General features: G+C 50.0%; 3 protein-coding genes across 7 annotated transcripts; 1 reads left to right on the top strand and 2 right to left on the bottom strand.

The window, feature by feature from the left end:
- Positions 1–52,036: 52,036 nt before the first annotated feature.
- LOC115081722 (forkhead box protein H1-like) lies at positions 52,037–68,909 on the bottom strand. 2 transcript variants are annotated; one of them, XM_029586147.1, is made up of 4 exons: positions 68,579–68,909; positions 65,096–65,579; positions 60,043–60,147; positions 52,037–53,447 (listed from the first exon to the last, which is right to left on the bottom strand). In XM_029586147.1, the coding sequence occupies exons 1-4, from the start codon at positions 68,701–68,703 to the stop codon at positions 52,329–52,331; spliced, it is 1,833 nt and encodes a 610-aa protein (XP_029442007.1). In that variant the 5' UTR covers positions 68,704–68,909; the 3' UTR covers positions 52,037–52,328. The 2 variants fall into 2 exon arrangements, with proteins under 2 accessions (XP_029442007.1, XP_029442008.1); XM_029586148.1 differs by lacking the exon at positions 68,579–68,909 and adding an exon at positions 67,901–68,064 and having other exon boundaries at positions 52,038–53,447.
- Positions 68,910–93,027: 24,118 nt separating this feature from the next.
- Positions 93,028–267,799, bottom strand: OPLAH (5-oxoprolinase, ATP-hydrolysing). Of its 4 annotated transcripts, none has more exons than XM_029586143.1 (27): positions 267,566–267,799; positions 264,151–264,333; positions 251,816–252,007; positions 248,107–248,221; positions 234,253–234,376; positions 233,624–233,819; positions 225,181–225,346; positions 224,295–224,433; positions 223,731–223,798; positions 213,194–213,462; positions 198,139–198,251; positions 197,633–197,803; positions 197,396–197,533; positions 196,998–197,136; positions 189,597–189,709; positions 182,512–182,663; positions 178,698–178,858; positions 166,217–166,318; positions 153,773–153,947; positions 152,988–153,172; positions 151,109–151,255; positions 140,891–141,025; positions 124,477–124,626; positions 116,915–117,072; positions 109,164–109,324; positions 98,927–99,024; positions 93,028–94,109 (listed from the first exon to the last, which is right to left on the bottom strand). In XM_029586143.1, the coding sequence occupies exons 2-27, from the start codon at positions 264,316–264,318 to the stop codon at positions 93,948–93,950; spliced, it is 3,897 nt and encodes a 1,298-aa protein (XP_029442003.1). In that variant the 5' UTR covers positions 264,319–264,333; positions 267,566–267,799; the 3' UTR covers positions 93,028–93,947. The 4 variants fall into 4 exon arrangements, with proteins under 4 accessions (XP_029442003.1, XP_029442000.1, XP_029442001.1 ...); XM_029586140.1 differs by having other exon boundaries at positions 93,948–94,109; positions 267,572–267,799; XM_029586141.1 differs by lacking the exon at positions 267,566–267,799 and adding an exon at positions 267,412–267,537 and having other exon boundaries at positions 93,948–94,109.
- Positions 267,800–267,892: 93 nt separating this feature from the next.
- On the top strand, positions 267,893–273,698 carry EXOSC4 (exosome component 4). Its single transcript, XM_029586144.1, has 4 exons — positions 267,893–268,057; positions 268,271–268,539; positions 269,029–269,235; positions 272,268–273,698. Exons 2-4 carry the CDS (start codon positions 268,369–268,371, stop codon positions 272,625–272,627), a joined length of 738 nt encoding a protein of 245 aa, XP_029442004.1. The 5' UTR covers positions 267,893–268,057; positions 268,271–268,368; the 3' UTR covers positions 272,628–273,698.
- The last annotated feature ends 14,660 nt before the right edge of the window (positions 273,699–288,358 follow it).

Raw genomic sequence — 288,358 nt, 5'->3', positions numbered from 1 at the left:
ATTGCCTTTTCAGAAGTGGTACCTGTTCATAGAAAGAAAAGGCTAAGCCATAAAGACAACTTTAATATGTGGTTCAAAACCTGGTGTGAAGAAGATGGGTTTTAGATATACAGTGGATTGGTGATGGTAAAGATGGCCGTCTATCTGTCTGTGGCAAGGGAAAAGGACCTTAAATGAGAAATTCTGGTGTTTAAACTATAAGGTGGGGATGGCAGAAGGAAGGCAATGGAATTGGAATGCTGCCCCTGACAAATACAGGAAGTGAGTGGAAACATTAACAAAATTAATCAGCTCAATAATCCGCTTCTATGCAAAAAATCCAAAAAGCAAGCCAAGAAAAGCAGCAAGCCAAGAGAGAAAAGCTGGAAAGCTATGAGCACAGATGCTCCTCACTGGATAATAAAATTCCAGATCTGGAGGTGGACGTGGATATTGTTGCTATTACAGAGACATAGTTAAGTGAGTCTTATGATGGGAATACTGTTATACCAGACTATAACCCATCGAGGAAGGATAGAGATGAATGAAAAGGAGAACAATTCCCAAACATCTGAAATAGAGGGTAATTTGGGGAAAGGAGGAAGCTCTATGGGTGTATTAAAAGGTGATGATAGCACATCTATCTACACTGGGGTGGTCCACAGACCTCCGACTCAAAAGGAGATCTGGCTGAAGACATCCTAAAGATGGGAAGGAAAGGTGAAATGTTGCTTGTCGGGGATTTTAATCTGCTGGATGTGGATTGGAGTATCCCTTCTGCAGAATCTACAAGAAGTAGAGGGATAGTGGATCCCTTCAAGGGACTCTGCTCAAACAAATGGTAATGGAACGTACAAGGGGAGAAGCAATACTGGACCTGGCCAGATGCCCACCTGAGCTCCAGTGATCATCAGACTTTATGATTTGATAGAGGTATAAAGTTGCAGAAAGATCAGGGTCTTGCATTTCAAAAATAAGGACTTTGGTAAGATGGGAATGTACCTTGGAAAGGAACTAGAAGGCTGGGAGAAGATGGGGGAAGAGGAACCAAATTGAAGTGAACCAAAGAGAAAGGAGCCAGAAAAACAGCAGCAAATCTTTATGCTAGAAAAGGAAATAAAAGGAAAAGGAAACTGATGTGGTTCTCCAAAGAGCTGGCTGGAAAAGTAAAGGGAAAAAATCAGCATTCAAAAATTACAAAATAATGTAAATCCCTCTTAAAGACATATACACTAAATATAATAACATAAATAACCCAGAACAAAATGCAAAGATGGAAATTCGTTATCACCAGCGCTCACAAGAACGCCCCTTCGCCCCTTTCCTGTTTCCTAACCAACATCTGCTCCCAGCATGGACGGGCACTTTGGACCTCATCGTCCGCCTCCTCTCCTCTGAGACAGTCCCAGGATCTCGCCCGCCCCATCACGACAGCTGATCAGAGTTCAAGGAATCACTCTGGGTGCTCCATCAGCTTCACTAGGCCCCAGCGTCTCCTGACAGGGTTAGGAGTGAACTCATGAACTTGGCAGAGAGTAGGGAAATTCTGGCCTGTGGCTGACGCCGGATGGAGGTGCACCCAGGGTCACTGTGCCAAGAGAAACCTTTGCTCCTGCCGCGGTTCCATGACCTGAGGGGCACCCTACCAAGGCTTCTGTTGCACACAAAGATCACCTGGGGCAGGACACAGAGCCAGAGAGAATGTAAGCAGAGGCTGAGGCTAAACGGACTTAGAGGACGGGAGAAAGCAGAAGAAGACCCCCCAGGAGGACAGGAACTGGAATTTCCTTCATGGCTGATACATTATTGTGAGTCCATGACTGCTTCCGAGCAGGGACAAGACCTCCGTTACACAGATATTTACCAAGTGGGAAGCCATTTCTCCTTTCTCTCATCTGGGAACACCGGTTCCCCCATCCATACCTGCTCTCATGTCCATGGCTCTGATGTCTGGGCTGCCGCTCCCCTCCTGGGCCACACTCCTGCAGTCAGGGTCTGTCTCCCAGGCACCAGTGTAGTCACCTGAAGGACCAGAGGCCATTGTTCCCTGCACGGTGTCATCTCATGGCCTCTGTGGGGAGGTGAGCAGCTGCCTCAGTCCCAGGCCTTGTAGCTTATCTCATTCCATATGTCCTGAGCCCTGGAACTGGGAATCCAGCCAGGGATCTTCTCATTGTGACCTCATCAGTGTGACCGCGAAGGCACAGGTCCAGTTACGATAAAGTTGTGCCAATTAGGGGGCAATGTTGAAAGGGGTCTTTTTTAGCCATGCACTGTGCGCGGGTTCTCAAAGGGATAAGTCTGAGCATATTCTGAGGTGTTAACTCACAAGCGGATTGTGAGAAATTGCAGGAGGGTCTTGCGAGACTTGAAGACTGGGCATCCAAATGGCAGATGAAATTTAATGTGGACAAGTAAGTGCAAGGTGATGCACGTGGAGAAGAGGAACCCAAATTATGGTTACGTGATGCAAGGCTCCAAGAAAAGGACCTGGGCACCATACTGGACAATAGATTGAACTGCTTCGTTCAGTGAGCTGCGGCAGTCAAAAAAGCAACAGAATGTTAGGAATTATTAGGAAGGGAATGGTTAATAGAACGGAAAATGTCATAATGCCTCTGTATCGCTCCATGGTGAGACCGCACCTTGAACACTGTGTACAATTCTGGTCGCCGCATCTCAAAAAAGATATAGTTGCGATGGAGAAGGTACAGAGAAGGGCAACCAAAATGATAAAGAGGATGGAACAACTCCCCTATGAGGAAAGACTAAAGAGGTTAGGACTTTTCAGCTTGGAGAAGAGACGGCTGAGGGGGGATATGATAGAGGTCTTTAAAATTGTGAGTGGGATAGAAAGGGTAAATGTAAATCTGTTGTTTACTCTTTCAAAAAAAGATTAGGGGGAGGAAGTGATGAAGACCAGAAGTGTGAAAGACTTCTTTAAACCTAATCTCTATTCAGATTTATATAATCTTTACAGAAATGGCAAAAGGAGAAGTTGTAATCAGTTAACTTTAAACATTTTTCAGCTATTAAGACCCACTCCCAACAGATGAAAATCATTGATCAGGGGGGGAAGAACAGGTAATCTTTTAAGAAGGAACCTATTAACGTAATATAAATGCATTATTGGTGCACGTAACAGCAGCATCATTTATTTATTAAATAAGTATGTTCGGTTTCCTCGCTTCTATAAACTCTTTTAACTGTTGTACAACAAAAAATACATAGCGCTCATTCCCTTTCGTAAGAAAACATTTACAAGGAAATAATATTCTCACACTATAGCCCAGCCCTCTAGCTTCTTGTGTGAGGTTCAAAAAACCCCGACGTCTAGCTTGGGTAGCTGGAGCTAAGTCAGGAAAAACCTTAACTGCTGCCTCATGAAAAACCACAGGATATTTCCCAAAGTATTTTTTCATCACAAAACTTATATCTTTAACAGATATGAAGGATACTAAAAGTGTTCCCCTTTTTCCCGAAATGGTAGTAAGGAGATAAAAATGTATATTGTCTTGTGGTTAAGAAACACTGTATTTCTGTATAAGCAAATATATTTTTGTTTATGTTAAAAAATGAATAAATAAAAAAAAAAAAAGAAGTGTGAAAGACTTCAAAGGGGCGTGAGATAAACACTGTGGATCCATAAAGTCTAGAGGACGTAAATGAATGTGGGGAAAAAAAAAAGATTTGCATTCACAAAAAAGCAGGGAGTAGCTTGCTTTTTATGGCAGTTACTACCCCAAATCAAATAAGCCTGATACTTCACTTTCAATGCATATCCAGCATAGCTCTCTGCTTCAACGGCAGGGGAGGAAGCCTTCAAGCATATCCAGCATAGCTCTCTGCTTCAACGGCAGGGGAGAAAGTCTTCAAGCATGTCCAGCATAGCTCTCTGCTTCAACGGCAGGGGAGGAAGTCTTCAAGCATATCCAGCATAGCTCTCTGCTTCAACGGCAGGGGAGAAAGTCTTCAAGCATGTCCAGCATAGCTCTCTGCTTCAACGGCAGGGGAGGAAGTCTTCAAGCATATCCAGCATAGCTCTCTGCTTCAACGGCAGGGGAGGAAGTCTTCAAGCATGTCCAGCATAGCTCTCTGCTTCAACGGCAGGGGAGGAAGTCTTCAAGCATATCCAGCATAGCTCTCTGCTTCAACGGCAGGGGAAAAGTCTTCAAGCATATCTCTGCTTCAACGGCAGGGGAGGAAGTCTTCAAGCATGTCCAGCATAGCTCTCTGCTTCAACAGCAGGGGAGGAAGTCTTCAAGCATGTCCAGCATAGCTCTCTGCTTCAACGGCAGGGGAGGAAGTCTTCAAGCATATCCAGCATAGCTCTCTGCTTTAATGGCAGGGAGGAAAGTCTTCAAGCATATCCAGCATAGCTCTCTGCTTCAACGGCAGGGAAGAAACTCTTCAAGCATATGTCTGCTTCAACGGCAGGAGAGAAAGTCTTCAAGCATATCCAGCATAGCTCTCTGCTTTAATGGCAGGGGAGAAAGTCTTCAAGCATATCCAGCATAGCTCTCTGCTTCAACGGCAGGGGAGAAAGTCTTCAAGCATATCTCTGCTTCAACAGCGGGGAGAAAGTCTTCAAGCATATCCAGCATAGCTCTCTGCTTCAATAGCAGGAGAGGAAGTCTTCAAGCATATCCAGCATAGCTCTCTGCTTCAACGGCAGGGGAGAAAGTCTGACTCTTCAAGCATATCCAGCATAGCTCTCTGCTTCAACGACAGGGGAGAAAGTCTTCAAGCATATCTCTGCTTCAATGGCAGGGGAGAAAGTCTTCAAGCATATCCAGCATAGCTCTCTGCTTCAACGGCAGGAGAGGAAGTCTTCAAGCATATCCAGCATAGCTATCTGCTTCAACAGCAGGGGAGAAAGTCTGACTCTTCAAGCATATCCAGCATAGCTATCTGCTTCAAGGGCAGGGGAGAAAGTCTGACTCTTCAAGCATATCCAGCATAGCTCTCTGCTTTAATGGCAGGGGAGAAAGCCTTCAAGCATATCTCTGCTTCAACGGCAGGGGAGAAAGTCTTCAAGCATATCCAGCGTACTAAGCATAGCTCTCTGCTTCAACGGCAGGAGAGGAAGTCTTCAAGCATATCCAGCATAGCTATCTGCTTCAACGGCAGGGGAGAAAGTCTGACTCTTCAAGCATTTCCAGCATAGCTCTCTGCTTCAATGGCAGGGGAGAAAGTCTGACACTTCAAGCATATCCAGCATAGCTCTCTGCTTCAATGGCAGGAGAGGAAGTCTTCAAGCATGTCCAGCATAGCTCTCTGCTTCAACAGCAGGGGAGGAAGTCTTCAAGCATGTCCAGCATAGCTCTCTGCTTCAACAGCAGGGGAAGAAGTCTTCAAGCATATCCAGCATAGCTATCTGCTTCAACGGCAGGGGAGAAAGTCTGACTCTTCAAGCATTTCCAGCATAGCTCTCTGCTTCAACGGCAGGGGAGAAAGTCTGACACTTCAAGCATTTCCAGCATAGCTCTCTGCTTCAATGGCAGGGGAGAAAGTCTGACACTTCAAGCATATCCAGCATAGCTCTCTGCTTCAATGGCAGGAGAGGAAGTCTTCAAGCATGTCCAGCATAGCTCTCTGCTTCAACATCAGGGGAGGAAGTCTTAAAGCATGTCCAGCATAGCTCTCTGCTTCAACAGCAGGGGAGGAAGTCTTCAAGCATATCCAGCATAGCTCTCTGCTTCAACGGCAAAGGAGGAAGTCTTCAAGTATATCGAGCATAGCTCTCTGCTTTAATGGCAGGGGAGAAAGTCTTCAAGCATATCCAGCATAGCTCTCTGCTTCAACGGCAGGGGAGAAAGTCTTCAAGCATATCTCTGCTTCAACAGCAGGGGAGGAAGTCTTCAAGCATGTCCAGCATAGCTCTCTGCTTCAACTGCAGGGGAGGAAGTCTTCAAGCATGTCCAGCATAGCTCTCTGCTTCAACGGCAGGGGAGGAAGTCTTCAAGCATATCCAGCATAGCTCTCTGCTTTAATGGCAGGGGAGAAAGTCTTCAAGCATATCCAGCATAGCTCTCTGCTTCAACGGCAGGAGAGAAAGTCTTCAAGCATGTCCAGCATAGTTATCTGCTTCAACGGCAGAGGAGAAAGTCTGACTCTTCAAGCATATCCAGCATAGCTTTCTGCTTTAATGGCAGGGGAGAAAGTCTTCAAGCATATCCAGCATAGCTCTCTGCTTCAACGGCAGGGGAGAAAGTCTTCAAGCATATCCAGCATAGCTCTCTGCTTCAACGGCAGGAGAGGAAGTCTTCAAGCATATCCAGCATAGCTATCTGCTTCAACGACAGGGGAGAAAGTCTGACTCTTCAAGCATTTCCAGCATAGCTCTCTGCTTCAACGGCAGGGTAGAAAGTCTGACACTTCCAGCATATCCAGCATAGCTCTCTGCTTCAACGGCAGGAGAGAAAGTCTTCAAGCATGTCCAGCATAGCTCTCTGCTTCAACTGCAGGGGAGGAAGTCTTCAAGCATGTCCAGCATAGTTCTCTGCTTCAACGGCAGGGGAGGAAGTCTTCAAGCATATCCAGCATAGCTCTCTGCTTTAACGGCAGGGGAGAAAGTCTTCAAGCATATCCAGCATAGCTCTCTGCTTTAATGGCAGGGGAGAAAGTCTTCAAGCATATCCAGCATAGCTCTCTGCTTCCACGGCAGGGGAGAAAGTCTTCAAGCATATCTCTGCTTCAACGGCAGGGGAGGAAGTCTTCAAGCATGTCCAGCATAGCTCTCTGCTTCAACTGCAGGGGAGGAAGTCTTCAAGCATGTCCAGCATAGCTCTCTGCTTCAACGGCAGGGGAGGAAGTCTTCAACCATATCCAGCATAGCTCTCTGCTTTAATGGCAGGGGAGAAAGTCTTCAAGCATATCCAGCATAGCTCTCTGCTTCAACGGCAGGAGAGGAAGTCTTCAAGCATATCCAGCATAGTTATCTGCTTCAACGGCAGAGGAGAAAGTCTGACTCTTCAAGCATATCCAGCATAGCTTTCTGCTTTAATGGCAGGGGAGAAAGTCTTCAAGCATATCCAGCATAGCTCTCTGCTTCAACGGCAGGGGAGAAAGTCTTCAAGCATATCCAGCATAGCTCTCTGCTTCAACGGCAGGAGAGGAAGTCTTCAAGCATATCCAGCATAGCTATCTGCTTCAACGACAGGGGAGAAAGTCTGACTCTTCAAGCATTTCCAGCATAGCTCTCTGCTTCAACGGCAGGGGAGAAAGTCTGACACTTCAAGCATTTCCAGCATAGCTCTCTGCTTCAACGGCAGGGTAGAAAGTCTGACACTTCCAGCATATCCAGCATAGCTCTCTGCTTCAACGGCAGGAGAGGAAGTCTTCAAGCATGTCCAGCATAGCTCTCTGCTTCAACTGCAGGAGAGGAAGTCTTCAAGCATGTCCAGCATAGTTCTCTGCTTCAACGGCAGGGGAGGAAGTCTTCAAGCATATCCAGCATAGCTCTCTGCTTTAATGGCAGGGGAGAAAGTCTTCAAGCATATCCAGCATAGCTCTCTGCTTCAATGGCAGGGGAGAAAGTCTTCAAGCATATCTCTGCTTCAACGGCAGGGGAGGAAGTCTTCAAGCATTGTGGTCCTGTGCACACGCTGGAGGGATTTCTCTTGGTGGAAGTGTATATTGCATTGTGAAATCTGCATTGTGGCTAAGTATTTTTGCTTATTGCTTTGAAGTTGTGTAGAAAGCTTCTGTGATTAATTCCTGTCTGTGTTTTAATTTTCTTTATAGTCTGTGTTTCATTTCTTTATAGTAAGATATTATTCTAGTAAGTTAATTTGCTGTTTGCTGCATAAAGATAAGAAAAAAAAAAACCCAAACAAAAAAGCTCTCCAGCTTTTAATCTATTAAAATCTCTCTCTTTTGGAGTTAGCTGGCACAAATAATCTGTTCAAACTAAAAATTGGGGCATAAAGACTGTTTTTTAAAACAATTGACCAAAAAGCAAAGACAACCGTCCAGAAGTGCCCTGCTTTATCCAGCTTGTCCCAGGCTAAACTGTTTGACTCCCTCCCACCCTACCCCTCTACTCACCCACCCCTGGGGTTTGTTTTCTAATAAAGACTGCCTAACTTACCATTGGCAGCGAGATAAATTAGTACATTGGTAACAGTCAAGGAAATACAAATCACAAATTACCAAGATGAGGACTATCCAATGTAACTGCTGTGGAGCCTTTATTCTGAGGGAAAGCATCTGGAAACTTAGAGCTTGCCCAATTTGTGCACAACTCTCTTCCTTGAAAAAGGAGCTGTCTGAGATTAAAGATCAATTAGCTTCAATTAAAAGTATTACACCCACATTGCATTACTCAGAAAATAATTCCCCAATATCACAGAAAAACCAGGAGTCAAGAAAAGGAGATTCATTAGGCTCAGGTAGGACCCACAGTCACCCATTCTTGACAGATGGGCAGCCAACAGGTATACCCCCCCATTCAAACAGGTCATTAAGAAATTCTTTACAATCCAGGATTACAGTGGGCTCTGGTAGAATTAGACCTGTGATGAGGAGACACACAATGTACCAAATGCAAAAAGAACAAAAAGCCTTCCCTATATTAATAACTGAAGAAGTTCTAGAGAAAAACTTTGAAGTGTTACCAGAAAAGAGAGAAAAAACACAATGCATGCAGAATTTCAAGATCCATAACCATAAGAAAAATCTAATTGAGATGGATAACTCTGTCAACAGTGGCACAACTACAAAAAGAAAGAGTGAAGTGAATAACAAATCTCAACTAATGTCTCATAAGGAGTCCAGGAAACCTGGAAGGCTATGACCACAAATGCTCATAGTTTGGGAAATAAAATCCCAGATCTGCAGGCCCTAATGGCTGAGACAGAATTGGACATTGTTGCTATCACAGAAACATGGTTCACAGAATCTCATGAATGGGATACAACAATACCAGGCTGTAACTTGTTAAGGAAGGACAGAGAGGATAGAAAAGGGGGAGGTGTGGCTCTTTATGTCAGAAACAACATCCAAGCATCTGAGCTGCAAGGAAGTTGGGGTAAGGAAGAAGCACTATGGGCCAACCTAAAAAAAGATGACGGAGCATCCATATATATTGGAGTGGTTTACAGGCCTCCAAACCAAAAGGAAGAGCTGGACAGAGATCTGATTGAAGACATCCATAAGATAGGTAGGAAGGGAGAAGTGGTGATCGTGGGTGACTTTAATATGCCAGATGTAGACTGGAAAATCCCATCTGCAGAAACTAAAAATAGCAGAGCGATAGTGGATGCCATGCAAGAATCTTTGTTCAAACAAATGGTGTTGGAACCCACGAGAGAAGGAAATATACTCGACTTAGTGCTCACTAATGGAGATAATGTCTCCGATGTCCAGGTGGGCACCCACCTCAGCACCAGTGATCATCAAATGATATGGTTTATTATCACTAAAAGAATAGGGAAAAGAACCACAAAGACCTGAGTTTTACAGTTCAAAAACACGGACTTTGAAGAAATGGGGAAGTACCTGGAGGAAGAACTAAAAGGATGGGAGAATGAAAGAGATGTGGATCAGCAGTGGACCAATCTAAAAGGAGCAATCACCACGGCAACTGCTCTATATGTTAGAAATGTAAAGAAAAGCAAAAGAAAATTGAAACCTATCTGGTTCTCAAAGGAGGTGGCTGACAAAATTAAAGCTAAAAGAACAGCATTCAAGAAATATAAAAGATCCCAAAGGGAGGAGCACAAAGAAGAATATTTGTATCAACTGAGGGAGACAAAGAAATTAATCAAGTTGGCAAAAAGTCAAGCGGAAGAGAGGATTGCCAAGGAGATAAAAAATGGTGACAAAACATTTTTCAGATACATCAGCGAAAAGAGAAAGGTCCAAAGTGGTATAGTGAAATTGAAAGGTGGTAATGATCAATGTGTGGAGAGAGACGAAGAAATGGCAGAAATATTAAACGAATACTTCAGCTCTGTGTTCTCCCTGGAGAAGGACCATCTCTACAGAACAAGAAACTGGAGGGAAGTGGAATAGATGAAAATCCTTTTACAGTAGAAAATGTGTGGGAAGAGCTAAAGAACTTGAAAGTAGACAAAGCCATGGAGCCTGATGGGATTCATCCAAGGATATTGAGGGAGCTCAGAGATGTTCTGGCGGGTCTGCTGTGTGACCTGTTCAATAGATCCCTAGAAACGGGAGTGGTGCCGAGTGATTGGAGAAGAGCGGTGGTGGTCCCGCTTCACAAGAGTGGGAACAGGGAGGAGGCTGGCAACTACAGACCGGTTAGCCTCACTTCGGTGGTGGGAAAAGTAATGGAGTCACTGCTGAAAGAGAGAATAGTGAACTATCTACAGTCCGGAGAATTGATGGACCAGAGGCAACATGGATTCACCAGGGGAAGATCCTGTCAGACAAATCTGATTGACTTCTTTGACTGGGTAACCAAGGAATTGGATCAAGGAAGAGCACTCGATATCATATACTTGGATTTCAGCAAAGCTTTTGAAAAGGTTCCGCACAGGAGACTGGTGAATAAAACGAGAAGCTTAGGAGTGAGTGCCGAGGTGGTGACCTGGATTGCAAATTGGTTGACGGACAGAAGACAATGTGTGATGGTAAATGGAACCTTCTCTGAAGAGAGAGCGGTTTTAAGTGGTGTACCGCAAGGATCGGTGTTGGGACCGGTCCTGTTCAATATCTTTGTGAGCGACATTGCGGACGGGATAGAAGGTAAGGTTTGTCTTTTTGCGGATGACACTAAGATCTGCAACAGAGTGGACACGCCGGAAGGAGTGGAGAGAATGAGACGGGATCTAAGGAAACTGGAAGAGTGGTCGAAGATATGGCAGCTGAGATTCAATGCCAAGAAGTGCAAAGTCATGCATATGGGGAGTGGAAATCCGAATGAACTGTATTTGATGGGGGGGGGGGGAAAGGCTGATGTTTATATTTACTAACACCTTAATCCAAGCTGACCACCCCTTTTGTATGCCCATTCCCTGGTCAGATCACTACCGTATTGACACATGGTGCACTATACAAGATTCCCCCCAATCCTCTCAACCTACAAAAACAATTAGTTTTCGCAAACAGGCTAAAACCGAAGATATCATAGAGGCCCTTTCAGAGGAACTACCTAACCTAGACCTTACAGATGCTAACTCCGCTACCTCTTCATGGTTCCAAATCACCACCAACATAGCAGATAGACTCTGCCCCTCTCAAACCAAAAAAATCAACTTAGAAAAGAATAACAAAAAACCATGGTATGTAAATGAGCTTAAAACCATGAAACTGAAACTTCGTAAATTAGAAAAAACCTGGTGAAAGAACCACCTCCCAACCACCTTATCACAGTTTCGCACCCATCTACACACCTACAGGAAGGCCACAGAAAAAGCAAAGAAAGATTTCTATGCCACAAGAATCCATCAATTCCAGTTCAACCCACAAGCCCTCTTCCAATACGTAAACAGCCTCATTACATCTCCAGACAGATGCAACCCCGACAATGATGATGAAACTAAATGCGAGAATCTAGCATCTTACTTCCTTTCTAAAGTGGAAACCATCATGGCACGCTTCACAGCTCATTCTGGCTCCCCAAACCCATCAGCACCTAAAAACACCCCAATAGACTACACCAATCAAAGCATACAATCACACCCACACACAAAAAAACCAAACTCTTCACTATTGAAATTCGAAAACGCATCTGCACTAGAAATTGAAAACACTCTCAAAAAAATCAAACCGGCCTATCACCCCTCAGACAACCTGCCCACCAACATACTACTCACGAGCCCGGCTACCACAGCCAAACACATCGCAAACATCCTGAACAAATCCATTACTCTAGGCCAAGTCCCAAAGCAACTCAAGCATGCCATTATCAAACCCACTCTCAAAAAACCTAATTTGGATCCCAATGAACTAGCCAACTATCGCCCAGTATCAAACCTCCCTTTCCTCTCCAAAATACTGGAAAAGATTATCAACAAACAACTCACCGAATACATTGATGAACACAACATACTCTCCACATCCCAATATGGTTTTCGCAAACACCATAGCACAGAAATGCTACTCATCACACTCTCAGAATCCATACTTAAAGCCATGGACAACGGACAATCCCACATTCTTGCACTGTTAGACATCTCCGCGGCATTCGACACCGTCAATCACCTCACACTCATCAAACGCCTCATGGAAATTGGCATTGCTGGCACAGCCTTACTATGGTTCCAATCATACCTTAGCGACAGAAGCTACAGTGTAAAAATTGGTTGTAACAAATCCAACCCTGTCAAACTATTTCAAGGAGTACCACAGGGTTCATCCCTCTCTTCAACACTCTTTAATATATACCTCCTCCCCCTCTGCCATCTCCTCTCTAAACTGGGTATCCAGCACTTTATATATGCTGACGACGTGCAGATACTCATTCCTATTAATGATTCCATTACAAATGCAATGAAGATCTGGAACTCTGCTCTATCTGAGATAAATAAACTACTCTCCGATAATTTCCTTGCACTCAATACTAACAAAACAGAACTACTCATTCTTTCTCCTCCTAACAACCCCTCACGCAGTCTCTCCCCCACCCCCCAACCCCCCAGCTGCCCTCCTACCCTACAAGTCAGCAACCTTGGAATTATGATAGATAACCAATTTAACCTCAAAAAATTCATTTCGGCCACTATAAAAAGTGGATTCTTCAAACTCCACACCTTGAAGAGAATCAAACCTCTTCTTCACTCCTCTGACTTCCGCACAGTACTGCAAGCTATGATCCTGTCCAAACTTGATTATTGCAATGCTATCCTCCTAGGCTTACCAAAAAGTACTCTACAACCGCTACAATTATTACAAAATGCTGCTGCACGCATCCTTACCAATACTCACCGTCATGACCACATCACTCCCGTCCTCCAATCATTACACTGGCTCCCTGTAACCTCCAGGATAGTATATAAAGTACTCACGCTCATACACAAAGCCATTCATAACCATGACATGCAATGGTTCCCAGAACATCTCCTGCTTCACACTCCGACCAGATCCACAAGAACGCCTCACCAGGCCAAACTCCAGACTCCCTCTCCTAAGCTCATGAAACACACCACCTTTAGAGAGCGATCATTCATCATTGCAGGCACTGCCCACTGGAATAAAATGCCTTCCCAACTACGCCAGGAACCTTGCCACAAAAAATTCAAGCACAATCTTAAAACATGGCTGTTCAAACTAGCGTACCCGGACTAACGAATTGACTCCCTCCAAAGATGCGACATGACCTCCCGACTGACTCTTGCCCTTTCTGCTTACTCTCCCCTCCTTCCACCCACTGTGGATATACTCCCCCTTCCCCTCCCCTATTACTTTCCCCTGCTAATTATTCTGATTGTATTGACGAACGCCCTTGTAAAAACTAACATGTACATATGTATATAATTCTCGTATTATCTACTCCTGTCCTTTGTTTACCCCCTCCCTGTTAAAAAATGTTATTATTGTAAAGCTTGTTGCTCAGTTATGTTACATTGTGAACCGAGGTGATGTTTTGCAAACGTGCCTCGGTATATAAAAAACCCGTAAATAAAATAAATAAATAAATGTGCACGGAGCAGGAGAGGGACCTTGGGGTGATAGTGTCTAATGATATGAAGTCTGCGAAACAATGCGACAAGGCGATAGCAAAAGCCAGAAGAATGCTGGGCTGCATAGAGAGAGGAATATCGAGTAAGAAAAGGGAAGTGATTATTCCCTTGTACAGGTCCTTGGTGAGGCCTCACCTGGAGTACTGTGTTCAGTTCTGGAGACCGTATCTACAAAAAGACAAAGACAAGATGGAAGCGGTACAGAGAAGGGCGACCAGGAAGATGGAGGATCTTCATCGGATGACGTACGAGGAGAGATTGAAGAATCTAAATATGTACACCCTGGAGGAAAGGAGGACCAGAGGTGATATGATACAGACTTTCAGATACTTGAAAGGTTTTAATGATCCAAAAACAGCGACAAACCTTTTCCGTAGGAAAAAAATCAGCAGAACCAGGGGTCACGATTTGAGGCTCCAGGGAGGAAGATTCAGAACCAATGTCAGGAAGTATTTCTTCACGGAGAGGGTGGTGGATGCCTGGAATGCCCTCCCGGAGGAAGTGATGAAGACCAGAACTGTGAAGGACTTCAAAGGGGAGTGGGATAAACACTGTGGATCCATAAAGTCAAGAGGCCGCCAATGAAGAGTGGGTGACTCGCCAGAATGATGGCTACTGCCTGGAGACAATACCCTTATTCAATAAACATACACATGGTTACTGTGACTCCAACATAGCTATCTGCTTCAACGGCAGGGGAGAAAGTCTGACACTTCAAGCATATCCAGCATAGCTCTCTGCTTCAACGACAGGGGAGAAAGTCTTCAAGCATATCTCTGCTTCAACGGCAGGGGAGAAAGTCTTCAAGCATATCCAGCATAGCTCTCTGCTTCAACGGAAGGAGAGGAAGTCTTCAAGCATATCCAGCATAGCTATCTGCTTCAACGGCAGGGGAGAAAGTCTGACTCTTCAAGCATATCCAGCATAGCTATCTGCTTCAATGGCAGGGGAGAAAGTCTGACTCTTCAAGCATATCCAGCATAGCTCTCTGCTTTAATGGCAGGGGAGAAAGTCTTCAAGCATATCCAGCATAGCTCTCTGCTTCAACGGCAGGGGAGAAAGCCTTCAAGCATATCTCTGCTTCAACGGCAGGGGAGAAAGTCTTCAAGCATATCCAGCATAGCTCTCTGCTTCAACGGCAGGAGAGGAAGTCTTCAAGCATATCCAGCATAGCTATCTGCTTCAACGGCAGGGGAGAAAGTCTGACTCTTCAAGCATATCCAGCATAGCTATCTGCTTCAACGGCAGGGGAGAAAGTCTGACTCTTCAAGCATATCCAGCATAGCTCTCTGCTTCAACGGCAGGAGAGGAAGTCTTCAAGCATATCCAGCATTGCTATCTGCTTCAACGGCAGGGGAGAAAATCTGACTCTTCAAGCATATCCAGCATAGCTATCTGCTTCAACAGCAGGGGAGAAAGTCTGACTCTTCAAGCATATCCAGCATAGCTCTCTGCTTTAATGGCAGGGGAGAAAGTCTTCAAGCATATCCAGCATATCTCTCTGCTTCAACGGCAGGGGAGAAAGTCTTCAAGCATATCTCTGCTTCATCGGCAGGGGAGAAAGTCTTCAAGCATATCCAGCATAGCTCTCTGCTTCAACGGCAGGAGAGGAAGTCTTCAAGCATATCCAGCATAGCTCTCTGCTTCAACGGCAGGAGAGGAAGTCTTCAAGCATATCCAGCATTGCTATCTGCTTCAACGGCAGGGGAGAAAGTCTGACTCTTCAAGCATATCCAGCATAGCTATCTGCTTCAACGGCAGGGGAGAAAGTCTGACACTTCAAGCATTTCCAGCATAGCTCTCTGCTTCAACGGCAGGGGAGAAAGTCTGACACTTCAAGCATTTCCAGCATAGCTCTCTGCTTCAACGGCAGGGGAGAAAGTCTGACACTTCAAGCATTTCCAGCATAGCTCTCTGCTTCAACGGCAGGGGAGAAAGTCTGACACTTCAAGCATATCCAGCATAGCTCTCTGCTTCAACAGCAGGGGAGAAAGTCTTCAAGCATATCCAGCATAGCTCTCTGCTTCAACGGCAGGGGAGAAAATCTTCAAGCATGTCCAGCATAGCTCTCTGCTTCAACGGCAGGGGAGAAATTCTTCAAGCATATCCAGCATAGCTCTCTGCTTCAATGGCAGGGGGAATGAAGAAAAGTGGATGTATATACAGACAACCAACAAGGATTGAATTACATAGTCGGGGTAAACAAGCATGGGTGTAGCTTGCTTATTGCGGCGGTTACTACCCCTAACTAATTAAGCTAGATATTTCATTTAGATGCAACTCCAACACTGCTCTCTACATTAATGGTGGGGGTGGAAGGGTAATAGAACCAAAAGGTTACTAAGAGCCAAGAGAAACAGATAAGTATGAAAAAAAAGAGAGTGTGAAACTTGCTGGGCAGACTGGATGGGCCGTTTGGTCTTCTTCTGCCGTCATTTCTATGTTTCTATGTTAGCATGTGGTACATTCAAAACTAATCAGAGAAAATTCTTTTTCACTCAATGCATAATTAAGCTTTGGAATTCATTGCCAGAGGATGTAGAAAAGGCAATTAGTGTAGCAAGGTTTAAAAACGGTTTGGACAAGCTTCTGGAGGAAAAGTCCATAAACTGTTATTAACCAATTAGACTTATGAGTAAATTGTATAAGGAACACTTGTGTGCCCATAAACGTGCATATTGCAACGCGAGCGCCTCATTTTATAAAGTACACACATAGCATTTAAAATACTGTTGCCGTGCGTATTTCTACAGCCTTGTGTGTTGAGAGAGCGAGTCACTTTGAATCAGGGTGGGTTTTTGGGAGGTGGGTTGAGGTGGGGGGGGGGTGGTTATGTTACAGACACATTCAGAGGTGTTCATAATAAAATTGACATCACTAAAGAATTATAGACCTTATAAGTGATGAAAAGCGTAACAAGAGGAGCCGCCTGTGTAAAATTTGTGATTACACTCGTCAGTCTTGGACCCGACCCCGAAACGCCCATGACCTGCCCCTTTCCCGCCGCCTTATTCTGGGCGCGCGTACATGCGTGTGCGTGCGTCCTTCCCGGCTTCTTGATATTTGCATTGCCCATGCGTGCATATGTGGCCATTTTTGTGCAAGCGATGCTTTTAAAAATCTACCTCTTAGGGAACAGCCACTACTTATCACTGCGCCAGGTACTTGTGACCTGGCTTGGCCTCTGTTGGAATCAAGATACTGGGCTTGAAGGACCTTTGGTCTGACCCAGTATGGCAAATTCTTATGCACTTTCCCTGTGAAACCTACCCAAATAAAAGTTCCCGCAGAGATTTGTGACTGCTTTTTCTGTGGGTACTGTTTTTTCCCTGTAAAATAATGAGGTAGGTTTGAAAACGTCATGTAAGTGCATTGTTTCCCTCCTCTGACTGAAACGTACCCCCAGGAAGGCCGATCGCAAATGTGGACGAAGGTACACGCCGTGTGGATCCCCGCTGCGGACGTTTACCCACCTAAGGGCTGGGAAATTTTGAAACAGGCAATTTTGCCGGTAAAATGGCTTTTGGAAATCACCTATGAAATCTCCTGCCTGGCTGTTGAATATCCGGAGGACTTCTAGGTTCTCTTCCTTTGATAAATGTATTTTCTTGGACTGTGCGCTGCACTGTACAGTCCCGGCTTTTAGACGTACATTCCAAACCTTCTGTGACCGCATCAAACCCAGGCCAATCCAAGTCGCCCTTTGCTTCCCTACTGGGCATTCGTGCGGAGTTTCCTGTTCCCTCCCTCACATTCCTGCGGCCCTGTCCTGTTTTTGGCCATCTTATTTTCGTGAGCCTCGAATATTGCTTCCTGTTTGGCTCCCAGATGACAAGTTCAGATACCTCTGTCCCTTTCCAGCACATATCAATAGCCAAGATGTTATGAACCTCTGCCCGTGGGTCTCCTCGCGAGCAGGCACTCACCTCATGTTGCATTTTGCTTCACCCGACGCGGCATGGATGCCGCCGTCGGGCCCTTCAGCGTGGCCGGAGCCGCGGTCTTGAGTCCCTTACGCGGCCCGGAGGCCACCCCGGATGTTCCCCTTCACCGCAGCCGGAGCCGCGGACTTTTTGCCTCTCCATCGCACCAGAAGCCGCTGCCACCGTCACTCCTTCTTCGCAGCGCGAAGGCCGCATCCCCGGGCTCGAGTGGCGGCTGGAGCTGCCCCCCGAGCCGCTACCATCATCGGGCCTGCTCCTCAGGCCCAGACCTGCGTCTCTCACGCTGAACGTCGGTGCAGACCACTGTCCGCGGTCCTGCACAGCTCTTCCTGCTTCCTCTAGGTGCGCGGCGCACGTCTCTTCATGTTATTTAAAGGGCCAGACACAGGAAGTGTGCTGGCCCCACCTATGATTGGATTTCCTGTACCAGCCCCATAAAAGGACTGCTCCGTCATTCAGTCTTCACTTTGCATCGGAGTTACTTCACTCTGGAGGCTCCTGCCTGCCAGAGCTCCGTCAGGTCTTCTTCGTGGAGCTCCTCTTCGTTTCGGCTCATCATGTCAAGTCATGTTCGTGCCTGAGGTCCTCGTCCAGGTGTCCTGGTGTCTCGTCATAGATCTGCTGCTTCCTGATGTTCCAGATTCCTTGGTGTCCTGCTCCTGTGTCCCTGTGCTCTTGAGTCTTCCGTACTGCCGGCCGTGGATCTCCAGGTGATGCTGCTTCGTCTTTGGAGATGCCGGCAGTGGACTCCGGTCCCTGCGCTCCTGAGCTTCATGTCCTGCCAGCTGTTGGTGGAGCTTCGGACGACATCGGCTTCGTCGTTGGAGTTCTGCTTCGTCTGGATCCTACCTGCGCTTGTCCCACTCCCAGCGTGGTCTGTGACCAGCCTCCTTGGGCTGTGTAGGGCGCGCAGTGGGACAGGGTGGTCCGTGACTCAGTTTCGCGGGTGGACTGAGTAGGGTGCCCTGAGAGACAGTGCCAATGTCCTCCTGCCTTGCATCCTGTCTTGTTTGGATTTCTAGTTCTTCGTCTGTGATGCCGTTGCATCAACCCAAGTCTTCGTCTGTGATGCCGTTGCATCAACTCAAGTCTTCGTCTGTGATGCCGTCGCATCAACTCAAGTCTTCGTCTGTGATGCCGTCGCATCAACCCAAGTCTTCGTCTGTGATGCCGTCGCATCAATCCAAGTCTTCGTCTGTGATGCCATCGCATCAATCCTAGTCTGCCATGTCTTCGTGTCAAGGCTCATCTGCCCTCAACCTCAGGCCAGGCCTGCTGCTCCATGCCGATCCAAGCGGCAGGTCCGAAAGGGCTCGGAATAGTCGGAGGACCATTCACATTCCAACATCATCCTGTTGTTGGCCTTGGGAGCTTGCAGGCCTGGCAGAGGGTAAGGCCGTCAACCATGGTGGAACACGCCGTTAACCCTCGGTTCGGTCCTGGATCCGTCTGGGGTTGGGCTGAGGCCCATGGGCACACTAAAACACCCCAACGTAACAGAATGCAAGGCCTTCGAGGCCGTGTTTCTAACAGAATGCAAGACCATGTGCCCGACGGTGGTGCTTCGCCGATGGATCTGCCTTGTTCCAGAGTCTTGTTTGTTCATGGACTGGTTATGGGACCGAAAAGTTTTTTCAGGACTTTCTTTGTACTCGACCCGCTGCCATTGCTACGACCTGCTGGAGGCGCCAGCTGTCTGGATTTCTTTTTGATGACCTGCAGGAGGCGCCTGCATCCAGACTTTTTGTCATCTTGGCCAATTTGGGGTTTTTACGGCTGGAGCCGCTGCCGTCATCGGGCCTGCTCCTCAGGCCCAGCCCTGCGTCTCTCACACTGAACGTCGTTGCAGGCCGTCAACCCTCGGTTCGGTCCTGGATCCGTCTGGGGTCGGGCTGAGGCCCATGGGCACACTAAAACACCCCAACGTAACAGAATGCAAGGCCTTTCGAGGCCGCCTACGTAACAGAATGCAAGACCTTAGAGGCCATGTTTCTAACACAAGAATAATTGGGCAATGGAAATGAACTGTTTCATCCCCACTCATAACCCTGGTCAACTGAGGCCAGCCTCCCCTGTCAATTAACCGACTATCTCCATTCACACCATACAGAACAAACAGCACAAACTCAATTAGATGATGCTGACGGAGAAAAATTGGCTGGAGCCTCCCAACCTGAATTCAGACAGGGCCCTGAAACCGAGACCATCCTTGTTGCCCTGCCGGATGGCCTCCTCAGACACCGAGACTGAAGCCAGGCAGCGGCTCCAGGACTATTGGACTTCTTTCCGGCGTTTGACACATTTTCATGCTATCACACCTAACCGATGCCAGAACAAGTGACAAGGCCCTAAGTTGGTTCCGCTCTTTCTTGTTTGACAGGCAACACTCTGCATTTTTCTGACTCCGTGTCAACTCCCTGGACCTCGGAATGTGGCATCCCCCAGGGGTCAATATTATTTCCAGTTCTCTTCAATATATGCCTATGACAGCTCTAGCACAGCGCTGAACCTTTGATATAAAAGCATGCATCTGTGTGGATGAAGTCCGACTTGTACTACCAATGGACCTGAATTCAGAAACAGCTATTAGAAAGCTAAGTATGTATCCAGGGCTAGTGCTAGCTTTTTTGCTGCCTGTGCAAAAAATGACTGTGCAACCCGTGCCCCTCCCCCTCCCCCCACTACTCCTTGTTCATTCAGTTTCTGTCCTAGGCTGACCAAAAAAAGTCCAAATCCTTCCAGCGATGCAAACTTTAAAAACTGACACCTCCCCTCGACCCCTGGGTCTTCAACCCCTGTCCCAGAATCCATGGCTAGAGCAAGGGTATTAGGTGGCCAAGGTGAACCTCATAGCCTTGCACACCCTGGCCCCTGTTCCTCTCCACACACACACACACACACAGAGTTAAGAGTTATGCATTTATAATAACATTTTATATGAAAAAGATCAAAGTACAGTATTCTGAGGTAGATATATCACTTACATTATATTTACATGCACTGCTGTGATGTCAACCAGAAATCCCTGCAAAAAAGACACTTCAAACCCATATGGCATTAAGTCTATTGCAACACACGTTGGGTGTGTACTTGACCTTCAGAAAACCCTAAAACACCAATACACTTCCTATTAAGAGAATGCCTCGTCTCAGTCACACATGAAGAACATAAGCCATGGTCATAAGAAAACATGCCATTCTGGGTCAGACCAAGGGTCCATGAAGCCCAGCATCCTGTTTCCAACAGAGGCCAAACCAGGCCACAAGAACCTGGCAATTACCCAAACACTAAGTAGATCCCATGCTACTGATGCAATTAATAGCAGTGGCTATTCCCTAAGTAAACTTGATTAATAGCCATTAATGGACTTCTCCTCCAAGAACTTATCCAAACCTTTTTTAAACACAGCTATACTAACTGCACTAACCACATCCTCTGGCAACAAATTCCAGAGCTTTCTTGTGCGTTGAGTGAAAAAGAACTTTCTCCGATTAGTTTTAAATGTGCCCCATGCTAACTTCATGGAGTGCCCCCTAGTCTTTCTACTATCCGAAAGAGTAAATAACTGATTCACATCTACCCGTTCTAGACCTCTCATGATTTTAAACACCTCTATCATATTCCCCCTCAGCCGTCTCTTCTCCAAGCTGAAAAGTCCTAACCTCTTTAGTCTTTCCTCATAGGGGAGCTGTTCCATTCCCCTTATCATTTTGGTCGCCCTTCTCTGTATCTTCTCCATCGCAATTATATCTTTTTTGACATGCAGTTGTTGCGGTCCCGGTCGCTGGCCTTGCGACCGGGTCCTTACCTTTGGGTTGCCTGCCTTTTCCACAAGCTGGAGTTAACGTGTGCAGTAAAGGAGACCTGCCTTGTACCCAAGCTGAAGTCAATGTGTGCAGTAAAGGAGACCTGCCTTGTCCACAAGCTGGAGTCAATGTGTGCAGGAAAGGAGACCTGCCTTCATCCCAAGCTGGAGTCAATGTGTGCAGGAAAGGAGACCTGCCTTGTCCCCAAGCTGGAGTCAATGTGCTGTAAAGGAGACCTGCCTTTGCCCCAAGCTGGAGTCAATGTGCTGTAAAGGAGACCTGCCTTTGCCCCAAGCTGGAGTCAATGTGTGCAGTAAAGGAGACCTGCCTTTTCCACAAGCTGGAGTCAATGTGTGCAGTAAAGGAGACCTGCCTTTTCCACAAGCTGGAGTCAGTGTGTGCAGTAAAGGAGACCTGCCTTTTCCACAAGCTGGAGTCAATTTGTGCAGTAAAGGAGACCTGCCTTTTCCCCAAGCTTGAATGAATGTGTGCAGTATAGGAGACCTGCCTTGTCCCCAAGCTGGAGTCAATGTGCTGTAAAGGAGACCTGCCTTTTCCACAAGCTGGAGTCAATGTGTGCAGTAAAGGAGACCTGCCTTTGCCCCAAGCTTGAATGAATGTGTGCAGTAAAGGAGACCTGCCTTGTCCCCAAGCTGGAGTCAATGTGCTGTAAAGGAGACCTGCCTTTTCCACAAGCTGGAGTCAATGTGTGCAGTAAAGGAGACCTGCCTTTGCCCCAAGCTTGAATGAATGTGTGCAGTAAAGGAGACCTGCCTTGTCCCCAAGCTGGAGTCAATGTGCTGTAAAGGAGACCTGCCTTTTTCCACAAGCTGGAGTCAATGTGTGCAGTAAAGGAGACCTGCCTTTTTCCCCAAGCTGGAGTCAATGGATGCAGGAAAGGTGACCTGCCTTGTACCCAAGCTGGAGTCAATGTGTGGAATAAAGGAGACCTGCCTTTTCCCACAAGCTGGAGTCAATGTGTGCAGGAAAGGAGACCTGCCTTGTACCCAAGCTGGAGTCAATGTGTGCAGTAAAGGAGACCTACCTTGTCCCCAAGCTGGAGTCAATGTGTGCAGGAAAGGAGACCTGCCTTTTCCCCAGCTGGAGTCAATGTGTGCAGTAAAGGAGACCTGCCTTTTTTCACAAGCTGGCGTCAATGTGTGCAGTAAAGGAGACCTGCCTTTTCCACAAGCTGGAGTCAATGTGTGCAGTAAAGGAGACCTGCCTTTTCCCCAGCTTGAGTCAATGTGTGCAGTAAAGGAGACCTGCCTTTGCTCCAAGCTGGAATGAATGTGTGCAGTAAAGGAGACTTGCCTTTTCCACAAGCTGGAGTCAGTGTGCTGTAAAGGAGACCTGCCTTTTCCACAAGCTGGAGTCAATGTGTGCAGTAAATTAGACCTGCCTTGTCCCCTACCTGGAATCAATGGGGTAGATTTTAAGACCTGCACGCGCCAAGCCCGCACTGCCTTCCCCTGTTCCCTCCCAGGCAGCTCTGAAATCGGAGAGGCCTTGGAGGGAACTTCCCTACCCCCCACCCCAGCTTCCCTTCCCTTACCCTAATTCCCCCAACCCCCGCAGCCTTAAGGTAACCCGTCTCGAGGCAGGGAGATCCAAGATGGCGGCACGTTAAGAGTCGGAGCGAGTAGATCTCCTGCTTTTTGTTCTGACTATCAAAAATTTAGCAGCAATGGCCCCGAAACGAAAGGGAAAAGTAAGGGTATATCCCTCGGTACCCCCTCCGTTATCTATTTTGCAGCAGGAGATAACAAAGTTCCTTACCTCCTCAACCATCAATCCAGAAGTCGAGGAACCCTTGGAGCGGCGATCGGAGAGTGAGATGCCCGCTCCGGAGGAGACTACTCTGAGTCCAGAGCAGCGAGCAGTTCCAACACAAGGGTCAGGGTTATTTTTCCAACCCGACGCTCTGACTGAAGGAACTCCTTCCGGGTCAATTGCAGAGGCTCCAACGCTGACTGATGCGATACAAGCTTTAGTAACAACTTCGGTCGTCCCTGAAGGAACAGCAGCCAGAGCGGGGACAACGGATATCGGCCTGGGAGAAGGGGTAGCGGGGGTAAGTTCTGCGGGTCTATTCCTGCAAAAACCGCAAACACTTACCCCGACTTTTAAACCCCTGAAAATTCCAGATCGCCCTGATGTAGTGACTATGACTGCCCTTTGGGATTTGATGGCGGGAGTAGCGTCAGTTGTAAATCATCTGGGCGAGGAAGTGAGAACATTAGCTTCTCAGAGCTCTCAAAATGCAAACGACTTACAAAAGAAACTTGATCAGGTTTCTAAACGGGTAACAACCCTGGAAGAAAAAAAGCAGACTCATCTAAAATTCCATGCTGCTGTTGTTAAAGACAATCAGTTAATGGCTAGGAGATTGGAAACATTGGAGAACTCTTCAAGGAACTTAAATATAAGAATTTTAAATTTCCCTAGGGTTCTGGGTGAAAACCCTTATATTACCCTTAAAAGATATATGCTGAATGTTCTATGTTTTGATGAAGTAAATATTCCTGTTGTTAACAAATGTTATTTTCTGCCTAAATCATTGCCTGCATCAAATAGACTAGACATTCAGGAAAACTTAACTCAATTTTTGGAAGAGTCTAATACTTCAGAAGTAATAGACAGAGCGACTTTATTGGTCTCTGTGTTGTCTACTATGGATGTTCAATCTATTATGAAGAAATATTTTAGTAAATTTCCAACTCCTTTTCTAAATGAAAATGTGAAAATTTTCCCAGATTTATCTCCGATTACCCAGGGTAGACGCAGAGAGTTCCTTGCTCTGTGTCAACAAGCTATCACATTGGGTTACTCATTTAAAATCAAGTTTCCTTGTAAATGTTACTTAAAGAAAGGAGCTGAAGTTAATATTTTCTTAACTTCTGAACAATTAAAATCTTTTTTGTCATTGCAAACTCCAGTTACATCATCACCCATTAATACTAAATAGTAATGGTTGAGTTTAATGTGCCTTTTCTTTGTTTGTAAACTATTTTCTCTTTTTTGTGATTCACTCTCAATTATAATGGATCTTACATATCCCCATGAAGAAAACAATGGTGAAATGTATATTGATTTATGTTTAGAAAAGATGAATAGTTTGTATGGATGTATATACTTTTCTTATTTTAGTTTCTTTCATCTGATCTAATTTTCTGTATTTGCAAAATTTAAAGTTTTGTAAACTAAAAATCGATAAATAAAGAATTAAAAAAAAAAAAAAAGGTAACCCGTCTCCAAAAAAATTGTCCTACCCTGTTGAGCCTGCCAGCCAACTGCTGGTGCGCAATGCGGCAAATGGCCGCTGTGCCAGGAGCTTCTGACCCCACCCCCCCCCTCCATCCCTTTTTGAAAGCCCCGGGACTTAGACGTGTCCTGGGACTTTATGCACATCACCGGGCCTTTTTAAAATAGGCCCGGCGCTCATAAGTCCAGTTATGGGCGTAAATCGGATCTAAGCATGTAACGTTTTGAAAATCTGGCCCAATGTGTGCAGTAAAGGAGACCTGCCTTGTCCCCGAGCTGGAGTCAATGTGTGCAGTAAAGGAGACCTGCCTTGTCCACAAGCTGGAGTCAATATGTGCAGAAAAGTAGACCTGCCTTGTCCCCAAGCTGGAATCAATGTGTACAGTAAAGAAGACCTGCCTTTTTCACAAGCTGGCGTCAATGTGTGCAGTAAAGGAGACCTGCCTTGTCCACAAGCTGGAGTCAATGTGTGCAGTAAAGGAGACCTGCCTTGTCCCCAAGCTGGAGTCAGTTTGTGCAGTAAAGGAGACCTGCCTTTTCCCCAAGCTGGAGTCAATGTGTGCAGTAAAGATGACCTGCCTTGTCCCCAAGCTGGAGTCAGTGTGTGCAGTAAAGGAGATCTGCCTTGTCCACAAGCTGGAGTCAATGTGTGCAGGAAAGGAAACCTGCCTTTTCCCCAGCTGGAATCAATGTGTGCAGTAAAGGAGACCTGCCTTTGCCCCAAGCTGGAATGAATGTGTGCAGTAAAGGAGACCTGCCTTTTCCACAGCTGGAATCAATGTGTGCAGTAAAGGAGACCAGCCTTGTTCCCAATCTGGAGTCAGGGTGCAGTAAAGGAGACCTGCCTTGTCCACAAGCTGGATTCAATGTGTGCAGTAAAGGAGACCTGCCTTTTTCACAAGCTGGAGTCAATATGTGCAGTAAAGGAGACCTGCCTTTTTCACAAGCTGGCGTCAATGTGTGCAGTAAAGGAGACCTGCCTTTGCCCCAAGCTTGAATGAATGTGTGCAGTAAAGGAGACCTGCCTTGTCCCCAAGCTGGAGTCAATGTGCTGTAAAGGAGACCTGCCTTTTCTACAAGCTGGAGTCAATGTGTGCAGTAAAGGAGACCTGCCTTTTCCCCAAGCTGGAGTCAATGGATGCAGGAAAGGTGACCTGCCTTGTACCCAAGCTGGAGTCAATGTGTGGAATAAAGGAGACCTGCCTTTTCCCACAAGCTGGAGTCAATGTGTGCAGGAAAGGAGACCTGCCTTGTACCCAAGCTGGAGTCAATGTGTGCAGGAAAGGAGACCTGCATTGTCCCCAAGCTGGAGTCAATGTGTGCAGTAAAGGAGACCTGCCTTGTCCCCAAGCTGGAGTCAGTTTGTGCAGTAAAGGAGACCTGCCTTTTCCCCAAGCTGGAGTCAATGTGTGCAGTAAAGATGACCTGCCTTGTCCCCAAGCTGGAGTCAGTGTGTGCAGTAAAGGAGATCTGCCTTGTCCACAAGCTGGAGTCAATGTGTGCAGGAAAGGAAACCTGCCTTTTCCCCAGCTGGAATCAATGTGTGCAGTAAAGGAGACCTGCCTTTGCCCCAAGCTGGAATGAATGTGTGCAGTAAAGGAGACCTGCCTTTTCCACAGCTGGAATCAATGTGTGCAGTAAAAAAGACCAGCCTTGTTCCCAATCTGGAGTCAGGGTGCAGTAAAGGAGACCTGCCTTGTCCACAAGCTGGATTCAATGTGTGCAGTAAAGGAGACCTGCCTTTTTCACAAGCTGGAGTCAATATGTGCAGTAAAGGAGACCTGCCTTTTTCACAAGCTGGCGTCAATGTGTGCAGTAAAGGAGACCTGCCTTTTCCCCAGCTGGAGTCAATGTGTGCAATAAAGGAGACCTGCCTTATCCCCAAGCTGGAATCAATGTGTGCAGTAAAGATGACCTGCCTTGTCCCCAAGCTGGAGTCAGTGTGTGCAGTAAAGGAGATCTGCCTTGTCCACAAGCTGGAGTCAATGTGTGCAGGAAAGGAGACCTGCCTTTTCCCCAGCTGGAATCAATGTGTGCAGTAAAGGAGACCTGCCTTTGCCCCAAGCTGGAATGAATGTGTGCAGTAAAGGAGACGTGCCTTTTCCACAGCTGGAATCAATGTGTGCAGTAAAGGAGACCAGCCTTGTTCCCAATCTGGAGTCAGTGTGCAGTAAAGGAGACCTGCCTTTTCCACAAGCTGGAGTCAATGTGTGCAGGAAAGGAGACCTGCCTTTTCCCCAGCTGGAGTCAATGTGTGCAGGAAAGGAGACCTGCCTTTTCCCCAGCTGGAGTCAATGTGTGCAGGAAAGGAGACCTGCCTTGTCCCCAAGCTGGAGACAATGTGTGCAGTAAAGGAGACCTGCCTTGTCCACAAGCTGGAGTCAATATGTGCAGAAAAGTAGACCTGCCTTTTCCACAAGCTGGAGTCAATGTGTGCAATAAAGGAGACCTGCCTTGTCCCCAAGCTGGAATCAATGTGTGCAATAAAGGAGACCTGCCTTGTCCCCAAGCTGGAATCAATGTGTACAGTAAAGAAGACCTGCCTTTTTCACAAGCTGGCGTCAATGTGTGCAGTAAAGGAGACCTGCCTTGTCCACAAGCTGGAGTCAATGTGTGCAGTAAAGGAGACCTGCTTTTTTCACAAGCTGGCGTCAATGTGTGCAGTAAAGGAGACCTGCCTTTGTCCCAAGCTGGAATTAATGTGTGCAGTAAAGGAGACCTGCCTTTTCCACAAGCTGGAGTCAATGTGTGCAGGAAAGAAGACCTGCCTTTTCCCCAAACTGGAGTCAATGTGTGCAGTAAAGGAGACCTGCCTTTGCTCCAAGCTGGAATGAATGTGTGCAGTAAAGGAGACCTGCCTTGTCCCCAAGCTGGAGTCAGTGTGCTGTAAAGGAGACCTGCCTTTTCCACAAGCTGGAGTCAATGTGTGCAGTAAAGGAGACCTGCCTTGTCCCCTACCTGGAATCAATGGGGTAGATTTTAAGAACTGCGCGCGCCAAGCCCGCACTGCCTTCCCCTGTTCCCTCCCAGGCAGCTCTGAAATCGGAGAGGCCTTGGAGGGAACTTCCCTACCCCCCACCCCAGCTTCCCTTCCCTTACCCTAATTCCCCCAACCCCCGCAGCCTTAAGCTAACCCGTCTCCAAAAAATTGTCCTACCCTGTTGAGCCTGCCAGCCAAATGCTGGTGCGCGATACGGCAAATGGCCGCTGGGCCAGGATCCTCTGACCCCACCCCCTCTCCATCCCTTTTTGAAAGCCCCGGGACTTAGACGCATCCTGGGGCTTTATGCATGTCACCGGGCCTTTTTAAAATAGGCCCGGCGCTCATAAGTCCAGTTACGGGCGTAAATTGGATTTAAGCATGTAACGTTTTGAAAATCTGGCCCAATGTGTGCAGTAAAGGAGACCTGCCTTGTCCCCGAGCTGGAGTCAATGTCTTCAGTAAAGGAGACCTGCCTTGTCCCCAAGCTGGAATCAATGTGTGCAGTAAAGGAAACCTGCCTTGTCCCAAAGATGGAGTCAATGTGTGCAGTAAAGGAGACCTGCCTTGTCCCCAAGCTGGAATCAATGTGTGCAGTAAAAGAGACCTGCCTTGTCCCCGAGCTGGAGTCAATGTCTTCAGTAAAGGAGACCTGCCTTGTCCCAAAGATGGAATCAATGTGTGCAGTAAAGGAGACCTGCCTTGTCCCCAAGCTGGAATTAATGTGTGCAGTAAAGGAAACCTGCCTTGTCCCAAAGATGGAGTCAATGTGTGCAGTAAAGGAGACCTGCCTTGTCCCCAAGCTGGAATTAATGTGTGCAGTAAAGGAGACCTGCCTTGTCCCAAAGATGGAGTCAATGTGTGCAGTAAAGGAGACCTGCCTTGTCCCCAAGCTGGAGTCAATGTGTGCAGTAAAGGAGACCTGCCTTGTCCCAAAGATGGAGTCAATGTGTGCAGTAAAGGAGACCTGCCTTGTCCCCAAGCTGGAATCAATGTGTGCAGTAAAAGAGACCTGCCTTATCCCAAAGCTGGAGTCAGTGTGTGCAGTAAAGGAAACCTGCCTTTTCCCCAAGCCGGAATGAATGTGTGCAGTAAAGGAGACCTGCCTTTTCTCCAAGCTGGAATCAATGTGCGCAGTAAAGGAGACCTGTCTTGTCCCTAAGGTGGAGTCAGTGTGTGCAGTAAAGGAGACCTGTCTTGTCCCTAAGCTGGAGTCAGTGTGTGCAGTAAAGGGGACCTGCCTTTTCCCCAAGCCGGAATGAATGTGTGCAGTAAAGGAGACCTGCCTTTTCCCCAAGCTGGAGTCAAAGAAAGCCTATCCAGACCTCAACTGATCCTTACCTTACTGGCCATTTACTATCAGACCTCACCAACACTCTGTCAACAATCTCCTCCACTACATTAATGCTACAACATTGTAAATAATTTGCTCTCGATTAAACTCCTTCTGCTACTTTCTCTTCTGTTCCCAGTTGTACACTTTCCTGTTTTATTGTAACTGCAATATTCTAACCATGCACTTGTTAAAGTTTTTTCAATTTTTTGTATTTCTCTTTGGTTTTCACACCCTGTTAAATGTAAACCGGCATGATGTGACACCTGTCATGAATGCTGGTATAATAAAAACACTAAATAAATAAATAAATAAATAAAATGTGTGCAGTAAAGGAGACCTGCTTTTTCCCCAAGCTGGAGTCAATGTGTGCAGCAAAGGAGACCTGCCCTTTCCTCAAACTGGAATCAATATTTGGAAAGGTTTGGCAGAATGGCATAATTCTGCATCTGTTTACACTTAAATTAAAAAATGTCTCTCTTTAGTTAAAAAATGTTCTAATCCTCAATGAATCCCCGCCAATTTAACCAGCTTTTTAGCAAGCTCGAGTACTGATGTCCTAGATAGGAATACCTTAATAGTTTCATCTATAACGTTGCAAGACATAAATAAAGAAATGCGTAGATATTTTCAGAAATTTCCAATACAAGTTTATGGTCAAACAATAAAAATGTATCCTGGCTTAGCTCCAGTAACTAGGACAAGAAGAAAAGAAGTCTTAGATGCAAGACAAAAAGTCCTAAACTTTGGGTTTTACATTCTTCTTGCGATATCCATGTCGATGTGATATGAAAAGAGGAGATCAAATGTTTGGTTTTCTTCAAGTAGAACAGCTTCAGCAATTTTTGGAGGCACAGGTGCCAGTCACGTCATCCCCGATGGTCTCAAATGAATGGGGTATAAATAGGAATACCACTTGTTTTGCTATGTAAATGTCTAACTTCATTTTTATTTCATTTGATTTTCTCCTTGGATATTTCTATGTCTCGGTTCTGCTCGATATATTTCCTAAAAACTCAATATATATATATATCTATTTGGTTTTACAAATGTAGTATTGAAGGAGTTCAATTTTGTGAACGTCTGAAGAATGAGACGACTGAAAGCCTCTCGTCTAACCATGCCAGCAGTGAAACGCACAGCCATTTTGAATGTATTAACATTTGCAACGCAATCGGCACATAATGCATAGTGACGCAGATATGCACTAACATTTAGTGTAACGTGACTCCATTTTGGAATAATAATTTGTATTGTATTAATACGAACGCCGCTATAAAATGTCTAACACGTCAATTAAATGACGAAACCATAGTCTGATCATAAGCTACACCTACTAGGAGACCACGCTAGCAAATGCTTGTTCAGCAGTTTGTAAATTGTTTGTTCAGCAGAAATTAGAACGCATGTGTGAAAGATAAGAACTGTAAGGTGTATAAAGGTTTGCTCCTAAGGGGGCGTGGCATGCAGTTGTACTAAGCCCTTGTCTTAGCTGCATCTTGCTGGCAATAAAAGTCTATCTTTGCGGATCAGTTGTCTGGGCCTCCTTACTGACTTTTGGATACGGTTACATTTGGCGAGCCAGCCAGGAGGTACCGGGGACGCTATTTTAGCCCCCCAGTGGGTCCGGTAGTTTGGTGACGGAGCGATCCCCCAGACTTACCTGGTGAGTGGCCACCGCTGAGTTCAGCGATCAGGTTTCTGAGGGGACCGTTCCGCAGAAATTCTTCTGAGACCTCTGGGCTGGTGATCCGGGAAGAAGGCTTTCGTGACGATTGGAAGAACCCTGCAGGCGAGTATTGTGGGAAACAGTGGAAGAAGTGGAGAATAGATAAAGAGTAGCCGGTCCGTCCCCAAGTGGACCGAGGGGGCCTTGATCACACCCCGCGCAGTGTTTTAGTAGGAATTCTGTTCCGAAAGCCACGCGCATAAGAAAAAAAATATAGCGAAGTGTACAATAGCGGGAATAGGTTTCTTGTTGTGTGAAAGAGAGTGAATGGCCTCGCAGTTCTAGACCGGGCGACCGCGTTCTAGTCGAGGCAAGTGTGACCCTTTTCTGTCTGACGGATACGGACCCCTTACCTATCCGTCTTCCCTTCCCTCCTTTGTCTGTGATTCTATCCTAATGGGAGGGGGCTATTCAACTCCATTAAAAGTCATGACGAAGCACTACAGTGAAGTGTTCGATAGACGTAAATGTACGAAACCCGGAATGATTCAACGATGCACCCATAGGTGGCCCAGTTTGTGTGTAAATTGGCCTCCGAAGGGAACTTTTGATTTCTTAATGGCCGCGAGGGTCCAGAAAATCGTTACCCAAGAAGGGAATCCGGGTTGCCCTGAAGATATACCGTACATAACTGCTTGGATTGCAGTCATTGTAGATCCTCCGTCATGGGCAAAGAAGTTAGTGGAGGGAACCGCCCTCGTAATGGTGGCTCAGGTGCACAGAATGGGGGACCGGAAGTCCCCAAACCGGAAGAGAAAGGGAAAGTCGGCCATCTTGAGTATCAAAGATGATGCGTCATCTGCAGCGGCCATATTTGTAGTGCAAGGGAATTCAGAGACTCAAGAAAAAAAAATTAAACCCTTGCCGCCTGCAGCGCCGTCTGAAGCGGAACATCTCTTGCCGCCACCATATGTTCCTAGTTGTCCTCAATTGTATAACCCGCCACCAACCCCCGCCTATGCGCAAGCCGATCCTAGAGTAGAACCGGCTCCCGAAGTAAGACTTGAAGTTGAGGCAGCGAAAGTTGAAGACGGCGGCGAGTCGTCCGTTGCAGACGGCACTCGTAGCAAAACTCAAGCCGCAAGTTTGCACATGCCCATTAGGGAAACTTCCACAGTAGTTCCCCTGGTCCCGACCGAAGAAAACGAATATCGCACTACGCAAACTATAAAATTATTTACCTACATACCTTTCACCTCCAGTGATCTCTTTAACTGGAAACAGCTTGGCCCCTCTTACGCTGATAAACCAGATCAGATGATAGATTTTTTACGAGGAATTTTTGCAGCCCACAATCCCAATTGGGCTGACATTCGGCATTTAGCCTCCATCCTTTTTACCACTGAAGAACGACGACAAATACAATTAAATCTGGAAGAGGCAGCTCGGCTAGGAGCTGGGTCAGATGGTAATCCTGACGAAGCAGTAAAAGAACAAGCCCCGGTTGTAGATCCAGCCTGGGATTTCCAGACCACAGCGGGGCGCGAGCGCATCTCTGCTTATCAAACAGCGTTTCTTGAAGCTTTAAAAAAGGGAAAGAAGAAGGTTGTGAACATGGGAAAAATCCAGGATGTGGTGCAGAAAAGAGATGAGACCCCCGGAAACATTTTGGAGCGATTGATGGACGCATATCGGCAGTACAGTCCATTTGATCCAGAAGACGCCAAAAATCAATCCATCCTAGTGATGAGCTTCGTCGGACAATCCTGTCCGGACATTCGCCGGAAGTTACAGAAATCGGAGGGATTTGAGGGAATGACTATCAGCCAATTAAAAGCCATGGCAGACAAAGTCTATGTAAACCGAGAACCGGACGGAGACAAAAAGGATAAAAAGGAAAGTGGTCGAAAGTTAAGAGAAAGTGTCAGTTTGTTAGCTGCAGCGCTGGAAGAGACTAATTTTGGGAATCCGTCCAGGCACTATCAAGGATATCCTGGACCCAGAGGAAGAGGCAGATCGCCCTCAAGAGGGCCGCCTAGAGGAAGAGCGAGTAGAGGAGGACCGTTTAGAGGCGGAAGAATGCCATTAGGAATTAATCAATGTGCATTTTGTAGACAAGAAGGACACTGGAAGTCTGAGTGCCCGGAGTCCCTGCAATCGAAGCAGGAAGGATATACTCCATCCAAAGCTAAGGAAGCAGAATGGCAGATGGCCTTGGGTGAAACGTCCGGCGAAGACAGTGAAGCATGACTAGACAAAGGAAATCTTCCCCTTGATCCTTTGGTGGAAATAAAAGTGGGAACTGAGACATTCAAAGGATTGCTGGACACGGGGGTGCAAAGATCAGTGATGACAACTGCTATAACCACGCCCACTTCAAAGAACATCTCTATAGTTGGAGCTTCTGGGAAGCCACTGATCGCTCCCATCCTCCAGAAACGACAGGTTCGAGTGGGAGGACAATTAGTGTCCCATCAATTCCTTTACGTCCCGGGATGCCCAGTGCCACTCATAGGGAGAGACCTTCTTTGCAAATTAAGAGCCAATTTACAATTCGAGTCCACTGGTGAAATCAAAGCATCCTTCGCTGATAATCCAGTCTCTCTCATTTGTCCCCTCCAAGAAGAATGGAGACTACATCTTCCCATAGTCGAGCGAACCATCGAGCATCGATATGAAGACAACACCCTCATCAACGAAAAACGAAGACAACTAATGGATAGTGTACCCCAAGTATGGTCCGAACAGAACCCGGGAGGAATAGCTATCGACGCTACCCCCATATGGATAGAGATGAAACAGAATGCACAGGTGATTAATCAACCTCAATACCCCATCCCATATATGGCCAGGCAAGGAATCCAGATACATCTGCAGAGACTGTATGATTTGGGAATTCTCCGGCGAATCCGATCTGCTTGGAACACCCCTTTGTTGCCTGTAAAGAAACCTGGTTCAAATGATTGCCGACCAGTACAGGATTTAAGAAGAGTAAATAATCAAGTAGCAGATCTAGTAGCCCTCGTACCAAATCCATATTCAATCTTGGCTCAAGTCTCCCCTGCATCAAAGTGGTACAGTGTCATTGATCTCAAGGATGCTTTCTTCTCCGTTCCGATAGCGGAGGAATGTCAGAAGATTTTTGCCTTCACATGGGAAAATGCACACACTGGAATAAAACAGCAGTACACATGGACTCGCTTGCCTCAAGGGTTCAAGCATTCACCTACGTTGTTTGGTGAACAACTGGCAAAAGACTTGAAGACGTATCAAGTTATGTACGGGCCAGTAATACAGTATGTGGATGACCTTCTGTTGTTTCGAGAAACGTATCTTGAATGTGCAGTAGCCACCCTCCACTTGCTAAAGACGTTGTACTCCAAAGGATACCGTGCAAGCAAAAAGAAAGCGCAAATTTGTGAATTGGAAGTAGAGTACTTGGGCTTCCAAATCCGTGAAGGCACTCGTCGCCTCGGAATCTCCCGTACGAATTCGATAAGAGATCAACCTGTACCCACTTGTAAGAAGGAGCTCCGAGCGTTCCTTGGAGCCACAGGGTATTGCAGATTGTGGATTGCCAACTATGCAATTATTGCTCAGCCCCTGTACGACAAGTTGCGGGGCAAAGAAGCAGAGTCTCAACCTTTTCAATGGGAAAGACACGAACTAGCAAGATTGCATCAACTGAAAGAAGCCTTGATTGAACCCCCAGCTCTAGGGTTACCGGATGTAATGAAACCATTTCATCTGTTCGTCGATGAGAAGAAAGGAATGGCCATTGGGGTATTGACTCAAACTCTAGGCTCTTGGGAACGACCTGTTGCATATCTGTCAAAAGGAATGGACAATGTTGCAAAAGGATGGCCAGGTTGCCTTCGACGCATCGCAGCTGCATGCATACTCATTCCAGAGGCAGTCAAACTAACCTTTGGACAAACTCTGCAAGTAACAACTCCTCATACCATTCAAGGACTACTAGAAACTCATGGACCAAAATGGATGACTAATTCTCGTCTTGTCAAGTACCAAGCCTTATTATGTGAAACTCCCGAAATCCAAATACAAGACAGTAAAAACCTGAATCCTGCAACCTTATTGCCAGCTCCCAAACCAGTCACCCACAATTGCGAAGAAGTTATGGCTACAGTACATTCCAGTCGACCCGATCTAAGAGATCAATCCTGGCAGGGAGCTTGGACTTTAGTCACTGATGGCAGTAGCCAGGTTATAGATGGAATTCGGGTCGCTGGTTATGCTGTGGTTTCCGAAGACGACATCATCGAGGCTGAGCCTCTACCTCCAGGAACATCTGCACAAAAAGCTGAGCTAATTGCACTAACCCGAGCTCTGCAGCTGGCAGAAGGGAAAACTGTAAACATATATACTGACTCTAAATATGCCTTCCTTACTATTCAAGTACACGGAGCCCTATATAAGGAACGAGGATTTCTAACGGCTGAAGGAAAGCAGTTAACTAACGCATCTGAAATACACAACTTGCTAAACGCTGTTTGGGCACCAAAAAAGGTAGCCGTTATGCATTGCAAGGCACATACAGGAAAATCAGACCCCATTGCAAAAGGAAACCAATGGGCAGACAAAACAGCGAAAGAAGCAGCACGTGTGCAGTCAATGCACATAACAGACAAAGCTTGCCCACTCCTACAATTTCCAACTGAAAGTCCTGTTTATTCTGTCGAAGAGAACGACTGGGCACAGAATGAGCAGTTTCACCAGCAGAATGGTTGGTGGATTCTACAAGATGGTCGGATATGGATACCGGAAGCAATTGCTTGGACTATAGTTAAAGAAGCCCATGATAAAACCCATCTTGGTCGAGACTCATTGACAAAATTATTGGAGAAAACATATTACATCAACAGAATTACTCAGCTAACAAAGCATGCTATTAATCAATGTGTTACATGTGCAAAAAACAATCCTCGGAATGGACCTGGTCCTGCCCCCGGACACATCCTACGGGGAACAACACCATTTCAAGTTTGTCAAATTGACTTCACTCACATGACTCCTTCAAAAGGATACAAAGCACTGTTAGTAGCAGTCTGTACATATACTGGATGGATCGAAGCCATGCCTACACGAACTGAAACTGCTAAAGGGGTAGTGTCCTTACTTCTTCATCAAATCTTACCACGATACGGATTGCCAAGGCAGATCAATTCCGCCAATGGACCAGCTTTCGCCAGTGAAGTCACTCAACAATTGAGTAAAATTCTAGGTATCAAGTGGCATTTGCACTGTGCTTGGAGACCCCAAAGTAGCGGAGCAGTTGAGCGAGCCAACAGAACTCTAAAGAATCAAATAGCTAAATTGTGTCAGGAAACAAAGACTAAGTGGCCAAACATCCTACCATTAGCGTTACTACACATCCGATGCAGCCCTAGGAAGTCTGGCCTAACACCTTATGAGATGATGTATGCAAGACCTCCACCTCTCCCATCCTTTCCTGAATCGCTACAAATACAAGGAGAAATATCTCTGAACAACCAACTCAAAGGACTGTATGACACGGTAGTGGCCATCCGTAACTACACTTGTGAGACTGAACCGCTAGTCTTGCTGACACCAACTCATCCATTTCAAATTGGAAATTCTGTATGGATGAAAGAATGGGATGAATCTGATTTCCTCAAACCACGATGGAAAGGGCCATATACTGTACTATTAACCACACCCACAGCTGTAAAAGTCTCCGGATGTCCGTCATGGATTCACTGGACTCGACTCAAACCTGCTTCCTCTCATTGGCAGGTCTCCAGAATAGGGGACCATAAATTAAAATTCACCCAAGGCAGGCAGAGAGATACTCCTGAGTAAAAGCCTTAAGTAGACTACTGAAGAATACTAATGTATCCATTTCTTTCCTTCTTTCAGAAACAATAATACATGAAGTATTAAAAAGTCATCTCAAAGGTTCTGAAGATGTGGTGCTACCCCAGCCTAAGCCTCCAGATCTGCACCGCTCCTTATTCCTTCCTTCGACTGTCAAGATGTCTACAGGTCTTACTACTGATCTCATGTGCATCAACTCTATCTCCTAAGCTCCCCTTGAGCAAAAATTGTTCTGAATGCGTCAAGCAAATACGTACTACAACTCCAGATGGATTTCAACTTGTGTCTACAATCATACATCAGTCTCAGCCTCCAACGCCTTGTACAGCACGACCTGCTTGTGTTTTAAATACAACCCAAGGGTATCAATCCTTTCATCGATGCTTGGACGGCAATAAAGTAATCTGTCATTCTCCAACCACTCCCAAGTACTACAACATTACCCTCACGGCTGGGTTGCCCAAGAGTCCCACAACCAGCATCGTACCGGAGGGAAAAGGAATCTTGTACTACATCAACTCTACCAAGATCCTAGTGGGAGGAGGATCTAGTGTTACACTCATTTTCGACGCCTGTGACGCAATTGATAAACACCCCAATGCACTCCACTGCGGATCTCAATCGTGGAAAGAATCTTATACTTACAACCATAAATACCTCTGTCCCTACAATCGAGCAGCTAATCCATCAAGCTGGATGCCCTGTGTTGGGGATCTTACCCTGTCCGGCTGGGCCCTGGTGTGTGACTATACCGGAGAGGGTTACCCAGGCTGCCAAGGAGTGGGTAGACTGACAAAAGCAACTGGAAACATTGTGACCTTGCAATGGCCACTCCGGAGTGAAGGATCCCCCTGGCAGGACACGTGGGGATTTGGAATCGACAGAACAGGGAGAGATCCCATGACCTACATTACAGTCACACAGCGAAGAGATAAACCACGTCCCATCATCCACCAAACCACTGTGGTTGGTTATCAGTCATTCTTCGATGAAGTATCCCAACTGACTGAGGAATTACAAAAACATACAATCTCACATCAAGCCAAAAATATGTTTGTGAACTTAGCTGAAAACATAGCTCTTTCTTTAGAAGTCAAAAATTGTTTCGTTTGTGGAGGGACGAACGCAGGAGAGCAATGGCCCTGGGAAGCCAAAGAAGTATTCCAATCTGATCTCAGTACTCTGAATACTACTGTAACTTATACACGAAAAACCAATCCATACGAATGGGCTCTCCAAACTGATGTCATTGGCAGGCAATGTATATCTCGACAACATTCCAAATTATATAGCATACCTATTGGAAATTCCCCTTGTACCGGGGTCCTTACTGTCAACACGAACAATCATACCTGGTGGCAAACAGAGAATTCTACCATGCCTGCTCCCTTCTGGACTGAACCAACTCTAAACAAGACATGGACAACTGCTGGAGTACCCACTACTTCCTTCACCGCTCCTGACGGATATTATTTTGTATGCGGTCGAAGGGCATATGAACAACTGCCTACTAGCTGGTATGGAACTTGTTTCTTGGCCACGATTCGCCCAAGTTTCTTCCTCCTACCGATCACGGCTGGAGAGATGTTAGGAATCCCTGTGTACAGTCCAATGAAGCCAAACAGACGTCGTAGAAGTAACAAAGTTTCCATTGGAGACTGGACTGACCAGGAGTGGCCACCCGAGCGAATTGTGCAGTATTATGGACCTGCTACATGGGCAGAAGATGGTTCTTATGGATATAGAACCCCTATCTATATGCTAAACTGTATCATTCGACTTCAAGCAGTATTGGAACTCCTAACCAATGACTCTGCTCTAGCTCTAAACATTCTAGCCAAGCAAAACACTAAAATTATTACAGCCGTTTATCAAAATCGGTTGGCCCTGGACTATCTCCTAGCTCAGGAAGGAGGTGTCTGTGGTAAATTTAATCTGTCTAATTGTTGTTTACAGATTGATGATAAGAGCAAAGTCATCGAGGACATCACCGACCGGATGGTACGCCTAGCCCATGTTCCTGTACAGACATGGACTGGAGTTTTCGATTGGACAGCTTCCCTGCCCAACTGGCTTACCTCGATTCCTGGGCTGAAAGAACTCTTTCTTCCTTTCTTGTTTCTCATCATTACTTGTATTTTGTTTCCTTTATGTCTCCCTCTTATTTTCAGGAACTTACGCTCCATGATTGAAAACATTGCTGACCGAAGAGCAGCTGCCCATATCATGATGATGAACAAATATGCTTCAGTTTCCACATTTCCCTCATCTGATTCATCTGACTCCGAAGATGACTCTGAAGATGATTATCTTGATACTAACTTATAATGCCATTTATGCCACTAACCAACCTGGGCCACTTTGTTAGCTAGGGTAAGCCGGGCTATAAAGGGGGGTGACGCCAATAGGGCCCATCCGTCTCAAACCCGTGAAGAAACCAACAACCTGGCAACATCTTAGGGCCCACCTGGAGTGCTATCTGTATTAACTATTGTCTGTCTTTTCAGTTACCTCACAGATGAAAGTGATACTTCTGCCTTCGACCGAAGTTGAAGTATCAAAGGGGGGAAAGGAAAATTAGGACTTACCTGATAATTTTCATTCCTGTAGTACCAAGGATCAGTCCAGACTGCTGGGTTATGCCTCCCGTCCAGCAGATGGAGTCAGAGAGAAACTGAAAAGGCACCACTGATATACCCTGGTGCGCCCCCTGCGATCCTCCAGTATAATCCATAACAAAGCATTATGAAATTAGAAAACAATGGCAAATTCTGTGACTAGCTCAATATAAAGATGAAACGTATATGAACATGTGGAAAAAACGAGGAAACCATGAAAACAAGCAAGTGCCCGTAAAAAACGGAACCCGAAAAACACGAAAAAACAACAGTTGCGGGACTCTACACTCTTCACTGAAATGGGCGGGCGTCTGGACTGATCCTTGGTACTACAGGAATGAAAATTATCAGGTAAGTCCTAATTTTCCTTTCCCTGTACGTACCAGGATCAGTCCAGACTGCTGGGAAGTACCCAAGCTGCCCTAAACGGGGTGGGACCCTGACAGTCCCGCACGAAGCACACCACTGCCGAATGAGTCCACCGTCGGAGCGCGCACGTCCAAACGGTAATGTCTCGCAAAGGTGTGCAATGTCTTCCAAGTAGCCGCTCGGCAAATTTCCTGTGAGGAAATAAACCCACTCTCTGCCCACGACGCCGCCTGGGAGCGCAGAGAATGAGCCTTAAGACCCTCTGGAACGGCGCGACCTTGGGAAATGTAAGTAGACACAATCGCCTCTTTCAACCAGCGTGCGATCGTAGTTTTTGAAGCTTTATTTCCCTTCTTTGGACCACCCCACAAGACAAACAAATGATCAGACAACCGAAAGGGGTTGGTAACGTCCAGGTACCGCAAGAGCGTCCTTCGAACATCCAACTTGCGAAGTTCCGGTTGCCGCAACGCCTCAGCCCCGTCCACTGCAAATGCCGGTAGGTCCACCGTCTGGTTGATGTGAAAGGCGGAAACTACCTTAGGCAAAAACGAAGGAACGGTACGTAGAGAAACCCCCGAATTAGAAATACGGAGAAAAGGTTCCCTACAAGACAACGCCTGAAGTTCCGAGATTTGGCGAGCCGAACAAATAGCGACGAGAAAAACAGTTTTGAGAGTTAGATCCTTGAGAGTAGCCCTTCGTAGAGGCTCAAACGGAGAAGTACAAAGACCCCGGAGAACCAAATTTAAACTCCAAGAAGGACAGATAGGTCGCAAATGTTTAACTCCCTTTAAAAATCGTGCAACGTCCGGATGCATGGCAATGGAAACTCCGTCAAGTTTACCGCGGTAACAGCCTAAGGCCGCTACCTGCACACGCAGAGAATTATAGGATAAACCCTTCTTTAGACCCTCTTGCAAAAAAGTCAGAATATGAGACACCGTAGCCTTCCGCGACGGCACTTCCAGACCCTGACACCAGGAGTCAAAAACCTTCCATACCCTGACATAAGCAACTGAGGTAGAGGGCTTACGAGCCTGCAGAAGAGTAGTAATGACCGACTCGGAATATCCTTTCCTTCTCAATTGCCGCCTCTCATAAGCCAAGCCGCTAGACAAAAGCGATCGGCCTGGTCGAAAAATACTGGACCCTGCTGAAGGAGTCGAGGCAGATGACCGAGCCGCAAGGGGCCGTCCACCGCTAGATTGATGAGGTCGGCGAACCACGGCCTCCTCGGCCACTCCGGAGCTACGAGAATGACGGGTCCCGTGTGGGATTCTATGCGACGCAATATTTTCCCCACCAACGGCCACGGTGGAAACACATACAGAAGAACGTGCGCGGGCCAGGGAAGAGCTAGCGCGTCTACACCCTCCGACCCGTGTTCCCTTCTGCGACTGAAGAAGCGAGCTGCCTTGGCATTCAAACGAGTTGCCATGAGGTCCAACCGGGGAGTTCCCCACCGGCGACAGATGAGTCTGAGTGCCTCGGGAGATAGTTCCCACTCTCCCGGGTCTAGTCGTTGCCGGCTGAGATAGTCTGCTTGAACGTTGTCGACTCCTGCGATGTGGGACGCCGCAATCCGAGACAGGTGCTGCTCTGCCCACACCATCAACTGGCTGGCTTCGGTTGCTACCGGTAGACTCCGTGTACCGCCTTGCCGATTTATATACGCTACCGTGGTTGCGTTGTCGGACAGAACCCAAACTGCTCTGTCCCGAATCAAAGGCAGAAAGTGCTGTAACGCTAGGCGAACCGCCCTTGTTTCCAAACGATTGATCGACCACTTGGTCTGAGGAGGCGTCCAACGTCCCTGAGCGGACTGAGACTGACAGACTGCTCCCCAGCCCTTCAGACTGGCATCGGTCGTGACAATGATCCATTGAGGCAGATCCAAATCGGTGCCTTGGAGCAAGTGGACCGGATCCAACCACCATTGTAGACTGGTCCTTGCTGGGGGTAAGAGTGGCAAAGGTATCTGAAACTCTTCCGATTTGGGGTCCCAACGAGACAGAAGCGCCCTCTGTAGCGGCCGCATATGCGCAAATGACCACGGAACCAAATCCAGTGTGGATGCCATATATCCAAGAACCTGTAAGTAATCCCATACCACAGGCAGGGGAAGGGCGAGGAGACGGCGAACGTGCGCCATCAGACGCTCCATCCTTGCCTGTGGGAGAGAAACCTTTCCCACTTTCGTATCGAACGAGGCGCCCAGAAATTCCAAATTCTGGGAGGGGATCAGATGGCTCTTGGTGTAATTGACAACCCACCCCAAGGAGTGGAGCCGGTGAAGGACTGCCTGAATCGCATCTTCGCAGAGACGTCGCGATTTTGCTCGGATGAGCCAGTCGTCCAAATACTGGTGTACCAACACTCCGTCTCTCCGAAGACTCGCCGCCACCACCACCATTACCTTGGTGAACACCCTCGGAGCTGTCGCCAGACCGAACGGAAGAGCACAAAACTGGAAGTGAGATCCCAGGACCATAAAGCGCAGAAACCTTTGATGGAACTCTTGTATCCCTATGTGCAAGTAAGCCTCCGTGAGATCTAAGGAAGCCAAATACTCGCCTTTGTGTACAGCCGCTATGACCGAGCGCAGGGTCTCCATCCGAAACCGCGGTATGCGCAACGCCCTGTTGACTCGCTTGAGATCCAGAATCGGCCGAAATGTGCCCTCCTTCTTGGGAACGATGAAATAGATGGAATAACGGCCTGTGCGTTGCTCGGCGGGCGGCACAGGCACTATTGCACCCAGCGCCTGCAATCGCTCCAGGGTCTGAGCAATTCGCTGTTGCTTTACCTGAGAACCGCTGGGAGAGATAAGGAACAAATCGCGCAGGGGCCTTGCAAAATCTAGGGCGTAGCCGTGAGATATAATGTCGAGGACCCATTGGTCTGAGGTAATTGTGGCCCATTCCTCCCGAAAGTAAGAGAGTCGTCCTCCTACCTCCGGGACGGAGGAATGGACCGGCGTCCCTTCATTGAGCCGCCTTAGAGGTGGCGAAGGTATGAGACGCCCCTGCGCGTGCCGGCCTTCTACCACGAAAGGAAGGAGTCCATGACTGGGAACGCGGAGACGGCTGTTGGGTAGCAAAAGAGGACCCCCTTCCCGAGCGAAAACGGCATTGCCCGCGAAACCGTCCGCGGAAGGTACCCGAATGGCGAAAAAATCTAGGCTTGTCCTCTGGCAACTTAAACACTTTATTCTCCCCCAAAGATCGGATAAGGTCTTCTAACTCGGTGCCAAATAACAACTTGCCCCGAAAGGGAAAGGAACCGAGTTGGGCCTTGGAGGAAGAGTCTGCCGCCCAATGACGCAGCCAGAGTAACCTCCGTGCCGACACAGCCGAAGACATAGACCGGGCCGAAGTGCGGAGGAGGTCATAAAAGGCATCCGCGGCGTAAGCCACCGCGGATTCTATACGGTTTGCTTGCTCTGCTTCATCCGGAGGCAGATCTTGAGATGTCAACATCTGTTGTACCCAACGAAGGGTAGCCCTTTGTACCATGCAGCTGCAAACGGCCGCCCGTACTCCCAAAGCCGAAACCTCAAAGATGCGCTTAAGCAACGTCTCCAGCTTCCGATCCTGAAGATCCTTAAGGGCCGTACCCCCTGTTACGGGAATGGTGGTATGTTTAGCCATGGCAGTGACCGCCGAATCCACCCTTGGCACCCTAAGGAGCTCCAAGGAATCCGCAGGGAGAGGGTAAAGCTTATCCATAGCGCGGCTGACCCTAAGAGTTGCCTCCGGATTATCCCATTCCCGGGATACAAGCTGAAACAGTTTATTATGAAAAGGAAAGGCATGCGCAGGCGTGCGGAGCCCGTCTAATTCAAAATCCCCTGGCTGGGAATTGGAGTCAACCTGGGGTACTGGAATCTTTAGTTCCCGAAGAACATGGGCAATCAAGGGATCCAGTTCTTCCTTATGAAATAACCGGAGTATCTGAGGATCATCCCCCTCAACCGGGTCCGTACCCCCTACATCCATATCAGGATCCGGTGTGGACGGATCCTGTGAAAGGGGGGCCGGAGCTACATGCTGAGGAGGTTTTGGAGGGGGAGCCGAAGGAGCTGGAGCAGCCTGCTGCGGAGGTTGAGGAGGAGCCGGGGCTGCATCCCCCAAGCCAAAGAGACCAGTAGAAAGTCTCCCCCGTTTATCTGGGGCAGGAGTACCCTGCTCCCATTCCGCTTCGGCTTCCATATAAGCCTTGTGGAGCAAAAGTACAAATTGTGAGGAAAAGGGATGAGGCCTCTTCAAAGAACCTCCTTTTGCTCCCACAGGTGGCAAATTAACAGGCCCTGGTAACCCGCGGGGGCTAAGATCCGGTGGGGACAGGGGGGGGGGAGTCATCCCCTTCTTCCGACGAAACCGCATCGCGATCTGAGTCATTTAAAATGGCCGTCAAATTTTCTAAAATGGCCGCCGCCCCCGGTATCGGCAGCGCGGACTGCCGAGATTTGGCCGACGCTGGCCGTGCCCCACGCCGCGGGGAAGGGGAGCTCCTGGCCGCGGCTGACCCCCGCGAGGAACCCTCACCCCCGGAAAGGCACCGGGAGCAAAGGCCCTCGCGGGAGAGCCGACGGCCCGGCTCCCCACATGCCGTACAAACAGTTCCTCGGGGCATGGTATTTTTTTTTTTGGTTTTTTTTTTAACACCAAAAAACGGCGCGAAAAACGGCACGAGTAAGGGCTGGGTGACAAGCCACCCCTTCCGGAGACCACAGTGAGGAACGCAGGCAGTGGACACAATTACCTCGTTTTTAATTTTTTTTTTTTTTTTTAATAGCGCTGCCACCGGCAGCTAAAGTACCTCACAGACAAGTGGCTGGTGGAGCCTGCAGGGGGTGTAGCACACCCGACTGAACTTTCTTCTCCGAGGAATGAAACTTCTCAGGAGGCGGATAGGGAGAGTGACCGGCCCACCGATTAATCCTCCCCTCCTCTCACTGGGTAAGACTGAAAAAACCCCGGGAAAAGGCTGTAGGGCAGTGCCCTGCCTGGCCTGCTATGGCTCCACTTATTATTACCAAATTAGGTACAAATCACTAATTGATCTAGTCACAGGATTTCTCCTCTATATTAAGTCAAACCTGATAGGGAAATCCCTTCACAATTCAATTTACAGGAGATCAGGACCGCAAGGTTATGCTCTCTCCTCTGCTGGAGTCAGAGATATACTGGAGGATCGCAGGGGGCGCACCAGGGTATATCAGTGGTGCCTTTTCAGTTTTCTCTCTGACTCCATCTGCTGGACGGGAGGCACAACCCAGCAGTCTGGACTGATCCTGGTACGTACAGGGAATGAAGGAGTTCGATTTTGTGAACGTCTGAAGAATGAGACGACTGAAAGCCTCTCGTCTAACCATGCCAGCAGTGAAACGCACAGCCATTTTGAATGTATTAACATTTGCAACGCGACCGGCACATAATGCGTAGTGACGCAGTTACGCACTAACATTTAGTGTAACGTGACTCCATTTTGGAATAATAATTTGTATTGTATTAATACGAACGCCGCTATAAAATGTCTAACACGTCAATTAAATGACGAAACCATAGTCTGATCATAAGCTACACCTACTAGGAGACCACGCTAGCAAACGCTTGTTCAGCAGTTTGTAAATTGTTTGTTCAGCAGAAATTAGAACGCATGTGTGAAAGATAAGAACTGTAAGGTGTATAAAGGTTTGCTCCTAAGGGGGCGTGGCATGCAGTTGTACTAAGCCCTTGTCTTAGCTGCATCTTGCTGGCAATAAAAGTCTATCTTTGCCGATCAGTTGTGTGGGCCTCCTTACTGACTTTTGGATACGGTTACAGTATTATTACTATAGAAGAAGAAAGATAGGTCGGAAATGTTTCCTTAACTTTATTAGTGATATGGTGGATACGAGAAATGAGAATTTGTGAAAATATTTGATTTATATTAAGTAAATGTGATCTTTGCATTTGTAATTGAAAAAAAATCAATAAATAAAGAATTAAAAAAAAAAATTAAAAACTGTCCTTCTGCGTGCACTAATTTTCTATTGCTTTAGTGACACATGTGGCTCGGTTTGACAGGGGCTGCACTGGAGTCCCCTCCCTCTCCTCGGATTAACGCTTCTGTCCGTCTGTCTTGCTGCAGGAAAAACTCGCGTCTGTCCGTAAACCTCTCAGAACCACAGCGACTCCCACAGACTTGGAAATAAGGAGCCAGGATGCCAGCGCCGCTTTTTAAAACCAAGCCTTTATCATAAAACCAGCCACACAGGACTCCATAAACAGGACTCACTGCAGGGTAGGAAATCGCACAGCGCAATCCCAGCAGGGAATCGTTTAAAAATGGAGACGCAGGCCTGGCCAGAGTCCGTGCTGGGGGGGGGGGGGGGGGCAGAAGCGGCGCAGGCGCGCGGGGAGGGGAGGGGGGAGGGCGGCTGTCCGAATCGTAGCCGAGCCGGAAAGGCGGGACCGCCCTCCACCCTCTCGTGCGCGAGTGGCAGATCCGTGGCTCCATGTCCCGTCCCCTCCCCCACCACAACCACGAGCCGTCCATCCGTATTGGCATGGGGGGTGGGGGCCCTGCCTCCCACGTCAGGCACGCAAGCGGACTCCTCGGGCAAAGAAAAAAAAAAAAGATAGGCAAGCAGTGCTGTCCGGAAGAGTCGCCGGCACAGAATCGAAACCACGCGGGGCATCCACAGAAGAGGTCCTTCGATTGCTCGCTCTCTAGTGCCACGTTCTGCTCCACGGCCTGCAGCCTCGCACTGCCCCCCCCCCCCCCCCCCCGTGCCCTGGGTGTTTCTTAGCTGGCACGGCTTCACAGTAATTCCCCCCCCCCACACACACCTTTAGGGGGCGGTGTCATCACCACGCAGCGGAGGGAAGCCACCTGCCTCCGCCTCACTTTCTTGCGACCCCCCCGCTGCGTAAAAAGCCAATGACGCTTCTCTGAAATTCGCGGGCGCTCTGCGCGCAGCCAGGGCTGTCCTGGGGGAAAGGGGTGACCGCCCCGGGTCCTGCGCTGCCAGGGTAGCCCCACCGTCAACGCTGTACATTTCAGCAGCCCGGGGGCCCCTCTGCCTTAGGGTGAATCAAACACCCCTCCCCCTTCCCGGCTTAAATGGCACAAGGTTAGGTTACGGGTTGTGTCTCTTACGGGATAAGAAATGTCACCCTGCCCAGGTTGGGGGCAGAGAGAACCTAACCCAAGTCCCCTTACCCCAGGGCCCTGATCAGGAGGCATTTCACACCCTCCGTGCCTTGTAAGGGGACACCTCTCCCACACTAAGGGGCCGGCGCAATAAAAATGCGCGGAAAGACACTCGGCGCCCGCTTTCCTAACGCACCCCCGGCGCCTCTCCTGACGATATTAAATTGGAGGCTGTACGGAAAAGCAGTATTTTCTGCACAACGTTTTGGGCTGCTGTGGGCAGGCGTTAATTTCTGAGAGTAAAACGCAGCGGATCGGATGCACATTCTTTGATTGCACGCGCAGTGAAAAACTAATAGCCTCGTGGCCATGCATTTGCACGTGATGAGCGCTGTTAAGTTTCCTGGCGCCTTGGGCTAATCCTCTTATTGCATAAGGCGCTGTGGACGCTTGTCCCAACCGCAGGTAAACCGGTGCGCTCGGCTGGGCGCGCCGCATTGCATCGGCCCCTGCAAATCCCGCCAGAGTGGTCGGGACGAGACCTGCGCCAACGCTGGAATCGAGACTCGCTGGAAAGTTTGCCGTCCTGGCACCGAGTGTAAGAGTGGCAGGGGCTCAGAGGAGGGAGATAGCCCACCGGGGAGGCCTCCTGCATGAGAGGAGAGGTCGCCTTAGTCATACAGCCCGGGGCAGACGAGTTCTGTGCCCCAAACCAGCATCAGGAGCACCCCCTCAAAATTACAAACAGCAGCAGCAAGGCTTATCCGAACAGAAGGCTTTAGAAGCAGGCATCAACCCTTCGCTGCCACCAGTCAAACATTAGAAACGAAGACAGCGCTGTAGGTCCTCAGTGCGGGAAGGGTCGTTTGCTTTTGTGTGTGCTAAATAAACACTAAAGACTTTCCTGGTGTTGGTCCATTTCTAAAAGGTGCAGACTTATCAAAGTTACTGGTTATTAGAGATGTGAATCGGAACCGGAATCTGATCGGTTCCGGTTCCGATTCAAATCTTAACATTTTTATCGTCTGGCTCGATTTTTTTTTTTTTTTTTGTTATCGGCTGCGCCCGATCCGATAACAAAAAAACCCTCCCGAACCCCCAAAAAACGTTTTTAAATTACCTGGTGGTCCAGTGGGGGCGCGGAGAGTGATCTCCCGCTCTCGGGCCATCGGCTGCGTTAATAAAAATGGCGCCGATGGCCCTTTGCCCTTACAATGTGAATCCGTGACAGGGGCCGGCCAATGGCACGGATCCCCTGTCACATGGTAAGGGCAAAGGGCCATCGGCGCCATTTTTATTAGTGGCAGCCGATGGCCCGAGAGCGGGAGATTGCTCCCCGCGCCCCCACTGGACCACCAGGTAATTTTAAAAGGTTTGGGGGGGGGGGGGGGTCAGGAGGGTGGGGGAGGCTAAGAGGTAAGTTTTAAAGGGTCTGGTGGTGTTTTTTTTTATATGGCCATCGGCGCCATTTTTATTAGTGGCAGCCAAAATGGCGCCGATGGCCCGAGAGCGGGAGATCGCGCCAGGACCCCCCCCCGCTGGACCACCAGGTAATTTAAAACATTTTGGGGGGGGGTTTAGGAGGGTAAGGGATTCGTTTTAAAGGGTCGGGGTGGGTTTAGGGGTTGTTTTGGTTTTCCCGCCCTCCCCCCAAATAACTCCCGTACCCGATTAACAATTTTTCACGATAAATCGGGGGAATTTGTATCGTATCGCGCATTCTAATGATTTTTGACGATTTGAAAAATATCGGACGATTTTTTTTAAATCGTCAAAAAACGATTCCCATCCCTACGTAGTCGTTATCGCTGCACGGAGCGGGTCCTATTCCCAGAAGGGCAGCTCCCCTGCCGTGCATGCATCGGTAGCGGGAAGCTGGAATCCGGGCCGGGGGTCTGCAGCTGCGGCCCTGGCCTCGCCTTTCAGAATGGCCGCACGATGACAGGCAAGGAGAGGGTCCTTCAGATTCCCTCTACGACCCGAGTTTAGGGAGGCCCCGGCCTTCACCACAGCGTGCACACAACTCCAAGCCTGACAGTGTCCGAAGGGCAAAGCCCCCGCCGGGGAAACAGGAGACCCCCAGCCGCCCGGATCAGGGCGCTCCTTGCCGTGCCGGCAGAATCCGGCCGCCCCCCCCCCCCTCCCCCGCAGCAGGGGCCGAAACGAAGGGAAGAGGCCAAGGTGAAAGCCGGGCCCACGCCGCTCGGCCTAATTCACGGGAGAGGTTCAGGGCTTTTCCGAGACCCAAGGCTTCGCCATCGCCCCACCCAAACTCAGGCGGCTTTCCTTCGTCCTCTCGCCGCTCGGCTCGCCCCTTACATCAATGCAAAAAAAAAAAAAAAAAGAGCAACGGGCGCCCCCATCCCTCGCAACGGCATTAACGAGAGTCGTGACAGCATCCGCCTTTCGCCAAACGCCCCCACAAGTCACTCGACCTAGTGCCGCCCTCCCCCCCCCCCCCCCCAAGGTCCAACCAGCGAAAGCTGCGGCAATTTGTTCAGTGGGGGTTTCTTAAGACTTCTGGCCTCTCTGGTTTTTGTTTTTTTTTTTGGGGGGGAGGAGGGGTTAACTTCATCCCCTCCCCCTCGAGGGCTGCGAGCGAGTGGGGTTTCCAGGATTCCCGCCCGCCTATTCTGGGAGATCTGCTCCCGTTGCACCGCCTCCCGCTGCGTGCGGGCAGACCTCCTGCGCAGTCGGGGTGGAAACCCCGAAAACCCGACCGAGTTGGGCTTTTTCCCCCCTCCCCCTTTAGTCCTCCGAGTTTTATGCAACGTTTCGCACGCTAAACCGGCGAGGGGGACCCGCCGAACAGGGACGGCTCACGTCAGAACAGGTCCGTCGCGGTCCCCAAGTTTTCGTGCGTGCCTTTTCCTTGAGCGCCGCCCGTGCACAACACCAGCAGCGTATTTACTACCAAAGATGCACCAGGCCTTATTTTCAGGGGATGTCTAATACCGTTGAGCTGCTGGCTGCCCCTGCGTCAGCCACGTCCCACCGGTGTGCTGTCAGAGAGAGGTAGGAGTGTGCAGCATTCATGGTGGTCAGCTTGGGCTGACTCTGCTGCTTTTGAACCTCTGCACACTGCTTGGAAGGGGTCCCCCGACTGGTGCTGCCACCATCCCCAGATGTCAGTAATCTTGCTGCCACCGTCACTGCTGCCGCGTGGCTATTGGGGAGGCGCCGATTGCTGCTACTGGCACTGAAGCCCATTCTGCTGCCTCCTCTGTGCAGGCCCCGTGGGCTTCCACTTCCTCCATGCTGATCTCGTACATTGTGAGATCCATAGAGAAAGTGCTATTCTTGCACATTCCCAAAGATTACATGTGCCAATCACTAAAAAGTAATTTATTTTTTTTTTACCTTTGCTGGCTGATGTTAGTTTTCTAATCGGTTGGTCACAGGCTTTTTTTTTTCCACCTTCCCTTTCTTATTTTTTTGCCAATTCCTTTTATATTGTCCTTTTTTCTTCCATATTTCTTTTCTCTCCATCTTCTTCCCTCAAACAGAGTCAGGTTCTCATTCTCACATGCATTTCTCTCTCACACACACAGGCTCTCACTGGCACATGCTCTCTCTCATACAATCATTCATACACACAGGCTCTCACTGGCACATGCTCTCTCTCATACAATCATTCATACACACAGGCTCTCACTGGCACATGCTCTCTCTCATACAATCATTCATACACACAGTCTCTCACTGGCACATGCTGTCTGACTCTCACACACCCAGGCGCTCTCTCACTCCCACATGCTTTCTTGCTCAAGCACAGGCTCTCACTGTCACATGCTCTCTCTCATACAATCATTCATACACACAGGCTCTCACTGGCACATGCTCTCTCTCATACAATCATTCATACACACAGAGGCTCTCACTGGCACATGCTCTCTCTCCTACAATCATTCATACACACAGGCTCTCACTGGCACATGCTCTCTCTCATACAATCATTCATACACACAGGCTCTCACTGGCACATGCTCTCTCTCATACAATCATTCATACACACATGCTCTCACTGGCACATGCTCTCTCTCATACAATCATTCATACACACAGTCTCTCACTGGCACATGCTCTCTCTCATACAATCATTCATACACACAGTCTCTCACTGGCACATGCTGACTCTCACACACCCAGGCGCTCTCTCACTCCCACATGCTTTCTTGCTCAAGCACAGGCTCTCACTGTCACATGCTCTCTCTCATACAATCATTCATACACACAGGCTCTCACTGGCACATGCTCTCTCTCATACAATCATTCATACACACAGAGGCTCTCACTGGCACATGCTCTCTCTCCTACAATCATTCATACACACAGGCTCTCACTGGCACATGCTCTCTCTCATACAATCATTCATACACACAGTCTCTCACTGGCACATGCTGTCTGACGCTCACACACACAGGCTCTCTCTCACTCCCACATGCTTTCTTGCTCAAGCACAGGCTCTCACTGTCACACGCTGACTCTCTCACCACACACAGGCTCTCACTGGCACATGCTCTCTCTCTCTCTCTCACAAACACACAGAGGCTCTCACATGCTGTCTCTGCAAACATTCAGATCCTCACTCCCACACACAATCTCTCAACTCATCTCATACACGCACACACACACACACCCTCTACAGACCCTCAGCCTCTCTCTCACCTCTGGGCCTCCTCTTCGCGGGTCGCCGCAGGATGGGCTCTGCAGCGGCCCTGAACTTCTCGGGCCTCTTCCTCGGCCCTGCTACCGGGCCTCTTCCTCTTCTTGGGCCGCTGCGACTTGGGATTCGCAGCAGCCCGCGGCGGCTCCTCCTCTTCTGCACGCGCTGATGCTCTTCCTCCTTCCTGCCCACGCGGCTCCGGCAACGTTTACTTCCGGGGCGGCACAGGCAGGAAGGAGGAAGAGCATCAGCGCGTTTGGACGCGATCTTTTTCTTTGGGCAAGGTGTCTCAGCGGCCGCATGAGCCTCCTTGCGCCCGGGGGCATCGGCTCCCCTCCGGATACCACTGCTCGCGTCTGCCCCTAATACCTTGGAAACTTTATTAAAAAAAAAAAAAAAAAAAATGACGTCACAGGATTGACCGGCCCACCGGGGGAAGCCCGATCCCCCGATAGGTCAATCCGACCCTGTTTACAAGGGATGCCTTACTTTCGGGGGAGGTCTTATATTTAGGAATTCGGCAAAATCTCTACTAGGTCTTTATTTTCGGGGAAACAGGGCAGTTGGACCGCGCGCACACACACACACACATACAAGCGCGCGCGTTGCCTTCCACGGCGCCCACGCTTACGGGCGAGAGTCGGCGGCAGCTCTCCGTGAAGCGTCAATTCTTTAAAAAGGCGTTGGGCCTTCCCCTATTCGCAAGTCACTGCCCTGTGGGAAGCCACCATGTCCAGGAGGGGACGTCAGAAGACGGGGGTTGCTTTTGGGGCGGTGGGGGGTGTTCTGTCCCGGCTTTCCCCGCTCCCTGCCAAATGTAGAGTGAAACTGGAACCATCCCACATGGAAGGACCTCCCCGAACGATGGGCAAACTCCCTCACACACCCCACACGTCACAACGTTATACAGAGACAGTCTTCAGAGACTCGGCTTATGGTTGTAAAATATTTATTGCCCGGCGGGAGATCCCCACTCTATTTATCTTTGACGGACCTGGAGTTCGGGAAGCCCCTGCGATTCTCCCTTCCCTTCCTGCCACCCGGACTTAACACTAGAGAGGCCCACTGAGCGTCAAGGTGGGCGGAGGGAGGTGGGGCGTGAAGAAGACCGGGTGCAGCAGGTCCCCCGGGTGGCTCGACCAGACATCGAAGACGCTCTTGTTGGGCGGGGTGACCTGCAGCATGCTGTCCAAGTCCATGAGAAGGGGGGGCCGGAGGCTCTGCTGCCCGGCCATGGCTGGGCCGGGCACCAAACCCCAGCAGGCTGGGCCGAGGAAGGCGGTCGGGCCACAGCCGTAACAGGGCAGGCTGGCGAACGGCAGGAAGGGATTCAGACTGGGGGGGGCCACCATGTTGGGAGGCACAAACTTGGTGTAGGACGTCGGCAGCTCCCACGGCGTCGCCGGGACCCTCCTGGGAGGCTCAACCGGGGTGAGGTCTCCCGGGTCGTCGGAGTCGGAGCTGGAGCTGCCCCTCTCGCTGTCCAACCTCGGGAGCTTGGACGGCCGTTTGGGGGCCTCTGCTTGCCGCCGTTGGCTCCTGAAGTCCCTTTCGTCGTCGGAGGAGGCGCTGGTGGAGACGCTGGAAGAGGAAGTGAGGTCCACGGAGGCGCCGGCTGAATAGCCCAGGCCGCAAGAGGGCCTCCAGGAAGGGCAGGGCAGGGCGTCCGCGGGGGCACTGGGAGAAAGCAGAGGGCAGCAGGGGGGTCCCCACGGAACGGGCAGGGCCCTGGAAGGGGCGGAACGGGGCGGCGCCAGGTGCGGGGGAAGGCACTGCTCGCCGAATTTGTTTCCCAGGGGTCCTTCGGCTCGGCCCCTGCTCTCTGGAGTCTTGGATTTCCCGGGGAGGCGCATGCCCTGCAGGTTGTCGAGCAGGGCGTCGATCATGAAGGAGTTAGGGGGCCTGGCCCCACTGCTGCCCTGGTAAGCAGTGGCACCCTGGGGCTTGGAGCTGGCAGTTGCACCCTGGGCCTCTGGCTGCCAGCCCCTCGCGTCCTCACAGGGGTATTTCAGCCCGTGAAGGATGTAAGGAGCCAGGTCGAAGGCAAAGAGGGCGTTGCTCTGCCGAGCGATGGAGGTGTTCTGCAGCTTCAGAGCCTCGGGGGGGATGCGGGTCACATCCACCATCCAGAAGTTCCCTTTGGATTGAGGCTTGCCCGGATCTTTGAGTACCTGAAGAAGAGGAAAAAGCTGGTGTTATAGGTAAAGAGAGACTGACAATAGTTTAGCACATTAAGCAGAGTTCAAATAAGTATTTAGGAGCACAGGAAACAGGCAATCCAGGGGGCGGAGCTGAGAGCCAGGTGCACAGGAAACAGGCGATCCAGGGGGCGGAGCTGAGAGCCAGGTGCACAGGAAACAGGCAATCCAGGGGGCGGAGCTGAGAGCTAGGTGCACAGGAAACAGGCAATCCAGGGGGCGGAGCTGGGATTTATGAGCACAGGAAACAGGCAATCCAGGGGGCGGAGCTGAGAGCCAGGTGCACAGGAAACATGCAATCCAGGGGGCGGAGCTGGGATTTAGGAGCACAGGAAACAGGCAATCCAGGGGGCGGAGCTGAGAGCCAGGTGCACAGGAAACATGCAATCCAGGGGGCGGAGCTGGGATTTAGGAGCACAGGAAACAGGCAATCCAGGGGGCGGAGCTGGGATTTAGGAGCACAGGAAACAGGCAATCCAGAGGGTGAAGCTGGGATTTAGGAGCACAGGAAACAGGCAATCCAGGGGGTGGAGCTGAGAGCTAGGTGCACAGGAAACAGGCAATCCAGGGGGCGGAGCTGGGATTTAGGAGCACAGGAAACAGGCAATCCAGGGGGCGGAGCTGGGATTTAGGTGCACAGGAAACAGGCAATCCAGGGGGCGGAGCTGAGAGCTACGTGCACAGGAAACAGGCAATCCAGAGGGCGAAGCTGGGATTTAGGTGCACAGGAAACAGGCAATCCAGGGGGCGGAGCTGGGATTTAGGTGCACAGGAAACAGGCAATCCAGAGGGCGAAGCTGGGATTTAGGTGCACAGGAAACATGCAATCCAGGAGGCGGAGCTGGGATTTAGGAGCACAGGAAACAGGCAATCCAGGGGGCGGAGCTGAGAGCCAGGTGCACAGGAAACAGGCAATCCAGGGGGCGGAGCTGAGAGCCAGGTGCACAGGAAACATGCAATCCAGGGGGCGGAGCTGGGATTTAGGAGCACAGGAAACAGGCAATCCAGGGGGCGGAGCTGGGATTTAGGAGCACAGGAAACAGGCAATCCAGAGGGTGAAGCTGGGATTTAGGAGCACAGGAAACAGGCAATCCAGGGGGCGGAGCTGAGAGCTAGGTGCACAGGAAACAGGCAATCCAGGGGGTGCAGCTGAGAGCCAGGTGCACAGGAAACAGGCAATCCAGGGGGTGGAGCTGAGAGCTAGGTGCACAGGAAACAGGCAATCCAGGGGGCGGAGCTGAGATTTAGGAGCACAGGAAACAGGCAATCCAGGGGGCGGAGCTGAGAGCCAGGTGCACAGGAAACATGCAATCCAGGGGGCGGAGCTGGGATTTAGGAGCACAGGAAACAGGCAATCCAGGGGGCGGAGCTGAGAGCCAGGTGCACAGGAAACAGGCAATCCAGGGGGCGGAGCTGAGAGCCAGGTGCACAGGAAACAGGCAATCCAGGGGGCGGAGCTGGGATTTAGGAGCACAGGAAACAGGCAATCCAGGGGGCGGAGCTGGGATTTAGGAGCACAGGAAACAGGCAATCCAGAGGGTGAAGCTGGGATTTAGGAGCACAGGAAACAGGCAATCCAGGGGGCGGAGCTGGGATTTAGGTGCACAGGAAACAGGCAATCCAGGGGGCGGAGCTGGGATTTAGGTGCACAGGAAACAGGCAATCCAGGGGGCGGAGCTGGGATTTAGGAGCACAGGAAACAGGCAATCCAGAGGGCGAAGCTGGGATTTAGGTGCACAGGAAACAGGCAATCCAGGGGGCGGAGCTGAGAGCTAGGTGCACAGGAAACAGGCAATCCAGGGGGCGGAGCTGGGATTTAGGAGCACAGGAAACAGGCAATCCAGGGGGCGGAGCTGGGATTTAGGTGCACAGGAAACAGGCAATCCAGACGGTGAAGCTGGGATTTAGGTGCACAGGAAACAGGCAATCCAGAGGGTGAAGCTGGGATTTAGGAGCAAAGGAAACAGGCAATCCAGGGGGCGGAGCTGAGAGCTAGGTGCACAGGAAACAGGCAATCCAGAGGACGAAGCTGGGATTTAGGAGCACAGGAAACAGGCAATCCAGAGGGCGAAGCTGGGATTTAGGTGCACAGGAAACAGGCAATCCAGAGGGTGAAGCTGGGATTTAGGTGCACAGGAAACAGGCAATCCAGAGGGTGAAGCTGGGATTTAGGAGCACAGGAAACAGGCAATCCAGAGGGTGAAGCTGGGATTTAGGTGCACAGGAAACAGGCAATCCAGAGGGTGAAGCTGGGATTTAGGAGCACAGGAAACATGCAATCCAGGGGGCGGAGCTGAGAGCTAGGTGCACAGGAAACAGGCAATCCAGGGTGCGGAGCTGGGATTTAGGAGCACAGGAAACAGGCAATCCAGAGGACGAAGCTGGGATTTAGGAGCACAGGAAACAGGCAATCCAGGGGGCGGAGCTGAGAGCCAGGTGCACAGGAAACATGCAATCCAGGGGCGGAGCTGGGATTTAGGAGCACAGGAAACAGGCAATCCAGGGGGCGGAGCTGGGATTTAGGAGCACAGGAAACAGGCAATCCAGAGGGTGAAGCTGGGATTTAGGAGCACAGGAAACAGGCAATCCAGGGGGTGGAGCTGAGAGCTAGGTGCACAGGAAACAGGCAATCCAGGGGGCGGAGCTGGGATTTAGGAGCACAGGAAACAGGCAATCCAGGGGGCGGAGCTGGGATTTAGGTGCACAGGAAACAGGCAATCCAGGGGGCGGAGCTGAGAGCTAGGTGCACAGGAAACAGGCAATCCAGAGGGCGAAGCTGGGATTTAGGTGCACAGGAAACAGGCAATCCAGGGGGCGGAGCTGGGATTTAGGTGCACAGGAAACAGGCAATCCAGAGGGCGAAGCTGGGATTTAGGTGCACAGGAAACATGCAATCCAGGAGGCGGAGCTGGGATTTAGGAGCACAGGAAACAGGCAATCCAGGGGGCGGAGCTGAGAGCCAGGTGCACAGGAAACAGGCAATCCAGGGGGCGGAGCTGAGAGCCAGGTGCACAGGAAACATGCAATCCAGGGGGCGGAGCTGGGATTTAGGAGCACAGGAAACAGGCAATCCAGGGGGCGGAGCTGGGATTTAGGAGCACAGGAAACAGGCAATCCAGAGGGTGAAGCTGGGATTTAGGAGCACAGGAAACAGGCAATCCAGGGGGCGGAGCTGAGAGCTAGGTGCACAGGAAACAGGCAATCCAGGGGGCGGAGCTGAGAGCCAGGTGCACAGGAAACAGGCAATCCAGGGGGTGGAGCTGAGAGCTAGGTGCACAGGAAACAGGCAATCCAGGGGGCGGAGCTGAGATTTAGGAGCACAGGAAACAGGCAATCCAGGGGGCGGAGCTGAGAGCCAGGTGCACAGGAAACAGGCAATCCAGGGGGCGGAGCTGGGATTTAGGAGCACAGGAAACAGGCAATCCAGGGGGCGGAGCTGAGAGCCAGGTGCACAGGAAACAGGCAATCCAGGGGGCGGAGCTGAGAGCCAGGTGCACAGGAAACATGCAATCCAGGGGGCGGAGCTGGGATTTAGGAGCACAGGAAACAGGCAATCCAGGGGGCGGAGCTGGGATTTAGGAGCACAGGAAACAGGCAATCCAGAGGGTGAAGCTGGGATTTAGGAGCACAGGAAACAGGCAATCCAGGGGGCGGAGCTGGGATTTAGGTGCACAGGAAACAGGCAATCCAGGGGGCGGAGCTGGAATTTAGGTGCACAGGAAACAGGCAATCCAGGGGGCGGAGCTGGGATTTAGGAGCACAGGAAACAGGCAATCCAGAGGGCGAAGCTGGGATTTAGGTGCACAGCAAACAGGCAATCCAGGGGGCGGAGCTGAGAGCTAGGTGCACAGGAAACAGGCAATCCAGGGGGCGGAGCTGGGATTTAGGAGCACAGGAAACAGGCAATCCAGGGGGCGGAGCTGGGATTTAGGTGCACAGGAAACAGGCAATCCAGAGGGTGAAGCTGGGATTTAGGTGCACAGGAAACAGGCAATCCAGAGGGTGAAGCTGGGATTTAGGAGCAAAGGAAACAGGCAATCCAGGGGGCGGAGCTGAGAGCTAGGTGCACAGGAAACAGGCAATCCAGAGGACGAAGCTGGGATTTAGGAGCACAGGAAACAGGCAATCCAGAGGGCGAAGCTGGGATTTAGGTGCACAGGAAACAGGCAATCCAGAGGGTGAAGCTGGGATTTAGGTGCACAGGAAACAGGCAATCCAGAGGGTGAAGCTGGGATTTAGGAGCACAGGAAACAGGCAATCCAGAGGGTGAAGCTGGGATTTAGGTGCACAGGAAACAGGCAATCCAGAGGGTGAAGCTGGGATTTAGGAGCACAGGAAACATGCAATCCAGGGGGCGGAGCTGAGAGCTAGGTGCACAGGAAACAGGCAATCCAGGGTGCGGAGCTGGGATTTAGGAGCACAGGAAACAGGCAATCCAGAGGACGAAGCTGGGATTTAGGAGCACAGGAAACAGGCAATCCAGGGTGCGGAGCTGAGAGCTAGGTGCACAGGAAACAGGCAATCCAGGGTGCGGAGCTGGGATTTAGGAGCACAGGAAACAGGCAATCCAGAGGACGAAGCTGGGATTTAGGAGCACAGGAAACAGGCAATCCAGAGGGCGAAGCTGGGATTTAGGTGCACAGGAAACAGGCAATCCAGAGGGTGAAGCTGGGATTTAGGAGCACAGGAAACAGGCAATCCAGGGGGCGGAGCTGAGATTTAGGAGCACAGGAAACAGGCAATCCAGAGGGTGAAGCTGGGATTTAGGTGCACAGGAAACAGGCAATCCAGAGGGTGAAGCTGGGATTTAGGTGCACAGGAAACAGGCAATCCAGAGGGTGAAGCTGGGATTTAGGTGCACAGGAAACAGGTAATCCAGGGGGCAGAGCTGAGAGCTAGGTGCACCGGAAACAGGCAATCCAGGGGGCGGAGCTGGGATTTAGGTGCACACTTGATCTTAGGCAGTTAGTGCATCAATTAACCCATACAAGTTAGGTGCGGCAAGGAACAGGTGTGACTTTGTACCTGTTCTTCATGATCATTTTCAAAAGCAAATTTGTGCACATAAAAAGTTGGCTTAACTTCTGTGTTTTGACAATGCACATGTTATATCGAGGACTATAAAAAATGTCCCTTCTGTTGTCCAAACACTTAAGTCACAGCCACAAGCCACAAGCTGAGCTGACTATTAATTTGGAGAGGAGGCATGGGTGAAGGTTTACATAAGAATAAAACTACATTCCATTTCTTTGGATCAGCTTGGCAAGTGATGCATCTCACTCCTGCCCTGCAGGACCCCCTGCTACTCCAGTACTGAGACTCTCCACACACAGCTCTACCAATGCACCTCACTCCTGTCCTGCAGCACCCCCTGCTATTCCAGTACTGAGACCCTCCACACACAGCTCTACCAATGCATCTCACTCCTGCCCTGCAGCACCTCCTGCTATTCCAGTACTGAGACCCTCCACACACAGCTCTACGAATGCACCTCACTCCTGTCCTGCAGCACCCCCTGCTATTCCAGTACTGAGACCCTCCACACACAGCTCTGCCAATGCACCTCACTCCTGCCCTGCAGCACCCCCTGCTATTCCAGTACTGAGACCCTCCACACACAGCTCTACCAATGCACCTCACTCCTGTCCTGCAGCACCCCCTGCTATTCCAGTACTGAGACCCTCCACACACAGCTCTACCAATGCATCTCACTCCTGCCCTGCAGCACCCCCTGCTATTCCAGTACTGAGACCCTCCACACACAGCTCTACCAATGCCCCTCACTCCTGCCCTGCAGCACCCCCTGCTATTCCAGTACTGAGACCCTCCTCACACAGCTCTACCAATGCCGCTCACTCCTGCCCTGCAGCACCCCCTGCTATTCCAGTACTGAGACCCTCCACACACAGCTCTGCCAATGCACCTCACTCCTGCCCTGCAGCACCCCCTGCTATTCCAGTACTGAGACCCTCCACACACAGCTCTGCCAATGCACCTCACTCCTGCCCTGCAGCACCCCCTGCTATTCCAGTACTGAGACCCTCCACACACAGCTCTACCAATGCATCTCACTCCTGCCCTGCAGCATCCCCTGCTATTCCAGTACTGAGACCCTCCACACACAGCTCTACCAATGCATCTCACTCCTGCCCTGCAGCACCCCCTGCTATTCCAGTACTGAGACCCTCCATGCACCTCTACCAATGCACCTCACTCCTGCCCTGCAGCACCCCCTGCTACTCCAGTTCTGAAACCCTCCCCTCCACACACAGCTCTTGAGCAGAAACTGGCAGTTGAACCAAGTTAGTGGTCCACTTCATACGAAGAAATGTCCAGAAATGAGAGAAAGCCCTCCAGATCAATTGCTCACCATCTGTCCACGGCCCTCATGTTACTGGTGCGTGAACCCCTGGATGTGAGCCCAGAAGCTGCTCTCCTTCCCATGAGAGGGGAGGGGAGGGGGAGTGTACCCGCACCGGGTACTGCCTCGGCACTTTGCTCTCGATCGCTCTGGGCCTATGTGGGAAAGCATGCAACCACCTGGGTTCTCCCCTACCCTACCCCTTACCTTCTGGAAGCAGTCATTGGAGGATAAATTGTGGCGGATGGAGTCTTTCCACCCCTGGTAATCTCCTTTGAAGAAAGGGAAGAAGCTGCTGATCTCCTTCAGAATCTGAAAAGGGGAACGAGAGATGGTCAGGGGCCTTCCCAGACCCTAGCGGCTGCTTTCAAGAGCGGACTCTGAGAAGGTTTAACAGCCTGGAGCGCGGTGTCTGCCGTGCGTCACGCTGCCTGCACAGTAGCAAGAAAAATGGAGGAGAGTGCGAGGATGGCGGAGGCACTACGACAGGAGGAAAGGAAGGCGAAGGGGACTCGTAGAAATAGGGTAAAAAAAAAAGTAAATACACACACAAATGTTTATACTTTGCCGCCCTTTCCTCCTGCCGTAGTGCCTCCGCCATCCTTGCACTCTCCTTCATTCTCCCTTATTTGCTACTGTACAGGCAGCGTGACGCCCCAGGGGACCCTTGTATACAGCACGGCAGCCACATGTTGAATTTGCAGAGATCCCTTCTGGGTCTCTATTAATGGAGCGTACCGAGTGATTAAGTGGACAGAGGCCAGGAGTTAGGGGTCAGCTCCCCCATGAGGGAGAATTTAATAGTGCAGTCCTGGCCTATAAATACCGGAGGGACCACCTGGTAGGTGTGGAGTTTGAGGTGTCCTTTGCAGAGGCTTGCTCTTAGCTTGGGTTTTTTTTAGGGGTGGAGGGAGGCCTTTGGGGTTCTTGGAAAGAGACCTGGGGTATGGACTAGAAAAAAAAAACAAAAAAACAACAGTGCCTCTCTCCCATGTTAACGATTCCAGCTTTCCACCCTTTTTGTGTCTTTTAGCGGGGGAGAACTTTATCCACACTCCCTTTCCTCGTTTTCGAGTCACCCTTTTGCGACTGGTTTTATTTTTCTACTGAGTTCGTTTTGGCTGCAGGGACTTGGAGAATTGTCATCTTGAGAGAGTTGCAGGAGAGACTCAGTAACCCCTTTGGAGGTTCCTGCAGGAACAAATCCCTATATCCGTTCCAGGGAGGAGATACCGGAGCCCAGAAGAACAGATGCAGAACACTATGCTGTCTCTTGGATGGTGAAGCGAGGAGATTGAACTGGGAAGTAAGAAGTGCATTCTGTGCATCCGGAGAAAGGACTGCCAAATGGGACTTTAAGGACTATCACAGCAGTTCCCAAACCTGTCCAGCCATTCGGACTTTCAAGATATCCACAATGAATATGCATGGGATAAATATGCATGCACCGCCTCTATGGAATGCAAATGTCCTCTCGTGCATATTTATTGAGATGTTCCAGGGCAGGTTTGGGAACCTCTGGAATATCATATTAACAGGGTTTAATCTGCCTGCATCCTAAAATTTGGGAGGGAGCTTTTAATCTAACTGTACAATTGGCAAGGATCAGGAATGGAAGAAGAAATGCATTCAGAGTTCCCAAGTCACAGATTTATCGATGAGCCAAACATGAAACTCGATCAGATTGCATGAGGAAGCGTATGCAGTCATTTTCACTATTCCAGCACCATTTGTCGGTAAAGTCAAGCTGGAAACCACAATCAGCTTGCACTTTCCTAACAACGCGAAGGGCCTTGGAGAATAATCCCCCGGGTTCTCCACCCCCCCTGGAACTCAGAGACGGAGGTGAAAACTGTAAGGGAAGTTTGAAAATCTTGCACGCTTGGAAATGAGGGTGGTCCATGGACTCCTCGACCCTTGATGTTTGGGCACTGAAAACTGTGCAGAAATTATCCTGCCTTCAGACAGATGGACAGACTAAATCACGGCTACAGTGCTTTCAGACCAGGTTAAAAAGTGCCAAGAAGGAAAGCAGATATGCAAAAAGTAGAAGGAGGGGTGAAAGCAAAAAATGCATAAAATCCAGAGTTTGGGGTGCAAAAATCCATTAGCAGGAGAAGAACTGGGGAACTGTCAAACAAGAAAAAGACCCAGGAGTGACCCTCTTTGATGAGCTGGAAGTAGCCGATCAGTTTAATAAAGCAAAAAGAAAAACTGACAGAGCGCTCGGGTGCATCAGGAGAGGTATCAGCGGGAAGGAGGAGGTGACAGAGCGCTCGGGTGCATGAGGAGAGGTATCAGCAGGAAGGAGGAGGTGACAGGGTGCTCGGGTGCTTCGGGAGAGGTATCAGCAGGAAGGAGGAGGTGACAGAGCGCTCGGGTGCATGAGGAGTGGTATCAGCAGGAAGGAGGAGGTGACAGAGCGCTCGGGTGCATCGGGAGAGGTATCAGGAAGAAGGAGGAGGTGACAGAGCGCTCGGGTGCATCGGGAGAGGTATTAGCAGGAAGGAGGAGATGACAGAGCGCTCGGGTGCATGAGGAGAGGTATCAGCAGGAAGGAGGAGGTGACAGAGCGCTCGGGTGCATCGGAAGAGGTATCAGGAAGAAGGAGGAGGGGACAGAGCGCTCGGGTGCATGAGGAGAGGTATCAGCAGGAAGGAGGAGGTGACAGAGCACACGGGTGCATGAGGAGAGGTATCAGGAAGAAGGAGGAGGTGACAGAGCGCTCTGGTGCATGAGGAGAGGTATCAGCAGGAAGGAGGAGGTGACAGAGCGCTCGGGTGCATCGGGAGAGGTATCAGCAGGAAGGAGGAGGTGACAGAGCGCTCAGGTGCATGAGGAGAGGTATCAGCAGGAAGGAGGAGGTGACAGAGCGCTCGGGTGCATCGGGAGAGGTATCAGGAAGAAGGAGGAGGTGACAGAGCGCTCGGGTGCATGAGGAGAGGTATCAGCAGGAAGGAGGAGGTGACAGAGCGCTCGGGTGCATCGGGAGAGGTATCGGCAGGAAGGAGGAGGCGACAGAGCGCTCGGGTGCATCGGGAGAGGTATCAGCAGGAAGGAGGAGGCGACAGAGCGCTCGGGTGCATGAGGAGAGGTATCAGCAGGAAGGAGGAGGTGACAGAGCGCCCGGGTGCATCGGGAGAGGTATCAGCAGGAAGGAGGAGGTGACAGAGCGCTCGGGTGCATGAGGAGAGGTATCAGCAGGAAGGAGGAGGTGACAGAGCGCTCGGGTGCATCAGGAGAGGTATCAGCAGTAAGGAGGAGGTGACAGAGCACTCGGGTGCATCAGGAAAGGTATCAGCAGGAAGGAGGAGGTGATAGAGCGCTCGGGTGCATGGGGAGAGGTATCAGCAGTAAGGAGGAGGTGACAGAGCACTCGGGTGTATGAGGAGAGGTATCAGCAGGAAGGAGGAGGCGACAGAGTGCTCGGGTGCATCGGGAGAGGTATCAGCAGGAAGGAGGAGGTGACAGAGTGCTCGGGTGCATCGGGAGAGGTATCAGCAGGAAGGAGGAGGTGACAGAGCGCTCAGGTGCATCGGGAGAGGTATCAGCAGGAAGGAGGAGGTGATAGCACTCGGGTGCATCGGGAGAGGTATCAGCAGGAAGGAGTAGGTGACAGAGCGCTCGGGTGCATGAGGAGAGGTATCAGCAGGAAGGAGGAGGTGACAGGACGCTCGGGTGCTTCGGGAGAGGTATCAGCAGGAAGGAGGAGGTGACAGGGTGCTCGGGTGCTTCGGGAGAGGTATCAGCAGGAAGGAGGAGGTGACAGAGCGCTCGGGTGCATGAGGAGAGGTATCAGCAGGAAGGAGGAGGTGACAGAGCACTCGGGTGCATGAGGAGAGGTATCAGGAAGGAGGAGGTGACAGAGCGCTCGGGTGCATGAGGAGTGGTATCAGCAGGAAGGAGGAGGTGACAGGGTGCTCGGGTGCTTCGGGAGAGGTATCAGCAGGAAGGAGGAGGTGACAGGGTGCTCGGGTGCTTCGGGAGAGGTATCAGCAGGAAGGAGGAGGTGACAGAGCGCTCGGGTGCATGAGGAGAGGTATCAGCAGGAAGGAGGAGGTGACAGAGCACTCGGGTGCATGAGGAGAGGTATCAGGAAGAAGGAGGAGGTGACAGAGCGCTCGGGTGCATGAGGAGTGGTATCAGCAGGAAGGAGGAGGTGACAGAGCGCTCGGGTGCATCGGGAGAGGTATCAGGAAGAAGGAGGAGGGGACAGAGCGCTCGGGTGCATGAGGAGAGGTATCAGCAGGAAGGAGGAGGTGACAGAGCACACGGGTGCATGAGGAGAGGTATCAGGAAGAAGGAGGAGGTGACAGAGCGCTCGGGTGCATGAGGAGAGGTATCAGCAGGAAGGAGGAGGTGACAGAGCGCTCGGGTGCATCGGGAGAGGTATCAGCAGGAAGGAGGAGGTGACAGAGCGCTCAGGTGCATGAGGAGAGGTATCAGCAGGAAGGAGGAGGTGACAGAGCGCTCAGGTGCATGAGGAGAGGTATCAGGAAGAAGGAGGAGGTGACAGAGTGCTCGGGTGCATGAGGAGAGGTATCAGCAGGAAGGAGGAGGTGACAGAGCGCTTGGGTGCATCGGGAGAGGTATCAGCAGGAAGGAGGAGGTGACAGAGCGCTCGGGTGCATGAGGAGAGGTATCAGCAGGAAGGAGACGGTGATATTGCCCTTGTGTAGGACACTAGTGAGACCCCTCCTGGAGTCCTGTATTCAGTTAGTACTGCTATTTAACATTTCTATAGCGCTACACGACATACGCAGCTGCAGTTCTGGAGGTCGGACCTTCGTCAGGACACTGAGAGGATGGAAGCGGGTCAGAGAAAGGCTGATAAAATGGTACAAGGCCTGACAGAACTTCCACAAGGAGAGGCTCCTGTCACACAAAATGTAAATTTGTGGGGGGGGGGGGGGGGGGGGGATAGAAACATTAAAATATTTTATGGGCTTCAGTAAAAGATGGAAGGGAGCTGTAGATGAAGCTGCAGGGAGGGAGGGTCAGAGAAAACGCGTCCTTACTGACAGGGCGCTGGACACGTGCGGCAGCCCTCCAGTGGGGGATGCTGGGAATCAGATGAAAGAGCTGCCAAGGCTGCACAAACCCTCAGGGATTTTAAAGGAAGAGCATGGCGGACAGACAGTGTGGCCCCCAACCATTAAGTTTTCTCTGCTTCCTGAGTGTTGTAAGTTTTTTTTTTCTGAAATTTGTAAGCTAGGGGGCAGGTAATAAACGGCGCAGCCGCGGAGAGGCTCCCTCTTACCTGGGAGAGCTTCAGCTTCTTCTCGGGCGAGCTCTGGATGACCAGGGCGATCATGGCCAGGTAAGAGTACGGGGGCTTGGCGTAGCGGTGGTAGTTCTTCTTCTTGCTCCTGCTCTTCTCCTCTTCCTGGCCCTCCCGTCCCCTCCCTTCTCCCCCTCCGGCACCGTCTGCCTGCTCCTTCTCAGGAACCAGGGCTCGTCTGTCTGCAAGGGCCGAGCCCGGTCCTCTCTCGGGAGCCCCACTCGCCTCCCCCAGGTAGCAGGAGGACGGATGTCCCGCACGGCCCGCACTGGACATCTCGAGGGGAGAGGGCACTTGGAGGGCCTGAGGCTCTCTGAAGGTGAATCCTGAGCACCGGGATCGCTGACGGGTCTTTTGTGCTATGGGTGACCGTCCACAGACGTCAGAGCTCAGCACGACTGGAATCACTGCCTGCTGGCACCAAGGCAGAAGGCAAATGGCACCAACTTCATGGGAAAGGCCCCTAGGAGAATGATCAGATTAAATGCAGAAGGTTAGTGCTTGGGTGGAGGGCAATGAGGAAGGTGGGAAGATGAGTTGGTGGGGGGAGGTGGAGGGAAGCAGGGGTAGGGCATGGAGTGGTTATAGCACAGTCAATGATTAGGAAACATACATCTCTTGCTAAGAGGGGCAAATACCATCTACAGCAGGGAAAGGCATCATTAGTACTTAATTCTAGGGACAGAGCAGAGCACTGAGGACCACAAGCCACAGCCCTTTCAGATTAAGACAGAAATAATCATGCTGGATAGAAAGAATAACCCTACGCACATACCAACACGCAACATGAATCAAAAGTCAGCAATCTCCCCTGTCACCATGCCCGCAACTTAGGATTAATAATCGACAAGGACCTATCATTCAAGAACTACATCTCCGCAAAAATCAAAGACGGATATCACAAACTCCTAACCCTATGATACCTAAAACCTTTCCTTTCCCCCAACGACTTCAGAACAGTCCTCCAACTACTCTTCTTCTCCAACCTGGATTACTGCAACTCTCTGCTAATCGACTTACCTCTCACCACCATCCGACCGCTCCAAATCCTTCAAAATACAGCCGCCAGAATACTCACAGGAACGAAAAAATACGATCACATTACTCCTACTCTCATATCACTACACTGGCTCCCAATAAAATACAGGTTAGACTACAAAATACTATCCATAGTACACAAAATAATATATGAAAAACAAACAAATTGGCTAAGTGCGTCCATGAAACGTCACTCACCAAACCGAAACCTCCGTTCAGCTGACAAAGGTCTATTCAAAATTCCACCTGCTCGTCACAAACTCACCTCAACTCGGAAGAGAGCCATTTCCCTAGGAAGCCCCGAACTCTGGAACACCCTCCCAACCGAACTGAGAACACAGCAAAACATAAAAACCTTCCAAAAAGAACTAAAAAACCTGGATGTTCACCAAAGCCTTCCAAGACACCCAATGACCCTCTGCTACAACTCCCCTCCCTATCTGTGCTGAAAAACCTGCAGACCCAATCCAAAGCAGGTAACTTAACCTGCGCAATTTAACAGCCAAGCTATGCTGCTCATAACGAATAAGATAACTCTGTTAACAAGCCTATGAATTTAAGAAGCTTATGAATATTGGAACACTCTGTTAGACATGGAAACTTTGTAAGCCGTTGTGATGGTGAAACCGAAGGAGGGTATCTAAATCTCGAGAAATAAATGAAATTGCGATCTTCCAGAGCAGGGTGAGAGATAAGGATTGGCTGGCCTGGAGGTACTCACAACGGATTTCTGGCACGTAGAGCACCCATCACGGGGAAAGGATGCCCCCCTGTACCTCGGAGTCTGCTCCCAAGTGCCTGAAAGCCAGGATATCTGTACATTTTCATTTATTTTATTTATTTAAAATTTTTATATACCCACATTCATCCAGGATATCACATCGGTTCACATTGTAACATAAACAGGCGCCGGGCATGGCGCTTTACATTGAAGGATTAAAACATGTAAACAGGGTATTAACAGAGGGTGGGAGATATCATGGGAAAGTCTGCCTTAAATAATAAACAACCTTTGCAATTATGCACACACAGGTGGAGAGGGGGGACACCCCCCCCCCCCCCCGGGGCTCTGACAATGGCGACCTGCCCCAGCCCCTGGCTGCCTGCCAGGTAATCCCCCTCCCCCCCACCAGTCCACACCTTTCTAAGCCCATTAGCAGCACAATGGACGGTCCAGGGGCCGCGCTCGACTCTCCAGGACCCTCTGCTCTGGTGGGGCAGGGAGGTTAAAGGCTGAGGTAAGCACAAAGGGAGGAGTAAGGAGGGGGCAGAGATCAGCTGGGGGGGGGGGGGGGCGAGCAATGCACCAGGAATGAGCTGGGGCAAGGCTGGAAGGGCCTCCCGCCTCTCACCTGGAAGCCGCTTGCCCCCCTCCCACAAGGCCCCTTGACCCTTTGCGAGCAGCCATGCGTCCGGCTCGCTGCCCCAGGGGAGGGCTGCCCCGTGGCACCGGTCCGAGCACGGCTGCCCCCCCCCCCCCCACCCAGCAGGGGCGGAAGCACCACCCCGGCTTGCTCCAGCCCCCCCCCCCCCTCTGTAGCCCAGCCTCCCTCCGAATAGGCTCAATCTGCTTACACGACCAGGGGGATATTCAAACGGTTACAGAAAAGGCGTGCAAGCAAACCACAAGCAAAGCGCGCAATAAAAACGCAATGCTAACCCCGTATTAATCAGAGAAGCCCGATCTGGATTCCTCGCACCCCCCCCCCCCCCCAACATACAACCCAATCCCAAAGGATCCCCAACCTCCTCCAAATGGCTCGCACGGCTGCCTCAGGCACCGCAGCCCCTCGTGGTCAGGGGGAGCCTTCCAGTGTCCTCCCTGCTCGCCGGCTTTCTGCCCACTGACTCCGCGGGCAAGTAAACCAGAGCCAGGCGTCCCCAGAGTCCCTCCTAGCCTGCCTCCTCCGGGTCCCGTTGGCTCTGAATGCGGCCCCCCCCCCCCCAGCTGTGGCCCCTCATGAGGACCCGGGGGGGGTGGGGGGAGGGGCTGTGCGATGCCCGGGCCACATGGCAGCCGCCGGGCATGGCCTGGGTTCCTTTCTCGTCCCCGGCCTCTCTAGAATGAGATCCGACCAGGAGCTTGGCAGAGCCCGGGCCGGCCAGGCAGGAGCAGCTGAAAGCCCGGCCGGGACCCCGCGAAAAAGAACGCGCGCTCCCTGGCAGCGCCGCAGGTAACAACGTGGGCCATCAGGGGGGTGGCGGGCGCTTCGCGGGGCTCCCGTGCGGGCAGCTTCGCCTCCTTTCGCAAAGGGGTTTCCGAAAGGAGCCGAATTATTTGGGTAAAAGTGAATTCTTTAAAGCCCCTTATGGGGGAATAGGAAAGCTGCAGCGCACGTCTGACGAGAGGCGGCGCCCTTAGGGAGCAGGAGGAGGGCTTGGGGGAGAAGATGGAAGAGCCCGGGCTGGCAGGGTTGGCCTTACCTGAGAGTTTCACCAGTTGGGGAGAGGGGTCGTTCCGGATGGGGTGGCCCCAGGGTCCTTCCTTGGCTCGCAGAGCTCCGGGCTGCTCCTCGCCTCCCGCTGGAAGAGGACTCGGTCGGAGGCATCAAGAAGCTTCCCTCTTAGCCTCGACTGCTATGGTAATGGGCTAATGGGCCAATAGAAAAGGTGCCCCCCCCCCCTTTCTGCTAGAACTGGGAGCAAGGCGATGCCCGCAGCCCCATGGCCTGGCCCAGGGCTCTCCCTTTCTAATGCTGAGGAGGCGTTGATGGCCCTTTCCCCCCCATATAGATGCTAATGAGATTCCCCAGCACTGCTAACGGCCCATTCAGCAGGGGGAGGGGGGGTCAGGTATGCGATCCGGGCTGCCCATTGAGAGGGGGGGAGGGGTCAGGTATGCGATCCGGGCTGCCCATTGAGAGGGGGGGGAGGGGGTCAGGTATGCGTTCCGGGCTGCCCATTGAGAGGGGGGGAGGGGTCAGGTATGCGATCCGGGCTGCCCATTGAGAGGGGGGGGGGGGGAGGGATCAGGTATGCGATCCGGGCTGCCCATTGAGGGGGGGGAGGGGTCAGGTATGCGTTCCGGGCTGCCCATTGAGAGGGGGGGAGGGGTCAGGTATGCGATCCGGGCTGCCCATTGAGAGGGGGGGGGAGGGATCAGGTATGCGTTCCGGGCTGCCATTGACAGGGGGGGGGGGGAGGGATCAGGTATGCGATCCGGGCTGCCCATTGAGAGGGGGGGAGGGGTCAGGTATGCGATCCGGGCTGCCCATTGAGGGGGGGGGGGGAGGGATCAGGTATGCGTTCCGGGCTGCCCATTGAGAGGGGGGGGGGAGGGATCAGGTATACGATCCGGGCTGCCCATTGAGAGGGGGGGAGGGGTCAGGTATGCGTTCCGGGCTGCCCATTGAGAGGGGGGGAGGGGTCAGGTATGCGTTCCGGGCTGCCCATTGAGAGGGGGGGGAGGGGTCAGGTATGCGTTCCGGGCTGCCCATTGAGAGGGGGGGGAGGGGTCAGGTATGCGTTCCGGGCTGCCCATTGAGACGGGGGGAGGGGTCAGGTATGCGTTCCGGGCTGCCCATTGAGAGGGGGGGAGGGGTCAGGTATGCGTTCCGGGCTGCCCATTGCCCGCGGTGGCCACCAGAAGAACACGCGGTGGCCCAGGGCTTAATCTGCCAGCTGCTCACTGCTAGAAAAGGACGCAAGCTGGGTGCCATACTGGGTCCATCGAGCCCAGCATCTTGTCTCCAACAGGGGCCAATCCAGGCCATAAGAACGTTTGCATCTTCGGCCATTGATTATCCGAATAGAAATGATCTGGGCTCAGCCACTCGGTGAGCGGCCGTTTAATGAACGTAACCGTGCGAGGAGGGAGCAGCTTGGTGGGTAGGGTGGCCAGGTCGAGCCCCAGCCGCCCAGCTCTTCCTGCCTCCAAGCCTGCAGCAGTCTCCTTGGCTTGCAGCAACCCCCCCCCCCCCTCCCCCTCTATTAGCAGGTGATCACTGGGCAGATGGTAGTGCTATTAAGTAGTGCTCAGCCGCTCTCCCCTCGGTCCCCTTTCAGGAGCCTGCAGAAGTTAATGTTAACAGTCACTTGAAAGGCGCCCATCAGAGGAAGCCCATTGAAGTGGATGGTTGGCTAAGCTCTCCCCGAAGAGCCCCGTTTCCGAGGCAAAACCCTTGAAGGAAGTGCCAGGCTGTTTCGTGAATGCTGGGTAGGGGGGGAGAGAAGATGCACCTTTGCCAAGACGAAATAGAACAAAAAAAAAAAAAGACATTTCCTGGGCAATGGAGTAAAAATAGACAAGCCTTCTGGCTTGCAGCATAGCGCGTTAACCTGCGCGCCAGCCCGGTGCCAGCCAGTCTGTCCCCAGCGGTCGTGCGGGAGAGGCTGCAGCCCCACCCGGCTTGAGGTTGCTTCTCCCTGGGCTGGGTGTGTTTCAGCGTTTGCATTTTGTGTATTTCTTGTAGATTCACCCCCTGCATTACAGCTCTAAATTGCGGCTGTGGGCGGAGGGCACCCCTGGGGAAGAGACCGTAGCCCCTTTCTAACAACAACAACAAAAATAGCCATGCAGTCGGTTAAAATAATAATAAAAAGCAAACAAACATTAATACAGCGTGCGATGTGCAGCAAGCAACTGACGACTGCCTGAACTGTTGTAACTGGCCCAGCAACTACCGAAATAGCTGAGAACAAAAAACCTTACGGAGCTGGTAGTGTCCTCCCCCCCCCCCCCCCCCCCCATGCCAGCCTCAGATCCACTGCAGGTAGAGAGAAACCCACGGAATTCTCTGTGGGGCAGGGCAAATTACGAAGGAATTGCCCCCATTGTAATAGAGCACTAGGGAGTTATCCCGCGTCTGGCCCGCCTTGTGTCTCTGGGTCCCCACATTAGAAGGGATCCCATAAGGAAAGCCACAAAAGGGTCCCCGGGACGATTATCGGCCACAGCCTGCTGGCACCGTCCTGACGGCTCCCTCCGTGGTCTGCGGCACCTCCCAGCCAGGGAAGAGCTGTCCGCCTTCTCATCAGTGCCCTCAGGTGCTCCCTGCCCCAAAGAGCACCCGGGCTGCGCTAGATCTGAGATCCCTGCTGCACTGGATCTGAGATCCCTGCTGCGCTGGATCTGAGATCCCTGCTGCGCTCGATCCGAGATCCCTGCTGCACTGGATCCGAGATCCCTGCTGCGCTGGATCCGAGATCCCTGCTGCGCTCGATCTGAGATCCCTGCTGCGCTGGATCCAAGATCCCTGCTGCGCTCGATCTGAGATCCCTGCTGCACTGGATCTGAGATCGCTCTCAGCTTCTATTTGGGCCTCGGATCCTTCATCCGCAGGGTTCAGGGCTGCACCGTGTATCATCCCTAAAGCACTCTCGGTCACCTCGTTTATCTCCCCCCCCCCCCCCCCCCCCAACTACAAAAGCTGCTTGATTTAGAAAAGATTTTATAAGAAGAACACTTTTCCACATATTTGAGCTTTTTGCCTTAGGGATTTTATTATTATTAATAAAAATAAAAACATGGCCCATGATTGTAGAAGGAAGATTCCTAAGGCGGTAAGGAGCAGCTCTGGACCATAGACCCAGTCAGGACGCCACCTTGCCCCCACTTGGAAAATTCTCAACACCTGTTACTAACCTAAAAAAGAAAAAGAAATGTTTTCTGCTGAAGACTGTGTGCTCCTTGGAACGGGTAGCAGTTTATTCTTCTGTTTTTGATACCATAATGAATATACAAGAGAGAGCTTTGCCTGCGTTGGAGACCCAGGGTATAAGCACATCTCTCTTTCTCCCGTGCATACTCACATGCTGAGGCAATAAAGTGCGGTCAGCATAGCACACAGGTTTACACACAATAACACACAGGTTTACACGCAATAGCATATGGGTTTACACGCAATAGCACACGGGTTTACACGCAATAACACATGGGTTTACACGCAATAGCATACAGGTTTACACACAATAACACACAGGTTGACATGCAATAACACAGGTTTACACGCAATAGCACACAGGTTTACACGCAATAGCATACATGTTTACACGCAATAACACACAGGTTGACATGCAATAACACACATGTTTACACGCAATAACACACAGGTTTACATGCAATAGCACACAGGTTTACACGCAATAGCATACAGGTTTACACACAATAACACACAGGTTGACATGCAATAACACACGGGTTTACACGCAATAGCACACGGGTTTACATGCAATAACAGGTTTAAACGCAATAGCACACGGGTTTACATGCAATAGCACATGGGTTTACATGCAATAGCACACAGGTTTACACGCAATAACACACGGGTTTACACACAATAACACACGGGTTTACATGCAATAGCACACGGGTTGACATGCAATAACACACAGGTTTACACGCAATAGCACAGGTTTACACACAATAACACATAGGTTTTCACGCAATAGCACACAGGTTTACACGCAATAACACACAGGTTTACATGCAATAGCACACAGGTTTACATGCAATAACAGGTAAGAGAGAGAGTGTTATCCTTAGCGGGACCCATACTATGGAACTCCATGCCCTTGGATTTAAGATTACAACGAGAAAACAAAACATTCAGAAAAAATCTAAAAACTTGGCTATTTAAACAAGCCTTTCAAAAAGAGAAGGGAGAATAGATTCCAAGGACTTGCAAGGTTGAAAGCAGGGAAGTGCAAGAGACAAAACACCCACACAAACAGGAATCAATAAGGGTGTTCACTTTTTTAATAGAATTCATCACTAAAGGATGGTTACATTTATAGAATGAGTCCTGAACTCAAACTGCTATAGATTTGACCTGGACAGAATAGCGATCACACTCATTTAACATCTAGCTTTGATTAAAAACTTATGTTACTGAACCTAATGGCACCTGTGTAAACTGATACATTTTAATAACATTATTTTTGTGCCTTACTGTAAACCGTTGTGACGGTGCCCACCTTAATGACGGAATAGAATGAATGAATGAATGAATGAATGAATGAATGAATGAATGAATGAATGAATGAATAAATAAATAAATAAGCAAGCAAGCAAGCACGCATGCAAGCAAGCAAGCAAGCACATCCAAAATGTGTGCCCAAACACATAGCAAGGAGAAATAGCCTAGTGGTTAGAGCACTGGGCTACGAATCAGGAGACCAGGGTTTGAGTCCTGCTGTTGCTCCTTGTGACCTTGGGCAAGTCACTTTACTCTCCATTGCCTCAGGTACAGGCCGATTCAGTAAAAACGTGGGAGAGTGGATGAATGCACACCGGCCACTCCCTGGTGTGTGTGATTCAGTATGCTAATTAGGTGGTGCTGTAGACACAAGAGACACACTCCAGGCCAATTTCACCCCTTGCTATTGTGTGTGTGTGTATATTAGGCAAGGTCAACCTGAAGCAGGAGCACTAGGGATGCATAATTCTTCTCTAGCACCTCTTTTTTCAATGCAGCAGCTCATTAAAGTCATGCATCGTGCACCCAGGAGACGTGGCCGTACCCGCATTAGGGGAAACGGGCAGTCAATACGAGTGCCCATCTTATTGCATTGTGGTAATCCTGAAAACCCAGCTGCTTAGGTGTGGGTGCCGGAGAGGACTGGGAAAGGCTGGGGTGGACGTCTTCATTCCCGGTTGGGTCCGTTGACGGCGGCCTGCTCCTGGAGCATGCTCAGCCTGTGCATCCCCTGCCTTTCCACTGCAGTTGCTGGACGCTGGGTGCGTCTTCTCTGGAGGCCCAGATGCTCTCTCCCGAGCAGCAGAGGAGGTCTACGTGACTAGCGGGTTTGAAATTCAGATATTTCTGCAGTGCACTTTCTGGCTGTTTTTACACAGTTTTTATTTTTTTATAAAGCCAAAGAAACCTCGTTTGTGTTTAAGACAAATTGAAGTCACACCTTTAGCCATGCCTCTGCAGCTTGTGCGAGTAACCGAGCACTTGGCTTTTGTGTCTCTCTGTCATTAAATTACCCTCCAGTGTTAAAGCAAAGCAAGAGTAAATTAATATTTGAAGAAGATTAACTTTAGCAGCAATCAGCGGGCTTCCTGATGTGCTCCAGTTGACTAGTATCCGGGGTTAAGAAGATTGTAAAAGTCCTGGAGCTCCTACTTCTACCCAATAGGAGATCCAGGATCTGGAAGGAGACCTCAGGCCAGGCCCTCCATGTTCCACCCCTCCCCCTCCCCACTGCATTATGGGACGTGGAACAGAAGAAGAAGGGCCCACATGGTCCACCCAGTCTGCCCCGCTCTGTGCAAGTCACCCCAGTCAACACAGGCTACCCCTTCTCTTCATGCCCGTCCTTCAGCAGCTGGGGATCCTTTCGAATTCCCTCACCCTGCATCCGCCAGCCTTTCCACACTGTTCCCGAGTCTTCCTCCTCGGAGTTTCTAAATTATGTCCCCTAGTTCCGCAGCCTCCTTTCCGTGGGAAAGGGTTTGATTCTTGCGCATCATGGATCCCTTTCAGGTGTCTGAAGGCCTGCGTCTTATCTCCCCTGCACCTCCTCCCCTCCAGGGGAGACATAGTCAGGCCCTTCGGCCTCATCTCATAAGTCTTCCGCTGCAGACCCCCCACACCATTTTGGTCGCCTTTCTCTGAACCACCGCCGTCTTTTTTCTCTGACCTTTTGAGGTACGGGCTCCAGAACTGAACCCAATACTCCAGGTGAGGCCTCGCCAAGGACCTCTTCGGGGCATTATTTATCACCTCCTTTCTCCTTGCTGGTGATTCCTCTCTCTCTCTCTCTCTGCAGCTCGGCATCCCTCTGGCCTTAGCGGACCCCCCTTGACAAATTGCTTCGCCGCCTTCAGATCTTCAGACACTATCACCCTCAACCAAGGTCTATCTCCTGCTCTCTGCACCTCAGTCTTCTACCCCGCAAAGCGTCCGGCTGCTTTGGATTACCGCACCCCAGATGCATGACTGCACGTCTTGGCATTGAATCCCATCTTGGGAATTCAATGCCAAGACTGCACGGAATTCAAGGAATGGTCCACTGGCCCAGTCTTGGCCCAGTGGACCATTCCTTGATTTCTTAGATCACTTCTCATCCTCTCTGCTCCTTTAGGCATTGCCCACTCTGTCGCTGATCTTAGCGTCATCCGCAAAAAGACAAACTCTTCCTCCTAATCCTTCAAGAACTGGCCCCCCAAAACTGACCCCTGATGCAATCCACTGATCACCTTTCTCCCCCCAGAGAAGCCTGGTGAATGGAGTGCAGGGCTGATGGAATCAACAGAACTACAAATCCCACAATGCCCTGGCTTGGAAGCTTAAAACCCAGGAGTGGCCAATAGTTTCCTCCCAGGGACTGAGTCACTTAGCCGCTCTGCTTCCTCTGAAACTTGTGCTAATGACCCCAGGCACAGCCAGTCGGGGTTGTCAGGATAGCCGCAATGAATATGCAAGAGCTAAATGAGCATGTGCTGACGTTCTAATGTATGCAGGAGTAGGTCATGCACATTCATCGCGGCTGTCCTGCCGTCCCCACTGGCTGTGGGATCCCCATTATCAATTTGTGACGTCCTGTATTTGGAGAGAGGGTCCCACCGACGACAACGCACCTGCGGATCTCACAAGCTGTTAAAAAAAATATAATAATGCAGCGTCAGAAGTGTGCCCAGCTCACCACTGCAATGGATGTTACGTCAGATTACATATTATATTATTATATTACATAATTTTATTAATTACAATGTTAAACTATACTATATTATTTATTATCATTATGTTAAATTGTCATCCAGTTATATTGTTCCATATATGCCACTGTTCTATGTAAAGCCCCTTATCTCTGTTGGGCAGTTTATCGTTATATGTAAACCGGAGTGATTTGTAGTCTCTATAAGAACCTCGGTATATAAAAATTAAAAATAAATATAAAATAAATAAATTAAGTTTAATCAGCGGGGAATTGTACAAAGAGAGGTGCACCTGCAACACCCCCCTCTACAGCAGGGCTGCCAGTCGCTTCTGTGTAGATCAGGAGAGCAGAGAGCAAACCCGAGGCCCGCATAAGCCTCCTGTGTCCCCCAAGGGCCCAGGCTGGCAGGGTGCGCTGCCACTCAGACGGACCTCATGCTCCCAATGCCAGCGTCAGCTGATGGGACTTCTCTGCCACGGTGCCCAGCGAACCCTTTCCAGGACACAGAGGGAGGAGGGGAATTAACTGTGGGCCCTGCGAAGTGGAGGGACATAAGGGAATGAGTGGGGAGGGGCCTTGAGGCATGGAAAGGAAGAGGGAAATAAGAGGGGTGGGGGGAACTGGAAGAATGAGGGAGAGGGCACGGGGGGGGGGGGGGGGGGGAAAGGCCACTGGAGAAGGAGGGGGGCGGGCACTGAGGAATGAATGGGGGCAATGGGAGTGATCTGGAGGGTGGGGCTGGCAGGGAGAATGAACTGAAGGATACTTGGGGGGGGGAATGCGTGAGAGAGAGACTCCCCCTCCCCCCCACCCCCCAGGGTGATGAATCCACAAAATGTGTGAGGAGGAATGCAGAGGAGGCGCCTGCAGCAGGTGGGGGGGAGAGCGTCTGGGTTTCCAGCAGGGAGGCTGCTCTTAGCTGGACAATGGGCATTATTTATGTATTTACTGATCTACAAGGTTTCTATTCCCCATGTAGGCAGCGGTTCGGAGGGGATCACACCCAGCGCATGCATAATTCAAAGCACTACGAGCAGACTGAAGAAGTGCCCATGCCTGCTTTATTTTTACTTTTATATGGTGGCATGTTGCAGATTTATTTTTTCTCACAAAGACTTTTATTTACAGGTTCAGATAAAATATCAAACACAGAATAGCATATAATCTTGTTAGCAAGATAATCTCCCAGGTAATTTCAAAAGAATGCCCCAAACGCCCCCCCCCCCCCTCCCTCTACCCACCCCATCCCCTGTATCTCAGTTCAAGGTCAACACAGTGGCATGAGGTGAATGGATCCACTTTATATCTTCCAGTCCAATGTCTACCTACAGTGTCCCACAGTAAAGAAAGAACATTTTTTTACAACCATAAAGAGCACTGAAGGACCTGTCTAGATCTCTTGCACATGATAATTCACATTACGAAGAGCGACCTTTCTAAGACCGGCTGGTAAAGACCAAATAAAAGGTTTCCAAAAACTGAGAAAAAGCTTCGCCCAAGAGAGAGGCTTCAACTTAATAGACTGTGACTCCACGCACAGCAAGGCCACCAACTTCTTATGCCAAAGGGCGGGCGTTAAGAGGCAGCAGAAAGCTCCAACCCATGTAACAAAATACACGCTTCCCAACCAAGCAACACTTACATTCACAGATTGTTTACTTCACTTTTTCACCTGTTTTAATTGATGATTATTGTTGGTTTTTTTAATTATTTTTTATTTGATTATGTTCCTTGGATATTTTTGGATCCTGCCTTGACCAATCTGGAAAGGTATTTTATGAATACAACAGAGGGAGAAAGCAAAGGAAGGGGACTACAAGTACGCTGGCATGGTATGAGCCTGAGAGAGCCCAGACCTCTCTCTGGTGCCTGGCTCACTTGTCGTGCACCTCTTCCCTCTTACTGCACTGCTGCCCTCCTGCTCCGGGTGCTTTGTCAGAGGCCTCCACTTCCAACTCTACCTGCTGTATGTGCTTTGAAATCCAATAACCAGAGACAGTGTGAAAATAAAAATAAAACCCTCAGGAGTGGATCAGAGTGCACCGGAGAGTTAGAAACTTATCCTGGGGATAAGAAACTCCAGGAGTGGATCAGAGTGCACCGGGAAGGAATTTAGACACTCATCCTGAGACTAGGGAACTCCAGGAGTGGATCAGAGAGCATCGGGAAGGGAGTTAGAAACATCCTGGGGATAGGGAACTCCAGGAATGGATCAGAGTGCACCGGGAAGGGAGTTAGAAACATCCTGGAGATAGGGAACTCCAGGAGTGGATCAGAGTGCACCAGGAAAGGAGTTAGGCACTCATCCTGGGGACAGGGACTTCCAGGAATGGATCAGAGTGCACCGGGAAGGGAGTTAGAAACTCATTCTGGGGATAGAGAACTCCAGGAGAGGATCAGAGTACACTGGGAAGGGAGTTAGAAACTTATCCTGGGATAGGGAACTCCAGGAGTGGATCAGAGTGCACCGGAGAGTTAGAAACTTATCCTGGGGATAAGAAACTCCAGGAGTGGATCAGCGTGCACCGGGAAGGAATTTAGACACTCATCCTGAGGCTAGGGAACTCCAGGAGTGGATCAGAGAGCATCGGGAAAGGAGTTAGAAACTCATCCTGGGATAGAACTCCAGGAATGGATCAGAGTGCACCGGGAAGGGAGTTAGACCCTCATCCTGGGGATAGGGAACTCCAGGAGTGGATCAGAGAGCATCAGGAAGGGAGTTAGACCCTCATCCTGGGATAGGGAACTCCAGGAGTGGATCAGAGAGCATCAGGAAGGGAGTTAGACCCTCATCCTGGGATAGGGAACTCCAGGAATGGATCAGAGAGCAACGGGAAGGGAGTTAGACCCGCATCCTGGGGATAGGGAACTCCAGGAATGGATCAGAGAGCAACGGGAAGGGAGTTAGACCCGCATCCTGGGGATAGGGAGCTTTACTCCAACCATGCCTCTTGGATGGGCAGATGCCAAGGGCCACAAATGCAGGACCTTGTGGTCCTCTAGGACTGGAGGCAGGGGTTTGCTCTGTGGGGGGAAGGGTGTGTGTGTGTGTGTGGGGTGGGGGGTTGCTGCCTGCTGGGACACAGAGTTGATAGTGGTGAGGGGGGGGTTAGAGAAGGGAGCCCTTTCTCTTCATTGGGGTTTGGGGAGAGGAAATCCCTGTACTGATCATCCCAAAGCGAAAGGGCCAGTTAGTCCGGGGGACTTCAGGCCGCATCCTGCACAGCCGTTTCACATCTGGTTGGAGGCAGCTGGTACATTCTTTGCCTTTACAGGGCCCAGGGAATAGAGCAGGTGAATGGCTGCACACGAAGCTATTCACCTTGGTCCTGGTAGGTTACAGGTCTTGTCGATGGGCTCCTGCATTTACACAGGGCTTAAGCCCTTACATAGAAACATAGAAATGACAGCAGAAGAAGACCAAATGGCCCATCCAGTCTGCCCAGCAAGTTTTGCACTTCTTTTTTTCTCATACTTATCTGTTACTCTTGGCTCTTAGTAACCTTTAGATTCTATTTCCCTTCCACCCCCACCATTAATGTAGAGAGCAGTGTTGGAACTGCCTCTAAGTGAAATATCTAACTTAATTAGTTAGGGGTAGTAACCGCCGCAATAAGCAAGCTACACCCATGCTTATTTGTTTACCCAGACTATGTAATTCAGTCCTTGTTGGTTGTTGTCTGTATATAGATCCACTTTTCTTCATTCCCTCTGCCATTGAAGCAGAGAGTTATGCTGAATATGCATTGAAAGTGAAGTATCAGTCTTTCTCCCTTGCTGTTGAAGCAGAGAGCTATGCTGGATATGCATGAATTATCAGTTTTTCTTCTCCCCTGCCGTTGAAGCAGAGAGCTATGCTGGAAATGCATTGAAAGTGAAGTACCAGGCTTATTTGGTTTGGGGTAGTAACTGCCGTAACAAGCCAGCTACTCCCTGCTTTTTTGTGAATGCAAATCTTTTTTCCACATTTCCTCTTGCCGTTGAAGCTTAGAGCGATGTTGGAGTCGCATTAACCGTGTGTATGTTTATTGAATAAGGGTATTATCTCCAGGTAGTAGCCGTTACATGTTAATGTGTTTTCAGTGGGAGGAGCTGTTTTTAGCATATGCAAAATAGCCTTGCTGCAGGCACACATTCAGATTGATTGCATGGGCCCCTTAATGTGTTTGATGCTGAAGGTTGCGTGCGGGGCTGTAATCGCGATGTGGCAAGTGTTGGGGGGGGGGGGGGGGGGGGGGGGGGGGTGGTGGTGAGAAAAGTCTGGAATGTTTCCATGATAAACCCGTGGAAGCTGTGGGCAACGTGAAGGAAACCTCAGGAAGGCGCTGCTTCTCCTCCATCCGTCCCAGACAGGAGCTGCCATGTGGGTTTCACAGCTCCGGGAGGAATGGGGGAAAGGGGAGTGGGCCCCAGCTATCAAGACTACGAGGACGGCCACCGGTCGGGCCGGAGCCGCACGTGTCCCCGGTTTCCGGAGGGAGCCGTGGTCGGTGGCCTCCGGCTGAGGATTATCACTGGGACGGCTGGGCCGGATGGGAGAAGGTTAAAAATGGGTGTGGGGAGGGGGGTGTGGGTGGGAGGAACTGCTCCGTATTCTCACTAGTGGGCCGGTTCTGACTGAGATGAGAGCCCAGAGAGGAGCCTTCTGGGTACATTCGGTGCAAAGCCTGCCGAGGTCGGGCTCGGAGTAGGGAGGGTGGCAAAGACAGCGCAGCGGCAGGAATCTATAGCCGGACGTAAGATTTATCCTTTTTTTTTTTTTTTCAGCTCTCCCTTCCAAAAAGAAAAGGCTCCGAGCGGCTTACTGCACCATTAGCCAGGGGGACGGTTCATCCTGGGACTCTGCAGCCACAGCGAGGGCTGCAGACCTTGGCCCCTGCCACGGAATCGGGCAGTCCCGGTCAAACACAGCCGCCAGCGCCGTGGCTCCTCCAGTCAGGAGGAGCCACGGCGCTGGCGGCTGCCTCTTCACCCACCCATCCCCCTCACTCGCACCCTCCTCCTCCTCCTGGGTGGTGGGAGGAAGGCAGTGGCAGTGCCACATCCTCCCCCCTCCGTTGCCAGGCCCTGAGGGTTGCACTTTGACCCCCAACTGGAATTAGATTCAGGCAGCAACCAATAAGGGTCCTCGACTTTGACGGTTTCGGAAATTAAGTATGGGAGTGACTTGTACGGCGCGGCAGATGCCACCCCCCCGGGTGCTACCATTATGGGGGGCGGGGGACCTGTATGGCGCGGCTGATGCTACCTTGGGCTTGCTGGGCGGACGGGATGGACCGTCTGCTCCTTTTCTGCCGTCATTTCCGTGTTTAAGTCCTGGGAGAAATTAGAGGAGGGAGAGTGAGGGGATCTTGGGTGGGGGTGACTGAGGCAGGGGAGGAATGGTGAGTGAGAGAAGACGTCGACTGAGGGATTGTTGGGGGGTGGGGAGATGGGAGGTGGGAGAGAGTGGCATTGATAAAGTGAGGGAGGGAGGAGATCAGAGGGGGGTGGAGGATGTTAGAGAGAAGACTGGAGAGGGTGTGGGGTGCGAGTGAGAGAGGGGGCCCCTCCCTCTCCTGATCTTGTATCTCCTCCTTCCTGGTCCAGGATATCCCCCCTCCTTCCAAGCCTTTCTTTCTCCCTTCCCTCCCTGAGATCTCCTCTCCATCTCCCTTCCAGATCCCCAAACTTACCCTCCTCTACCCCCCCCCCTCTCTTCCCTGAACTGGTTCATTAAATTCCCTTCCCCTACCCCCCCCCCCAAAAAAAAAAAAAAGAACCAAGTAACTTAACCGGACACAAGAAATATCAGAAAATAACTTTATTTGTAGAAAGTAAAATAAAAATATGACCATGCAAAGCAATGCAAATTTATGCAGGTTTGCCACATAATTTACTAAAACTTTTGTCACAGGAAACCAAGGGCTCTGATTAATAGTAACCCAAGTACAATAAGTGCCTGTCCCAGGGAGCTTACAATCCAAGTCAGTACCTGAGACAATGGGAAGTAAAGTGACTTGGCCAAGGTCACAAGGGGCAGCGGTGGGATTTGTACGCTGCTTTCTGCAGGTCTCAGCCTTTTGCTAACGACCACTCGTCCTTTGCCCCCTCTATGGCACACCTAGGGGATGCTCCGGTACTCAGAGCCCAAGAGCCACCGTGGGAACTGGGAGTGAAGCGGGCTTCAGGCTCAAATGAGAACCCTAGGCCGAGGGCCAAGCAAGCTTGAATTCAGACTGACGGTCCACACCTGGTCCTAGGCAAACAGAGAACAAATTGGCTTAATTCAGAGAGGCCTAATAGGGTTGCGGGGAGGACCACATATGAACACGGCCCGGTAGCATAAATCCCACCCAGGCATTCCCCACAGTAGGGAAACAGGGGCCCGGCGAGTGCCAGCACCCTGCGCCGTGCAGAGATAAGAGTGCGGGGCCTGTGAGCTGCGCTGTGCTCGCACCCGCATGAGGGGAGGGCAGGGCAGACCCAGGAAGGAGCCATGGTGGGGGGCGGGGGAGAAGGGTAGCAGGAAGAGGACCCGGGACCCTGGGGGGAGGGGGAAGGTGTTTTGAGGGGAGAGGAGCAGTGACATCGCTGGGCACTGGTACAGGTGTAGATGCCCCCTGGCCTCCAATGTCGCTGCCCTGGTGCTGGGGCTGCACGCTCCTCAACCTTTAAGGGGGGGGGGGGGGGTCGGAGGGGACACTCCTGCCCTCAAGGGTGCAGGGGTGCGGGGAGCCGGCTGCAAGATGGGCTGGATCTTCAGGGGGAGAAAAGCAACCCGCCAGCTAGGGTGGACCCTGTCTGCAATGGGGGTCCCGGAAGCTGAACTTAGGTCACTAACATAGGCCAGTTTGTTTCGATCAGAGTTTTAACGCTCCCGGAAGGGGTGGGGAGAGTTTAATCCTATAAATCCTGAGCGTCAGGCCAAGGCAGGCGGAAAGGTGCCTTCAGCCCCCCCCCCCATACACACCAGGAGGGGCAGGAGCCCACGTCTGTAAAGGGGGCTTACTCCGGTTCTGTTCTACATTGCTTTGCCGTCGGACCGGCCGATGCAGGAAGAAACCGTACGCTGGTTTTCAGGGCACGTTTTTAACGCCCAGGTTATTATTTTTTTTTTAACTCCCGATGCAGTAAGCTAATGCTACGCTAATGCACTGGGAGTTAAAAAAAAAAACAAAAAACGGAAGCTAAACCTTAAAATGTGCTTTTGGTACAGGCCGAACACACGTTTTAACTCAGCAAGGGAGGTGGAGGCAACCCTGACAGGGCAGTGAAGCGCACGTACAGGCCGATACACTACCGACGCGTAAGAAAAAGTGCGGCAGTGTATATCGCCCGCTCGTTTGGCGCGCGCACATTTTGGTTCACGGTCCGCTCTATTCAGTATTCAAATCGTAGGCAAATCCAACTGGTGGCTAAGGCGCGCCAAACGCACACCTAAAGCGCAGTTGGAGTTCGCTATCGATTTTACTGTATAGGGCGTTATCAAACGCCCTAACAGTATCCAGGGCGCGCTGCCCAAATTGCTCTTCCCTACATGTCATTTCAATTGACATTTGAAGAGGAGTTGTCATCACATTTCGAAAATGAATTCCAATACTCACTTGCCATGCCAAAATTAAAAATTGTTCACAAGAAATCAATAAAGACCCCTCTTCACATTGCCCGAAGAAGGGGGCACGATAGACTTTTTCTTCTAAAGATCCATACTTGCGATGCGTTCAGATTCCAAAATTGTATATCAAAAGTTATTTGTCAAGTGTAGCATAATAAATAGCTATCCAGCCTTCCCAGCCGCTCCGCCGTACAGCTACCAACTTTTCTGGACGCTCAAGACAGCGCCTTTTTCTGCCCACCGTCCATGGCGTGGACGTCCATGGTCGCAGGCCTGGCTAACTTCCTAGCTCCATGGGCTCTTGAGCACACGCAAGGTTTGGTAGCTGTACCGCCATGTCTATACGGCTACCAATGTTTCTGGACGCTCAAGGCAGCGGCCACTCCGCCGCAGGCCATGGACATTGTAAGGTAGCATGGCCTGCGAACATGGACGTTCCCGCCTTTTTCTGCCCAGTTCTTCATTTTCTGGACGCTCAAGGCAGTGGCCCAGCTTCCAACCTCCATGGCCTCTTGAACGTCCTTAAGGTTTCGTTTGAACAGGGTTTGTCATTTCGAAATGGACATGTCCGTACAGCTACCAACCTTTCCGGACGCTCAAGGCAGCGTACCTTCTGCGGCTTCCTTCTCTCTGGCGTCCGTAGACACGTCCATGTCTTCGCTGGACCCGCGGAGCCTTGGAGACGCCCAGAGTACCATTGGATACTCACAAAATACAACACAAACATACCTCCTCTGGTCTTGCAGCTGGGTTCTCCTGTTGGCTGTTGTCTCTAATCGGCCGTCTACAATTCCCTCGCCGAGCATTTCTTATTCTGGTTCTCATCCGAATGAAAAAGATCGCCAAAGCCAATATATAAATGTTGTCCATGATGCTGTCCGGTCCGATTCTGACTATCACAGAACACACCACCAAACTAACGCCTGGGTCAGGGTAGGCAGTAAATATAGGAGGTTAAAGACACGGTAAAAATACTGGTTAAAGACGCGCTATTTTGGGGGCACGTAACTGTATCGAGGGGAATAGCTAATCCGATCATTAACATACCATATACGTGCGGCGGGCGCTAATGGCAGCGCGTCTTTTTCGGCACGCGGTAAGGACGCGTAAAAGACGATACTGAATCGCGCATCCAATGTGGGTTAAAAGACGCACTAGCGCGGCCGCGCTTTACTGTATCGGCCTGTTAGCCAGATAAATACTGATTTATCCATCTACCGGCCAGGGGGAAGCAACACCAAGAGAGCTTTTTACTTTTTCTTTTTTTTTTTTTTGTTTTCTTCAAACTTTTTCTATTTTTCCTCAGCGCTGGAACCTCAACTCCAGCCCTGACCAGGGGCTAAGTTTCCAGAGCTAAATAACAAAGGTAGGCTGGCCCGATGCAGCGGCAATAAGTCTGGCCCGCAGAAAACGCGTGCTCAGGTGCAGGCGGAGAGGAGCGTTTGGCTGAATGCAGGGGGGATGGAGGAGGGGCAGGAGCCCGAGGCTGTAAAGGGGCTCACTCCGGTTCTGTCCTGCTTTTGTGGCTGTGGGGGGGTCTGTTGCAATCGAACTTGGGTTCTCTTTGGGCACCTCTGCTATAGCCGAAGCAAAAAGAGTCTCTCCCTCTGCATCCTGGATTGTTTTGTCACAGCTTCCTTTGATTTGATTTTCAGACTCCGCTGTTCGGCCCTTCAAACAGGATTACAGGCAGGTACTGCGGGTTTTTGGTTCCTTGCATTTCCATAGCTCTTAAACACTGGCGTGAAGCGCAGATCACAAAGCTGACTGAGTGTATTCCAGCTGCTGCCTCCCTGCAGCCGTGCATCCACCTTCTCCATTTCCAGGGTGCACTAGGACGTGATAGAGGCACAGGTACTCTGAATAATCCCACCTAGGTGCAGCACCGGGGAAAACACCCCAAATCAGGGGGTGGCCAGCCACGGTCCTGGAGAGCCACAGACAGGCCCGGTTCTCAGGATATCCACAATGAACCTGCCTGCAAGAGATCTGAATACAATGGAGACACTGCATGCAAATCGCTCTGGACTTTATCACAGTTCATTTGATAAAGGGGATTCACTTACCAGGAATTGTATTCCACCCTCTATTCTGCTATTATTCAAATACACAGAGAGTCAGTGGCAGAACTGGGATTAGAACTGAGACACAGGGGATAAAGTGACTCACCCAGGATCATACAGAGAGGCAGTGACAGAGCTGGGATTAGAATTGAGGCACAGGGGATAAAGTGACTCACCCAGGGTCACATAGAGAGTCAGTGACAGAGCTGGGATTAGAACTGAGACACAGGGAGATAAAGTGACTCAGGATCATTCACAGACTCAGTGACAGAGGTGGGATTAGAACTGAGGCACAGGGGATAAAGTGACTCATCCAGGATCATACAGAGAGGCAGTGACAGAGCTGGGATTAGAACTGAGGCACAAGGGGATAAAGTGACTCACCCAGGGTCACAGAGAGTGAGTGACAGAGCTGGGATTAGAACTGAGGCACAGGGGATAAAGTGACTCACCCAGGGTCACACAGAGAGTGAGTGGCAGAGCTGGGATTAGAACTGAGGCACAAGGGGATAAAGTGACTCATCCAGGATCATACAGAGAGGCAGTGGCAGAGCTGGGATTAGAACTGAGGCACAAGGGGATAAAGTGACTCACCCAGGGTCACAGAGAGTGAGTGACAGAGCTGGGATTAGAACTGAGGCACAGGGGATAAAGTGACTCACCCAGGGTCACACAGAGAGTGAGTGGCAGAGCTGGGATTAGAACTGAGGCACAGGGGATAAATGACTCATCCAGGATCATACAGAGAGGCAGTGACAGAGCTGGGATTAGAACTGAGGCACAGGGAGATAAAGTGACTCACCCAGGGTCACACAGAGAGTCAGTGACAGAGCTGGGATTAGAAATAAGGCACAGGGAGATAAAGTGACTCACCCAGGGTCACACAGAGAGTCAGTGACAGAGCTGGGATTAGAACTGAGACACAGGGAGATAAAGTGACTCACCCAGGGTCACACAGAGAGTCAGTGACAGAGCTGGGATTAGAAATAAGGCACAGGGGATAAAGTGACTCACCCAGGGTCACACAGAGAGTCAGTAAGGGAGCCAGGATTATAACGGAGGCCCAGGGGGATAAAATGATTTTCCCAGGCTCACACAATAATAAGGAAATACAGCCTTGGGGTTGAGCTTTCTAGAGCTCCCTCCCCGCCTCCTTGGCTTTCAGTACCATGGAGAGTGTCCTGCTAGCCTCGGTTTCCATTTGTTTCCGTGCAAGTTCAGAAGCCTCCAGGGGGTTAAGTTTACCCTGGGTTATGTGTCACCCTGCTGAGGGGCAGTGGGTAGTCTGTGTGGAGTGGGAAGGAATACAAAGGGAGCACCTGAAAGGCGTCAGGATGGCCAAGATTAATTAAGTACCCCTATTTAAAGTACCTTAGTTTAACATCAATAATCTCCTCAGATTTTAAATGCTAAACCAGGGAGCTGCTGTCTGGGACACTGGAGGCTGTTCTCTCTCCCCTATCTCCCCCCTACACATACTCTCTTCTCCTCTTTGGGATACTGTTTCTGCTAATAAGTGTTTCTTTCTGCCTTCCCCTGATTTAATAGAGATTAATTAGAAAGACAGCTCTTCTGAACTGACTTCTCCCTGGGCTGCACCAACAGCATGTGTCTAAGTACCATCCTGCCTCACTCCTGCTCTGTAACACCCCCTGGCAGACCCTGTCTCACCCCACAGCTCTGCAAATGGACCTCAGGGGACACTCCAGGAAATGAGAAAGCAGTCTATTTAAAACAAATCAGAGAAAATTATTTTTCACTCAATGCATATTTAAGCTCTGGAATTCATTGCCAGAGGATGTGGTTAGTGCAGTTAGCATAGCGGAGTTTAAAATGGTTTGGACAAGTTCCTGGAGGAAAAGTCCATTAACTGCTATTAATCAAGTAGACTTAAGAAATAGCCTTTGTTTATCACTGCACTATAGCAGCATGACATATGCTTAGTGTTTGGGTACTTGCCAGGTACTTGTAACCTGGATTGGCCACTGTTGGAAGCAGGATGCTGGGCTCGATGGCCCCCTTGGTCTGACCCAGCATGGCATGTTCTTATGTTCTTATTTTGCCCTGCAGCACTTCCTGCTATTCCAGTACTGAGACAACCCCACTCTGCCTACAGCTTTGCCAGTGCATCTCTGTCCTGTCCTGCAGCATTCATGAATATTCCAGCACTGAAACCCCTCCCCCATCCAGCTCTGCATCTCAATCCCACCCTGCAGCAGAGAACCCCCCCCCCCCCCCACCCAACCACATACACAGCTCTGCCAATGCATCTCACTCCTGCCCTGCAGCACTGAGACCCAACACACTGCTTTATCTATTTGATTTATATTAAACCTTAGCAATGCATCTCAATCCTGACCTGTAGCATCCCCTGCTAGTCCAATACTAAGACCCACGCCCTCTCCACAGCTCTGCAAATGCTTTACTCCTGCCCTGCAGCACCTCCTGCTAGTCCAACACGGAGACCCTTACATAAAGCTCTGCCAATGCCCCTCACTCCTGCCCTGCACCTCCTCCTGCTATTCCAGCACTGACCCCCCCCCCCACATCTCTGCCAATGCCCCTCACTCCTGCCTTGCAGCTCCTCCTCCTATTCCAGCACTGACCCCCCCCCCACCTCTGCCAATGCCCCTCACTCCTGCCCCGCAGCTCCTCCTGCTATTCCAGCACTGCCACCCCCCCCCCCTCTGCCAATGCCCCTCACTCCTGCCCCGCAGCTCCTCCTGCTATTCCAGCACTGCCCCCCCCCCCCACCCTCTGCCAATGCCCCTCACTCCTGCCCCGCAGCTCCTCCTGCTATTCCAACACTGACCCCCCCCCACATCTCTGCCAATGCCCCTCACTCCTGCCTGCAGCTCCTCCTCCTATTCCAGCACTGACCCCCCCCCACACCTCTGCCAATGCCCCTCACTCCTGCCCCGCAGCTCCTCCTGCTATTCCAGCACTGACCCCCCCCCCACCTCTGCCAATGCCCCTCACTCCTGCCTTGCAGCTCCTCCTGCTATTCCAGCACTGACACCCCCCCCCACCTCTGCCAATGCCCCTCACTCCTGCCCCGCAGCTCCTCCTGCTATTCCAGCACTGACACCCCCCCCCCCACCCCTCTGCCAATGCCCCTCACTCCTGCCCCGCAGCTCCTCCTGCTATTCTAGCACTGACCCCCCCCCCACACCTCTGCCAATGCCCCTCACTCCTGCCTTGCAGCTCCTCCTCCTATTCCAGCACTGACACCCCCCCCACACCTCTGCCAATGCCCCTCACTCCTGCCCCGCAGCTCCTCCTGCTATTCCAGCACTGGCCCCCCCCCCACCTCTGCCAATGCCCCTCACTCCTGCCTTGCAGCTCCTCCTGCTATTCCAGCACTGACACCCCCCCCAATCTCTGCCAATGCCCCTCACTCCTGCCCTGCAACCTCCTCCTGCTATTCCAGCACTGACCCCCCCCCCCCCACCTCTGCCAATGCTCCTCACTCCTGCCCCGCACCTCCTCCTGCTATTCCAGCACTGACACCCCCACATCTCTGCCAATGCCCCTCACTCCTGCCCCGCAGCTCCTCCTCCTATTCCAGCACTGACCCCCCCCCACCTCTGCCAATGCCCCTCACTCCTGCCCCGCACCTCCTCCTGCTATTCCAGCACTGACCCCCCCCCCCCCACACCTCTGCCAATGCCCCTCACTCCTGCCCCGCAGCTCCTCCTGCTATTCCAGTACTGAGACCCTCACACACAGCTCTACCAATGCACCTCACTCCTGCCCTCCTGCACCCCCTGCTATTCCAGTACTGAGACCCCCTCACACAGCTCTGCCAATGCCCCTCACTCCTGCCCCGCAGCTCCTCCTCCTATTCCAGCACTGACCCCCCCCACATCTCTGCCAATGCCCCTCACTCCTGCCTTGCACCTCCTCCTCCTATTCCAGCACTGACCCCCCCCCCCCACCTCTGCCAATGCTCCTCACTCCTGCCTTGCAGCTCCTCCTCCTATTCCAGCACTGACACCCCCCCCCCCACCTCTGCCAATGCTCCTCACTCCTGCTCTTCCAGTCTTGAGATCCACAAGCTGGTTACAGACAAATCGTAAGAAGTAATTTTTCATTTGGTGCACAATCAGGCTGTGGAGTCTGTTACCAGAGGATGTGGTTAAGGCAACTGCTATAACAGGGGCCGATGCAATAATCTGTGGGTTAAAACTCTGAGCTGAAATTCAGTGCCCAGTTTAACACACAGCAAACATTTTTTTGTAACACCTGATGCAGTGAGCTAACGGCATGCCAATGCATCGGGAGATTTAAAAAAATGCACACAGACTGGAAAATGTAGAACAGGCTGAATGCACATTTTAAACTCGGGAGCTCGTGAGGGGGAGGGGTGTCTCTCATACGTGATTTATGCGCACAAAACTCATCTTTCTGTGCACATAAAATATGATTTCTGGTACAAAACTGCTTTCAGTGCCGAGAGCATTTTTTTTGTGCACATAAAACATATTTCTGTGCAGGAAACATGCTCTGCATGCACAAAGTATCTTTACTGCACCTAAAGCCCAACTACAGGTCTCAGTGCTGGAATTTCAACTTCTGCTCCTAGACTAACACCAACGCTGGGAACTCGATTCCACCAGGAGTAAAAGTTCCAGCGCCAAGAAACCCTCAGCTAAGCCAGCGCACCTCTCCACACTGGGGGTGGGGGGTGGAGAATGACTTCATGTGCACGGGATTTTCACGTGAGGACGCCAAGCAGGACAGTTTTTTTTTTTTGTGCAGAAAACTCCTGGCTGCATCGGGAGGAACATTTGGAAAAAATGCGCCTAGGGGTAAAATCTGTGCAGTCTGCCGAACGCGCCCTTATAGCGTGGGTCCCGTAGAGGTTTGGACAAGCTCCTGGAGGAAAAGTCCATAAGCAGTTATTGCGCAGCGCTTATCCCTGGGAGTGAGATGGGAGAAATAGGATCAACTCCCGAGGATCTGCTGGATGCTGGGCTCGATGGACCTTGCTCTGACCCAGCCTGGCACTGCTTATGTTCTTAATGCTCCTCGGTTAAAGCTTTCAGTCCTGCAATAGGGAATGCAAGCCAGCTCTCCTCCTCCTCCTGTATTTATTTTGTGCTTTCCCAGCTGGAGCACCTCCCAGGGGAGATTTTGATTTCCGTGCTGATAGCTTGTACCATGTGTGTGTGTGTGTATATATGTGTGTGTGTGTGCGCTGCGCTCCTTCCTGGCAGCCAGGACAGAGTTGTAATCTCAGCATGCAGTCAGCTGCCAGCCCTGGGCCGGTCTTGGATGTTAGGATCCCGGGACCCTTTTCGCGGGGGTGGCAATCCTAGTGTCGGAGGTAAATTCCAGCACAGGTTGTAGAAATTTGCCTCCTGCCAAAACTCTTGTAGAAAGCAGCAAGTTACGCTCCGAATAAAGTTCTGCCCTGTTCTGTTGTGTAGATCCAAGGTTGATTTAGAAACATGAGGGCAGAATAAGAGCGTAAGTTCCATCTAATCTGCTCATCCACCCAATCGCTGTAGCCCTTACAATTCCCATTGCTTCCTCAGAAATCCCTGGTATTTATCCCATGCTTTCTTTAATTCAGACACTGTTTTTGTCTCCACTAGGAGGCCGTTCCATGCATCCCCCACCCTCTCTGTAAAGAAATATTTCCTAAGAGTACTCCTGAGTCCACCCCCTTTCGGCCTCATCTCATAACCTTCGTTCTAGAGCCTCCTTTCCATTGAGAAAGGCTCACCTCCTGTGCATGGAAACCTTTGAATGTCTATCATATCTCCCCCTTCCTCTGGGGTGCACATGTTTAGATCTTTAAGTCTCTCCCCCTATGCTTTAGAATGAAGACCACTGCCCATTTTAGTAGCCTCCCTCTGGCCCGACTCCATCCTGTTTATATCCTTCTGAAGGTGCGGTCTCCAGAATTGTACTCAGTATTCCCAGTGAGGTCTCACCAGGGACCTATACAGGGGCAATATCACCTCCCTATTTCTGCTGACCACTCCTCTCCCTATGCAACCAAACATCTTTCTGGCTTTTACCGTCACTTTATCCACCTGTCTGGCCACCTTAAGATCATCAGATACAATCACCCCGAGATCCCGCTCTGCCTTTGTGCTTAGAAGAATTTCACCCCCAGTACTGTACCTCTCACCTTGGAGTTTCGCATCCTAAATGCATTGAACCTTAACTGCCTGGGCTATCGGCATTTCACAGGTCATTTCCTGCCTCTGAGGCCTCACTGGGGCTGGCATTAGTTGCGTCCTGCAGAACCACAGGAACCAGGAGCTGGGTCAGGCACGCAATCGAGGATCATCTCTCTCCTTCTCTCCTCCACTGCCCCCCCCCCCTTCCAAGTCCCCCTTGCCCTGGATTTAGAGATTATTGGCGGGACAGTTTTACCTGTGTTGCCAAAGCAATATACAGAAGGATGAAAAGAAAGGAGGAAGAAAAGAAAGGAAAAACATTAGAAAATGATAATAAACTAATCTGGGTTTTGGCAGGGGGAGGTAGTGCCTCTGGGCTGCACCACAGCAGTTTCCCACATCCAACAATCTGACCTCTCCCTCCCTGAAGCAGAGGAAGATGCTGGCCCTCAGGCACCAAAGCTCTCCTCCCTCCCCCCTCCTATCACACTGGAATAGTGTGGGAGAGGGGAGGTCAGCAGCCGATGGGTTGGGGGGGTTATGACAGAGAGAGAGGATCAGCATCTGGCACAGGGGAGGAGTGAGGTGAGAATAGATATTGGTGGAGGGGGAGGGAGGGACTCAGCACCTGGGTGGAGGGTTAAGAGCGAGTGGGACTGGCTTTTGGTTAGTCGAGGGGGGGGGGAATGAGAGAGATGGGTTTGGCATCATCGATGTGTATGTAAGACACATAGGGAGGGGGAAGCGAGAGAGAGTAAGAAGGGTTGGGCATCAGGGACTGGGGGAGTGTCTGTTGCTCATCAAGGTCTTTGGCTTTTAACCACAGTCCCTCCATGCAGGTTGCCCCAGAAGCCCCGATGCAGCCATCCCTCTGCCGTTCAGGGTTGTAACCGCTGCTCTGTACTGGACACCCCCGGGTTTATTTACCAGCCTCGTCACCATTCGAGATCCTGGGTCTTGCCCATGCTTTAGAGGTTGATGTAGAAGCCATAGCACGATCCCTTATTCTAGTGCACTCTTTGCTTTGACAAAAGCCTTGATTCTTGTGCCTTACTGATACTTTTTAGGTATAGGAATGTCTCTTACACCCCCATACCCCCTCCTGTGCTGGGGAACCCCCCCCAGTCAGTCGGGTTTTCAGGATCTCCACAATGAATATGCAGGAGAGTAAACAGTATGCGCATTTTCTCTCATGCATATTCATTGCGGAGCCTGGGGGTCCTCCAGGCCAGGTCTGGGAAGCCCTGCTCTAGGGGACACACATTACAATCCTTACGCCTGCTCTCATCTGACTTTGGGTGCAGGCCCTGCTCTGGATTCTCTCCAGTTTGTCAATATCCTTTAGGAGCCGGCAACCTCCAGAAATGGAAACCATTCTAGGTGAGAGAAAGAGACTCTGCATGGCAGATCCCAGCTAGGAAGGGAGGAGAGGAGAAGTTGTGCAGTTGCTGGAAGAGGACAAACACTGGTGAGTACTGAAACATGGGGATATTTTATTGAAGATGTAACAGCTAAAAAAAAAAAGGTCTACACTGGTTTCTGAGCACGGCGTCTTCCATTGGAAAAGTTTTCAAGTCTGCCAGGCTTGTGTGGGTCCCGAATCCTCAAAGCCCAAGTAAAGTGGAGTCTGTTGAGAAGCAGCTGGTTCTCTTCTCTCCTGCCCCCTCCTCCCTCACACTCCCTTCTCTGCTCACACCATCTCCTCCGTTCCTCCACCCTCAGTGCATTGTCATGTCCCGTCTTCCAGCCCCACTGTTATCACACCCTCGAGTCACCTCCCCCATCCCCACAGTCTCTACCTCCCTATCACAGGACCTCCTCTACTGCAGCTGCGCTCTCGCACTCTCACCCATCCCTATTACACCCTTATCCCATCCTCCAGCATTCCCAAAGGCAAATCACACCACATTCTCCATTGCTCTTTCACACAATCTCATCCATTCCCAACGCCTCCTCAACAACATCTTTCACCTACTACTGCACTCTCACGCAACCTCCTCCACGGCAAACACACGATAATCCATCTCAGTCACACCCTCACACCACCCTTTTCCTCCATCAATAACACACCCTCAGACTTCCTCCTCCTCCGTCCACACCACCACCTCACTCCTCCTCCTTCATTCCCCAAGCACCCTCTTACACTCCTACTGCACATTAACACGAGCTCCTCCACACCTTTATACCACCTCTTGCCTTTCCAATTCCCCATCCCCTTCCCGCCACAACCACACTCTCGCACCCCCCTCTCCAACCCCAATGCACCCTCACACTTCCTCCATCTTTACCACACCCTTATACCGCCTTGCCCACGCCCACATTGCCTCCTTCACCCCCCCCCAACCCCTTACATAGCCTCCCGCACCCCCCCAGCACAATCCTCGCCTTTCCCTCTACACCGTTTCTTGTGCCATCCGGTATTCATAGACGCTGCCTCTCTCCGCGAAGCACTTCTCCGATTCCCGCTTCTCGCCACTCTGCTCATGTGGGCGGGCGTCTGACCCATCGCTCGTGCCAAATCCACCACCTCCGGGGGTCTGCAGGCAGAACACGTCCTACGAGCAGGAGGAGGAGAGAGGGTAAGAGGTAAGTACACAGGCTCACACCAGCCCCAGGCGCCATGAAAGATCTTGGAGGAAGCACGAGTCTAATGAGACTGCACGGTGAATATAAAAGACAGCACATAATGAGAACAGGAGGCACCATTTTACAACTTTACTGAACACCTCGTTAAGTCATCCAGCTGACTTATTTAGATCGGTTCAACGTGTGCTTGATCGTCCATGGCAAAATATGGCTGTTTGTAATTTTTCTGCCACTGAATTTGCTGATTTTTTTAAAAATTAAAATGGATAATATTGGGAAACAACTTGGGCCTATCGATCTGCCCACGGAGTTAAGAAGGATGGTTCAGAGTCCTTGGGATTCCTTTGAAGATATAGGAACATTGGAATTTGAGAAAGCTCTTGGCACAGTGAACAATTCTTATTGTATTTTGGATCCATATCCACTTTCTCTACTCTATGTATTGCGTGAAGAAATTGGTAATACTGTTGTTTCTTTGATTAATCTTTCATTGCGATCAGGGGGTGGCTTCATTGAGGTTTAAACAATCTAGCATTCACCCTAAATAATCTACCTCACAATCAATTATCAAGCTATCGTCCTATCTCAAACCTTTATTCCATGGTAAGTTATTGGAAATGGTCATTTTCTCTCAATCAGATCTTGCACCCTTGTCAATGTGGTTTTAGGCCACATCATAGGACTGAGACGCTTCTTAGATCAGTTTCTGATTTCTCGCTAGTCTTTAGATAAGGACGGGGCGGTAATAGGTCTGTTTTTAGACGCAGCATCGGCATTTGACACTGTTTCCCATCCCATTCTGCTTCAGAGGTTGGAACATATTGGGATAGCCGGGACAGTTCTTCGGTGGTTTCATTCTTATTTTGACTCGCGTCGTTAACAGGTGAATAGTCTGATTGGATTTCTGTTTCAAATGGGGTTCCTCAGGGTTCTATCCTGGCTGTTTCGCTTTTTAATATCTATATATGCAGCCTCTTTGTTCCCTGTTAGACTATCTTCAGGTGACTTTCAAGATGTTTGCAGATGATTTGCAATTATATTTTGTGGTAAATGGTGACCTTAATATGGTTTTGAATAAGATCGATACTTGTATTCAGGCGATTACTAATGGGATGGTAAGTAATCACCTGATATTAAACTTACAGAAGACAGAACTGATCTTTTTTTCAAGGCAAACTGATTTCTTGGACTCAATCTGACTTTGAAATTGTTCGATGTTATTGCTCCATTTAAGGAGTCACTTCGAAATCTGGCGGTTATCTTAGATAGTTTGTCATTTCGTCAACATTTTCAAAATATTTTGAAAGCTGGTTATTACAAATTACGACTCCTAACGTCTTTAAAGTTTGTCTTGAATCAGGTCGATTTTAGAAGAATTGTTCATGCCTTTGTGGTTAGTACTTTAGATTACTGTAATTCATTGTTCATCAGTCTTCCCGGATGCAGATTGCGGGCCTTGCAGGATTTACAGAATTCTGCAGCTCATTTGATAGTTGGTTATCTTCGTTGTGAACATATTCGTCCTTTTTTAAAAGAACTTCATTGGTTACCAACCGAGTACTGAACCCAGTTCAAGATTGTTATGTTGGTATATAAATGCTTGAAGTCCGATGCACCAAGTTATTTATCAAATCTTTTACAGTCCTATATTCCCAAGCGAAAAGTTGCTAGTTATCCCTACGAATAAAATGGTACTTCTAAATGAAATCTGTCAAAGATCTCTTTCTGTTTCTGGTTCGATACTGTGGAATGCTTTGTTACCCAATTTGCGCTTGATTGATGACCTGAAACAGTTTAGGAGGTTACGTAAGGCTGAACTGACAGGCATTTGATATATTGTGATTTATGATGTTGTGCTTGCTGTATGATAATAATGTATGTTATTGTATTGCTAAAGATGGTTTTTATTCTGTTTTATTTGTATTAAATTACTTTTTGTATGTTAATGATGTAATCCATTTAGCACATAATATAAACATAATATAAGACTTTTAAATAAATCAATCAATCAAAGCAGGCCAGCTTTCGTAAACTGAGCCCCTTTTCTAACCCCTGGAGTCTCAGAGCGCCTTTGCTAGAGAACTAGGACCTTCTGCTATAGCAGACCTTCCTCAAACGGTTTGAGGTGAAACAGCAGGCCCTGTCCAAAACAAGAACAGGGGAGAGGGGGCTACCAAACTATCTGCAGGCCACTGAGCAACACTTTGTGAGAGATCTGGGCTGGCAGCCTGCACGAGCCCACAGATGGCCTCTGGCATGGGTGGCACTACAGTGGTGGGGCTCGCAGCTCTCCAGAGTGGCAGTTTCAGGCAGTGACACCCAACCTCCACTCTGTGTAAGTCATCAACTACTTTGGTTTTCAGAGCATCCACAAAGGATAATTGGTTCTTACCTGCTAATTTTCGTTCCTGGAATACCACAGATCAGTCCAGACAAGTGGGTTTATTCATCCCTACCAGCAGATGGAGGCAGAGAGCAAAACCTTGAGGCACTGCTACATAACCGAGAGTGCCACCTGCAGTCCCTCAGTATTGACCTGTACCCAAGCCAAGATGTCGAAGCCCAGACTCCAAGGATCTCCCCCTCTAAAGCGAGCTGGGGAACAAGTTGGAACTCCCAACCAAACCGACCCCTGAACTAGAGCCAAGAGAAAAGGAATTTTCGAGTCTTTACCAACTGAACTATATACAGTTTTATTCTGCAGCACAAAACTTAAATTCTGCATCACCAGCAGCCTCCAGAATCAGGAGAGGTCTTTCAAAAAATAATCATAATGGTCCTGGATTCTGGACTGATCTGTGGGATTCCAGGAATTAAAATTAGCAGGTAAGAACCAAATGTCCTTTCCTGTTCATATCCCAGGTCAGTCCAGACAAGTGGGATGTACCCAAGCCCCTCAAACCTGGATGGGATCCTGAAAGACTTGCCCGCAGTACATTCTCACCAAAGGAGCCCTCCTCTGGGGCCCTGACATCCAAACGGTAATGTCTAGTAAAAGTGTGCAAAGAGGACCACATGCCTGCCCGACAAATCTCCTGCGGCGACACTGACACTCTGCCTAGGAGGCTGCCTGTCCCCTAATAGAATGCGCATATAATCCCTCAGGGATAGACCGACCTTTACTAATATAGGCCGAAACTATCACCTCCTTCAACCAATGAGCAATTGTACTCTTAGTCATTTTACAACAGTTCTTTGGTCCATTGAATAACACAAAAAGATGGTCCGATGTCCAAAAACCATTAGTTACCTTGAGATACTGGAGGAGAACCTGACGCACATCCAAAAGATGAAGCTAAATTTCTCTCTTTTCTTTTTTTAAACTATCAGACTGTAGATTTGCACCTCCACCATCTGCTGGAGACAAAGAAATATTGAGGGATTGCAGGTGGCACTCTCGGTTATGTAGCAGTGCCTCAAAGCTTTGTTCTCTGCCTCCACTTGCTGGTGGGGATGGATACACCCACTTTTCTGGCCTGATCTTGGGTATGAACAGGAATGAATATTCATGAGAAAGAGCTGCATACACTTGGTCTGTGAACGGCATGACGTTTCATACTTTAGTTAATCTGTTAGTGGTCTGTGAGTTCCAGAGTTGGCGGCTGATGGGTTTCAGCAGCTTCCGGTGGCCCCGAGTAATCCACTTGATCCAACCATGGACTGGTGGCACACGTGATCCCTGCTGCATGCCCGTGGGTTGGTCTGACCTCAAATATCAGGATTAGATAACACACACAGACACGAAAGGGCCATGAAGGATTGTCCTCTGACGTTTCCTCTTTGTACCCACCAGATCCAAGGAACCAGCAGAAGGGAAGGATACCCAGAGGTGGGCAAAGGAGAAGGACACCCAACAGCCAAAGCAGGAGAGGAGAATTGTTGCAGATGTTTGGTGAAGCTCCAGCTGCTTGCCTGCTCTTGCTAATTTTGGGTGAACCCGGCAGGGTTTCCCTGGGAGCGGTCACATGCTTCCACTGCTCTGCTACCACGTTTGTTTGGTGGATAACGCCTGATTCTGGGCATTGCACTGGGCTTTAAGGGACCACACAAAACCTTTTGGTTGGGGGGGAGGGGGTGATGTAGTGGGGAATAAAATTTCCTCAGGTGCAAAGTAACATAGCTGACGGCAGAAAAAAAGAAAAACAGCCACCAGCCCAGTCATTTCCTGTCTGCACGGCTAAGGATATATCCCAGCTGCTGACCATACAGCGTCACAGCCTGCAAGATATCGCTTCTTATCCAAGTCAATGTTTACTGTCTTCCTCCCCTGTTCTACCTTCTTCTGGATAGCTGGGCATGCGAGCGCCCTATTTAGTTCACACCCAGAAATTCCTCCCCTCCCGTGTCTAACCAGAAGGTCAAGGTCCCACGACAGCCACCAATACCGGCAACACCAGAACATCCCTCCTCCTCAGTCCACAAGGCCTTTGTAGATGCAATCCCACTAACCTTGTTGGCATGAGGCGTGGGTAGCCTGCCAGACAGACCTGATTACAGGAGCACTTTTATTTACACTAGAATTGCTCATTCTTACTGTACTAAGGGCTTGCCCTAGAGACCCAGCTGCCAGAAACACCCGACTGCGTGGATACTTGTGTTTCCGCTAGGACTTCTAACATTTCACAGTACCCACATTGACATTCCTTCTGCCGGCTCCAACACTCACTGATGAATCACTTGAGTAGGGCACCTTAGTCATGTGTTACCGACTCAGAGTTATCCACTCTCCCTATGACTGAGCAGGTGGGTGGGATGGTTAGAAATCAACACAAAACAAGGCTCTTACCCCAGGGTGGATGGAAACCGATGTCTTTCCTCCTAGGTTGATGGTTTGCCCGTCCCTTCGAAGGAGAAGGTTGAGGCCTGGAGCCCCGGCCTCTCCCCCTGAGCAGGAAGAGAAAGGAAGGGTCCCAGTTATCTTCCCGAGGAGAACATGAAACTAAGCAAGCAGCAGATGGAGCAGGTTTAAGCGAGCAATCAGCAAAGGAGCTGGTGAGAGGAGGGAGCGGGTAAGAGAAGTGATCAGATAAGGGGAGAGAAAGGTTAGTTAGCACATAGACAAAGAGCAAAACAGGACAGAGTGAGAAAGTAAGCAAGCGTGCACATAAGGAGTGAACTGGGGAGAGTGAGCAGGTAAGAGAACTGATCAGAGAAGGGGTAAAACAAAGGAACAGATAAGAAACTGGAGAGAGCGGGTTAATGAGTGTGTAGAGGAGGAGCAAATGGATCAGAGTGAGCAGGGGGATAAGGGGGAAAGACAAAGGAGCAGATAACAGAAAGAAGTGAGATGGTAAGCAAAGCACACAGACAAGCAGCACACAGGACAGAGTGAGCAGGTAAGCGACATGCAGAAGAGGAAGAGCAGGAACGCGAGCACAGAGAAAGGCAATCAAAATGGTGTGGGGTCTGCACCGGAAGACCTAAATACGTATACCCCGGAGGAAAAGAGAGACCTTCAAATACCTGAAAGGTATTATTGATGCACAAGAATCACAATTTTTCCAGTGGAAAGGAAGCGGCAGAACTAGGGGGTCATGATATGAAATCCAAGGGGAAGAGTCGGGAACAAGGTCAGGAAATATTTCTTCATGGAAGGGATGATGGATGCATGTTGTGCCCTTCCCGAAGAGGCGGTGAAGTCGAGAACGGTAATGGACTTCATCGCCCCCCCCCCCCCCAAACCAGAGAGGCTGGCATCCGTGGTCACTACCATCCATTCGGGCTTTTCCCGATCCATCCCTTTCTCAAGATTGTGCCCAAGACGGCCACCACGAGAAACTGGAACTGGCATCCTCCGGCAACAGCAAAGGAAACTGAAATTCCTCCAAAAGCGGATTCCAACGGGATAACAGCGCATGTGAGCGAAGGCCCATGGAACCAACTCCAGCACAGAAGCCATGGAACCCAGGAACTGCAAATAATCCCAGACCCTAGGAACCGCCAGACGCATCAGCCGAAGGATCTGACTCTGCAACATGACTTACCCGCTCTGCAGTCAGAAACACCTTCTCCATCCGGGTATCAAAGCGTGCCCTCAGATAGTCCAACAACTGGTTCGACTTTAAAAGGAAAATTATTCCTTACCTGCTAATTTTCGTTCCTGCAGTACCACGGATCAGTCCAGACCGCTGGGTTTTGCCTCCCTTCCAGCAGATGGAGACAGAGAAAAACTTGAAGGGCAGCCCCTCTTAACCTGGTGTGCCTCCTGCATCTCTTCAATATTAACACCTACTTTCTCTGTACGTACCCAGATCAGTCCAGACTGCTGGGATGTACCAAAGCCCCCTTTTCAGGGTGGGACCTTGAGAGTCCTGCTCGAATGACATTGCTCCCAAAATCGTTGACGTCCGGTGCCTGGACGTGCAATTGGTAGTGCCGTGCAAAAGTGTGCAGAGACTTCCAGGTCGGCGCCCTGCAAATTTCTTGAGGCGAAACCAACAGGCTCTCTGCCCAGGAAGTCGCTTGAGAACGAGTCCAATGTGCCTTCAATCCATCAGGAACAGGCCAGTCGCTACCAATGTAAGCTGAAGCTATGGCCTCTTTCAACCAACGGGCTATGGTCGCTTTAGAAGCGTTATGACCCCTTGGCGCCGCTTCACAAGACAAACAAATGATCTGAAACTCTAAAGGGATTCATGACCGCCAGATACTGCAATAGAACCCTCTTAATATTCAGATGCCTCAACTGCCTAGCGTGAGGCGCATCCGGCTCGAGGTTCGGAAAGACCGGGAGTTCCACTGACTGATTCAGGTGTAACACTGATACAACCTTGGGCAAAAAGGAGGGAACTGTTCTAAGTGACACTCCTGAGTCGGATATGCGCAGAAAAGGCTCCCTGCATGACAGGGCTTGAAGCTCCGATACCCTCCGTGCAGAACATATCGTTATCGAAAACACCGCATTCAGAGTGAGATCCTTCAAGGTTGCCTTCCTAAGGGGTTGAAAAGGAGCCTCACATAAAACCCTTACCATCAAATTAAGGTTCCAGGATGGACATACTTGCCGGATTGGCGGATTCAAATGCTTCGTGCCCCTGAGGAAGTGCACCACACCTGGGTATGCTGAAAGAGCAGTTCCATGAACTTTTCCTCTGAGGCACCCCAATGCCGCCACTTGCACCCGGAAAGAATTAAAGGACAATCCTTTTCCTAAGCCTTTCTGCAAAACCCCCAAGATCTGCACCTCCGAGGCCTGACAGGGAAGAACCCCTTGCTCACAACACCAGGACTTGAAGACTCTCCAAACTCGACTATAGGTTAAAGAAGTGGAAGGCTTCCGAGCTCGAAGCAGCGTGGTAATCACATCCTCTGGATAGACCTTCTTTCTTAATTGCTGCCATTCAAAAGCCAGGCCGCTAGACAAAAGCAATCCACCTGGTCGAAAAATATAGGGCCTTGTCGAAGAAGACTGGGAAGCTGGCCCAACTGCAGGAAGTCATCCACTGCCAGATTCACTAGATCCGCAAACAAGGGCCTCCGGAGCCACTCCAGGGCTACCAAGATGACCATCCCGGGATGAACCTCTATTCTGCGGAGAATCTTGCCTATCAATGGCCACGGAGGAAACGCATAAAGGAGAACATCGGTCGGCCACAGCAGGACCAACGCGTCAATCCCTTTCTCTCCTTAATCTCTTCTGTGACTGAAGAAGCGAGGCACCTTGGCATTCTCGTGAGTCACCATCAAGTCCAGATGGGGAAGACCCCACCTGCAAGAGACCAGGGTCATTGCTTCATCTGGGAGCTCCCACTCTTCGGGGTCCAGACATTGGCGACTCAGGAAATCCACTTGCACATTGTCCTTTCCTGCGATGTGCGAGGCTGCCAGCAAGGAGAGATGTTGCTCCGCTCAGGCCATGAGCTGCTCTGCTTCCGCCGCTAACGGACGACTCTTGGTATCCCCTTAATGATTGATGTAAGCCACCGTCGTTGCATTGTCGGATAAGACTCTTACCACTCTGTTGCGTAGTAGGGGCAGGAAATTCTGCAGCGCCAGACGGACCGCCTTTGTCTCCAGGCGATTGATGGACCAAGTCACCTCCTCTGGCGACCACTGGCCATGAACCGCTCGAGACTGACACTGCTCCCCCCATCCGGAGATGCTGGCATCTGTGGTCACAACTATCCATTGCAGCACCTCGAGGTCCACGCCACGATTCAGGTGATCCGGGATAAGCCACCACCCAAGACTGGACCTGGCAGATTCTGTGAGTGGTAAGGGAACCTGAAATTCTTCCAACCTCGGATCCCAGCGGGAAAAGTAATGCTCTCTGCAATGGCCTCATATGAGCAAAGACCCATGGGACCACCTCCAGGGTGGACGCCATGGAAAAGAGGACCTGCAAATAGTCCCAGACCTTGGGGAGAGGAGCCGACAATAGGTGACGGACTTGATGCATTAACTTGCTGCTCCGTTCCTCCTGAAGGAACACTTTGCCCACTCGTGTGTCGAACCTGGCCCCTAGGAAGTCCAGAACCTGAGTCGGCAGAAGGTGACTGATTGACAACCCAACCGAGGGATTCCAGAAGGCACATGACCCTGGCGATTGAGGACTTGCAGAGGGCTCTCAACTTTACCCAGATGAGCCAATAGTCCAGGTATGGGTGAACCAGCACCCCCTCCCTTCTGAGAGCTGCTGCCACCACCACCATTACCTTGGTGAATGTGCGAGGGGCAGAAACTGCTGGTGCTCCTTTCGGATGGGGATATGGAGGTTCGCTTCCGTGAGATCCAGGGAAGCTAAGAACTCCCCACTGTGTTCTGCCGCAATGACAGAGCTTAGAATCTCCATCCGGAAATGCGGCACTGAGGACTTTGTTCACCTTCTTCAGGTCCAAGATGGGCCTATAAGAACCTTTTTTCTTCAGGACCACAAAATAGATGGAACATCCCCCAGTCTTCCACTCCGCTCTGGGAACAGAACGATGGCCCTAGGCACTGCAGGTGGTGAAGGGTCTGCCCAACGATCTCTGCCTTCAACTGCAAGCCGCATGGAGAGACCAGGAATAGGTCCGGGAGAGGGCGAGCAAATTCTAACTTGTAACCATGTTTTATGATATTTAATACCCACTGGTCGTGCCCATGCCTCATAGAAACGGGATAGCCGACCGCTTATCCTTGGAATCGAGGGATGGGCCAACTGAATCTCATTGTGAAGACTTAGATCCCAGGAGTGCTGACCGACCCAATCTTGCAAAGGTCTGCGGCCTTGAAAGGAATGAGACCAAAACTGGGACCTCCCCGGAGACTGTCTATGATTTGAAGACGGAGGTTTGCTTTGCCGGTAGCATCTCTGCCCTCGAAAACGGGAGCGGGTCAGGAAAAAACCTTTAGAGGGTTTTGGTCTATCCTCCGGAAGTTTGTGCACCTTGTTATTGCCCAGGGACTTAATGAGCTCTCCAAATCTTCACCAAGGAGGAATTTGCCCTTGAAAGGAAGAGCGCTCAACTGGGCTTTAGAAGAAATGTCCGCTGACCAGTTGTGCAATCACAATAGCCTACTTGCCGCCACGGCGGACACCATCGTCTTGGAGGAAGTATGGAGAAGATCATATAAGGGGTCAGCCCCAGATGCCACAGCCGCCTCCAGGCATTCCGCCTGCGCTGATTCCTGAGGTAGAAGGCCTTGGGTACTCAGCAACTGCTGAACCCAGCGGAGACCTGCTTGGAGCATAAAGCTACTGCAGACAGCAGCCCGGATACCGAGCGCCGAAACCTCAAATATCCGTTTCAGATGTACTTCCAGTTTCCTATCCTGGAGATCCTTCAACGCCACTGCACCCGCTACGGGGATCGTGGTCCGCTTTGTCACCAGCGACACAGAGGCATCCACCTTAGGGAATTTCAAAAACTCTAAGGTCTCTTTGGACAAGGGATACAGCTTGTCCATAGCCTGGCCTCCTCGGAGGCCTGATTCCAGAACATATTAACTGCTGCACCATGGGATGAAAAGGAAACATCTAGACCGACCCCTGCAGGCCAGCCAGGACCGGATCCACTGAGCCCTGGGGGTAGGTAACTCTTGAGGCAACTACACACAGAGCTCCGATAACACTAGAGATTAGCAGGTCCAACTCTTCCCTATGGAACAAACGAATGACCTTTGGGTCATCCCCCTCCAAGGGTGAGGTCTTCTCTGGCTCATCATTGGCATTCACCCTGGAGAAAGGCTGAGGAGCCGAAGGGGGGGGGGGGGGGTGTCCGGCGATTTGACGGGATCGACCTGCCCCGGGCCCCTGTCTCCTAAGGGATTAGAGCTCCACAGCTGCTTGACTCAAAGGGACACTTGAGGGCCCTGGTGCCTAGGGACCTTCTTGGGGGCCCCTCTGTCTGAACCTGAGAAGAACCGCCCCCGTTATGGGACTGAGTAGCTAGGAACGCCTTGTGCATTAAAAGCACAAAGTCCAGAGAAAAGGAGGCTAGGGCTGGCCCCGCCCTTACCAAGAGCCCTCAGGACTGCCATGTGCCAGAGACAAGTCGGGAGGGAAATCCCTTCCCCCCGTCTGAGCATCAGAGAAAGTTTTCAAAATGGCCGCAGTTTCTACACTCAGCAGGGATGGGTCAGCCCTCGCCTTGTGGTCGGCTGATCGCTTGCCTGCACCGCGGAATTGCGATTCAGACGCCGGTCTCTCCCCCAATGTGCCCTACCCGCTGGGGAGACAATGCAGACAAAGCACCGTGCGGGAGAGCCGTGATGCAGACTCCCCGCACTCCACACTATGCGTCAGACACGGCAAACAAACAAACTTGGGGGGGGGGGGGCGGATCGAACTCCCGATAGTACCGAAGGTGGTTAACACAGCCCCGGAGCTCCCCAGCGGCAAGAGAGGGTACCGAATCTGACCTCCACGGCGCCGAAGTGCTGCCGCACTCCTGCCTTTGGTTTTTTTTTCCAGGCCACGGGAAATCTATTAAAGGAGAAGGCTGACAAACCTGTCTGAATCCGGGATATGACCAAGGTGGAGGGACCAGACTACCAGTATCACCCCAGATGCCTCACCAGACCAAGGAGCCACGTGGAGCAACCAGCCCCAGCTCCACATGACATGCGACCAGGAGGGATAGCCCCACTAGGGCCTGCCTACCCCTGGGAAGTATGTCCCTGAAAAAGCTTGCTTGATCTGAGAACTAAAATCAACTTTTTTTTTTGTAAATGAAGAAATTGTCAAAGACCGCAGGTTTTACACCACTTCCATCTGCTGGAGACAGAGAAATAGTGAAGAGATGCAGGAGGCACACGAGGTTAAGAGGGGATGCTCTTCAAGTTTTTCTCTGTCTCCATCTGCTGGAAGGGAGGCAAAACTCAGCAGTCTGGACTGATCCGGGTACGTACAGGGAATGGCTCTTGCCAGATTCGTCACCCAGCCCAATGAATCCAGGAGCTGCTGGACCCGCTAGACTGAGTGACAGCACTCCATTTCCGACTAATCGTCCAGGTACAGGAACACCAGGATACCTTCCTTCCTGAGCACTGCCGCCACTACCACCAATCACCTTTGTGAACGTGCGCAGCACAGCCGCCAACCCAAAGGGAAGAGCGCGAAATTGGAAATGCTCTCCCTGGACCCTGAACCTCAGGAACCACTGGTGTCCGGCCCAAACAGGAATATGGAGATAAACTTCTGACACGTGCAATGACGCCAGAAACTCCCCTTTGCGCACCACCGCTATCACCGTGCTCAATGTCTCCATCCGAAAACCTAGCACCCGGAGGACAGCATTGACCTTCTGCGGATTTAGAATGGGACATAAAGTCCCCTCCTTTTTGGGCATCACAAAAAACACGGAGTATCGACCCTGCCCCCTCTCCAGAGTAGCACTGGAACAATGGCGTGCAGAAGCTGTAGCCATTGTAACATCTCCCGCACCGCCTCTCGCTTGACCCAGGAGACGAAGTGGGAGATTACAAAGGCGTCTCTGAGTGGACAACAACATTTTCCAAGGCATAGCCATCTCACACCACCTCCAGGACTTGCTGGTCCGACGTGATCTTGGTCCACTCCTCGTAAAAGAGGGGCAGCCTCCCTCCAAAAGCCTCTGGAGAGGAGCAGACTAGTCCACCTTCAATGACCAATCTCACTTCCGCCTCCCCCTTGGGGCCTACAGTCCCTCGAAGGCCTACATTGAGCTGGAAAGGCCTGTTTGCCCGAAATCAGTTTTGTTTGGTTTTTTCGCACCTCCGGCCCAGAGCTCCTGTTAGTGCGAAACCGCCTCGCTTCTCGGAACTGAGCTCGCGGGGGAAAACCACTTCTTGGGGGTTTTCTTGTCCTCAGGCAACATATTACCCTTCAACTCCCCTGATTGCTTCATGAGCTGCTGCAAATCCTCTCCAAATAGCCACTTTCCCTTGAAGGGGAGGTTAGACAGCTGCACATCCGTCAACTAATTTCGTAGCCATTGGAGTCTCCTTGCAGTTACCGCCGAGACATTATCTCTGGCGGAAGTCCAGATCATGTCGTACTAAGCATCAGCCACAGAGGCCACTCCCACCTCCAAGCAGGTTGCCCTCGCTGCCTCAGCCACAGTCCCTTACCGCTTGCCATGTGCCTTCTGCACCCAGCACACACGGGCTCTCGGCATCAAACGTCCGCACACCTTGATCGGCTTGAAGACTCCAAGCCGAAAGCTCAAACAGTCTTTGAGCAGGATCTCCGGTTTCCAAGCCTGGACATCCTTTAGAGCTGCCGCTCCGGCTACCGGAATGGATGTTTTCTTAGTGACCGCCGACACAGCTGCGTCCATCTTGGGAACTCTCCAGGACTCAAAGATCTGCTCCGGCCAGGGGTATAACTTCGAAATAGCTCTCGCTACCTCCAGGCCCACCTTGGGAGATTCCCCATCACGATCTACCAGCTTCATCATTGCTATCGGCAACAGAAAGGCCTTAGGGGTATCCTTAATCCCCCCCCAGGACCGGGTCATTATCCGAGTCCTCCCAGGTTTATTGTGGCAAGGGATATAGCTCTGGCTACCTTCAGGCCCGCTACGGGAGACTCCCACTCCCGATCCACTAAGTTCTTCATCTTCTTAGGTAAAGAAAAAAAACTGCCTTAGGAGGCCCCCGCAATCCCTCCAGGACCGGGTTCACCCCCTAAGCTTCCAACACCTGGGGAAACCAGCGGTCCTAAGTCCTCCCTGTGGAAAACCGAACTACCCGAGGGCAGTCACCCTCAGCAGTCGGGACTTCATCCAAAAGGATCCACTAAATCACTGACCGGGTGCCTGTCCACCCCCACCACAGAATCCTGCTGCTGATCGGGCCCATCCGACTCGTCTGACATGTCCCCGTCCTCAGCCGTGGACAGTCTCAGCCCAAGCCCACCTGCTTCCCCCCCCCCCCAAGGCTTTTTAGTCACAAGGGGTTTCCTGGGAAGTGGCCACCTGGATCCTGCTTCTTCTCAGCCAAATAGACCTTGTGAAGAAGCAGGACAAGATCTGCTGCAAACTGCTCCGAATCTGAAGAGGCCCTAATTTGAATAATTTTTTTTTAGTGAATCGCGCGCACAGGAGAGAGTGGCCTGTGCGGGCCCGCTCTCCCGCGAATTTTACTGTATCGGCCTGATAGTTAATATGCCCAGCAAGCTGCTTAGGGTGAAACGGACACTCTCTTGCAGTTTCATATCATTACCCCATGTTCTACAACTTCCTTTCCGTTCTTGTGCATCATTAACACCTTTCGGGCATCTGAAGGTCTGTATCATATCTTCCCTGCACCTCCTCTCCTCCAGGGGAGACATATTCAGGCCCTTCAGCCGCTCCTCCTAGGTCTTCCAGTGCAGACCTCACACCATTTCTGTCTCCTTTCTCTGGAGGAGAAGAGAAAGACATGCACAGGGTGCAGGAGGAATGAGGGTGGGTAGGAGGAGAGGAAGAGACAGGCACAGGGTGCAGGAGGAATGAGGGAGGGTAGGAGGAGAGGAAGAGACAGGCACAGGGTGCAGGAGGAATGAGGGCGGGTAGGAGGAGAGGAAGAGACAGGCACAGGGTGCAGGAGGAATGAGGGCCGGTAGGAGGAGAGGAAGAGACAGGCACAGGGTGCAGGAGGAATGAGGGCCGGTAGGAGGAGAGGAAGAGACAGGCACAGGGTGCAGGAGGAATGAGGGCCGGTAGGAGGAGAGGAAGAGACAGGCACAGGGTGCAGGAGGAATGAGGGAGGTTAGGAGGAGAGGAAGAGATTGGCACAGGGTGCAGGAGGAATGAGGGAGGTTAGGAGGAGAGGAAGAGATTGGCACAGGGTGCAGGAGGAATGAGGGAGGGTAGGAGGAGAGGAAGAGACAGGCACAGGGTGCAGGAGGAATGAGGGAGGGTAGGAGGAGAGGAAGAGACAGGCACAGGGTGCAGGAGGAATGAGGGAGGGTAGGAGGAGAGGAAGAGACGGGCACAAGGTGCAGGAGGAATGAGGGCCGGTAGGAGGAGAGGAAGAGACAGGCACAGGGTGCAGGAGGAATGAGGGTGGGTAGGAGGAGAGGAAGAGACAGGCACAGGGTGCAGGAGGAATGAGGGAGGGTAGGAGGAAAGGAAGAGACAGGCACAGGGTGCAGGAGGAATGAGGGAGGGTAGGAGGAGAGGAAGAGACGGGCACAAGGTGCAGGAGGAATGAGGGAGGGTAGGAGGAGAGGAAGAGACAGGCACAGGGTGCAGGAGGAATGAGGGAGGGTAGGAGGAGAGGAAGAGACAGGCACAGGGTGCAGGAGGAATGAGGGAGGGTAGGAGGAGAGGAAGAGACGGGCACAAGGTGCAGGAGGAATGAGGGCCGGTAGGAGGAGAGGAAGAGACAGGCACAGGGTGCAGGAGGAATGAGGGTGGGTAGGAGGAGAGGAAGAGACAGGCACAGGGTGCAGGAGGAATGAGGGAGGGTAGGAGGAGAGGAAGAGACAGGCACAGGGTGCAGGAGGAATGAGGGAGGGTAGGAGGAGAGGAAGAGACGGGCACAAGGTGCAGGAGGAATGAGGGAGGTTAGGAGGAGAGGAAGAGACAGGCACAGGGTGCAGGAGGAGGAGCAGCGAGGGCGTTTGCAGCTCTTACCATTCATCCCATAGGGACGAAACGCTCGTCGCTCGGTCAGGACAGACAGAACGACCTCCTCTCGGAACTGCAGCTCCCGGATGACTCCGTCTCCGCCACGGAAACGCCCTTTCCCGCCCGTGCCGGGGCGCAGCTGGAAGCGCTTCAGGATGACGGGGTACCTGGGAAGGACACGGCGCCGTCAGAGTCACTGCTTGGGCTCGCGTTAGCACCTCAGCGGCCCGTGGCACCAGGGGTAGCACCTTTAATGTACAGCAGGAATGAGCAGCGTGCGTCTGCCAGCGCAAGCCGTCACACGCATGAGTGCACACCACTGAATAACTCGACTCACGCTCACAGGGCCCCGGTCCTTGTCAACTGTGGGCACAGTCCCCTCCTCCCCCTTTCCCCTGGTGTTAACGGGAAGGTCCGAAGCTGCTCCGCTCCAGGTGCCCCGGGCCCTCTGATGACTGCAGCGAAGGGAGGGCGTGTCAGTCAACCCAGCCACCCGATTGGCCGAGGCTCACAAAGGAAAGAATCCTCTCCCTGCCAGCCAGAGCCACGCCTACAGAACTGCAATGCATTGTGGGGATGCAAATGCTGACTTGGCTGGCACCAGTCGCCGCAGTGGGTTATAACGAAGCTTTTGGGTCACTATTATACACGGGGGGGCGGGGGGATACTACTCTTCATATAACCCGAGAAGCTGGGCCACTGTGGTTCCACCTGTTAATATGTTCAGGCTACAGAAACGTTACACGCGCACAACTGAAGCCCACATCAGACAAGTCCATTTTCAAAAGCTAGGAGCCGAGTGGGGTGGCGAAGTGAACAAAATCCCCACCCACACTCCCTCCCGAAATGTAAACCCCCCAACTCCCACCCTCCAGAGCTCACCTTACCTTAACCTGGATCCCGAAATGTAAACCCCCCCAACTCCCACCCTCCAGAGCTCACCTTACCTTAACCTGGATCCCACATTGGGGACGGGAGCACCTTCGCACCTGTCCCGGTCTGCACCATTTTCCAAATTGGTGTCGACCTGACCTTCCCCAGCCATGTGACTAGGGTAAGGTCTGAGGATCCAGTTACATGGCTAGGGAAAGGTCAGGTCGGCGCCATTTTGGAAACTGGCACCAACCGGGACAGGTGTGAAGGTGCCCGATGCGGGATCCAGCTTAAGGTAAGGTGGGCTTACTTTTGGGGAAGTCGGGGTCGCCTCAACAGGTGGCCTTGGGTTGAAATGGGGGTCAGCACTGACCCCTGCTCAACCGCCCCATTTGGCTGCTTTATTTTTTTTTCTGTCGCCTTAAATGTGCGGCGGGAGCCTTGGGACTCGTGTTAGGGTCTCAGGCCTCATGTCATACATCTAACGCTTCCCCAGAAGGTGGTGTCATCTTATTGCGGCTGACCACCTTCTTGGTCGACTGCAATAAAATATTAGCATCAAATTGCTTATTAATGACCTTCCTTGCATGCATTTGTATTATTTATGCCTGCAAAGAAGGTCATTGTGAAGGGAGGGTATCTTGGCAGGGAGATACAAAATACTGAGTATATAATCACTACGATAGTATGCTATCGCATGATATAAAGGAAAATTGGTTCCTACCTGCTAATTTTGTTCCTGTAGTACCACAGATCAGTCCAGACTCCTGGGTTTTGCCTCCCTGCCAGCAGATGGAGACAGAGAAAGTTTCACAGACTCTGTACATAACCCGGGGTGCCACCTGCAGTCCCTCAGTATTGACCTGTACCCAAGCCAAGATGACAGCAACAACCATAAATTTCTAAGCAAGCTTCTAAGCAAACTTGCTCCCCTCCAATGAGCCAGAAGAAGGTGAAGTTGCTCAAAAAAACAATAGAAAACTCGTTTCCCAATTTTAACATAAATGATCAGCATTGAAAACCTCCAACAACTCTGCACTATATACAAAGCAACAGTACGAGCGGCAGACTCTCCCCCCAGTAAATGGGCAGGTCTCTGGACTGATCTGTAGTACTACAGAAATGAAAATTAACAGGTAAGAACCAATTTTCCTTTCCCTGTGTGTACCCAGATCAGTCCAGCATCCTGGGATGTACCTAAGCTCCCCTTAACTCGGGTGGGACCTGTTGACTTCTGCTTGTAGAACACTCTCACTAAAGCACGTGGAAGCCGGAGCCCCAACATCCAAGTGATATTGCCCACTTTTGCTAGACATTAACTTCCCAGAAGCTCCCCCCCCCTCGAAATTTAATGTGGAGACACCTGCTGTGATTCAGCACAGGAAGTCGCCTGAGAACACGTCAAGTGTGCCCCTAAAACACACAGCAGCAGGCGCCCTTAGAAATGTAAGTCGACTCGATCGCTTCCTTCAGCCACCGCACAACTGTAGCCTTAGACGACTTATTTCTCTTCTCTGGACCACTCCACAGTACAAAGAGGTGATATGATCTACAAAGAGGTGATGCGATCTACAGAAATCATAATTGACCTTTAGATACCTCAATAATGCATGCATCCGATCTAAGAGCCCAAGCTCCCCTGCATGAGGCGTAGAGGAATCCAAATCCATAAAAGCTGGAAGCTCTACTATCTGACTAAGATGGAATGCAGAGACTACCTCATGCAGAAAAGAAGGCACCGTGCATAAAGATACCCTGAATCAGACATCTGTAGGAAGGGATCTCAACATGATAATGCCTGGAGCTCAGAAATTCTCCTGGCTGAACAAATAGCTACCAAGAAAACCACTTTAAGAGTCAAGTCCTTAACCATAACTCTCTTTAATGGTTCAAACCGAGCCTCACACAATCCTCTAAGGACTAGATTCAGATTCCAAGATGGACAAATGTTCCGCACCTGAGAACACAAATTTCTTAGCTCCCTGGAAGAACCATAAAACACCTGGATGTGCGGACAGAGGATACCCTTGTACCTTATCCTGGAGATAACCCAATATCGCTATCTGGACACAGAGAGCATTAGAGGCCAGTCCCTTGACCAGAACCTTTCTGTAGAAAAGCCAAAATATGTGACACCGTAGCTTGAACAAACTGAGGCTACACACTGTCAAAAAGACAATGGGAAAACTCCTTTCCCAACAGTAGAGCAGGACTCGAAGATCCCCCAAATTCGCACATATGTCAAGGATATAGAAGGAAATAACCTCTTCAGAATACCCCTCCACCTTAGTTGTCTCCTCTCAGAAGCAAAACTGCAAGACAAATGAGCCACCTGGCCCAAAAATATTGGGCCCTGGTGGAAAACAGTCAACCGATGTCTGAACTTCAGGGGCCCGTCTATGGCCATGTTGATCAGATCTGGGAAGCATGGTCGATGTGGCCTCTCTGGAGTTACTAGGATCCCGTTGCCAGAATATTTCTCTATCTGCCGTAATCCTTTGTCCAACAGAGGCCATGGGAAGAAAGCAAAGAAGAATTTCTCAAGTCCATAGCAGCATCAGAGCATTGATGCCTTGGTATTCTCTTTGGTCGGGATATCTCTATCTTCCATGAATGAGACACATTGCTGCCTTCAACAGCTCCCATTCCCCAGGAGTCTAACTTTCTCCAACCTATAAAATCCACCTGAATGTTGTTCATTCTGGCAATGTGAGATGCTGCCAGCTGCTCCAAGTGCCCTTTAGGCCAGAGAATCAACTCATGGGCCTCTTGAGCCGCTGCCTGATTCTTGGTTCCACCTTAATGGTTGACATAGGCCACCTGATAGGATTTGTACTGGATGGCCGTGTAATATTGGCAGACAGGCAAGCAACTTAAAATGCACTGCTCTCGTCACTAACCAACTGAAAGGCCATGATGCCTCCTGTTTCGACCACTGGCCCTGTGCTGATTGATCTTGCCACACCGCCCTCCATCCAGAAAGGCTTGCATCGCAGATGACTATTATCCAATTCGGAATCTCCAGTTCTGCACCACGCTTGAGACTGGGGCAAGTAAGCACCACGAAAGACTTTCCCTGGCTTCCCCTTCTAACGGAAGAGGAAGATGAAAGTCTTCCAATAACGGATTCCAGTGGGAGAAGAGCCCCTTGCAGAGGCCGCATGTGTGTGAACGCCCAATGCATTAATTCCAATGTTGATGCCACAGAACCCAGACCTGTAAATAATCCCATACTCTGGGCACCGAAAGCTCTAGCAGAAGCCTAATCTGACTGCAATTTCAGCAATCTCTCTCCATGAGAAACACTCCGCTAGTGTGTCGAACTGAGCTCCCAGATACTTCAGAGTTTGTAAGAGGACTAAATAGCTCATCGGTAGGTTCACCACCCATCCTAGAGACTTCAAGCACATCGGTACCTTTTGTATTGTCGACAGAGGTCATTTGATTTTGTACGAATAAGCCAGTCATCCAGATACGGATACATCAAACACCCTCCTTTTGCAATGCAGCTTCCCTCACCACCATTATCACACCTTGGTGAAGGTACATGAAGCCACCGCCAGCCGAAGGGAAGGGCTTGAAACCAAAAATGTTCCCTTAGGACCATGACCTCAGGAATCTCTGGTGCTCTAGCCTGATGGCTACGTGCAGATATGCCTCTATCAATATGAGAGATGCCAAGAACTCTCCCTTGCGTATTGCTGCTATGACAGACCTCAGAGTTGGATCTCAGAATTTCCATATGGAAATGAGGAACCTTGAGAGCTGCAATTACCTTCTTTAAATCCAATATTTCTTGAATTGGATACAGGGGAGAAAAGAAACAGGATGCTTAACTTAAAATTGACCTCCGGCCTCACTAAGCGTGTTCAGGGTCCGAAACAACATATTCTGGCCACGCCGAGCGTGTTCAGGGTCTGAGCCAACAAACTAAGCAAGAAATATCTGTGAAAAAAGAGAAATAATCTGAGCAGATTCCAAAACGGTTCTCAATCACATGCAATTTCTCCCTCTTCTAGAAGTGAGAAAGCCAATTCCCCATCGGAATCCTCTGATGTCTCATGATCCACACCCCCTTGAACATTACCAGGGACAGCTTCCCTGCGGCATTTGCCCATCAAGATTGACAAATGGGAGGCTCGAGCACGTGATCCCTACATAGTTGGTTGCTTCTCCTTCGCTGGGTGCCCCTGCAGAAAGGTCTGCAGGCCCTGGAAACATTCCACCCTGGAGGAGGAGGATGGATCTATACCAGAATCCATAGGCCCAACCTTGCTCTCTCCAACCTCTCTCTCTCTCTTAGGGAAGCTTCTGCCCTCGGGAATAAGGGAGGAGGAGAATTGACCCTCGCCTCGACTCCCACTGTACTCCCCCCTCCAGAGACACCATAGGCCAAGGGGTTGACCCAACATGGCAAAATCTGTAGTAGTCAAATTGCTTTGAGCATCTAAACAGCGCTGACAGAAACAGAGAGAGAGTGAGGACTAAATTGCTATCACACTGTGAGCCTCACAGATAGGAAGGTGCTTGGACCTGTTCGTCCCCGGCACCTAGCTCTCCTGAACTTCGGCTCCAAGATCAGATGAGATGAGGCGCATTCAGGGCGGTGTGGCCGTAGGCCCAGGATGTGCACAAATAAACGCTCAAGACTAGGTCACGGTCATACGCACACAAATTAATGCGCAAATACGCTCTCAAGTACCTGTGCAAATATGTACTCAAATCTAGGCCACGGCCTTACACGCCCAGGTCCCAGCACATGCAATCGCCATGCGGTGAGAATGCGCGCACACGCCTACGCATGTCAGAACAGAACCACTGCAGTGGCCTACCACATGGCTAATTAAAGCCTGCCTGTACCTTCAGCGTGTTTAGGCCCAGATCCATTTAACATCCGGCACTGAAAATCATCAGTCTAAAGAGCTTCTCAGGCTTTTGACTGGTCAAGAATCCATGGAGACTGCGGCCAAATGCTAGCATCTCGCTAAACACGTTTTGCGCATAAGCAAATTAAAACTGGAAGACGACCTCTACTCCTCCTCAGTGCAAGTGCCTCTCTAAGACCATAAGAACATAAGAGCATGCCATACTGGGTCAGACCAAGGGTCCATCAAGCCCAGCATCCTGTTTCCAACAGAGGCCAATCCAGGCCATAAGAACCTGGCAAGTACCCAAACACTAAGAAGATCCCATGCTACTGATGCAATTAATAGCAGGTAATGGACTTCTCCTCCAAGAACGTATCCAATCCTTTTTTAAAAACAGCTACACTAACTGCACTAAGCACATCCTCTGGCAACAAATTCCAGAGCTTAATTGCATGTTGAGTGAAAAATAATTTTCTCCAATTAGTTTTAAATGTGCTACTTGCTAACTTCATGGAGTGCCCCCTAGTCCTTCTATTATCCTTTACCTCTGCGGGACAGGGAACTGCCAACAGTAGTTGAGGAGAGGATTCCCCTGCCAAAGCTGCTAGGGAATTGAAAATGGCTGCCATTTCCGCGCTGATGAGGAAAGCCTGAGAGCTAGATCCTGTCACCCGTGAGGCTTGCTCTACCAGTGCGGTTATGCTTGACGCAGACCAAATGCTTTTGCTGCACACACACACAGTTCCTCCCCGCATCTGCAGCACCACCAGCAACTCAACGTCAAGCAGGGGAACAGTCCCTCAGCAGCCAACACCCGGTCTCCTCCGCAGGCAGAGAAGCTGCTAAAAAATCCCATCACTGAGCTCCCCGAGCTGCTGAGGTAGCTTCCCCCCTGGAACCTTGCTGCAGCACAGATTCACTTTTTTTTTTTAAACTCTCCGAGAACAAAAATACATAGAAACCAATACTTTTCCAGGAGCGCAGGCCGCATGGCAGATCAGAACAGGGCCAGACCACTGGCTATATCAGTCTCCTTTTGCCAAACTTTAGCGACCCAGCCCAGGACAAACCATATAAAAGGGATACCTCCCCTGCTCCACTGTCCACCCCACAGACCTCCGGACGGAGCTATTAGAAGGGTCACCAACCCCTCCTGCTCGTTCCATCTCAAGCCAGGGGGATGGCCCCACCAGAACCTCACAACCCTCTGGGAGGATCCAGAAATGTTGTCTTTTAATCTTTCTCCCATCTGCTGGAGACTGAGAAATACAGGGGGGACTGCAGGTGGCACACTGGGTTAGGTACAGTGTCAGTGAAACTTGTCTCTGTCTCCATCTGCTGGCAGGGAGGCAAAACCCAGGAGTCTGGACTGATCTGGGTACGCACAGGGAATGCGCGTTGGAATGTGTGTTACAGGCCCAACATAGCTTGATAGTTTGCACCTGAGGTGATGGAGGATGAAGGTCCTACAGGACCATCAGTGGGAGAGGTGAGATTTGAACCCTGGCTTCCCAGCCCTCTGCTCTAAGCACTAGGCCGTGCCTTTTCTGAACTGGAGTGAATAGGTTCCTAATATGCCCCCGAAAGGCCTCTTCCCTCCCTGCCCTCCCAGAATGCCTATATATATATATATTTTTTAAACACATCATGAACTTACACACTGAGCACAGGAGGATGAAAATCAACTTACACACACGTTGGCAATCTACACGTGACCTACAGATAGGTGCCGACGATGTTTTGGAAAAACGGACTCTACCATCGAGCGGCACATTCCCTACGGCGCGGGAAGTGAAGAGTAGGAGACGTGTTCCTCACTCCAGCTCATGCCGGCGAAGCCAGAGCACCGGGAGGCCAAGTCTGCACAGCGCGAGGGGCGGAGAGGGCATGAACCTCGCGTCCCCAGGACCACGCCAAGCGTGTTGCATCCTCAACGCATCGGGCGCAGCCCGCAGGCTCCCCCGGGCTCCTGCAGCAGCACTGCCTTCTGAAACCCCTTCCCCTCCCCCCACGTACCGTTTCTCCAGGATCTCGGGGTCCGTGATCCGCGTGTTGGTCATGTGGGTGTGAACGCCACTCCGCCCATGCCAGTGAGGCCCTGCCCCGGCGCCTCCGGCCACCGTCTCATAGTAGCCGACCTGCTCGTTCCCAAAAGTGACGTTGTTCATGCAGCCCTGCGGAAAAAAACAGGGCGGCATCAGCAGCCGCTCAAGCTCAGCGCGAAGAGCGCAGGAGGAATTAAGAGCGGTCCAGGACCACAGGGGAAAAAAAAGCACAGCAGGGACGATAACTTTTTTTGGAATATGCCGTGAGGCCACGGGAAAGAGGCAGTGAGCCAGGGGTCCTCAATCAGAGAAAAAAAAGCAGGGTGGGGTGATATTTCCTACCTTCCAGGGCCATATGTAGGGTCAAACGTCCGAAATTAGCAGCAGGGCAGAGGAGATGTCAAGGTCGTCTTGTATGAAAGGCTCTAGGGTGTATCCAACCAGAATCTCTGTAATCTATATATGCACCCTCCACTGTCTAAGCAGGCAAGTGTATTGTATCATATTTATATGATATTGTTCTCTCTTTCCCTTTTTTTTTTTTTATTTCAATATTTTTTTCCACAACATTCAAGGAATTCATCAACCAACCCTCTACACTTGTGAATCAAAATGTCAGGAGGAGAAGAAACCTCAGACAGGGGCCAGCAATGGAGTTAAGACGTAAGACACCAGTGGGGCGGTTTTTTTCAGGACTTTTGGAGCGAATACCGACCCCACTTGGAGATAAGTACTAAATGCATTGCTTTGAAGAAATTATTAAAAGCGAGTTTGTTGAAGCTTGAAGAAGGGATTCTAATGGAAGGGGTTTTTTTTCCCGGCGATGGCAGCCGCTTGCACCATTAAAAGGTCTGCGACATTTAAGGTGCGTTGTCTGAGGTTTTTTTTTTCCCCTCCTATCATTTTAATTCACAAATGTAGAGGGTTGGTCGATGTACTCCACGTTTGCCCAGCGGAGGCCAAGGAACGCTGTCCTTTTGCCTGCAAGCTCTGCACCCACCGCAGCCAGTCCCCGCATGCCCAAGGTCAAAACCTCGAACATCCTCTTTAGGTGGATCAGCAACTTCCGATCCTGAGCAACCTCCAGCGTGGCCGCATGCTCTGCCCAGATGGCTTTCCTCGTAACCGCGAAGACCGAGGTATCAGCCTCCGGCAGGGGACAGAGCTTAGCCATAGCTCTCCCCACCTTTGGTCCTGCTTGTGGAGTATCCCGCTTCCGGAGAACCCAATTTCTTTACTGTTCTATGGAATGGAAAGGCTTTTGGGGGCCCCCCCCCCCCAGCAGTCCTTCCCTGACGGGGACCCACCCCCCTTCATGGCCGAACCCCAGCTGAACACATGCGGGATCAAAGGCCACAGCTCGTCCTTCCTGAACCACCTTAACCTTGGCAGCCCCTGAAGAGCTCTCTCAAGGTCATCATCTTGACCCCCCCCGAACCCCTCTGCGCTCCGATGACCTTGAAGGTCTAGCAGACGGAACAAAGGCACTCTACCCTCCCCGAGAGTCTGGCCTGCCCTCCTTAGCCTGTCGCTAGGGCCCCAGGGGAGGAGCACACCTGCCTGCTCCTCCCCTTTTTGGCTAAGTAAGCCAAAGCTGTGTTCTTCAACAGCTGAGTACATGGATAGGTCACAAGAAATGTTCCAGAGATTTATTGATAGGGGTCCCTTAAACAATCATGGAAGAGAGGCCGTTGGGCCAGTCGTGATTTGCTGTTGGATCCCCAAGGATCCAGAGTCCAATCGAAGTTGGTTTGTGTGCTTCCTTTTACCCCAGACACCTGGTTGGTACGGAAGATTATCTTGAAACACTGGGGGGGGGGGGTCTTAAAGTGATTTTATATTAGAATATGATTTTTAATAATTATGGATTTTTATTTATTGTATTTTTTATTTTATTATATTTGTTTTTGTACTTTTAAGAGATTTTTTTATTTTTTAATTTCTGATTTATATCTTTGTACACCGTTTTGACTAAACTCTGTTTGTAAAGGCGATATAAAAACATTTTTAAATAAATAAATACATCTGTCTTTCAAGATATTCCAATGTTTGCTTTTTCTACGGCATCCATGGATTCAGCATTAGAATCTCAAAGGGGTCATTTTTCTTGAGGAAAGTGTAGTGTGTGTGTCCATTATCTTTTAACGGGGAGAAGGTGCCATTGCCCAATAGACGCCCTTTCATTTTACGATCTCATACCACTTGTGATTCTTGTGGAGTGATCTACCTGATCTGGTGTCCCTGTGGTTTGTGTTATATTGGTAAGACGTCTCGTAAACCGAAGATCCGTATCCAAGAGCATATTAACTGCATTCGACGAAGAAGACAGGAAGCCCCTTTGGTTGGGCATTGGGAGACGGTGGACCATTCGACTGAAGATCTAACATTTGTGGCTTTAGAACAGCTTTTTCCTCGAGTAAGAGGGGGTGATTTTAATAGGAGACTGCTGTTTAAAGAACAGTGATCCATCTTTCAATGGAATACTATAGTCTCGGCGGGTTTTAATAAGGAAGTAGAGTGGAATGCCTTATTATGGATCATGTTTATGGCACCCTAGTGTTTAGGTGCAGACTTCAGTTCCAGTAGGGCTATAGTAGGGGGCGAGTGCTATGTGAAGAGTTTATGGAGGAATTTTTAGATCATACGTTTGTAAACTATAAGATCTCTTTTTAATAATTAAGGATGTTCACTGCTAAAAAATGATTTTTTTTCTTTTAGGGCTTTTGAAAATCTTTAAGATCTACGGATACATTAAAATAAGGGGGTGTTGCTAACTTGGAGATTAGTTAAATGTATGAAAATGTGAAAAATATTTACGTCCGTGTGCGTCTGTGAAACGTTCTTGGGGGGGAGGGGCTAAAAGGTATTTAATGCGAGTATGCGCACGCTGCAGCGTCGGGCATGGCTTGACAACATTACCTCGGCGAAGTACGGCTGGGAAGATCACCTCCACGGTGGAGGAGAGTGCGAGTGCACCCTTTAAGCCCTGCCTATTCTCCTGACAAGAGGAACAGGACACGCGTTTCACGATACCATCACGATCAGGACGCTCTGGAAGTTTGCCTCCACAGCAGAGGAAAGGGAGAGCGTTTCCTTTCAGTTCGCTTATTTATCCAAAAGCATTACTATGCTGTTAAAAATGGACTTTGGAAATTCAGGGAGGACAGAGCTGTTGATGTATTTATCCATTTATGTATGTATTTATGTATTTATTTTTATTATTTATGTATTTATGTATTTTTTTTAATATTTATGTATTCATGTATGTATTTATCTATTTATGTATGTATTTATCTTTTTTTTTTTTTTTTTTATTATTTATGTATTTATCCATTGCACAAAAGATCATGTTCAAAACCTTATCTTTAATATACAAGACCCTACACAGCGAAAATATGACCTATACTTCCACAAGCACTCCAGACCCCCCCAGAATGCAACATACTGCCACTCTACACACACCCTCTCACAAAGCAACCCTACTCGAGGAAAGCAGAAAGCGTGCCATATCCATAGCTGGGCCTCTATGTTGGAACAACATGCCTCCTGATCTCCGTCAGGAATCACGCCCAACACAATTCAAACAAAAACTCAAAACATGGCTATTCTTGCAAGCTTATACTTAAGTTATACACAATTATTTATCAGCAATACCCTTAACCTCGTTTAACAGAACATAAGAACATGCCATACTGGGTCAGACCAAGGGTCCATCAAGCCCAGCATCCTGTTTCCAACAGTGGCCAATCCACGCCACAAGAACCTGGCAAGTGCCCAAACACTAAGAAGATCTCATGCTACTGATGCAATTAATAGCAGTGGCTATTCCCTAAGTCAACTTGATTAATAGCCGTTAATGGACTTCTCCAAGAACTTATAGAAACATAGAAACATAGAAATGACGGCAGAAGAAGACCAAACGGCCCATCCAGTCTGCCCAGCAAGCTTCACACATTTTTTCTCTCATACTTATCTGTTTCTCTTAGCTCTTGGTTCTATTTCCCTTCCACCCCCACCATTAATGTAGAGAGCAGTGATGGAGCTGCATCCAAGTGAAATATCTAGCTTGATTAGTTAGGGGTAGTAGGGGTAGTAACCGCCGCAATAAGCAAGCTACACCCATGCTTATTTGTTTTACCCAGACTATGTTATACAGCCCTTATTGGTTGTTTTTTCTTCTCCCCTTCCGTTGAAGCAGGGAGCTATGCTGGATATGCGTGAAGTATCAGTTTTTCTTCTCTCCTGCCGTTGAAGCAGAGAGTTATGCTGGATATGCGTGAAGTATCAGTTTTTCTTCTCCCCTGCCATTGAAGCAGAGAGCTATGCTGGATATGCGTGAAGTATCAGTCTTTCTCCCATGCCGTTGAAGCAGAGAGCCATGCTGGATATGCATTGAAAGTGAAGTATCAGACACATTTGGTTTGGGGTAGTAACCGCCGTAACAAGCCAGCTACTCCCCACTTTGTGATTGCGAATCCTTATTTCTTCTCCGCTGCCGTTGAAGCTATGCTGGATATGCATGAAGCATCAGTTTTTCTTTTCCCCTGCTGTTGAAGCAGAGAGCTATGCTGGATATGCGTGAAGTATCAGTCTTTCTCCCCTGCCGTTGAAGCAGAGAGCAGAGAGCTCTGCTGGATGTGTGAAGTATCAGTTTTTCTTCTCTCCTGCCGTTGAAGCAGAGAGCTATGCTGTATATGCATTGAAAGTGAAGTATCAGGCTTATTTGGTTTGGGGTAGTAACCGCCGTAACAAGCAAATCCTTTTTTCCACATTTCCTCTTGCTGTTGTAGCTTAGAGCGATGTTGGAGTCACAGTAAGCATGTGTATGTTTATTGAATAAGGGTATTATCTCCAGGCAGTAGCCATCATTCTGGCGAGTCACCCACTCTTCATTGGCGGCCTCTTGACTTTATGGATCCACAGTGTTTATCCCACGCCCCTTTGAAGTTCTGGTCTTCACCACTTCCTGTGAAGGACTTCAAAGGGGCGTGGGATAAACACTGTGGATCCATAAAGTCAAGAGGCCGCCAATGAAGAGTGGGTGACTCGCCAGAATGATGGCTACTGCCTGGAGTCAATACCCTTATTAAATAAACATACACATGGTTACTGTGACTCCAACATCGCTCTAAGCTTCAACAGCAAACCTTTTTTGAACCCAGCTACACTAACTGCACTAACCACATCCTCTGGCAACAAATTCCAGAGCTTTATTGTGTGGATGTGGAGACAGATTTTGTGTTGTGGTTAACTCATCAGGGAAACGATATAACTGCTTCATATTATGTATTTATTTTTATTTATTTAAGAACTTTTACTATACTGACCTTCGTAAGACACATCACGCCGGTTTACAATTAACTGAAGCAGGCAGAAATTTCAATGAACACGGGGGAAAGGGGAGCAGGCGAGAAAGGGGGAGAGGGGGGTGGGGGGCAGAAACAGCGGGAAGGATAGAGGGCAGGCGAGCAAGAAGTGACAGGAATCAACAATAATGAAAAACAGTAAAGAACAACATATCTGTAACTATTTTCTTAAATGACTAAATAAATGGCGAGGTATTTATTTTCCTTATTTCCTTGGTACGTCTCCATGGCGGACAGAGTGCAGTAGAGAAAGGGAACTGGAAGCATCTCGAAGGCAGACGGGGTGAGAAGATAGGGGATGTGATGTTTGATTGACGTCTGGGTAGGCTTGCCTAAAGAGCCAGGTCTTGATGCCTTTTTTGAAGGTATGTAAGGAGGAAGGGAGTTCCAAAGTGTGGGGCCGGCGATAGTGAATGCTCTTTCTCTGGTATTGGTAAGGTGTGCGGTTTTGAGGGGTGGGGTGTGCAGGGTGCCTGCGAGGGTAGTTCTGGTGGGGTGATTAGAGGAACGGAAGCGTGGCATGTCCTTCAGCCATGTAGAGCTATTTTTATGCAGTGCAGTGAGGGTTTTGTATTGAATACTAAATTTTGTATTGAATTTTAAATTTTAGGAGTAATATAGAGTCTGGATTTTAGGAAATGATGAATTAATAAACATAGTTTAGGCATTATTTGTGAGCTAAGAGCATAGACTGGCTTTTGTGTGTATAGTTTGTGTCTAAATAAGCTTTAGGCCTGCAGAAGACATTCCTGCCAAACCGCTGGACTCTTAACTCATGAGCTCCCCAGCCTCAGCACCGCCTCTCTGGGTCCGCAGGGAAATCATACTCGACCGGCGATAAAGGGGTGGGGAATCCCTCTCTTTCCCCAATTCTGCCTGTTGACTGCCATGATGATTACAAAATGGCCGCCGTTCCGCATTTCTCTCGCTGCTGCAGCCAATCGGGTGATGGTTTTATCCGGCGCTGCCTCAGCGGCTGCCTCACAAGCTTTCCCTCCTGAAGCACACCTCTCTCCGCAGGCCTTGCAGCCCTTGTTGTGGTCCCGCGGCCATTATGCGCACACCTGCCTGAGGCACATTATAGGCACATACACCTCTCTCTCCTCAGGCCTTGTTGCCCTTGCTGCATCCCACAGCTGCCACCATTATGCACTTACACTTAAGCGTGTATTTTTCTCTCCACCGGCCTTGCAGCGTTTGCGGCGTCCAGTGGCCGCTGCCAATATGCGCGCACCTGTCACATCTCACGACCAAGCTGGTCAGCGAATGCACCTGCACTGCCTCTTGTCTTTTTTTTTTTTTTTTTAAAAGACAGGCCTGTGAAAATACCCTCCAGATAAAAAGAAAGGGAATACTTTCCTGATGGTGATTCAAACACCAGAGGGCCAGCGGGAGCAGTCCAAGGAGAAGGAGAGAGCTAGAACCACCGGCTTTCAGTTCCCTCGACCTCCAGGGGACGGAGGGAGCCAGAACCATTGGCTTTCAGTCCCCTCATTGACTTCAGGCTGAGCTAAACCAGGGATACCAACCCCCCCTGCTCCACCTGAGGGATGGACCACGAAGCTGCCTAACACCGCAGGGTGCCCACATAAGAATCCTGTTCTGTCTCTTCTTTTCTTAATTTTTTTTTTTAATCTAATTCTCCAGACTACAGGATTTTCACCTCTACCATCTGCCGGAGTCAGAGAAATTCTGAGGGATTGCAGGTGGCTCTCCAGCTTATGTAGCAGTTTCAGAACAGTTTTTGTTCTCTGCCTCCATCTGCTGGTAGGGATGCAAAACTCATTTGTCTGGACTGATCTGGGGTATGAACAGGAACCAGCTGCCACAGCTTATTCACACCCCAGCTCCCAGGACAGGAGTCTCTCCCATGCCTCTTATGCAGCAAACTACAAATCCGTCATGTACAACCACAACGTATTCAATTGGGAGGAACTGTGCTTCCAGATTTTTGGAAGCCAGTTTTTGATTTGGTGCATTTTTGCTAAAATCCTTCCCTATTTTCTTTGAGATTCTCCTCCACTTAAATCCCTCTCTCTCCTACCTTTATCTCTGCCTTTCCACGTTACCTGTTTTTTTTTTTTTTTTTTTTATTTACCTAACCCCCTCTCCCTTCTCCTATTACCCTGCCTCTCCCGCTCTGCACATTACCCTAGCTTCCCCTCACCTGAGAGGCAGCACAGACACCAAAAGCTCTGAAGATCACGTCGACGACTCTCTGCGACGTCAGCACGTTGCCCCCCACCACGGCAGCATCAGGAGATGGGTCCAAGATGGATCCCTTGGGAATAATCACTGTGATGGGGACCAGACAGCCCTGAAACAAAAGAAAAAAAGCACAGGGTAACATGGTGAGACAGCAAGGCTGAGAAACCCACGCTGGAATTTAAGAAATGGTGGGTTATCAAGCAGTGTCAGTAAAACTTTCTCTGTCTCCATCTACTGGAAGGGACCAGTTTTCCTTTCTTACCTGCTAATTTTCGTTCCTGTAGTACCACAGATCAGTCCAGACTCCTGGGTTTGCCTCCCTGCCAGCAGATGGAGACAGAGAAAGTTTTTCTGACACTGAAACATAACTCGAGGTGCCACCTGCAGTCCCTCAGTATTGATAAGTACCCAAGCCAATTTGGAAACACTAATCACTACAACAAATTCACATTCCCCTGAACAAATGGTGGGAAGTTGAAAACTCAGAACAGATAACTTTGACCTCAATATAAAAAACACGCAGGACTACAAACAATTCTTCAGACTGATTATTGATGCTGATTTTATTGTTTTCTATTATGTTATGGATAACACTGTTATTTTAGATATAAATATTTGTACACCGTTGAGATGTAACTATGAACGACGGTATAAAAAATGTATTAAATAAATAAATAAATAAAATAAATTACTGCATCAGATCAAGCGGACTCTCCAAACCCAAGACCTCCTTCTGGGCGGGACTCTGGACTGCTCTTTGGTACTACAGGAATGAAAACTAGCAGGTAAGAACCAAATTTTTCTTTCCCTGTACGTACCCAGATCAGTCCAAATTCCTGGGATGTACCAAAGCTTCCCTAAATGGGGTGAGGCCGTGAGAGTCCGCTCGAAGCACACTTTCTCTGGGGTCTGGACATCCAAACGATAATGTTTTGCAAAAGAGTGCAAATTCTTTCAAGTAGACACTTGTTGACATTCAGCCCAGGATGCTGTCTGAGAATGGGTCGAATGAGCCCGTAACCGCTCCGGAACAGGACGATCGTGGCAGATGTCCGCAGAACCAATAGTATCCTTCAAGCACCTCTCACCTCAACAAAGCACGCTTGATATCCAAGCGCCCCAACTCTCTAGCATGAGGAACTGTAGCATCCAAACTGGAAAAGGACTGGCAGTACCACTGACTGACTCAAGAGAAACCATGAAACCACCTTCGGCAAAAAGGAAGGAACCGTCCTCAAGAAAAACCCCAGAATCCGAAATCTTCAAAAATGTTTCTCTATAGGACAAAGCCTGTAATATCGAAAATCATCGGGCAGAATTAATAGCCGCCAAGGAAATCACCTTCAAAGCGAGATCCTTCATAGCGGACTTCTTAAGGGGTTCAAATGGCGTGGTACACAAGCTCTTAAGGACCAAGTTAAGATTCCAGGAAGGCACAACTTCTGAACTGGAGGACGCCCCTCGGAGAAAACACATCACATCTGGATGCACCGCTATAGTCTCTCCCTGTACCTTGCATTGTAGGCAGTCCAACGCTACCACCTGAACTCTGAGGGAGATAAAGACAAACCCTCCATCAAGACTTTCTGCAAAGAAATGCAAAATATGAGCCCCAGCAGCCCACACAGGATTTAGTCCTTGTTTTGCGCACGGGACCTCAAAAACTTTCCATATTCTCACATATGCCAAAGAGGAGGAAGTCTTTCTTGCTTGCAAAAGAGTAGCAATAACGTCCTCAGAATTTCCTCTCATCCTTAAGTGCTTCCTCTCAAAAGCCAAGCCGCGAGACAGAAGCGAGCCACCTGATTGGAGTATATGGGACCTTGTCGCAGAAGCTTCGGCAGATGAGTGAGTTTCAATGGACCGTCCACCGCAAAGTTTCAGGTCTGCAAACCAAGGTCACTTCGGCCATTCTGGCGCCACCAGGATCACCTCGCCAGGATGGAACTCTATCCGTCATAATACCTTGCCCACCAGAGGGCACAGGGAAAACTCATATAGAATAATGCTGCTCGGCCAAGGCAGAACTAGGGCATCGAACCCTTCTGCTCCCCGCTCCCTTCTCCGACTGAAGAACCGCGGGACTTTGGTGTTTTAGAAAGTCGCCATTAGATCCATGTGCGGCCTGCCCCATCTTCGGGTGATGAGGCGCATTGTTTCCTCTGAAAGTTCCCACTGTCCGGGATCCAACTGATGACGGTGAGGAAATCCGCTTGTGTATTGTCCGCTCCCGCTATGTGAGAAGCCGCTAGTAGCCCACGATGCTGCTTTGCCCAGTTGAACAAATCCTGGGCCTCTTGGGCTACCGTCCGACTCTTGGTACCACCCTGTCGGTTGATGTAAGCCACTGTCGCTACATTGTCCGACAAGACTTTCACAGGCTTACCCCTCAACAAAGGCAGGAACACCTGCAAAGCCAAACGCACTGCCCTCGTCTCTAGGAGGTTGAAGGACCACAATGCATCCTCCGCTGACCATAGACCCTGAAACAGACTGATCCTGACACACACTCCCCACCCGGAAAGACTGCCATCGGTGGTAACAAGTCCTCAGTCCGGAACCTAAGTTCACTCCTCGGCTCAACTCATGCCGAACAAGCCATCATGAGAGGCTGGACCTGGCCAACTCTGTTAGGGAGAGCGGCAGATGAAACTGCTCCAACAACAGATTCCAGTGGGAAAGCAACACTGTCTGAAGAGGCTGCATATGAGCGAATGCATACGGAACCAATTCCAACGTGGAAGCCATAGAGCCAAGAACCTGCAAGTAATCCCAGACCCCGGGTACCTGCATCTGTAGCAAAGTGTGGACCTGTAGCTGCAATGTGGATATGCGCTCGGAGAGAAGCAGCTTCCCCACCTTGGTATCGAAAACGCACCCTCAAATCCCAACACCTGAGAAGGGGCAAGATGACTTTTGGCCTGAATGACAATCCATCCTAATGACCTCAGGTGCTGAAGCACCACATCCACTGCCTGCCAACAAAGGACCTCTGACTTCGCCCATATCAGCCAGTCATCCAGATATGGGTGAACCAAGACTCCCTCCCTCCAGACCAAACTGAAGGGAGCATAATTGAAAATGCCATCCCAGGCCATGAATCTGAGATATCTTTGATAGTTGGGTCAGATTCCTATACGCAAAGGAATTCTCCCTTGAGCACCGCTGCAATCACCAAATGCAGAGTTTCCATATGAAACTGAGGAACATTGACAGCTACGTCCACATTTTTCAAGTCCAAAATGGGCTGAAAGGATTCTTTGTTCTTGAACAATGAAACAAAGAGAATAGCGGTCTTTCCCCTGCTCTTCCAGAGGTATGGGAACAATGGCTCTCAGCAACCACAGATTGTCAACCGACTGCTGTACCATGAGACTCTTTCCCTCGTATAAGCAGGGGGAGATCATGAAGATATCTCCTAGTGGAAGAGCAAACCCTAAAGTGTAACCTTTTCTTATTTACCAGGCCATCACCCAGTGGTCCAATATGATCTTGGTCCACTCCTCGTGAAAAAAAAAAGAGAGAGTTAACAGACTCCCTACAGCTGGTACCGAGGAATGGACTGGCCTCGCATCTTTGGGTGGACTTGGTTCTACCACTCCCTTGGTTAGAGCCATCCCTATTCAATCACCTGTGAAAGGACTGATTCCAGGATGATTGCCTCCCCGGCAGATTGCCTTTGGGTGCCACTGGGATTCCTATTGAACCAGAAACATCTATCGCCTCTGAAACAAGAGCACGAAAGAAAAGATCCTTGTCCTTGAGGCTGATCTTCAGGCAACTCATGACCTTTATTCTCCCTGAGAAATGTGATCATCTCCTCTAAGTCTTGACCAAAGAGCAGCTTCCATTTAAAAAGTAAAGCTCCCATCTGAGACTTAGATGACATCTGACCAGTTCCTCAACCAGAGAAGTGTCCTGGCTGACCAGTTCCTCAACCAGAAAAGTCTCCTGGCTGAAACTGCTGACATTACTGACTTGAAGTTTGAATGAGGTCGTACAACTCAATGGCTCCATGGGCTAACACAGCTTCCAGCCACTCAGCTTGCTTAGCCTCAAGGTCAGACCTAGCCTTGTCTGACTGCAACTGCTGAACCCAGCAAAGACCTGCCCTTAGTATAAAAACTGCTGCACACCGCAGCCCGTAAGCCAAGGGCATACACCTAAAAAAAAAAAATTCCCCCCCCCCCCCCCCCCCAAGGTGAACTTCCAGCTTCCTAAGCGGACAGTCCTTTAGCGCTGTAGCACTGGCCACAGAAATAGTGGTTGTCTTTGTGGCAGCCAAAAACGAGGCATTCACCTTTGGTTCCGATTATCCTCTGGCAAGGAATATAAAACTTGTCCATTGCTCTGCTCACTTTCAAGCCCGTCGCAGGAGTATCCCACTCCTGAAAATAATTTGTTGATGGACGTATGGAAAGGAAAGGCCTTCGCCAGACCTTGCAGGCCAACCCTAACCGGGACCAATGCTCCCAACTTGGAAACCTCCCGAGAAACCTGTGTGCTGAGTTCCTTCAAAACCATGGGAATAAGCGGGCTCAGCTCCTCCTTGTGTGGAACCAACGCACTACCTTAGGGACATATCCCTCGACAGCCATGGTCTGCGATAGTGCCTAGTCCGGGACCTGAATCTTGAGGACCAGCTTCTGGGCACCTTCCTTAGCAGAATCGGCTGAGGGAATATCAGTAGCGGCCGGAGGCGCCGAGGCCCTCAGGAGCCGCCTGATTCTAGGGGCCCCCACATTCGCGAAGGACCTGGATCTCTTAGTGAGACTCCCCGAGGCCTCTGTTCCAGACCCACGATGTGCTGCCTTTATGGCCTTGTAGGCCCCTGTGAAGTAATAGCAGGATCTCCGAAGAAAGAAAGAAGAAGCACCCGAGACCCCCCCCTCCCCCCCCCCAGGGTCCTCCTCACTTTCCAAAGGGCCCTCTGTGGTCTCTGGACCTCCTCCAGAGGTCCCTACCGCTGGCAATAAAGGAGGGGGGGGGGGAGATCCCTGCCCCCTTCCGCTGCCTACGCGGGAGAGTTAAACTCGGCAAAAATGGCTGCCGTTCCCACGCTCAGTGGGAATGGAACATTGGAGGTGGCAAGAACTTCCCCGGCTTACGGCAATTACTCGTCTTGCTCCCTGCCTTGCTTCCCGAAGCTCCCTCCCCACCGAGGAGGCATCAGGTGCAGATCGCGCCTCCCGGCAGGCCAAACAAGCCACACCACGTGGCATGAAAAGCGCAGTCGGTCGAACGTACATGGTGTGCGCAGGGGGGAGCAAAAAATGCTGCACAGAAGGAAAAAAGGACAAACAGGAGCCGGCCACCAAGGGAGAGTACAGTGCGGGGATGGACTCGCGTTGCCTCAGAGCAGTCCCCGACTGCCTGCTCTGTGCCCAAACAGACTTGTGTGGTTGGGTTTTTTTTTTTTTTTTTAAAGTATAACAAAACAGCAAAAGGCACTTCCCTCTGAAAGGCAGCAGGCTCCGCTGGTCCCTCAGGGTGAGTGATCTGGGCCCCTGGGTATCAGCCCCGTCAGGCAGGAAGAGGGATGAGAGCTAAATAAAGGGTCCCCAACCCCTTGCTCGTCTGCCTCGTGTACCAGAAGGGATGGTCCCACCAGGACCTAGCAACCCTCTGGGAGGCCAGCACTGAAGAACAAATGCAGCTTCTATCTTCTTTGTCTGCTATATAGATATACCGTATATATTTTTTTTTTTGTGTGTTTTTTTTTTAAACAGACTGCAGGCTTTGCACCTCCACCATCTGCTGGAGACAGAGAAATACTGAGGGGCTGCAGTGCCAATAAAACTCTCTCTGTCTCCATCTGCTGGAGGGGAGGCAAAACCCAGGATTCTGGACTAATCTGGGTACGTACAGGGAACCAATTTTCCTTTATGGACGCGCGTCCAAAACGTGCATCCAGTCGTGCGTTGAGCCGGTATTTCTTCGGCCTGATTATCACTGACACTATCTGCCACTCCCTCTGGGCACTCTGACCCCTGCTTTCCCCCTTCCGCAGCATTTAAAATCATCAAAAGGGCCGGACGACAGAGACTCTCCCCCCCTCCCGATGATATGACCTGTGCTGTGCTTGGGGGTAGGGAGCACTCTCTCATCCCTCGCCTCAGGCAGCAGATTGCCTTGAGCCACCCCTGTCCCCATATCATAGTATTCATCCAAAACTGTACTGTAGCTAACCCCTTCCCTTTCAAATATCTTCTGAAAGAACGTCTTAGATGGTTCACTGGGGACATTAAAGGTTATCCAAAGGGACCTGTTTCCACTTTATTCTCCCACCTAAAGGTAACAGATTTCACCAATATTTCCTCTATGCCTCTCTAAGAGGAGGCATAACAATCTGAAATCCAATTCCCTTTTAACCTGTGTTCTTCAGAATTGTCTGGCCTGTGCGTTTCCTTTCACACAATATCAGCCAGAGTTTAATGATTCAACCTCGTCACGTTCCAAGTATATTCCCCCCCCCCCCCAACACATCAGCGAGCATAAGAACAAATATCAATAGGTCATTGCCACAACTCAAATGCGCAGACTGAATTAACCACCTTCCATTGCCCCAACCCATCCCAGCTCGCTCCTTTCCCCGGTGCCTGTATCACCCCCTACCAAAAAAAAAATGAACAGCAAATGTCATTTGATTTTGCACAAATAAGCCAGACATCCAGATACGGATACACCAAAGCACTCTCCTTTTGTAATGCAGCTTCCCTCACCACCATCACCTTGGTGAAGGTACCTGGAGCCGTCGCCAGCCGAAGGGAAGGCTCGAAACCAAAAATGTTCCCTTAGGACCATGAACCTCAGGAATCTCAGATGCTCCGGCCTGATGGCTACGTGCAGTTACGCCTCTATCAAGGCGAGAGACGCCAAGAACTCTCCCTTGCGTATTGCTGCTAAGACAGACCTCAGAGTTGGATCTCAGAGTTCCCATGTGGAAACGGGGAACCTCGAGAACTGCATTTACCTTCGTTAGATACAATATCTCTTGAATTGGATACAGGGGGGAAAAGAAACCGGATGCTTAACTTAAAATTGACCTCCGGTCACACTATTTATTTATTTAAGTTCTTTTAATATACCGATGCTCAAGACAAGTCTTATCGAACCGGTTTACAATGAACAAGGGGAGAACCAATTAACAGAGCAGGCGTAGAAAAAAAGTTACAAGAAACAGGGAATGAATAACTTGGTCATTAGAAAATGAGGGATAGATTAACGTGTTCAGGTTCTGAGCCAACAAACTCAGCAAAACTTCTCTGAGAAAAAAAGAAAAATCTGAGCAGAGTCCGAAGCGGCTCTCAATCCTATGCAATTTCTCCCTCTTCTAGAAGTGAGGAAGCCAATTCCCCATCAGAATCTTCCGATGTCTCATGATCCACACACCCCCTTTGAACATTACCAGTGACAGCCTCCCTGCGGCAGTTGCCTGCAGCGACTGACAAATGGGAGGCCCGAGCACGTCATCCCTACATAATAGGTTGCTTCACCTTCGTTGGACACCCTTACAGAAAGGTCTGCAGGCCCTGGAAACATCCCAGCCAGGAGGAGGAGGAGGATGGATCTATACCGGAGCCCACAGGCTCAAACTTGCTCTCTCCAACCTCTCTCTCTCCCCGGGAAGCTTCTGCCATCGGGAACAAGGGAGGAGGAGAACCAATCACTGCCTCCCCACCCACTACACTCCCCCTCCAAAAACATCGTAGTCTGAGGGGATGTCCCAACCTAGGTGAAAGGTGTAGCAGTCAAATCACTTTGAGCATCTAAACAGCGCTGACACAAACAGAGAGAGAGTGAGGCTGAATTTCTATCAGACAGCAAGCCTCACACACAGCAAGGCGATTGGACCTGTTCGTCTCCAGCGCCTCGTTCTCCTGAGCCTCGGCTCTAGGCGGCCTCCTGTGCGCACACCAATGCCACCTGGGTGTACACACACACACACCCCCTCCAGGATGCATGCAAATTCGCGCTGAAGATTAGGTTGCGGTCATACGCGTACAAGTACATGCGCAAATAGTCGCTCATATAGGCCGCGGTCATGTGCGTGCACAAGTAGCCGCGCCAATACGCGCTCAAGTCTAGGTCGCAGCCTTAGGTGCACAAGTACCTGGCGCAAATACGCGCTCAAGTCTAGGTCGCAGCCTTAGGTGCACAAGTACCTGGCGCAAATACGCGCTCAAGACTAGGTCGCAGACGTGCACGCTCAAATCTAAGCCGTGGCACGGGTCCCAGCACACGCAACCGCCACGCGTCGAGAATGCGCGCACCCGCCCACGCACGCGAAAAAAAAAAAAGAACCGCGGCAGTGGCCTACCACACGGCTAAGAAAAGCCCGCCTGCACCTTCAGCGCGTTTAGGCCCAGATCTGTTTAACATCCGGCACCGAAAGTCATTGGCCTGAAGAGCTTCTCAACACAGCTCAGGCCTCTTGAGTGACCGAGAATCCATGGAGACCCCTGAATGCTTTTGCCGCACGCTTACGCTGTTCCTCCTCGTACTCGCGGCACCACCAGAACCTCAACGGCAAGCAGGGGAGCAGTCCCTCAGCAGCACGGAGCCAACACCCGGTCTCCTCCGCAGGCAGAGAAGCTGCTGAAAAACCCCATCGCTGAGCTCCCCGAGCTGCTGAGGTAGCTTCCCCCACTGGAATTGCACTGCTGCACAGAAAAGAGCCAGACCTTTTTTTCTTCAAAACTTTACCAAACTTACAATACCTACTCCCTAGAATGGAACACAGAGCTGCTAGAAGGAAAAAAAAAAGAAAATCAGCCAAAATAAAAAAAGGGACCGACTAAAAGAAAACAGCCACCTTGAGCCCGTAGCTGCCTCAGTAGCCTCGTGAAGGGGAGGGGTCTGGACCACCAGATTTACACCCCACGGAAGAAAGGAGCGAGCGTACAAAAGGGTCACCAACCCACAGCTCGTCCACCTCGACCAGACAGGGAAGGACCCCACAAACCCCCTAGGAGGAAGGCTCATAAATCCAAAACAGTCTCCTGACTGCAGAACTGCAGGTTTTGCACCATCTCCCATCTGCTGGAGACAGAGAAATACTGAGGGACTGCAGGTGGAACACTGGGTTATGTAGCAGTGTCAGTGAAACTGTCTCTGTCTCCACCTGCTGGCAGGGAGGCAAAACCCCAGAAGTCTGGACTGATCTGGGTACGCACAGGGAATGGGTAAACAAGAAAACAGTAGCAGACTAGTGGACACTCCATGAAGCTAATAGGTAGCACATTTAAAACAAATTGGAGAAAGTATTTTGTTCACTCAGTGCACAAACTGTAGAATTTGTTGCCAGAGGATGTGGTGAAAGCAGTAGGCTTAACTGGGTTTAAAAAGGGTTTGGACCAGTTCCAGGAGGAAAAGTCCAGAAACCGCTATTAGCTGTGTAGACTTGAGGAGGCACCACTAATCCTGGTTATGAGCAAGGAGGACGGGACCTATTCGCTGGGATCTGCCGGGCGCTTCTGACCCAGACTGGCCATCGTCACAGACAGGATGCTGGGCTTGATGGACCTTTGGTCTGCCACGTCTTATTCCAGATCCTAAATGAAGGCATTTCAAATGGGACTAGCTGGGCTCGTAAACCCTTTGAAAATTGAGCTCCCTGAGCTTGCCCGCCCCCCCCCGAGCCTCTTATCATGAGCTCTTCTTCTGAAATTTCCCTTCCAGCGGACAAAGGTTTGCTTCTTGTGCACTCTTTATAGCAAACCTGTCCCTACCGACCCCACAGCCAGTCAGCAGATCCACCATAAATATTCAGGAGATTAATTTGCATACAGAGAGTTTGCAATGTATGTAAAATCTCTCCCATGCACATTCATTGTGGATATTCTGAAAACCCTACCGGCTGTGGGGCTGATAAGTCTGAGAACCAAACCTTAGAGGTATCTGAAAAGAAAATTATTATTTACCTGCTAATTTTCATTCCTGTAGTACCATGGATCAGTCCAGACAGTGGGTTATGTCCCCAATCCAGCAGATGGAGTCAGCACAAGCTTTGAGGGGGCGTATCCATATATACTACTACCCCCTCTGCAGGAGTTCAGTATCGAGTATATCAAAGCCCGAGTAGAAACCCCCAAAGGATCAAGTTTGTGGAAACAGATAATGAAAACAATTGTAACCGCAACAAGTAACTGCAAACATCCTACCAACTTGTAGGGAGCTGTGAAAAACAGCGAAAAGAAACAACTGTGAAGACACAGAACACTGCGAGCAAGAAGCAGCGCAGAGCTGAGCAGGATCAAGAACCCAAACGCGGTGGGCGTCTGGACTGATCCATGGTACTACAGGAACGAAAATTAGCAGGTAAATAATAATTTTCTTTTCCCTGTACGTACCTGGATCAGTCCAGACAGTGGGATGTACCCAAGCTTCCCTAAATCGGGTGGGGTCCTGCGAGGCCTGCTCGGAGAACCTGCTCGCCAAAGTGTCCAGAGACCGAAGAGGCGAGGTGCAGACGATAGTGCCTCGAGAACGTGTGTAACGATTTCCAGGTGGCTGCCCTACAAATTTCCTGCGAGGATACCGAGCGAACCTCCGCCCAGGAAGCCGCCTGAGAACGTGTAGAATGCGCTACGATTCCGGGTGGGGGAGTCCGACCCGCCCCAATGTAAGAAGCAGCAATGCCGGCCTTCAGCCATCTGGCAATGGTAGTCTTCGAGGCCTGAGACCCCTTCTTAGGACCGGCCCAGAGTACAAAGAGATGGTCAGAGGTCCGGAACTCATTTGTAGCCTCCAGATAGAGGCGCAGAGTGCGCTTGACATTCAAGAGACGGAGAGACTTCGGCTCTGAGGAAGAGAAGGACAGCAACTCCACCGTCTGGTTCACATGGAATGCAGAAACCACCTTCGGAAGGAAGGAGGGAACGGTGCGAAGCGAAACTCCAGAGTCGGAGAAACGGAGATAGGGCTCTCTACACAACAGAGCCTGCATCTCCGAGATGCATCGAGCGGAACAGATGGTCACAAGAAATACAGTCTTGAGAGTGAGATCCTTTATCGTTGCGCTGCGCAGCGGCTCGAACGGTGGTCCCGACAGGGAGCAAAGCACAAGGTTAAGACTCCAGGAGGGACAAGGGTCCCGTAACGGAGGACGCATATGCTTGACACCCTTGAGAAAACGAGCAATGTCAGGATACTGTAGAAGAGAGCCCCCATCGCTCAACAGCGAACCAAGGGCGGCCACCTGAACCCGTAGTGAATTATAGGCGAGCCCTTTTTCCACCCCCGCCTGTAGAAACTGAAGGATCTGAGGTACAGAAGCCTTAGCGGGTCTAGTGGCCTGGCTGGTACACCACAGCTCGAACACCTTCCAGACTCGAACATAGGCCGATGTCTTTCGTGCCCGCAATAGCGTGGATACTACCGCCTCCAGGTAGCCCCGACGCCGGAGGCGGCGCCTCTCAAAAGCCAGGCTGCAAGACAGAAGAATTCTGCCTGCTCGAAAAATACCGGGCCCTGATGTAGGAGCTGGGGGAGGTGCCCCAGCCTGATTGGCCTGTCGATCACCAGCTGTAGCAGGTCCGCAAACCAGGGTCGCCTGGGCCATTCTGGGGTGACGAAAACCACGGTCCCCTGATGGCTTTCTATTCTGCGGAGCATCCTGCCCACCAGGGGCCATGGTGGAAAAGAAAGATATGGCGGCCACGGGAGGACCAGGGCATCCACTCCCTCCGCGCTCTCTCCGGCGACTGAAGAAGCGTGGAGCCTTGGCGTTGAGAGCGGACGCCATCAGATCCAAGTGGGGGGCCCCCCACCGATGGACGAGAAGTTGCATTGCTTTGTCGGAGAGAGACCACTCTCCGGGTCCAGCAGTTGACGACTGAGGAAGTCCGCCTGGACGTTGTCCACACCGGCGACGTGCGAGGCCGCTAGCCGGACGAGATGACGCTCCGCCCATTGCATCAGCAGCGCCGCCTCGAGCGCGACCTGCGGGCTGCGCGTGCCTCCTTGTCGGTTGATGTAGACCACGGTGGTAGCGTTGTCCGATAGGATTCTGACTTCTCGGTTCCAAAGAAGCGGGAGGAAATGTCGCAGAGCTAGCCGGACCGCTCTGGTTTCCAGACGGTTGATTGACCACTTCGCCTCCACCGTGGACCACGTCCCCTGCGTGGCGCTTCGATCGCAGACTGCACCCCAGCCTGCTAGACTGGCATAGGTGGTCACCACCACCCAATTTGGCAGATCGAGGGACATGCCACGGGCCAGGTTCGGCGGATCCAACCACCAGCCCAGACTGTCCCTGGCATTCTGTGGGAGCGGGAGAATCATCTGATAGTCCTGCAATACTGGTTTCCAATGGGAGAAGAGCGCCCACTGTAAGGTCCTGAGGTGCGCGAAAGCCCAAGGTACAAGGTCGATGGTGGACCCCATCACTCCCAGGAGTTGCAGGTAGTCCCAGGAGGTGGGCTCTGGTAACGCAGAGAACCGTCGTGTGTGATCCCGCAAGGATTGAGCTTTGTCCTGGCGCAGAAAAACTTTGCCCAGTAGGGTGTCGAAAGTTGCCCCCAAAAAAAAAACCCAAGCGTTGCGAGGGCATGCGGGAGCTCTTGGAGAAGTTCACTACCCATCCCAGGGAATGTAGAAACCGTACTACTCGAGTCACCGCTGAGCGTCCATGATCGAATGACTTCGCCCGGAGGAGCCAATCGTCCAGATAAGGATGAACCAGGATGCCCTCCTTCCGGAGAGCTGCCGCCACAACTACCATGATCTTGGTGAAGGTGTGCAGCGCCGGCGCCAATCCAAACGCGAGAGCCGTGAACTGAAAATGCTGGTCCAGAATTTTGAAACGAAGGAAACTGTGGTGGTCCGGGCGGATGGGAATGTGCAGGTAGGCCTCCGTTAAGTCCAGGGAGGCGAGGAACTCCCCCCGATGCACCGCCGCAATCACTGACCGGAGCGTTTCCATGCGGAACCGAACGACTCGAAGGGATTTGTTGACTTCCTTGAGGACTAGGATAGGCCGGAAGGAACCGTCCTTCTTTGGTACGACGAAATAGATGGAATAGTGGCCCGAGCCCACCTCTCCGAAGGGCACGGGCGCAGTAGCGCCTATCTCCCGGAGTCTGTCCAGAGTCAGCTGCACCGCTCCTCTCTTGAGGTCCGAGCCACAGGGGGAAAAGATGAACCTTCCCTGCGGGGGGCGGACAAATTCCAATGCGTAGCCGTGTTTTATGGTATCCAGGACCCACTGGTCCGAGGTGATCCGTGCCCACTCCGCTTAGAAATACGTTAGTCGGTCCCCAATCCTGGGGACAGGGGAGTGGGCGAGACTGGCATCATTGTGAAGACTTGGTATAGGGGTTCCCGGTTCCGGGAGTAGTGCGTGCGGGCCGATGCCCGCGGAAGGCGCGCAACCAGGGCTGAGACCTGGGGGCGGATGGCCGGGAGCCCGTCTGTCTGTAACCCCTGTAGCGCCGTTGCGCTCTGGCTCTGGTCCGAGAAGAAGAAAACGCTCTGGATGGTCGAAACCTATCCTCCGGCAGCCGATGAACAGCGTTCTCCCCCAGGGACTTGATGATCTGGTCCAAATCCTCCCCGAAGAGGAACTTGCCCCTGAAGGGAAGAGAGCCCAGACTGGACTTAGAGGACGTATCAGACGCCCAATTGCGTAGCCACAGTAGTCGGCGTGCTGCCACTACCGAAACCATGGATCTTGTGAGGACCCGAAAAAGGTCGTACGAGGCGTCCGCCCCATACGCCACTGCGGCTTCTAGCCGATCTGCCTGGGCAGCCTCATCGGACGGCAGGTTCTGAGACGTGAGGAGTTGTTGCACCCAAAGGAGACTAGCCCGCTGGGCAAGCGAACTGCACATCACCGCCCGCATACCCAGAGCGGAGACCTCGAAAACCCGCTTAAGGAAAACTTCCAACTTACGATCCTGTGTGTCCCGCAACGCCGCACCTCCCGTCACTGGGATAGTCGTCCTCTTCGTGACCGCCGACACTGCGGAGTCCACCTTTGGGACCTTGATGAGGTCCAGAAAATCTTCGGGGAGCGGGTACAGCTTTTTCATAGCCCGGCTGCTCTTCAGGGAGGCCTCCGGGGTGTCCCATTCCCTGGTGAGAAGTTGTAAAAACGAGTCATGAATGGGAAAAGCCCGAGCCCTCGGCCGGAGTGCCGCCAGGACAGGATCTCCCTTCCTTGAAGAAGTGATGACAGCGGGAGCTACTGGGGCAGGCGGGTCTGGTGGCGGATCCAAATCTAATTCTTGGATGATCTGCGGGATGAGGTCGTCCAGCTCTTCCCTCTGGAAGAGGCGTAGGGTACGCGGATCATCCCCCTCCTGTGTGCCGTCCCCTTGTCCCCCGTCCGGGAGGTCAAGTCCATGTCCCGCTGGGTCTGGCACCGCCCCCACTGCCGCGGGCGTGGATCGGACCCGGGTAGGAAGGCGGGAGGCCCCCACTCCCGGAGGGTCGGGGGGGGCCGGCGTCGAGGGCGACATCCGAGGGATCTTAGGAGGGGGGGGGGGGGGGTCCCACAGGTGCTTCCAGCCCCTGCAGATAAGCGGTATGCATGAGCAGGATAAACTCCGGAGAGAACCCCGGCCTGCTCGGGTGCGCTTCGGGGGCGGCGTGGTTCCTGCTCCCTGGCTCTGGGTGCTTGGTTCCTGCACCAAAATCGGGGGAACACCCCCGCTGGTAGAGTCCTCCAGGGATCCGTTCTCCCTCGTGGCCTCCAGGGATCCGTTCCCCCTCGTGGCCTGCGCCTCAGGGCGCTCAGAATGTAAAATGGCCGCCGTTCCCGCCAAAAATGGCGGAGTGGCCGGCCCGCACCGCCCGGGCAAAAAAGAGAAATCAGTCAGGGACTGTGAGGTACCTTCCCCCCCGGGAAGGCATCGTGCACAGATGCCCTCCCGGGAAATCCGGGACCCCGGGTCTCCGCAGGCCGCACAGCGGGACGGCCGCGGCATCGGGATCGCTGCAGGAGAAAAGAAAAAAAAGCCACGGGGGGGGGGCCACGCGCACAAAGGCGCCGCTGCGGGGGGGCCCGGTCGGCCCGCACTGCCCGCTGTCTGAAAATAGAGGAGGGTGCCGCGGGGGGGCCTTCCTGGCCACACGACCCGCCCCAGACATCTTTCCATAAATGGCTCAGCAGCCCATAAGGAGCTGTAAAATGGCCGCGGGTGAGGGAGTAAAGAGCGAAGAGGCCGGCTCCACCGGCTTTCGCGGGCACCGGGGGCTGAGCTGTAAAGGAAAAAACTACAAAGGAAAAACAAACTTACCCCTGGCTGCAACGAGAAATAAACAGCAAGGCCGCAGAGAAGAGACAAGGAAGAGAAGCCACTCCCCAGAAGTTGAAAGAACTCTGCCTTATTTTTTTTTTTTTTAAACTTAATACAAACTTGATACAAACTTGATCCACAGAAAAAGACAACAACAAGCCATAATCAAGCAAGAAAGTGAAGGAAAAGGAGGGGAAGCCTGATTCCCCTACTCGCATCTGCTGGAGTCAGAAGATACTGAACTCCTGCAGAGGGGGTAGTAGTATATATGGATACGCCCCCTCAAAGCTTGTGCTGACTCCATCTGCTGGATTGGGGACATAACCCACTGTCTGGACTGATCCAGGTACGTACAGGGAATGTCTCTTATCATATACTCCCCCCTTCTTTTTCCTGTAAGGAATCCCTCCCCCCCCCCCCCCAACTCTCCTCTCCCCTCTCTCTTCTCCACTAGGAGATCTCTCCCTCCCCCTTCTCTTCTCTCCTCTAGGATATACATATTTAGGACCTTCAGCCCATTCTCTGCATGATTTTGGTCGCCTTTTGTCTGGAGCGCCTCCAGCCTGTCTTTCTGCTTTCAGAGGTGCGGCCTGCAAGTATTCAGACACACAGGGTCACCAGGCAGCCTCCCCAAATGTGCTTCTGAAGCACCTGTGCTGCCACCTCTGGCATGGACGATCATCTACGGACAACCTCTGGCAAGCGAGGGAACCCCCCGAGCAAGCTTTCCGCCTGGCTCGATTGCCCGGTGGCCAAACTTGAGATGAGGGCTCCCTTCCCCCCTCTCCGTCTGGCCTCGGAGGTCCTGCGGACTCCTCTTTGGCTGCAGTTCCAGCCTCAAGAGGCAGGAGAGAGAGCGCGGTTCCCACCAATTTCCCCTCCGTGCTGGGGAGACTGGGATCCTTGCTCAGCTGCATCTGTCACGGGGGGAGGGGGGGTGTCATCTTCCGTGTCTCTCTGGTGTACAGCGCGCTCTCAGGAGGTGGCACTAACTTTACATTTTCAACCGGAGGGGCCAGCATCTTGCATGCTGATCGGCTGATGTCCAATACGCTCTTTAACTCAGAGGCACAGTATCCCAAAAAAACATTAAGATGGATTTTTCTCATTTAAATGGACGGCTCTGCTTACCTGGTTCAGCGGGATGTCCCTGCCCACCATGCAGCGCAGGCAGTAGATGAGAGCCGAGAGGGTGATGGCGCGGGGGGCATTGCAGTTCCCAAAGACCTCAGGACCAGAGCCGGTGAAATCAAACAACGCGCTGCCCTGTCAGGAGGAAAGGCAGACACAGCGGCCTCAGTGATCAGACACACCTCCTCCCCCTCCTCTCCCCCTTCCTTTACACAGGGTGTTTTCTCCGGGGTAAGGGGCTAGGGTATCATTTCAGCGCCCTCTTCTACATTCATCTGCTTCTTGTCCCATGTACTGCCACACTCTCCCCAGCAAGAGCGCAGCATCTTCTCAGAGCCCTGGACAAGAGCTCAGACTCCCCCCCTCCCTACTTCCCTCACTACATTTCCCCTTGCTGGACCTCAGATACCCTCTCCCTCCACAAGGAAGCAAGAGAGAGTGGCACCAGCATCAAAACAGTTTTCCCGCTTGGCCTTCCGCACTGTCTCTCTCCATCTTTCTTTCACTGGAGCCCTTCCCTGCTGCCGGAGATACTGCAGTTCCTTACAAGAGCAGCAAACTCTGATCAACAATGGGCCTCTCTCTGCCATTAACGGTGTCCCCTCCACTTCTCCGACTTCAGCAGCGCCTTCCTCAACATGCACTCCACCCCTCCAAGATTCTCCATGCCAGGCCCTCTCTCTTCAAAGGCCACCCACCTCCAAGTCTTGGGAGATGTCGCCTTATCCCCTAGAAGACCTCCACGCCTGAATAATAACCGACGCAATGCCCATTTTCAAAAAAAAGGGCTCTAGGGGATGATCTGGGACCAGCGAGCCTGACATCGGTGCTGGGTAAAGTGGCGGAATCCATTGTGAGGACAAAATTACCGGCCCTATGGTGGGGAAGAGCCAGTATGCATTTGGTAAAGGGAGGTCATGCCTTGGGTGAGGAGAGGAGCAGGCAGAGGACCAAGAGAAGCCACTGTTCAAATCCCACTGAGGCTCCTTGTGACCTTGGGCAAGTCACTTTGTCTCCTCTTGCCTCAGGTGCCCACTTACTGGCTAATTTTTTTTAAAAGGAACGCGCATGCACCCAAAAACGCGCGCTATTGGCGGGCGAGCGGAGATTCGCTGAGATTTTATATCGTGCGCGCAAGTATTTATTTACTTAAGCCTTTTATATACCGTCGTTCCAAAAGTAGATCACAACGGTTTAGAAATATAGCAACAAATTACATTTGAGAAAGATAAGATACACGAGTATCATTTAAAATCCCCCTGCCGTGCGTACGTATGCGCGTAATCTTAAGAGGAGGCTCCAGTAAATGTCCCGCGCGTATTTCCACTAGGGCTTTGGCGGCTTTTAAAAACACGTTTGCGCGAGGGGAAAAAAACCCATTTTTTCCAATTAGTCCACCAGTTTGTCCAGCTGATATTGAGGTGGTTCTTCATCCTATGAGCCTCCCCCCCTTGACCCCAAACCTTCAGGCTGTGCTGAAAGCCCTAAAACTGGAGATCTCTAGGATCTCATCGGGACCAGCAGTAAAGTTACGAGGATAGCAAGCGGACGCACGCCGTGGTCAGCTTTTGTAAAACCGGGAGTTACGCGCGCGCAAGTCTTGGCCCCGCCCAGGAACGCCAACACCCCGCCCCTTTCCCACCCCCTTATTCTTGACGCGCGCATGGGCACCTACGCGTGCACCTCGCGGATTCTTATTTATTTATTTATTTAAAGTTTTTCTATACCGGCATTCGCGATAAATATCGCATCATGTCGGTTTACAATTAACAAGTGGATAGGGAACAAAAGGCAAAAAATAACATTGATCTTAGTAATAATAATAATAATAATAATAATAGTAGTAGTGAAAAACATTGAACAAGAGAAGGCTAAGGAATGCAGTTACAATAAAACAAGGGAGTACTAACTTGGATCAGAGAAAAGAAGCAGGGGTTTAAATAGAGAGAACAAATATGCCAGACAATGTGCTTATAGCATTTATGAATTGCCCTTATGAGGTAGGGCTATTAATTACCATGACTAAGGTAAAGTCTGAAAATTTGCATTGCATTCTTAAAATTTGCGTTGCTTGCGCGTGGCCTGCATACGCGCGTATGTGGCCGCTTCTGCGCGAGCAACATTTTTAAGATCTACCTCTCAGATTGTTAAGTTCTTCGGGGTAGGGACTTATTCTACCTCAGTTCTAAAAATACTGTAAGGTGCTTTACGCATTGGTTGGAAAGGCAGATTAAAGTCATTTTTTTTTTATTACAACATAAGAATTTTTTGAAGGTGTAACTAAACATGTAGATATAGACGAGTTGGTGTATTTGGATTTTCAGAAACTCCTCAGGAAGAGTCCTATTGTGGATTGGTAACTGGATAAAAGTCAGGAAACAGGACGTAGGACTTAGGACTAAATGCGCAGTTTTCCAAATGGAGAAAGGTCATTAATGGGGTACCGGGTCCTATGCTGTTTAACATATTCATAAATGATCTGGGAAAGAGAACGAGGGAGGCGATCACATTTGCAAATTATTCAAAGTTGTTAAAGCAGCAGCGGACTGTGAGGAACTGCAGAGGGACCTCGTGAGACTGGGAGACTGAATCACAGATGAAAATAAACGTGGAGAAGTGCAAAGCGATGCACGTAGGGAAAGATAATCCCAAGAGGGCAATCTCCAGCAGCTTATTCGGTAGCCACAGGGCTGCAAGTAGAGCTTCCCCTTTAAACATCCGCTGGCCCTCCAGTGCAAAGCAGGCAGGAGCGGGAATCTCAAACTGAAACCCCTACGTGTAGTTCTGCCGGCCTGCCCCAGCCTGCCCCCCACTGCCACTCGTTTTCTCCACCACGTGGAGGCTATTTTCAAACGTGTGTACGTGTGTGTGTGTGTGTGTGGGGTTTCCGTTTATCTATGGAAATCCATTTGAAAATTGACCCCTTAGGGGGTAATTTTGTAACTGCCTGCACCGATTCAAATTCAGTTACCTGTGGACTTTACACCAGTTTTCAAAAGGGAAAGTCAACGGGTAACTGAAAAACTACCCCTCCCCTCTGCACACGCGCACGCATTTCCACCTCCTAACGCGCCTGCATAGTATTTTCAGGGAAAAGATAAAGGTCTGCATAGAAGAGCTGGCTCCTTCCAAACCCTGCCCCACCACCGCCCGGGATCCTTCTGCTCTTCGCAGCTAAAAATGCAGGCACAGAGGCCCTCTCTGCACACGTGTGTACGCTCCTACAGGGTCAGGCATTTATACACAAGCCCATTTCCACAGGGAGAGAAAGGAAAACTGGTCCTTACCTGCTAATTTTCGTTCCTGTAATACCACAGATCAGTCCAGACTCCTGGATTTTGCCTCCCCGCCAGCAGATGGAGACAGAGAAAGTTTCACTGACACTAGAAGGAAGGCTCATAAATCTAAAACATCTCGTGACTGCAGAACTGCAGGTTTGCACCCTCTACCATCTGCTGGAGACAGAGAAATACTGAGGGACTGCAGGTGGCGCACTGGGTTATGTAGCAGTGTCAGTGAAACTTCCTCTGTCTCCATCTGCTGGAGACAGAGAAATACTGAGGGACTGCAGGTGGCACACTGGGTTATGTAGCAGTGTCAGTGAAACTTCCTCTGTCTCCATCTGCTGGAGACAGAGAAATACTGAGGGACTGCAGGTGGCACACTGGGTTATGTACAGTGTCAGTGAAACTTCCTCTGTCTCCATCTGCTGGCAGGGAGGCAAAACCCAGGAGTCGGGACCGATCTGGGTACGTACAGGGAAATGCTTTTGAAAACTACTCTCCCTAGACACACTTAAGTGTCGATTTTAAAAGGAGTGCGTGCGCATCCACGTGCGATCGTTTTTCCGGCGCGCGTGCACGGATGCACCAAGTTTATAACATGCGTGTTATTAAATAGGATTCCCGCCCACCCATGCGTGCCGGATTTTAGTATCGGCGGGCGCATGTGTGGGCAGGTGGCCTCCTCTGCACGCAGGGTGCGTGTGAGATTTTGTAAATTACGTGAGGCAACGTGAGTACGGCTTCCCCACCCCTAACCCTATCCTTCCTCCTTCCCCTCTCCTCCTCAACCCCTAAACTAACCCTACTTATCCCCAATTTTTTTTTTTTACATTTTTTACCTTACTGCTCTCCTTTGGAGCAGAAGCAACTTCCGTGCCCCGGCCGGCTCGCGCTTCCCCAGGACAGCGGCTATCGGCGCCCATCCTGGACCGGCCCTCGCCCCGCTCCTCTCTGCAGGGCCCAGCCACGTGCGTGACCCCTGAAATTTATGCGTGCGGGCTTCTGAAAATTAGGCCGAACGTCGGGGGGGGGGGGGTCTGTGTTGGGGGTCAGCAGCCAGGAAAAGGACCTCGAAGTCCTCGCAGGCAATACGTGGAAATTCTCAGCTCAGGGTGCAGCGGTGGTCAAAAAAGCAAATAGAATGTTAGGAATGGTTCCGGAAAGGAATGGAGAATAAGACTGAGAATATCATAACGCCTCTGCATTGAGCCACCATGCACCTTGGGCACCGTGTGCAGTTCTAGTCGCCCCCATCTCAAGAAACACATAGTGCAACTAGAAAAGGGCAGAGGAGGGCGACGGCATTGGTCCCCTATGAGGAAAGGCTGAACAGGTTATGGCTCTTCAGCTTGGAGAAGAGACGGCTGAGAGGGGACATATTAAAATATATACGGGAGAAAAGAGCATGATGAGACATGTTTAGGCTAGTTACTCAACAATGACAATAGTACAACATAGGACCCTCGCAATAAGCACTACCGGTCTTCCAACATTTATTGCTTTGGAGATAATGATCGCTCCAAATGTCCTGTAAGAGTTTTTGATTTTTCAAAATAATGCAAATAAAATTGTGCCACTTAACTTAGAACTGAACTTGGCATCCAACGTTTGTGTGAAAAAAAGCTTATCTTTTGAAAAAAAAACAAAACAAAAAAACCCATAATTACTCCCCTGATGCAGATGTAAAGTTCAAAACACGGCCGGTGTGGGGTCTTGGATAATGAATGGGGTTACAAGTTTGTTGAGATTGACTGTTGAATGAACAAATCCAAGATTAAGTGGCACAAATTTATTTGCATTATTTTCAAAAATCAAAAAAGATTTCAAGGAATTTGGACGGATGATTATCTAAAAAGCAAAGGTCAGATGACTGGTAGTGCTCATTATTGTCACTGTTCAGTTTAGTTGTGATTTAACACAATTGATTTGAATCCCTGGCGATATATAGGCTGGTTATTGTACGGGGACTATTATACGGTTTTATTAATGTCAGTGATGATCGGATTACGCATCCTGAACTGTAAACCACTTTGTGTGAATCATGAACCAGGAAGGCAGTCTATAACTGTTTTATATATAAATACGACAGTCATGAGTGGGGTGCAACAGGTAAGTTAAGGGGACGGTTATTTATACTATCAAATAGTACTAGAATTAGGGGCCACTCCCTGAAGCCAACAGGCAGCAGATTTAAAACAAATTTAAGGAAGAATTTTTTCAGTCAGCGCACAGTGAAGCTGTGGAATTTGTTGCCGGAGAATGTGGTCAAGGTTCATGGCATTGTTGGGTTTTAAAGAAGGCATTGACGAGGCGCTGGAGGCCAGGTCCATTAACGATTATTAGCCAGCTCTTACCTATGGAAAGGATCTTCCCATTAGGGTTAGCAAGTTTCCAACTTTAAAAGACCAGCCGAGTGTCGCTAAGGGGTGACAAGTGCCACCCCCCCTCTCCCAAAAAAAAAAAAAAATCACTTATCATATCTTTGCCACCTGGCACCTCTAAGCCGGTCGGGCTGCAGCTTCGGTCTCGTTAAGAGTCCCGCAGTCCAATCTATGGAGCCCCCTGAGGTTCAAACATCAGCTGAAGAAACTGCAGGGGCCTGTGCATCTCCAACAGCTGATGTCTGAACCATGCGGGGTGCCATGGACACAGAGTGTCACAGTTCAATCTATGGAGCCCTGTGAGGTTCAAACATCAGCTGAAGAAACTGCAGGGGCCTGTGCATCTCCAACAGCTGATGTCTGAACCATGCGGGGTGCCATGGACACAGAGTGTCACAGTTCAATCTATGGAGCCCTGTGAGGTTCAAACATCAGCTGAAGAAACTGCAGGGGCCTGTGCATCTCCAACAGCTGATGTCTGAACCATGCGGGGTGCCATGGATACAGAGTGTCACAGTTCAATCTATGGAGCCCCGTGAGGTTCAAACATCAGCTGAAGAAACTGCAGGGGCCTGTGCATCTCCAACAGCTGATGTCTGAACCATGCGGGGTGCCATGGATACAGAGTGTCACAGTTCAATCTATGGAGCCCCGTGAGGTTCAAACATCAGCTGAAGAAACTGCAGGGTCCTGTACATCTCCAACAGCTGATGTCTGAACCATGCGGGGTGCCATGGACACAGAGTGTCACAGTTCAATCTATGGAGCCCTGTGAGGTTCAAACATCAGCTGAAGAAACTGCAGGGGCCTGTACATCTCCAACAGCTGATGTCTGAACCATGCGGGGTGCCATGGATACAGAGTGTCACAGTTCAATCTATGGAGCCCCGTGAGGTTCAAACATCAGCTGAAGAAACTGCAGGGTCCTGTACATCTCCAACAGCTGATGTCTGAACCATGCGGGGTGCCATGGACACAGAGTGTCGCAGTTCAATCTATGGAGCCCTGTGAGGTTCAAACATCAGCTGAAGAAACTGCAGGGGCCTGTACATCTCCAACAGCTGATGTCTGAACCATGCGGGGTGCCATGGATACAGAGTGTCACAGTTCAATCTATGGAGCCCCGTGAGGTTCAAACATCAGCTGAAGAAACTGCAGGAGCCTGTACATCTCCAACAGCTGATGTCTGAACCATGCGGGTGCCATGGATACAGAGTGTCACAGTTCAATCTATGGAGCCCCGTGAGGTTCAAACATCAGCTGAAGAAACTGCAGGGTCCTGTACATCTCCAACAGCTGATGTCTGAACCATGCAGGGTGCCATGGATACAGAGTGTCGCCGTTCAATCTATGGAGCCCCGTGAGGTTCAAACATCAGCTGAAAAAACTGCAGGAGCCTGTACATCTCCAACAGCTGATGTCTGAACCATGCGGGGTGCCATGGATACAGAGTGTCACAGTTCAATCTATGGAGCCCCGTAAGGTTCAAACATCAGCTGAAGAAACTGCAGGGTCCTGTACATCTCCAACAGCTGATGTCTGAACCATGCGGGTGCCATGGATACAGAGTGTCACAGTTCAATCTATGGAGCCCCGTGAGGTTCAAACATCAGCTGAAAAAACTGCAGGGGCCTGTACATCTCCAACAGCTGATGTCTGAACCATGCGGGGTGCCATGGATACAGAGTGTCGCAGTCCAATCTATGGAGCCCCGTAAGGTTCAAACAGCTGAAGAAACTGCAGGGGCCTGTACATCTCCAACAGCTGATGCCTGAACCATGCGGGTGCCATGGATACAGAGTGTCACAGTTCAATCTATGGAGCCCCGTGAGGTTCAAACATCAGCTGAAGAAACTGCAGGGGCCTGTACATCTCCAACAGCTGATGTCTGAACCATGCGGGGTGCCATGGATACAGAGTGTCACAGTTCAATCTATGGAGCCCCGTGAGGTTCAAACATCAGCTGAAGAAACTGCAGGGGCCTGTACATCTCCAACAGCTGATGCCTGAACCATGCGGGTGCCATGGATACAGAGTGTCACAGTTCAATCTATGGAGCCCCGTGAGGTTCAAACATCAGCTGAAGAAACTGCAGGGGCCTGTACATCTCCAACAGCTGATGTCTGAACCATGCGGGGTGCCATGGATACAGAGTGTCGCAGTTCAATCTATGGAGCCCCGTGAGGTTCAAACATCAGCTGAAGAAACTGCAGGGTCCTGTACATCTCCAACAGCTGATGCCTGAACCATGCGGGTGCCATGGATACAGAGTGTCACAGTTCAATCTATGGAGCCCCGTGAGGTTCAAACATCAGCTGAAGAAACTGCAGGGGCCTGTACATCTCCAACAGCTGATGTCTGAACCATGCGGGTGCCATGGATACAGAGTGTCACAGTTCAATCTATGGAGCCCCGTGAGGTTCAAACATCAGCTGAAGAAACTGCAGGGGCCTGTACATCTCCAACAGCTGATGTCTGAACCATGCGGGGTGCCAGAGACACAGAGTGTCACAGTCCAATCTATGGAGCCCCGTGAGGTTCAAACATCAGCTGAAAAAACTGCAGGGGCCTGTACATCTCCAACAGCTGATGTCTGAACCATGCGGGTGCCATGGATACAGAGTGTCACAGTTCAATCTATGGAGCCCCGTGAGGTTCAAACATCAGCTGAAGAAACTGCAGGGGCCTGTACATCTCCAACAGCTGATGTCTGAACCATGCGGGGTGCCATGGATACAGAGTGTCGCAGTTCAATCTATGGAGCCCCGTGAGGTTCAAACATCAGCTGAAGAAACTGCAGGGGCCTGTACATCTCCAACAGCTGATGCCTGAACCATGCGGGTGCCATGGATACAGAGTGTCACAGTTCAATCTATGGAGCCCTGTGAGGTTCAAACATCAGCTGAAGAAACTGCAGGGGCCTGTACATCTCCAACAGCTGATGTCTGAACCATGTGGGGTGCCATGGATACAGAGTGTCACAGTTCAAACAGGGGATGTTTCAGCCCCACCGGGCTGTGGGAGGGAGGAGGCACCCAGGCCCAACGCCGCAGCCTGACTGGCTTAAAGGTGCTGGGCTGCTGGGGCTGAGGGAGAGAAGGGACTGTGCAAAGGAAGAAGTGGCTAAGAGCAGGGACCCACATTTGTTGGGGTGAAGGGGGGACAGGGGAATAACAGAGACTTGGTGGGAGAGGGCAGGGGAAGAATGGAAGATAAGGACTGAGTGGGAGAAGAAGAATGCGAGGCAAGGACAAGGGGTGGGGTGAGCAGGGGATCAATGGGACACAAAGACTGGGGAAGAATAGGATTGGCGGATTCAGGGAGGGCAGGGACTGGAATAGAAAGCAGGAGAGGACCGGGGACTCGGGGACTGAGGGGGAGCAGGAACTTGAGTATTGGAAGGGTAGAGGAAAGAGCTGGAACTCTCGAGAGCAGGGACTTGAGGATGGGGAGGACTGTGAGCAGAATCTGGTTTCCCATTTCAGTTTCTGGTTTTAATTTGTATGCCCTTATTCTGAATCAGGTACGGGCCTGTCTATGCTGTGTTTGTGTGTGAGATCGAGGGGAGGGATTCTGCTGGTAAGTTTACATTGAGTTCTTTACATAGCTGGATCCTTTTGTATTTTGATAGTTTCTGATTTTCAGCTATCCTGAGTTGTTTAAAAATGGTATAGGGATCTCAGCAGCCTGTCTTGTTCTGTCTTTTTTCCCCCCCCAATAGGAGGTGACCTGGTGTTCTAGTAACATTTGCAGTGCTGCCCTTTCCCAGATACAGTTGCTGCCATGCGAATGCTGAGAATTAGTGCTTTTATGGTATGGCAGGTTTGCTCCACAGGTTCCCAGTGTCTTTTATTTTTTAAACAGGGATTTGTGTTACGCCACGAAGTTTCTAGCAATGGGAGATGTACGTGTGGCTCTTAATGAGGTAACTTTTTTTTTTTTTGTGGGGAATGGTAAAGGGAATCACCCTCGGTTCATTGTTGGGGGAATTTCTATGGATATGAAATGTGTGTTACAGAAGCAGAGGTGCAGGGTTTATATTGGAGATTCTGTCCCTTCCTGCCTGGTTGAATGATGCCATCAAATTATTCTCATGGTGGTTTTACTGGATGGTTGAAACAGGCTGGCCTTTAACTGCACAGAAGGTCCTTGGGACCTTTTTTTATTGTGTCTTTTCTAGCCAGTTTGAAGGCAGGAAGATCTGCTGGATGTGGAAATGTCACTTTGACTTTTCCTCCTCCACACTTAGCTTACCCCGTTGCCTCCTCACCATTCCCTAATATGTCGCTCTGCAGATGACACTGCCCACTATGCCCCTCGTCTCTCTTCCTCTACAGCCCCCCCTTAAGCCTAGAGCTTCATCTTCTGTGATCCTCCCCCCTTTCCTTCTCTTCTGGACCTTTCCTCGTTGTGTGAGGGCCGAAGGCCTCACCATGGAGGTGACAGCAGCAAGCCGTGTAAGCATGCGGGCCTTCCCTACAAGCCCTGGGAGACGTCAGCATCTCACTTCCTAGTGTACCTCACCTCCCGATCACAGTCCTCGGCAACCTCACCTCCTCCTTGTTGATCTGCACCTTCAGCCTGATGGGTGACCCATCGTCCATGTGATCTTCAGACTCCACCTCCAGGGAGCCCGTCTGCTGCTGCCAGCGCCCAGCAAACTCCCGCAGCATATCCCTGACGGTAATCTCCGCGTTGGCCTGCAGGAAGGAGGAGGAGAGGCAGCATCAGGGCGGGAAGTGGACTCTCTCTCTCACACCAGGGCTTCTGGAAAACAAAACCATAGATTCCCCCATCCACTGGCCACCCCCACCATTTCTATCCTTCAGAATTAAGGGCTCCAGGTTGCCAGGGATAAAGAGGGATGGTCCTGAATTTTTGCCCCACTTCATCCACGGTCTTGTAGTTGAATGTTAGGATTTCACTTGCCATGTAGCCTCATCCTACCTTCCTGACGCCTGCAATGACGTCTCCCCATCAGCAGAGGCCATCTGTAAACCTCTCCACTAGCCTTGCCAAACTTCTCCACTCTGCCTTTGCCATGCCCCAGCTTCAGCCCTATGTAATCCTGTCTTTCCAGAAGCTCCTTGGCTTCTCATGGTGTCGCTTCTGGCTCATGATCTGCCCCTTGATCCTTGTCCTGCCTCGTAGCCTGCCTCGTAGCCAACCTACCCTGCCTGGTCTCCTTCCTTGAGGCCCTCAGACTTACCCTGGCTGGTTTCCTGCCTTGAGGCTTTCTGGCCTATTCTCTCTTGTATCTGCCTTGAGGCCTGCGTGCCTACTCTGCCTGTATCCTGCCTTGTGCCTTTCGGGTTTATATGTTCTCCGTTTCTTGTTATCTTTGTCTGAACCCTGCTTTAGTCTGCCTTGTCCCTTGGTTATTCTTGTTGCGTCCTGCCGGTCCTGTTTCTCCTAGTATCCTGTCCAGCCCTGCCTTTCCCAGAGTCCTGTTCTGCCTTGCCTCATCCTATGTCTTGTCCAATTCCAGGTCCTGCCCTGTATACAGTCTTGCCTTGCCTAGCCTGCTCAGTCCTACCTGCCTCATCCAAGCCTTGCCTTCAGCTTCACCTGTCCAGCCTTGCCTGTCTAGTCTGGTTCCAGGTTTTACAGTCTCACAACCATGATGTACTGCCATCGCAGAGATCTACTGGCCTCCAGATCCTAAGGGCCCAACTTGCGGGAAAGAGGGCCGGCTAGGCAGAAGATCAGCCTATTGTCCATCCAGAGTTCTGCCTTGCAGTCCCCATGCCGCTCTCCAGATGGAGTCCCCTAACTCTCGAATCCCTACATTGGGGTTTTCTTAAAGAAACTGGAAGCAGAAGTCCACACGAGCAAGGCATGGGAACCAGGACTTTGCTCATCCCTGTCCCCATAAGGACTCCAAGCCACTTGGTATCCAGTCACGCGGAAAGCTCCGATGGCTACCGCACCGCCAGTCCCAATACAAGAGGCCGAAAAGCAGAAGCTCTGTCTCTCTGGGAAGTGGGAAAGATCTTCTCTCCACCCCCTATCCTTGCCCCAACTTAAGGACGGCCTGTGGTTTGGGGGAGCGAGGTTTGCAGATCCGGCTGCTTCCAGGATTCTCACAAGAGTACCTGGGCAGAGGCCCATCGCCCATTCTCCAGTCACTATCAAGAGTGGGGCACCGCCGCGGTACATTCCGGGCTCCTCCTCACATCCCTCAGTATTAAGTCCCGTCTCGACGCACAGCCACCCACCTCTTCTAAGTGCCACGTTGCTACTGGCTTAAAGAGCAGGGCGAGAAGGGCCTGCTTCAAGGCCTCTGCCACTGTGTCTTTCCAGGGTCTTTGGCAAGGTGGCCAGGCAGCAGCAGCAGTCCTGATGTCTCACCCCACTGCAGCCACACACGCTTGCAGCCCTAGTGTCCGCGGAGCAACCGTAAGGCGCACCCCCCCCCCGCGGCACCCTTACCTGTATGTGTGCCATGTAGGCCTGCACCACCTGGAGCCCGTAGCCATCGATCAGCTCGCTCACCAGCTGGATCCCTTTCTGGTTGGCTGCCACCTGCGCCCGCAGGTCAGACAGGTTGTCATGGAGATTGCGGGTCCCGCTGCTTCCCGGGATAAGGCCTGGAGCTAGCAAGGCCTCTGTCACGGCTAAAAAAAACAAACAAACAAAGAAACTCACGGCAATGACTGGTAGTTAATGGAGTGGAAAAGGCCCCTTTAATTCTTACAACTCCCCTTTTGGCCTTCCTCTTTTCACTTCTGCATCTAAAGAAAGTTTTTTCCCCTTGGCTGGGCGGCCTTCTCCTCTTTCGGAGTCTTTGCCGCTCCAGCTTCCCTTCGACCGTCGGCAATTTTGCTCGCTCTCTTCCTGCTGTGTCTGGCTGGTTTTCCCTCAGATTTTTCTCCTCCTTCTCTGGTGAACCAAAGCGGCTGCTTCATTCTTTCCCCTTTGTTAATGCGCCTGACACAAAGATTGGTCCAAGGACTAAACCCCAGAGAGAGAGAGAGAGGGGACACGGTAACAGGACTAAGCACAGCCACCCACCCACGCATGCACCCACCCACCCACGCACAGAGGGAGGAGAGAATCACAGGACTATCCTCACCCATATCCTCCCAGAGAGAGAGAGGCGAGGGTCACCGGAATAGCCCTCCAGAGCGAGAGAGAGAGCGAGCGAGCGAGAGAGAAGTGGATCTCCTGACCCCCCCACCCCCCAGAGAGGAGAGGGGCCCTCTCACGGTACTCACCTTCCTCCTGGAAGATGCCATCCCTCACCAGCTTGAAGGAAACGAAGACGGCCCCCTCCTCCCGCAGCGCTTTGGAATGGGGGGGCATGGAGCCTGGGGTTATTCCGCCGATGTCGGCGTGGTGCCCACGGCTCGCCACGAAGAAGACCGGTCTGGGCACCTCCCTCCGAAATACCTGCCCCAGGGAAAAGAAAGCTTGGTGAAGAAGGGAGAAGAGAAGCGGCGGAGCGCTGCGAGCCCGCAGGCAAATCGGCGCTCAGCGTGCGCCGGACAACGGCACAGAGGAGCTTGCTTCTAACAAGCGCGCGCCGCGCGCCGTATTTTCTCTGACTCCGTCTGCTGGAGGGGAAGGCATAACCCAGCAGTCTGGACTGATCCGGGTATGTACAGGGAACGCTTCCTCCTCAAACACCATCTTCCAAAATGGCGCCGACCGGCCCGGAGCTAGGAGGTGTGCTGCAGGCCCCTCTAGACACCAGGGATTTTTTCAAAGGTCTTTTGGGGGGGGGGGGGGGGGAACCACACTACACACTAGGGAAGTTTTCCTTTAAGGGGGTTTGGTGGGTGGGGGGCACTGATTTTTATGACAAGGAAAGGGATTTTACCATGTGACTTTAAATTCATTTTTCTTTTTCCCCTTTGCCCCTCCTCTAGAGATGGTGGGGGTCTTTCCAGACCCTCTTAGGGGGACAGGGATTTTTTTTTTCCCACTTTGAGGGAGGGAGGGTGGAGGTTTTGGGCCAAGCTAGCCTCCCATTGCTCCCATGGGACGCTAACTACACCTCCTCAATTTCTGTTAAAATAATGCTGCTGCCCTTATCCCTGACAAGTCCTGGTATTTTATTCCCAAAGGATTACCCATGCATTAACTGTGCTGCATGTATCTGTAAATTTTATGCATGCAAAGGAGCTAATCTCAAGAGGGGCAGATTTCTGTCCAAGATTAGCGCACGATATTGCTGCGATGTGTATAAATTGCATGATAATCACTGGTTTTTGGTGCGGTGTAGCCTTAAAGGGGAATTTTCAAAGGCTGCGCGTGTAAAAATGAGCACTTGCGTGCGTGATATAGTATAAGTGCGAGCGCATTCTATTTTAAAAACTGCAACATAGAAGCCTAAATCAGTGTCTGCGAGCAAATTTGTGCGCGGAAAAATGGGGCAGACACAGAGGCGGTCCAGGGAGAGGCCAACATTTACGCAAGCGAGGTGCTGTTTTACTGCCTGCCAAAGTCACTCACACGCTCGCGCATATTTACTCCCGTTCAGTATCCGATGTAAGTGATCGTAAACATCTTAAATGAAAAAAATAACCAGGTGGGTGGCTCTTCAGGCTGAAGAACCAGGAGGGTCTGCAGGAGCTGCACATGGACTGGGCAGATCGGTAGACTAATTGGTAAAACTGATTAGTTCTTTGCCGTGCGCATATTTTGGTCTGTCTCCACCTGCTGGACAGGAGGCTCAACCCACGGTCTGGACTGATCCGGGTACGTACAGGGAAAGCCAATTTATGGGAGCAAATGCATCTCAATAACGCAAATAAAATCTACTCGCGAAACCCTTTTAAAATCTGAAGTAAAACTACACAGGTGGATCATTTGCACTAAATTCTGACTTATCCGGCTGCATAGCAGCAGGTGCTACTTATCTAGCTAAGTCTGACAAGCACTATTTGTCCGTCTAAGTAGCACTTTTCGGACCTATCCGGCTGCATGCTGCTACTTAGCCAGATAAATCGGCATTTACCCGAACAAGTCTGAACTTGGGCAGCTCATGGTTTTTACGGATGAAGCACTGGTGCACACATATCTAGCTAAGTCTGACAAGCACTATTTGTCCGTCTAAGTAGCACTTTTCGGACCTATCCGGCTGCATGCTGCTACTTAGCCAGATAAATCGGCATTTACCCGAACAAGTCTGAACTTGGGCAGCTCATGGTTTTTACGGATGAAGCACTGGTGCACACATATCTGCTCGTATTTTATAACCTGTGCATATCTTTTCCGTGCAGGATATTAAATACTGCAGCAAAATCGGTGTGCACCCATATATGTGTGTAAAGTTTGGAAAGTTATCCCCTTATCACAGCTTGGTAAATATGCCCCTAGGTTTGTACTTGACGCAATGGAAGGTAAAGTGATTTGCCCAAGATCACAAGGATTGTCAGCAGGATTTGAGTCCTAAGCTTCTCTGGTTTGTAGCCTGCTCCTCTAATGACAAGGCTACTCCTCCACGCCACATCTGCTGGACACTCTAGGTATTTTTTCCCCCAATTATTTCAGCTAACTTTAGACCTGCTGCTTCTCCAACCAGAGTTGAATGCATAACTTTACCTGGCAAGTGCTGACAAAGGAAAATTGGTTCTTACCTGCTAATTTTCATGCCTGTTATGCCAGAAATCAGTCCAGACGAGTGGGTTTTGCATCTCTACCAGCAGATGGAGGCAGATAAAAACTTTTCAGGCACTGCTGCTTAGCGAGAGTGCCACCTGCAGTCTCTCGGTATTGACTTGTACCCAAGCAAAGATGACTACTTCCCCCAAACTCCAAGGACTACTCCCTCAAGAGCAAATCTGAGGAATAAGCTGGAACCCCCAACAAAACTGAACCCTCAGATTATTTTATTTATTTATTTACAATCACCTATATACCGCAAAATCATAGTACGTCAATGTGGTCTACAACCTTAAAATACAGGCATAAAATCTAAAACAAAATAAAGAGACAAATATTTCAAAATGCCGTTCTGAGATCAACTAGTCAATCGTGCCCAAGAGTCACATCTATTTGCTACCTCTGCCTAAGATGCTAGTGTCCCAAAATGTCTCTGGAATAGCCAGGTTTTTAAGGTTTTTTTTAATTTACGAGTTGATAGTTCACCTCTCAGTGATTCTGGCATATTATTTCATAGGCTAGGACCACCTATGGAGAACGTTCCATCTCTGACCTCGCCCATTGATGGGATTTCCAGCAACCTTTTGTTCTGTGATCGGTACTGTTCGAGGACATGTACATTCTCAAGGCTGCACCAAGCCATGGGGTGTTTTCCTAATTAATTAATTTATGAACGAGCATAAGAATTTTATACTCAATTCTTTAAAGAAACAGGCAACCAATGTAATTTCATAAGGACCTGAGTAATATGGTCAAATCTTCTGTTTCCAGATAGTAAACGGGCTGCTGAATTTTGTAAGAGTAGCAAATGCCATGTTGTTGAATCAGGAAGGCCAAGCAAAGGGAATTTCAGTGATCTAAATATGCTAGAACCAAAGATTATACAACGAGCCTAAGGTCTGAAGGCTCTAACAGGGGTTTCAACCTCTTCAACATAAGGATTTTAAAAACTCCGGTTCGAATCACTTGTTTAATATGAGCAGACAATATGAGAGCCTCGAATCTAGTATGACTCCAAGATCTCTTACTACTGACGTAATCTTAACTGTATGATCTTTTAGGAGAAACTGAAACTCTGCAGGGGAATCTCTAGTTCTAGACAGAAACAATCTCTCTGATTTGGAAAGATTCCAAACCAAACGGTTATAAGACATCCAGCATTGAATTGCTTCCAAATAGATTTTCAAATAATCCATTGCAAAGGCAATTGTACCCTTTATGGGAAGCAAAAATGAAATATCATCTGCATAAATGAAAAAAGAAAGTCCCAGACCCGCCAAAAGTTTACACAATGGAATTAGAATTGTATTAAATAAGGATGCAGAAAGGACAGAGCCCTGTAGAACCCCAGCAGGAACTCGGATCCAGCTCGATGACTGGTTCCCAATAGTAATTTGTGGGAATTTATTATTAAGATAAGATGCAAACCATTTTAATGTATAACCATCAATGCCAAGTGCTTTTAAATGGTCGATGAGAATAGTGTGATCTAACGTGTCAAACGCGGCTGACACGCCCAACAGTGCTAACAAATAATCCTGACCACCATCAAAGCCATGCAGCACAGTATCGGTAAGAGATAACAAAGGCTTAGTGCCACCAAGTTTCCTAAAACCAAATTGGTTTGGGTACAATAACGAATTACCTTCCAATAAGTTTGATAATTGTGGGAAAAAACCCCTGAGATTTTCTAACACTTTGGCAATAAATGAAAGGGACGAAACTGGGAGAGCATGGATCAAGATTCCCGTTTTTAAGTAAAGGCCTGACAATCGCTTGTAGGGTAATGGAAAAACGTCCAGTCTCCAAATAGTTTAAACTATGCACAATCTTGTTCAAATTCTGCATCACCAGCAGCATCCAGAAGTGGGAAAGGTCTTTCGTAATAATCTGGGGTATTCCAAGAACGAAAATTAGCAGGTAAGAACCAATTTTCCTTTCCTGCTCATACCCTAAATCAGTCCAGACAATTGGGATATACCCAAGCCCCTCTACATTGGGTGGGAACCCAAAAGATCCACACGCAGCACACAATCACCGAACTTGGCCTCCTCCGGGGCCCTATCATCCAAACGGTAACGTTTAGTAAAAGTGTGCAAAGAAGACCAAGTCACTGCTCGACAAATCTCTTGCGGAGAAACAAATTGACACTCTGCCCAGAAGGCTGCCTCTGCCCTAGTACAACGTGCCCACAACCCTTCCAGGACCAACCGACCCTTACAGATACAGGCCGAAATATTTGCCTCCTTCAACCATCTTGTAATTGTGCTCTTAACCACTTTGCCACCCTTCTTTGGTCAAGAGCTGGTCCGACCTCCAAAAGTCATTTGTTACATTAAGATACCGCAATAGAACCCGACGCACATCCAAAAGATGAAGCTCTCTTGCATAGGGTGAATCAGATGTCAGACACGGAAAGCCCGGTAATTCCACCATCTGGCTAAGATGAAAGGCCGACTTTGGGTAAAAAGGAAGGCACAGCCAACTTCATTTCAAATTTTCTCTTCTCCTGTCTTTATCAATGTTTTACACTTAACTTGACAATGCTTATGCTTTTTCCTATTTTCTTCAGATGGATCCTTCTTCCAATTTTTGAAGGATTTTTTTTTGGTTAAAATAGCCTCTTTCACCTCACCTTTTAACCATGACGGTAATTGTTTTGCCTTCCTTCCCCCTTTCTTAATGCATGAAATACATCTGGACTACGAGTCTAAGATTGAATATTTAAACAATATTCATGCTTGTTGAACACTTTTAACCTTTGCAGCTGCACCTTTCAGTTTTTTTCTATTTTCCTCATTTTATCAAAGTTTCCCTTTTGAAAATTTAGTGTTAGAGCTGCAGATTTACTTATTGTCCCCTTTCCAGTTATTAGTTTAAATCTGATCATGTTATGATCACTATTGCCAAGTGGCTCCACCACTGTTACCTCTCTCACCAAATCCTGTGTTACACTAAGAATTAAATCTAAAATAGCTCCCTCTCTCGTTGGTTCCTTAAGCAATTGCTCCATGAAGCAGTCGTTTATTACATCGAGGAACTTTATGTCTCTAGCATTTTCTGATGTTACATTTATCCAGTCAATATTGGGGTAATTTAAGTCTCCCATTATTACTACACTGCCAAATTGATTAGCTTCCCTGATTTCTCTTAGCATTTTCATCATCTGTCTGATCATTTTGTCCAGGTGGATGATAGTATACTCCTATCACTATACTTTTACCCAACACACATGGCATTTCTACCCATATAGATTGTACTGAGCATTTCGTCTCTTGTATGATCTTTATCCTGTTGGACTCTATGCCCTCCCAGACAAAGTGCCACACCCCCACCAAGTTGATCCTCCCTATCATTGCAATATAATTTGTACCCTGATATAGCACTGTCCAATTGGTTATCCTCCTTCTATCAAGTCTCTGAGATACCATATATGTCAATCTCATCATTTACCGCTATACACTCTAACTCTCCCATCTTACTTCTTAGACTTCTGGCATTGGCATACAGACATTTCAAAGTGTGTTTTTTGTTTGTTTTAACAACCTGCTTTTCAGTTGTTGGGGATAATTTGGAAATCATTAGCTTTGGTGACTTTTTACATATAGGCACATGGACTACATTTGCTTTTATTGGAACCTCTCTGTTGGGATGCCCTAACTCTCCTGCTTCATTAGTATCCTTCAAGGATACATTTCTCCAAACCATGCACTGCTGAGTGACTGTTGGCTTTCCCTCTTGTTCTAGTTTAAAAGCTGCTCTATCTCCTTTTTAAAGGTTAGCGCCAGCAGTCTGGTTCGTCTCTGGTTAAGATGTAGCCCATCCTTTCAGAAAAGTCTCCCCCTTCCCCAAAAGGTTCCCCAGTTCCTTTCAAAACAGAATCCCTCTTCCCTGCACCATCGTCTCATCCACGCATTGAGACTCCGGAGCTCTGCCTGCCTCTGGTGACCTGCGCGTGGAACAGGGAGCATTTCAGAGAATGCTACCCTGGAGGTTCTGGATTTAAGCTTTCTACCTAAGAGCCTAAATTTGGCTTCCTGAACTTCCCTCCCACATTTTCCTATGTCACTGGTGCCCACATGTACCACGACAGCCGGCTCCTCCCCAGCCCTGTCTAAAATCCTATCTAGGCGACGCGTGAGGTCTGCCACCTTTGCACAAGGCAGGCAAGTTACAAGGCGGTCCTCACGTCCACCAGCCACCCTGCTATCTACATGTCTAATAATCGAATCACCAACTATGATGGCCAGCCTAACCCTTCCCTCCCAGGCAGTAGCCCTGGGATATTTGTCCTCAGTGCGAGAGGACAATACATCACCTGGAGAGCAGGTCCTTGCTACAGGATCACTTCCTGCTACATCAGGGTGATGTTCTCCAACTGGGAGACCTTTCTGATCCAAGGGCAGCACTGGGGCTGCCAGACAGGATTTGGGACTTGGCTACTATGTCCCTGAAGGTCTCATCAATGTACCTCTCTGTCTGCCTCAGCAACTCCAAGTCTGCCACTCTAACCTCCAAAGAATGGACTCTTTGCACAGAGTGCACACATACAACCTCTCACCGGCAGGTAAAAAATCATACATGTGACACTCAATGCAAAAGACTGGAAAGACCCCTCTTGCTGCTGGACTGCTGCCTTCATCTTAATTTTGTTGAGTTCCTAGTTACGTTTAGGATACTAAGGGAGTTGGAATTAGAGTACTGTAAATTTACAGGTGTATTTACTAATTAATCAGCTAGTGGGATGATCAAACTCTCAATAAGGGCTGGTACAATAGTATGATTTAGATAAGAGCCTGATTATTTTTAATGAGAAAGTGTCTCCTGCCTAAAACTCAAGGGTTGAGTGGGTGGGAAACAGACACTAGAATTAATTATCTCTGGCTTGCTTATCTCAGACACACACAAACTCTAAAGAATATATCCCACTATGTCACATTTCTCCAAACCTTTTTAAGTCCAAAGATTTCCCAAAGCTATACTTACCAATCCTCTTTAACCACCATTAAATTGATCTTCTACTGCAAAGGGTGCGGGGCCTCTGGAAGCTGGGGCTGTGGAGTTCAAACCCTGGATCGCTTGTTGTGACCTCTGGAGTCCTTTTCCCGGGGATGCTGGGAGCAGTATGCAGATGAGCCTTCCAGTCCTCTTCTACTGCCATGGGAATGATCGTCTTCTTGATCACAACTGACATTGCCGTATCCACCTTCGGAAGATTCCAAACTTTCAAAGTGTCGTCCAGTAAGGAGTACAACCTGGTCATAGCCTTGGCCACCTTCAGACTAGCCTCAGGAAAATCCCATTCCTAGTCAATCAGCTTTTCACCTTATTCGACAAAGAACAAGCCTTTGGCGATCCACGCAGCCTGTCCAATACTGGGTTCACACTCTTGTTGTCTGAATCCTCCTGGGTGACCTTGATTCCCAGTTCTTCCAGCACCTGGGGAATGAGAGGTCGCAACTCCTCCTTACGGAACAATCTCCTCACCCTAGGGTCATCCCTTCTGCGAGAGGAACATCCTCCATATCAGGGTCACTGTCCACTGAAGCTGCAGCAGAATCAGCACCCGGATCAGTACCCGGGTCATTTGGCGAATCCTCCTGAGGAGCATCTCCCTCCAAATCTTGCAAGACATTCTCCACCACTCCTGAGCATCCCAGACCCTGCAGGCGAAGAATGCCCCCCTTCCCCTCGCCCAAGGCTTCTTAGCTGAGCTCTGGGATTTCTGGGTGGCTGACCGTTTGCCTACTGCTTCCTTCTTAGCGAGATAGGCCTCATGAAGCAATAACACAAAGTCTGCGGGAAAACCCATCAAACTCGCTGTCTTCCTTATCCACCAGGTCCTCTCCTGGCTCCCCTACCTGTTCTCTATCCTCTCCACACCCATGTTGTACTGGAGAAAGCGGGGGAGGCGAGTCTCTAAATTCACTATCCATTACAGGCCTCCTGCCAAGTGGAAGCAACATGGCTTCCATCCTTCCATCTCCATCATCCCCCCCCCCCCCCCCCCGGGGCCTCCTAGATGGAGCCTGCAGATCGCATGCAGTGTCCGCCTACCGAGGCCCCTTCACCTCCAGAGGCACAGCTGGCGCATAGTAAGACCCCAATGAGGTGCGATCGCCTCACACTGCAGGCCCGACAACCTTTCCCGTGCTCCACAAGGAGGCGCCATGAATCGTGTCGCGGCCCGAGCGGGAAGAAATAAACTCAGACGCCAATGCTGGCGCTGTCCCGGGCTCGAGTTCTGAAGCAGAACCAAGCGGGCTTCCCTTTTCACCCCAAATGCTACTTGCACCGCTCAGCCGACTGCCAAAAGAAGGCCTGCAGTACACTTTTTTTTTTTTTTTTTTTTAAGACAGCCACGGGGCAACCCAGATAGAAAAAAAACAAAGGGAAGATATAATTTCCTGCTTCTGGATGCTGTCTGGTCCAGTCGACAGGACAGGTGAGAAGGCCTCACACACACACACACCCCCTGCACATCCAGAGAGATGGCCCATGAGGGAACCTAACACCTCTGGGAGCACCAGCTTCACTTCTTCTCTTATCCTATCTATTTTTTTTTTTTTTTAAAGTAAGTTCAGACTGCAGGTTTGCACCTCTACCATCTGCCAGAGACAGAGAAATACCGAGGGACTGCAGGTGGCCCTCTCGGTTATGTAGCAGTGCCTGAAAAGTTTAGGTTCTCTGCCGCCATCTGCTGGTGGGAGTGCATAACCCACTGGTCTGGACTGATCTGGGGTATGAACAGGAAATCAGTGTTAGCTGGGTAAACTGAAGCCATGCCCCTGTAACACCCTCTGCCCCTGCCCCTTTTTTGTGTGCCTAAGTTTTATCTGGGTAATGATGGACCTGGTTAAAACTCAGCCGTTCAAGCAGGGCGGGATATTTAAAACTCAGGGTTCGTTTGGGCTGGACAAACCCTTTTGAATATCGACCTCCGAGTTACTAGCAGAGGTGACAGTAACAGACACAAAGCAGAAGGAAGGTGGTGCACTCCTCTATGGCAACGCTGTTCTAGAGCTCCCTACCTCCCCTTATCTGGAACTCTGGGTACCCTTGGGATCTATGCCGGGCTCCCCAATTCCCAGCAGGGCCCCCGGTGCACCAGTCCTCCAAAATGCGTGAATCCTCCCTTGCACCGTGCTGCTGCCTCTAGAGCAGTGGTCCCCTAGCCAGTCGGGTTTTCAGGATATCCACAATGAATATGCATGAGAGAAAAATCTGCATGTTTTGGAGGCAGTGCATGCAAATTTTCTCTCATGCATATTCATTGTGGATATCTTGAAAACCCGACTGGCTGGTGGGCCCCCAGGACAGGGTTGGGGTCCACTGCTCTACAAGGTGCCCAGCACCTCTAACCCGCAACTGAGGATAGCAGCCCCCTCCCCAACCTCCCCCAGACCACCGTAGCTGGTTCGTTCTTTGAAAGTCCACAATCTCTGAACAAATCTTCCGCCCACAGGCAGAGTGAAAGCACGGCTCCCCCTCCTGCCTCCAGACCTGGGGGACAGACAGCACGTGCCGCTGCCTCTCCCAGCTCTTCCCCACGATGCCCCCTGGCGACTCGAGGTCAGCACTATCAGGGTAACTACTGAAGCCATTACTGTGCATAAAACTGGGGTTTCTATGTATAAATAATTGTACTTACGCAGCCCCGGGAGCAGCACTGGTATTTACATGCACACCTCTGTACTGTGAACAGGGCGTGTGAGTAAATCACAACGCACAAGTTACACCTTCCGAAGAGCGGCTGTTAACTTTGTGCGAGATATTGATTGCGCCGGGCTTTTCACGGGCAACATACGCAGGCACAAGGTCGTTTGCAAACTACTTGGGAAAAGCCTGCACGCAGAGTGTCCCGCTCTCCGGGCTAACTCCTCTCCCCTACCAGACAAGTGCAGGTTAGGAGGGCGACTCTGCACCAGCTCGGGGGGCATCACACACGCGGCTTTTACTGAGAGTTTACAAAGCCGCTCACGCCCGTTAAGTTCTCTCTGAAAATCCCTGGGTGACTGGTCGCGTGCATGCACACAATCGCTCGCGTGAAGTTACACCCCCTCCTCTTCGATGGCATGCACGCTTATTTAAAATAGAAACTGTATGCGCCAAAGGGCCGATTCCACCCCAGCCTTGTCCTCCCCCCTGCTCCCCACCAGGAATGCCTCTCCGTGATTACCATAAAAGGTACGCGTGAAGTTGGGTCACGCACTTCCTTTTACACACACGCATATGCTGGCTATTTTAGTACAGTGGTTAAAACAGAGATTAAAGCGCCTAAGTGGCTTTTAAAATTCACCCTCCCCTACCCCTGTACACTATGCTAAAAGCCTTGTAAGCTTTACACATATCTGGAGGAAACACAAATACCAAACTCCAGAAACGTGCACCACAGACTGTGACAGAGCCATTCATATATATAAACTGGTACTTACAGTAAAGCCAGAGCTTCTAACATAACACTACAAAGAAACCCTCCCCGAACCTCAGTGTCCACCTGAAGAAAAAAGATGACTGCCCTAGTCTCAGAGAGAGTCAGTGGCAGAGCTGGGATTAGAACTGAGGCACAGGGGGATAAAGTGACTCACCCAGGGTCACACAGAGAGTCAGTGGCAGAGCTGGGATTAGAACTGAGGCACAGGGGGATAAAGTGACTCACCCAGGGTCACACAGAGAGTCAGTGGCAGAGCTGGGATTAGAACTGAGGCACAGGGGGATAAAGTGACTTACCCAGGGTCACACAGAGAGTCAGTGACAGAGCTGGGATTAGAACTGAGACACAGGGGGATAAAGTGACTCACCCAGGGTCACACAGAGAGTCAGTGACAGAGCTGGGATTAGAACTGAGACACAGGGGGATAAAGTGACTCACCCAGGGTCACACAGAGAGTCAGTGACAGAGCTGGGATTAGAACTGAGACACAGGGGGATAAAGTGACTCACCCAGGGTCACACAGAGTCAGTGACAGAGCAGGGATTAGAACTGAGACACAGGGGGATAAAGTGACTCACCCAGGGTCACACAGAGAGTCAGTGACAGAGCTGGGATTAGAACTGAGACACAGGAGGATAAAGAGACTCACCCAGGGTCACACAGAGAGTCAGTGACAGAGCTGGGATTAGAACTGAGACACAGGAGGATAAAGTGACTCACCCAGGGTCACACAGAGAGTCAGTGACAGAGCTGGGATTAGAACTGAGACACAGGGGGATAAAGTGACTCACCCAGGGTCACACAGAGAGTCAGTGACAGAGCTGGGATTAGAACTGAGGCACAGGGATAAAGTGACTCACCCAGGGTCACACAGAGAGTCAGTGACAGAGCTGGGATTAGAACTGAGGCACAGGAGGATAAAGAGACTCACCCAGGGTCACACAGAGAGTCAGTGACAGAGCTGGGATTAGAACTGAGACACAGGAGGATAAAGTGACTCACCCAGGGTCACACAGAGAGTCAGTGACAGAGCTGGGATTAGAACTGAGACACAGGAGGATAAAGTGACTCACCCAGGGTCACACAGAGAGTCAGTGACAGAGCTGGGATTAGAACTGAGACACAGGGGGATAAAGTGACTCACCCAGGGTCACACAGAGAGTCAGTGACAGAGCTGGGATTAGAACTGAGACACAGGAGGATAAAGAGACTCACCCAGGGTCACACAGAGAGTCAGTGACAGAGCTGGGATTAGAACTGAGACACAGGAGGATAAAGAGACTCACCCAGGGTCACACAGAGAGTCAGTGACAGAGCTGGGATTAGAACTGAGACACAGGAGGATAAAGTGACTCACCTAGGCTCCCACAGAGTCAGGGAAGTGCTGGGATTGGAACTGAAGCACAGGAAGATACTATGCCCTTGAGTAAGTCACTTTATGAGTATCTGACGAAGTCAGGAATTGAACTGCGGTCAACAGAAAGTTTGAAAAATACTCAAGCATTAGAAGGGACAGAGAAGAGCATGAGGCTATGCAGGATCTCTCAGGAGGAAACGGCAAAAAATGTGAGGGCTTGGGAGGAGGCAGTGATGAACGTGAACCCAGCAGGGTACTTACTGGGGTTATAACCGTGAGATCTGGCAGATGGCTGCCACCAGCACAGGGGTGGTTACTTAGGATTACATCCCCTTCTTTCAGGTCATCACCGAGGTTATGTATCTGAAACAAAATGACAACAGAAGTCAAATTAAATAGAACCCAAAGAACAATGTTGCTTATACAACCATACTATAGTCACTATTGGCACATCACATACTAAATCCCTATTATAGTCACCACTAACTACTACTGTGGCATTACAGCTACTATATACCCATTACACTCACTACTGACTGAGGCCTCACATCTACTAAATCCCTATTATACTCACCACTAACTACTACTGTGGCATCACAGCTACTATATCCCTAATATACTCACTACTACTGTGGCATACATCTACTAAATCCTTATTATACTCACTATTAACAGCTACTGTGGCATCATAGCTAATATATCCCTATTATACTCACTACTGACTGTGGAATCACAGCTACTATATATCCCTATTATACTCACTACTACTGTGGCAACACATCTACTATATCCCTATTGTACTCACTACTGACTACTACTGTGGCAACACATCTACTATATCCCTATTATACTCTCTACTGTCTACTTCTGTGGCATCACAGCTACTATATCCCTATTATACTCACTTCTGACTATTACTGTGGCAACACATCTACTATATATCCCTATTATACTCACTACTTGCATAGAAACACAGAAATCACGGCAGAAAAAAGACCAAACGGCCCATCCAGTCTGCCCAGCAAGCTCCCACATGTATTTTCCCATACTTATCTGTTTCACCAACCACCAAGTTAAGGGCCCTTGTTGGTAACTGTTTGATTTGAATTTCCTGCCACCCTCTGCCACTGATGCAGAGAGTAATGTTGGAGTTACATCAAAGGTGAATCATAAGGCTTAATGGTTAAGGGTAGTAACCGCCGCATCAAGCAAGTTACCCTGATACTTGTTTACCCAGACTGCACAGATCAATGCCTTGTTGGAAGTTGTCTGAATGTAAATCCTGTTTTCCACATTTCCCCCTGCTGTTGAAGCAGAAAGCAACGCTGTATATGCATTCAAAGTGAAGTATCAGGCATAATTGCTTTAGGGTAATAACCGCCGCAATAAGCAAGCTACCCCCACGCTTATTTGTTTACCCAGACTGTGTAGTTCAGTCCTTGTTGGTTGTTGTCTGAATGCAAATCCTCTTTTCCACATTTCTCCTTGTCGTTGAGCAATGTTGGAGTTGCATTAACCATGTGAAGGATTATTGAGTAAGGGTAGTAATCACCAGGTAGTAGCCACCATTCCAGCAAGCCACCCCCATGGCTCTTCTCTTCATTCCCATCCTCTAGCCTTTATGGATCCACAGGGTTTATCCCATGCCCCTTTGAAATCCTTCACAGTTTTAGTCTTCACCACTTCCTCCGGAAGGGCATTCCAGGCATCCACCAACCTCTCTGTGAAGAAATATTTCCTGACATTGGTTCTGAGTCGTCCTCCCTGGAGTTTCAAATTGTGACCCCTAGTTCTACTGATTTGTTTTCAACGGAAAAGGTTTGTGGTTGAACATGGATCATTAAAACCTTTCAAATACCAAAGTCTTACCTTCTATCCTGTATCATATCACCCCTGCTCCTCCTCTCCTCCAGGGTATACATATTTAAGAACATAAGAACATGCCATACTGGGTCATAAGAACATGCCATACTGGGTCATAAGAACATGCCATACTGGGTCCATCAAGCTCAGCATCCTGTTTCCAACAGTGGCCAATCCAGGCCATAAGAACCTGGCATAAACTGGCTCCATTGGGAATTGAACTCAAGACCTTCTGCATGTGAAACAGATGTGATAAACGGATGCAATGCATTGGCTGGGAATCGAACCCAGGTTGCCCTTCTCTGGACTGCCTCCATCCTGAGCACAGTACTCCAGTGAGGCCTCATCAAGGCCCTGTACAAGGGGATCATCACTTCCTTTCTCTTACTAGATATTCCTCTCTCTATGCAGCCCAGCATTCTTCTGGCTTTAGTTATCACCTTGTCACATTGTTTCGCCGACTTCAGATCGTTAGACACTATCACCCCAAGGTCTCTCTCCTGCTCTGTGCACATCAGCCCTTCACCACTCTTCAAATACAGTTCTTTTGGTTTTCCACACCCCAGATGCATGACTTTGCTTTTCTTGGCATTGAATCTCAGCTGCCATATCTTCGACCACTCTTCCAGTTTCCTTAGATCCCGTCTCATTCTCTCCACTCCTTCCGGCGTGTCCACTCTGTTGCAGATCTTAGTATCATGTGCAAAAAGACAAACCTTACCTTCTATCCCACCCGCAATGTTGCTCACAAAGATATTGAACAGGACTGGTCCCAACACCAATCCTTGCGGCACTCCACTTAACACCGCTCTCTCTTCAGAGTAAGTTCCATTTACCATCACACATTGTCTTCTGTCCATCAACCAGTTTGCAATCCAGGCCACCACCTTGGCACTCATTTTATTCACAAGCCTCCTGTGTGGGACCGTATCAAAAGTTTTGCTGAAATCCAAGTAGATGACAGAGCGTTCTTCCTAGATCCAATTCCCTAATCACCCAATCAAAAAACTCAATCAAATTTGTCTGACAGGACCTTCCCCTGGTGAATCCATGCTGCCTCTGGTCCAGCAATTCTCCCGACTGTAGATAGTTCAGTTTTCTCTGTTTCAGCAGCGACTCCATTACTTTTCCCACCACCAAGGTGAGGCTAACCGGCCTGTAGTTTCCAGCCTCCTCTCTTCTCCCACTCCTGTGAAGTGGGACCACCACCGCTCTTCTCCAATCACTCGGCACCACTCTTGTTTCTAGGGATCTATTGAACAGGTCACGCAGCGGACCCGCCAGCTCATCTCTGAGCTCCCTCAGTATCCTGGGATGAACCTCATCAGAACACTAACCTAAGCCACAGCCGTGGATCAGCAGACTCTGAGCTGATCTATTACATTCCCTCAAAGGCAGTAACCTCTCTCTCCATTGGGGAATGCAACTGAACAGCAATTTTATGCAGTAATGTAGGAAAATTGGTTCCTACCTGCTAATTTTTGTTCCTGTAGTACCACAGATCAGTCCAGACTCCTGGGTTTTGCCTCCCTGCCAGCAGATGGAGACAGAGAAAGTTTCACTGACACTGAAACATAACCCAGGGTGCCACCTGGAGGCCCCTCAGTATTGACCTGTACCCAAGCCAAGATGACAGCAACAACTATAAATTTCTAAGCAAGTTTCTAAACAAACTTGCTCCCCTCCAACGAGCCAGAAGGTGAAGTTGCCTAAAAAGACAACAGAAAACTCGTTTCCCAAATTTAACATAAGCGATCAGCATTGAAAACCAACAACTCTGCACTATATACAAAGAAACAGTACGAGCGGCAGACTCCACACCGCTCCCCCCCCCCCCCCCAGTAAATGGGCGGGTCTCTAGATTGATCTGTGGTACTACAGGAACGAAAACTAACAGATAACAACCAATTTTCCTTTCCCTGTACGTACCCAGATCAGTCCAGACTCCTGGGATGTATCTTATCGGGTGGGACGTGGAGAGTTCCGTTCACTAAAGCACATGGAAGCCGGAGCCCCGACATCCAAGTGACAATGCCTAGTAAAAGTGGGCAATGACTTCCCAGTAGCCACCCAGCACATTTCATGCGGAGACACCTGATGTGACTTAGCCCAGGAAGTTGCCTGAGAACGTGTCAAGTGCACCCCTAAACCCCCCCAGCAGTGGGCACACTTTAGAAATGTAAGTCGACTTGATCGCTTTCTTCAGCCACTGCATAACAGAGGTCTTAGACGACTTATTTCCCTTCTCTGGACCGCTCCACAGTACAAAGAGGTGATACGATGTACAAAGCAGAGGTGCAATCTATGGAAATCATAAATGACCTTTAGATTCCTCAATAATGCATGCCTCGAATCTAAGAGCCTAAGGCTTCCCTGCATGAGGCATAGAGGAATCCAAATCCATAAAAGCTGGAAGCTCTATTGTCTGACTAAGATGGAATGCCAAGACTACCTAAGGTAGAAAAGAAGGCACCATGCATAAAGATACCCCCGAATCAGACATCTGTAGGAAGGGATCTCAACACGATAGAACATGGAACTCAGAAATTCTCCTGGCTGGACAAATAGCAACCAAGAAAACCACTTTAAGAGTCAAGTCTTTAACCGTAACTCTCTTTAGTGGTTCAAATAGAGCTTCACAAAATGTTGGGGAGGTACCCGTACTGGAGAAGGTTTTCATGGGTAATGATTCAGATGGACTGAACCAAATCATGGTGAACCTAGAAGATGTGGTAGGCCTGATTGACAAACTGAAGAGTAGTAAATCACCTGGACCGGATGGTATACACCCCAGAGTTCTGAAGGAATTAAAAAAAGAAATTTCAGATCCATTAGTAAAAATTTGTAACCTATCATTAAAATCATCCATTGTACCTGAAGACTGGAGGATAGCTAATGTAACCCCAATATTTAAAAAGGGCTCCAGGGGTGATCCGGGAAACTACAGATCGGTTAGCCTGACTTAAGTGCCAGGAAAAATAGTGGAAAGTGTTCTAAACATCAAAATCACAGAACATATAAAAAGACAAGGTTTAATGGAACAAAGTCAGCATGACTTTACCCAAGGCAAGTCTTGCCTCACAAATCTGCTTCACTTTTTTGAAGGAGTTAATAAACATGTGGATAAAAGTGAACCTGTAGATGTAGTGTATTTGGATTTTCAGAAGGCGTTTGACAAAGTTCCTCATGAGAGGCTTCTAGAAAAAGTAAAAAGTCATGGGATAGGTGGCGATGTCCTTTCGTGGATTGCAAACTGGCTAAAAGACAGAAAACGGAGAGTAGGATTAAATGGACAATTTTTTCAGTGGAAGGGAGTGGGCAGTGGAGTGCCTCAGGGATCTGTATTGGGACCCTTACTTTTCAATATATTTATAAAAAATCTGGAAAGAAATACGACGAGTGAGGTAATCAAATTTGCAGAGGACACAAAATTGTTCAGAGTAGTTAAATCACAAGTAGATTGTGATAAATTGCAGGAAGACCTTGTGAGACTGGAAAATTGGGCATCCAAATGGCAGATGAAATTTAATGTGGATAAGTGCAAGGAGATGCATATAGGGAAAAATAACTCATGCTATAGTTACACAATGTTAGGTTCCACATTAGATGCTACCACCCAAGAAAGATCTAGGCGTCATAGTGGATAACACACTGAAATAGTCAGTTCAGTGTGCTGCGGCAGTCAAAAAAGCAAACAGAATGTTGGGAATTATTAGAAAGGGAATGGAGAATAAAATGGAAAATGTCATAATGCCTCTGTATCGCTCCATGGTGAGACCGCACCTTGAATACTGTGTACAATTCTGGTTGCCGCATCTTGAAAAAAAGATATAGTTGCGATGGAGAAGGTACAGAGAAGGGCAACCAAAATGATAAAGGGGATAGAACAGCTCCCCTATGAAGAAAGACTAAAGAGGTTAGGACTTTTCAGCTTGGAGAAGAGACGGCTGAGGCGGGATATGATAGAGGTGTTTAAAATCATGAGGTCTAGAACGGGTAGATATGAATCGGTTATTTACTCTTTCGGATAATAGAAAGACTAGGGGGCACTCCATGAAGTTAGCATGGGGCACATTTAAAACTAAATCGGAGAAAGTTCTTTTTCATTGAATGCACAATTAAATTCTGGAATTTGTTGCCAGAGGATGTGGTTAGTGCAGTTATTATAGCTGTGTTTAAAAAAGGATTGGATAAGTTCTTGGAGGAGAAGTCCATTACCTGCTATTAATTAAGTTGACTTAGAAAATAGCTACTGCTATTACTAGCAACGGTAACATGGAATAGACTTAGTTTTGGGGTACTTGCCAGGTTCTTATGGCCTGGATTGGCCACTGTTGGAAACAGGACGCTGGGCTTGATGGACCCTTGGTCTGACCCAGTATGGCATGTTCTTATGTTCTCTAAGGACTAGATTCAGATTCCAAGATGGACAAATGTTCCGCACCTGAGGACACAAATTCTTAGCTCCCTGACGTAATCATAGAACATCTGGATGTGTGGACAGAGGACACCCTTGTACATTACCCCCAGAAACAACCCAATGTTGCTACCTGGACACTCAGAGAATTAAAGGCCAGTCCCCTGACCAGAACCTTTCTGTAGAAAAGCCAAAATATGTGACACCATAGCCTGAACAGACAGAGGCTGCACTCCATTAAAAGCAGACCAGGACTCGAAGGTCCTCCAAATTTGCACATACGTCAAGGATGTAGAAGGTGGAAATAACCGCTTTGGAATATCCCCTCCAACTCAGTTTTCTCTTCTCAGAAGTGAAGCCACGAGACAAAAGTGAGTTACCTGACCCAAAAATATTGGGCCCTGGTGGAAAACAGTCGACAGAGGTCCAAACCTCAGAAGCCCATCTATGGCCATGTTGATCAGATCTGGGAAGCATGGCCAATGTAGCCACTTTGGAGCTTCCAAGATCACGTTGCCTAGATGTTTCTCTATTTGCCATAGTCCCTTGTTCACCAGAGGCCACGGGAGTGAAGACAGAAGAATACCTTGAGTCCACAGCAGCACCAGAGCTCCTTTGTACTGTGTTCTATTCAGCAGCTATAAAACCACGACACCTTGGTGTTCTCTTTGGTCGGGATATCCCCATCTTCTGTAAATAAGACACATCGCTGTCTCAGACAGCTCCCATTCCCCAGGGTCTAACTTTCTCAGACTGATAAAATCCGCCTGAACGTAGTTCACTCCGGCAATGTGAAACACTGCCAGCCACTCCAAGTGCTGTTCTGCCCAGAGAATCAACTCCCGGGCATCTCAAGCTGCTGCCTGATTTTTGGTTCCACCTTGTCGGTTGATGTAGTCCACCGTCGTCACATTTTCTGATAGGATCCATACTGGAAAGCCACGTAACCTTAGCAGACAGGCAAGCAACACAAAATGCACCACTCTCGTTTCTACCAATTGATAGGCCATGAGGCCTCCTGTTTCAACCACTGGCCCTGCACCAACTGATCTTGCCACACCGCGATACATCCAGAGAGGCTTGCATTGGTGGTGACTATTATCCAATTCAAAATCTCCAATTCCGAACCATGCTCAAGATTGATGTGAGTAATCACCATGAAAGACTTGTCCCTGGCTTCCCCCTCTAATGGACGAGGAAGATGAAACTCTTCCAATAACAGATTCCAGTGGGAAGAGAGCCCCCTGAAGAGGCCACATGTGTGAAAGCCCAATGCATTAATTGCAATGTTGATGCCATGGAACCCAGACCCGTAAACAGTCCCAGATCCTGGGCACCGAAAGCTCTAGCAGAAGCCTAATCTGACTCTGCAATTTCAGCACTCTCTCTCTTTGAGAAACTCTTTCTCCACCAGTGTGTTGAACTGAGCTCGTAGATACTCCAGAGTTTGTAAGAGGACTAAATGGCTCGTTGCTAGGTTCACCACCCATCCTACAGACTTCAAGCACATTGATACTTTTTGTACTGATTGTTGACAGAGGTCATTTGATTTTGCATGAAAAAGCCAGTCATCAAGATATGGATACACCAACGCACCCTCTTTTTGCAATGAGGCTTCCCCCACCACCATCAACTTGGTGAAGGTACGTGGAGCCATCGCTAGCTTAAGGGAAGGGCTTGAAACCGAAAATGTTCCCTTAGGACCATGAACCTCAAGAATCTCCAGTGCTCCAGTCTGATGGCTATGTGCAGTTATGTCTCTATCAAGGCGAGAGATGCCAAGAACTCTCCCTTGTGTACCACCGCTATGACAGACTTCAGAGTTGGATCTCAGATTTTCCATCCAGAAACGGGGAACCTTGAGAGCTGCATTTACCTTCTATAAATCCAATGACTCTTGATTTGGATTAAGGGGGAAAAAGAAATAAGATGCTTAACTTAAAATTAACCTCCGGCCACACTAAGCGTGTTCAAGGTCCGAGCCATCAATCTCACCTATGGCACTACCAGCACCTCAATGGCAAGCAGGGGAATAGACCCTCAGCGGCACGGAGCCAACACCCGGTCTCCTCCTCAGGCAGAGAAGCTGCTGAAAAACCCCATCGCTGAGCTCCCCGAGCTGCTGAGATAGCTTCCCCCGCTGGAACCTTGCTGCTGCACAGATTCCTCCTAGTTCCTTGTTCTCTCTTTTTTTTTTACTCTGAGAACAAATAAAGATACCTAGAAACCAATACTTTCCTTTTGTACAGAGGTTCAGGTTGCAGGAGTGCAGGCCGCATGGTAGATCAGAAAAGAGCCAGACCACTGGCTATATCAGTCTCCTTTTGCCAAACTTTGGCAACCCACCCAGGATAAACCATATAAAAGGGATACCTCCAGTGCTCCACTGTCCACCCCATAGACCTCTGGACGGAGCTATTAGAAGGGTCACTAACCCCCCTGCTCGTTCCGTCTCAAGCCAGGGGGATGGCCCCACCAGAACCTCACAACTCTCTGGGAGGATCCAGAAATTTTGTCTTTTAATCCTTTTTTTTCTCTCTCCAAGCTGCAGGTTTTACATCATCTCCCATCTGCTGGAGACAGAGAAATACTGAGGGACTGCAGGTGGAACACTGGGTTATGTACAGTGAAACTTTCTCTGTCTCCATCTGCTGGCAGGGAGGCAAAACCCAGGAGTCTGGACCGATATGGGTACATACAGGGAACTATGCCATAAGAGGGCTGGTACTGCTGCTTGCCACGCTGACTTTAAGAGCGCCGTGATGGGCTCTGGGTTCTTAGAGGGGAACATCTAGGAGAAAGGAAGCTGGCGACCCAGGAACATGGAACGCGATGTACAGAGGACCAGGAGTTTCGCAGCCGCTGGCATGGGCGGATGGCGATTTGCACGTCTACACTGGCTGCCTGAAAACTGTGCTCCTTCAACATGGCTAGGAGCGGGCAGGGTGTCCCACAACACACGCATCTCTTTAGCCTTATTCAGGGGGAGGCGCTTCCGTGGGATTGGAAAATAAGTGCACCTGGGTGGGAGTAGAGGGGGGTGGGGTGTCTGGCAACTTTCAAACTGTGCGCAGAAGTGTAAGGCCCGCAGGCAGCTTTTTATCCACAGACTTTGCATCAGTTTTCAAAGGGGAAAACCGTTCCTTCTGAAAACTGAGTCAGCTATTTGTGTGGGAAATTTTTACCCCGGGAAAATATCCTAAGTGCCAACCCCTCCCCATCCCCCGCACTCCACTCACTTCTGTGCGCACGGGATCACCAGATGTGGACGTTTCCACAAATATCGGAGCACGCAGTTGTCAAAGACACCCCACACTCCCCTCTCTCTGTGCTCGTCCTCCTCTGAAAAACCAGAAGGGATGGTCCCACCAGGACCTGCCAACCTCCTGTGAGGCAATTTCACCTAATCTATCCTCTTCTATTTCGTCTTCCTTTATTTATTTTTTTTCGCTTAGGTACAGAACTGCAGGTTTTGCACCTCCTCCACCCGCTGGAGACAGAGAAAACACTGAGGAGCTGCAGGTGGCCCACCGGGTTGAGAGGCAGTGCCTGCAAAGCTTTTCTCTGTCTCCATCTGCTGGGGGGGAGGCAAAACCCAGGAGCCTGGACTGACCTGGGTGCGTACAGGAAACACTCTTTTTACTCAGCGACACTGCTTTGAACACTGCCCCCTGAGAAGGTCATTTTCAGAGGGACTCCTGCAGGTAACGTAGCGCCTTCACCCACATAAATGGCCCTATAGAAAACGCCACGGCCGATACAAGTGTAACACTGCGGGCCGACCGCATTTCATTGCGAAACCTTGGGACCCCCGCGGCCGGGGTTCCTCCCTGCCTACCGAACTGCTTCCCCCGAAAGGACAGCTGCCCCTGAGGGGTCCGGGAGGAAGGAGACCTATACGAGGGTCCCGAAGAACGTGGAGGACGCGACTTCCTGGAACCGCAGTTCCGAAGCCAGAGGAGGCTCCTCGCTGACCCTGGCGAGACCACAGCTCTGGAGGCCGTCCGGAGCAAGTCATACAGAGCATCTGCGGCGATCCGCCTGCCGCGCCTCCTCCTCCGACAGATCCGCGTTGGCCTGGAGAACCTGGGCCCACCGGAACCCAGCACGCAGCGCCAAGTTACTACAAATCGCCGCGCGCACCCCCAAGGCCGACGCCTGAAACACCTGCTTAAGCTGGAGTTCTATCCTTCTATCCTGGATATCCTTGAGAGCGGTCGCTCCTGTAACCGGGATCGTTGACCTTTTAGGTACCGCCGACACCGCTGCATCCACTCCGGGAACTCGAAGAAGCGCCAGGGTATCTTCTGGTAATGGATACAACTTGTCCATGGCTTCACTCACTTTCGGGCCCAGCTCCAGGGAATCCCATTCCCGGAATAATATATCCGCAGCCGAAAAGGGGAACGGGGAGGCCACTGCTGGGCCGGTGAGCTCGAAAGGACCGGATCCATCTTGGCTCCCGGTCTAGACTCCACCTGTGGGGCCTCCACCCCCAATTCCTGCAGGATGGTCGGAATAAGGGGAGCCAACTCCTCCCTCCGGAACAAGCGGACTACTCTGGGGTCATCTCCATCCACTGCTGTACCTGTGCTGGTACCTGGCAGGCCTGACCCCTCTTCCACCGGCTCAGGGGCTGCGTCCTCCGAACAGGAGGACCCGGAGTCTGTCTCCTGCGGTCTACCCCGCATCAGGCTAACATGCTTTGGAGGATCGGAGGGCTTCCCAGATCCTTTCCCAGCTTTCCTCCTCTGCTGCCTAGATCTTTTGAGGGAGGACCTTCCTTAAAAAGAACGCGAAAACCGAAGAAAAGGAGGCCTCCGAATCAGTGGAGGCCGTTTCCGCACTGACCTCAACCGGAGAAGCAGCCCCCCCCCCGGGGAGGCCTCCCCGGGGGCTCGCTGCTGCGGGGAAAGTGCCGGAGGGAGACCACCATTTGCTAAGGCCTTCCTCGTGGCTTGACTAACTGCACCCAAAATGGCCGCCGTTCCCGCGCTCCGCGGGAACGGCGCTCAGCGGGAACGGAACAGCTGGGCTATCCCCTGCCTGCTCGTCGCACGGCGGCCCCGAGGCTGGTCGAATCCAAGCTCCCCGACCTGTCTCGGACGGCCCCTCGCCGCCCGAGACCCAGGCTGAAAACACGCCGTCCCTATACAGGCGTGCGCGCCGAGCCGCGCGCGCAGCAGGAGGCTCCACGCGGCATCCCCCACGCGACCGGCAAGGGCCCAGAAGGGATCTCCACTAAAATCAACCCCCCCCCCCACGGAACAAAGCCGCGAAGGACGGAGAGCCGGCATCCCCCACGCGACCGGCAAGTGCCCAGAAGGGATCTGCACTAAAAATCAACCCCCCCCCCCCCTGGAACGAAGCCGCGAAGGACGGAGAGCCGGCGAGGCGAGGAAGCCGCAAAACAAAAACAAAACAGACTTTTTTTTTTTTTTTTACTTGCGATCGCCGCTTGGACGCTGTCCCTGGTCCTGACCTGCCTGCTCCAGTGGGGGTGAATGAACCGGGCTCCCCGGTGTCACCCCCGACGCTGCTGCCAGCAAGGGCCGGGTCCTCGACCCTCAGCAGCGGCCTCTACCAGGGGGGGATGGTCCCCTCAGAACCTCCCAACCCCCCTGGGAGGCTCTCAGGACGAGGGAGTCTTCTTTCTTTAGATGAAAAACTTCCAAAAACCAAATTCTTCTTATTTAGATGAAAAGTTTCCAAAAACCAAATTGAAAAGGAAAAAATTCCAAAAACCTGACTAACTACCAGAATCAGTGCAGGCAGAGGCTGTGACTGCACCTGCACCACCTACTGGAGACAGAGTAAGACTGAGGGGCTGTGACTGGCACAGGGTCATATATGACTCACACCGACAAGTTTTGCTCTGTCTCCACCTACTGGTGCGGAGTCACAACCCAGGTGTCCTGGACTGATCCTGGTACGTACAGGGAAGGTCATTTTCAGAGGGACTCCTGCAGGTAACGTAGCGCCTTCACCCACATAAATGGCCCTATAGAAAACGCCACGGCCGATACAAGTGTAACACTGCGTTCCTGGGCACGTTTTGCGGGTGCATGGAAGAGGCATTCTGGGGTTGGGACGCATGCAGGCACACACTTTGAATTTTTAAGAAGGAAGCACGTAAATTCTCTTGGCAAAACTATACACTCAAAACAGCAGATGTAAAGCATGTATGCATCGTTTTGAAGAGATAATTATCAGCACAGACCTATGCGCGTTAAGTCCACTTTGAAAACTGGTGTAACTCAGTCACGTATTTTCTGGCTAACACACGTAATGCTACAAAGTTACCCCCATAATGTCTGTAGTACGTGCCCCGCTGCCTTTGCCCTGTTCCAGGGATAGATCCAAGTCCCCATGCCCGCTTTTCCCAAGCAAGGATTCACTGCCCATGGGATGAGGGCTTTCAACCCCTGGGAATCGTGGCAGATCCTCTCCCAGGACACGTACCTGGAACTGGACGGTCTCCTGCATGGCCCCAAGGTGCACGGGGATGTGGGGCGCGTTGGACACCAGTCCCCCATCTGGCCCGAAGAGCGCACACGAGAAGTCCAGCCTCTCCTTGATGTTGGTAGAAATAGCGGTTCTCTGGAGAATTCGGCCCATTTGCTCTGCCAGGAAGGGGAGAAAGGCAGAGATAGTAACACGGTAATGACGGCAGAAAAAGGAAAATTGGTTCTCACCTGCTAATTTTCGTTCCTGTAGTACCACGGATCAGTCCAGTGGTTTGGACTGATCCGGGTACATACAAGGAAAGACCAAATAGTCCATCCAGTCTAACCAGCAAATTTCTTATGGTAGTAACTGCCACTCCATATAGGTTTCCCCCCCATGTTTCTGTTAAGGATAATAAAGGAAAATTGGTTCTTACCTGCTTTATTTTCGTTCCTGTAGTACCACAGATCAGTCCAGACTCATGGGTTTTGCCCTGTCCGCCACCCAGTTCCGCAACCACAGCAGCCGCCTCGCCGAGACCATGGATCGAGCGGAGGTTCGTAGCAGATCATACAGCGCGTCCGCACTGTAGGCCACGGCTAGGCTAGTACCAGAACGTCAACTACCTCAGCCCCATACTCTCGTCTTCTACTGAAAAACAGAGCTGCCTTCGCATTGAGATGAGTCGCCATTAGATCCACATGGAGACAGCTCCACCTCTCGCGGATGAGCTGAATCGCTGTCTCGGACAGCTCCCACTCCCCTGGATCTAGTAATCTGCAACTTAGAAAATCTGCTTGGATGTTTTTGACCCCTGCGATGTGTGACACTGCTATCTGCTCCAAGTTTTGCTCCGCCCAAAGAATTAGCTCCTAAGCCTCCTGGCCCACAGTTCGACTCTTGGTTCCTCCCTGCTGATTGATGTAGGCTACGATCATCGCATTGTCCGACAAGACCTTCACTGAATGACCTTGTATCAACGGCAGAAATTCAAGTAAGGCTAACTGCATTGCTTTAGTCTCTAACTGATTGATAAACCAAGGCGCTTCCATTGCGGACCAACTGCCCTGAGCAGACTGCTGCTGACATGCCGCTCTCCATCCAGAGAGATTGGCATCGATAGTAATTAGCCAATCCAGAACCTCCAGATCGACACCCCAAACTAGATTGGACGTCAGCAGCCACCAAGACAGACTGTCCCGCGCAGTACCCTCGAGAGGTAAGGGAAGATAGAACCCCGAGAGCGGATTCCACACGGCAGAGCTCTCTACAGCGGTCTCATATGTGCAAAGGCTCCAGAGTTGAAGCCATCAAACCCAAGACCTGCAAATAATCCCAGAATCTGGGTACCAGTAACTAACAAGGGTCGGACTTGACTCTGCAACTTCCAAACACACTCCTTCATAAGAAACATCTTGCCCTTCCGCATGTCGAACCGAGCTCCCAAATACTCGAGGGTCTGTGATGTGAGGTGGCTTTTTGCTAAATTCACCACCCAGCCGAGAGATTCCAGAGTATCTATCACCTTCTGCATGACTGGCAACAAACATCCTCTGACTTTGCCCTGATGAGCCAGTCATCCAGGTAAGCGTGCACCAGAACACCCTTGTGCCGTAATGCCGCTGCTACCATCACCATTACCTCTGTGAATGTGCGGGGCGCCATGGCCAACCTATAGGAAGAGCCTGAAATTGGAAATGCTGACCCAGCACCATGAACCGCAAAAACCTTTGATGATCGGGCCAAATGGGAATGTGCAGGTACACGTCCGTCAGTTCCAAAGAAGCCAGAAAATCTTCCTTGGGCACTGCTGCAATTACCAACCTCAGGGTCTCCATCTGGAACCTCGGAACCATCAGCACCACATTTACCCATGCCAAGTCCAGAATTGGGCGGAAAATGCCTGCCTGCTTTAGAATGACGATATAAATGGAATACCTTTCCTTGCCTCTTTCGCCCTAGGGAACTGGAATCACTGCCTCTAATATCCACAACCAGTCTAATGTCTCTCGCACCACACGTTGCTTTTCCAAGGACCCGCACGGGGAGACTAGAAACAAGTCACGAATGGGCTGAGCAAATTCTAACTCGTAGTTGTCTTACTACGCTGAGGACCAATTTATCCTGAGTAATTTTGGCCCACTCCCCGTAAAAATGTGTCAAGCAACCCTTTATATAAAGGGAATGGAGGAGTGGACCACCCTCACCTCATTGCGAGGATTTAGCTCCCGTAGCTTCATCTCCTGTGGAAGCTCTTGAAGGGCCTCCTCAAAAGGGCTGAACCCAGGAACGACCTCAGGCAAAGATCTGCTTCTGCGAACCTGGGGCTCCTCTCACAGGACGAGACCTCCTAACATCTCGAAAACGCAACAGAGTCTGAAAAAAACACTTGCCCTTTGGCTTGGAAGAGAAAACAACTCTCCCCACTTGTACGTCTGCGTCGGGAGCTCCCCACTGCCGTTCCACCAGCTTCTTCACAGATTTATGAAAGGGGAAGGCACTCGCGGAACCCCCAAGCCCATCCAGCACCAAGTCTGCCCCTTCCATGTCTGAGTCTTCTTCCGGAACCTTCAGCCCAAGCTCCTCTAGCACCTGAGGAATCAAAGGGCCTAATTCCCCCCTACGGAACAAACGGACCACCTTGGGATCATCCCCCTCAGAAAATCGAGACTTCCTCTGGATTATCCCCCGGAACTGTGCTGGCCACATCCAGATCAGCCCCCTGGTCCTGCAACAACAACGCCCCTTTTGTATGATGATAGGGAACGTTCATCCAGAAATCTGTAGAAAAAGCTTCGAGTGGACGGCAAAAAAAAGAAACAAGGAAGGGTGTCTGGACTGATCCGTGGTACTACAGGAACGAAAATTAACAGGTAAGAACTAATTTTCCTTTCCCTGTACGTACCCGGATCAGTCCAGACCGTGGGATGGACCAAAGCATACAGGGAAATACATTTACCTATGAACAATCCTCTGTTTCCAGGCACTAACGTTTGCAGTAAGATGATCGCACTGCTATGCAATAGTTAGTCCGACACTGAATCTGTGAAAGTGAAGAGCTACAGAGGCGCATGCTTACTGAGGGGGAAACCGAATACTGATGAGGAAAGAGAAAGCCCTTGGTGTTGAAGTACCCAGCAGTGATTCGTTCAGACTGGCACTTTGAGGGACCAGGAGAGGATTCCCACTTATGCACGAGTGAAAGGATTCAGCAGGATCTGGGGTACAGCTGTGCTACTCTCCATTATGGCTGCTTACACAATTCTGCAGCAGGTACTGGGAAAGAACGCATTCGGCCGTGTCCGCAGAGGATGCCATGAATTTTTTTTTTACACTTGCCGCTGACCCTGGTCCTGATCCTTCTGCTCCAGCGGGGGTGAGTGAACCAGGCTCCCCGGTGTCACCCCCGACGCTGCTGCCAGAGACAGGCCGGGTCCTCAACCCTCAGCAGCGGCCTCAACCAGGGGGGGTGGTCCCCTCAGAACCTTGCAACCCCCCTGGGAGGCTCTCAGGACGAGAGAGAACTTCTTCCTACTACTTCTTTTTGTTGTTGTTTTTTTTTTTTCTCTTTTCTTCCTTCTTAAACCAACAAATCCCTGACTAGTTAACCCAACTACCCAGGGACCGTCAGAGACTGTGGGTGAACCTGCCCCATCTGCTGGAGACAGAGTAAGACAGAATGTCCAAGCGGACTTCCTCAGTCGCCATCGGCTGGACCCAGGAGAGTGGTGCCCGACAGGTCTTGCTCTGTCTCCATCTGCTGGTGCGGAGTCACAACCCAGGTGTCTGGACTGATCCGGGTACGTACAGGGAATTAGGATTTACTCACCTGCAATACTCATGAAGCGATGGGAGAAGATGGAGAGCTGTATGGTGTCCAGCTCGGGGCCGATGGCGCACGGCTTCCCGCTGCCGATGGAAATCTTCACGTCTCCGAGATCAGTGACAGCGGCCGTACAGTCTGGCTCCACCAGGATGGTACTGAGGAGGCGACGACAGGACAAAGAATTACACAAGACCTGGAATGAGGAAGGGGAGATGCAGGGAGCAGGGGAAGGCCTGGATCAAAAAGGAGAGATACAGGAAGTGAGGGGGAGATACAGGAAGCGGAAAAAGGGATCAAAGAGGAGAAATACAAGGAAAGAGGGAAGACATGGCACCAGGAAGGGGATATATATAGGGAGTAACCAACAATGGACGTTCTGGGAGCCATAGGCTAAGGCTGGGAGTCCATCCGAGGATCCAAGGTCACAAACTCTGCAAGCACTGGCGAAAACCAGAGGAGAGAGGCGTGGCAGTGAGTCGCGAGACCACCATGACCGAGCAGCTGCATGGATTTTATCCAGTACAGCAGTGACCTGCCTGCCATGGCATCAGACGCATACCCTGGAGACAGCTGCAGGCTGAACTGGAAGGCTTTATTGAGGATGAGGGCCTGGTATGGTCTCCGAGGTGATCCCCCTCGGGCTCAGTGAATATCCATAGAGAGAGAGAGATCCCAACCCAAGGAACCCTTGGGACCAGGAAATGAGGGTACAGATACCCAAGAGCACCCCCTCCCCCCCAAGCCCTTGCTACAGCCATCCAAACAGGTGGGGGCGAAAGAATTCATCCTGAAGCTCTCTCAGGAAAAAAGGAAGGGCTTTGCTAGGGCCTTTCCTGGCCTATGAGACCCACTGTGAGCACCATAGCCAAGCTAGGTATGTGGATGCAGAATGCCCCCTGCACGGACTGTGCCTTTATAGACATCCCGACGGAGGTAAATGGGGATGGGGGAAGGTGACTTTGGGTCAGCCAGAACTTTGCTAGTTCAGAATTTGTTTACTCCCCCAAGTTTAAGGACCCAACAGCCCCTCAACATTGCGAGCACGCACGGTTCATGTCCAGGCCTGTCCTAAAGTAAGGCTGAAAGCGGGAGGAAGAGAGACCATGGTCCTAGTGGTCACTAGCTAAAGGCTACCTGTCCCAGTACTCTTTGGGAGAGACTGGCCCATTTTCATGCCCCAATAGGAACTAAAGTCCAAAAGAGGCTCAGTAAACCCAGGAGTGATGTCTCCAGAAATATATCCCAGTACGTTTTAGGCATGGAAGCAGAAAAAAAAAATGACACTGAGACAAGCAGGTTCTCTGAGCTGCTTTTAAATCTTAGGCCCGACTGTCTGCTTTTAGCCTCATTAACTTTCTTTTTTTTTTTTAAACCACTGTCTTGCTTTATGAAATGCTCCATGTCTCGTCCCGTATGTTTGTCTTTTTAGACTGTAAGCTCTGTTGAGAAGGGACTGTGGTTTTTGGGTGACTGCACTATTGCGTGTAGCGCTATAGTGCTGTTTAGTAGAAGGTTCCCACAGAGAAAAAAAAACCCACTCCTCTCTAAGGACAATACCCGGAAGAGGGGTTTTCAATCCCTTAACGCCTGTTAAACCCACGTGCAGGTTCCTCTCCTTGGCGGCAGGTGGGCTGTAGTTCAAGGGAAACCTCTAAACCCTAACTGGGAGAAAGCTTTTCCATATTTTGCCATTTAAAATAACCTCCTCTGCTGGGCAAATAAGCAGCGGAAAAACGAGGGAAATATCCCATCAGCTTCCAATCCCGAAGGTTTGTTTTTTGGGGGGGGGGGGTTTTTAACGCCAACGCGCTGCCGCTGTCTCATGAGATCCCCTGGGCAGACCATCTGAGAAGAGAGAAGACAAGAGAGCATGCCGGCCTGGTGAATATGCAGGTATTGCCAGCTTTAGTACCAGTCAGGCCGCCCGGGCAGGAAACGGTCTCTCTGACGCCCCAGTAGTCAACACCTTGTTGAAAGGAAGGAGATAGATATGGTGGGATCCCTTGAACTATCTCCTACTGGCTACAGATTTATCCCAGTGATTGCGAACTATGTCACCCGATATCCTGATGCCTTTCCCTGGAGGATGGCCCCGGCCAGGCAGGTGGCTACTAAATGGATTGAATCTTTTTTTTCCCCCCAGCTGGGACTGCGGAAGTAAATTCTCACAGAACGAGGCACCAATTTTACGTCTAAGCTTACCCAGGAAACCCGAGGGAGTTACAGATGAGATTAGTCTGGACCTTGGGTCTACCAACTGCAGAGGGACAGGCTGTTGGGGAGGTTCACCTGAACATTCAAGGTTTCCCGCTTTTAAAGTAAGTGTACGGTGAAAGCTCAGGGGTATATTCTCGACTTGCTGAAAGAGATTTGGAAGGGGCAGTCGAGCATTGCCAAATCAGTATTCCAATACATTTTGGAGCTCTGGGGACATTTAGACCTAGAGGGTAGACTGGCCCAGGAGAATCCGAAAAATACCCAACGGAACCAAATTCAGTACTGAAAGTCGGAAAGTCCATCTCAGAGCACAACCACTGGGTGACCGGGTAATGTTGCTTCTGCCCACAGCTAAGAATAAATTCATAGTCAAGTTTGATGAGCTCTGCCAAGAGGGTAAGTAAATGTGAAATTAGACTGCCAGGGATTAAGAGGAGGAATCAGATATATCTGTTATTCCAAAACTCTTACTTAACCTGATAAAGCCAACAGGTGATTATGCAGACAGAAAGTGCCCACAATTTTTGTGCCACAAAAAAAAAAAAAAAAGCAGGTTCAGTTGAGAGAGGAAGGTAAGTATCAGGGTAACGGATACAACAGAAACAGGCTCACGGGGCGGATACGGTCCAACCCAGTATTTGGATCTCTTCTGCTCTGCATCAGGGAAGAACGCGTCAGGCTGCGAGGGGACAGACTCGGCTAATTAGAAAAGCTTGAAACGCTCGCAGGGAGAGAAGTCCGTTTTTTGCGGTGCAGAGCCAAGGCTCTGTACCAAAAGGCAGGAGACTATGATAACTTCCAGTGGAAACGACTTGTTTATACATTGCTTTGCTGCACAGAGACTGTGTTGTGTTCACCTTTTTCTGCTGCGAAAGGCTTTTTTTAATTTATTTTGCCTTTTTGCTGAGACAAACCGTATTTTGCTTAGCATTTTCTGCTCGCCAAACAGTGCTGGAAACCCAGATATACTGTACAGTGGCTTGGCTTTAAATAAAATCCTTATCAACTGTACACAAGTGGCAGACTCTGGCTGTCCTAAACCCAACCCCAAAAGGAAAAGTGGTTCTTACCTGCTAATTTTCGTTCTTGTAATACCACAGATCAGTCCAGACTCCTGGATTTTGCCTCCCTGCCAGCAGATGGAGACAGAGAAAAAGGGTTGACTGATGCTACATATAACCTAGCGTGCCACCTGCAGTCTCTCTCAGTATTGACCAGTACACCCAAGCCAAGATGATGAAAAATAAACACCAACAACTAAGACTCCAAAAAACCCCTTCAACGAGCAGGGGAAAAGGTAAAGCCTCAAAGGTGGAAATCTTTCCAATAGTAATCAAGGAGAACATCATTGAATCCCTCAACAACTCTGCTATTACAGGAACGAAAATTAGCAGATAAGAATAAAATTTTCCTTTCCTGTGAAGTAGTTAAGCTTCCCTACATAGGGTGGGACCGAGACAGTCCCGCTCGTAGAACGCTCTCCCCAAATCCTATGGAATCCGGAGGCCGGACATCCAAACGATAACGTCTGGCGAAAGCGTGCAACAATTTCCAAGTAGCCTTTTGACAAATCTCTTGCGGGGACATGTGTTGCAACTTGGCCCAGGAGGTCGCTTGAGAGCGAATCAAGTGAGCCCTCAAACCTTCTGTTACGAGGGGACCCTTACAAATGTAAGCTGAGGCAAGGGCTTCCTTTAGCCAGCGGGCAACCATAGCTTCAGACGCCTTACACCCTTTCTTCGGACCATTCCAAAGCACAAAGAGGTGATCTGAAAAACGGAGGCTGTGGTGCTGCTGTGGCCTCCGGAAATTCTGCTTTGTGTTTTCTCCATAGCCACTAGGAAGCAAGGTGCTTCGGTGGATAGAACAGCGTCTAGGACAGCTAATTCTGGTTGCCCCGTATTGGCTGCATTTCGTTCACAGATCTGGTCAATATGGCAGTGGATAGGCCTCTAAGATTCGGACACCTGTCAAGGCTTCTTCACTAGGGTCCGATTATTTTCGGATCAGGCAGCTCACTTCTTTCTTGTTGCTTGGCTTTTGAGAGGAAACATCTGAGACGGAAGGGTTATTCCAAGAGTTACTCTACAGGATAAAAGACCATCCACATCCTTGGCCTACATGAGGATTTTGAGGGTTTTCAAGTCACTCTCTCTCCACCATTTACAGGATGCCGATCTCTATCAGTCCCCACAACACAGGAAACTGAGCGACCCAGCTAAGAGCAGCCCCATCAAAGCTGAAGTGTTGACTGCTCTGTGCCAGATCCTCAGAACCTTCCCCCCCCAAAAAAATCAACAAATAGGGTGATAAGCAAGGAAAATTCACTTCTCTGTTCCGGAGCCTTGAGGTACAGGCCGGCAGCAGCCCAGGAAGAGAGGAGGTTCAGAGGAATGAGGGAGCCAGCACCACTGGCTTTCAATCCTCCTCAGGAAAGGACGAAAGCAACCCAAGGATGACAGACTCCCCTGCTTATCCTCAGTCGACCAGGAGGATTAACCTGCACAAGGGACCTGCCCACTTCTGAGAGTAAATTATCCAGCAAACCAGCCGACTGCAGGTTTTACACCTCTACCATCTGCTGGAGACAGAAATACTAAGGGACTGCAGGTGGCACACCATCTTACATGCCAGTGTCAGTGAAACTTTCTCTGTCTCCATCTGCTGGCAGGGAGGCAAACCCCAGGTGTCTGGGCTGATCTGGGTATGAACACTTAGGGCACTTAGAGAAGATAAGGCAATCGCGGAAAGATTAAATGATTTTTTTTCTTCAGTGTTTACTGAAGAGGATGTTGGGGAGGTGCCCGTACTGGAGAAGGTTTTCATGGGTAATGATTCAGATGGACTGAATCAAATCACGGTGAACCTAGAAGATGTGGTAGACCTGATTGATAAACTGAAGAGTAGTAAATCACCTGGACCAGATGGTATACACCCCAGGGTTCTGAAGGAACTAAACAATGAAATTTCAGACCTATTAGTAAAAATTTGTAACCTATCATTAAAATCATCCATTGTACCTGAAGACTGGAGGATAGCTAATGTAACCTCCATATTTAAAAAGGGCTCCAGGGGAGATCCGGGAAATTACAGACCAGTTAGCCTGACTTCAGTGCCAGGAAAAATAATGGAAAGTGTTCTAAACATCAAAATCACAGAACATATAGAAAGACATGGTTTAATGGAACAAAGTCAGCATGGCTTTACCCAGGGCAAGTCTTGCCTCACAAATCTGCTTCACTTTTTTGAAGGAGTTAATAAACATGTGGATAAAGGTGAACCGGTAGATGTAGTATACTTGGATTTTCAGAAAGCGTTTGACAAAGTTCCTCATGAGAGGCTTCTAGGAAAAGTAAAAAGTCATGGGATAGGTGGCGATGTCCTTTCGTGGATTGCAAACTGGCTAAAAGACAGGAAACAGAGAGTAGGATTAAATGGACAATTTTCTCAGTGGAAGGGAGTGGACAGTGGAGTGCCTCAGGGATCTGTATTGGAACCCTTACTTTTCAATATATTTATAAATGATCTGGAAAGAAATATGACGAGTGAGATAATCAAATTTGCAGATGACACAAAATTGTTCAGAGTAGTTAAATCACAAGCGGATTGTGATAAATTGCAGGAAGACCTTGGGAGACTGGAAAATTGGGCATCCAAATGGCAGATGAAATTTAATGTGGATAAGTGCAAGATGATGCATATAGGGAAAAATAACCCATGCTATAATTACACGATGTTGGGTTCCATATTAGGTGCTACAACCCAAGAAAGAGATCTAGGTGTCATAGTGGACAACACATTGAAATCGTCGGTTCAGTGTGCTGCGGCAGTCAAAAAAGCAAACAGAATGTTGGGAATTATTAGAAAGGGAATGGTGAATAAAACGGAAAATGTCATAATGCCTCAGTATCGCTCCATGGTGAGACCGCACCTTGAATACTGTGTACAATTCTGGTCGCCGCATCTCAAAAAAGATATAATTGAGATGGAGAAGGTACAGAGAAGGACTACCAAAATGATAAGGGGAATGGAACAGCTCCCCTATGAGGAAAGACTAAAGAGGTTAGGACTTTTCAGCTTGGAGAAGAGACGACTGAGGGGGGCTTTGATAGAGGTGTTTAAAATCATGAGAGGTCTAGAACAGGTAGATGTGAATCGGTTATTTACTCTTTCGGATAGTAGAAGGACTAGGGGACACTCCATGAAGTTAGCATGGGGCACATTTAAAACTAATCGGAGAAAGTTCTTTTTTACTCAACGCACAATTAAACTCTGGAATTTGTTGCCAGAGAATGTGGTTCGTGCAGTTAGTATAGCTGTGTTTAAAAAAGGATTGGATAAGTTCTTGGAGGAGAAGTCCATTACCTGCTATTAAGTTCACTTAGAGAATAGCCACTGCCATTAGCAATGGTTACATGGAATAGACTTAGTGTTTGGGTAATTGCCAGGTTCTTGTGGCCTGGTTTGGCCACTGTTGGAAACAGGATGCTGGGCTTGATGGACCCTTGGTCCGACCCAGTATGGCAATTTGTTATGTTCTTAGCGAGGGAGGTTTCGCTTCCGGTTGCCTTACCAGCAGCCATTTTGCATGGCGATGGAGGGCCCCGTTTGGACCTTCTGACTCCATGGGAAGCCGCAAAGCTGCTTCCGTTCTGTCCGATTCACTGCTGGCCGTGACAGTCACCTCTCAGGGTACGTATAGGGAAGAGGTGGCGACTTTGCCAGCTAGGTTTCCTAATTTTCGACTGGCTCCTCAGAGAACAAATCCGGCAGCAAGCTCACCAGTACCCCTTATTGATACAACATACATCTTGTTTCCACGGGTGAGCAGCTCATCGCCTGCTCCACCAGCTGCCAGGCTCCCTCCTTACCTGTTCTTGTCAATGATAATGGCCGGGCCAGGGATGGCGTGATCACACGACAGCTCCTCCAGGAGGTAGACACTAGTGTCCAGGTAGCCATCCTCGAAATAGCACTGGGTGACCTGAGGGGGCAGAAGGAGAGGTGAGGAGAGCACTGAGTCACAGAGCAGGTGCTGTGGGGGGGTCCCGATAGACAGTGAGCACAGAATCGAGGTGCCAGAGAGGAGAGCACCGTGCAGAAAAAGGACAGCTCAGCCACCATTTCAGAACTGCTCCCAGACTCTGAGGGGACGGTTGGTGCTCCAGGACCTACAGACTGATGGTGAGATCAGGGGAATTTAGGAGGAGGTGGCAGAGCTAGAGGGAATCACTTCTGTCAGCAACACAAGAAAAAAAAAAAAAAAAAATCAGACAAGAACATTGCACTCAGCCCAAGTTCTGCAAATCACACAGCCCCGAGGAGGCCTCAAAGAGAGTCACATTCACACAGCCCTGAGGAGGCCTCAGAGATAGCCACACTCACACAGCCCTGAGGCAGCCACACTCACACAGCCCCGAGGAGGCCTCCAAGACAGCCACACTCACACAGTCCTGAGGAGGCCTCAAAGAGTCACACTCATACAACCCAGAGGCAGCCTCCCAGACAACCACACTCACACAGCCCCGAGGAGGCCTCCCAGACAGCCACACTCACACAGTCCCGAGGAGGCCTCAAAGAGAGTCACATTCACACAGTCCCAAGGAGGCCTCAAAGAGTCACACTTATACAACCCAGAGGCAGCCTCCCAGACAGCCACACTCACACAGCCCCGAGGCCTCAAAGAGAGTCACATTCACACGGTCCTGAGGAGGCCTCAAAGAGTCACACTTATACAACCCAGAGGCAGCCTCCCAGACAGCCACACTCACACAGCCCCGAGGAGGCCTCATAGAAATGAAACATAGAAACATAGAAATGACGGCAGAAGAAGACCAAACGGCCCATCCAGTCTGCCCAGCAAGCTTCACATTTTTTTCTCATACTTATCTGTTTCTCTTAGCTCTTTGGTTCTATTTCCCTTCCACCCCCACCATTAATGTAGAGAGCAGTGATGGAGCTGCAACCAAGTGAAATATCAAGCTTGATTAGTTATGGGTAGTAGAGGAAGTAGGGGAAGTAACCGCCGCAATAAGCAAGCTACACCCATGCCCATCTGCTTTACCCAGACCGTGCCATTCAGCCCTTATTGGTTGTTTTTCTTCTCCCCTGCCGTTGAAGCAGGGAGCTATGCTGGATATGCGTGAAGTATCAGTTTTTCTTCTCCCCTGCCGTTGAAGCAGGATATGCATTGAAAGTGAAGTATCAGGCTTATTTGGTTTGGGGTAGTAACCGCCGTAACAAGCCAGCTACTCCCCGCTTTGTGAGTGCAAATCCTTTTTTCTTCTCCCCTGCTGTTGAAGCAGAGAGCTATGCTGGATATGTGTGAAGTATCAGTTTTTCTTCTCCCCTGCCGTTGAAGCAGAGAGCTATGCTGGATATGCGTGAAGTATCAGTTTTTCTTCTCCCCTGCCGTTGAAGCAGAGAGCCATGCTGGATATGCGTGAAGTATCAGTTTTTCTTCTCCCCTGCTGTTGAAGCAGGGAGCTATGCTGGATATGCGTGAAGTATCAGTTTTTCTTCTCCCCTGCCGTTGAAGCAGAGAGCTATGCTGGATATGCGTGAAGTATCGGTTTTTCTTCTCCCCTGCCGTTGAAGCAGAGAGCTATGCTGGATATGCATTGAAAGTGAAGTATCAGGCTTATTTGGTTTGGGGTAGTAACCGCCGTAACAAGCCAGCTACTCCCCGCTTTGTGAGTGCGAATCCTTTTTTCCACATTTCCTCTTGCTGTTGTAGCTTAGAGTGATGTTGGAGTCACAGTAACCATGTGTATGTTTATTGAATAAGGGTATTGTCTCCAGGCAGTAGCCGTCATTCTGGCTAGCCACCCACTCTTTATTGACGGCCTCTTGATTTTATGGATCCACAGTGTTTATCCCACGCCCCTTTGAAGTCCTTCACAGTTCTGGTCTTCACCACTTCCTTCGGAAGGGCATTCCAGGCATCCACCACCCTCTCCGTGAAGAAATACTTCCTGACATTGGTTCTGAATCTTCCTCCCTGGAGCTTCAAATCGTGACCCCTGGTTCTGCTGATTTTTTTCCTATGGAAAAGGTTTGTCGTTGTCTTTGGATCATTAAAACCTTTCAAGTATCTGAAAGTCTGTATCATATCACCTCTGCTCCTCCTTTTCTCCAGGGTGTACATATTTAGATTCTTCAATCTCTCCTCATAAGTCATTTGATGAAGACCTTCCACCTTTTTGGTCACCCTTCTCTGGACCGCCTCCATCTTGTCTCTGTCTCTTTGGAGATACGGTCTCCAGAACTGAACACAATACTCCAGGTGAGGTCTCACCAAGGACCTGTACAAGGGGATAATCACTTCCCTTTTCTTACTCGATATTCCTCTCTCTATGCAGCCCAGCATTCTTCTGGCTTTAGCTATCGCCTTGTCACATTGTTTCGCCGACTTCAGATCATTAGACACCATCACCCCAAGGTCTCTCTCCTGCTCCGTGCACATCAGCCTTTCTCCCCCCATCGAATACAGTTCATTCGGATTTCCACTCCCCATATGCATGACTTTGCACTTCTTGGCATTGAATGTCAGCTGCCATGTCTTCGACCACTCTTCCATCTTCCTTAAATCCCGTCTCATTCTCTCCACTCCTTCCGGCGTGTCCACTCTGTTGCAGATCTTAGTGTCATCCGCAAAAAGACATACCTTACCTTCTATCCCTTCCGCAATGTCGCTCACAAAGATATTGAAAAGGACCGGTCCCAACACTGATCCCTGCGGTACACCGCTTAAAACCGCTCTCTCTTCAGAGAGAGTTCCATTTACCATCACACATTGTCTTCTGTCCGTCAACCAGTTTGCAATCCAGGCCACCACCTCGGCACTCACTCCTAAGCTTCTCATTTTATTCACCAGTCTCCTGTGCGGGACAGTGTCAAAAGCTTTGCTGAAATCCAAGTAGATGACATCGAGTGCTCTTCCTCGATCCAATTCCTTGGTTACCCAGTCAAAAAAGTCAATCAGATTTGTCTGACAGGATCTTCCAATGGTGAATCCATGCTGCCTCTGGTCCAGCAATTCTCCCGACTGTAGATAGTTCACTATTCTCTCTTTCAACAGTGACTCCATTACTTTTCCCACCACTGAAGTGAGGCTAACCGGTCTGTAGTTACCAGCCTCTTCTCTGTTCCCACTCTTGTGAAGCGGGACCACCACCGCTCTCCTCCAATCATTCGGCACCACTCCCGTTTCTAGGGATCTATTGAATAGGTCACACAGCGGACCCGCCAGCACATCTCTGAGCTCCCTCAGTATTCTGGGATGAACTTCATCAGGCCCCATGGCTTTGTCCACTTTCAGTTTCACCAGCTCTTCCCATACATTTTCTACTGTAAATGGAGTTACATCTACTCCATTCCCCTCCAGTTTCTTGTTAACTAGTGTCGGTCCTTCTCCAGGGTCCTCTTTAGTGAACACAGAACTGAAGTATTCATTTAATATTTCTGCCGTTTCTTCGTCTCTCTCCACACATTGATCCTTTCCACCTTTCAATTTCACTATACCACTTTGAACTTTTCTCTTTTCACTGATGTATCTGAAAAATGTTTTGTTACCACTCTTTACCTCTATGGCAATCCTCTCTTCCGCTTGACTTTTTGCCATCTTGATTAATTTCTTCGTCTCCCTCAGTTCTACCAGATATTCTTCTTTGTGTTCCTCCTTTTGGGATCTTTTATATTTCTTGAACGCTGTTCTTTTAGCCTTTATTTTGTCAGCCACCTCCTTTGAGAACCAGATAGGTTTCATTTTTCTTTTGCTTTTCTTTACTTTTCTAACATATAGATTAGTTGCCTTGGTGATTGCTCCTTTTAGATTGGTCCACTGTTGATCCACATCTCTCTCGTTTTCCCAGCCTTTAGTTCTTCCTCCAGGTACTTCCCCATTTCATCAAAGTCTGTGTTTTTGAACATCAAAACTTGGGTTTTTGTGCTTCTTTTCCGTGTCCTTTTTGTGATATTAAACCATACTGTTTGATGATCACTGGTGCTGAGGTGGGCACCCACCTGGACGTCTGAGACATTATCTCCATTAGTGAGCACTAAGTCGAGTATAGCTCCTTCTCTCGTGGGTTCCATTACCATTTGTTTGAACAAAGCTAATTGCAGGGCATCTACTATTTCTCTACTATTATTAGATTCTGCAGATGGGATTCTCCAGTCTACATCTGGCATATTAAAGTCTCCAACGATCACCACTTCTCCTTTCTTTGCTATCCTGTGGATGTCTTCAATCAGATCTCTGTCCAGCTCTTCCTTTTGGTTTGGTGGCCTGTAAACCACTCCAATAAAAATGGATGCCCCATCTTTTTTTAAGTCGGCCCATAGTGCTTCTTCTTTGCCCCATCTTCCTTGCAGCTCAGATGCTTGGATATTGTTTCTGACATATAGAGCCACTCCTCCCCCTTTCCTATCCTCTCTGTCCTTCCTTAACAAGTTATAGCCTGGTATTGCCGTATCCCAGTCATGATATTCCGTAAACCATGTTTCCGTGACAGCAACAACGTCCAAGTCCGCCTCCACCATTAGGGCTTGCAGCTCTGGGATTTTATTACCCAAACTACGAGCATTTGTGCTCATAGCTTTCCAGCTTTCTTTGCTCAGGTTACTGCTGTTCCTGGACTCCTTTTGTGACCTATTTAGTTGAGTTTTGTTATCCACTTTTCTCTTTGCATTTGTGCAAGGGAAGATATTAATGCCTCTGATGACAGAGTCATCCATCACTGTGAGCTTTTTCCTTTGGTTTCTGATTTGGAATTTCTGTATGCATTGGGTTTTTTCTCTCTTTTCCGATAACATTTCAATCTTTTTCTCAAGGACTTCTTCAGAATTTAATACAGAGAAGGCATTTTGTACTTGTTGCACTTGATACAGTGTGTGTCTACGGAACACAGGTCTTATTCTTCCAGAGCCCACTGTAATACTTTTTAAGTTCCTTAATGGCCTGTGTGAGTGGTGGGATAGAGTTGCGGGTTGCACAGCTTTCAATAATGGGTGTCTGTGGGTTACAGGTCTTATCCTACCTGAGCCCACGGTAAATCTCTTTTTTCTTGAGTTTTGGTTATTCAGTGGTAAGTGGAAATTATTTCCTGAATAATGTACCGTGGCTGAGACTCTCTTTATTGAAGCTAATTCAGCTTTAAAGTCATCCAGCTCCTTTTCCAAGGTAGAGAGTTTTGAACAAAAGGGGCAAGCCTTAAGTTTCCATATGATTACCCTCAATATAAAGGCTCCACAGCAGTTGCATTGAATAGTACTCATTTAGGTAAGTTATTTGATTGGTGCACCTAAGGAATAATCAATTTACTAATTTATCTGGTTGCCTATTAGGAAGTTAGGATGACTGCATTAGAAATACAAACCTAGGGGTGGGTGGGAGTTAAACAGTTTATACCTAGGTCAAGCTGGGTAGGGCAAGACACTTTCTTGTCCTTTAGCTAGTAAAAGATCCCACAGCACTTATATCCCAATTTGGAACAGATTATATGACAGCTATACAATTAGAGGGATACTGGGAATTTTTTTCTTTTTTTTTGTGGCTTTTTTGAATCTTACAACAATCTAATATCAAGAAACCAAACAGATTAGTATACAATATAATCAAGAAACCAAACTGATTAGTATACAACACTGGAATAGAAAGGGATTTGAAATCACAGAGCAGTTTTCTATACAGAATCAAACCAATATCAAGGAACCACAGATTATAATACTAGAATAAAAAGGGATTATGAAACACAGAGCAGTATTTCCAAAAACTAGTATCTTATCTGCACTGGAACAGTTGGCTCCTGTCCTGGGCTGTGCCAAGACAGCCACATTCACACAGTCCCGAGGAGGCCTCAAAGAGAGTCACATTCACACAGTCCCAAGGAGGCCTCAAAGAGAGTCACATTCACACAGTCCCAAGGAGGCCTCAAAGAGAGTCACATTCACACAGTCCCAAGGAGGCCTCAAAGAGAGTCACACTCACACAGTCCCGAGGAGGCCTCAAAGAGAGTCACATTCACACAGTCCCAAGGAGGCCTCAAAGAGAGTCACATTCACATAGTCCCAAGGAGGCCTCAGAGACAGCCACACTCACACAGCCCCGAGGCAGCCTCCCAGACAGCCACACTCACACAGTCCTGAGGAAGCAGCCTCCAAGAGAGTCACATTCAGACAGTCCTGAGGAGGCCCCAGAGACAGCCACACTCACACAGCCCCGAGGAGGCCTCAGAGACAGCCACACTCACACAGCCCCGAGGCAGCCTCCGATATGGTCAATCTCACAGAATCTAGAGGTGAGCTTGAGGATAGTTAAACTCATACAGTTCAGATGAGACCTCAGAGACAGCCAAACTCACATATCCCAGAGGAGATAGCAGGCAAAGAGAGACCTTGGAGACATGCAGGGCCTTCAGAAGCAGCTAAAGGAAAATGACTGGAGGTCAAAGAGGATCAGGAAGGGTCAGGGCCACCAATATCATTGATGCAGGGACAAAACTCAATACTCTCTTATCCCTACCGCCAATTCAGTCCCCAGTCCTCCCTCCAGATTTGCTCTCTAATCATCTCCCCCTCCCCCTTCCTTGGACTGATCCTCTCTCCTTCCCCTCCTGCTTTCCCCAACATGATCCCTGGTCCTATCTACCTTTCCTTCCCCCCATATCCCAGGTCCTCCCTCCCCCATCCTCTCGAATCTCAGGTCCTCTCTCTTTCTCTCACCCCAATTCCCTGTTCGCCCTCCTTCACTCTTTCCCCACATTTTTCTTTCTCCCTCCCTCTCCTCACCGCAATCCTCTCCCTCTCATCCTCCATCCCCTGCCCCCACCAGCCGGCAGGAGGATAATTGTTCATCTGCGTGGGTGCAGTCTGGCAGCAGAGCAGTTTCCACAAACTCAGACAACGGATCTGTGCGGCAGAGAAGGCCGATACGGGTTTAAACTGCTGTTTTCCTTCTGCCAGCATGGGAGGACCAAGGTAGAGGTGAAGGGAGGGAGAAGGAGAGGAGATCCAGGATTAGGAGAAGAATAGGGTGAGTGGGGGGGTGGAGACCCTGGATTGGCGCGTGGAAGGAGGAAGTATCAGTGTCAGAGCCAGGGATTAGGAGCGAGGCATAGGGTAGACAATTTGATTCACACATGATCACACAGAAAGGAAGAGGAGATGTGACTGGATTAGAACTCACATCCCAAGAGAGTTCTCCCTGCCTTGCGGCTCCATGCTTTAGCCACGTGACCATTCCCCGTTTCCCAAGAGAAAAGAGAGCTCACCGTCTCCACACGGGCTGGTCGCCCAGAGGGTTTGATTTTCATCTCGCACTGGATCCCGGTGCTGCCGGTCCCCCTCACCCGGATGTCATCCACCACGATTCTGCGCGCAGGGATGGTGAAACCAAACTCCTTCAGGTACCTAAAAATAAAAAAAAAAAAAAACACAGGAGCAAAAAAACGCCTCTCGTTTCACTCCAATACCTTGTAAGGCGCAGCACTGCCGGCTTAGCGCCGACACGGATCCCCCGTTCCCCTACCCCCCCCCCCGCGCCTCTGCCGATCCCACTCCAGCACCGCCAGCTCGGCGCGTGCCCCGCTCTCACCCCCATCTCCATTCACTGCCCACGCATCGTCTACCCCAATCCCCGCCCCCCCCCCCACCCCCGTCACTGCCTCACCTGGTGGTAAACGCCTCTTTGAAGTCCCCTGCCCGGCAGGAGTCCCCGGTGGCCGGGTGGCCCCTGGCGGAGCACATGAGGGCACAGTCCGTCCCTTCGTAGCGCAGGTGCAGGAAGGCTTCCGTGTCGATCTGAGACCTGGGTGGCAGGAATTGGCAGGAGAGCTCCATTAAAAAGGCCTCCTTACCCGCAGCCCAGTCCGTAGCCGAGGGCGGGAACCCGGCGGGGGTTTTTTACCTGAGAAAGCCTTGCTCCTGCAGAGCCTCCACGCAGCTCCGCTCCAGGCCCGCCAAGCGCCCGTCCAGCGGCGGGAAGGCGTCCCGCTCGTAGGGCAGGGAGCAGGGCTCCTGGGCCTCGTGCACCACGTCAGCCAGGGCCATGCCGTAGGCAGAGAGGATCCCGCTGTACCTGCGGCAAGAGCGAAGGGGAGGAAAAGCGCAGGGAGAGGCCGTGAGGATCGGCGGAAGACGCTCCCCGCCCCGGACGCTCGCTGACCCGGACGTTTTTTTGGGCGGCGGAGCGTGAAACGCGCGCACCAAAATCGGCGAACCCGGAGAGCAAGGCCCTTCTCTCCCCTTTTCCGCATCCCTGGACGTTCGGACGTGCCCTCCCCCCTCCTGATCAATACCGGGCAGGGCGATCTGGGACCTTCAGGAGGCGCAGCTGCCGCCCTCAAGCCCGCGCTCCCCCAACCCCCCCCCTTTCCTGCCGCGGGTTTCTGGGGGACCCGGGGCCGTGCGTACTTGTGAATAAAAACGGTCTTCATTCCCAGAGCCCGAGCGATGGCGCAGGCGTGCTGCCCCCCTGCTCCGCCGAAACACGCCAGGACGTGGCGGGAGGTGTCGTGACCTTTGGCCTGCGAGAAGGAGAAGAAGATAAACGTTAACTGACCAAACTCTGGGAGACTTTCAACGCACAGTAATTTCAGGAACAGTGCAATCAGTCAGGGGCAGGGGCAAGACAGGGAGTAGGATTAAATGGACAATTTTCTCAGTGGAAGGGAGTGGACAGTGGAGTGCCTCAGGGATCTGTATTGGGACCCTTACTTTTCAACATATTTATAAATGATCTGGAAAGAAACACGACGAGTGACATAATCAAATTTGCAGATGACACAAAATTGTTCAGAGTAGTTAAATCACAAGCAGATTGTGATAAATTGCAGGAAGACCTTGTGAGACTGGAAAATTGGGCATCCAAATGGCAGATGAAATTTAATGTGGATAATGTGGATAATTCTTGTGGCCTGGTTTTGGCCTCTGTTGGAAACAGGATGCTGAGCTTGATGGACCCTTGGTCTGACCCAGTGTGGCAATTTCTTATGTTCTTAAAGAGAGAAAAAGTCATTTTCTTTGTCCTCGTGTGCCTTAGGTACTGTCCCATCCCATGGTGGAGGGCCCGAGAGCCCAAGTGTTGGGACGTGCAGGGCATTAGGCGCCCTAGGCAAACCTTCTGCCTTGTGCCCACGCCCCCCCCCCCCCCGGGTCCAGGCCCCGACCTCACTCACTCAGCCAGGCCCCCCTCTCTTACACACACACTCAGGTTCCTTGTCTCATTCACACGCGCAGCCTTACTCAGCCTCCCTCCCCCTCTCTCACTAACACCATTGCTCTCTCGTACACACACAATCCCTCTCTCACGCACGCAGAGGCGCCGCCACTCGCGGCCGATCGTGTCTCTTTCTTCTCTCGGGCCGCGCACAGGTGGTTGCTGCTCGCGGCCCTGCCAAGTCCCTAATTCTCCTGGCTGTGAATGGGATGGGCTCCTCTCGCGGCCCCACAAGCCTGGAGCCCTAGGCGACCACATAATTCGCCTACTGGGAAGCGCAAGCCCTGGGGACGTGGGTCCTTAGCAACCAGGAGGGGGGCAGTGACGGTGTTGCAGGTCACAGAGCCCTCAGGGAGTGGCAACCGCGCAGTGGGATCATTTGGGACGGGGGAGGCAGAACTTGCCGTGAGGGGGGCGGGGGACACGTATGCTGGGTTCTAGCACAGCTCCAGCCAGCACCGACCAAGCCTTAAGCGCGGGAAGAGAGTTTTCGGAGCAAAGTGCCACGCCGTGACCCTGCGTAGAGCGTAGCCTCGAAACAGGCACCGCCCTCCCATCCCTGCCACGTGTAAAACACTGAAGCCTCTGGTGGAGAGGAGTGGGCCCTGACCCATGGAGGTCTTTAAAGCTCTGATGGCTGCGTGCTGCAGGGATCAGAGCACTGAGCCGGGAATTCTGGGGGTCCAAATCCAGCTCCCTGGGTCCCCTCGTTCAATGAATGCAATGGGAGGGTGTCAGTCACGGGAGCAGAGCTGGAGAGTGTGTTCTGTCTGTGCCACGTGCAGATGGAACGCCTTGCTGACAATTCAAGATGGCCGACGCTGCGACCCAGTGATAATACCCCCTCCCGGGCTGAACAGGGCGTCTTACCTCAACGAGGGCTCTCTACTACTGCTGGGGGAATAAGAAAGGAAAATTAGTTTCTTACCTGATAATTTTCGTTCCTGTAGTACCAAGGATCAGTCCAGACACCTGGGTTGTGACTCCGCACCAGCAGATGGAGACAGAGCAAGACTTGTCGGGCACCCTCACATATAGTAAGGCGCCACCCACAGCTCGTCAGTCTTACGAATGTCAAAGCAAAACCGCAATGAAAACAAACTATCTAGCTATACCGCCCCACACTAGGGCTGATGCAACCAAAACCCCCAGCTGGATCAGAACTTCCAGAACCAGAGGACCAACAACAGACACTTGAAAACCAACCGAGCGGACTCTTCTGAATCTGAATGCAATACTACTTGGGCGGGAGCCTGGACTGATCCTTGGTACTACAGGAACGAAAATTATCAGGTAAGAAACTAATTTTCCTTTCCCTGTACGTACCAGGATCAGTCCAGACACCTGGGATGTACCAGAGCTGAAATACTGAGGGTGGGCACCAGAGAGTCCCGCTCGCAGAACTCTCCCTCTGAAAACCCCCTGAATCCAGGTCCTGAACATCCAGCCGATACTGTCGAGCGAACATATGCAGCGACTTCCAAGCGGCCGCCCTGCAAATCTCTTGTGGCGACACTTGCGAAGATTCCGCCCACGAGGCGGCCTGGGCACGCGTCGAGTGGGCTCGAAGGCCCACCAGAACAGGCTTACCTTTCAATAGGTACGCAGAAGAAAAAATAGCTTCCTTGAGCCACCGAGCAATCGAGGTCCGAGAAGCAGCGCCACTCCGCTTTGGACCCGAAAACGAGACAAAGATGGTCCGAAACCCGGAAAGGATTCGTTACCTCCAGATAACGGAGCAGAACTCTGCGGACATCAAGTTTCCTCAACACCGTGGTGTCTGGATCAGCCCGCGTCCCCTCAGGAAAAACAGGCAACTCCACTGTCTGGTTCAAATGAAAAGCTGACACCACCTTCGGAAGGAAAGAAGGAACCGTCCTTAGAGAGACTCCAGAATCCGAGAAGCGTAAAACTGGCTCTCGACAAGATAACGCCCGCCACTCTGAAACTCGCCTCGCCGACGCAATGGCTATGAGAAAAACCGCCTTAAGGGTAAGGTCCTTTAGGGTCGCCCTCATGATGGGCTCAAAAGGCGATGTGCACAGAGCAGAGAGAACCCAATTAAGATTCCAGGAAGGTCAAGGATGACGTAACGGAGGCCGCAAATGCTTAGCTCCACGAAGAAAACGCGTCACGTCTGGATGATGAGCCAGCGACCTGCCTTGCACCTTTCTTCTGAGGCAGCGAAGCGTCGCTACCGGTACTCGAAGGGTGCTACACGATAGACGTTTAGCTAGCTCCGCCTGAAGAAAAGCGAGAACATCCGGCACGGATGGTAACACCGGATTCACCTCACACAATCTACACCAATCTTCAAAACACCGCCCAGACCCGGACGTAGGCAAAGGACGTAGACCGTTTCCTAGAACTCAGCAAGGTGGCTACCACCGAATCCGAATATCCCTTAGTCGTCAAACGTTTCCTCTTAAAAGCCAAGCCGCGAGACAGAAGTGAGCCGCGTCCTCCAAACAAACGGAACCTTGCCGAAGGAGAACCGCTTCCCCCCGAAACGGAGAGGAGCTTCCCTTGCCGACTGCAAGAGGTCCGCGAACCAAGGCCGTCGTGGCCACTCTGGTGCCACCATGATCACCTCCGCCGGATGCGACTCTATTCGACGAAGGACTTAGCCTAACCGTGGTCAGGGAGGGAACACATAGGAGAACGTCCGTGGACCAAGGGAGTACCAGAGCATCGACCCCTTCGGTTCCTCGTTCTCTTCGTCGACTGAAGAATCGCGGAGCCCTGGCGTTGTGAGCGGTGGCCATCAAAACCATGTGTGGCATTCCCCACCTTTTACAAATGAGGCGGTAAGCCATCTACGGCAGCTCCCACTCCCCTGGGTCCAACCGATGGCGACTGAGGAAATCCGCTTGGACATTGCCCACTCCGACGATGTGGGACGCCGCGATGTTGCTTAGATTTCTTTCCGCCCAGAGCATTAGCAGCAGCTTCTGCTCCGCCACCGCCCGGCTCCTCGTACCTCCCTGGCGATTGATATACGCCACCGTGGTCGCATTGTCCGACAACACTCTGACCGAAGTCCCTCGGAGCAATGGGAGGAACGACTGTAGCGCCAACGTGACCGCTCTGGTTTCCAAGCAGTTGATGGACCACTGTGACTGAGCTTTGGACCACTGTCCCTGCACCAAGCGGCCCATGCCAACCGCCCCCCCAGCCGGAGAAGCTGGCATCCGTGGCGACTACCGTCCAAGGTGGGCAGGAGCAGGGACACTCCGCGTATCAGATGGTTGGTGCTGAGCCACCACTGCAAACTGGACCTCGCCTGATCCGTGAGCGGGAGGGAAAGGTAAACATCCTCGGACACCGGCCGCCATCGGGAGAGCAATGCGGATTGCAATGGACGTAGATGAGCGAACGCCCAGGGGACTAGCGCCAGCGTTGACGCCATCGACCCCACCACCATCCAGTAATCACACACCTGCGGAATCCGGAGGGACAAGAGACGGCGCACCTGACCCTGCAGCTTGCAGACCCGCTCCTTGGACAGAAACACCCTGCCTTGCTTCGTGTCGAATAGTGCTCCCAAGTATTCCAGGGTTTGGGTGGGAACCAGCCGGCTTTTGGTGAGATAGAACACCCATCCGAGCGACCGCAAGAGCCGCAGGACTCTGTCGACTGCCTGTCGGCACTGTATTTCGGATTTGGCTCGGATCAGCCAATCGGCCAAGTAGGGGTGTACCAACAACCCCTCTTTTCGCAGCTCGGCTGCCACCACCACCAGCACCTTCGTAAACATTCTTGGAGCAGTGGCGAGTCCGAAGGGGCGAGCTTTGAACTGATAGTGTCTGCCCAGGATACAGAACCGCAGATAACGCTGATGGCACGGCCGAATTCCGATGTGCGGGTAAGCCTCCGTCAGGTCCAGCGACGCCAGGAATTCTCCTAGTCGAACCGAAGATACTACTGAACGGATCGTCTCCATTTTGAATCGAGGAACGCAAAGACATCCGTTGACCCCTTTGAGGTCCAGGATGGGTCGGAAAATGCCCTCTTTCTTTGGCACAATGAAGTAAATGGAATACCGGCCCAGATGGCGCTGTCCCGGAGGCACGGGGACTACCGCGCCCAGGTCTTCTAGGCGTCGCAGTGTATCCCGGACCTCCAAACGCTTGATGCCTCCCTTGCAAGGGGACACCAGAAATTTGTCCTCCGGAACTCGAGCAAAATCTAATGTGTAACCGCGTCTTATCACGCTGAGGACCCACTGGTCCGTGGTATCCTGGTCCATTTCCCGTAAAACCGCGTCAACCTGGCCCCTACCTCCGGTGTGAGCAATGGAGCCAGCTGCGGGGAAGGGGCCCTCCGTATTTCATTGGGCGGACTTCGGACCGGTTCCCCACGAGGAACCGCCTTGTCGTCCAAACTTCTTTCCTCGAAAGGACTGGGACCACAACGACTGAAGAGAGGAACGGGCCCCCGACGACCTCTGCGGCTGCGACTTCCTGGGCCCACGAAAGCGGGACCTATTGGAAAATGAAGTCCGAGCTCTGTATCTGTCCTCCGATAACTTGAAACGCCCTGTTTTCACCAAGGGACTGCATCAGGTCGTCTAGGGACTGCATCAGGTCGTCCAGTTGTTTGCCAAATAACAACCTCCCCTTAACAAAGGAGCGAGCCCAAGTGGGCCTCGGAAGATACATCCGCCGCCCAATTTCGGAGCCAAAGGAGACGTCGCGCCGACACTGCCGAGACCATGGCCCTGGCCGAAGTCCTCAGAAGGTCCTGCATCGCATCCGCGCTGTACGCAATAACCGCCTCCAAGTTGTCCGCTTGCGCCGCCTCCTCTCCCGAGAGGCTCGCATTGGCCTGAAGGACATGAGCCCAGCGCAAGCCGGCTCTCAGGGCAAAGTGACTGCAAACAGCCGCCCGTACTCTTGAGTTGAGCCTCCAGCTTTCTGTGTTGGATATCTTTGAGGGCCGTGGCCCCCGTCACTGGAATCGACGACCGTTTATTGACCGCCGACACCGCTGCGTCCAAGCGTCCTCCGGCAACGGGTACCGCTTATCCATAGGTTTACTAACCTTCAGGCCCAAAAATGGAAAAGACAGCCACCGCGGGTCCCGTCAGGCCCAACAGAACCGGATCCATCTTGGCCTCCTTTCGAGACTTGCTGTTCCCCGTGTGTAGCGTATCCTCTTCCGCGTGCGCTCCGTCATCCCCCGGGACCCCTAAATCAGGATCTACTTCCTCGGATGAAGCTGACTGAGTCGGTATCCTGGGGGGGCCCTTCGGCCCGAGCGCCGCTCTCTAAGCGGGTCCACGGGTCTCCGGGGACCCTCCCCTGCTCGCTTCTTCTGGGGATCAGACCGACCGTCTGAACCCCCTTTGACCGCCGACCTTTTCCGCTGTGAGCGTTTATATTTTAAAATCTTCTGCAAAAGAACCGCGAAGTCTCACGAAAACGAGGCCTCCGAATCCGAGGAGGCCTCATCCTGACTCCGATCCGCCGACGAAGCAGCCCCCCGCGGGGGAACCCCCCGGGGTCCCGTTGCTGAGGAGACAACGCCAGAGGCATACCACCATTATCCACTGCCCGCCGCGTGGCCTCCCTTACTGACCCTAAAATGGCCGCCGTTCCCGCGCTAAGCGGAAACAGCTCGGCCCTGCCTTCTCCTTCAGGGGCAGCGCATGGCGGCGATCGCGGTCGAGCGCGAACCCCCCGACCGCCCTCGGACGGCCCTTCACCGCCCGATAAGCAAGAGGAGCACAGCCCGTCGCGCGGCACGTAACCCCCCTCGGCATGCGCCGCACCGGTCCGGGCCGCCGAAGCCGAGAAAAGAAACCAGCAAGAAAAAAAAAACAAATCAGCCCTGATTCTTCCCCGCACGGAACGCTCCCCCGGGCGAAGACCAAAGCAGTCTGCACAAACGGCGAAAAACGGCAAGAAATAAAAAACAAAGTCCTTTTTTTTTTTTTTTTTTCTCTACCTGTCGCTGACCTTGGTCCTGAACTGTCCGGTCCAGCGGGGGTGAGTGAACCGGGCTCCCCGGTGTCACCCCCGACGCTACTGCCAGAGACAGGCCGGGTCCTCAACCCTCAGCAGTGGCCTCGACCAGGGGGGGATGGTCCCCTCAGGACCTTACAACCCCCCTGGGAGGCTGTCAGGATGAGCGAAGCTTTCCCACTTTTCTTTGTAATCTTCTTTTTTTTTTTTTTTTAATCTAATCCAATCAAATCAAACCAAATCAAACAACCCTGACTAGCTACTCAACTACCCAGGGACCAACAGAACCTGTGGGTGAACCTGCCCCATCTGCTGGAGACAGAGAAAGACTGACGAGCTGTGGGTGGCGCCTTACTATATGTGAGGGTGCCCGACAAGTCTTGCTCTGTCTCCATCTGCTGGTGCGGAGTCACAACCCAGGTGTCTGGACTGATCCTGGTACGTACAGGGATCATAAGTTTTGCCATGCTGGGTCAGACCCAAGGTCCATCAAGCCCAGCATCCTGTTTCCAACAGTAGCCAATCCAGGCCATAAGAACCTGGCAGGATTCCTACGTTTAACACATTCCAAGCAGTGGATTTCTGCAACTCCAGCTTAACAATGGTTTATGGAGTTTTCCTCCAGGAACTTGTCCAAACCTTTTTTAAATGTGGCTACACTAACAGCTTTTACCGCATCCTCAGGCAACAAATTCCAGAGCTTAATTATACGTCGAGTAAAAAAAATATTTTCTCTTATTAGTTTTAAATGTATTATCTAGTAACTTCATTGTGACCCCTGATCTTTGTACTTTTTTAAAAAGAGTAAATAACCGATTAATGTTTGTTTACCTATTCCATTCCACTCATTATTTTATAGACCTCTATCATATCCCCCCTCAGCCGTCTCTTCTCCAAGCTGAAGAGACCCAACCTCTTTAGCCTTTCCTCATAGGGGAGCTGTTCCATCCCCTTTATAGTCTCGGTCACCCTTCTCTGTACCTTTTCTAATTTTGCTATATATCTTTTACAAGATGTGGTGACCAGAACTGCACACAAGATGAGGTCACGCCATGGAGAGATACAGAGGCATTATGATATTCTCTGTTTTATTCTCCATTCCTTTCCTAATAATCTCTGGCATTCTGTTTGTGTATGATATATGAACACAAGATGAGGATGCACCATGGAGTGATACAGAGACATTATGATATTCTCTGATTTATTCTCCATTCCTTTCCTAATAATCCCCAGCATTCTGTTTGTGTATGATATATGAACACAAGATGAGGATGCACCATGGAGTGATACAGAGGCATTATGATATTCTCTGTTTTATTCTCCATTCCTTTCCTAATAATCCCCAGCATTCTGTGTGTGTATGATATATGAACACAAGATGAGGCTGCACCATGGAGCGATACAGAGGCATGATGATATTCTCTGTTTTATTCTCCATTCCTTTCCTAATAATCCCCAGCATTCTGTTTGTGTATGATATATGAACACAAGATGAGGATGCACCATGGAGCGATACAGAGGCATTATGATATTCTCTGTTTTATTCTCCATTCCTTTCCTAATAATCCCCAGCATTCTGTTTGTGTATGATATATGAACACAAGATGAGGATGCACCATGGAGTGATACAGAGGCATTATCATATTCTCTGTTTTATTCTCCATTTCTTTCCTAATAATCCCCAGCATTCTGTTTGTGTATGATATATGAACACAAGATGAGGATGCACCATGGAGCGATAGAGACATTATGATATTCTCTGTTTTATTCTCCATTCCTTTCCTAATAATCCCCAGCATTCTGTTTGTGTATGATATATGAACACAAGATGAGGATACACCATGGAGTGATACAGAGGCATTATGATATTCTCTGATTTATTCTCCATTCCTTTCCTAATAATCCCCAGCATTCTGTTTGTGTATGATATATGAACACAAGATGAGGATGCACCATGGAGTGATTCAGAGGCATTATGATATTCTCTGTTTTATTCTCCATTTCTTTCCTAATAATCCCCAGCATTCTGTTTGTGTATGATATATGAACACAAGATGAGGATGCACCATGGAGTGATACAGAGGCATTATGATATTCTGTTTTATTCTCCATTCCTTTCCTAATAATCCCCAGCATTCTGTTTGTGTATGATATATGAACACAAGATGAGGATACACCATGGAGTGATACAGAGGCATTATGATATTCTCTGATTTATTCTCCATTCCTTTCCTAATAATCCCCAGCATTCTGTTTGTGTATGATATATGAACACAAGATGAGGATGCACCATGGAGTGATTCAGAGGCATTATGATATTCTCTGTTTTATTCTCCATTTCTTTCCTAATAATCCCCAGCATTCTGTGTGTGTATGATATATGAACACAAGATGAGGATGCAGCATGGAGTGATACAGAGACATTATGATATTCTCTGTTTTATTCTCCATTCCTTTCCTAATAATCCCCAGCATTCTGTTTGTGTATGATATATGAACACAAGATGAGGATGCACCATGGAGTGATACAGAGACAGTATGATATTCTCTGTTTTATTCTCCATTCCTTTCCTAATAATCCCCAGCATTCTGTTTGTGTATGATATATGAACACAAGATGAGGTCACATCATGGAGGGATACAGAGACATTATGATATTCTCTGTTTTATTCTCCATTCCTTTCCTAATAATCCCCAGCATTCTGTTTGTGTATGATATATGAACACAAGATGAGGATGCACCATGGAGCGATACAGAGGCATTATGATATTCTCTGTTTTATTCTCCATTCCTTTCCTAATAATCCCCAGCATTCTGTTTGTGTATGATATATGAACACAAGATGAGGATGCACCATGGAGTGATACAGAGGCATTATGATATTCTCTGTTTTATTCTCCATTCCTTTCCTAATAATCCCCAGCATTCTGTTTGTGTATGATATATGAACACAAGATGAGGTCGCACCATGGAGTGATACAGAGACATTATGATATTCTCTGTTTTATTCTCCATTCCTTTCCTAATAATCCCCAGCATTCTGTTTGTGTATGATATATGAACACAAGATGAGGATGCACCATGGAGTCATACAGAGGCATTATGATATTCTCTGTGTTATTCTCCATTCCTTTCCTAATAATCCCCAGCATTCTGTTTGTGTATGATATATGAACACAAGATGAGGATGCACCATTGGAGTGATACAGAGGCATTATGATATTCTCTGTGTTATTCTCCATTCCTTTCCTAATAATCCCCGGCATTCTGTGTGTGTATGATATATGAACACAAGATGAGGATGCACCATGGAGCGATACAGAGGCATTATGATATTCTCTGATTTATTCTCCATTCCTTTCCTAATAATCCCCAGCATTCTGTTTGTGTATGATATATGAACACAAGATGAGGCTGCACCATGGAGCGATACAGAGGCATTATGATATTCTCTGTTTTATTCTCTATTCCTTTCCTAATAATCCCCAGCATTCTGTGTGTGTATGATATATGAACACAAGATGAGGATGCACCATGGAGTGATACAGAGGCATTATGATATTCTCTGTTTTATTCTCCATTCCTTTCCTAATAATCCCCAGCATTCTGTTTGTGTATGATATATGAACACAAGATGAGGTCGCACCATGGAGTGATACAGAGACATTATGATATTCTCTGTTTTATTCTCCATTCCTTTCCTAATAATCCCCAGCATTCTGTTTGTGTATGATATATGAACACAAGATGAGGATGCACCATGGAGTCATACAGAGGCATTATGATATTCTCTGTGTTATTCTCCATTCCTTTCCTAATAATCCCCAGCATTCTGTTTGTGTATGATATATGAACACAAGATGAGGATGCACCATGGAGTGATACAGGGGCATTATGATATTCTCTGTGTTATTCTCCATTCCTTTCCTAATAATCCCCAGCATTCTGTTTGTGTATGATATATGAACACAAGATGAGGATGCACCATGAAGTGATACAGAGACATTATGATATTCTCTGTTTTATTCTCCATTCCTTTCCTAATAATCCCCAGCATTCTGTGTGTGTATGATATATGAACACAAGATGAGGATGCACCATTGGAGTGATACAGAGGCATTATGATATTCTCTGTGTTATTCTCCATTCCTTTCCTAATAATCCCCGGCATTCTGTGTGTGTATGATATATGAACACAAGATGAGGATGCACCATGGAGCGATACAGAGGCATTATGATATTCTCTGATTTATTCTCCATTCCTTTCCTAATAATCCCCAGCATTCTGTTTGTGTATGATATATGAACACAAGATGAGGCTGCACCATGGAGCGATACAGAGGCATTATGATATTCTCTGTTTTATTCTCTATTCCTTTCCTAATAATCCCCAGCATTCTGTGTGTGTATGATATATGAACACAAGATGAGGATGCACCATGGAGCGATACAGAGGCATTATGACATTTTCTGTTTTATTCTCCATTCCTTTCCTAATAATTCCCAACATTCTGTTTGCTTTCTTGGCTGCTGCTGCACACCGAGCAGAAGATTTCAACGTATTATCAACAATGATTCCTAGATCCTTTTCCTGGCTGGTGATTCCCCATGTGGAACCTTGCATCTTGCAGCTATAATTTGGGTTTCTTTTTGTTGCATTTTGTGGTTCATGGGCTCCTCCTGCAAACCGCCGCACTTACCCTTCAGGCCAGGCCTTGTCCCTCATGCCAGAATGCTGACGGACTTCCCCCATCTTACAGCGCGGCGGTCCACCTCACCACAACGCAGCAAGATGCCGCCAGAGATCTTTGTGGCAGCATGCCATCGACAAGGGCCGGTCCCGCTTCCCCTAGGAGGTGCACATGCCTATTCTTAAAGGGCCAGTAGCAGGAAAACCCAGCAGGCACCCTCCAATGACATTACAATCCCTGGCCTATATAATGCTATTACAGACATCTCTCCAACGCCTCGGCATTCGGTTCACTACAATAGTACAGCAAGTTGCCTTAGCTTGTTCCTGGTCTTCATTCCTGTGGTCTTGGTCTTCATCCTTTGGTTCCTGGTCTTGTCTTTGTCCTGTGGTCAGTCTCTAGTTCTTCATCAGTCCATCATCTTGTGGTCAGTCTTCTGTGTCACGTTCTGCTCACCAGTGCTGTTCCTCACCTCCCTGGCTGCCTATCTGTCCCACCTTCTCTCGAATAGAACTCTGGTTCTGACTTCGGCCTGCTTGACTCTCAACTTTGCCCGAACTCTGCCTGCTACTGACCACTGCCTGACTCATGATCTTGCCTGAACGCCACCTGCCACTGACCACTGCTTGACTCATGACCACATCTGAACGCTACCTGCCTCGACCACGCCTGATCCCAGCCTGCCTTGGACCCTGACCTGTGTCCCAACCATCTCTCCAGACATCCAGCTCGTCAGCAGAGGCCCCCGCCTAAGACCTGCCTGCCCCAGCATCCGAGAGCTCAATTTAAAGGGAATGAGGGCAGGTACAGGTGAAGCTCCAGTTGAGCCTCTGCCACAGCCCGTTCCGCCAGCTGATGTTGGGGACCTGCAGGTTGCACCAACTTCACCTTGGCTCAAGGGTCCACCCACGCCCACAACACTTTGCACTTGTCCACATTAAATGTCATCTGCTATATGCATGCCCAGTCTTCCAGTCTTGCAAGGTCCTCTTGCAATTTCTCACAATCCTCTTGTGATTTAACAGTTTTGAATCATCAGGAAATTAGACCATCTTACTCACTATTCCAATATCTAGGTCATTTACAAAAATGTTAAACTGCAGCTTCCCAGAACAGATCCCTGGGGCCCTCCACTATTCACCTTTTTCCACTGGGAAAATTTCCTATTTAGCCCTACTCTCTGTTTTCTACCTTTTAACCAATTGGCAAACCACAGTAGGACACCATCACCTATCTTATGACTTCCTAATTTCCTAAGAAGTCTCTCATGAGGGACTTTGTCTAATGCTTTCTGGAAATCCAGATACACTGTTTCAACTGGCTTGCCTTTATCCACGTTTATTCATGCCTTCAAAAAAAAAAAATGTAAAAATTGTGATTTCACCCTAGAAAGCAATGCAAATTTTCAAAACTACAGAAATACTTTGCTTAACTGGACCTCATAAAGAAGGCACTGAGATGTTTTGAGCTCCGTCTCTTGAATTATCTGCTTAACCCAACATAGACCAGTCGCTGTTTCTCCAGAGGTCAAGATTAGCATCCGGTGAATAGGCGGAAGACAAATGCTCCTGAGAAGTCAGGCCATAGTTTGAATAGCAAATGCACAACACAGACTACATCTCCGGTTCTTGTGGGCTTTAGAGAATTAGCATCAAGCTGATCTCCTTACTGGAGCCTTAAGATAAGTTTTCATGTAACTTTGCTTCTATCGTCAGAAAGCTAGAAGGGAGTATTTTAATTGCATCACAAAATGTTTCTAAAAAAATACTTGGGACTCATATTGGATTAGACTCTGCTTGGGCCAATGATTATAAATATAATATAGGTACTTGTTCAGCACATAAGACATAGGATACCGTTTCTAATGGTGCAGTCTCAGTGCCTTCCTTATGAGGACCAGTTAAGCAAAGCATTTCTATATTTTTGAAAATCTGTATTGCTTTGTGAAATCACAATTTTTGGATTTGTTTCTTTTTTTACTCTGAGTGGGTTCTTTTATATATTGCAGATTGGTGAGGCAAGACTTCCCTTGGCCAAGCCCATGTTGGGTTTGTCCCATTAAACTAGGACTATCTGTATTTTCAGCAATTTTGTTCTTTACATTAGTTTTAATCATTTTTCCTGGCACTGACATCAGGCTCAGTGGTCTGTAGTTTCCTGGATCACCTCTGGAACCCTTTTTAAAAATTGGCATTACATTGGCAACCCTCTAATCTTCAGGTACCTTAGCTGATTTTAACGATAGATTACAGATTTATTTAGCAAGTTTAATCATCCGCAATCTCCAGAGTTGATTGATGTGAATTACAAACATACATTCATAATACTTATTATATAAAACAAAACAACTAAAACCAATGACAAAAACATAAAATCACATATTAAAAGCAATATAGTCTGCAATTTCATTTTTCAGTTCTTTCAGTACTTTAAGAATATTTACCATCTGGTCCAAGTGATTTGCTAATCTGCCCTATTACATCTTCCAGGTTCATTGAGATTTATTTCCTTTGAATCGCCTCCTTTAAATATCACTTCTGGAATGGGTATCTGCCTTACATACTCCCCAGTAAAAACAAGCAAAGAAATAATTTAATCTCTCTGATATGAGAGATTAAATGTTAAAACATCATCATCCATTGGCATTCTTGTTGTAGTGCAAAAATAGGAACCTTATCTGATAGCCTGTAAAATCTCCTTTACTGCCACGAAACAGGCGCTACAACATCTACAACAAGAACTCCGATAGATGATTATTATTTAACAGAATCTGCAACCACACTTTTTGAATACATTGCGTACACAGCCCCTGAAGCAGCCCTGTTTAAGCGGGCGAAACTCGGCCAGAGTCGGACAATTATTAAGGACTTTTATATCTATTTTCATTTTGTTCATCTCTCTGATATGACCTTGTCCTCCATTGGTTCACTTTTTACCCCTCGATCATCTAATGGTCCAATTGGCAGTCCATCAACATGTTACAAAAAGGGGTGGAAAAATTTTTTTGAAAATCTAGGTGCCAGTCAAAATGTTTGTTTGAGCCAAAGAAAAAAGAATAGTCTTTTTCCTATAACTTTTTTGTTTGATTTAGATTTTGCTTTATTTTTTCTTTTACTCTTTCTGCCTTTCTTTGCTCTCTATCCTTCCCCTCCAGCCTCTTTAAAGACACAGAATCTGATGGCCCATCCAGTTTACCCAATTTACTTCCTGGTGCAATACTGGCCCCTCCTTTCAGCCTCTCCCCCGCTCCTTTTCCTTCTCTTCCTATCCCCTCCAGCTTCTTCCTCTCTGCCTCAGCCACTCTCCACCTTCCTTTCTCCCCAGGCTCTTCTCTGCTGCAGGATCCACTCAAGTGCAAGATGGCTGAAGCTCCTCTCAACCCTGAGGCACAAGCAGGCATCAAATTTAAAGCATGCAGGTGGCCTTGCACCCATTATTTTCCCACCCCCTGGGTATGAACATTATTTCTCTAAAGACAGTCTTCCAATCAAGAAACTCATCAATTCTGACAGATGAAAGGACCAGAGTGTGCTGGGGGCCAGGGTTGAGCTGATCCACTAGTTGAGTCCTGGCACTGGTTAGAATGGCGCACCTGGGTGAGCGATCTGATGGGCCGGCACATGGCCTCGTTGGCGACCCGAACGAAGCCCATAGCCACCTCCTCCACCGTCAGCGGGGGTTGCGTGCCAGGTCTCCCGCCTTCCAGGAAGCTGTTCACCTGCGCCGCAAGCTCGCCAAACGCACTCAGAGTGTCGTGCCTGGAGAGCGGCTGGTCCTCCGCTGGACCGAAGATCCGGGGGAAGAAATCCGGCAGCAAGCGGCCCAGGCACAGGTTGGCATCGGTTACTGTCAGGGGACCCCCTGGGATGGAAAACACGGGAGAATTATTCTGACTTTGGCCAGCAGTGGAGTGCTCCTGGATGGGTAAGCAAGTAATAAAGCAAACTGGTTACACACTCGAGTTTTTAATCATTTTCTAAGAAAGGTTACAATAAATCATTCACTGAATCATTTATCGGGATGCAGCCTGTGACCTCCGCATGACTGCTGAGGACTACAAAAGGCCTTCTAAAATTAAATACGAAAATGGAAAGAAAAGGTCAAAGAGAGGAAGTGAGCGGTCACCATTCCCTTCCTCGTTGAGAGGGAGCAAGAAAGGAAAATTGGTTCTTACCTGCTAATTTTCGTTCTTGGAATGTCACAGATCAGTCCAGTCAAGTGGGTTTTGCGTCCTTACTAGCAGATGGAGGCAGAGAATAAAATCCTTACGGACACTGATACATAAACCAAGAGGTCCCCTCAGAATTGACCTGCACCCAAGCCAACGTAGAGTGAAATCCCTCAAACTCAAAAGAACTGTCCCTTCCAGGCCGAATAGAGAAAAATGGTTTGGAGCCCCCTGAACCGAGACCTTCACATCCAACAAAGGAACCGAATCTCTTCAGTCCTATCGGTTCAACTCAACTATCTACACCAAGCCCTGCATTATACATGTACAAAAACCACAATGTCTTTCAAAGCAAAAGGGATGGGGCTTCTGGACTGATCTGAGGTATTCCAGGAATGAAAATTGGCAGAAAGAACCAATTTTCTTTTCCTGTTCATACCCTAGATCAGTCCAGTCAAGTGGGATGGACCCAAGCTCCCTTAACCTGGGCGGGAATCCGAAAGACCAGCTCACAACACGCTCTCCCCAAACGTCGCCTCTTCCAGCTCCCAAACGTCTAATCAGTAATATTTGGTATAAGTGTGAAGTGAAAACCATGTCGTTGCTCTACAAATTTCCTGAGGTGACACCAACTGACCCTCCATCCAGGAGGCCGCTTGCGCCCTTGAGAGCATGCATGCAACCCCTCTGGAATCGGTCGACACTTACAGAGATAGTCTGAAACAATAGTTTCTTTCAGCCAACAGAAAAACAGATGATCCAACTGCCGAACACTGTTAGAGATCTTGAAGTACCTAAAAGCGTTCTACGAACATCCAGCAAGCGAAGCCCTCTCGCATGTAGAGCCTCTGAAGACAAATTCGGAAATTCAGGAAGATCAACCGTTTGGCTGAGATGAAAAGAGGAGATGACCTTTATTAAAAAAAGAAGGCTCAGTGCATATTGACACTCCATCATCTGTAATTTGAAAGAATAGATCCCTACAGGATAAAGCCTGAAGCTCAGAGATCCGCCTGGCTGAGAAAATCGCTACCAGAAAAAACGACTTCAAGGTGAAGTCCTTCAACGATGCCTGTCGCAAAGGTTCATATGGAAGTCCACATAACACACGGAGGAACAAATTAAGGCTCCACGACGGACACATCCTACATAATGGCGGCCGCAAATGCTTGGCCCCCTTCAAAAACAGACAACGTCCAAATGAGACTACAGTGGCCTCCCCTGTATCTTACTTCTAAGACAGCCTAGGGCCGCCACTTGCACTCAAAGCAAATTGCAGGCCAGCCCCTTTGCCAAACCCTGCTACAAAAAGACCAGTATCTGAGGCATATCCATCCGCAAGGGTTCCTGATCTTCCTCCAAACATCAGACCTCACACACTCTCCACACTGACAAAAGCAAGAGAAGTTGATGACCTGCTAGCCTGAAGCAAGGTAGTAATAACCAGCTCGGAGTATCCTTTCAATCTTAATCATCTCTCAAAAGTCAAGCCGTGAGATAAAAGCGATCCACCCAATCCGAGAAGAAGGGCCCTTGTCGTAGTAACCCCTGCAGATAAGTTAATCTGATCTATCGCGAAATGAACCAGATCCGAAAACCCATGGGCAGCATGGCCACTCCGGTGCTACCAAAACTACCCTTCCTGGGTGTCGCTCTATGCATCGCAATACGTGGTCTACTAGAGGCCATTGAGGGAACAAGTACAGCAGAATCTCTGTTGGCCATGGAAAAACTAGAGCATCAATTTCTTCAGTCTCAACCTCTCACCTGTGACTGAAGAACCGAGACACTTTGGCATTGCTTCGCGGTGCCACCTGGATCAAATGAGGATGAAGGCCTCCGCTAACTACTCCCATTCCCCGGATCCAACTGCTGTCTGCTGAGATAATCCACTTGCACACTGTCTACAGCCATATGCAAAGCTGCTATTCCAGCCAAATACTGCTCCGCCGAGACAAATAAGTCCTGAGCTACAAAATAACTTTTTGTCCTGCCCTGACAATTGATATACACCACCATTATATTTATTATTTATATAATATATTATATATTTATCTCTCTCTATATATATAATAGATTATATAATAGATTATATATATATTATATATATTATATATATATATATATAATATATGATATATATATATATATATATATATATTAGATTATATATATATATATTATATAATAGATTATATATTTATCTCTCTCTAATTGTTTCTTAGTTTAAATTCTGTACTGTCTTCCATTGCCCAGGTTTTACGCTCCCTGTTTAATGTAACTTTACTTTCTACCTTGATGTTAATTGGTTTCCCCTCAGTTACATTGTAAACCGGTACGATAAGACCTAGTCTTGAGCATCGGTATAGTAAAAGAAATTAAATAAAATAAATAAATTGTTGCATTGTCCAAGAAAACTCTCACTGTCCTGCCCTGGGGAAGGAAGGAAATCAACACCTTGCGAACAGCACTAGTCTCTAAATGATTGATAGACCAGGACACTTCCACCAGCAACCATAGCCCCTGAGCTGTCTATCTTGATACACAGCTACCCAACCTGTAAGGCTGGTATCCATGATCATCATTACCCAGTCCTTAACCTCAGAGCCACACCTTTCTCTTAACAGGGGCGAAACAGCCACCAAAAGAGACTGGATCTGGAGCCCTCCTGAAGTGGTAAAAGAAGCAGAAAATTTTCCGACAATGCATACCAATAGGACAAAAGTACTTTCTGAAGCAGCCGCATGTGAGCAAACATCTATGGAACTAATTCCAGAGTAGATGCCGTAGAACTCAGCACCTGCAAATAATCCCAGACTCTGGGCACTGTCAGCTGAAGTAGACAAAGCACCGGAGCTTGTAACTTCACCACCTTCTCCAAGGTAAGGAACACCTTGCCCACACGAGTATCTAAACATGCTCCCAGGTACTCAAGACTGGGACAGCACTAGATAGCTTTTTGCTAGGCTCACCAGACAACCCAGACACTGCAGCATCTCCAAGACCTGCCAAATTAATCAATGACACTATTTCCAACTTTCCCGAATGAGCCAGTCATCCAAATAAGGATGAACCAGAATCCCTTCCCTTTGCAAGGCCGCCACCAACACAACCATCACCTTCTTGAACATCCAAGGTGCTGTCACCAGCCCGAAAGGAAGGGCATGGAACTGAAAATGCTGCCCTAGCATCATGAACTGCAGAAACTTTTGATGTTCTGAACATATGGGGACTTGCAGATAGGGCTCCATCAAATCCAAAGACACCAGAAACTACCCTTTGCGCACCGCTGCTATCACTGTCCGCAATGTTTACATCCAAAAACATGGAACTCTAAGTGCTACCTTGACCCGCTGGAGATCCAGAATGGAACCGCAAAATAAACAGAGTATCTCCCCAGACTGTGTTCCTTTGGCGATACTGGTACTATAATGTCTAGGCGTCATAGTCACTGTGAGATCTCCCGCACCACCTCTCATTTGACAAGGGAAGTACAATGGGAAATCATGTAGGCCCTCCCTGACCAGTCAATAAAATTCTAAAGCATAGCCATCTCTTATCTTCAGGTACCATTCATCACCGTTATGATGGCTCAACCGAATAACGGTATATAAAAACGCATCAAATAAATAAATAAATAAATCACCAGGTTTCAGATGAAATGAACATATCACATCAACACTAATTGATCTACATTGGCTTTCCATCAATGAGCGAGCCAAATATAAGGTTGCAATGCTCATTTTTAAACTACTTACTAAGTAAACATATCACTGGGCTTATGCCATATTGAAATTTTATCAACCAACAAGAGCCCTTCAGTCCTCCCAATGTGGTCTTCTTGAGGTACCACCTCCCCAAAGTTGCACGACTTCACATTGTTGCGCTTCCTGGCCGCGTCTGCTCAGCGACTGGTCCTGCTCACCTGGCCCGACTGTCTACTAGATCTGCCTCTGCGCTGCTCGGCCGTGGCGTTCACGAGCGCCCCCGGCTCCCTCATGACCTTCCTCCTTGCTGCTCTCCTCATGCCGGGGCTTGGCATCCTCCCCACCCCCTATGCGCGCGCAGAGCTCTCCTCCACTTAAAGGGCCCGAGTCTGACATCACATGAGCAGGGTATTTAACCAGAGGCTCTAGCCCTAGCTCATTGCCTTGGCAATCGGATCGAACACTCCGGTGTGTCTAGTTTGCCTTCCAGCGTTTTCTGTGTCTCCTGTTCCTTCGTCTCTCCATCCCTGGTAGTACCCTTCGGACTGATCTCACGGTACTGACCACTGTTTGCTCCTGACTATTCTTGATTGCCGCCTGGACCTGTCCTCTGCCTGGACACTGACTACTTCCAGATTGACCTCAGGTACTGACCTCTGCTTCGGCTGACCATTCTGATCTTCTACTCTGGCCTTGATCCTCACTATTCATTCGGACTCTCTGTTCTGGCCTCCTGTGACCATTGGACACTCTGGTGTTGACCTCGACCGCGCACCCTTGTTCGTGGTGGGCACTCCTCTAAATTTTCTCTCCAGGAGACCCTGTGAGACCCGCCTAAGACCAGGCGGCCTGGATAACCAAGGGCTCAACTTGAGGGAACCCCGGGTTGCTATTGGTAAAGCTCCAGCTAGCCTCTGTCTCCTCATGTGCTCTGCCATCTGGTGGCAGGCACTCTTCGTGTCAGACCGGAGGGCCATAACAATCCTGCACCGGGCCAAGGGTCCTCCTCCAGTGCAACAAACATGACTCGCGAGTGTGCTTTTTCTATTGCAGGGCTATCTATTTGGAACTCTTTTCCAATAGATATCAGATAGTCTGATTCCATTAAGAATTTTAGAAAAAAAGTCAAATCCCATTTATTTAACCTGTCTTATTGTTAATATAATTTTTCTTTTACTTCAATTTTTATTGCTTTTCTATTACCAGTGTCACATTGTGTTTTAATTTACATGTTTTATATTTTGATTTTAAATTTAATGAATATATTTTAATTTGATTTGATTTTAATGTATGAATCATTATTTTATTTGAATGCATTATTTATTTTATTTGATCTCATAATTTTACTTTGAATGTATTTTTTATGAATGTTATATATATATATATATATATATATATATATATATATAAATATACATACACATATATATATATTTTTTTTTATTATGACTGTTCCTTTGTTCATTGCCTAGACCTTTTAAGTGAGGCAATTCATAAATTTTAATAAATGTAAATATATCTGAAGTGATCTTGGTCCACTCCTAGTAAAGTCAGTATCTCTCTGATGGCTTCCAGCAAAGAGTGGACCACTTGACTTCATTGTGAGGCTTTCCCCCCCGGCCCCCTGAGCAGAGGAATCCCGGGAGGCTCTTTCATTGCCTCGAAAGGAATGCTGCTCTGCACCGAAGCTGAAGAATTCTTGGTGGCACGAAATCTCATCTCTATTAACCAGGAGTGAGATGGAAAAACCTTCTCACTGCTCTCCTTATCCTCCAGAAACTTATTTCCTTTAGACGCCCCCAAATGTTTAATCAGCAGTTTCCCTTTAAAGGGAAGACTACACAGCTGCGATTTAGACCACATATCTGCATCCAATTACGTGACCACAAGAGTCTCCGTGCTACCACCGCCAAAACCATGTTCATGGCAGAAATCATATAGCGCATCCGTCTTATAGGCCACTCCAGCCCCCAACCAGGCCGCTTGCCTGGAATTGGCCAAAGGGACAGAGTTTCTCTCTTGTGCCTTTTGTATCCAGCGCAAACAGGTCCTCTGCATAAGGCTGCCATAGATCACCACCCTTAGGCTCAAAGCAGAGACCTCAAACAGCCTCTTCAACAGAATCTCCAGTTTCCGGTCAGAGCGGCCGACCCCACCATGTGGATGTCGTCTTCTTGGTCACTGTGTAGTGCACAGAGCTCATAGAGAAACAGATATGGTGCCTAAAGGGTTAAGTTGTTTGATACAGGGACAGAGGTTGTGTTTAAAGAAAGCACACAGAAGAACAAGTATGCTGTGAAAGGATTAAATGCTTAATGAAAGGCAATGTCTCTTTGAAGCTGCTGTGAGCTTTTCTTTGTTTAAAAATAATTAGTGTTGATTCCCTGTTTGTTTTTGTAAGCTCTGTGAAACCTCCTGGCAGGGAATGGCATGCTATGCAATGCAGGCATTGCAACCCTTTTTAAAATACTTTCTAATACTCGGGCCGATACGGTAAGGATGCGTAAGAGAGTGTGGCAGTGCCGGGCGCACCCTCGTTTGCAGCGCGCACAATTTGGTTCACATACCGCTCGATTCAGTATTCAAATTAGACGCAAATCCAAGTGGCATCCAAAGCGCGTCCATGAAGCGGTAAGCGTGCGCAATCCATCTTACTGTATACAGCGGTATACAGCACCTATACAGTATCCTGGGTGTGCTGGTACCTGTCATTTCAAATGTCATTCCACCAGGTAAGTGGATGGTTCTTTCCTACAGACCCCGCTGCCTCGGACGTCCAGCCGGGCGCTCAAGGCAGCGGGAAGGTCCATGAACGCACGCCGCAACCTCGGACTTCCAGCCGGGCGCTCAGGGGAAAACAGCGCAAGACGTGTCTGCAGGGGCCTCTGCTCAGGTAGGAGTTTGCAGGAACTGAGCCTGGGAACAGGAAACGTACTGAAGAGCTTCCCCTGACAATCAGTTTACTTGGCAATTTCTGAGTTGTTTCACAGAAATGTTTCATAAGTGATTGTTAGCTAATAATAGCATTAAAAACAATGATCAAATGTATCTCTGAGCAGCAGGAAGGTCCATGAACGCACGCCGCGACCTGAGCGCCCAGCTGGACGTCAGAGTTCGCGGCTTGGACACCCAGCCGGGCGCTCAGAACTCAGAAATTGCCAAGTAAACTGATTGTCAGGGGAAGCTCTTCAGTACGTTTCCTGTTCCCAGGCTCACTTCCTGCAAACTCCTACCTGAGCAGAAGCCCCTGCAGACACGTCTTGCGCTGTTTTCCCCTGAGCGCCCGGCTGGACATCCGAGGTCGCAGCATAGGGTGTGTAGGGGTAGGGCCTGATACAGGAGCTCGAGCCCACTGCAAGTCAGCAGCGACAAGGAGCCCAGACGAGCCCCCGGAAACGGTGTCCATTCTTCCGTACAGAAACTAAACACTACGGAACCGAAGTACTCTGAAGTTAAGCGCGGTGGTGCCAGGTTGGGTTACTTTTTTCCCCCTTGTGTGAGAAGCATTTTTTTTCTGTGGATTGGGTTGGTTTGGGACTGGGCAGCTAAGTTCTAGCAGTCCTCTTTGTTGTTGGCACGTGGTGCTTTTTTTTTTCTTTGCTGCGGGCAACTCAACCAGTAGTCAGTGATGACTCTTCGACCGGTGGCATAAACTGCAGCGCGACAGAACGGATTCAGATTCAGAGAACTGCTGCTGGGCTTCAGCCGGGCGCTCAAGGCAGCGGGAAGCTGACTGAACACCACACTAACGCCAGGGTCAGGGTAGGTGAAATAAATCTGGTCCTGTGGCTCAGGCTGCTCTGAAAAAGAAGCAGCCGAAAAACCTAAAATGGCTGCCATTCCCGCGGTTTGATGGCCCGGGAACAGCGTGGCCAAAACGCTTAGAAGGCCTGGATCGGCTTCCTGAGGGAATCGGGGACGCTGAGGAACCCCCCCCCCCCACCCCCCGGCAAACAGCGAGAACAAAGTCCCTCCCGAGAGAGACGAAGCGAAGAATCCCTGCAAGCCAGACAAAGGGGAGAGCGCGGCATGGCCCCGATGTGGAGGAGGAGCAGCAATTAAAATCAGCTGGGCTGCCGGGGCTGAAAGAGCGGAGGCAGAGACTGAACTCTGCACGTTCCTAAACTCTCTCAGAGGCTGCAGTACTTTACAAGTAATGAAGAGAACTTTCTTTCTTATATATATATATTTTTTTATTTTTATTTTTTTGAAGACAGGAGGGAAAAGATCCCTGCAGGCAGCCTTAGAAAAAAAAATCATCCCCGTGAAGGGAGACAATTATGGAGGGAGAGAGAGAGAGAGAGAGAGAGCTGAACAGGGTGAGTGACTGGCACCACCAATTTCCACCCCTGCAGCCGAGGACCACCAGGAATAGGGAGCCTAGGCTGTATAAAACAAGGGGCCAAGCCCCCCTAGGCCCCCGCAAGAGCAAGAAGACAGGGACTGTCTCCTGTGAAAGCGATCCACAAAGTCCAAACTTTTTTTTTTTTTTTTAAATCAATAAAGGATAAATACTTGCTTGATCCAAACAGCGTTAGAAGCAAAGGGAGAAAGAATCCCCAAAAGGGACAAAGAATAAGGCAAACAGGGAACCGCAGGGTGAGCTGTTCCACCTGCTGGAGACAGACAAATACTGAAGGGCTGCAGGGTAGGCTCTGTCCTCATATAGGATACCCTTTCAGTTTTAGTCTGTCTCCACCTGCTGGACAGGAGGCTGAACCCATGGTCTGGACTGATCCGGGTATGTACAGGGAAGGAGGAGTATGAGAAGGAGGCTCAAAAAAACAGCAGGAGCCTGGGAAGACTGGGTAGCCAAAAAGGCTTTGTGCCTTTTTGGCTACCCCCTCGGGGGATCTGGCAAATAGTCTTGGTCTGGGTCAGATTGATCCCCAGGACTGACAAAAACAGGAGATAAATCGGGTGGGAGCTCTCCTGGATCCATTGCTCTGGCCTGGACTTCCTGAAATGTGTTTAAAATGGCCGCCGTTCCCGCACTGAGGGGAAACGGATCAGCTCAAGGCGCTGGTCTTTTAACTGCACCTCGGGGCCTGAAATTGCTTCCCACCGGCAGGAGAGAACTGCCTTCCCCTCCTGACAGACACTGTGCGCAGATGCCTGCCCAGGAGAGCCTGGTTGATGACTCTCCACAAGCCGTGCTGCAGCCATCTATGTGCATCGAGAAAAAAACGGTGTGGTAGGGAGACCAAGCTCTGAGAAAAGCGCCGAAAATGTGCCCGAAACAGAGCAAAGAGCAGCCACTAAAAAAACAGAGGAGAACATTTAGGCCAATTTTAGACGAGGTTCACTTGAATTTGAAAATTTTTTTTTTTTTTGTCGGGCACATGACGTAGGGAGAAGAGGGACCGGACCACCAGTATTTTACTCTGGTGCCTTATCTGCCTTGAGCTCCGCGGGGTAACCAACCCCAGCTCCTTCTTCTGCAACCAGGGGGGGGAATGGCCTCGCAAGACCTAGCTACCCCCCCTGGGAGGAACTGAGGCCTCAGTTCACTTTTTTTTTTGCTTTGCTTGATTCCTTGAATGTAAATTATACCCTGCTCTTTTTTTTTTTTTTAAAGGGGAAAATGTCTTAAACCAGATTAGGTCAAGACTGCAGGAATTGCACCACCTCCACCTGCTGGAGACAGAGAAATACTGAAGGGATGCAGGAGGCACACCAGGTTAAGTGAGGGTGCTCTTCAAGTTTTCTCTGTCTCCTCCTGCTGGAAGGGAGGCATAACCCACAGTCTGGACTGATCCGGGTACGTACAGGGAATCTTGGTTATGCAGCAGTGCCTGAAAACTTTTTATTCTCTGCCTCCATCTGCTGGTAGGGATGCAAAACCCTCTGAGCTGGAGTATGAACAGAAAACAGGGAACGAGTGGCCACCATTCCTGCCTTCGGGTGAAACAGCGGTGAGGAGTACGGAGAGAGAGAGGCTGCCGTTCCCTTCCTTGGTTAAGGAAGCGAGCAGGCACCATGTCCTCCCTCAGTACAGGCAGAGAAGGTCCAGGTTTTGCCCTTATTCTGTTAATGGTCTTGTAGTTATATAGTGTCCACTTGTCCTTAAACCACTGGACGTCCTCACAGGCAATGGGGCAAAATCTGGCCAATCTCAGCTCGACCTCGGTAACCTGGAGCCAGCTGATAACCCCAAACATCCGACAGGATTGTAGAAGAGAGAGAGAGGAGAGAGGAGAGAGAGAGAGAGATGTGGCTCTTTAATGTCACCCCAAAAGCCCATCAGCTCTTACCCTTCCTGTAGCACACAGGGCCCGGATGGGCGCCCGCAGACTCTGGGCCAACCACGAACATCCCTGACCTGCAGAAAGGAAACAAAGTCACCGGGAAGGGTCTTAAAGTGCTACGGCCGTGTGCTAAACACGAGCACCGGATTCCCAACTCGACGTGAAGAGAGGAGCACGCGCCCTCCATATTCTGAAAACCTTGCAGCGTGAGCTTTGACCGACCGAGACCGGTTACGTCTCCAGCTCCGAGAGTAAGAAAGGAAGGTAACAACCCCCCCCCCCCCCCCCCCCGTTACACTCAGGAAGCAGCACATGAGGGTGACAGGGACCCCCACCTGAGGAACAGCACCGAGCCCCCTCCCCTACTGAGATCCAAGCCAGCCAGGGTCTTACCTGAAGAAGAGCATGGAGCCCCCTCCTCTACTGAGATCCAAGCCAGCCAGGGACCCACCTGAAGAACAGCATGGAGCCCCCTCCTCTACTGAGATCCAAACCAGCCAGGGACCCACCTGAAGAACAACATGGAGCCCCCTCCTCCCCTACTGAGATCCAAGCCAGCCAGGGACCCACCTGAAGAAGAGCATGGAGCCCCCTCCTGCTGCCACTGTGTTCACATCCAGCTGTGGAGCCTGAAGGCTTATCCCGGCGGTCGTGGCCTCAAAGACATGCTCATACCCCCCAGCATAGCGGCTAACATCTGTGGATGTGCCTGTAGAGGGGAAGGAGAAGGGGGAGGGTCAGAGAGCTCTTCCTCCGATAGAAGAATAAAGCAGTTATTTTATTTTATTTTTAACAAACTCAAGTTTTTGTCTGCACTACCCAGGGCTGGAAATTAGTGGCAACCAATCAATCACGCGGTTGCAAAGGCAATTCCATGGCCTGGGGGGGGGGGGATCCAGCATGATTCCCGTCAGGCCAGGCCACAGATCACACAGCACACCGAGATCTCCCCGGCCCATCCCGTCTCAGACTCTGCCGCCACTTAGTCCGTGGACTAGGATTCCAACCCGGTCGGGTTCTCGTTCCACTACCATTCACGGAAGACGAGATCTTTTATCGGTTCCTGTAACGTGAATCTATGCCTTCTGAGAAAGGGGAGCGTGGAGGGCAGAGACTGGATGCGGAAGAGGGGAACCAGAAAGCTTTCGTCTGGAGGGGAGAGAGAGACACAGACTGCAATCCTACAGACAGGGGCATCTCAATGTCTGTGTGTGTGTCTCTCTCTGTCTGTCTGTCTGTCAATCAAGGCCTCAGCCTCTTTACATCTGTCAGCCTCTGATTTTGTAGTCACGTGTGTGTCTCAGTGCAAGTCTTTCTTTCTGTCCACCCCCTTTCTCAGTCCCGAATCTGACTCTCTCTTTCTCGCAGCTTAGGTCTGTGTCCCTCCTTCCCTGGTTCTTTCTCCAAGTCTCTCTCCCACGCGGCTGCCTCCTGCCCTCCCCTCCCCTTCTCTCACCTCCCATGTCGAAGCCGATGACGGGTTGCCCGTCCTCCTGGCGGTACGTGGTGACGGCGTAGCCCACCACGCCCCCCGCCGGGCCCGAAAGGATGGCTCTGGAACCGCTGAAGCTCTCCATGGGCGTCAGCCCCCCATCGGATCGCATGAAGAGCACACGGACATCCTGCAGGGGAGGGGAGGGAAAAACAAAGAGCACAGAGCAGGAGTCTGGCATGAAAGGACGGGGTGAATACTACTGGGGGTGAACAACGCTGGAATAGGGTGGTAAACATCATTGAAGTGGAACAACATATGGTAAACATCTGATTAATACACAAGCGAATAGCGTTGGTATTCTGGGGATGTAATACAGTGACATATGAGTTGTATAAAATAATCAATGAATATTGAATCACTAACTGGATTTTATGGGTAGGTTTGGATTTTAGGTGAATGTGGTTTTGGGATATTAAAGCTATAGGGATATTAAAGGTACAAGGATATGATATATGTGTAGAAGATTACAATGTAGTATTATGTGATGTAAAAATGACATTTCCACAGTCACAAGATGGATGAGGTTTTCCATCTTGATTGATTAAAGTGTTTATCTTATGCGGATTGTACAAATGGGTTAAGTGCAATATTAATAAAAAAATTTTTGAAGAATATTATGCTACTTGTTGTATGGAATTAGACACATGACGTGAAATGTCAGGTACTGAAGTAGTATGTAAATGTATCATATTGATTGTTATTGATTCCTAGTGTGTGATGATGAAAGGACGTCCACCAGTGTTTCTCTGGAGCAGCCCAGGAAAGCAGAGGTCATAGCTGAGAAAGCAGTCTGTGTGGACCGGGAAGCTCTCAGGCAGGCTCATCCTTGGTCAGGAACAGGTGGCTCTGTCTTCTGGCAGATAAGCCGAAACGCAAGGGCAAAAATGCGTAACTTAATCAGCAGAAGCAGCCACCATCGGGACAGCCGGACAGGCAGAGCTCTATGCTCGCCTGGTTCTGCTGCTTCCCGCATACCACAGGCCCCCACCCCTCCCCCCTCCTCCATTCCCAACACACAACCACTGGTAATGGCTCCCTGTTTGGAGGCCCGGACACAAGAAACCGTGCAGCCAGCCCCGGGAACTTCTTTGGGGCAAACCCAGACAGCGCTGCACCTGCAGAGACCTCGACACTTCGGCCTGATGTGCAGCAGCTGTGAGGAGGATGCTCCACAACTACCCACTGAAACTATGAGAGATTTGACACGCTATAGGAAAGTTGGTCCTTACCTGCTAATTTTCGTTCCTGTGGTACCACGGATCAGTCCAGACTCCTGGGGTTTTGCCTCCCCTCCAGCAGATGGAGACAGAGAAGTTTTGAACTGACTCTGCCCTAATCCCTGAGGTGCCACCTACAGTCCATCAGTATTACACTGTACCCAAGCAGAAAGGTTAAAACCATAACTTCCACTATAACACAACTTCCCCCCGAAGAGCAGAGGGAATGTAAACCTGTAACGTAACTAACCAAACATGCCCATACTCCCACCCTGCAAGGGAGGGCATACACTATAAGAACATTTGAAAAATCTGCAGAATATTAAATGACTAACGACTGAGCAGGTTCTCTGTTTCCCCCAACTCTGAAATGAGTGGGACTCTGGACAGATCCGTGGTACTACAGGAACGAAAATTAGCAGCTAAGGTCTATTTTCCTTTCCCTGTACGTACGCAGATCAGTCCAGACTCCTGGGATGTATCAAAGCTTCCCTAACTGGGGTGGGACTGAGAGAGTCGCGCTCGGAACTCACTAGCCCCAAAGGAACCAGGCTCTGGGGCCCAGACATCCAGGCGATAATGCCTAGCAAATGTGTGTGTAGATTTCCAAGAAGCCGCCCGACAAATTTCCTGCGACGACATCTGCTGACATTTTGCCCAAGAGGCTGCTTGCGATAAGAGTAGAATGAGCCCGAAGACCAACCGGGATCGGACGGCCCTGAACTAAGTATGCTGAGACAATAACTTCCTTTAGCCAGCCCGCAATAGTGGCCCTTGAAGCTTTATGATCCTTCCTTGGGCCACTCCACGGGATGAAAAGATGGTCCGAGAGACGGAAACTGTTCGTAACCTCCAAGTAATGCAACAGCACTCGTTTCACATCCAACTTCCTTAGATCCCTAGACTCAGGTGTAGAAGAATCCAGGTCTGCAAAGGAAGGAAGCTCCACCGACTGATTCAAATGAAAGGAGGACACCACCTTCGGGAGAAAGGAAGGAACTGTCCTCAAGGAGACTCCTGCTTCTGTAATCCGTAGGAAGGGCTCCCTGCAAGATAGTGCCTGAAGCTCTGATACAGGTCTCGCTGAGGAGATAGCCACGAGGAAGACCACTATCAATGTCAGATCCTTCAGAGTTGTTCGCTTCAATGGCTCGAAAGGCGCATTACAAAGAATGCGGAGAATCAGATTCAACTTCCACGAAGGATAAGGGTTCCGAACTGGAGGACGCAAATTCTTGGCCCTACACAAAAAGCGAACCACATCTGGATAGGATATCAGGGCAACACCATGTACCCTACCTTGAAAACAACCAAGAGCCACCACCTGGACACTTAGGGAATTAAAGGCCAACCCTTTGGCCAGGCCTGCCTGTAAAAAGGCCAAAACATCTGCAAACGAAGCCCTGGACGGCTCCACCTCGTCATCCAGGCACCAGGCCTCAAAGATACCCCAAACTCTGACATACGCCATGGAGGAGGGGGCTTGCGAGACTGTAGAAGTGTAGCAGTTACCACATCTGAGTAACCCTTACTCCTCAATCTCTGCGTTTCAAAAGCCATGCCGCTAGACAGAAGCGAGCTGCCTCTTGCAAACAAATGGGGCCTTGGTGCAGAAGATACAGAGATGGACGAAACCTCAGGGGTTCATCCACTGCTAGATTCACGAGGTCCACAAACCATGGGCGACGCGGCCACTCTGGCACAACTAGCACTACTTCGCCTGGACTTCAATGCGACGCAGCACCTTGCCGACCAACGGCCAAGGTGGAAATACGTACAACAGAATGTCCTTTGGCCAGGGAAGGACTAGAGCATCCATGCCCTCCGCTCCTGGCTCCCGGCGCCAACTGAAGAATTGGGAAGCCTTGGCATTGCGGAATGTCGCCATCAGGTCCATGGAGGGCGTGGTCCAGGGGTCACATAGAAGACAAAAGGACTCTTCGGAGAGCTCCCATTCCCCCGGGTCCAGCAGGTGGCAGCTGAGAAAAATCGGCTTGCACATTGTCTACTCTGGCTATGTGAGAGGCTGCTGTCTTGTGCAGGTGCTGCTCCGCCCAGCTGATCAACAGCTGGGCCTCCACTGCCACTGGTTGACTCTTGGTTCTGCCTTGACGACTGATGTAGGCCATCGTCGTCACATTGTCGGAGAGCACTCTTACTGAAATTCCCTTTTCCAAGGGAAAGAGGGCCTGCAGAACTAACCGAACCGCTCTGGTCTCCAACTGATTGATCAACCAGGAGGACTCCGTTCTTGACCACTGGCCTTGCACCGCTCTCCCCTGACAGACTGCTCCCCAATCAGAGAGACTCGCATCAGTGGTTACCACTGTCCAAGAGGGCATTTCCAAGTCCACTCCCTGACGCAAATTGTCCAGGAGAAGCCACCAAACATGACTGGAACGCGCAGAGTCGTAAGGGGTAGAAGAAGGTGAAATTGTTCAGAGAGTGGATTCCAACGGGAGAGTAATGCTGACTGCAAAGGCCTCATATGCGCAAAGGCCCATGGGACTAGGTCGAGAGTGGAAGCCGAACCGAGAACCTGTAAATAATACCAGACTCTGGGACGAGGCATGGTTCGCAAAGTCTCCACCTGAGTCTGCACCTTGGTAAGGAAAACCTTGCCCAAGAGGGTATCGAACCGAGCACCCAAAAACTCCAAGGACTGGGAGGGAACCAGATGACTCTTGTCCGGATTGACAACCCAGCCCAGGGAGCTCAACAGCTGTAGGACACGATGTATCGCTTTTCGGCAAAGGTCCTCCGATTTCGCTCGAATCAGCCAGTCGTCCAGATAAGGATGCACCAGAACATCCTCTCTCCAGAGAGCCGCTGCTATGATCACCATTACTTTGGTGAATACCCTGGGTGCCATTGCCAGACCGAAGGGCAGGGCACAAAATTGGAAGTGATGCCAGAGGATGGCGAACTGCAGACACTTTTGATGGTCAGGGCGGATGGCAATGCAAATACGCCTCGGTCAGGTCTAGAGACGCCAAGAACTCTCCCCTGTGAACGGACACTATCACAGAACGAAGAGTTTCCATGTGAAATTGAGGCACCCTTAGAGCCGATTGACTCTCTTTAAAATCGAGGATGGGTCGGAAAATGCCTTCCGTTTTGGGTACCACGAAGTAAATGGAGTAGCGACCCAGCCTGAGTTCTCCTGCGGGTACTGGTACTATGGCGCCCAAGTATTGCAGTCGTCTTAGGGTGTCGCACACAGCCAGACGTTTTTGCTCATAAGAGCATGGGGGAAACCAGAAATCGTTCCCGGAGCGGCCAAGCAAAATCTAAAGCATAGCCGTGATCTAGTATATTGAGGATCCACTGGTCCGAGGTCAAATTGGCCACTCCTCTAGGAAAAGGGACAACCTGCCCCCTATCTTCGGTATGGAGGAGTGAACCGGCATCACTTCAAATGTGAGGACTTGAAACCCCCATGTTCTTGTGGGGCCCCGTCTCTACCAGGCCGTCTGCCTCAAAAGGACTGATTCTAGGAATGTTGCCGGCTAGGACCCTGCCAAGACGAGGACCTGGAAGATTGAAAATGGCGATTCCCCGGAATCTCGAGCGCTGGTGAAAGGGCCCCCTCTTCCTGGGCTTATCCTCCGGCAGTTTATGGACTTTGTGCTCTCCCAGAGACTTAATCAAGTCCTCCAATTCTTGGCCAAACAGCAATTTTCCTTTAAAGGGCAATGATCCCAATTGGGCTTTTGAAGAAACATCCACAGACCAGTTCCTGAGCCATAGGAGTGTGTGGGCAGAGACAGCCGAAACCATAGTTCTGCCGGAAGTGCAAAGGTGGTTATAAAGCGCATCCGCGCTGTAAGCCACCGCGGCTTCCAACCTCCCGGCTTGAACCGCCTCTGCCTCAGAAAGGGATGCTCCTCATTATAACTGCTTTACCCAGCAGAGACTGGCCCTCAGTGCAAAACTGCTGCACATGGCAGCTCGGACCCCCAGAGCAGACACTTCAAAAATCTTTTTCAGCTGCAACTCCAGTTTGCGATCCTGTAAATCCTTGAGGGCTGTGGCTCCCGTCACAGGGATGATGGTCTTTTTTTGTCACCACGGAGCCCGCCGCATCCACCTTAGGCACTTTGAGGAGGTCCAGGGCTTCCTCTGGTAGCGGGTACAATTTGTCCTTAGCTCGGCTAACTTTCAAGCCCACTCGCGAAACAATAGGTCAGTAACTGACATATGGAAGGAAAAAGACCGAGCTGGACCCCCCGAGTCCTACCATCACCGGATCCACAGCTCCCAGCCACAAATCCTCCTGAGGGACCTCAGTCCCCAACTCTTCCATAATAGCTGGGACGAGTGGCTCCAATTCATCCTTTCGGAATAAGCGTACCACTTTTGGGTCATTCTTTTGACCACTGGTGTTGCCAGTTTGCTTGGTAGACTGGAGTTGGCGGTCCAGATCCGCATCCGGTCCCTGAGGATCCTGCAGATGGGGCTCCTCTCCATCCGAATGCTCCGAAGACAAACTGTCCTCCAGACAAGAAATAGATCTGAGTGGATGTTTGGGCTTTGTGGATCCCATCCCCAGTGGGGACTTGGGGCACTTGTGGGTCGAGATGGCCCTGCTGGGGCTGAACGAGGGACCCTGCTATCATGTCTTCTAGCTGCTTTCCGGGCCTTAAAGGCCTTATTTATTTATTTAACATTTTTCTATACCGAACTTCATGACAAGCTTCATATCAGGCCGGTTTACATCAAACTTAGGGGTTAACTGAACATAACCATATAACAGGAAGGCCGAAGCGCAGATACAAATAACAGGGAGAATGAACTTGGGGGCTAGAGTAGCCAGGAAATAAAGGACAGAGACAACTAGAGAATGAGAACGTATGAATATACAGTGGCTGGGTCGGTCATTTAGTCTATGTCTTTGTGTCTTTAGTCATTTAGTCTATGTCTTTGTGGGGCAGCAAAACAAATTCTGAGGAGAACGATGAAGAAGAATCATCAGAGGCTGGCCCCCCCCAAGGGTCCTCCCCTGACGAGTGCTCCTGATCAGCTTACAAATCGTCGTCCCCCCCCCCCCCCTGGAGGCCCTGGCAAAAGTGGTGGTGGGGAATTCCCTTCCTGCTCTTGGGCCCTGAATGTTTGTAAAATGGCTTCCGTTCCAGCGCTGAGCAGGAAAGGGTCTGAGGGCTGACGCTTTCTATCAAGCCTCCCAGGCTCTCAGCGCACTCGGGAACCACTGCCGCGGGAAAAGTCACTTACAGCCTTCCTCGAGGTGCCCTCCCCTCCGGAGAGGCACTCAGAACAAACACCGGCTCTGGAGAGCTGCACGAGCGTGTGCGCTCCCACACGACGAGCAGGCCGCACCACGTGGCATAAAGAGCAGGCTAAATTTAGCATGGGAGCTTGGCGGCTGTAGGGCAGGCAGAGAAGCAGAGGTGGGGGGGGGGGGGGGGGGGGGAACAAAGAGGTCGCTGGGTCGGCCATGAAATGAAGAAAAAAAAATTACCTCGTTCCTCTTCCAGTTTGGCACTTCGCGGTTTTTTGGGGGTTTTTTTTGGGGGGGTTTTTAAAAAAAAAAAAACACAGGTTCTGCCCCCTCCTCTGAGGGTGAGTGAACCGGGCTCCCTGGTATCACCCTCAATTGCTGCCAAGAGGGCCGGTTACCCTCTGCTCCTCAGCCTCTATTACCAGAGGGGATGGTCCAACCAGGACCGGACAACTCCCTGAGAGGCCTAAAGTACCTTAGTTCCTTTTTTTTTTTTTTTGATCCGGCTAAGTCTTAAAACCAATCTAAGTAATGTAACGAATTCTAGCTAATCCAGACTGAAGGGATTTGCACCTCCATCATCTGCTGGAGACAGAGAAATACTGAGACTCTAGGTGGCACCTCAGGGGTACAGGATGGAGTCAGATAAAACCTCTCTGTCTCCATCTGCTGGAGGGGAGGCAAAACCCAGGAGTCTGGACTGATCCGGGTACGTACAGAGCGCTAAAAAAAACCATACTGGGGCGCAAAGTTTAGGATTTACCCTCGTGCTCCCTGTATTAAGATCGGAAGTGGCCGAGAACAGTGCCGCGTCCTCCCTCAAATACCCCCTGCAACGTGAAGTGGTTTGTGAACCCGCAGAGTATATATAAATAAATCTATATTTTTTTTTGGGGGGGGGGGGGGGGAATCCACAGCAATTGTCTCATTTTATTTGTAACAAATCCCAAAGTCAGAACCTCGACCTCAATCACCAAAACGAATCCCGCAAGCACAGAGGAACCGTAAACCAGGGGCTGCTTCCCTCGCTTAACTCTCTCGTGGATGGGACCGTCTGAATCCTGCGCTAGTCGGGGCTCTCTATTTAATTTTCTCGATTATTTGGGGAGGTGATGGCGTCAGGGAAAGGCGCTCTCTCAGTCTTGTACCCCCTTTTTTTTTTTTTTTTTGTGGACTTCAACCCTCTAGAAAGGAAACAGCTTGTGGCTACCTTGTTTTGTTTCGTTTTTTTTTTGTGTTGTGCGTTCTTGTTTATTGTGCTTCAAGATCTGTTGATGTATTCAGACCTTAAAATGAATATCAGAAAATGCTATATAGAGAAAGTTAAAAGAAAAATCACCAGCTCTGGATAACTTTTACATTGGTGCGATGCCAGATCCCACAGCCAGCAGAGCTAAAGCTTCCAGCGAGAGGAACCGAAAAACCTCCAGGTCTGTGCAGAATCCAGGCACAGTGCAGCACGGGCACCAGGAGTTCACCTGCGTAGCAGGCACAGGGGCTCAGCGGGGAAATCAGAGTCCACTTTATTGGGGGGGGGGGGGGGGGGGGGGAACACCTCTAGGTCTAACAGGAGTCAGCAGAGAGCAACTCGGGTGCCGTAGCCCCTGTCCCCTGGAGCCTAAGTCTGGGATTCTCTCTCATCGCAGCAGGAAAGTCCTGCACAGAAACAGTCAAACGTGTCGAGCTGAGAACCACCACCCCCACCCCCAACTCAGGGCACTGAGGCCTCTGTGCACTGCTGAAATGGAAGAGGGGGACCCCCTCCTCCGTATGCGATCGAAAAATGAATCTCCAGCTTACGCGGAGAGCAGGGCATGCACCGCTAGCCTGGAAAAATCCTCAGACGACTCCGTGCAGAAGGCAGAAACGGACTCTATAACCTGGATTATACAGACCCGCGTGTCACTCCCGCCCCCTCGTCAGGCGAGCCTGCACCATGCACACTTACTCGGAGCCGGTGCCGGAAGCCGGCTCGGAAGCCGTCCAGGTACCTCCGAATGCAGGGGGTAAGGTAGGCGTCGGCGCATGCAGTGTAGCCGCGGGGAACGATCCGCACCATGGGCATCACCTCTGAAGATAAGGACACGTGGCTGAACCCCAGCTCTTGGGCCAGCTTCCCTATCTGCTGTTCATGTGCTGACCACCTGCCAAGCAAGCACAGATTACTGCAGGTCAGCAGAGAAAATACCACAGGACAGCTGAGACCCTCCAGCCACGCAGACAGAAAATACCACAGGACAGCTGAGACCGCCACCCAGCCACGCAGACAGAAAATACCACAGGACAGCCGAACCCTCCACCCAGCCACACACACTGAAAATACCAGAAGACAGCTGAGACCTCCACCCAGCCACACACACACAGAAAATACCAGAGGACAGCAGAGACACCCCCCCCCCCCCAAGCCATGCACACGCAGAATATCCCTGGACAGCAGCAACCCCCTTAGATACTACATTTTCGTGGCTTAATGTGCCTTACACGTAGGCGTGCGTGAGCCCGGGCCGGCAAGGCTTAGCGTGACTCTCGTAAAGGAGCGTCAGGGCAGGGGCCTGCGTGGCTTAGTTTTTAACTCACGTGTAGGAGTGCATGAGCACCACAGCTAAGCTGCGGATCCCCTTCGCCAGCACTCCCTCCAGGTCCTTCCTCAGTCTTCCCAGGTCGGGGGGACGCCACACCTCCAGGGAATCCCCCGTGGAGCCTAAGCGACAGAGAACGGAAGTGAGGCGGCCAGTGATGGAGAAGTCCCACAGTCAAGACTCAGACAATCCCTCTCTTCATCTCCTCCCAACACCAAGGCACCCATTCCCATTCAGTGCAAGGCCTGCTGGCCAACGGAAGCTAACGCTGGCAGCTTTTGGGTCCCCTGCCCCGGCTCCTGGTTCACTTTTGTTTTTTTGTTTTACCACAGCATTAAGGCAACGGCGTCAACGGGCCGAAGAGAAGGCCTGGCATGGAATGTGGTGTCAGTGGGCTGACGCTGGTCCCGCACCATCATCCCGGGTGGCGCACCTCGAAAACACCCGTGCGCGAGCTTCTGAGGCGCGCACAAGCGTTCTGGAAGTCATTCCCTGATGAGCGAAGGAAGGTAAGCGTGTGTAAAGACCTTTAAGAGAAGGCCGAACACATTTATTTGAGCAGGCTTTTCAGGCTCGTGAAGAGCGCATCAATTTGAAAGGCAAAGAGTGCGGCACTTGTGATTTATTGTGGACTGGTTGTTGAGGATTAATGGCTGTAATGTTTAAAGAACGATTACAAGGATATTCAGGTAGAAGGGAAGCTGGTAATAATATCTTCTTGGGTTTTTTTCTAGTTTTGAGTTGAATTATGTAAGTCGCTTTAATGTTCCCCCACCTTGAATTTTGGAATGTGCAAGTAAGACATTTTTTAATTAAAAAAAAATAAGAAAAAAAGATTTTGCATGGTATGGGTCCATCTCAACTAGCGTCAAGGTTGACTAGGTATGTTCCTGTAAGAGAACAACAATGTTTAAAAAAAAAAAAAAAAATACAGTCATGATTTTGGACTGCAAAAGAGGTACAGTATAGGGGTTGAAATTTATCTGTGCACAAAACAAGAGCAGGATCTGGGGGTGATTGTATCTGATGATCTTAAGGTGGCCAAACAGGTGGATAAAACGAGGGTAAAAACCAGAAAGATGCTTGGCTGCAGAAGGAGAGGATTGGTCAGCAGATAAAGGGAGGTGATATTGCCTTGTATAGGTCCCTGGTGAGACCTCACTTGGAATACTGAGTACAATTCTTACATAAGTAACATAGTAATGGCGGCAGAAAAAGACCAACATGGTCCATCTAGTCGTGCAGGTTATCCCCATGTTTCAGTTAAGTGTAGTAACTGCTGCTCCGTGCCGGTTAAGCTTTTTTATTTATTCCTCCTCTTGCCTTTAGGGATCCAGTGTGTTTATCCCACGCCTCTTTGAAATCCTTCACAGTTTTAGTCTTCACCACTTCTTCCAGAAGGGCATTCAAGGCATCCCCACCCTCTCAGTTAAGAAATATTTCCTGACATTGGTTCTAAGCCTTCCTTCCAGGAGTTTCAAATCGTGACCCCCTAGTTCTACTAAATTGTTTCCAATGGAAAAGGTTTGTTGACGACCATGGATCATTAAAACCTTTCAAGTATCTGAAGGTCTGTATCATATCACCCCTGCTCCTCCTCTCTTTCAGGATATACATATTCAGGTTCTTCAACCTCTCTTCATAAGTCATTCGATGGAGATCACCCACCATTTTGCTCGCCCTTCTCTGGACCGCCTTCATCCTGTCTCTGACTCCTTTGAGATTACGGTCTCCAGAACTGAACACAGTACTTCAGGTGAGGCCTCACCCAGGACCTGCACAAGGGGGATTATCACTTCCCTTTTCTTACTCGATATTCCTCTCTCTATGCAGCCTAGCATTCTTCTGGCTTTGGCTATCACCGTGTCACACTGCTTCATCAACTTCAGGTCATTAGACACTATCACCCCAAGGTCTCTCTCCTGCTCCGTGCACATCAGCCCTTCACCCCCCAACGCATATAGTTCTTTCGGATTTCCACAACCCAGATGCCACCCCAGACTCTACACTTCTTGGCATTGAACGTCAGCTGCCATATCTTCGACCACTCTTCCAGCTTCCTTAAATCCAGTCTCATTCTCTGTACTCCTTCCAGTGTGTCCACTCAGTTGCAGATCTTAGTATCATCCGCAAATAGATAAACTTTACTTTCTATCCCTTCCGCAATGTCGCTCACGAAGATGTTGAACAGAACCGGTCCCAAGACAGATCCCTGTGGCACTCCACTTAACACATTCTCTCTTCCGAGTAGGTTCCATTTACCATCATCTGTTGTCTGTCTATCAACCAGTTTGTAATCCACGCCAACACTTTGGAGCTGACTCCCAAGCTTCTCATTTTTTGTTGATATCAAAAGCTTTACTAAAATCCAAGTAAATTACATCAAGTGCTCTTCCCTGATCCAGTTCTCTAGTCAGCCCATCAAAGAAATCAATTAGATTCGTCTGACAGGACCTTCCTCTGGTGAATCCATGCTGCTTCTGATCAAGCAACCCACCAAATTGTAGACAGTTCATTATCCTTTCCTTCAGCAGAGTCTGCTGCCCGAAGACTCAAAGCTGCCACCTCAAATGCCCTCTTCAACTGGATCTCTAGTTTGCGGTCCTGCACGTCCTTCAAGGCGGCTGCCCCAGCCACCAGGACAGTGGTCTTCATGACCACAGAGACCGCCACGTCTACCTTTGGAATCTTCAAAACATCTAAAACATCAGTCAAAGGGTATAGCTTCGTCATAGCTCTACCCACTTTCAGCCCTGCATCTAGGGCCTCCCACTCCCGGGTCACCAGTTTGCATACTTTCTTAGGCAGTGGGAAAGATGTTGTAGGACCCCTTATGCCATAGAGGACTGGATTAAGGCCCTCATTGTCGGATTCCTCTGGCAAAACCTTAAGACCCAGGACCTCGGGGATAAGGGGCTGTAGCTCGTCCCATTTGAAAAGACGGACCACGCTGGAATAGTCTCCCTCCGTAGGCGTGCTATCTGGGTCATAAGTATCAACATCTCCCTGATAAGGCCGCGGGTATGAGTCCACCCCCGGGACCGCCCCCGAGGCTGGTGCCGATCCTGATCCAGCAGACAGGTCCTGCGGCCCACGGGGGCTGTCACCCATCGGGTGTGGCTGTTCCGTAGGGCACTGTTGAGGCTCTGCGCCCAGACCTCTCTTCCCAGGTGGTTCCGCCCATTCCCCTGGGTGTCCGGGTCTCTTAAACAAATGCTGAATGCTTCCCAGCTAGGAAGGCTTGGTGCATGAGGAGGATAAATTCAGTGGAAAACCCCTCCAGGTCCCCATCCCCCTCCGGGGAATCGATAGGCGCCACATCACCAGCCCCCACTGTGGGATCCTCTCCCATCGGGGCTAAAATGGGAAGGGAATCCTCCTCCCTCGATCTGAGGTGCGAGCCACTTGGCCCCTCCCCGCGGGGGGGGGGGGGGGGGGAGGAGGGAGACGGGGGCCAACCAGTCCTGAAGAGCCCTCCAGACCCGGGGAGCAGGCAGAGCATAAGGAGGCCGAAACCAAAGCCTGACCGCATGTGCCACGAGCGCAGCCCCATCCACAATAGCGGTCCTGGGGGGAAAATGAAGGCCGCAAATACCACCAGCCGCTCGCTGCTGCAACACGGGAAAAGTTTCAGTCAGGCAGGGAAAAAAAAAGGAACCTTGGAAAAAACTGCGCGCAGCCGCGCCACGGTAAGCAAAAAGAAAAACAGCCCGTCTCCGGCCGAAACGCTGAGCCATGGACCGCCCTCTGCTGAAATAAACGGCCCAAACTTAGAACTCACCCCTTCCCTCCGAAAGCAACCCGGAGCCCCGGGAGCTGAGGGAAAAATGTTGACAGCCTCCCAGAACGGCTGCAGAGGACCCGGTCTCCCCTGCACCGACTCCTTACCTCAGAGCCGAAGACAGTCGGCCAGATGCTCAGCCTCAACTTTTTTTTTTTTTTTAAACTTTACGGAGGCAACCAGAGTAAGCTCTCGCAGGGATTGAGGGAGCAGCTGTAGCAGTCTCGGTGGTGAATAACCAGGAGCCCCTGGCCATCACACACCGAACTGTGGCGGGCGAAACCCTGACAGGGATATCCAATCCCCCGGACACCCGGCTTCCACTGAAGGATGGCCCACGCAGGTGCCTAACACCTCAGGAAGCTACCGCACTTAAAGAAATAAATCTAACTAAATGAAAAACTCAAACTAAAGACTGCAGGTGTGCATCTCTACCATCTGCTGGAGTCAGAGAAATACTGAGGGCCTGCAGGTGGCCCTCTTGTATATATGGCAGTGCCCAAAGCTTTTGCTCTCTGACTCCACCTGCTGGTAGGGATAACACAACCCATTTCTCTGGACTGATTGGGTATGTTCAGGAACAGGCCCATGGGTATGTTCAGGAACAGGCCCCATGGCCTCGTCCACTTTCAGTTTCCCCAGATCTTCCCTTACATTATCTTCCGTAAATGGAGTTTCATCTACTCCACCCCCTTCTCCAGTCTTGATAACAAGTGACGGTCCTTCTCCAGGGTCTTCTTTAGTGAACACTGAACTGAAGTATGTGTTTAATATTTCTGCTAATTCATCATCTCTCTCCACCCATTGATCCTTATCCCCTTTCAATTTCACTAAACCACTATGTACCTTTCTCCTTTCCCTGAGGTATCTGAAAAATGTTTTGTCACCTCGTTTTATCTCCTTAGCAATCCTTTCTGCTGTCTGACTTTTTGCTTTCTTGATTACTTTTTTCATCTTCCTCAGTTTTCCCAGATAATCCTCCCCGTGTTCCACTTTCTGGGATTCTTTATATTTCTTAAAAGCTGCTTTTTTTGCTTTTATTACATCAGCCACATCCTTTGTGAACCAGATTGGATTCTTATTTCTCTTACTTTTGTTTAATTTTCTAACACATAGATTTGTTGCTTTTGTAATTGCTCCTTTTAGTCTGGCCCACTGTTCCACCTTTCCCCTTTTCTCCCAGTCTTCAAGTTCTGCCTCCAGATATTTCCCCATTTCTACAAAGTCTGTTTTTTTTGAAGTGCAAAACTCCGGTCTTCGTGCGACTTCTCTGTATCCTGTTTGCGATATCAAACCATACCTGATGATCACTGGTGCTGAGGTGGGCACCCACCCGTACATTAGAGACATTATCTCCGTTAGTGAGCACTAGGTCGAGTACCACAGCCTCCCTCATGGGTTCCATTACCATTTGTGTGAACAGAGTCCCTTGCAGGGCATCCACTATCTCTCTACTTCTGGTAGATTCTGCAGAAGGGATTCTCCAGTCCACGTCCAGCAGATTAAAGTCACCAACAATCAACACTTCTCCCTTCTTTCCCACCTTTATAATGTCTTCGATCAGATCTCTGTCTAGTTTGTTGGGTTTGTGGCATATTGTGGACTCTTGGTCGAAGTGGCGATGACTCCTCCCATGGGGAGAGGCCCCGTGGGGAACCACAACGATTGGCTAGACTCTAGTAAGCAGACACTGAGGAAAAGAAAGCTTTATTATACTGCTGTTGATGAGTTGAATCATGCCGAAGAAACGGACAGTGCAGTAGTCCAGCGATATCACAGTAAGCTCAGACAGTCTCTGTAGTTGATGGTCTCGCCCAGATGTAGCAAAGGTGCGGTAGTGTTCCGCAGCGCGGAATAGGCCGTGAACCTGAAGGCTGGAATGAGGAGAGCTGGAGCGTAGTGATACTCACAGAGTAGCAGTGCTGATAACTTCCTTTGGTAGTTGAAGAGGAAGGGGACCAGAGGTCCGTGGTGCAGGATACCCTGAGCAGATTAAGCCCTTGAGGAGCGAGTACCTAGGAGAGTCGTGGGTTCCTGAAAAGAAAGCAGACAGGACCCCCGAGGGGCGGTTGTCCTTAAGGTTAGGCAGATTAACCCCGGAGGGCGAGTAGAAGCGAGAGGCCCCTGAGGATCGGGTACCCAGAGCTTCCGTAGGAGTGAGATACCCCGAAGGGTAGTGAGGAATCCAAGCGAGCAGCTTAGAAGCGGTCAGAGTAGCAAAACCGAAGTCCTTGCTAACTCGTTGAATTGGAGCAGAGCGGAGGTTTAAATACCTGGAGGTACTGACGTCATGAGGTGGGGCCGCCCCCGAGGTTCCCGCCATGACGTATTAAAAAATGTAGGCAGCGTGCGCGCGCGTGCCCTAGGAGGCCTCAGGAAGAAGCATGGCGGACGGGGACGCCCATGCTGGCTCGGAGACACTGAGGGTTTCGGTCAACAGCAGCGGAGGCAGCCATCTTTCCAAGGCAGGAGGAAAAGGGTAGAAGAGAGGTAAGGCAGAGCAGTCGCAGCCGTCTGCGACCGACGGACGCAACATAGTTCTTTTGTCTTGAGTCGGAGGCCTGGCAGCAATCCAGTGAAAATGGATGCACCATCATCTTTTTTTTTAGGACGGCCCATAAAAGAAAATTATTACTTACCTGCTAATTTTCGTTCCTGTAGTACCATGGATCAGTCCAGACCGTGGGTTATGTCCCCAATCCAGCAGATGGAGTCAGCCCAAAACTTCGAGGGGGCGTCACCATAAGTACTACTACCCCCTCTGCAGGAGTTCAGTATCGAGAATATCAAAGCCCGAGTAATCAGAAACCCCCTGAATTGGATCAAGTTTAAACAAGACGGCAATAATGAGCCGCTGAATTTAAAACAGAGAACTGTACCATCCCACCAACGGATGGGAGGTCACAACTCGTGTCTATCCCCAAGGAAAGAACAATCACAAATAGTGAAACGGGGAACACGTGAGAGAACATAGTAAGAGAAGACAAGAAGAGACTACTGTATAACAGCTGAGTCAAGTCAGACCCCAAGACAGCCGAGCAGGAGTAGAACCCAAAAGCGGTGGGCGTCTGGACTGATCCATGGTACTACAGGAACGAAAATTAGCAGGTAAGTAATAATTTTCTTTTCCCTGTACGTACCTGGATCAGTCCAGACCGTGGGATGTACCCAAGCTTCCCTAACCCGGGTGGGATTCTGCGAGGCCTGCTCGTAGAACCTGTTCGCCAAAGTGTCCATGGACAGACGAGGCGAGGTGTAGTCTGTAGTGTCTCGAGAACGTGTGTAACGATTTCCAAGTGGCCGCTCTACAGATTTCCTGCGAAGACACCGATCGGCTCTCCGCCCAGGAGGCCGCCTGAGAGCGTGTAGAATGCGCCACAATACCGGGTGGAGGAGTCCGCCCCGTCCCGATGTAGGAAGCGGCAATGCCGGCCTTCAGCCATCTGGCAATCGTAGTCTTCGAGGCCTGGGATCCCTTCCGGGGACCAGACCAAAGGACGAAGAGATGGTCAGAAGTCCGAAAGTCATTCGTGGCCTCCAGGTAGATCCGCAGAGTGCGCTTGACGTCGAGGAGACGAAGAGTCCGTGGCTCAGACGAGGAGAAGGAGGGCAATTCCACCGTCTGATTCACATGGAAGGCGGACACCACCTTCGGGAGGAAGGAGGGCACCGTCCGGAGTGAAACGCCCGAATCGGTGAACCGTAGATAAGGCTCTCGACAGGACAGAGCCTGCAGCTCCGAAATACGCCGAGCGGAACATATGGCCACCAGGAACACCGTCTTGAGAGTGAGGTCCTTGATCGTCGCACTCCTCAGTGGTTCGAACGGAGGTCCTGACATGGAACGTAGGACCAAGTTGAGGCTCCAAGAGGGACAAGGATCCCGCAATGGAGGCCGCAAGTGCTTGACGCCCTTGAGAAAACGGAGGATGTCCGGATGGTGTAACAAAGATCCCCCTCCCCGCAGGAGGGAGCCAAGGGCGGCCACTTGAACCCTAAGGGAGTTGTAAGCGAGCCCCTTTTCCACTCCCGCCTGTAGGAACTGGAGGATCTGCGGGACAGACGCCTCCGTGGGTCTTGTGTTCCGGTCGGTACACCACAGTTCGAACACCTTCCAGACCCGCACGTAGGCCACCGACGTTGAAGTCTTCCGAGATCGCAGCAGAGTGGACACTACCGCCTCTGGGTACCCTCGTCGGCGGAGGCGGCGCCTCTCAAAAGCCAGGCCGCAAGACAGAAGAGTTCTGCCTGGTCGAAAAATACCGGTCCCTGGTGTAGGAGGCGGGGAAGATGTCCCAGCCGGATGGGTCCATCGATTACCAGGTGGAGGAGATCCGCAAACCAAGGTCGTCTTGGCCACTCTGGTGCGACGAAGATCACCGTCCCCTGATGAACTTCTATTCGTCGGAGTATTCTTCCCACCAGCGGCCACGGTGGGAACGCATATAGGAGCAGATCGGCCGGCCACGGGAGCGCGAGAGCATCTACGCCCTCCGCTCCCCTTTCTCTCCGGCGACTGAAGAAGCGAGGCGCCTTGGTGTTCTGTGCGGACGCCATGAGATCCAGGTGGGGGGAGCCCCACCTCCGGACGAGTAGCTGCATGGCCGTGTCGGAGAGCGACCACTCTCCGGGGTCCAGGAGCTGGCGACTGAGGAAGTCGGCCTGGACGTTGTCCACGCCCGCGATGTGTGAGGCCGCGAGGCGGCGCAGATTCCGTTCCGCCCACTGCATCAGCATCGCTGCCTCTAGCGCGACCTGCGGACTGCGAGTGCCGCCCTGACGGTTGATGTAAGCCACCGTGGTCGCGTTGTCCGATAAGATTCTGACTTCCTGATTCCGAAGGAGTGGCAGGAAATGGAGGAGCGCCAATCTGACCGCTCTGGTCTCCAGGCGATTGATGGACCACTTCGATTCCTCCGCGGACCACGTCCCCTGCGTGGCGCTTCGGTCGCAGACGGCTCCCCAGCCGACGAGACTGGCGTCGGTGGTCACCACCACCCAATTTGGTAGGTCGAGGGACACGCCGCGAGCCAGATTCCCCGGTACCATCCACCAGTTCAGGCTGTTCCTGGCGAACTGGGGCAGCGGAAGAATCACCTGGTAGTCCTGCGAGAGCGGTTTCCAACGGGACAGAAGAGCTCTTTGTAGAGGACGGAGGTGCGCAAAAGCCCAAGGAACCATGTCGATGGTGGAGCCCATCACCCCCAGGAGCTGAAGATAGTCCCAGGAGGTAGGAGCTGGTAATGCAGAGAATCGCTGTATATGTTCCCGTAGGGCGTGCGCCTTGTCCTGTCGTAGGAAAACCGCTCCCAGTCGGGTGTCGAAGGTCGCCCCCAAGAAATCCAAGCGCTGCGAGGGCACGAGGGAACTCTTGGAGAAGTTCACCACCCATCCTAGGGACTGCAGAAAATCTATCACCCTGGCCACCGCCGCCTGTCCATGTCGAAAGGACTTCGCTCGGATGAGCCAATCGTCCAGATAAGGGTGTACTAGAATCCCCTCCTTCCGGAGGGCAGCCGCCACCACTATCATGATCTTGGTAAAGGTGCGCGGGGCCGTTGCCAATCCGAACGGAAGAGCCACAAACTGGAAATGCTGATCCAGGATCTTGAACCGTAGTAGGCAATGATGCTCCTGGCGAATGGGAATGTGAAGGTAGGCCTCCGTCAGGTCCAAGGAGGCCAGAAACTCCCCTCGATGAACCGCCGCGATCACCGAACGTAGCGTTTCCATGCGGAACCGGGCCACCCGAAGGGATCTGTTGACTTCCTTCAGGTCCAGGATGGGGCGGAAGGAACCGTCTTTCTTCGGTACGACGAAGTAGATGGAATAATGGCCCGAGCCCACCTCTCCGGAGGGTACGGGCGTAATGGCACCTATCTCCCACAATCTGTCCAGGGTCAGCTGCACCGCCCGTCGCTTGATGGCCGACCCGCAGGGAGAAAAGATGAACCGTCCCCTCGGAGGGCGGGCAAATTCCAACGCGTAGCCGTGTCCTATGGTGTCCAGAACCCACCGATCCGAGGTGATCCGTGCCCACTCCTGGTAAAAGAATGCCAGCCGTCCCCCGATCTTGGGAACGGCGGAGTGGGCGAGCTGAACATCATTGAGAGGATTTGGGCGAGGGCTGTCCCGCCGTGGGCGCGGCCCGCGCTGGGCGGCGCCCGCGAAAGGAACGGGACCATGGCTGAGCCCTGGAGGGAGGGGGCCGGGAGACCGCCGGCCTGTAACTCCTGTAGCGTCTTTGCGCCCTCGCTCTGGTCCGGGAGGCCGGGAACGACCTGGTAGAGCGATATCTGTCTTCCGGCAGGCGATGGACCGCGTTTTCCCCCAGCGACTTGATGATCTGGTCCAGCTCCTCTCCGAACAGGAACTTACCCCTGAAGGGCAGGGAACCCAGGCTCGACTTGGAGGACGTGTCCGCTGCCCAGTTGCGGAGCCAGAGGAGTCGGCGCGCCGCCACTACCGAGGCCATGGAGCGTGCAAGGATCCTGAATAGATCGTAGGAGGCATCGGCCCCGTATGCCACTGCGGCTTCGAGCCGATCCGCCTGGGCGGCCTCCCCGGGAGGCAGCACCTGGGAAGTGAGCAGTAGCTGTACCCAGAGAAGGCTGGCTCGCTGGGCAAGAGAGCTACACATCGCTGCCCGCAGTCCCACTGCGGAGACCTCGAAGACCCGCTTGAGGAATACTTCCAACTTGCGATCCTGCGTATCCCGCAGCGCCGCTCCACCCGTCACCGGAATGGTCGTCCTTTTCGTGACCGCCGTCACCGCGGAGTCCACCCTGGGTACCTTGATGAGATCCAAAAAATCTTCCGGCAGCGGATACAGCCTCTCCATGGCTCTGCTGCCCTTCAGCGCAGCTTCCGGGGAATCCCATTCCCGAGTGAGCAGTTGCAGGAACGACTCGTGGATGGGAAAAGCCCGCGCCCGCGGACGAAGAGCCGCCAGGACCGGGTCCCCCTTCTTCGAAGAAGTGACGACAGAGGGCGCGACTGGAGCTGGCGGGTCCGGCGGGGGATCGAGGTCCAACCCCTGAATGATTTGTGGGATTAGGTCATCCAGCTCTTCCCGCTGGAATAGTCGCAGCGTGCGTGGATCCTCTCCCTCCGAGGTCGACTCCCCTTGTCCCGAACCGGCAGGGTCCGATCCTGGGGAGACTGGGTCCGAGCCAGCCCCCCCCCCCCGAGCCCACAGGAAGCCGGACGTTTGCGGGGAGCTGTGGGGCCCCCACGCCCCCCCGGAGGGGGGGGGGGGCCGAGGAGAGGGACGAAGGGCGCGGTAACTTGGGGGGCGGAGGCCCCGTGGGAGCTGCCAGCTCCTGCAGGTACGCTGTGTGCATCAGACGAATAAACTCTGGGGAGAACCCCGGCCTACTCGGGGGAATCTCCGTGGGGGAAAAACCCGGGGGGCCCTGCTCCTGTGATTCCAGCTCCGGATCTTCCTCCGGGAGCAGGTTCGGGGGAGAATCCCCTGAAGCCTCCCCATCCCCCAGCGCTGTCCGATCTTCCTCGCGTCGCAGCGCGTGCAAAATGGCCGCCGTTCCCGCCAAGAATGGGGGAGGGGCCGGCCCACGGCGCCCGGGCAAAGCTGACAATGGAAACCGAGTGCGGGGCCCGGACGTGCCTTCCCCCCCTGGGAGGCACCTGGCACAGATGCCCTCCCTGGAGATGCGCGAGCCGGGCTCGCCGCAGGCCGAGCAACGCGACGGCCGCGGCATAGAGGAACCACCCCCGGCTACTAAAAACCCTTGGTGAGTCTCCGGGCGGGAGGGGGGGGGGGGGGCCGCGAGACGATGCGCCGCTGCGGGGGGGCCCGGACGGCCTGCACAACCCGCGGAGAAAACAAGCGGCGCCGCGGGGGGGCCTGTCCTGGCCTCACAACCCGCTGAAGACGAGCACCCTGCTCCCTGCAGCCCACGAGGAGCGCACAAGATGGCCGCGGGAGCGAGGAAAATTGCTGGTAGGCCGGTCACACCGGCAGTCGTAATTCAGCTAGCTGAAAATAAAAACTACAGCCCAGCAAAGAAAGAAAAACAACTTACCCCGGCAAGAACACGGGCCGTGCTGAGGAAACAAAGGAGACAGAGAGCCAGCACAAGGAAGGAGCCCCGCCTCCCCAATTAATCAATTAACTATCTTTTTTTTTTTTTTTTTTTTGAAATAAAGCACAACTTGATCCAAGACAAGACAGAGAAGAAAAATTCCAACTAAGGGAAAGAACAGAATAGGTTACAGGAAATCGGGAGCAAGCCCAGATTCCCCTACTCGCATCTGCTGGAGTCAGAAGATACTGAACTCCTGCAGAGGGGGTAGTAGTACTTATGGTGACGCCCCCTCGAAGTTTTGGGCTGACTCCATCTGCTGGATTGGGGACATAATCCACTGTCTGGACTGATCCAGGTACGTACAGGGAATGCTTCTTCTCTACCCCACTTTCCTTGCAGTTCAGTTGCTTGGATATTGTTTTTGACATAAAGTGCTGCCTTGAGTGCTATTCTTGAGACCGCACCTTCAAAAGGATATAAACAGGATGGAGTCAGGCCAGAGGGGGCTACTAACATGGTCAGTGGTCTTCATTCTAAAGCATATGGGAACAGACTTAAAGATCTAAACATTCACACCCTGGAGGAAAGGCAAGATAGGGGAGATAGGATAATTTATTTATTTATTTAACAGTTTTATATAAGAGACATTCGAATATCTCAAAGGTTTCCCTGCACAGGAGCTGAGCCTTTTTCAATGGAAAGGGGGCTCTGGAGCGAGGAGTCATGGGATGAAGGTGAAATGGAGTAAATTCAGGAGTAATCGTAGGAAATGTTTCTTTACAGAGAGGGTGGTGGATGCACGAAACTGCGTCCCAGTGGAGGTACTAAAGTTGGAGACGAGGACAGTGTATGAACTCAAAGCACAGGGGCTCTCTGAAGGAGCGGTAAAATAGACTTAGTGTTTGGGTACTTGCCAGGTCCTTATGGCCTGGATTGGCCACTGTTGGAAACAGGATGCTGGGCTCGATGGACCCTTGGTCTGACCCAGCATGGCAGGTTCTTACAGACTGTAGAGCTGAGCAGTTTATGTGGATGGGCAGGCTGGATAGGCCGTAAAGCTTTTTCCTGTCACAATTCTCAGGGAGAGCTACTGAAAGTTCTCTCTGTAAGATATACGAGACTCTCACGACGTAGAGTGAGAGTCTTCTTCCCTGGTAGTCTCGGCCCTTTGGAATGTCTTGCTCCAGAGATTTATTTATTTATTTGAGTTTTTTTATATACTGATATTCGTTTGCACATCATTTCGGTTTACGGGGAACAGTTGTAACAAAGTGAGAGAGAATTACATGGAACCGGTAGAACTAAAACAAGAGCAGTTAGAATCGCAACAGGTAACAATATTAAAAGTCAGTCAACAGCGACGAATTATTTACAAATTTACAATAGGCCGGATGCAAAAAGTGAGGCAGGCGTTGAGCTGGTGGATGGAATTGTAGCAGAGGAGGTATCTGATGTAACGTGAGAGCCATTTTATTTCTATTAGGAAGGTAAGGATTCCTGGCAGGGCCGGTGGTGTTCTGGTAGAAGGTTGGGAGCTGTTTTCAGTTGCCCGTATCTTTAATTCTATTACTGTACACCACTTCAGCTGATCCTACCTTTGGTGCGGTATAGCAAATCTGTTAAATAACTAAAATAACCCCTGCTTAAAAATGTATGAAACTGCTCTACCCTGATACTCAGCCCGACTCTCCCCTCCCCAAGCCCATTCTGATCTCAGCTACATCCTGATAAACCTGCCCTGGCACCAGACACCAGTGTCCAGCTTCAACGAGATGAGAAAGCCCGTGCACAGGCCAGACACGGTGCACAAGGCCAGGCCCGCTTCCAATACGGGAAAACAGGGCCAGACTTCCCCGCTCTCTCCTTCCCTCCCTGCCCTGCGTCCGTGCAAGCCCAGCTCTCACCCCAGACGCCGCACCTGCCCACGACTACGTATCCACGCGTACCAGCGACCGAGGGCCGTGCGCACGCCCAGGCCCCACCCCAGCTCCTGGACCGTCCCATTTCCAGAATGCTCACAGACCTGTTGTAGTCTGGCGGGAGTCCCTCTCAGGAAGCCGGCAGCTGCTGCTGGAAAGCACAACCCTTTCATCCACCTCAATCACCTCCTCGTACAGCAGCTCGGGCATCACGATCTCCTAAAAAAAAAAAAAAAAAAAATGTAACAGAGTCAGAAGCAAAATTGGAGAGAGAGCACTCTGCACAGGGGTCAGTAACAGGTTTTGAGCAGAGGGGCAGGATGGAAAGTGATCTCCCCTCTGGGATCAGGATCTCCTGGCAGTCAGTAAGAACGGATTCCAGCGCGACAGCAATGCCCCCTGTAGAGGGAGAATATGGGAAAAGCCCATGGCACCAAGTTCAATGTAGATGCCAGCGAACCCAGAAACCTGTAGATAATCCCAAGCCCTGGGCACTGGCATCCGCCAAATCCACACCACATGGGATTGTAACTTCCGAATCCTCTCTGAGGTGAGAAACTCTCTGCCAAGCTGAGTATCCGAACTTCGCCCGCAAATATTCCAGCATCTGGGTAGGGTTCGGGTGAGTTTCACCACCCAGCTCAAGGACCGTGCGCTCAGACTGCTGGCGTGCCTCCTCCGATTTCCCTCGGATGAGACACTCATCCAGATAAACAAGAACCAGGAGTCCCTCCTCGCCGAGAGCCGCCGCCACCACCACCACCATCGGCTCTGCGAACGTGCAAGGTGCAGTCGCCAACCCGAACGGCAGGGCCCAAAACTGGAAAAGCTACCCCAGAACTATAACAAAGAAGAAACTTTGATGTTCTGTCCAGAGAGGTCCGAAAAACTCCACTCCGGGAACTGCCGCTATCACCGTCCACGACGGTTCTATACGGGGAAAAAAAAAAGGGAAACTCGCAGTATCACATTTCACCATCTGCAGCTCGAGGACGGGATGAAAGGCCCCTTCCTTTTCTGGCATGACAGTAAATCGATTGCCTCCTGTGACCGTGCTTCCCCGGCCGCCACCGGTACCCATCATGCCAGCAACTGAATGTGACACAACGTGTCCTGAATTGACGCTTGCTTGCCTCGGACACTGCAATGAGTCACCACGAAAGCTTCCGTGATGGGGAGAAAAAAAAAAAATCTAAAGCATAGCCGTCCCTTATTACCTCCAGGACCCACTGGATTGAGGTAAGCCTGGTCCACTCTTCGTAAAACCGTGATGGACAGCCTTCCACCACCATCTCAAGACAGTGGACCAGCCTGGCTTCCTTGTGAAGCCTTCCCGCCACCGGTCCCCCTGGTCAGAGCCCTCTCAGGGATGTCTACGGGTGCCTCGAAAGGACCTGCTGGCCTAGCGGACCCCTGGTTCTGCCCTGAAGACCATGCATAACCCTTACTGGGATGAAGACTGTCACGCCCACTTGTCCGGGGTACGAACAGGATCTCCTGGCAGTCAGTAACAGCATTGGCGGGGAGGCAGGGTGAAGAGTGATCTCCCCCCTGGGAACAGGATCTCCTGGCACAGACAGTGGCGGTACCAGGGTCAGAACAGGGTCGGAAGCCAGAAGTCCGAAGCCAAAACCAGGGGCGGGAGCTGAAGTCGGAGTCAGGGGACGAAGAACGGTCGGAAGGCAGAAGTCCGAAGCCAAAACCAATCTGAAGTCGGAGTCAGGGGACGAAGCAGGATCAGAAGCCCGAAGTCCGAAGTCAAGGCAGACCAGGAACAGCAACTAGCAACTCCAAAGAGCGAACCTCGTTGGAAGGCACCGAAGGAGTCACGCTGCAGGGCTTAAGTAGGCCTGCAGCGTCTGACGTCATCGGGGGCAGTGCCTGTCATTTTCCCACGCTGGCCCCTTTAAGTCCCCAGCCCCTGCATGCGCGCCTAGGGGGAGGGGCCAGACGTGAGGAAGCGCCGCGGCGGCCCGGGCCGGCCTTGAGGTGAGTGGAGGACCAGAGGCACGGTCCAGGACAGAGCCTAGAGGCACCCAGACCAATAAAGGAAGAAAAACCAGCAGAGGATGCAGTGAGAAGTACAGTGAGAGAGGTACAAATAAAACCAGAATAGAGCAAATTCCCAAAATCCAATAGAGTAGAGTGCACCAAGGAGTAGACTGTGATCAACGATGTCAAAAGCAAACAGGTCAAGGAGGAGACTAGGATCGAGCAAAGGCCCTTGACCATAGAGAGAACATAAGAACATGCCATACTGGGTCAGACCAAGGGTCCATCAAGCCCAGCATCCTGTTTCCAACAGTGGCCAATCCAGGCCATAAGAACCTGGCAAGTACCCAAACACTAAGAAGATCCCATGCTACTGATGCAATTAATAGCAGTGGCTATTCCCTAAGTAAAATTGATTAATAGCCATTAATGGACTTCTCCAAGAACTTATCCAAACCTTTTTTGAACCCAGCTACACTAACTGCACTAACCACATCCTCTGGCAACAAATTCCAGAGCTTTATTGTGCGTTGAGTGAAAAAGAACTATCTCCGATTAGTCTTAAATGTGCTACTTGCTAACTTCATGGAATGCCCCCTAGTCCTTCTATTATTCGAAAGGTCACTAGAGAGTTTGATGAGAGCAGTTTCTGTGGAATGCAGCGGGCAAAAGCCAAACTGGAGCGGATCCAGAACTGCTTGAAAGGAAAGAGAGAGTCAAGATAGTGGAGGTGTCGAGCATGAGGGGTGCGAAGGGGGAGGAGAGAAAGGGGGACGACCGTGCCAGAGTTCTAATCCCCGGCTCTGCAAAGGACTCTTCACCACGAACAAGTTACTTTACTTCCCGGAAGAGCTACGCCAGGCTCTCCCGCCGGGCCTTTAGCGAATGACGCAATCTGTTACCCCAGCCGGACGCACCCTGACCGAGGCCCGATGCTCGCCAGAAACCGGAACTAGCTTACCCAATCCTTCATCAATGACGCATCCCAGTGTTGTACTTCTGTCTGTGTACACACACACACACACACACGCGTGAATATACGTGAAATTAGATAAAGGGATGTCAGCAAGCTGGGAACTTTTAAATCCTCCCTCTGAGACTTATTATGCGCCCTATGACAGACAACCCGGGCTGCTCAATCATTCATCCCGGTAGATACTGTGTGTTAGAGGTGAATAAGCATTCTTTTTCAAATAGGTTTCTATTGCAATTAAAACCTTCTTGCCGATATTATATCTTATACTCCAATACCCGATTCTAAACCAAATCTCATGCGAATTAGAGAGACATTAACAGACAATCCCAAAACACTGAAGAATAATTTCTATTACATTATTAAACTTCTGTTATATTCTGCCTCCGTATCATCCCTGGTCCCAGCCGACCCAGGGACCTTCCGCATGGCAGCACGGCCACTGGGCCAGGCCCCTCGGCCCCTTTTGTTAATGGGAATATTTTCTAAAAAGATAGCATGCATTCCCTCAATCTCTGACTGCTTTGCTTTTTGTATAGCGCTCGATGGTCTATGTATTGCCCCTCCCCTTGTGCGTTGATATTCCTGTCCTGCTTGCAGAGGTGTGCTCCTCACAACATCTGCAAGCTGCTGCCTAACCTTGGTGCACGGAGGGGGCAGGCAGAGGGCAAGGTGACCCTGGTTGGCAGCGTACAATACTTAACCTTCCTGCACTCGCACTGTAAGCTCTCGAGGGAAGGGAGGTGTCTGCTGTGCGCTTTATCGCGCACCCAGATGGAGGTGTGTGCTTGTGCGTGTGGGAGGCGGGGGAGCAGTTTCCCAGCTCCAGGAAGAGGGGAGACACTCACCAAGTCAAAGATCTTGGGCCGGGCCTGGTTTCCGATGTGCAGCAGGTCCCGGAAGCCCCGGGTGATCAGCAGCGCCATCCTCTCCCCCTTCCGCTCCAGCAGAGCGTTCGTGGCCACCGTCGTCCCCATGCGGATCCACTCGATACGGGACGCGTCCAGGGGGCTGTCCCGGGGGAACGGCACACCACATTCCTGAAAAAAAACAAAAAAAAAAAAACTATTTCTTTATTTATTTAATTTAATTTAATTTCTTTTACTATACCGATGCTCAAGACTAGGTCTTATCGTACCGGTTTACAATGTAACTGAGGGGAAACCAATTAACATCAAGGTAGAAAGTAAAGTTACATTAAACAGGGAGCGTAAAACCTGGGCAATGGAAGACAGTACAGAATTTAAACTAAGAAACAATTAGAGAGAGATAAATATATAATCAACAAAAACTATAAGATACGTAAACATAGATTTATCCTAGGCAATGCTAGGATATTTTAGGATATCCTATCCTAAAAATGCAAACAGAAGTTTGAGTTTAACACTTCCTGGGCCCAGCCACAACCGCCTGAATAAAATATTGGCACTTCCCACGCTATGGACGCTGACAATCAAGGGACCATTCGGGAAAACCCATCTCCTCTCAGACAGGAGATGCGATTGGTCAGCAGCCGGCCTGCAGCCCTTCGTGGACGCTGCATGTGGAGAGCCCTGCAGGATTCTCTCCTCCCTCTAAGTTTCTTGCCTTAAAAGCAGCCTTAAGCTTGAGCCCGAGTTGGAAGGGCAGGAACTCGTCCTCGCTGGCTTGGTTCGGGGATGCGCACAGACCGGGCCTCCGCGCAGGCCGGGGTGTTATCAGCTTCGCGTGACCCTTCGGCGCCTGAACAACCTCTGAAGAATGCTCTTTAATGCTCCCTTTAACGCTCCGCAGGGATACGCAGCTCTCCCTAATTCGGGAAGTTTTCTTCGTTCGATATTCCTTAGCTTCACAGCAACTGCCCCTTACATTCCTGCGGCAGGAGTCAGAATATTCTGCCGCTGTTACATTGAACTGCTGTTGGTATTGTTGCCTAGCTCCTGGTCTGGGAGGGAGGGGGGGTTCAAGGGGAGATAAGTGAAAAAAAAAACTATGGTGGTATCTATGTATATGGAGATACAGCATGTTTCTTGTATTGTGAGTCATGTTCACCAATAAAATTATAAAAGGAAAAAAGAAGAAGAAAAAAGAATATTCTGCCGCACATCTGCATAAATTTGAATCGTGCCGCACATTAAATAATGTGACTTCCTGGTGGGACGCCGGATTACATGACGGTCCATCGGGCTTCTAGTCACTGCTGAAGATGGTGTGCTAGTTTTCCCCCGTTTCTGTTTCTGCCCATTTAAGCTGCTGTTCAGCCGAGGGGGGGGGGGGGGGAATACAGTCTCAGGCAGATGATGTCACTGCTCACACTTCTCGGCAGGCAAGGGGGGGAGGGTAGTGACATCATCTGCCTGAGACTCTGGCCCCTTCAAAATCAGCACGGCTGCAGTGCGCTGCCGAAGCCGCAAACCAAAGGGGCGTGTCCCTTACCCCTGTATTTCCCCCCCCCCCCTCGGCTGAACAGCAGCTTAAATGGTCAGAAACAGAAAGGGGAAAACTAGCACACCATCTTCAGCAGTGACTAGAAGCCCGATGGACCGTCATGTAATCCGGCAGTCATTTGATACCAATACGGCCAGAGGAAACGGAGCGTCACTGGGATTCGGTGCTTCACTAAGTCCAGGTACGAGTTTACCCTCATCCCAAGCCCTATTAGGAGACTTCTCAGTTGAATGCCCCTAAGTCGCCTGGAGGAATTAGTACTCCTAGTAGATGAAACTGTTTTGAGACTCAAATGGAAGAGCTTCTATCTGTGAATTGGATGTTGGTTTTCAGTTAGGACCCTGGAATACATCGATTGAAGGGTAAGAACTTGCTGGGCCATTGGAGGGAAATGATATGGTGGGGAGGATACCATTACCTCTTCTATAAGAGAGAAAACAATCTAAACAGGGGATATTTTGACTCCAACTAATGTAACCTTGATGGATATATGGCCTGTATTAGAAAGATCTTTTTCTGCGACATTCCAGCAATTGTGTAAGATTACTGCTAGCACTAGGGTGAAAGTATGATCAACGCTTGAATGTGTTTGATCATTCCCTAGTTAATGTTAAATCTCAGATAGCTGCTCTCCAAGGTGTGGAGGGTGCCCATATTAAAGACAGTCTGATATTACCCGCTCAGACTGAAAATATAGGAAATGTGTTGAGATGCAAGAACCTGAGATAGGAAAATTCGGCTCTTACCGGAGCTGCTAAATTTTCATTCCTGAGGTACCACAGAGCAGTCCAGACTCCTGGGTTTTGCCTCTTTCCAGCAGATGGAGACAGGGAAAGTCTTACTGATGCTGGCATATAACCTGGTGGGCCACCTGTAGTCCGCCAGTATTGACCTGTACCCAAGCCAAGATGCTCTTAAAATGCAAATGAACATACAGGAAAATTGGTTCTTACCTGCTAATTTTCGTTCCTGTAGTACCACAGATCAGTCCAGACTGCTGGGTTATGCCTCCCCTCCAGCAGATGGAGTCAGAGAAAAAAAAAGCTGTAAGGCACCCCTGATAGCCCGGTGTGCCACCTGCGATCCTCCAGTATAATCAATATCAAAGCAAAATGAAGACAATTTAACAGCCAATGACCTGATCAAAAGAGCTTATATAAACAAGAACCTGTGACAATTATATACAGGAGTAGACATTCTTCCTTTGTTTTTTGTTTTTTTTGCAAACTGTAAATTCACGAAATAAATAAATCGAGCGGACTTATCACAACACAATTCCCCTGGGCGGGTATCTGGACTGATCCGTGGTACTACAGGAATGAAAATTAGCAGGTAAGAACCAATTTTCCTTTCCCTGTACGTACCCGGATCAGTCCAGACCGCTGGGATGTACCCAAGACGCCTTAACTGGGGCGGGATCCGGAAAGTCCTGCTCGAAGCACTCCACTACCAAAACAAATCGACATCCGGAGCCCGGACATCCAAGCAGTAATGCTTAGCAAGAGTGTGCAAAGATTTCCAAGTAGCTGCTCGGCAAATCTCCTGCGGTGAAACACGTTGGCTCTCTGTCCGAGAGGCCGCTTGAGATCTGATCTAATCAGCTTTAAGACCATCCGGTACCTGCCACCCGTGGCATACGTAAGCCAAAGCTATAGTTTCTTTTAACCGTCGGGCAATAGTAGCTTTGGATACTTTATGTCCTTTCTTAGGACAAAAGATGGTCTGACAATTGAAAGGTATTAGTCACTTCTAAGTACCGAAGAAGCACCCGGCGGACATCCAATTTACACAAATCATGAGCCTGAGGAGACTTGAGATCCAAATCTGAAAAAGTCGGTAACTCCACTGACTGATTCATGTGAAAAACCAAAACCACCTTCGGCAGGAAAGAAGTGAAACTCCCGAATCTGAGAACCGCAAGGATAGCTCCCTGCAGGACAACGCTTGAATCTCAGATATCCGCCTGGCTGAACAGATAGCCACGAGGAACACCACCTTGAGCGTCAAATCCTTCAACGTAGCCTGCTTGAGAGGCTCAAAAGGAAGACAGCACAGCCCCCGGAGGACCAGATTCAAACTCCACAAAGGGCATACTGGACGCACCGGAAGGTGTAAATGTTTGGCCCCTTTCAGAAAGCGTGGCACATCAGGGTGTCCTGCAAGGGAAGTGCCATCAACTTTAAGTCGTAAACAGCCCAACGCTGCAACTTGCACCCGAAGCGAACTGTATGCCAAGCCTCTCTTTAAGCCTTCCTATAAGAATGCAAGAATGTGCACAATGGTGGCCCTTCGTGGGGAAACCTTCAACCCGCTGCATCAGGAATCGAAAACCATCCAGACTCGAACATAGCTGAGTGAAGTAGAGGTCTTACGTGCACGCAGCAGAGTGGATATAACCGAATCTGGATAGCCTTTCTTTTTCAACTGACTCCTCTCATAAGCCAAGCCACTAGACAAAAATGATCCACCTGATCGAAAAATACTGGACCCTGTCGAAGGAGATTCGGAAGGTGATAGACGCAAGGGCCCGTCTACCGCCAAGTTAATCAGATCTGTGAACCAAGGTCTCCATGGCCACGAGGATCACCGGCCCCTGGTGGGACTCTATCCATCTCAAGACCTTGCCCACCAATGGCCAAGGAGGAAACACAGAGAAGAATGTTGGGGGGCCACGGAAGGACCAGGACATCTACCCCATCCGCCCCGTATTCCCTTCTGCGACTGAAAAAACGAGCCGCTTTCACGTTCAGCCGAGTTGCCATCAAGTCCAGACGGGAACTCCCCACCGACGAGTCAAGAGCCTAATTGCTTCCTCGGACAGTTCCCACTCTCCAGGGTCTAGCCATTGGCGACTGAGGAAATCTGCTTGGACGTTGTCCACTCCAGCTATGTGAGACGCTGCCAATTGTACGAAATTGCATTCCACCCAGACCATCAGCTTGCCTGTTTCCATGGCCCACTGGCCGACTTTTTGTTCCCCCTTGATGACTGATGTATGCCACAGTGGTTGCATTGTCGGAGAGAACCCTTACGGATTGATGGTGGACGAGGGGAAGAAATCTGTGCAGCGCTAGACAAACCACTCTAGTCTCCAAACGATTTATGGACCACTTGGACTCCTGAGCTGTCCACTGCCTTTGTGCCGATCGCGACTGACAAATTGCCCCCCAACCGGAGAGACTGGCATCCGTTGTCACAATCAGCCACTGGGGATTCTCCAGGTCCATCCCCAGCTGTAAATGCTCAGGAACCAACCACCATCCGAGACTGCTACTGGCTGGATCTATGAGAGGCAAGCGTAAGTGGAACTCTTCAGACTTGGGGTCCCAGCGGGAAAGCAACGCCCTCTGCAAAAGTCTCATATGAGCGAACGCCCAGGGAACAGACTCCAGAATAGATGCCATAGATCCAAGAACTTGCAAGTAGTCCCAGACTTTGGGCAAAGGGAGGGCCAACAGACGGCAAACCTGAGTCATCAGCTTGTTCATCCTCTCCCTGGGAAGGAAAACTTTGCCTATAACAGTGTCGAAATGGGCTCCCAGGAACCTGAGACAGAACCAGAAGACTCTTGGAGAAATTGACAACCCAGCCGAGCGAATGAAGATGATGCAAAACCAACTGAACCACCTTCTTGCAAAGGTCTTCCAACTTCACCTGAATCAGCCAGTCGCCTAAATAGGGATGAACTAGGATCCCCTCCCGCCGGAGAGCCGCTGCCACCACCACCATTAACTTGGTGAAGATGCGGGGTGCCGTCACTAAACTGAATGGGAGCGCTTGAAACTGGTAATGTTCGCCCAAGACCATGAACCGCAGAAACCTCAGATGATGCTCTTGGATGCCAACGTGCAGGTAAGCCTCCGTCAGATCCAAAGAGGCCAAATATTTGCCTTTGTGGACGGCCGCAATGACGGATCTCAAAGTCTCCATGCGAAAACAAGGTACTCTAAGCACCCTGTTGACTTTCTTCAAGTCTAAACTCCTTCTTGGGGGCCACGAAATAAATGGAGTATCTGCCGGTCTGGCAATCGCCCAGCGGAACCGGGACGATTACTCCCAGAGCCTTCAAACGACACGGGGTCTGGAGTACCACCTGCTGTTTTGCAAGGAGACACCAAGAAAAGATCCTGCAGCGGGCGAGCAAAATCTAAAGTGTAACCGTGTTATATAATTGTTGTGTCCGTCTGTCTCAGACGGCTTCGACCTCTGTGCCTCACCTTTCTTCTTTCTCTCTCCTCAAGCCTTGGGAAGATGGCTGCTGCCGCGTCTTCATGCCGCTCTCTCCGGGGTCCCCGGATCAGCGACGATGTTCGCCATGATTTTCCTGAGGGCCTCCTAGGGTGCATGCACGCACGCCGCCCACGTCCTTATTCACATCATGGCGGGAACCTCGGGGGGCGCCCCCTCGAGTGACGTCGCGCCATCCGGGTATTTAGCCTGCCCTTCGTTTGCTAACAATCTGAGTTAGCAAGGATTGGATTGCCTCCGGTCTAAACTGCTCTGCCACTTCCCAGCTGCCACAGGAAGCTCTCTCTGCCCTTCAGGGTATTTATTCACTAACCTGGGTACCCGCTCCTCAGGGCCCTTCTGCTCTATTTTAGGTACCTATCTTGGGATACCGGGTACTCGCTCCTCGAGGACCTGCTCTCCCTAAACTGGTGCCTGCCACTGTACTTCTGCTGGCCAGGACCTTCAACAATACAGCTTTCTGCTTCAGTAGTACTAACCTTTTCAGTCTGTCTCACCTTCAGTGCTCTCTGTCTACATCCGGGACCTGTCCCTGCTACGCCGCGCTGCTTATCACCTACTCGAGTGTGAGACTGGTCTCTTCTGCTGAGGACCCCTGGACTACTTCACTGGGTTACCTTCACTGCTGCCCGCTCCCCGGGCAGTACATCGAGCTGTACAATAAATACAGCTTCTCTATGTCTGCGTGTATAGAGTCTAGCCTAGTACTGCGGTTCCTCACAGGGCTCCTCCCCTTGGGAGTGGCCATCACTGAAGTACACAAGAATCCATTCCAACACCTCATAACCATAACAATAATGTTTAAGACCCATTGATCTGACGTCATTTTGATCCATTCCTTGCGAAACAGAGAGGTACCCATAATGTAGAAGGATTTCATGGGTAATGATTCAGATGGACTGAATCAAATCACGGTGAACCTAGAAGATGTGGTAGGCCTGATTGACAAACTGAAGAGTAGTAAATCACCTGGACCGGATGGTATACACCCCAGACTTCTGAAGGAACTAAAAAATGAAATTTCAGACCTATTAGTAGAAATTTGTAACCTATCATTAAAATCATCCATTGTACCTGAAGACTGGAGGATAGCAAATGTAACCCTAATATTTAAAAAGGGCTCCAGGGGCGATCCAGGAAACTACAGACCGGTTAGCCTGACTTCAGTGCCAGGAAAAATAGTGGAAAGTGTTCTAAACATCAAAATCACAGAGCATATAGAAAGACATGGTTTAATGGAACAAAGTCAACATGGCTTTACCCAGGGAAAGTCTTGCCTCACAAATCTGCTTCACTTTATTGAAGGAGTTAAACATGTGGATAAAGGTGAACCGGTAGATATAGTATACTTGGATTGTCAGAAGGCGTTTGACAAAGTTCCTCATGAGAGGCTTCTAGGAAAAGTAAAGAGTCATGGGATAGGTGGCGATGTCCTTTCGTGGATTGCAAACTGTCTAAAAGACAGGAAACAGAGAGTAGGATTAAATGGACAATTTTCTCAGTGGAAGGGAGTGGACAGTGGAGTGCCTCAGGGATCTGTATTGGGACCCTTACTTTTCAATATATTTATAAATGATCTGGAAAGAAATAAGACGAGTGAGGTAATCAAATTTGCAGATGACACAAAATTGTTCAGAGTAGTTAAATCACAAGCAGATTGTGATAAATTGCAGGAAGACCTTGTGAGACTGGAAAATTGGGCATCCAAATGGCAGATGCAATTTAATGTGGATAATTGCAAGGTGATGCATATAGGGAAAAATAACCCATGCTATAATTTACACAATGTTGGGTTCCATATTAGGTGCTACAACCCAAGAAAGAGATCTAGGCGTCATAGTGGATAACACGTTGAAATCGTCGGTTCAGTGTGCTGCGGCAGTCAAAAAAGCAAACAGAATGTTGGGAATTATTAGGCAGGGAATGGTGAATAAAACGGAAAATGTCATAATGCCTCTGTATCGCTCCATGGTGAGACTGCACCTTGAATACTGTGTACAATTCTGGTCGCCGCATCTCAAAAAAGATATAATTGTGATGGAGAAGGTACAGAGAAGGGCTACCAAAATGATAAGGGGAATGGAACAACTCCCCTATGAGGAAAGACTAAAGAGGTTAGGACTTTTCAGCTTGGAGAAGAGACGACTGAGGGGGGATATGATAGAGGTGTTTAAAATCATGAGAGGTCTAGAACGGGTAGATGTGAATCTGTTATTTACTCTTTCGGATAGTAGAAAGACTAGGGGACACTCCATGAAGTTAGCATGGGGCACATTTAAAACTAACTGGAGAAAGTTCTTTTTCACTCAACGCACAATTAAACTCTGGAATTTGTTGCCAGAGGATGTGGTTAGTGCAGTTAGTATAGCTGTGTTTAAAAAAGGATTGGATAAGTTCTTGGAGGAGAAGTCCATTACCTGCTATTAATTAAGTTCACTTAGAGAATAGCCACTGCCATTACCAACGGTAACATGGAATAGACTTAGTATTTGGGTACTTGCCAGGTTCTTATGGCCTGGATTGGCCTCTGTTGGAAACAGGATGCTGGGCTTGATGGAACCTTGGTCTGACCCAGTATGGCATGTTCTTATGTTAGCCTTATGCAGTAAACGGACAAATTGAGAAGAAAAGCGGTGCTGCCTCTTTAAGACACTCACCCCACCCCAAGCAAGGAAGGAGACGGAGGATCAATACCTGAATAGAGAGGCCTCTCAGGACTTAAATTAGGAGGCGGTGGGGAAATCCCCTCCCCCAGAGCAGTATCGAAGCTTGTCGGAAATGCTGGTTTGCCTGAAAACGTGGCCATATGGATGAGGAATCTCTGCCGATCTTCGGCTCATCCTCCGACAGCTGTGTCCTTTATTCTCACCCAGCTGCTTCACGAGTTCCTCTAAATCGTCTCCAAAAAGAAGTTTCCCTTTAAAAGGTAACGCCTCTAATTGAGACTTAGACCAAACATTCGCTGACCAGTTCCACAACCAAAGGAGCCGCCTGGCTGAGACCGTGGACATCGTAGTCCGGGAAGAGGTGGGGATGAGGTCGTACAATGCATCTGTTCCAAAGGCCACTACGGCTTCCAGCTGTTTATCCTGCTTGCCTCTGATACTGATATCGCCCTATCTGACTGCAACTACTGTACCCAGTGTAAGCCGGCCCAAAGGCATAAAACTTTGGTACACTGCAGTGCGGATGCCCAAAGCAGATGCCTCAAAAATCTTTTTTGAGATGGACCTCCAATTTTCTGACCTGCATATCCTTCAGCGCAGCAGACTTTGCCACAGGGATTGTAGTCTTCTTCGTCACCGCCAATACTGAGGCATCCACCTTCGGCATCCGTAACAACTCCAACTTGTCCTCCGGCAACAGATATAATTTTTTCATATTTCTGCCAACCTTCAGACCTGCGTCTGGAGTCTCACAATCCGGAATACCAGCTTCTTTAAGGATTTGTGAAACAGAAAAGCCTTCACCGGACCTCTTAAGCCCTCCAAGACTGGGTCTACTTCATCTCTCAGGTCTTTGATTCCCAGTCCCTTCAGAACACAAGGAATCAGGGACCACAATTTTTCCCCACAGAACAGGCGAACCACCTTCAGATCATCCCCTTCCACCGTACAGGGCTGGCCCTACTCCTCATCTGGATCCTGAAGGTCCAGAGACGGGTCTATCAGAGGATCCTCTGCCCGAGGGTCTCCACCTTCCAAGTCTTCCAAAGGCTCATCTGCATCCACTGAACAAGAGCCCTGGTCCAGGACTTGCCGAACCCTGATCGCCCCCCCATCCAGTGTCCTTCAGGACCACTTAATAAAGCACAGATCCTGCAACCCCTTGGACCTTGAAGGGCGGTATCCTGCAGTCTTCCTGGCAAGATACGCCTTGTGTAAAAGCAGCACAAAATCCAGGGAAAATTCAACCGGATCGTCTGAATCCTGACCCTGGAGGTCTGCATCCTCCTCAGACAGAGGTTCCCGGATCCCTGGGCTTCTGCGGGCCTCCTGTCGGCTGAAGACCGTGGTGGCGACAGGGCTCTTTCCTTTCCCACTCTTTCAGCTGAAGCAGCAACAGCACCTAAAATGGCCGCCGTTCCCGCTGAAACCGGGAAGGGGTCCTCAGCTGCACTGGCACTTCCTGCGGTCTCCGTGGACATCCGATGCCTGCCCGACGCCTTCTCCGGTCTCCACTCTCTCCTGGAGAGGCATCGGGAGCAAGTTCCACTGCGCGAGAGATGCGCACGTGAGTACCTCTCCACAAGCTCCGCACTGACTGCCGCACGGCATGGCTATCGGGCTGCACACCCACGAATGGCCGCGAGGAGGATTAGGAACGACAAGCAGATCCCTGCTGAACAGCCTGCAAACCACCGTGCTGCACCGACAATTGCCGCTCGACACCGGCACACAGAAAGGAAAGAAAACAAAAAGCAACCCACCCCCTGCCTTTTTTTTTTTTATAAAAACTTTAAAAAGAAGAACAAAGCTAAGAAATAACTTCCCTGAAGCAGGCTGTCGACTCCAGTTGTCTTCCTGGAGGAGGTGGGGGGGTGGGGGGGGGGAAAGAGAGGGAACTGGCATCACCAATTATCTCCCCCCTCAGCGGTGAAATGGACCGAGACTGAAAAGGGCTTCCAACCCCCTGCTTGTCTGCTCCTCCACCAGAAAAGATGGCCCTCACCAGTACCTACCGACCTTCAGGGAGAAACTCTTCACCTAATCTTTCCATACCCTGTATCTTTGGGGGGGGGGGGGTGTTGGGTTAAATACTCCTCAGACTGCAGGTTTTGCACCTCCACCATCGGCTGGAGGCAGAGAAATACTGGCGGACTGCAGGTGGCACACCGGGTTACACGCCAGCATCGGCAAAACTCTCTGTCTCCATCTGCTGGAAGGGAGGCAAAGCCCAGGAGTCCGGACTGATCTGGGGGAACGTACAGGGAATTTTAAATTTCCCCAATGACCAGACTTGTATCTGCCACCAAGCCGTTTAAGAAATACTCGCTGGTGGTTCTGTCTGATCCTTCGGATCGCTGTCCCTCTTCCTCAAAAATATACTACTGTCTTCCTAAGCGTAAAGGGGTCATTTCCTCTGACAGGTGGATGGATCCACTTGGGGTTTCAGCGTTCCTCGAGTCCTCTATGGATGATAATCACCTCTCCAGCTACCCCTTTAGTTACCTTTGCTGATCTGCTCTTTCAGAGATTTTGCTGCAGTTAGAGAAGGTTGTTTTGTGGGCAGCAGATCTCTGTTTTTCCGGATGTTTCACGAGCTATGTAAAATCGTAGAAGACTATTCTTAACAGGTGAAACAGAGTTATTGCTTTGGGAGCTACTTTTTTTTTTAATTAAACATCCCTGTAAATGTTTAGAGACATATAGAAAGAATTATTTCATTTTTACTGACCCATTACATCTGGATATCTTTATTAAAGATAAATCTGGTGACGGGTAAAATATAAATGAGTTTATCCTCCTGGATTACAGATCCAGCTAGAACGGTGCGACCCCTCCCTAGATGGGGGAACTAAAATGCATTTTTGTTGTATGCTTCTTGTTACATTCTCCTTTTTGTTTTTACCGGGGTTTCCATTATACCTGTTTTATTTCATTTATTGTAAAACAAATAAAAAATAAAATAAAACTGAAAAAAAACCCCCACAAATAAAAACAGTGATGTCTTTTTGAATAAAACTAAAATGGTTTTCCCAACCTTGCTTCTGTGTCTCTATAATTTATTTCATTATTTTGCTATTTTTTCTGGGTGGGAAATTTCAGGGACAGAGATCGGAGAGCAAGAGAGGATTTCGAGGTCGGGGGAGAAAGAGAGATCTCTGGAGCAGGGGAGGGGTGAGAGGTTTTGGGCTCTCCCCCTTCTTCTCTCCATCCCGTGGGGGGGGGCCCTCTCTCTTTGCTCTCCCTCCCTCCTCCCCAACGTGCTCGACTGCCCCTTTCCCCCACTCCGCGTGCACTCCCCCCCCCCATCCCAGTGACCCGTCCACGCACTCGCTGTCCCCCTCAGCCCGTCTTTCACCTCTGCCGATTTCTCACGCCTTCTCTCCCCGCCCCGTCCTCACTGGGCCTGGTCAAGCCAGCGGGAGGAGGCGTAGCCTCGCCTCAGGCTGCCTCTTCCTCCTTCTCCTCCTCTGCTGCCTTGGGAAACCGCTGCATCCTGCGGGTCGAAGGGCAAGTCCGGCCCCAGCAGCAGAGGTCAGGGCCCAAGGTGCTGCTGCCGCTCTCCTCTTCCTGCCAGTCCGACGAGAATGGGAGGAAGGAGTGGTGGAGGGGAGTGCACACCCGCACGGCAGACCTGTATTCTGCAGGAAAAACTGGATTTTGATGCCCTAAAACAGGGGGGGGGGGGGGGGAGGGGGTGAGCTCTGTCTTTAATGCTGTCATCGCTATCCAATAACGGGGCTGGTTTTCTATGAATCCATTTTTGTCAGCCATTCTACTCTTCGACCCCCTTTAAAAATACCCAGTGGCTTCCAGCTCCCATTGCTCTTGGGTTCACTCACCTCCTCCAGTATCCGCCGGATCCCCTCGGTGGGGGCGTCCCTGTAGTTCTCCGGGTCCTCGGACAGCAGCTTCAGTACCCTCACTTTACCCCCCGGGCAGCGAGCGAACACGTCCGTGAAGGTGCCTCCTCGGTCTATGGCAAAGTGAAATTTCCCCAGGGCGGCCATCTTTCCTCTGGCAACCTGTAGAGTGAGACAGGAACCGAGGCGCAAACTCAGATGGGCCAGGGAGAAGCAAGGGAGCGAGGTGCGCCCTCGGATAGATGCACCAACAGGGAGCGACAGGGTGAAGCACACACTCAGATGGACAGAAAGAAAGAAGGAAAGCAAGGCATACATTCAGACAGAAAGCCACGTCGCCAACTCCTATTTGAAGGTCACTAGACACAGGGTGTGAAGTCTCCAGATTGTGGCACCAGAGAAAGGCATAGTGTAGGGCCACTAAAAACTGACTCCATTTCAAATGTTATGGAAATAGGTTGAATCAAATAATAAAAAAAAATAAAGTGCACAGCCCCTAGGCCACATGGTATGCGCCCCAGAGAATGGAGAACCCCCTCCCTACATGTTAGGCCAGGGTTTCCCAAACCTGTTCTGGGGACCCCACAGTTAGTCGAGTTTCCAGGATCTCCACAATGAGAGGAATTTGCATACCATGGAGACTCCGTATATGCAAATTTATCTCCTGCATATTCATTGTGGATCTCCTGAAAACCCGAATGACTGTGGGGTCCCCACCAGGACAGGCTTGGGAAGCCCCCTTGTTAGGCCCATATTGGTGGCACCTGAAAGGCATCTCCCGATCAGGCTGTGGGGGGGAGATGTCCGTGTTGAAATAACGTGGGCTGTATGAAGTAGTGCAGGAAGGAGCTGAGAGAGACTGAGAGTCTCCCGACGGCATAGTAAAATGAAAAAAAATAAAATAAAAAGAAAGTGTCAGGCTCCTGGGAGGAATAGCTGTCTCTTTCCCGCCTTATTCACAGTTCAACGTGAATTCATTAAAAACACCCATAAATAGTTAAATGCTGTACAAATCAGCAGAAAACCTAATACAAATGGGCTAAGATGGAACAAGCAGCCAACTTAAAACAGAGCCTGCAGAAACAGCTTGGGAGGGGGGGGAAGGGCAAGGAGGCCAGCAAAGACGTCCAGACATCAAGTCCAACGGCTCGGCGAACCTAGAAAGCCTTGAACTGTTTTCTGGAACGCAGATTGGCACCGAGAAAACGCACTCCTGGATGTCAGACAAATTCGCACGCTGTGGAGAGGAGACCTGAAGATCTTAATGCACGAGGGGGGCTACAGACTCACAGGGTCCCATAGATCCAAGGCGAGATGTTATTTAAAAGCTTATGGACCAACATTACAAGTCTGCATTTCACTCTCCACTGCACCGGTACCAGTGGGAAGCCTGAAGAAAGGGTTCGATGGAATCCCGGGTGCCGGTATCGGCGAGCAGCCGTGCTATTTGCAGTGCTCAGAGGGTGTTTGCCAGGATCCCAATGTAAAACAATCACAGTAGTCCGCGGTAGTAGGAATCTGTGCCTGCAGAAGCGTCCGGGCACCCTCCAGACTCGAGAAGGGTTTCAGCCCAGGTAGCAAGTGTAGCTTAAAGAAAACCCCCTGCGTCACAGACGTCACTTGTGCCCAAAGGGGCATATCAGAATCCAGCTGTACCCACCCCTGGGTCCCCATCACCGAAGACTGTAAAACACTAGGACAATCAGTGTATTAGAAAAGCACAAGGACCGTGACCCTGAAAGAACTGTAGGGAATGAAGACGAGGTGATCGCCTGGGACATTCCCGTTCCGACAGATAAGGAGACGAATGCTGGAAAACCAAACATCGTGGCCAAAGGAGAAAAGCACAAGAACAGTAGGGTCAGTACCAAGCAATTATTCTGTGGCTCGTACGGAGAGACACGGAAGACCAGACCCTGAAAATGTGGCAGAAAGATGCAGACATCGTCCCAGCTGCATCGGCACCCGGATACTTTGCCCGCTTAGATTACGTTTTATAAGCTGCAGAACGAGGCTCTATTTGACGCAATGACAAGTATTTAGTAAGAGCACTGGCAGTAAAGCTGAGACGCTGAGATCGGACCCGGTACACTCTCGCTTCACTCACATCATGATATGTGCAAAAGAAACCAGTTCGGAGGCACTGCCCCCGAGACTCTGAGGAGGGGGGGCGGGGAGAGGAGGAGAATGCTGTACCCACAGGAGCCAGCTTTTCAAAACTCAACACATATTACCCCTTCCTTGGACACAGTGAGGAGTCTGCCCAATATTGGGGGTGCTCAAGCACCCACAAAACTGACATCTGCGGTTGTACCTAGGCCTGAGCTGCTGCAGGAGATCGGGTGGGACACTCAGACACACAACTCCTCTAAATTTGCAAAAAACAATCCGATGCCAGTCTCCTGCCTGCTTCTGCAATGATTTACAGAGAGCAGGGAAAGGAGGATCCCGCCGGCTACAATGTCACCCTCGCACCTTCCAGGGACTTCCAGACACTGGACAGATTCACTGAAAAGGACAGACTGCAACAAAATGCAGGGCTTGAAAATGCAAGCAGCGCCAAATTCTGGATGGAAATGTCAGTGAAGTCTGCAAAATGCTACAAAGACCCCCGTAGATCAAGGGCTAAAAATACCTGAGGAGACTCCAGCAGAATGCAGAGGGTACAGGAGCTGGAAATCGGAGATTGTGTTTTCATATTAATGTAAATTACATGTCATCATTTTAGTGCAAAGCAGGCGAAAGTGCTTAGCCAGTCGACATTGCACGGGGCTCCACTCTTCAGCCATACATGCTGTATTCCTGCTGTACTTGTATCAGTGAGATGCCTGCATGGAGCCCTATGATGATCCACTCTTCAGCTGTCCATGCTGTTGTCATGTTTTACATGTATCAGTATAATTAATACAGGGATGGCGAACTCAAGTCTTGGAGTGCCACAAACAGGATATCCTGAAAACCTGGCTTGTTTGTGGCACTCGAGTACTGGAGTTCGCCATCCTTGGTATAATAAAGCAAACATTACATTCTACGTATCAAGGTGACTCCTGCATGGGGCTCCGATGAGTATGTACATCAGCTCTTAAGTTAATTTAATTAATATAATAATAGAGTGGTAGAAGCTAAGAAGGGCTTTCAAATTTTTAAAGACGAAATATCCCCAGAATGAAAACAGTTACCAGAACGAAACAGGTTTTAATTGCCAAATGAAAAGGCTAAAAAAAAAAAGATTGTTCGTACTGCAGCTTTCCTACAGCCAGCTGGAAGAATTGAGTGAAATCCAACCCTGTGTAGGTAGGTGAGAAAAGCCTGCCAGAAGCGGAGGAGCCCGAGCCCGAGCCCGCAGGCAGGGTGTGCACGGAGCGTCCGCCCTCCGCATGCCTTCTCCGCTTACCCTGACCTCAGCGCTCTGCCGCGGATCGCCTCCGGGGCTGCGGGAAGGAGTCCAGGCGCGATCCTTCCCGGTTAAATCCAAAAGGAGGCGAGGCCAGACCGTGCCAAGAAACGACGGGGTCCGATCCGCATCACTTCACACCTGCAGCGGCAGCACCCGGCGCATCCTCCTCCCCAGGTATGCGGCCGCAGCCAATCACAAGCCGCGCCCAGCCTCGCCCCAGCGCCCATTGGTCGGACTCCGGTAGATTTCCATGCCCGGCCCCGATGTGTTTCTCTTTCCCGGGAGAGCTTCGCACGTGGCAGAGCTTTGGGAGGGAATAATCCACGTGGCGGGCTCCTGGGTTAAAAAAAACCCCCCCAAAACTCTTTGACGGTGCCCGCGGGAGGACAAAAGAGCCCGGGCGGGCTGCCTGCCCAAGAGAGATGCTGGGGCGGGTGCGCGCGCTGCGGTTTGAACCAATCCTGAGTTAGAAACTACACCTCCCAGCAGGTAATGCTTCGGCTCGGCAGCGTCACTGCGTTTCCTCGCGCCGCATAGCATGCCGGGAAGTGGAGTTCTGCGCAACAAGGGCTTGCTAACGGGCCGTTGGATATAGGCTCTGTAATTTAGGCAGTGAAAGAAATTAAGCGAACTCTCTGCTAGCTGTTAATATGGGTTCCCTGTGTGTGATGACAGCCGGACGGCTTTTACTTTGCCTTGTAGCGTGCAGGAGTAAAAGGAAATGACGGCAGGGGGAGCGCGCGGCGCGTCGGGAGTTGTAGTCTTCGTGCCTCACGTGCGGTAGGCGGCGGGAAAGGATCATGGCGGGACTGGAGCTGCTCTCGGACCAGGGCTTCCGGATGGACGGCAGGAAGGCGGTCGAGTTGCGCAAGATCCAGGCCCGCATGGGCATCTTCGCGCAGGCCGACGGCTCGGCCTACATCGAGCAAGGCAATACTAAAGCCCTGGCGGTGGTGTACGGACCGCACGAGGTGAGGGGGCTCATGGGGGCAGGGACGGCTCATGAATAAACTGAGCAGCCTCCCAGGTAGGGGGGGGGGGGGGGGCTTGTGCTTCCCTCCTGTCCCCCACCGTGTGTGAGCTGGGAGAGGCCATGGACTCCCTCTAGTTCACGACCTCTTTCCCTTATTTAGAGTTTAGAGATACTGTAGGACCCCCCCCCCCCTTCCTGTTTGTCTGTCTTTATGTGAGAGCTGGGAGAAGTCATAACATCTCCTCTCCCTGGTATAGGAACTTAAAGAGTCGCTGTAGGGTCCTGTGCTTCCTTCCCTCCTCCCGCGTGCGTGATCTGGGGGAGGCCGTGGGTTCCTGTGCCCCACATCTGTGCATGTGCTGCCTAAGGGCGAGAGATCCTCCTTGGCTCGGCAGCTGCCTCTTTGACTATTACAGGTGATCACGCAATGACTTGCTAGCCCCTGGCTTACTATTGTTTCCCGGGCTGCAAATTAATTTTTTCCCAGATTCGGGGCTCCCGCAGCAAAGCCCTGCACGACCGGGCGGTGGTGAACTGTCAGTACAGCATGGCCACCTTCAGCACAGGCGAGAGGAAACGCCGCCCGCACGGAGACCGCAAGTCCAGCGAGATGACCCTGCATCTGAAGCAGACCTTTGAGGCAGCCATCCTCACCCAGCTGTATCCTCGCTCCCAGATCGATATCTATGTGCAGGTAAGCTGGGGCTGGGGCCAAGGCATTAGGGATGAAGCTTCGACTGCCAGGTCCAAAAGCAAAGAACATTCAAGCAGCATTGTATGAATTATCAGGAAGGCTGCTCACCAGCAAAAATGTTGCAGTAAGTTTGTTTTGGGTTTGACAGAGGCTTGATTTTTACTTGTATTACTTATCCTAGTATCCTTAACATAAGGCATAGGGTAATCTGCACGGAGCAGCCATGGGAAGCTTGCTGGGCTGACTGGATGGACCATTTAGTCTTTTTCTATATATGTCATGTTAGAATGAACAGAGGCTGACAGCCAGGCCAGAGGAAGGTAACTACATGCTTCAATACTCTCCTTCCCACCTGCAAGAGAAGAACAGCATTTCTCTCCAGCTTCTACTACCTCCCAGCTTCAAACTGCAATATGAACAAGAGGCCCCCATAATGTTGTGGGACAAACCACTTCTGTGTGTTTATTTCATATTTAAGCTGGCAGAGGGGAACACAGGTAAAAAGCACTGCCCTCATCCTGCCTGCGGTTGGGAAGGGAGGAAAGGATTCTACCAGGGTAGGAGTGCTCTGCCCCTTTGGGTTGGCCCTGTTGTCTTGGCATTTGTCCTGTCTCAGATTTTAGAGAAAACATTTGATTAAAAAGTGCAGCGTTGATAGTTCCTTTCTTGCAGGTCGATACAGTAACGTTCAGTTAAAGATTCCCCGTCTGTAACGTGCTGGGAGCGCACAATACAGACGAGTAAGGCCATCCAGCGATACAGTCTCCAGTTTCACGCGTCCTTAGCGCTTCCTAAAATAGACACATAACCCTTTCCGCACCCAGCATGTAAATGAACGAAAAAGCTGTATAATGAAGGAATTAGCTATTCCCCTCCGATACTGTAACGGGCGCTGATACTATCTCCTCAGTAACCTGCTGTTTTGCCGCGGCCTTAACGTGTTAGTTTACCGCCTCCCCCTAGTAGGTGTTAGTGTAGTGTAGTGCCAAAATCGCACAGGAAAGGGAACGGGAAAAGAGAGGTTTTACTTTTATTAAGAACTGTTATAATTTTTTAAACACTGGGGGGGTTCTTTAATTTTCTGGGGGACCTCTCCCCAATCCCCCACTTATCTGCACTGTAACTGATCCACATAATTTAAAGAACATAGGGTAGGCAGCGAGGGGGCAGGGGCAGCGGGATCGGGGGGCGGGTAGGTGGAAAAAAACCCAAACTTTTCTGAGCCAGCGGCAGCGGGATCCGGGGGGTGGGTACGTGTTCGATCGGGCGAGTAGGAAGGTAGGCGACAGCGGCAGCGTGAGCCATCAGTAGCGGCGGCGTGTTCGATCGGGCGGGTAGGTGGAAAAAAAAAAACTTTTCTGAGCCAGCGGCGGCGGGATCCGGGGGGGGGGGGGGGGGGGTACGTGTTCGATCGGGCGAGTAGGCAGGTAGGCGGCGGCGGCGCAGCAAAAAAAACCAAAGCGACAAAAGTAACTTACTTTTCCGGGGCAGCGGGAGCGGGATCGGGGGGGGGGGGTAGGTGGGAAAAAAAAACTTTTCTGAGCCATTAGTAGCTCCCCCGACGAAGACAAAAAGATGGCCGCCTGCACGGGGGAAAGCGTGCAATTGGCCGCTGAGGACATGACGTCACACCCCGTGACGCCAAACGTCGTGACATCACGTCTTCAGCAGCCAATTGCACGCTTTCCCCCGTGCAGGCGGCCATCTTCGTCGGGGGAGCTACTGATGGCTCAGATCGAACACGCCGCCTACCCCCGATCCCGCTGCCGCTGCCCCGCTGCCGCGGAAAAGTAAGTTACTTTTGTCGCTTTGGTTTTTTTTGCTGCGCCGCCGCCACTGTCGCCTACCTGCCTACTCGCCTGATCGAACACGTACCCACCCACCCCCCCCCCTGGATCCCGCCGCCGCTGCTGATGGCTCAGAAAAGTGTTTTTTTTTTCCTTTGGTTTTTTTTTTTGCTTTGCCGCTGTGTCTCACCTCCTCCCGGAGCAAGACTGCTTTCGTGCCCTGCTCCGGGAGGAGGTGAGACACAGCGGCAAAGCAAAAAAACCAAAGGCAGGAAGTAAGTCGCTTCGCCGCCTCCCGCCTCCCTCCTCCCGGTGCCTGTCATTTCAAATGACATTTGAAATGACAGGCACCAGCGCACCCAGGTTACTGTATAGGCGCTGTATTAAGCGCCTATACAGTAAAATGGGTTGCGCGGGCATAACCCTTCCCTAACGCTTCACAGCCGCGGCATGCATTTGCATGCGATTAGAAGAGAGTATCAGGCGCTAGGTCAAGAGAACTGTGCGTGCGGGGAGGAAGGGTGCGCCTGACACTGCCGCACTGTTTCTACCGCGGCCTTACTGTATCGACCTGTTGGTGAGCAGCACCTACAGTAACATGCAGGGGAATGGTTTCAGCTCCTGTTCTGTAGTTTTTATTTTGTGGGGGTTTCTTTTTTAATTTTTATTAAGCTTTTTTTATTAATAAAGCACATAAAGATTACTTTTCACGGTGATATGAGTGGAAAAAAACAATAATGCATAAGAGAATCAAACAATGTTTTTACCCTCCCAAAATAAATCAGAAAGGGAGAGCAATAAGACAAGGGGAGATCAAAAGAAATTCAAATAAAAAGGAAGGGCCTTAGGGAGAAGAGAGCTTTACCTCCTGGTAATTAAACTATAATCAAGCTTACTGATCTAATATGGGAGCTGGTGTAGATGGTAAAACTTTCCTAGCATCGGTAAAGGATCTAAGCTGCTCAGGAGAGAAGAAAATACAGCCATCAGAGGGATATTTAATGACACATTTGCAGGGATAACATAAGGTAAAAGAAGCTCCCAAAGCCAGAACTTCCTGCCTTGTGTAGTATTTGTCGCTCCGGCCTTTACTCTGAGCTTAATTGGGCATGCGTGACTATTATAGTAGCCTGGGGAGTAAGAATCTGCAGTGGAGCCTAATTAAGCCGGAAGAACTCTGCTGCGGGAGTCCTGATAACCTACAGCAGGCTAAGCTTTTTTTTTTTTTTTCCCCATTCCTCGCAGATCCTCCAGGCTGATGGCGGCAATTACTGTGCGTGCGTGAACGCTGCCACCTTGGCCATCATGGACGCCGGCATCCCTATGCGAGACTACGTGTGCGCCTGCTCCACGGGCTTCATCGAGGACACCCCCTTGGTGGACCTGAGCTACGTGGAGGAGGCGGCGGGGGGCCCCCAGCTGGCCCTGGCCCTCTTGCCCAAGTCGGAGCAGATCGCCTTGCTGGAGATGAACTCCCGCCTGCACGAGGACCATCTGGAAAAAGTCCTGGACGCCGCCAGCAAGGCCTGCCGGGACGTGTACGCTGTGCTGGACCGGGTGGTGAGGGAGCACGTGCAGGAGGTGTCCGCGCTGCTGGGAGAGTGAGCTGCGGTGGAGCCCTGCGGCCTCTCTCCTCCTGTTCCACCCCTTGTGACGGTTACGGCCCAGCGTTTCCCCTCAGAGCATTTGTGGGACAAGTCAAGAGGTGCGGTGAGGATAACGCTGAGTCAGGCTCAACCTTTCCCTGATGATTTGGAAGCATCTGGTAATTCTCTTAACTGTATCCTCCGTGCAGCCAGGGATATTCTAGAAATGGACGTGGCGAGCAGCCAGAGGCTCGCATGATGCGTAACGGCCTAGTCCAAAGCAGAGCGTGTGAGAGACACCACCTATCCACCCACCCACCCAAACAGCGCTTCTCCACATACCCTGCAATGACTTGGTCCCGCACCACAGAGCAAAAAGACTTTTGAAAGTCCCGTTGGCAAGGTTTCAGTATTTGAAAGCTGACATGGGAGTGTTTTAAAATTAACTTGCAAGGCTCAGAGGTCAGCAGGGGCCTTTACATTGTCTAGGGAGCCAGAGCATGAAAAATCGCTGGACCAGACAGTTTTCCAACCCAGCAGGTTAAGGAGGTACAAAGATCACCAAACGCTTGGTAGCTGAGACCTCTCCATGGGACTGGCTTAATATTTTTGTGACCAGATCTCGAGAGCTCTGCGACCTTCTTCAGGTTAGTGCAACTCGAAAGCCTGGCACAAGAATCTGACATTTAGTCCAGGGAGAAGGCATCCCTTGCAACTTGTCGGCTTTTTTATTCCTCCGTGTTTAAGTTGGCTGAACATTGTTCTGTCCCAGCCGTTTGGAAAACTGTATGGATCCTGTCCTACCCAGAACAGGGGCAATCACATGTCAGATGCTGGAGATTTCCAAAAGACAAGAAGGGTGGGAGCAGCCGGGAGTGAAGGAACAGATGTCGGTCTGGAGGGGTATGTAAGGAGATACACTGGGGGCATTAGCACACTGCTATTGCCCTGCTGTGATACGCAGAGCCTCTGCCTTCGGCTGTTTTCACTGTGGTCCTTTTTGTAACATTTTGCTCACTTTTTTCCTTTGTAAGACAATTGTTCTAAAGTTTTGGTCTCAGTTTGTAAATAAATATGATTGGGTAAAGAATTGGTTGTGTGTGGTTTTTTTTTTTTTTAATTCTGTTTACGGGCATTTTTCAAATAAAGTAGCCAAGCCTCCACTTCAAACAATATGTCCACCTTGAAAGGCTGGAAATGACTGTGAAGGCAGAGACTGTTACAGCAAAGATTGGTGTCAGTAATGGGATCCTGGGACATCTTGCCACGTACCTACTACTACTGTTTATCAATTCTAAAGTACTGATAAATGCACACAGCAGTGTACAGATTCATATCAGAAACAATCCCTGCTTCATGGAGTTTACAAGCTAGTTAGAAATATACATGACAAACTGTGGGACGTGGTTGTGAAGTGGGGAGATAATCTCATCTCTCGCTCGGCTGAGACTGGGGATTCAGTGATTTGGTCCTGAGTTTCGCGGATAGTGGCAGTGAGAGGAGAGAGTAAGGACAGGGGTTTGTCAGGTCTGCAGTCTGCTGCCAAGCACGTCCTTGGGACCAGAGGAGCAGGCCTGATTTCCGATACCAGCGTTCCTGCACGGACAGCCCATCACGAATGGTTTCAGAATCAGTTTTAGGGCCTGGCTCTCTGGTTAACACCTGCATTATGTAGTTCATTAGCCCCACCCACTCCACCTTCTAGAATCAGCAATTTCTATTACCAGAATAAAGTTCTCGCCGCCTCCTCTCCTCGGGGAGCAACATTTTCAGCTGCTGCCCAAGGCCACGTCTTCGTACTGATGGGGCCTGGATGACCTCTGCTAATAAGCTTTACTATTTATTTGATTTATTTTCCGCTTTTTCAGGTACTGTAGGTTCCCTGTACGTACCCGGATCGGTCCAGGCTCCTGGGTTTTGCCTCCCTGCCAGCAGATGGAGACAGAGCAAGTTTCACTGCCACTGCTTCATAAACCCCGGTGCCACCTGCAGTTCCTCAGTATTTTCTCTGTCTCCAGCAGATGGCACAGGCTGCTGAACCTGCAGTTCTGCTGGTTTTTTTCCTTCACGGGTTTTCTTTTGAGCTTTCTTTCCTTGTGGGTCCTACCTGGTCCAGTAGAGGCGGACGGGCTGGGGATTGTTACCCCTTTGTGAGCCCGCCTGTGCCCTGGTGGGGTGTACATCTGGTTGTCCAGATCCCTATCCTCATGGGGCCGCCCAGGCAGCTGCAGGCTCCGCAGGGATTTTGGTTCCCCTGTTCCTGAGGCTACCTGTTCTTCTTTATTTTTTTTTTTCTTTTTCTTCAGGTTTTAAGTCTGTTTACTTTTTTTTTACAAAGTTTATTAAAAAAACCAGGATTGACTCAGGCAGACGACTTTCCCCTCTGTTCCCGGTAAGATCAGCTCTGTTTGCGAGGGAGCCTGTATTACTTTGCTTCTTTCCTCCGTTTTTCTGCCTTCCCGCACGGTGGTCTTTTTCTTTCCCTCCCTTAGCATGACCCCAGGTACCGAGGGCGCTCGTGACCAAACAGAGCCGGCCTCTGTGCCGCTTGCTCGGAGGGTTCCTCTGGGGCTCCTCCGCCTGCAAAGTGGTGTCGTTCAGGTGATTCCGCGGCTATTTTAGGCCGCGGCTCTGTGTGGGGTGATGTTTCCTCTGAGGAGAGCGCGGGAACGGCAACCATTTTGGATTTATTGGCTGCTTTTCCAGCACAGTCGGAGGAAAGGGGGGGGGGAGACTCCGCCATGTTTGTCCCCAGCCCGTTCCGAAATTGCGCTCGGTCGGGGGGCTGGAAGGGGAGGAAATCGCAGGTCTGCCTGGTGCTGCTGTTGGCCCTGAGGGGGCTGGGGCAGTGAGAATGTTCTCCCCAGAATTTGTTCTGTTGCTCCATGAGGCCTTTTTGGCCAGTAAACAGCCTGACCGGGGAGTAACTTGTCTTAGGTCTGAGCAGGGGAAAATTTAGACTGGGGGAAAATCACTGTCTGGCTCTGGGCCGGCTCAGGGGGTCAGGTCTCTGTTGCCCCCAGCTCAGAGTTTTCCTGCACCTCCTTCAGCAGATCGTTCTCTCAGATATGGCCCTGATGACTCCGGCGATGCTCCCCAGGAATCTGGAGAGGAGGCGGGTCCGTATAATCCGGCAACCGGTGATACCTTGCTGGGAGATGATCCAGGGGCCCCTACTCTCGGTTCCGAGGACACAAAGGAGGTCCGCCTCTTCCGAAGGGAGGAACTGAATGTGTAGCTCCCTTTGGCCTGTCATATGTTGGACGTTAAGATGCCTCAAAGTGATCCGGATTTAGAAGGGGAGGATCCTGTCCTTGATGTGGTAAGAGGTCCCCTGGCTTCCTTCCTGTTCCATAAGTCGGTTAGGAAGTTTTGGGTTTTTTTTTTATTTGTAATTTATGCATATAAACACATATCAAATGCATATATATCATAACATACATGTATAGCCAATGCAACAGATGATATTGAACATGAAAGATTGAACAATAAACATGTAACGTGGAATACCTTCTCGTGTTGAATGCTGTCGTTTGATGATTTTCTACCCACCCCTTCCCTCCCCTGTCGGTTAGGAAGTTAGTAGAAGTGGAGTGGGGAAAACCTGATGCTACTCTTAAGGTTGGTAGGTCCCTGGGGAAACGTTATCCACTTCCAGAGGAGGACTTGGAATGTCTTGTTCTCCCTAAGGTCGATGCGGTGGGGTCTGTGGTTACTAAAAGGACCACTATTCCCGTCGTGGCGTTGAAGGATATGCAAGACCACGAGTTGGAGGTGCACCTCAAGTGGATCTTTGAAGACTCTGCTTTGGGTTTGCGTGCAGCGATCTGTTCAAGCTTCATACGGCGGGCGTACCTCTGTTGGATGCAGCAGCTGCAGGACCTCTTTCCGAAGACGGGAGAACATGCGGACAGTGCTGAGCGAAGAGAAGCGGCGGTTGTGTTCGGAGCAGATGCTCTCCGTGATTTGGTGTGTACGTCCTCTAGGGCTTTGGCGGTCGCAGCCAGGAGATTGCTCTGGTTGCGTAAATGGTCAGCGGATGTTTCCTCCAAAATGCAATTAGGGTCTTTGCCTTTCAAGGATCGTCTGTTGTTTGAGGACTACCTCGAGCAGCTGATTCAGTCTCTCGGGGAGAATAAGCCTCTATGTTTACCCGAGGATAAGACTAAGGTGAAACGATTTTTTTCAGGCCCGGTCTCAGTTCCGTTCTGATAGGAGATCCAGGCCAGCGCGGGTCGCCCTTGTCTCTAAGAGGTTATTCTCCCCTAGGGGGCAGTCCTTTCAGGGGCCCCGAAGGCCGTTTCGGGGAGCTGCAGGAGGATCTGCGGTCGGTGGCAAGTCTTCACAACGAGGCGAGGCTGGTCCACTTCGTCGTTCCTTTTATACCGTGTTTCTCCAATAATAAGACAGGTCTTATATTTAATTTTTGCTCTGAAAAAAAGGTTAGGGCTTATTTTCAGGGATGTCTTATTTTTTTCCATGATTGGTAAATGAGGACAAGGCTAAGCCCGCCTCTTTCATTCACCAATCAGATTCAATTTTCGGCCGAACCTTTTGGTTCTGCCTTCGTTATTGGCCCGCCACGGGAAATTTCATTGTCCCACGGTTCGGACCGATTTTATTTCATTTGCCCCCCCCCCCCTCCCGAAATGAAGCCCGAAACCCGGGGGACAGATGGGGTGGGGGGGGGGGTTGTAAAAAAAACCCAAAAAACAAAACCCAAACCCACCCCAACCCTCCAAATTTAATTCATTGCAAACCCCCACTCTCCTGACCCCCCCCAAAAAAAAAAAACTTGCCAAAATTCACTGGTGGTCCAGCGGGGGTCCCAGGAGTAATCTCCTGCTCTCGGGCCGTCTGCTGCCAGTCATCAAAATGGCACCAATGGCCCTTTGCCCTTTCTATGCTCCTACCATGTGACAGAGGCCGGCCAATGGCACAGTTAGCCTGTCATATGGAAAGGGTAAAGGGCCATCGGCGCCATTTTGATGACTGGCAGCCGACGGCCCGAGAGCGGGAGATCACTCCCGGGACCCCCGCTGGACCACCAGTGAATTTTGGCAAGTTTTGAGGGGGTTGGGAGGTTGCAATGAATTAAATTTGGAGGGTTGGGGTGGGTTTGGGTTTTTTGTTTTTAAACCACCCCCTGTCTATCCCTCCCCTGGGTTTTGGCCCTTCCTCCCCCCCCCCCCAAGGGACTTTCAGTAAGTCTTTTTTTGGGGAGGGGGGGCAAATCTTGGGGTGCAACCACACCGCGCTGGTACACCTATAACTAGGGCTTATTTTCTCGATTTGAAGAAGGTGAATGCCGCCATCAGTCCCCCGTTTCCGAATAGAGACCTTGCGTTCTGTGATAGTGGTAGTTCGCAAGGGGGAGTTCCTGGCTTCCCTGGATCTCACGGAGGCCTATCTGCACATTCCAATCTTCCTGGAGTCGAGCGTTTTCTTCAGTTCATGGTCCTGGACCAACATTTTCATTTCAGGCCCTTCCTTTCGGTCTGGCTACAGCCCCATGCACCTTCACAAAGGTGATGGTGGTGGTAGCGGCAGCACTTCAGAAGGAAGGTCTCCGGGTACAACCTTATCTAGACAACTGGCTTATCAGAGCAAAGTCGGAAACGCTGTGTCTTCAGTCGGTCCACATGTCTTTCATGGCCAAGAGTCATTTGATTCCAACACAATCCCTGGAGTACTTGGGCATGAGGTTCGACACCCTGGTAGGCAAAATGTATCTTTTGGGAGAAAGAATACTCAATCTTCAGAATCGCGTTCGCTGGTTGTTGCAGTTGCAAATTCTCAGAGTGTGGGATTATTTCTAAATTCTGGGCTCGATGATTTCAACCTTGGAGTTAGTTCCCTGGGTGTTTTTTCATATGAGGCCGCTGCAAAGGGCGCTTCTGGTGCGGTGGAAACCAATCTCAGAAGAATTTCACTTGCCATTACCTCTCGAGGGGGCGGCCAGGGAGTCTCTTGGTGGCTTCAGACTCCCAACCTCTTGCACGGGATGGACCTCAATGTCCCAGACTGGGTGATAGTTACCACAGACACAGCTTTTCTGGATGGGGGGGGGGGGGTGGTTTGTCAGTGTCATTCAGTCCAAGGTATCTGATCTGCAAAGGGTCCATCTTGCCTTGAAGGAGCTCTTACAGTTAGTAAAACTTCATTCTGTCAGACAACGCGACGGCAGTGGCGTATTTCAATTGCAAGGCGGAACCAAGAATCAAGCAGTAGCTTGGGAAGCACAAGTCTTCATTCATTGGGCGGAGTCCCATCTGGAGCAGATAGATGTCTCTCATAGCAGGTGTCGAAAATGTTCAAGCGGATTATCTAAGTCGCACTCAGATCCAGGCGAGTGGGAATTGTCGGAAGCTGTGATACAGCTGATCTGGAGGCGCTAGGGGGTCTCCTCACGTGGATTTGATGGCATCTCGTCAGAATGCCAAGGCGTTTCGATTCTTCAGTCAAAGGTGGCAGCACGGAGCCGAAGGCATCGACGCTCTAGTTCTGCCTTGGCCTCTGGCTTCTACTGTATCTGTTACCTCCTTGGTCATTGGTGGGCAGGGTGTTGCGTCGCATAGAGAGATATCATGGGAAAATGATTTTGGTCACTCCAGAGAGGCCACGGCCTCCGTGGTTTGCGGATCTCATCAACATGGCAGAGGATGGCCCAATTCGTTTCGGGTATCTAAAGGGCCTTCTTCATCAGGGCCACATATTTTCAGACCAGGCCAATCACTTTTGTCTAGTAGCTTGGCTTTTAAGAGGCGGAGATTGAAGCATAAAGGTTATCCAGATGCTGTCATCACCACCTTGTTGCAAGCCAGGAGGCAGTCCACTAACCTGGCTTACATTAGAGTCTGGCAGGTGTTCGAGACCTGGTGTACTGTTCAGGGAGTCCACGCCCTCAAGTCCTCCATTACCCATATTTTGTCTTTCCTGCAAGAGAGTTTTGCTAAGGGCTTATCTCCGAGTTCCCTTAGAGTTTAGGTGGCTGCCTTCGGGGCAAAGTTGGGGATTCTGCTATTTCATCTCATCTGGATGTGATCAGATTCCTCAGAGGAACGAGGAATTTGCGACCTCCAGTTAGTTTGTCCAGTCTGGAACCTTAATCTGGTCCTCCAATGTCTATGTGCAGCGCCTTTCGAACTTTTGTGGAGAGCAACACTGAAGGACTTGACTCTCAAAGTGATTTTCCTCTTAGCGATATACTCAGCTAGGCGGATTTCAGAGTTACAAGCTTTGTCCTGCCAGAATCCCTTCCTTAAAATTTCAGACTTGGGAGTTTTGTCAAGGACGGTGCCTTCCGTTTTGCTTAAAGTGGTTTCTGCGTTTCATGTGAACCAGATGGAGCTTCCCACCTTTCTGGCGGTAGAGGCATCAGTTCCACTTGTGAAGGACCTCAAACGGTTAGATGTTCGCCGTGTTCTTTTGCACTGTCTTGAGGTGACAAATGATTTCAGGAGGTCCAATCACCTGTTTGTTTTGTGGAGTGGCACAAAATGAGGCTTCGAAGGTTACTGTTGCGCGTTGGTTGAAGGAGGCTATTGATTCCACTTGCATTTCTGCTGGATGGGGGGTTACGGAGGGCTTATGTGCTCATTCTGTGCGGTTGCAGGTGATCTCTTGGGCAGAGGCACAACTGGTGTCTCCTCAGGAGCTTTGCAGAGCAACGACTTGGAAGTTGTTGCATACTTTTGTGCGGCACTATCGCCTGGATTTGGGAGATTCTGGTTCTTCTTTTGGCGAAAGTGTTCTGCAAGCGGGACTCTACAGATCCCACCCTAGACAGGGGGCTTTGGTACATCCCAGGCATCTTGACCAATCTGCGTACATACAAAGAAAAGAAAATTGGTTCTTACCTGTGAATTTTTGTTCCTGTAGTACCACGGATCAGTCCAGAACCCGCCCGTTTCCTGGAGGTGGAGAGTCGCTCACTCAGCTGTTATATTGTCTTGTGCGAACAGATTTGTTAGCAGCATGTTTATAGTTTTGCATTTTTTACTTTGTTGGTGTTTTCCATTGAGGTTTTTTGCTTGGGTACAGATCTATACTGAGGAACTGCAAGTGCCACTGGTGTTTATGAAGCAGTGTCAATGAAGTTTTTCTCTGTCTCCCTCTGCTGCCAGGGATCATTAACTCAGACATCTGGACTGATGTGTGGTACTACAGGAACGAAAATTAGCAAGTAAAAACCAATTTTCCTTTTTCCCCTATTCCCAGAGGACTCGTAATCTATTCTGCTGTGTGGATATTTTCCTCGAAATGGGCCTCTAGTGACCAATAAGCTGTTGTATAGTAGGCAAAGTGAAAGGCAAGAAGTGAGAGCACTGCACACCAGTGACTGCAAGAGTATGCGGCATTCAGAAAAGAAATGGAGCCCGTCCAATTCTACCCGGGGTGCCGAGCTTTACTCCTATCTGATCTGTTCCTTTGAGGTTTCCAGCTCAATCAGAACCCGACACACAGAATGCACTCCCCTGTAACTGCTGCTGTTATGCAGTTTTTAAGGTTCCCTCGTGCTGTGAGTGCTGACTCTGCATCCGTCCCCTCCTGCCAGGCCCTGCTGCTCTCCTGCATGGCACAGCTTAGTCCTATCTGTAGGTCACAAGGCATTAGGAACAGATAGCACTTAGGTGTGCAGGGGTAAACAACGGTCCGTGGAAGGCACAGAGCGGGCACACTCAATCTGTCCTTCAGTCACCTACAAATGTTTGCCTGCATGCTTGGCTCCGGAAAAGTCTTCCTTCCAAACACTGAATTTTTACCAAGGCTCCAGGTGGGAGCCGGTGAATCTAACATCTGTCCCAGCAAAGTGCTGTATTTTATAATGAAAGAGAAGAATTCATCACAGAGGGAAATGTTGGGGCATCTGGTTTGAAATCTGCCTGTGTTCTTTGACAGTGTCAACAAAACGTGGATAAGGGTGATCCAGCTGATGTACATTCCACAGATGTGTGATAAAGGCTCTTTACAAAGCAAGTTGTGGGATCGGAGGAACCATCCTCATGAAGAAAATCCCAGATTAGTAACAAAAGGGTGGGTGTTGCAAGCACCCTCTACAAACATGAAGGAGCCTCACTTTACAGCACGAGCCCCTTCCAATCAAAGGGAGGCTGGTGCCCCATTAGCTTTAATATATTTCGGTCTTTGCTGCCGCCAGGAGCAGTACTCTGGCCTCATTTTCTATATCTGTTCTGCATAGCCAGAGGCCAAATCCTTCCCCTCTCTCTCTCCAAATGGCCAGTTCCTGTCTGTAACAGCCGGTGACCTGCTGTCCCTTATCAGTGGGCCCTCTCCAGCTCTGTTTCACACAGTGAGATATAATTTAGCAAAGAACCCCCACCAACCCATCCCTGCTATGGTAACAGCTTCTAGAGAGTTACCTATAATATCTACCCTGGACTTTGAGCAGACTCTGCACTTGCCCAGTTATAAAAGCCTACGAATTGCCTTGCTGGGTCACATTCTCTGGCAATAGATCCCACAGCTGTATGGTGTGCTGAGTGAAAAAGTTCTTTCTATGATTCATTTTGAATCTACTGGTTATTAGGGTCATGCAGTGTCCCCTTGTTTATTTGAAAAGGTAAATAACTGACCTTTATTTACCAATTCCAATCCATTCATTTTGTGAATGAGGGGTGCTGTTCCTCCTGCAGCTGGGTAAATGTGCTATTTCTCCTCCAGGCTGCTAGATGGCGCAGTTCCTCCTCCATCTGGACTGGCAGCGCTGTTCCTCCTCAGGCCAATAGATGGCGCTGCTCCTCCCGCAGGTGGGCAGACAGCGCTATTCTTCCTCCGAACTGGTAGTTGTCACTCCTCCCCCAGTTGGGTAGGCCATGCTGTTCCTCCTCCGGGCCGCTAGATGGTGCTGCTCCTTCCATAGCTAGGCAGGCAATGTCGTAACTCCTTTGGGCTGGTAGACTGCACTTCTTCCACAGCCAGGCAGGTGGTGCTGTTACTCCTCTGGGCTGACAATGACATTGTTCTCCATGGATGTATGCACAAAACAGCCCCACATGTTAGGTGACGCCACCAGCACGGACCAATCAATCTTTCTCAGATCTGAGGTTACTAGAAAAACTTTAGGAGCATGCGTGAAAGTTCCTGTGCAGACTTGCCTTCGTATATTACCTCAGTACTTTTTTCTGCAGAAAGGTAAGGACATGATCAAGACTTTTCTGATTACCATCTGCGATGCATTTGCGTTTTCTTATTTTATTGAATCTTCATTCCTTGCCTCATGGAATTCACCTCTAAATGTAAGGTCCCATTCAAAAATTACCAGAGATGCCCCAAGCATATGGGAGTTCTAGATCTCCACAATGTTTGCCTGAGGTGTTTAGGCCCAGATCATGATCCTATATCATCTGGGTCCTGCAATCGTATGTCACCTAGGGAGTTGAAATACCACTACTACAAATTGGCTATGGAGTTGGATAACAATCGATACTGCACAAAAAAAACAGAAACACTCTTCAAAGAAAGAGAAAACACCCCCTTATAAAAAATCTAAGGAAAGTTCTCATAAGTCATTCTTTGTGTGAATCTAAAAAATCTAAACGCGACCGGGAGAAATAAACGAATTCTAGTATGTTGCATTCAAGGACAGTAGTGCCATCAGCCATAGCACTGTCCACGGAGCCATCGCCAATAGCAACACCAGTCACAGCATGGTCATCTGTGTCTTCATCTAGGCCTGCTCGGTCTGCTATGATACAGTCTATGGCACCATCACTGCTCATTGGCACCAACATCTATAGTGTATGCCATAGCATCAGCACGCAGCATGGCGCTATCATCAATGGCATAGAGGACAAGGCCAGCACTACTGGTGCGAATCTCTGCATCATTTCAATATTCAGCATCAGCGCATAGTACACTTATGGAGCAATCTCCATATTCAGGGTACGATATGGACCCTTCTTGGGAACCGCATTCCTATACAGAATGAGAGTTCAGCCTCAATCTGAAGATGTGTATATCCTTGTATCTGATTCGGGATCTTAGAAATCGAGAACAGTACAATGAAAGAAAATTTCAAAACAAAAATATAAAAAGAAGCTTTCTCATCTTACTACTACATCTTCAGCCAGTTCCCGAGATTCAAAAAGGCATTCCAGAAAGAGGAGAAGATTCCGTTCCCCCTCCCCGGATGTTAGACCTCACTCCCAAGAGGAAGTACAAAAGTAAAAACCAACCACACAACCATCGCCAACACCAGAGGAGAATAATCTTCCTTTCCCTGAAGAATTTGTATATAATTAATTACATGACAGATATGATACCATGCAAAGCACTGAAACCTACCACTGACAAACCAAGTGATAGACAAGAACAGCCAATCCATACTACCAAGTAATACACAAGACGAGCCAGTTCTTACTATAGAAAAACCAAATGTAGCTCCAGACAAACCTCTAAGTATGAAGGAGAACAACCAGATTCAGATCAGCTGGATTTGAGCTCTGACTTAGATATACTCCCAAACGAGTCACCTGTGGGGGACAAAGCTGACTCTCCAGTGCAGAATCACTCATATCCTGGATTTATTGATAAAATGGCAGAAAAGGTGCCTTTCGAATTGCATGAGGCCGATTTCAATAAATGAAGAATTGCAAGGCGTATTAAGATGCATAGAGTCCAAACTCAAGTTTAAGGCAGTTCTGGTGCATAACACACTGCAAGATGTCCAATCAAAAAAATTGAAAACACCGTATACAACACCACCAGTGTCAAAAATTATAGATAATAAGAATAGGGTGTCGTAGAGTCAGCCTTACGAAAAGCAAAGAACTCTAAAGCTTTTTCAGCGGGTCTGCTGATTTAAAGACCAAAAATTGCTGGATGCTATGGGCAATTGCCAGTTTCAATTGGCACTGCTAATTTCTAGATTAGCAGCGCATCAACTGCAAATGGTGCAGTACCTTTTTAATGAAATTCAAGATATTAAAATAGGAATAGCCTAGTGGTTAGAGCAGTGGACTATGAACCAGGAGACCAAGGTTCAAGTCCTGCTGTCACTCCTTGTGACCTTAGGCAAGTCACTTTACCCTACATTGCCTCAGGTACAAAAACTTAGATTGTAAGCCCTCTGGGGATAGAGAAATACCTACAGTACCTGAATGTAAATTGGTGTGATATCTCAATTGAGATGAATGTCGGTATATAAAAAAAAAATAAATAAATAAAAAGGATTTTACACCTATTGAAAAGACAGACATCCTAAATTCTCATTTATCAACTTTGGAAGAAGCTACTGGTCATCTCACCAGAGCAGCCTGTGATGTTTTTGACACTGCTTCAAGGTCATCAGCTACAGCTATTGCTTCAAGAAGATTAGCAAGGTTGAAGTCTTTTGACATATGAGAAAATGTGTTTGAATGTGTTGCCGACGCCCTTGCCTGGGGGACAATCTTTCTGGAGTAAAAGTTCAAGAAGCAGTGAATACGATGAAGGTGCATTGCATTGCGCTTCAAACCTTCCTTTAACCCTTTCCAGCAAAGAAAATTTTCATCAGCATACAATAAAAAACCATATAACTACTACTATAAAAAGAAGTATCCTCCCTATCTTTCTTTTCGTAATAAACCCTTCGTTCAATCTCAGTACCAATACTCTTCCAATCAATTGTCATTGAAAGGAAAGGGTAGAGGCTGAGGCGCGACAAGAGGATCTAAACAGTCACTCCAAAAGGTGAATCAATCCTTTTGATAATCCACTCAAAAACATACTTGTTCTTACCAATACTAGTCACAAATCACTAGCAACAAATGGGTGCTACCGATAATAAAATAGGGATTATTTTCTAAACTTCCAGACAAGACCAAAGGACTACTATTGTTCAACTATACACCTTGACCTGGAACATCAACACCAGCTGACAAAGGAAATCAAAGATCTAGTGAACAAAAAGTAATAGAGCCTGTACCAACAAATCAGGAAAAGGAAAGCTTTTCATTCAAGAGATTTCCTGATTCCAAATAAATTGGACAAAATGCATCCAATTCTAGATCCTCGCCTGCTAAACCAATATCTTCAAAAAAGAAAAGTTCAAGATGAACTCTCTAGGAACTGTCCTTCCGCTCATAGAGAGGAACAGCTGGCTTTCTTCGCTGGATCTAGAAAATGCTTACCTTCCTATCCCCATTCACTCAAGTTTCAGAAAATATCTTTGATTTCAATTTCAAAACCGGCATATCAGAACAAGGTACTCTCCTTTGGTCAATCATGAGTGCTGCGAGTGTCCACAAAATATTTAGCAGTAGTATCAGCCTCCTTAAGAAAACAAAATATTGCACTCTTTTCTTATCTAGACAACTGGCTCATAGCAAGTCATTCCTTCAACTCTTCCTTATTAGATATATCAAAGGTAACCAACACATTACAACACCTAGATTTCATTATCAACTGGAAAAAGTCAAATTTGATTCCTTCTCAAAAATTGGAGTTTATAGTGGAAATATTGGACTCCACCTCTCAGAAGGCATTCCTACCTCAGAAGAGGGTTTCAAACCACCTTCAGATGGTAGTCTCAGCAGTTTTTTCAGGCATCTCAGCGAAAATATTCATGCACATGTTGTGACCATATGGCAGCAGCAATTCACTCCATGCCCCATGTGAAGCTCCATGTGAGTGTTTCAATGAACTTTCAAGTCACAGTTGTCGTGATTTTGGCGCCCACTCTCTCATCAAATTCTAATAACCAACTATTTAAAAAGAAACCTCAATTGGTAGCTAGAGAAATCCACTTTAACGAAAGGGAGACCATTTCCTCCACCTTCTCCCACCCGAATACCAGCGACAGATGTGTCTCTAATGGGATGGGGAGCACTTCTAGACAATCTTTGCATGCAAAGCCTATAGATTGGACAGGAATCCAAACTGCACACGAGTCTCCTCAAAATCAAAGCAGTACACAATGCATTCAGAGTATTGCAAGATTCACTAACCAACTGTACTCTTATCAGGTGACAATGTACTCAATAAACAAACAAGGAGGGACACGGTCCCCGAGTCTCTGCAGAAGCCGTAAAATTATGGCGAGCATTATCAAAACAGACCCCTTTTTACAGCCATTTGCATACCATTTCATTTTAATTTTCAATACTCATTGCCTTAAGTACTAGATCAATTATAATGTACTAGAAAATTTCACTTGATAAATATTAGTGTCTGTTTATGAACACCACATCTGTAACCAATCACTGTTTGTTTGTTGAGGTATAACTATGAATGTCACTTTGTAGACATGGAATGACGATATATAAAATGTCTACATAAATAAATACCAGGCAAACAGAATCAACGGGTGCATTCTCTAAGCAGACAAATATTACCCCACAAATGGGAGATAAAAGATTCCATCTTTCGTCCAACCTTTGCAGGTTGAGGAACTCTGAAAATGGACCGCTTGGCTACCTCAGATAATAAAATCTTCCACTATTTTGCTCCCTTCTTTCCACTCCTAGAGCGCAGACTACTGATGCGTTCACCCTAGATTGGAGCAAGCAGTTTCTTTATGCTTACCTTCCGATCCCTCTTATCCCATGAACGTTATTGAAAATAAAACTTGGAGGAGCCAAGATCATATTAATAGCCCCGGCACAACTGAGACAGGTATGGTACCCTACACTAATGTCTCTGGCTCGTGACAGTGCACAAAAGCTTCCTCTAGTCTGAAAACCAAGGCAAGCTACTTCATCTGAACCTTCATTGGCATGGCTCGTTCATCCTCAAACAAAGAATTTCAGTCCTTTTCCAGTGAAGTAAAACAAATAATTGCGGAAAGCATACATATTAAAATGGCTAGTTTTAGTAAATGGTGTCAATTAAAAAGCGTACATCCTACCAAAGCAGGTACGTCTAATATTTTAGACTTATTGTATCTCTCAAATTCCAGTCTAAAAACCATCTCAGTGCTATAGCAGCCTTTCACCAAGATCACAAAGATAAGCCAAACATGCACCCGCTCATTGCTAGATTTATGAAGGGACTCTGAAGTAAAACCTCCACTTCGTAAACCTGTTCCACAATGCGACCTTCTCTAGTGCTCAAATGTCTCATTCAACCATTATTTCAGCCAGTTCAAGACTCATTTAAGTTCTTAACTTAGAAAACTCTTTTCCTTCTCGTAATAATCTCTGCAAGGAGAATAGGAGAAATACAAGCATTAGTCACCTACTCTCCTGACACACAATTTTTTTTTACCATCAGGGTCACACTTCGAACAAACCTGAAGTTGTGTCAGAATTCCATCTAAATCAAGACATAGATCTGCCACTCTTTTATCCAAAGCCTCAGAAAAACCTCCATCGACAGACTTTACATTCATTAGACTGGCGCTGAGTTCTATTATTCTATGTTTAAATCTTTTATTAAACAAAATGAGATCATACAATACTTGGTGTACCTTGAACTATGAAGTACACTAAGTAATACAGATGATTTTGTACATTTTTCAAATATAATACAAAGTACTATTTTTCTATATGGCACGGACAAAGTAAATAAGAAAATCAACTCAGCTCTTTGTTTCTTATGCAGACTCTGCCCTATTGGCTAAAAGTCTGTATACTGTTTTGCTACCAGCAAGAGGCTAAACTTTTACATTCCACGGTAACTGTCCATGACCTGAGGGCAAGAGCTATTTCTCTGGCCTTTTGGAGAGGGGGGTTTGCCTTATGAAATTTGCAGAGAGGCCATTTGGCGCTCTTTGAACACTTTTGTCAAACATTACTGCCTTCATTATGA

The sequence above is a fragment of the Rhinatrema bivittatum genome, unplaced genomic scaffold, assembly GCF_901001135.1.
Source record: "Rhinatrema bivittatum unplaced genomic scaffold, aRhiBiv1.1, whole genome shotgun sequence".
In the NCBI taxonomy this organism is placed as follows: domain Eukaryota; kingdom Metazoa; phylum Chordata; class Amphibia; order Gymnophiona; family Rhinatrematidae; genus Rhinatrema; species Rhinatrema bivittatum.
This window is presented reverse-complemented; position numbering and strand designations above follow the sequence as displayed.

What these genes read in the sequence shown, in the direction of transcription:
- LOC115081722 (XM_029586147.1), bottom strand. Translation starts at nt 68,703, where the DNA reads ATGCCTCCGACCGAGTCCTCTTCCAGCGGGAGGCGAGGAGCAGCCCGG. An exon ending in CCAACTGGTGAAACTCTCAG is followed by an intron (nt 65,580 to 68,578) that starts GTAAGGCCAACC and finishes TCATTCTCCTAG; the next exon opens with GGGCCTTTCCCATGAAGTTG. An exon ending in AGAAGCTGAAGCTCTCCCAG is followed by an intron (nt 60,148 to 65,095) that starts GTAAGAGGGAGC and finishes TCCCCTTTTCAG; the next exon opens with ATTCTGAAGGAGATCAGCAG.
- OPLAH (XM_029586143.1), bottom strand. Translation starts at nt 264,318, where the DNA reads ATGGCCGCCCTGGGGAAATTTCACTTTGCCATAGACCGAGGAGGCACC. An exon ending in TCCGGCGGATACTGGAGGAG is followed by an intron (nt 252,008 to 264,150) that starts GTGAGTGAACCC and finishes GTTTTTTTTCAG; the next exon opens with GAATGTGGTGTGCCGTTCCC. An exon ending in CCCGAGATCCTGGAGAAACG is followed by an intron (nt 109,325 to 116,914) that starts GTACGTGGGGGG and finishes TGTCCTTCCCAG; the next exon opens with GTACCCCGTCATCCTGAAGC.
- EXOSC4 (XM_029586144.1), top strand. Translation starts at nt 268,369, where the DNA reads ATGGCGGGACTGGAGCTGCTCTCGGACCAGGGCTTCCGGATGGACGGC. An exon ending in TGGTGTACGGACCGCACGAG is followed by an intron (nt 268,540 to 269,028) that starts GTGAGGGGGCTC and finishes ATTTTTTCCCAG; the next exon opens with ATTCGGGGCTCCCGCAGCAA. An exon ending in AGATCGATATCTATGTGCAG is followed by an intron (nt 269,236 to 272,267) that starts GTAAGCTGGGGC and finishes CATTCCTCGCAG; the next exon opens with ATCCTCCAGGCTGATGGCGG.